This window comes from Paroedura picta, chromosome 8, assembly GCF_049243985.1.
Source record: "Paroedura picta isolate Pp20150507F chromosome 8, Ppicta_v3.0, whole genome shotgun sequence".
Lineage (NCBI taxonomy): Eukaryota > Metazoa > Chordata > Lepidosauria > Squamata > Gekkonidae > Paroedura > Paroedura picta.
Genome location: NC_135376.1, coordinates 21,304,391 through 21,565,424, shown reverse-complemented (window position 1 = coordinate 21,565,424; position 261,034 = coordinate 21,304,391). Strand labels below are relative to the sequence as shown.

Sequence of the window (261,034 nt, the reverse complement as noted above, 5' to 3'; positions counted from 1 at the left end):
GACACAAACAGGACATAGTAGATAAGGGCTCCTAGCCCTGGTATTCAAAGGTTTATGGCATCTGGATATGATGGCTCGCTTTGTCCTCCAATCTATCTAACCCCCTTTTAAAGCCACCCCTGCTTGTGGTCATCACTGAGCCCACTGGCAGGGAATTCCACAATTTAACTACTCGTTGAATGAAGAAGACTTTCCTGTTAACTGCCCTGTTGCATTCCTTGGTGTACACCTGGTTCTCACACACCTCTGCTCCCCATGTACTGGAAGAGATGGTAGCAATAATGACCTTTGTGTCAAGAGCCTGAGCAGAGAGACAGATAAGCCGATTGTGGAAAGTGATGAGGATTTAACAAATGGAACTAAGGAAGGAATATCCCTTCAGGGTCACTCAACGCATATGTTGGCTGCCTTAAGATGGAATTGCCTATTATGGGCTTTTAAAAAATCCATTTTACATAAAAGAGATTGGGTTGAGGCTGAGAGCGTTGTCTAATATAAGACCACCTAGTAAAGTCCTGATTGAGATGGAAACAGTGGCTGCATTTTGTTAATTTACCCATCTGCAGGGGGGTGAAAGGATTTATTAAATTTCATGGAATATATAGTCATCGTGTCCCGCACCACCACATACCATAATTAACCAATAAATTGCTGAAATAGCCTCTGAAGTTGGTTGGGTAATGTTAAGCCCTGTTTGGCTTAATTATACTCAAGATTTTGGCTCAGGCCTGAAAGTGTCTGATGGAATACTGTCTTTAATTAAGAGATTAGTGACCGTGCTGAAATCATCCAGTACACCAGCAATTAAGACTACATCTGTTGTCCCCCTTTGCTAAGCACTTCAAATGAAAATATATTCTCTGAAGAATGGAAATATTATTGCCGTGTAAGATAAGATGTCCTTTTAAATTTACTCACTGTATTTTAGTCTCGTCGTACAAATTACATACTAACCTTCCCGTACACACATACATATACACAAGAGTCTTTTCATTAGCCATTTTTAAAAATTGCACATGAATTAAGTCAATAGTCTGGACAGAGTGACTAGTGGTTAGGTCACCAGGAAAAGAGAGAAGTGAGTCCTCGTACTGGAAGAAGGGGGTGGCTGGGGGGGGGGACATAAGACAGAAAGGCTGTTGTAACCCTAGAACCACAGCTGAGTCACCTGCAAACAGAACTTGTCACAAGCGAGGAATGTTATAAATACCAAAAATGAAGTCTTAATCAGAGTCATGTCTTCACAGCTTCCAAAGTAGAGGTACAAAATGTTCAGGGGGTTTTGAAGGCAAGCAAACTGCTAGTAAAACAAACAAATAAACAACGGAACAGGATAGTCACCTCATGTTTATTTATGTTTGCATTTACATAACCGCCCCTCCAAAATACCAGTTTGGGGCACTTTTCAACCTATTAAAACATCTGTACACCGCCCGTGGCGCCGCGGGCGCCACGGACTAAATAAAACAGTAAGGGGTTCTGGGGCGGGATGTGTCCTCATGACAGACAATCAGAGGGACCTCTGATTCCCAGCCCCAGCAACTGCGAGCCACTGTGAAAAAAAGATGGCCGCCACCAAGAAGACGCGCACTGCAGCCGCCTGCCTCTCCTCAAGGGAGCCCCCGCCAGTCGCGCGGAGCGCGGCTGCCGGGGACTCCCTGCCCGGCGAAGCGCCTCTCACCGCGTCCAGCCGCCGGGCAGGGAGTCCCCGCCGCCGAAGGACACAACGCCGCGCAAAACCAGCCGCCCAGGGAGTCCCCGCGGCCGAAGGAGTTGCTCCCGGACTGAAGGACACACCGCCGGCCAAAGGACACACCGCGGCTACCCACGGCCGAAGGACACACCACTGCAAAAGAGCCGCCGCCCAGGGAGTCCCCGCGGCCGAAGGACGCACCGCCTCGAAAGAGCTGCCGCCCAGGGAGTCCCCGCGGCCGAAGGACACACCGCCTAGAAAGAGCCGCCGCCCAGGGAGTCCCCGCGGCCGAAGGACGCACCGCCTAGAAAGAGCTGCCGCCCAGGGAGTCCCCGCGGCCGAAGGACACACCGCCTAGAAAGAGCTGCCGCCCAGGGAGTCCCCGCGGCCGAAGGACGCACCGCCTAGAAAGAGCTGCCGCCCAGGGAGTCCCCGCGGCCGAAGGACACACCGCCTAGAAAGAGCTGCCGCCCAGGGAGTCCCCGCGGCCGAAGGACGCACCGCCTAGAAAGAGCTGCCGCCCAGGGAGTCCCCGCGGCCGAAGGACACACCGCCTAGAAAGAGCTGCCGCCCAGGGAGTCCCCGCGGCCGAAGGACGCACTGCCTACAAAGAGCTGCCGCCCAGGGAGTCCCCGCGGCCGAAGGACACAACGCCGCACAAAAGCCGCTGCCCAGGGAGTCCCCGCCGCCGAAGGACACACCCCCGCGAAAAGAAGATAGCCGCCGCCAAGAAGCCGCCACGCTGGAGCCGCCCACCGTCCCTGTCGCCCTCTTGACCGTAAGCCACCTTTCTTCACCCAGCCCTCGCCAGTCCCTTGATTTCTCCCCCCCCTGCTAGCGCCCATTGTCTTTAGGATACAATGGGCTTTTTTACTAGTTAATCATAAAACAATAGCAATTAAAATTATAACTAGAATTCCAATGAGCAACACACCCTATTTGCAGCTCAAATCCTTCAGATCTTATTTGTTCAAGGGGAGGGGACTTTTCTAGGGTTTTATAGGAGGAGGCCTATAAAATATTGTACCACAGATCACTCATTGGCTCCAGCCAAATGCTTGGCAGAAGAGCCCTGTTTTGCAGGCCCTTTGGAAAAGCTCCTGCAGGGCTCCCAGGTCTTCCAGTGCTCATTCCACCAGGCTGGGGCCAGAACCAAAAAGGTCCAGGTTGAGGCCAAGTGTACATCTTGGGGACAGAGACCACCAACCAATTGGAACTGGCCAAGCGCAATGCTCTACAGGGGGCATAGTCAGCCAGGCAGTCCCTCAGGTGTGTGGGGCCCAAGCTGCAAACGACCTTAAATGGGCTGAGTGTTCAGTAGCAGCATCGAAACAGACCTTCTTTTTCATTTTCACACACGAGGGCATGAACAAAGAGACAGATCCCAGATTAATGTTCATGGCCATTCTCCATGTAGCCTGTACCAGAAAGACTTGCAAAAATATTCAGCTGAGAGCTGCAGAACTACTTTTTTCCATAAGAAGTTTCGACAGTACTCCGGCGATCCTGCAAACTGTTTCTTGCTGAGAAGCAGCTACTTGGCTGAAGGAACACACCGCCACGAACACCATGGATTTGTAGGATCCAAACCATTAAGAGAATCCACGGGGATGGCCTGAATGAAAATGTCACCCAAAATCAAAATGCGAGATTCTGAAATGTTGACATAACATTTTCAGGATTTTTATATGTGCAGAAGAAAAGTGGGCTATCTCGTATTTCAGTGCATCTAGCATGTAATCAAGAGAGCCACCCTGTGGAGTTCTGGACTAACAGTGCAGCCAAGGGGTGACATTCTCAATCTATGAAGTTTAGGGGGGAAATAGCATCAAAAATATTCTGTAGTACCTTAAAGGCTAATATGTGTAATGTAACAAGCTTTTGTGGACCTGAGTCAAGTTCATAAAAGCTTTTGTTACCCAAAATATCTTAGTGCTTCAGGCTCATTTTTGTTTAAAAATATCACTATGTGGAGACCGGTTTTAAAGCCCTCCCTATAGCCATGTATCTCATGGTGACCTAACACTATCACACAGAGCCGAAAAATAAAAATCCACAGTGACGGGGTACTCACCTGGGATCACACTCCTCACATGATGTCATTGCAGCCAGCCCCCCCATGATGGGCATACATGTGAGTTTATTCTTGGCCAAGATAGCAAGAGACAGAAGAGCCAAGAGGATCAAGATGGAAACATCTACACTTCAAACATTTGCTGGAAATCAGCCATGCAATTCAATAGAGTCTAAAAATAGAAGGCAAGATACAGTCTCATCGACTGTGCCAAATATTTAGAGTAGCAACTTCAGTGCTGCTTTTCAGATGACCTCAATACTGGATTTCATGCTGTGATTAAATAATTCGTCTTCCGCTGAGGAAGGCATCTTATCTGCACTTATGGCAGCAAACATTCCATTGAGTACAGTGAGATCTACTTATTGACCAGACGTGCCTAGGACTGAAGTCTATCTTCTTCCTCAATCTGTCCTCATTTTGCCTTGCAAAGATGAAATGGAAATCATAGAATCCTAGAGCTGGAAGGGGCCATCCAGCCCATCTATTCCAACCCCCTGCTCAATGCAGGGTCAGCCTAATGATTCCTCCCCATCCCTGTCTCCATACCCATCAGTTAGTTTCTTCCCAATACTGCCATGATGTTTGAATTTTTAAAAATCACCAGAAAAAAACAACCTATACATATTTCTGAAAAAGTTGTGTCAATGATGTCAATATTCCCCACCATTCTCAGTATTAACAATAATCTATTGAACTTTACGTTACGTTAGAAAGCTGCATTTGCAAGTATGAAAATAAGAACTCTCTGCCAGAGTCCACTCCGGTATTTGCAGGTGATCCTGCACTATTAGCAAGAATGCGCAAACACAGGTTGGTTCAGCTCCTGTGGGCTGGGTGGGGGCTGGATTCTAAAGGTCTAGCTTGCATCTTCATAGAGCGCAACCTTCAATCATTCCCATTTAGTAGATGGTTTGCTGATTTGTTTGCTAACTCTGTGAATGGGTTCTAATATGGGCCCTGAACTCAAAGCTATTTGAACATACGTCATGGGGAAAAGGTTGCACAAAACCTGTTTCTGCCCACAGAGGAGTCAGGGGGTTGACTGAGGAAATTATTCAACCTTCCAAGGAAGGCCTGCTCTTGCCTTGTCCTCCTGAATTCTATTTTTAGGCATGAGTATGGCTGAGGCATGATGTTGCCTGCCTTTTCTTCTCCTTTGGCTAGGAGCATCTGCATTTCTAGAGCAGTGAGTGACTAGGAACGCGCACAAACTAAGGACATTCAGTTTGGCATGTGACCTGCAAGGTTCATGAACCACGGACCATCACAAATATTTTAGGTGTGAGAATGGCTTAGGAGTACAGTTGCCTGACTTCTCTTCTCCTATGGAAACTTCTGGGTAGGACCTCCCCCCCCCCCAGCTAAACACTAGAAGCAAGTTAAGCATCCCCCAACCCATGGTTGCAAACTCCCCACCCCAAAGTCTCCAAAGGCAGATTTGTAAGGACAGAAAGGCAGAGATGACAAAAGTTCTGACGGGTTCCCCAAAGTAAACTGAGGACAGTTTGGAGGGCACCCCAGTCCCACCAGATAAGCAGGGGAAGTGAGTCCACAACTTTCGCAGCCCCTCCTCGGCACAAACATTGTGGTGTGTTCTTCTCTTCATAGAAAACAATTGGTCAGGCAGATTTGGAAAAATAGAAAGGCCAACAGGACAAGATTTCTTGGGAGGGGCCTTCTGCTACCCCTCCACTTGTCCCTGTTGAAAGTTTCCTCCATCAGCAATACATGGAGGAGAGCAAGCGTTGCAGGGATGTGCCCCTCCATCTGCCACACAGAGGTCACAAGGGACAGTGCAGAAACGTTTCCATAATGTGGACTGGAAATGGGGCCCAGGACTGGAGAAGGTGAGAGGAGGGACAGCTGCTTCCTGGCACTGGCCTGGGAGGGGCCACAGAGGGGTGTACTAGAGGCAGGAGCAGCAACAGGGAGTCGTATGGAAGTAGAAGATATCCCCCCCCCCAAAAAAAAAGAAATCACTGCTGGAGTTCTCCTCTCCAAAGAGTGTTAGCAAGTAGCAATGCTGGTCTCTGGGCACTACAAACAGCTATTTTGCTTATGTGGAGAGCCCCAGGAACAGATCAGGGAAAGCAGGCTCCAAGGCAGGGGTAGTCAAACTGCGGCCCTCCAGATGTCCATGGACTACAATTCCCAGGAGCCCCCTGCCAGCATTCGCTGGCAGGGGGCTCCTGGGAATTGTAGTCCATGGACATCTGGAGGGCCACAGTTTGACTACCCCTGCTCCAAGGCAATGTGCAGCTTGAAGTGGGCTTTGGTGGGCTGGCAGGATGGGTTTGGTGTCCAGGGACAGGGGACATGATATGGGAGTGTGGAGGATGTCTTCCCCCCACAACAAGCACCCTCTGCACCCACTTTCACCCTTACAAAGCCCTGTCTCTTCACCTAATATTCCCCAAATCCCAGCAGAGGAGTTCACAACCAGGAGGGAATGTGCTCTGCCAGTCTGCTTTTAACAACTTCTCTGCCTCTCTAGGTAACTGCGAACAACTGACAGAAGAGAGGGTGTAGAGCTGAGCAGAGCATATATATAGCATTCTGATACCATATAGCAGAATGGGGACACTGTTATTGGCAGCTTTGAAGACCTTCCAAGGCTGGAAAATTCCACACACATGTTGCCTTGCAAATAGTTTAATTGAGCAGAGACAGTCTGTCTGGCAACGTAATCATTCATGAACCACCACGAACAGCACCAAAGTTCCTGCAATGAACATTGCTTTGCAAACGACAAACTGGCCAGAATTAATGGCAAACCTTATTTCGTGAGCCAGTTCGTGCCCATCCCAATGAGTGACTATGAGGGAGAGAAGTCACTCTTGATTCCTTCTCTTTCTGCTCTACCAGCCAGCAAAACCACTTTGTTGACTCTGAGAGTGTACAGAGCACAGACCAAATTATTGTCCCTTTGGACCGTAAAGTTTGGAATAGCTCCTGGACATTTCATCACATACGTTTTAATACCTGCAGATCTCTATCTCTTAATCTAGATGTTGTCTTCTTAATTTTCAGTTGAGCCCAGCGATAAGGCAAGTACAGTTCTTCACCCATACACAGACGCTTGCTCTGGTTCTGTCATATGACTCCTTTGCATTCTTGGAGACCTGCTTGCCACAACAGATGAAGGGAGACAGGACCATGGTAGAAACAGCAAAAGCTGTTTTGTTAGGTCTCCTGAAGTTTGGATTCAAAGGCAAAGATGTTCTCTGGCATAGATGGCTTTAGAGAAGAATTTAATGTAGCGTATCAGTGACTATTATCTGAGATGACTAAAAGAAAACCTTCAGTAAATGTCTGAATACCAGGAGGCAACATCAGGGGAAGGCTCTGTTTAGGAGTCTGCTTGGTGTCGTAGTTAGGAGTGCAGACTTCTAATCTGCTCCCCCACATGCAGCCAGCTGGGTGACCTTGGGCTCGCCACGGCACTGATAAAGGTGTTCTGACCGAGCAGCAGTATCAGGGCTCTCTCAACTTCACCTACTTCACAGGTTGCCTGTTGTGGGGAGAGGAAAGGGAAGGCGATTGTAAGATGCTTTGAGACTCCTTCAGGTAGAGAAAAGTGACATATAAGAAGCAACTCTTCCTCCTCCTCTTCTTCTTTTTCTATTGGACCTAAACTGAATGGACACTGTATAAAACAGAATGTTGGATTAGATTTGTTTGTTTATTTATTTATATACCGCCCTCCCCGGAGGCTTAGGGCGGTTTACATAAGACCAAAGAACAATACAAAGATGGCCACTGGTCTGATCCATACGTAATGGTCTTATGTTGATGGTGGTGGAAAGTGCCATCAAGTCTTAATTGACTTATGGCATCCTTGTAGAGTTTTCAAGGCAAGAAATGTCCATTGATAGCCTGTACATCACAACCCTGGGATTTCTTGGGGGTCTCCCCTGCCATTCAAGTACTAGCCAGGGCTGTCTCTGCTTGGCTTCTGAGGTCTGGCTAGATCAGGCTAGCCTCAGATCTCCAGATCAGGCCCGATTCTTGTGCTTTTATGGAGTATTTTAGAAGCAAGCTATCTCATAGCTATTGCAGTATTTGTGACATCTAAATGACAAAGTGCAATTTGTGGGATGTTAGGAAACCTGGATTACGAAATTTCCTTTTCCTCACTGGACTTTCCCACTGTTATCCCAATTCCTCATTTTCTTAAAAGAAGAGTAGCGTTAGAGAGTCTGTTGCAACAGACCTACAGCTTCCACTGGTTTGTAATATGCTCATTACCAGTGACTGAAGGTCATGCCAAGACCTCCAGGCAAATCAGGTGGTTGGATAGTCATGTTTTTACTTGCATGGAAATTTGAATTTGTTGTTTAGGAAACTTTATAGTAGCAATGTTTAGAACTCTCTGACTTCCTTATCATCAGTGCAATCACATGCAGAGTTGCTCCACCCACACTGTGGGGCCTAACCTGTGGAGTCCCACAAGAGGTCGATTCTCCACACTGATATGTACCCTCTGGCACAGATTATAAAGTGGTTTGGAGTGGGGTGCCATCAATATGCAGATGACACCCAACTCTACCTCTTTTTTAAGGTTCTAAAATTCTTTTTTAAGGAGCAGCCAGTAGCTGGAATTCCAGCATCAGCCTCCTGACTGATTACAGTGGTAGAATGGCTAAATGAGAGCTGGTCAAAGCTAAATCCATCTAAGGCAGAAATGATGTGGCTGGGGAAGCTTGGACCATTGAGGTGGCCGCTTCTACCAACACTTGATGGGGTCCATCTTTCTACAGTCAAGTCAGTCACGAATTTGAGAGTATGGTGATTCTTTGCTCATTGTTAATGAACAGGTTTGCTTGGTGACAAAGACTGTGGGCCATTCCGCACAAGGATCTATGTAGCAAATTGGTTGTGAAACGAAAAAATGCCATTTTAAATAGTGGAATTCGTCGTAACGCATACCTGCCTTTGTAGTGGAATCCAGTTGCGTTTCTATCGTTTCCCACAGGTTTCCGGTCTCGGCAAAAATCGCTAGCCAGGAAGCGATATTGCCGAGCTTTGTCCCGCCCCTGGCCGTCAATCAAATGAGCAGCCAATGGGCGGCCGTTATCATGCTTCCAAAAAGCCCCTTTCCCTTTAAGGAAGGTTTAAAAAAAAAACGTTGCAACTAATCTGCGTTGATTCGTTGCAGGAGAGACCCATCTAGCTAGCAGGTGGTGTTTGAGCTGCTGTTTCATTGTTGCCACGCTCCCCCCCAGTTAAAAAAAATAACCCCCCCCCACCCGCACGGGCGTGATTTTCAGCCGAAAATAGAGTGAAAAGTAAAGGGAAAATAAAGCAGCAAACGGGGCTGTGTGTTGCTTGGTGCTTGGTGACTTTAAACAGCTCTGGGGAGGGACTGCAGCCGGGGAAGCCTCGCTGGGTAAACGAAGGCTCGCCGGTGCGTTGATCTCTGCTCACTCCGAGATTAAAAAATGGTGATCGCTTCACTGGAAGATCAGAGGGGAGAGCCAGGGGGAGGGACTTTGCAGAAACCACAACAATGGTAACGCACAGAACTTTCCCGCTAGTGTTGCAGATTGGTTGCAAGAGTGTAGCACTTTCCGGAGGGTGAATCCACTTTTTGGGATTTCCCTGAAAGTGCTACAACAAAACACTTTTTGCGGATCAGTTTCAGGAGAATTGCAGATTGTCAACGACGTTGTGCATAACAGCAAATCAGTAGCGATTTCAATTTGCAACCATTGTGCAATTTTGAATGAGTGCGGAATGGCCCTGTGTTTTACCATCTATGCCAGGACCACCAGCTGGCTCCCTACCTGCCTCAGAATGATCTTGCTACAGTAATTCACTCAATAATCACATTGAGACTGGACTACTATAAGAGGTCCAGAACACAACTGCCAAATTGCTGACTGTAGTGTCCTTGTATTACCTTATAACACTTAGCCAGTATGATGTAGTGGTTAAGAGTAGAGGAGTCTAATCTGGCGAGCCAGGTTTGATTCCCTACTTTCCCACATACAGCCAGCTGGACGACCTTGGGCCAATCACAATCCAGTTAGAGATGTTCTTGCCAAGCATTCCTGTTAGATCTCTCTCAGCCTCACCTGCCTCACAGGGTTTCTGTTGTGGGGAGAGGAAAGGAAGGTGATTGAAATCCACTTTGAGACTCCTGTGGGTAGCAAAAAGTGGGGCATATACATAAAAAAACAACTTTTTTTCTTCATCATCATCCTACGGAAGGTGGACTGGCTCCCAATTAGTTTCCAGTGCCAAGGTCAGTAAAATGAGTACCCAGCTTGCTGAGGGGTAAACGGTAATGACTGGGGAAGGTACTGGCAAACCACCCCATACTGAGTCTGCCAAGAAAATGCTAGAGGACGTCACCCCAAGGGTCAGACATGACCCGGTGCTTGCACAGGGGATACCTTTACCTTTAAAGGTAAAGCTGGGTACTTATTTTACCGACCTCGGAAGGATGGAAGGCTGAGTCAACCTTGAGCCGGCTGCTGGTATCGAACTCCCAGTCTCATCGGCAGAGCTTCAGACTGCATGTCTGCTGCCTTACCACTCTGCGCCACAAGAGGCTCGTGAAATCACTCATAGAAGTCTTTAAAATCAGGAGCACCTCAGCAATCTTCGTGTATCCAGGATTCCGCTCAAAGGGAAATGAACCTTGCAAGAAGATAAAACTTTCCTTTTCAGCTATGGTCATGAACCTGAAAATGATAGGCAGGGCCGTCTTAACAGCATTATAAGCCTCAGTGCATAGCAGTGTCCTGGGGCCCTATCGACACAACCACTTGCAGGAATAAAACACAAATTATTGATAACATTAATCTTATATTTATTGGTACCTCCAGTGTTTAAACATTGGAAAACATGCTGTACAGCAGGCGTAGTCAACCTGTGGTCCTCCAGATGTTCATGGACTACAATTCCCATGAGCCCCTGCCAGCATTTGCTGGCAGGGGCTCATGGGAATTGTGGTCCATGAACATCTGGAGGACCACAGGTTGACTACCCCTGCTGTACAGCAAAGACGAATCAACTCAGCTTGTATATTCACGTCTTACAAACTCTCAATATCTACATACAGTATTTGCTGGCATATAAGACTACTTTTTTCCACAGAAAAGCATGCCTCCAAGTGGGGGGGTCGTCCTATACGCCGGGTGCACTTCAGTTGGGAAAGACATAGCTGCCCATAGTGGCCCATAGTACTGTACTGTATATTTTAAGTGGAAATGTTGGGGGGTCGTCTTATACGCCCAGTCGTCTTATACACAGGCAAATACGGTAGATTGGCATCAGGCCCCTAGGCTTGTGGGGCCCCTGGGCAACTGCCCAGCATGCCCATGCCTTAAGACAGCCCTGGTGATAGGAGAACAAGCCAGGGGAGAGGAGCACAGACTCCTGTCTCTGTGCATGAACTCTAGGCGGGTGTACGGCCTCGCAAGTGGTGTTCCATCCCGTTCTGCTTAGGGAGGGCATCACTGAGCATATTTCTAGTTTAGTTTACGACCGAATGGGTGTGATGCAATGCCGAAAATGCTACTGCCGAGCAGTTAATCACAGGCAAGATGGGAAAGGGCCTCTGGGGGACTTCTGGGAATCCTCAGCACAGTTCCTATAAATGTCAAAAAGTGGGAAACGTTCAGGGCGCTTCTCCTTTGAAAGGCAGCCCAGCCCTTGGGAGGGCATAAAGGAACCAAGAGGGCCTCGCAAGAACATCAGGAACATGTGGAGGTTAAAAGGCAATGCCAGAAAGGCAGGGACAAAGGTCCAGTCTCTCCTGCTGCAAGCAGAACCGGAGGCACCAGCCAAGCACACCACTGGGGCAGCGATGCCAATGGGGGGGGGCTTTTCTGGGAACAGGCCCAGCACCAGGAGGAGGGACTGTGGACAAGGGCACTCAGCAAACACAGGCTGTGCTTTCCCACCACATCCAGCAGCACGTTCCGGCCCCCGCCTAATGCACAAAGCGTTTGAAATGCGAACTTGCAAGGAGCAGGTGAGATTTGGACTGCAGGCTGGAGAGGCACAGGCGCTCCCTGGCTGGGAGACACAGATGATGCCGTCACGTGAGCAGCCGTTGCCCTGTTTTCTTTGTGGTGGGAACCAAAGAGGGCCCCTGTGGTCCATCTAGTCAACCCGCTGAACACACATGAAGCGGCCTAATATTGACCCGGATCCTTGGCCCGTTGAGGCCGGTATTCCTGTCTCTTCAGATGGACAGTGACTCCCCAGCATGTCTGGTGGAGGTCTTTCACAGGAAGTTTCTTGAACAGGAGGCACCAGGGATGGAGATCTGATCAGAGAGCTGTTTTTTGTAGCCCACTTTTAAGAAGGAGAGCTGGTTTTGTGTAGCCCACTTTTTACTAACCAAAGGTGTCCCAAAGTGGCTTACAAAAATCTTTCCCTTCCTCTCCTCAAAGCAGCAGGACAAGTGTTGAGTCCAGTAGCACCTTTGAGACCAACAAAGTTTTATGTCTGTCTCCTCAAAACGGATGCCCTGTGAGGTAGGTAGGGTTGAGAGAGCTCTAAAAGAAGGGCTCTGCAGAGAACAGTCCTAAGAGAACTGTGACTAGGCTGAGGTCATCCAGCTGGCTGCATGTGGAGGAGCAGGGAATCAAGCCCAGTTCCCAAAATCAAAGGCCACCACGCTGACTCTTAGGGCCTGGCAGTCTCCCAGAATTAGGTCTGATCTCCATATTGCAGACATCATTTCCCCTGAAGAAAACAGCAGCTTTGACAGGAGGACTTTCTGGTGTTCTACTCTGCCAAACTCCATTCCCTCCCCAAACTCTGCCTGTCCCCAATCTCTGCCCCCAAATCTCTAGGAATTCCCCAAGCTGTGTTTGGCAAGGCCACCCCACACCCCCCAGCAGCTGCATTTTAAGACTGAAGAAGACGAGCTGGTCACAGACATCCCACGCGGTGCCAAATATGACTCTGAATCTGCAAGGCTGGAGCTGTCGATTTTGCTGTCCTCTCCTGTGACGTGGTGCCATGATTTCATTTGGTTTTAGGGGTTCCCCCCACCCACCCCTCCCGGGGATTTTAACAAAGGGCTGCACGGCATACAGACCAATTCACTTGAACCAAATGTTGTGCCTCCTTTCTCATCCTTCTGTTTCAGCTTCTGTGGTTTTAATCTTGTCTTCCAGATTTCCTACACTGAGAAACATGAACTGCTTCTGGGTGTTTTCAGAAGGGATGCTGCGGAGGGCCAGCCTGAACTGCACGTGCAATGCCATCTACTGGCACCCAGGGAAATAGGCCTCTGCCAATAGTAGTTTCGGAAAGAAGCAGACAGCCCCACCAAGTGGCTGCCAAGATTATTGGGACAGAAGTTAGATTCAGATGAGTAGCCGTGTTGGTCTGAAATAGCACAATAAAATCAAAGTCCAGGAGCACCTTTAAGACCAACAAAGATTTATTCAAGGCGTGAGCTTTCGAGTGCAAGCACCAATCATCAGACTAAGAAATGCCCATCATAACAGTAGGAATATATAAGCAAAAGTTAATCTTGTTACATCAGTAAACTGTGTCACAGCACCCAAACACAGCCATATGATAACTCTCTGCCAAACCAGAACTCGGATTTTATCGGACAGAAGTTGTGCGAATGACTGAGAAAGCAGATGTCACATAAGTTCCAGATAAGAATACCCTGGTGAGCCAGAGAGCTGCCGCCAATTACAAGAGACGAAACGTGAAAGAAAAGCACTAGTGATGCTGGCATAAGAAGGCTGAGCAGAGTGGTGAGGCCTGACCCTATTTGTATGTCGAATTTGTTTTTCAGCCACTGTGGTAATCAAAACAATCATACAGAAAACTCTGAGCAATGATTTTAAAAGCACTGCTGACCTATGGGGTTCAAGTGTCATGCTACATCATTCTGGCTCACATAATTCACCTCAGCAAATATTTTGTCCCCCGTTGTGGCCAGCACAAACCCAGCGACTTTTGTCTGTCCATTCGGTCACATGTATTTGATGTTCAAAAACGTGATTTTCACTGGATGATTGGTTCTAAATAAATTTCACCCTTAGGCAAGGACATAAGGAATAGTATAACACAGCATGAAACTAATCTTCAACTCTGAAGGCACCATGAATTCAAAGGCGCTGTTCTGCTGAGGTACCATGATAGCATCCCTCTGATTTTTGTGGGAGTCTGGTTTGAAATCACAGCATCCTAAATGCATTGTGAAACCAACTGGCTGTCAGCTGATTGACGTCGTTTTCAGAACCATGGAATACTGTTAGAAGGTGCAAAACTGTGTGTAAGGAACATAAGTCCTGGAGCACATGGTGGTCACAAGTACAGCAGAGTCTATGTGGTTCGTGTATGCTGACCAGAAACAAAGTTGCAGACGGAGCCTCTTTATCTTTGCAAAAAGCTAGTATGAGCCCTTTATTGTGAGGAACTCCATGTGAATTGAATTCCCCACTCTGCCACATGCAGCCAGCTGGGTGACTTCGGGCTGGATGAGGAAATAAGCATGACCGCAAGACAAATGGCGCCACCACCAAACGGCCAGACTGATTTTAATTCAAAGTTATTTAAGTTTACAAAACGACTTTGCAGTTCTTGTGCTAGATACTCAACAGGCAGGTGTATATATTACCAGAAATATATTGAAACATGATTGATTCAGTATTTCTTTAAAATAAATAAAGAACAAAAATTAGATGTCTTCATCTAGATTGGAGATTTTTATTTTTATTTTTTTTTTGCAACGGCTTCTTCCCTGCACAACAAAAACAAACGTTAATGAATTGTGCAGCAATGATGCGACTGTGCATAAGACACACTACATTGCACGTGGGACAGCAATCACTCACCTTCTCTTAAGAGAAGACGTAGTACACCATTAACGCACAGCCCGCAAGCCAGCCAAGCAAGAGAAGCACTGGAACAACCAAACGGGAATAGGGAATTGTCCCTGAGGAGACAAAGGAACCATTTTGTTTGAGACCAGCAACAGCCTCTGGTGTCTAATCACAGGCAAAGCATAAAACTCTGTACAGTTTAGATTATTAAGGCAGAAACAATCTGAAATGAATACCAGAGGGGAAAAAAACGACTGATTATAGGGTTGATTCCAGCACATTGCTCTGATGGAAGATTAGTTCAGAAATAAAATGTCACAGCACTGAAAATTGGCAGATAACTCTAAATGCAAAATTTGTATCTCCTTTGTTTAAAAAATGTGATCCATTGGGAACACGTCTGCGTTAAAAACAGTATTCAGGTGTCACGTTGTGTCACTCAACTGTATAAATCTAGTTTGTTATTCCTGAACAGCCCTTGAATCTGTTAAGCATCTTCACTATGCTGTGTACTAATTTATTGCTCACCCTCTGCCTATACGTGTGGACTGGTAAATCCCCATTTCACTGCATGTACAAGAAAGCGCACACCATGAAAAAAAACTTTGCTGGTCTTAAAGGTGCCACTGGACTCCAGCTTTGTTCTCCTGCTTCAAACCAACACAGGTGCTTACTTGAATCTAAGATTGTACTGCAGAACTCTTCCATTAAAATCAAAAGTTGTAAAGAACTAGTTCTGTGACCGTCACTGGATCAGGAAGGGGGGTGGCTTTTTGACATATATATGCTTCACACAATGCATGCTATTCATGATGGACACCAGGCCGTTGACAGAATTTGTCTGCTAGTAGAGACTGATGATATATGCCATTGTCACTGTGAATCATGACGGCCAATTGTCACTTTTTCATTCAGAATAAGCACTTCTGGAAAAACTGCAGGGCGTGGTGTTTTGACTGCCGTAATCCGCTCCAGGTCCACTCCTGGTGAGGGCAGGAACAGGGAGAAAGGAAATTGTGCTCACAGTAGCTCCACACTAAGAAGTGTATTTATTAAGCTGTGCCCCTGTTTGAAAGCATGCTGCCTCTTGATTTGGACACCTAGCATTCAGATGTGGGATAAACTGAGGCTTGGGACAAAGGCAGCTTTTCCACATGCAGAAGACGTTCTATTTGCAGGACATAACTTTTTCGCCTCCCCTCTCTCACTGTAGTCCCCAATCCCCCCTCTTCCCAGGAAGCAATATGTGGAGTGGTCTCGGGAAAGGGGAGTGAGAACACTGTGATCCACAGAGAAAATCCTTCGGCCTGTGGAAACACTGTGGCAGATCCAAACAAGAGTACGGTAAATCCAAACACACGATTCTTTAATGTTATTGTTGTTATTATGTTAATATTATTGTTGTTATCAGCTTGTTATTACTATAAATGGAATTACCTGTATAATTTCTTGTTTCATGTAAACTTCCCTGAGCCGTCAGGGAGGGTGGCATATAAATAAATAAATAAATTATGTTACCATTTGATGACCTACAACAGGGGATTCTCCCACTGCCATGCTGGTTTCCCACCACCAATGATGTTCACAGCTGGGGGTGGGGGGAGCACGAAGATGGTGTCTGACATGGAAGGGATGCAACTTTCAGATTCTGCTCCAGGAATCCAACACATCTCTGTGGCTTTCACCATAGAGACTTTAAGGAGATTACTAGAGCTTTATCCAGACGTGATATCCGTTCTGGGTCACATGTTCCCCAGGTTCTGACCCAGAAATTTCCTGGAGGTTGCAAGTGGAGGCCTGGTGACCCTACTATAATCAGGAGTTAATCTGTTTTGCTCAGTTCTGTACCACTAGCCTTATCTGGTTCTCAACACTGCACCACTCTGGAGTGTCACCAAGAAACCACGTCCAAGGTGGGCTTTGTGAACAAAAGCAACAGAGAAAGAGGAGGAGGAGGTTCTAAGCCCCAGAGAAGAAGAAGAGCTGGTTTTTATACCCTGCTTTTCACTACCCAAAGGAGTCCCAAAGCAGCTTACAAACACTTTCTCTTCCTCTCCCAACAACAGACACCCTGTGAAGTAGGTGGGGCTGGGAGAGCTGTAACAGAACTGCTCTGTAAGAACAGTTCTAAGAGAAATGTGACTGGCCCAAGGTGACCCAGCTGGCTGCATGTGGAGTAGTGGGGAATCAAACCAAGTTTTCCAGATTAGAGCCCACCACTCTTAACCACTCCACCATGCTGCCTCTCCTTAATGGTGTCTTTGAGTGGCCCTTTCTGTTGATAAGAGAGGAATTCCCATTCATTCCCAGGGAAAGAAACAGTGCACTGTTCTTGGGGGCTGCAAGGCTGCCCAGAGAATGATATATCATGCAGGGGACACAAATGATAATGTGTCCATGTACTTATAGCAAAATGAGCCTCTTGTGGCGCAGGGTGGTAAGGCAGCCGACATGCTGTCTGAAGCTCTGACCATGAGGCTGGGAGTTCGATCCCAGCAGACGGCTCAAGGTTGACTCAGCCTTCCATCCTTCCAAGGTTGGTAAAATGAGTACCCAGCTTGCTGGGGGGGTAAACGGTAATGACTGGGGAAGGCACTGGCAAACCACCCCGTATTGAGTCTGCCATGAAAATGCTAGAGGGCGTCACCTCAAGGCTCAGGCATGACTCGGTGCTTGCACAGGGGATACCTTTACCTTTACCTTACTTATAGCAAAGAGCTGTAGTGTACACCATCTCAGGGTTCTGTGAAGTATACAAGCCTGAGCATACAAGCATGCACTGAAATAATCATAACAACAGATCTTTGTGAGTATGTGCAAATGCATATGTGCATTTATAGGAAAAAAGAACCCCGAGGAGGCTATGGCGATAGGATCAAGTTTGGCTCTCAGTGGCTCAGGGTCCAATATGGGAGGGAGAATTTTCAGCCTCACCCAGAGAAGCAACCCTGTGTGTAGCTACTGCTTTCCTCTGTATAAGTCAGGCTTTCTCAACCAGGGTTTCCTAAAACCCTGGGTTTTCTTGGGGGCCCTGGAAGGATTTCCTGAATGGGCATGAGTTAATTAATTTTGTATATTTGTTAAAGTTTGTTAAACATTTATCAGATGATCTGATCATATATGGTCATGTCAACCCTTCAATGGCCAATGATGGGCCTGGAGAGGGTGGGAAGGGGAGGGGCCCTGGGGAGGCATGTACACAGCTAGGCTTCCCAACCTTATTCTGCATGATCACACCACTTCTCGGGTTTCTTGAAGCCTGAAGAATGTTTCAGGGAGTTCTCAATGGTAAAAAAGCAGAGAAAGCCTGGTATAAGTGAACGATTGTTAGTCATTCTTATTGAAGGGCTTATCTTGCTGTTGCAATAAGAGCATCAGTGACAAGGACTTGCAAGGGGTGTCGTGTGTCTGGGCTCCCAGAAATGCACCCTTGGAGGTGCCATATGTCTCTGAAAGTCAAGGTGACTTCAGAGGTCCTTTGCGATATACAAACCTTTCATTGTCATCCCATTTAATAGGCCATGGAGAAGTTTTCCGAAAGAGCAGAGCTGTAACAAATGCTCATTAACTGAGATCCAATTTACTTGATTTAAGATAATGAAAGCTGAAGGGTCGGAGACACTGCTATGCCCACCATATGTCAGGAGGCAACGAGCAGCTGGCTGGGAGAGATATTGTTTCAAGGGAATTGTTACAAGCCAGCAGGCCAGCAGCTGGCACCCAGACAAGAGGGAGGAGGGTGGTCAGGAGGGCACTTTTCCAGGAGAAATATTCCAAAGAAACACTCTTTCCTGGGCCTTTGCTCAAGATCACGTTTGTATTTTACTTTATCTCACTGATTATTTCCTCCCAATTCTTATAGAGAGATAAAACAGTTGGCAAAACATGTTGAAATATGCACAATCTGTGTGCATTTAGCATAGTTAGATTAGGAACTCCCTGATATTTTTCTTTCAAATATTCTCTTCCTATGTCCTGATTATGAGCCTCTTGTGGCGCAGAGTGGTAAGGCAGCCATCTGACAGCTTTGCCCATAAGGCTGGGAGTTCAATCCCAGCAGCCGGCTCAAGGTTGACTCAGCCTTCCATCCTTCCGAGGTCGGTAAAATGAGTACCCAGCTTGCTGGGGGGTAAACGGTAATGACTGGGGAAGGCACTGGCAAACCACCCCGTATTGAGTCTGCCATGAAAACGCTAGAGAGCGTCACCCCAAGGGTCAGACATGACTCGGTGCTTGCACAGGGGATACCTTTACCTTATGTCCTGATTGGCTCATTTGGAGACTTCCTACTCCTTTGAGTTCCTCCCTGCTTGCCTCCATAACGAAGAGACTGAATGAAGACAACAGTTAGACAGCTAAGTAGGTCTCTCTCTGTCTCTCTCTCTGTCTCTCTCTCTGTCTCTCCTCTTCCTGTCTCTGTCTCTCCTCTTCCTATACAAAATTGTTTCTTTTCACAACAAAACTATTTTATTCTTTTATGCAGGCTGGTGCTCTACACTTCTTTGAATTTTTAAACTCTGCCAACAAAACCATCATTTTCAATGTCAGAACCTATCAATTGAAATTAATATCATAAAACTGCCAGTTTGATCAGATATATCATTAAATCAACCTGGAAAATAAAATAGATTCAGGTGGGTAGCCATGTTTGACTTCAGTGGCACCTTTAAGCTGACAAAGTTTTATTCAAGATATAAGCATCTGCATGCATGCACTCTTCTTCAGTTACAATGAAAAAAATTTCCTCAACCATTACATATAGGTAGAGAGGGTTGGGGGAGTTAATTGTCAGGAAGGGCTAATTGCATGCATAAGAAACTGAGTGATTATAGCTGAGAGAAGGTTAAGGCAGATAAGACCTGTGAAGGAAGTACATTAGCTAGTAATTCAGCAACCTCTTATTCCAATCTCTTTCTGAAATTCCTTTGCTATTCTGAAGTCCCACACAGAGCCGTGGGAGGTTGAAATGTTCCTCTACGGCAGTGATTCCCAAAGTGGGCGCTACCGCCCCCTGGTGGGTGCTGCAGCAATCCAGGGGGCGGTGATGGGCTACAGGTGCATTTGGGGGCGATGAATAACTATTAAAATAAAATAAAAAAATTTCCAGGGCGCTGAGTAATATTTTTTCTGGAAAGGGGGCAGTAGGCCAGGTAAGTATGGGAACAACTGCTCTACGGGTTTCTCATTTTTTTTCCCCTGATGACAGATTTGTGTCCATTTATCCTTTGGGGTTTGACCTGTTTGCCCTAGATAGAATAATTTATTTTAGGCAAACAGAAATTTTCCCATTACTGTTGGGAATAGTTGATCTGATCAGTATTCTCCATAACCAAGATCTGAGTAGCACTTGAAGAAATAAAACAAAGAGAACTGTCAACAGCAGGCACTTAGGGTGAAATTTTGGCTTTGTTATCATTGACTCACACCTTCCCTTTGGATACTAGTTTTGGCCTGTTTTCTCACACTCCTATCCCTAAGATGGCTCCAGAAAATGTATGATACTTCCAGGGGAAAGAGGAAACATCATTCATTCATTCACACCAGCCCATAGTACTCTAGGATGAGACTTGAAGATCTGAGTCCAATTCTCACCCCTAAGCCCCTGGAAATCAGATAAAATCAGACCACAATAAGAAATTCATTGCATTAGGGGCTTTTTGCCACAAAAGGTGGGCTTGATGTCCTTTAAGCTGGATCTTAGCCATCATGACTTCTACCTCACAGAGCACTCATATACATATCTGGAACCACTCAATTCCAAGCCCAGTTTTTATACTTCCTGCTTAAATTTGTCTCATCTTCTTGGGCCAGCCCAGTTTTGCCTCACTAGCACAGGTTGGACCCATCCTTGACCTCTCACATATACATATACAGTCTTTCCAGATCCCCATAGAAAAAGATTTTAATGCTAGTCTTTTGCATCTTTGCACTATAACCAGGGATAGAACCCCTCCCCAAAGAACCGCTTTCCTCCCAGAGGACCACATTGTGTCTTATGAACAGCTTGAATGCCAGTCTGATGCACATAACATGCCCCCCCTTTTTGTTTTTGCACCAGCATTTAATCCAAGGATAAGTACCTGTAAGTCTTAGTCTTGAACATTCTCTGATTCTCTCTCTCTCTTTGGCTGCCTATGTAAAGAATAATGCCAGCTGTACAGGGGAAAGTACGCTCAAAATACAGTTTGCTTTGCATTGCAAATTCATCAGTAAAAGTGCATGGAGTGCCTGACTCAGAGGAATATGGGCATTGCAAGCAAATACATTGTTTTTGAGGATGGCAGCTTTACTAGCACAAATCTTGACATCCCAATTTTTCTGGAATCCATCAGTGTAGCCCTGTTCTTCAAATGTCTTTGCACTGCCTGCACTGCCTGCTTACACTGTATTCTGCTGCCTTCTTTTAAAATAAAACAAAAGATTTCAAAGATGTTATTGTTTCCAGGGCTGTCTGATCCAAACATTATTGAAGTCTATTACATTACTATTGACATCCTACTGTTCAACAAATTGCACATAACACTACGGAAGACACCAATAAATACCAACTTTCCTTCTTGTTTGCTATTCTAACACACAAAGGCGGGGGTGGGGGGAGGAGGGGAGGAGAGCCCTATAAGTTTTTAGTCGATAACCCAAGCTGATGTAAGAAAGCAGAGTCTGACACCCATCCTCCAGTTCCCTCGCAATGCATATGCCATGCACCTGTTTCAAACGCTTAAATATTTGCAGCGATTTAGCTCTCTCTAAAGCATAGCACAATTGAAGAACGCATGCACAAGGCCCACCTGCAAACTAAGAGTGCAATGCTAAGAAGACAGACACCCTTCTAAGCCCGTTGCGAGGGTGCCACTCACTGGCTTTATTGCTCCTGCGGTTTAAGAGATCTTTCCTAAAGAGGACAAAGTATCTCAGCCTCTACAAAGGATGCTTATAAAAATGCCAAGACCACCAAAGGGATTCAGGAGGAAGAGAAAGTCTGTTTCGGTCATCCAAAAGGGAAACAGCTTCAGGTTCTAACGGCTGGAATGACTTTGCAAATGCAAAATAAATAAATAAATTGCAAGGCACAGAACTGAAATGTTAAGCATAAGAAGCACCAGGAATTTTATGGAAACATGGATTCGAGTTCTAAAAATCAGGGCATCTTGTCATACCTGGTTCTGCCATCCCTCTCTTGTGTGTCTAAACAGAACTGGTTTAATGGTTGACAGGGCCCTTGCATCCCTGTGCCTTCCAATGCTTTAAATAGAGCGATATTTGGAATGTGTTGCACCTGCTTCCCCCACCAGTGACAGTTCATTGTGATCTGCTTTCAGCAGTCGAAAAAGACAGGAAGGGGGGGAGGGGCTGGTGCTTTGTGGACTACTCCATCTAGCAATTTAATCCATAATATTTTCAGAAATCAGTCAAACAAGATCTGATGCTCTTATGTGGCATCCATCACACAGCTTTCACACTAGCATGCATTTTATCACTGAATGAAGTGATATCTGCATGGCTCTCTAATGAGGCCTTCAATGAAATTTTGCTCAGATTGAAAGTTTAGCAAAACTGTAAATTTCACATTTGACTATGCAGGATACTGTTCAATATGAAATGTATATCAAGTCTAGTCTTAAGAAATTATAAAACAACTAGCAAGAAAGCCCATTGCAACCAGGAATGCAATGGGCGCAAGGACCCAGGGGACACCAGCAGGTGAAGATCTCTCTCTCTCTCTCTCTCTGCAGTTAAATGAGGATTAATAGGAGGCAGCATTTGGTAAATCATCGCATTGTATATGCGACAACATCAATCAAGAATACTGCATAGAATAGTAGCACTAAAATCTGGACAAGATTATGCAAGAGCCAGAAAAATGGATTTAATCACAATCCTGTTTCATGGCTTCTGAGCACAAAATGCAAAAAAAAAAAAAAATAGAGAGAGAGTTGAACTGGGATGTGCTGGGGGGGAAGAAAGGGGTGTCCCCCAGTCTTTGTTAAAAACTCTACCTATTGCTTGGAATAAATCTGATGTCAGCTTTTGTACTGAAGGTAATTCAGAAACTGTCACATGATAGAGATATCAGTGAAACCAATCACTGGAGAAAAAAGAGAAGAGATTCTAGAGAGCTGCTTCAAATGTGATGATCAGGAGCAGAAACAAGAAATGAGGCTGACTTACTTTCTCCTTCCTTATCGTTTTGATTTTCTGACTCATTTAAAAAGAGTCTTGGACTTCTCCCCTTTTGGAGATCTACACAATCTGTCTTTGTAGCACTGTTGAGAGCCACTGTAGTAGTTAAGAGCGGCAGCCTCTAATCTGGAGGGCTGGGTTTCATTCCCCACTCCTCCACATGCAGCCAGCTGGGTGACCTTTGGCCAGTCACAGTCCTCTCTCTCAGCCTCACCTACCTCACAGGGTGCCTGTCATGGGGAGAGGAAGACAATTGTAAACCAATTTGAGACTCCTTCAAGAAGAAAAAAATGGGGTACAAAAAAACCAGCTCTTCTTCTAAATTACATGTCTTCCTAGTAAATGAGACATATCAATTCTGGATGAAATGGAAATCCTGTACACACATTATACTGATTGTTTGGAGTGGGATTGTATACACTGCCTCACTCCAGACCTTCATGTATTTTAATGAACAGCTGCAAAGATCGGGAATTCTGCTTTTCCAGGACTCCCGTCTGCATGGAGACAGCCCTTACAAGCACCCAGTCATAGGCATATAGGTTCTAGGCACATTTTCATCTGAACACAATGGATTAGGGGCAGAGAATGCCATCCCATTGTCCTCCCTCAACATATTCAAAGCAAGTGTGGGATTTAGTTGTGTGGTTCCAAACCAAATAATGGTTCCATGAAAGTTACAGTCCTGACCTCCGAAAAAGTGTGTGTGCACACAAAAGCTTCTACCTTGAATAAAAAATTATTGGTCTTAAGGGTGTCCCTGGACTCACACATCACTCTGACTTTTATCATTCTGGTGATTGAAATTAGTTAATCAAAGGGGGCAGGAAGGATTGTCTGAGAGAAGATGGCCGTTCAAATATACAGTGCCCAGGCTATGCTGAGCTTTAAAAGCACTAACTTACATATTTAAGTGTGCTTAGGAATTCCCTGGCAGCTCAGCATAGCCCTCAATGTATTTGCAACGTGTTCTCTTTGTACTGTCATAACCAGCAGATGGACATTCTACACTAGGTGTCGTTTCCAAGATATTTCAAGGCCAACCCCTCATAAAGCACAATTGGCAACGCACATCAAGCCTGAACTTTTCCTAGAAGCTAACATGACTCAACTGTACTTCGGTTGTCTCCTGAGAAGACAAGACTCATTGGAAAAGATGATAAGGCTACGAAAAGTTAAAGGCAGTAGCAAAAGAGAGAAACCCAACACAAGATGGATTGACTCGGTCAAGGAAGCCATAGCCTTAGGTTTGCTAGACCAGAGCAAGGCAGTTAAGAATATAACATTTTAGAAGACATTAATGCATAGGGTCACCATAAATCAGAAGCAACCGAAGGAGGTGGTGAGCTCCCCCTCACTGGCAGTCTTCAAGCAAAGGTTGGATACACACTTTTCTTGGATGCTTAGGACTGATCCTGCATTGAGCAGGGGGTTGGACTACATGGCCTGTATGGCCCCTTCCAACTGTATGATTCTATGAAGACACACAATAACTGCAGTGAATTCTCCCACAGCCCTCATAGCTTCACTGGATCAGAGTCTCACCTCTTGGATTTTCTGGCCCTATAACTGTTCCAAATCTCCCTAAGCCAAGGCCCATCACAGTCCTGTTGCTTTCACCTTGCAGATCAAAGATTCACAGGAGATTTCCTAAGGAAATGGACTTTTAGATAGTAGCAGTCAAAGAAGCCTATGCAGAAAAATCCAGGCATTCTACCCTGTATCTTAAGATATTATTATAATATTTATTATTTATTTCTTATATTTATATGGCATAGCCAGTTCACAGTGGCTCACAACAGAAATTAAATTACAAGATTTAAACGATCCAACATAAAAACGGACTACTCCAATAACCACCCATCCCCTTAAATTAAAAAAAAAACTCCTCCAGCTGTCCATCAGCAACCAATAACCCAGGTGGATAAAGATGACATCCTCAGAGGGTATCAGGAGGAACCCAAGATCTCCCCTTAACCCTCAATCTGGCCTCAACCAAAAAGCCTGCTGGTTCATATTGTCTGACTTGTTGGGGGGTGGGGGACGTGGTAATCTCCTGTTCTGCCAGGGAAATACCAGACTGTTATTATTAACATTGATCCCTACCAGAAGGCTATGCCTGGTCTTAGTTCCACGTACTCCTTGCAAGCTAGACACAGCTAACAACAGAGACAACACCTTAATGGGACCCCCCAACCCAATGGAGGGTCCATGCTACTTGTGTCTGCTGTATGATCTATGGAGGTCTAAAAGAGCTGCTTGTTCTGTTAGATTCTGCATGCACATGCAGCTTTTCTCCAGGCAAAAAAAGAGGCTCTGTAGTCAAAATGTTTCTTGCTATTTTTTTCATCCTATCTGAGCTCATCATTACAATAGATTCTGGTGTCCCAGTCATTCTGAGACTAGTCATTCTTTCCCCCCTATTATAGTAATTCCACTACTCATATCTTTTACCTCAAGATCTTGTGAGAAGGTCCTCTTGTGGGTGGTTATACCATCAGATGTACAGTACAGAGATCTGCAGATTTCTCAGGAGGAGCACCCCAGGTGTGGAATCTCTTTGCCATAAATGTATGGCTGGTCAATGCTAATTTTGGGGAAGAAGATGAAGGCCATTATTTTAAAGAAATTTTTCCATGTACTGGGATAGCACCTGGTGATCATTGACATTGGCTGCGTAGTTCCTTGCTGTGATGGGATTTGCAATCTTTATGACCAGTTCTTATGGCTTTGCGAGTTGGTTTTACTCCTTTTACTCCTTTGTGAGTTGATTTTATTCCTTTCTAGTGAGCCATTGCAAGACATTTCGACTACAGAAGTAAGACTAAATGGTAATAAACACGTCCCATGAGGCCTTTTTTTTTTTTTTTTTTTGCAGATATGTCCTTTACCATTTTGGCCATTTCAGCAGAACTGTTAGCAACTTGATCTTTAAAAGCTGGAGTCCACGTTGCAAACGGATCACAGACAAACAGTAACCGAATCTCTCACCAGGTATGACCATGTGTTGCTTATCAACACTCTGTGGCGTCATCTAGTCCCTGTGGTCACTGCAGAACAATTCACACTGACATGTTTGCTCTTCCTCAGAAGGTGGCCTGAATGTTACTCAAGTTCGAATATATTCAGACAATCTGTAAACCATCTCCAGATCTGTTTTATTTTCTCATGCTAAACATACCACTGACGCTACCCGGAGTATTATGACTGTCAGGAGATGGAGACAAAGCAAGGCTTTAAATCTCTTTTGTTAAATTTGGCGCTTGTGATAATAGATCTTTGGGAAACAGGATCCAAGGCACTGCAGAAAGATATACGGTGCTGTTCTCTTTGTAGCCCAGAACTGCTTATTTCAAAATCTGCTGGTGTGCGAACTTCTTTGGCTGAGAAGCCGGTGCCATAACAATCCTCTCTGCTGTGTGTCAGCTAATTATATACCCCCCACACCTGATCTAGTGGAAATAATCTCTACCACGAAAAAGGTATTCCTAACAAGATGTGTTGACCTTTGCAAACTGGGCGCTTTCCAGCCCTTGTGGCAGTGAACAAGGACAGGGCGTCAAAAGTCACCGCAGCCGTTTTGATAAGTAAGTTCCTTTCAACAAAAGCCCCAAGATATTAATCAACCAACAGTTTAAGGACGTAGCAATAGTTGTTTTAGGGTTGTTATGAAAGGTAGGTAACAATGGTAGGCTTCCATCTGGCACATGGGAAGAGAAAGCATTAGGCAAGTCCCTGGTGGCTGAAAATAAAAGTCTGCTTATCTTAGCTTCCAATTCATTGAATCATAGAAAAATCATTGAATAACAGAGTTGGAAGGGACTTCCTGGGTCATCTATTCCACCCCGCTGCACTATGCAGGACACTCACAACCATATCACTCATCCACTGTCACCTGCCACCCCCTTGAGCTTTCACAGAATCAGCCTCTCCGTCAGATGGCTATCTAGCCTCTGTTTAAAAATTTCCAAAGATGGAGAACCCACCAACTCCCGAGGAAGCCTGTTCCACTGAGAAACCGCTCTAACTGTCAGGAACTTCTTCTGGATGTTTAGACAGAATTAATTTCATCCTATTGGCTCTGGTCCGTCCCTCCGGGGCAAGAGAGAACAACTCTGCTCCATCCTCTATATGGCAGCCTTTTAAATATTTAAGATGGTTATCTTTAATGTTCAAGGAGGACGAAAAAAACAAACCAACCCAAAGCACCTCTAGCCGAGTCCCAGAATTATACATAAAATTTTAAGATATTCTACAAGTAACAGGAAGCTCAACAGAGTACTATGTTGAGATAAATTACAATGCAATTTATAATGAACAGAACAGTCCATTGATGCAGCATCAATTCGATTTCACTGTGACAGCCTAGCTTATATAAAGATGGCACAAGCAGCTGAAAAGATGGACAGCAATTACTCGTTGGGTCTGACAGGAGTGACAGTGGACTTTAACCGACATCTGCAAAATGAGACACTGCAAAATGTCACTGCCTTGAAAATATTCCATCTGGTGCACCTTTTCCTAAACTGAACAGTGTGTGTAAATAATTTGGTTTTGAGTCGAATGGTGCCGAACTAATTGACTTTTGGAGAGGCGTACCCATTAAAGCAACAAATAGAGAGAAGTAGCAGATTACAAATCAACGTGTAATCCAGGTGGTTCTTGCTGATTTTTAAGCAGGATAAAAACATTTGGTCCTTGACTTTCCTTACTTTGTCTCCCCCTCCTAAACTACGAGTGACTCTTCTCTGGATAAGCACTGATATAACTGGTGTAAGTCAATCTCCTGACAGGCTGTTTATGATGAGCCACAACAGCCTGGATTTCCTAGTAATAGCCTCAAGTTATCTGGAACACAACAGCATTGTAAATTGATAGCTTGCTAGGCCATACAGTTATTAAGAGAAATAGAGTCCAATAGCACCTTTAAGACCAACAAAGATTTATTCAAGGTCTGAGCTCATGCCTTGAATAAATCTTTGTTGACCTTAAAGGTGCTATTGGACTCTGTTTTCGTTGTACCTACTTCAGACCAACACGGCTACCGCGGTAAAAAAAGGCAAATGCCATTTTGGGACGGCAAAAAAGGAAAATGCCATTTTGGGCTGTATCAACAGGGGCATCACATCAAAATCAGAAAAATGAAAAGCATACCTACTGGATGGGGGATGTGCTTCTAGGTAACACTGTGTGTGAACGAGACCTTGGGGTACTTGTGGATTGTAAACTAAACATGAGCAGGCAGTGTGATGCAGCGGTAAAAAAGGCTAATGCCATTTTGGGCTGTATCAACAGGGGCATCACATCAAAATCACAAAATGTCATAGTCCCATTATATACGGCACTGGTCAGACCACACCTGGAGTACTGTGTGCAGTTCTGGAGGCCTCACTTCAAGAAGGACATAGATAAAATTGAAAGGGTACAGAGGAGAGTGACGAAGATGATCTGGGGCCAAGGGACCAAGCCCTATGAAGATAGGTTAAGGGACCTGGGAATGTTCAGCCTGGAGAAAAGGAGGTTGAGAGGGGACATGATAGCCCTCCTTAAGTATTTGAAAGGTTGTCACTTGGAGGAGGGCAGGATGCTGTTTCCGTTGGCTGCAGAGGAAAGGACGCACAGTAATGGGTTTAAACTACAAGTACGATGATATAGGCTAGATATCGGGGGGGGGGAATTTCACAGTCAGAGTAGTTCAGCAGTGGAATAGGCTGCCTAAGGAGGTGGTGAGCTCCCCCTCAGTGGCTGACTTCAAGCAAAGGTTGGATACACACTTTTCTTGGATACTTTAGGATGCTTTGGGCTGATCCTGTGTTGAGCAGGGGGTTGGACTAGATGGCCTGTATGGCCCCTTCCAACTCTATGATTCTGTGAATCTGTGATACTTGAATCTCTCAGTTATTAAGAGGTCCCACTTTCATTCTTGCAGCCCCTTCCCTCCACTACAATACTGCCCGGGGGGGGGGGCAAAGAAGCACAAGGGATAACATGACCAGTGGACTAAATTGCTGAGCATTTCCCTGAGCAACTCAGTTACAAAAAACCATTATTCCTCTACAACTTTGACATGGGATCACACCTGGGTGTAAAGTGCATGGAGCTTTTATTCCAATCCCGGGTCAATTCAGTCCCTGCCATCTCACAGAATGCGATTTCCATTTTGATTTTGGCCGATTTAAATTTTCCTTCTGCAGTAAGAAGGATTGATCCGGAGTGACCCATGTAATAGACCCATATAAGTGGTGGCTCCATAGAATCTTCACTAGGGCTCATTTCACACACATTGGATATTGCACTGTCAGTGTGCTTTTGCAGATGGATTTTCCTGTGCATAACAGGAAAACCTACTTCTAAAGTGCATTGGAAGTGCCTTGTCCAACAGGTGCAGAATTATTCTAGGTTGTTAATCTACTTGTAGTCTTGAACATTCTTACCACACTGGAATCTGAAGTATTAAATTTTTTCCAGGGTGTAAACTGCACAGAGCTTTTATTCCAATCCCAGGTCAATTCAGTCCCTGCTATCTACACAGAATGCAATTTCCATTTTGATTTTGGGCGATTTAAATTTTCTTTCTGCAGCAAGAAGGATTGATCCGGAGTGACCCTACCTTTATTGTGCGATATCTTAGAGTGCTTTTAATGCTCAATATTTTTAAAATCCTGATTGAGAAAGCAAGCTGCTTTACTCTGTGGTAGAGAACCCCTGATTGGCCAAAGCTGGTCATGTGACAAGCTTGCCTTAAAAGGAGAAGCCCCTAATTTCTCTCAACTTCTGTCAGTCTTGGATTTTTTTCCCCTCCTCTGCCTTCTTTGATCCTCTCCCCCCCTCCTCCAAGAAAGGAAAGAGGCTCCCTGCTTGGCTTCTCTCCCCCCCCCTTCAAGAAAAGAAAGAAAGAGGCTTGGCTCCCCCCCACCCTTCTGAACTACCTTAACCACGTGCAGAACACTTTCCTGTTTCAATGGGGGGGATGCTTCACATGTTAACTGGAGGGTAAAAAAATTTTTTTTGCTTTGCCTGGATGATTAAATGTGTACTCGTTGCTCCAGGTACTTTGCTTTAAAAAAATCCGTCCTGGGAGAATGGAGAGGGCAGTGTGGGCGGGCACTGGAGGTGGAGATCGTGCTACATTGGCTCTGCACACTTCTTTGGCATGTTGTTTGCTGTGTGCTTTCCATCTGCTCACACTATATGGCTGGGAGAATCCACTTTATGTGATTCCCCAGCTAGCGCTTTAAAATGGAAGATGTAGCTGCCAGTTTGCTGTTGTGATGCTGGATGTTGGTGATGTTGTGCAAAATGCCTAAAATATAGTGTCTGCAAAAGGTAAGTATTTCACTACATTTATTGGGTGCAGAATTGCCTCTAGAGTTGCCAGTCTCCATGCAGAAGAAGAAGAGTTGGTTTGTATACCCCGTGGAAAGATGTATTCCTAGGGGAAGATTTCTTCATGTGAGTTCTCACCTGCATTCTGAGATGCTGTAGCCCTGGCAAAGCCTTTGGTGCTATAATGAGAACTGTCTATGTCAATCTGATGTGCAAAAAACTGGGACACAAATGTCACTAAGTAAAGTTAGCACATGAAGTGGAACATCGGGCAGGGGGGGATTCACATCACCCAAGAGAGGAAGCCCTGATTTGTTCACAGATTTAAGTGTCAGTGTTATATTCACAGCAACATGGTTTTAAATGTTTGAGGTAAACATCAGAGGGAGTTACGCATGCTTCAGTGTTCTTCCGTTTTCTATAAGGCTTTAAGTAAGCTCAGGTCCCCCTGCTTAGAGGAAGGACCAGTAATTAACTGGCCACTTAAACCCATTAAGCTTGGCACTTGGAAATGCCTAGCTTTCTCCAGGCATATTCCCAATTTACGAAGGCTCATCCAGAAAGATTCATAAGACGAAAGATCCATAAGCAGATATAAGCCTGTAGCAGCAATTTCAAATGTGAAGTGGCTTTACTACCCTCTAGTGATAAAGAAATGAATTTCATAAAATTAAATTCCTGTTCTGTGTGAAGGGCCCACAGTCTATACACTGTGGACCAGAAAAGAGACACATTTTGTTCAAAGAAGAGGTGGAATGCATCATCTCGGAAGGAAAAGGAGCCTTTCCGCTCCTGCCACCCTATTTTTAGACTATGCAAGATTAGGGCCAAACTGGAAATCAAGAGGTGAAATGGACTGGACCGCAGATTGGCTATTCCACCCCATAACAGATCCACAGACAGAGATCCCGCAGCATAAGGTACATCATTCTCAACCAGTTTATCTTTCTTTCCTTCTTCCTCTCTACCATTCTCCTTAAAATTCCAAGCTTTTCTTCCTTCACATGCACTACATACCTGCCCTTCTTCTCCACTTCTCCAAGATCCAGTCACACAAATTTCCCACCTCTCAGGAAACTACATCCTAAGGCAATACATCTCCAAATGACACGTTACTTGCAGATGGACTGGGAGGCCAAGAAGGAGAAGGAGAAAGAGAGCCAGGCAGGGCTAGGAGAGGAGACTCTGTGGCCATTTCCTCCTAACAGGGATTTTGTTTCCTTTTGTTCTAACAGGTGGGCCAGTACATTATAGGGCACATACTATCAACTGCTCTGTGAAGGAAGTAGCACCTGGAGGAAGGGCATTTGGATCAGGAAATGGATGCAGCAAAAGGTTAGATCCCCCCTGCTCTAGTACTGCTCCCTGGACTTAATTGAGGCCCTTTACCTGTCCCACCAATGTGGTGTGGGGGTTAAGGACAGTGGCGTCTAATCTGAAGAACTGGAGACTTATTTGGAAGTAAACCTGCTTAGGATTAATGCATATGGAACTGAACTCAGGTGGCAACTCTCTGAGAAACCACATCAGCTGGTGCAGTGGTTAAGAGCCATGAACCGGGTTTAATTCCCCACTCCTTCACATGCAGCCAGCTGGGTGACTTTGGGTCAGTCACAGTTCTCTCAGAGCTCTTTCCCCCACCTATTTCCCAAAGTGCCTGTAATGGGAAGAGAAAGAGAAGACAATTGTAAGCCACCTGGATACTGCTCGGTATAGAGAAAAGCGGGGTATAAAAACCAGCTTTTCTTCTTCATCAGCTGCTTTGAAGTTTAAGAGGTAAAGTTAGAATTATTGCCAAACTTCAGGAGGAATTCTGGGAGAATTCTGGGAGATTTCCCAGAATTATAATTGACTTCCAGATCAATTGCCCCAGAGAAAATGGCAGCTTTGGAGAGTAGAGTGTCTAGCTTTATACTCTGCTGAGCAATCTTCTCCTTCCCAAACCACCTTAGGCCCCACTTCCAAATCTCCAGGAATATTCCAGCTCAGAGTTGGCAACACAAGATCCTGGGTCACAGATCTTTTGTTTGTGTTTGGCTAGACAAGTTTCAGGATTCTGATTAGGAACAGCTGCCAGCAGATGGAGCACCTCTTTCTCAGATAAAAATGAAATTCCAGTATACCTTACTGCTGTGTTCCCCATCTCCTTAGGTTCTTCTCTCCGCACAAACACCCCACAACAATATACAATCGGCATGTTGCTGGGGATAGGGTGACCAGATTTTAAAATTGGTAAAGCGGGACACCATTGACCAGGGGGGTTCTTGATTAAAAATTCAGTCCACGCATAAAACACAAAAATAGTATTGTAATATATATATATTTTAATGTCAACATAAGTACAATTTGCCAGGTACCCCCAGATGTCCCTCCAAAAGTGGGACAATCTGGTCACCTTAGCTTGGGACAGGTCAGAGATATGCAAGAAGATTAAAACAGACATAGAATACAAATACCATGAATTAAGAAATGTTTAAACTATAAAGTGCCACAGAGATCCAAACTACCAGTATAACTTCTGGGGCATAAGTATCTTGATATGTGGGGACCTTGAGGTTTGGGGAGAAGATTAGATGGGGATATAGGCTATGGGCCCAAGTCTCTATGTAAAGGTCAGCAAGCTGAGCAGCCTGGGTGCCCATGCAAGTAGGTAAGGCTGATCAGGGACAGGAAAAGAGAAGAGGGCTTGCTTGATCCCACCATATGTTTACTCCTTGAGACACAGGTGGAAAAGCTTCACACACAGAGATGGATACAGGATTTTGTCTGAAGAACCAACCCTGTAATCAAACACGTGTTCACTGGTGTATACTGAAAATCTTGACATACTCCTCCAGGTTGAAATGCATTCAGAAATCTTATACTCCCATACCAAAGTCAACATGTACATTTGGAATTCCAGATGTATGATTCCAAGACCCAGAGAGGTTTACATCCAAAAGATTTCAGAGAGCAGCTTGCCCTGAAAATTCGTTATTCAAATAAGATTTAACCTCCAATTTGCCACTCTTCCACTTATAAATAGCAGTCCATTGCCTGTATCCGGGAACAGATACCAAAACAGCATCAACCGTGTTTATGCTGAGTGTTGTGGATAGTTGATGGTGCAGAATTGATAGCGATGGGATACTTCATAGCCCATCATGTCCCTTTGCAAAGTCAAGCACACTGTCCAGCTATAATCTCAGGAGTGTATCAATTTTCAATTGGGTAGTCACCCACTTCTGATTTGTGAACCTGCCAAACATCTTCTGACTGATTCAAATTATGATAAGGGGTTCAGTGTGCATTCTTCATAGTGACTTTTCTCCTCTCTCCTTTGATAACAACATAAGAAGAGTCCTGCTTGCCTGATCACTTCTAGACTCTAGCTAGACTTCTAGATTTATACATGTAATGTGGCAGTCCTTGTAAACATGGGTGGGGCTGCCAGCCAACGGCACCCAGTGAGATATAGGGGTGGGGAATGGGGGGACATAAGTGTCATGCACAGAACAACATCACTTATGGAGAAAGCTGGACTTCATCACGTCCCTCTAGGAATCAGTGAAACTCTATGGTAGAATCGTAGTGTTCCCAGTGATTCCTAGAGTGACATAACATCACTTTGGGGTTTTCCTTGGAAATGACATCACATAATGCCAACGATTTTTTTCTCCCCATCACCTGAAGGGGCAATGGCAGGAAGAGAGAATTGCTCGTGGGAGACCTCTTGCCATTGTGAGAGTTATATGTTATATTCCTGCAGCCCTACTCATTCCTTCAGCCCCACTGAAGCACAAATGGGGATGCCATAAGGTTCACTTTGCACAAGCAGCTATCCCACAGCCTTTTTCTTGCATTTTCACTTGCACAAGAGCCCGGGCACAAATGGATGCTTTAGCCTGGGTCCATCCTATAGGATTCTTACACATTTCTCATGCATAAAAAGCCCTGCATCAGGGACAGTTCTTTAAACCCACCATATTTGTGTAACATTCCCTGAACTGGCAGGAGATATATTTTTCCTGTTATCTATTTTTAAAATCAGTAACTCTCTAAGTTAAAATGCCACAAATGCCGGAGGATATCTTACTCCAGATGAATACTAAATACATTCATAACATACATAATTATGCCAATTTTGAATGCCGTATACCACAGAGGAGATACAAACTGAGGTGCCGTTTCCATGCCCTGTCACAGGAGTCTTTATATCTTTATCAGAGAGTACTGAAATATTAATGCAGAACATACATTTCCTAATTTAATGATTCATAAGCCTTACCATTAATGATGGCATTTTCTGTGACACTTAACTGCCCCACTTTGAAGCTTTGTGAAAACAGGGACTTGTCCCTTTCAAGCCTTTGCCTAAGAAACTGCATTTTTTATTTCCTTTGCCATGGTAATAAATAGACTTTTTTGGGGAAAGGGAAAGGATGTACTCCTATTGGATTTTCTGTTTTTTCTCTTTAATTAAACAGGTTGCTATTTTTAATGGTTTTAGATTAAGGTAAAGTACTGCTATAACCCCCCCCCCCAAAAAAAAATATTCCAGCAAATATTTTTAAGCAGTGTTTTTTGTTATTGGGAGCCCAGGCATTCCCAGAAGCCTATCCATGGTCCCTCAGCAATAGCGGATAAGATTCCCTGGAAGAGAACTTCCAACCCAATGCCAGGCATTCCCAAGGGTTGCGTTATTAGATTCCCATAGCTTGGCCCAATAGATTTTACCAGCATTTTGTTGTTGTCTAAATTGTGGGATTTGTTGCCCCAATTCTCACAGAAGCAAAGTTTCATAAAATACTTTCTTTTTGCTGTAGAATCACGTATTGTACCAAACAGAATTTAGGGGTGTCGTTAGGTTGCACAGATGGTCTTCCCTTAAGTTCCAAGCATAGCCAAGGCAGAAAACCACCAACTCATGCTTGCGGGAATTTTCTTTGCATCCCTGTTTCAGACAGAACAGCCACAAGCACACTCTCCAGTAATCCCCTCCTCCACTCCAGCCATTACAGACTGACAGCACACACATAAGCAGAGTATAATCGAAGAAGAAGAGTGGGTTCTTATATGCCGCTTTTCTCTACCCAAAGGAGGCTCAAAGTGGCTTACAGTCGCCTTCCCTTTCCTCTCCCCACAACAGACACCCTGTGAGGTGGGTGAGTGCAATATGTGAAGAAAGAATAATGATATTATTATTATACAGGAAGAGACTTTTGAGCATGTGCAGAATTATGCCAAGAATAGCATCAACTGGATTACAGGAAAGGGCTCCCAGTCCTGACAGTGTGGTATCCAAGCAAGCACAAATCCAAGCATGTCTCCTTTTGCAAAATTAAAGCACTGCATTAGAAATGAAAGTGGGGTGGGGAGTCATTTTGGCAAACAAAGTATAAGGAACGATCTGGTAAGGCATTTAAAAAGCCACAATTCTTCGTAAACAATGCTCATGCATTTATCCAAATGTAGCAAAGCTAGATAATAGAAACACATTCCTGGCAGCGAGTGTACTTATCCCAATTTAAAAGGCTTAAGGATATATTATATCCCTTTCTTTTTTGCATAAACCAATTCAAGTTATATAATGTCCATGGATTTGCTAGCAATTGGATTCCAGATGGTCGTGTGGTATTAAACCACTGCTATACAATTGCAATTTGGCAGAAAGCAGGTCAGGCCTTTATTTCTGTTTGTAGAACTGTTAAGCAGATCTGGATCTTGCCAGTGAAAAGGGCCAAGCAGAAAACAGCCCAAGTGTCATACTTCCAAAAAGGTGTCTCAGCTTCACCTGCAGGACTCCCTTCACTTAGTCCTAGAAATTCTAAAGAGGCACATAGCAGCAACCCTGTGGGAAGGGAAAGGCATTTTGTGCATGATCAAAGGCATGCAGCATCAAAACAGAGCTCTGTTCAGTTGTAATGCTGATGTTGGCTTCTGGTTTCCAGTTCCTTATTCTTAAATTTTATCCTGGAAGTATACATCCATGTGCATTGGAGGGGGGGGGGGGAGAGAGAGAGAGAGAGAGAGAGAGAGAGAGAGAGAGAGAGAGAGAGAGAGAGAGAGAGAGAATGCTGAGTACTTCAAACAGAAGAGCCTTTCTATTGTGGGGGGAGGGGTTAATTCACAGCCTCCCTCCAAATGTGCAATGTGTTATTGATGGTTGATAGTTTTCTTATTTATACTTGATGTGAGCAGTCCCAATATGAGGCTCAAGAAAGGCGAGTTATAAAAATAAATAAATAAAACGTAGATCGTCAGACACTCTAACCACTACTCTACATTAGTATCAGAGAGCCAATTTTGTGTAGCGGTTAGGAGTGCGGACTTCTTTAATTCTGCACTCCCCCACATGCAGCCAACTGGGTGACCTTGGGCTCGCCACGGCACTGATAAAGCTGTTCTGACCAAGCAGTGATATCAGGGCTCTCTCAGCCTCACCTACCTCACAGGGTGTCTGTTGTGGGGAGAGGAAAGGGAAGGCGAATGTAAGCCACTTTGAGACTCCTTTGGGTAGAGAAAAGTGGTATATAAGAACCAACTCTTCTTCTTCTTCTTCCTTGTTGTACCAGGAAGTCAGCTTGGTTTAGTGGTTAAGCGTGCATACTTCTAATCCGGATTTGATTTCCCGCTCCTCCCCTATATGCAGCCAGCTGGGTGACCTTGGGCTCACCACAGCACTGATAATCTGCTAACTAGCAAAGTAGCAAAATTTGCATGGCTAGCTTTAAGAATTAGGAAAGATTGGGTCACTCATGTATAGCCATAATAGGTCCACAGAACTTCTTAGTAGATATTAGTAGATAGTAGAACTTAGTAGTAGATATTATCGCACGTCTCTTAATCTTGTCTTTTGTTTTATATTTTAACAGCTTTACTAGTTTTATTGCTTTTAAGGCTCACAGCATTGATAACACTGTTCTGACCGACCAGTGATATCAGGGCTCTCTCAGCCTCACCCACCTCACAGGGTGTCTGTTGTGGGGAGAGGAAAGGGAAGGCGAATGGAAGCCGTTTTGAGACTCCTGGCACTCTGTTTCTCTTAGTTGCATGGGGATGCCAGCTTATCACTGGGCACAGGCAATGCATCACCTCCTACTCCTTTTGCCTGCTATCCCTCCAGCAGCTGATCTGAGTAGGATCTCCTGGGATTACAACAGATCTCCAGTCTACAGAGATAGGTTCCCTTGGAGAAAATGGCCACTTTGGGCAGGGGACTCTATGGTAATTTACTCCACTGAAGAAGACCCTCCCCTCCCCAAACCCTGCTCTCCCCAGTCTCCACTCCCCAAATTCTCTAGAAATTTCCCAGCTTACAGCTGACAATGCTAGGTGAACGGGGGATTCAATTTCCCGTGGGTGCTACAGTCCCTCCACCCTTTCCCCATCTTTCCCCAACTCCTGCCAGTTTCCAGCCCAAGATAGGCAAACTTATCATTATCCCTTGTAGAAATGAAGCAGTGATTCAGTGGTCAAAATTGTATAATGTAGAAATGGTTGCAGAACCTCCTCTAATTCTTCTACCAACCAAACCTTGCCTTTTCTTCTATAACGAAATGCAGTGAGGGTGCATCCCAAATGGCAGGTTGAGAAACTCCTTGCTACTGTGTTCAGAGAATGAATGGGGAAATTGTCCTGGAGGACACACAGCTTCTTGGGCTGAAGCACCCCCAAGTGCAACCTGTCAGCCTCATTTCTAGGACTTTTGCATTTTGAACTAGCCCATCTGTAGCAATTAGTGGGTGATAACCTCATGTCCCTGTTGTGAAAAGCTTCTCCTGCTGATTTCCGCACCACAGCTTTGTTTTCCACTTCCCACTTGGCCACCCTGCCTATTACCATGAGGGAGCTCCTGTGCCAATACAACCAAGGTCCCCAAGATTCAAAACTGCACTGCAGACCTGTCCCTTCTGTCAGCCTTTTCACCAACTGAGTTAGAAGGAGCCTTTTCCCTCCCCAATGTAAACCTTGGCAGAATCATAATATGCAAAACGGTACCAGAACGGAAGGCTCCATTTCCATTTAAGCTGTCAAATTGTGTCTCTGCACAGCCTGTTTGTATATGTGCAAGACTGAATCATTGGTATGCAACAGCCGTGTGCCCAAACAGATGTATTTGACAGCTAGAGCATATTGTTTCACACCAAATGGCAGCATTATAAGTGGAAATCTTGTAAACCCAGCTCCTGTTAGCTTAAGCATTTTATAGCAATATCGCCTCTCTGTCGAGGACTCATTACATGCCCTGGAGATTCAGTGGGTGAGGACGGGAAGTGCCCTGTTCTCAGCAGAGCAATTTAATTTCTTCGTTGGATGAGGGTTTTATTGACATTCTGGAGAAAAATAAATATTTTTCCTGCATGTAATAAGCCTTTTTTACACAAATGTATAATCTCATTTTGATGGGAAAGGAACAAGTGCACACTTGCGCTCCCTGCCTCCTGGTCCCCATACATTCAAGGAAAGAGCCCATTCTCAACAGAATACGTGCAGGCAGATGCAATAGTTATTTGTTTGCTTCTTTGTTTATTACATTTGTATACCACCTTCCCCGAGGCTCAGAGCAGCTCACATGAAACGTAAAGGAGCCATACATCAAATTCAGGTGTTCTTTTAAAGACTCTGCAGTTGGGGAACCTTACTTTCGCACGGTTCCTGAAAGGAGAGAGAGCGCTTACATAGATACTTTCAAGTGAGAAGATATCCATGAAGGTGAGATGCAGAGACAGCCAGAGCCCTTCCCCTCTTCTCCCCCACCACCCACGCTGCCTTTGGGTACTGAGGAGCAAGAAATAAGAACCCCGGGTTGTCACTGCAAACCCTCGCCCTGTGACCACAGGAGGAATTACCACAGCTCAGAGGTAGGCACTGGCACTGTATTTAATCCTGCTGTCCCTCATTTATTGTGCCTCCGGCACTGATTGTGTTATTCCCTTTCTACCAGTGACGTAGCCCTTGAGTGGGCTGCTAGTGAGTCATCCCACCTGGTTCAGTAGGATCCAATATTAACGGTGTCCTTTTAATCCTCTTAAGTGTGAATCAGTCTCTTGGGCTTCACCCTTTCCCATCATCCTCTGGCAACAGCAGCCTTTAGCCAGAGAGCTTGGTAAAGCTACATGGAAAAGCATCATAGTATTCCCGGCTCATGTAAGGAAATATATTTCTTCAGAGGTATGGCAGATAGCACGCCTTATGTTTACTGTCCCTTTCCTTTAATGGGGAGAACTAGTTTCAGCCCCAATGTCACACAGAAAACATATCTAGGCCATGGGTATCCAACCTGAATGGACTGGAGAGGTAAACTTCCCCATCCAAGTAAATGATGAGACAACCAGAGTGGTGTAGTGGTTTAAAGCAGCGGGTCCTAATCTAGAGAAACAGGCTTGATTCCCCATTCCTCCATGTGCAGCCAGCTGGGTGGCCTTGGGCTAGTCACAGTCCTGTTAGAGCTGTTCCTACAGGGCCACCCACCTCACAGAGTGTCTGTTGTGGGGAGAAGAAAGGAAGCTGCTTTGAGACTCCTTTGGGTAGTGAAAAGCAGGGTATAAAAAACAACTCTTCTTAATTCTTTAATGTTTCACTGAAAAGAACCACTGTTTTGAGACAGAAGAGGATCAGATGAGAAATTCTCCCTCAGTATCAAATCCCAACCTGCCACCCTACTGCACCTTGCATGCCCAGATTCCTTCAGCATTACTATCCTCTGGGAAGAGGTCAGTGGTAGAGCATCAGCTCAGCATGCAGAGGGCCTAGGTTAAATCCTCTACATCTCCAGTTTAAAAGAATCTGGCAGTAGCAGATGGGAAAGACTTCTGCAGAAGACCCTGGAGAACCACTGGCAGTCTGATTAGACAATGCTGGCTGATGGACCAGGGGTCTGATTCAGTTTAAGGCAGTTCCATGTCCTCACCCTCAGTTCTATGGTCAGTAGCAGAGGTAGTCAACCTGTGGACCTCCAGATGTCCATGGACTACAATTCCCATGAGCCTGGAATTCTCATGGGAATTATAGTCCATGGACATCTGGAGGACCACAGGTTGACTACCCCTTGTCTGCAGCACCCTATCATCCTCCTGCTTGCCCATCCCTGTCTCACCAGTCTCAAACGCCCCCATCACTCAAGCGGTGCCTCGTTCTGCCGGCCACAGGCCGCTCTCACCCTCTTCACATCCTTGCTTGAAAATGCTGGTGAGCTGCCAGTCCTAGAGCTTCCAGCCCTTCTTGTCATCTGCACTTTTGATTCAAATGGACTTGGGGAGAGGCTGATGTCAAAGCACATCGGAACAGCCTGGGGGAACTCAACTCTTTCTTTCTCCGCTAAGAAAGCACTTGCAGTTGTCTGTGTGCAACGCAGCAGAGGGCTACAGCTCAAGGAGGAGACCTCAGATGGCCTGCTGTGGCTCAGCAGCTCTGGCTTAGACTGAAAGCAATGTCGTTCTCTATTGGTATGTCCTGTGACTGCCCACTTGAAGCCATTTCAGAAGGGGAGAGTGAGAATGTAACATGACATGGTCAGAGGAAGATCTGGAGGAGCCGGGTTCAAATCTCTACTGTTCCAGGGAAGACAGCTGGGTGACCTTGATCCAATGACACTCATGGCCTCACCTGATGGGAGGGTGAAGTAACGAGAAGGACAAGGTGCTAAGCTGTTAGAAATGTGGAGTGCAGGTGAATTTGTTGTGAATGTTCGGAGAATAGGAAATCTTCCTCCTCAAGGCAACAAGGAGGCACGTTACTATTGCTTTTGCCTCAGTTTCCACTGGAACTCCTTATAATCAAAATTACTCCAACTGTATGCAAATTTGCTAGGGATGGCCAGCCTCCAGGTGGGACCTGGGGATCCCCTGGAATCATAGCTCATCTCCAGTTGATGGAGATCAGTTCCCCTGGAGAAAATGGCTGCTTTGGAGGGGGGACTCAATACCATTATGAGGTTTCTTCCCGCCCCAAATCCCACCCCCTCATAGTTCCACCCCCAAGGACTCCAGGTATTTTCCAGCTCAGAGGTCTGGAAATGATCCTTCAGTGAACACATACAAGATCAGGCAGCAAATCATCCATTTGATGTTTTAGGATGTCTTCTGGATTGCTGTCTTCCACAGATTCGTTTTGAAGAACTTTTGAGATTTCAGTCTGCGAAACAGCAACACTAGCTAAAAATTAAGCCAAAATTCCAGCCATCCAGACCCAAGACCTTAAATCAGCTAGCTGTGCCCCATACTGGACAATTACACTGTGCTTGGTCTAGCATTTTTGATTGCATCCTGCACATTCCTGGATTGTCGTAAAATGACATGCTTCATAAACAGAAATGTCTCTGGAAGAAATTGCCATGCTTTGATGTCCTTAGGTGTAGGGAAATGAAGGCAAGCACTCTCAGGACCCTTTTTACTCCTCATTTCAGCATCCGGGGAGAAGGCTTTCCTGCAAGCTTCTGATAACAGTGAAAGAGCTCCATGGCCTATGCTTCTCTCCAACACCCTGGTCCCTGCCAGCACCACTGCTGGGCCTGTGAAATCAATGGAGTCCAGGCAAGCGATTTTGGACCCTCCTCAGCTGTTTCCATTTTCTGTCATCATTCAGCCCCCCCCTCCCCCCTGAAGGTTGAGAAAGCCTGGATTAGACAGATCCAGGAAAGATTGGCTACTCATGCAAAATGACTGAAGGGAAACTCCACATTCAGCTTCTGAATCCCAGTGCTAGGAGGCAATATCAAGGGAAAGCCTTGGCCCTGTGCCCCGTTGTTGTCCCTCCAGAGGCCCCGGCTACTGTATGAGACAGGATATTGGGCCTGATGGACTGCTGGTCTGATCCCATGATCTTTTAATGCTCTTCAGTGACTTCCAGAAAAGAACAGACACACAAAAGAACAAACACAAACGGACAACTAGCTTGCTAGATGCGAGTTGGCAAAATGTTTTACCCTTCCGTCAGGAAAGAAACAGAGCAGACTTGGTATGACTCCTAGTATTATGTGTTGATGTATTTCTTTTTACAAATATGTCAGAAAGAATTGGGGATTTGTTGGCTTGATAGGCCAACACGAACCGCATCACTGCTACTAGAACTGCTGCTAAGCCTTCTCTTTATTCGTCACAAAACTCAAGCAAAAAGGAAAAGGGGGGAAAGCAAAGAACAGGAGATGTCCAGTGTGGCCAACCTCTTTGGCTGAACAAAGGAAAGACAAAGCATAAATCATAGATTAATAATAAATAATAAATAATAAATAATAAATCATAGATAATAATTAAGTACTCTCAGATTGCACTTGAATGAAAATCCACCTCAGGAGGTTTTAAAAGCAAGAGACGAGGATAAATGGTTTGCTATTGGCTTCCGCTGCCTTGGTCTTCCTTGGTGGTGGCCCCTCCAAACACTGAACAGAGCTGTCCTTGCTTAGCTTCTAGTGAGTCTGGACTATTTAGGCTGCTATAAGACTAAAGAGATGGAAACTCAGTAATAAAGTATACGAGGGAAACATAGACATTCACATACATGCAGTCTAATTTCCGTGAGAATTAAAGTCATTCATGTACCACAGCTCCCCTGATTTCTAGTGCTTTGTGCTCACATGAGAAAGGAAGGAAGGAAGGAAGGAAGGAAGGAAGGAAGGAAGGAAGGAAGGAAGGAAGGAAGGAAGGAAGGAAGGAAGGAAGGAAGGAAGGAAGGAAGGAAGGAAGGAAGGAAGGAAGGAAGATCGTTTTTCAACTATTTCGTCAAAAAATAGAAAAGCATCCCTTCATGTCCAGCATGTCACTGAACCCTTGACTCTTGTTATTTCTGATTTGTCTCTCCATCAGCAAAGGACATGAAGGATAATCTCGTAAAGAAATTCAATTTGTTGTCGCTTTCCACTTTTGCAAATTGACGCGGAGCAGTAATCAGCAAAAGAAGCCTTCCCACAGTTTTGTACATACACAATGAGAAACCAGAAGGATTTTTACCAGGTCTGTCCGTCACTCCTTATCCAATTGCCCATGAAAAAACTTGGTGAGACTAAGTTAGTGAGAAAACGCCCTTAGTGAGAATCAGTGTGGCGTAGCAGTTAGAGGAGAATCTGGAAGATTCAGAGCCCCGCTCGTGCCACTAAAGCTTGCTAGGTGACACTGGGCCAGTCACAGTCTCTCCGTCTAACCTTCCTCACAGGGTTGTTGTGAATAAACAATGGAGGAGAGGAGAATGATGCAAGGAGGGTATAAATGAATTAAATAAAAAGATAATGAATTGTTACTTGCTTTTGAAGTTTAGAGGAATGTGTGTATCGGGAGCACAACTTTGGAGGCCGACAAGTCAAGAATCCCCAGGTTCAGAGAAAGGCAGGTGAAAAATGTTCTAAATCAGGCGTAGTCAAACTGCGGTCCTCCAGATGTCCATGGACTACAATTCCCAGAAGCCCCTGCCAGCATTCGCTGGCAGGGGCTCCTGGGAATTGTAGTCCATGGACATCTGGAGGGCCGCAGTTTGACTACCCCTGTTCTAAATGAATAAACGTGCACATGTATGAGCTGAGGTATACTGACAGAAGAAACGAATTAACAAGGTGAGAACTGAAGGTTATTGGGAAAGTCAAACAATTCTAAATGGCTGCCCCCAATTTGTTGGACTTGCAAGACCCATAATATATGGCCCATAATATATGAAGTCACCATGTCTAATTGAGTGAGTGGATAAAGTTCTAGTTTTATAATGCAGTAATTAATGCCCTCCTAATAGTTCTGTAAGGGGATAACCTCAGAGCGTGCCAGGAGTTCAATGAGCGAACTCATTTAAATAAACCACCACTCTGCTATCTTCTCTTGACTCATCCCTCGTTCCCTTTTCAGTGAAGATCTGCATAGCATTTGCATAACGCCAAACTCTTCGTTTTAAGCACCAGGCTTTTCTAGCCTACAAAACTAATCTTATTGAAATTTTCTCTAGTTGGGTATGCACAACTCCTTCACTCAGGAAAGACCCAGGAACTAAGAGCATCTGATGGGAATCTGTTGGGCATGGTCCATATTGCAACAGTGTGCACTTACAGAGCTGAAAACAGGATTGCACGTACCTGTAATCATCGTTCATCAAGAGGACACCTGTGCAGTCACACATGGGTACCATGCACACACAGGCCCACTGCAGAAATCTCAAAATCCCTGGAGATGCCCCATTGTCCTCTTGTTCCCTACCTTTTCCGGGGTGAAGCGCCCTTCCCTCCCTTCCTCTCTGCTACCACTGGAGTGAGGTAAAGGTTACCAGATTGAGGTAAGACCTCACAGTGGGGCAGCAGGAAGGACTGTGACCACTCAGTGAACAACAACTGCAGGTAAGTGCAAGGTTTTGCATGGTTGGGACACCTGTACAGTCCTATGTGGGAGATTAGTGAGTAGATTTACTAGTGGTAGGAAGGTGGGCGTGAGCTCTCTGACCTCAGTCTCTGCAGGACCACTTTTGCCCACTCCTGCATCTCTCATGGCATGCACACGCATCATGTAGTAACTTGCAATGGAGCACCACATTGCAGCTTCACAGATGGAGTCACCAGAGAGAGCCACAACCCAAAGCTGCTGATGTAGACCATGCTTGAATAGAATAGGCTTGGATCTGCAGCGGGCAGTCGGTTCATAACATAGTCTGACACGTTGACAGTCTCTTGCCCTTGGTTGGCCCTACTGTTCATCTTTTCAAAAGGGTTTTGTTCTTTTTAAACAGAAGAGAAAGGCCCTTCTAACATTAAGGTATGTTCTCTTCCCTGTGAATGAAACTCTCTCATTGGCAACTGAGAGGGCACTGATGGAAGGGAGCTCCACCCTCTTGCTACAACGCTGGAAAAGGTGTGAAACAACTTGGGGGCGGAGGATGGAACACCTGTAGGAGTGTTGAGCTCAGAAAGTCCATTCCAAGGCAGGCCTGTGCATGCACAGTACCCAGATGCACCTACACAAGCACTACAATGATAAACAGAGGTGTCATGTTGTAAACCATTCCTGTCACTTGCATTACGGGTGCATCCACACAGTTTTGGATATCGATGCTATTGCTGCTGAGAGGGGTCCATTATTGTAGGAGACATCGTGGCCTGGGCACCTGTTTCTTGACACTTTTAGACAAGAGGAATGGAGGAAGGATTTGGCATTTGTGACAGTGTGTGATGTCACTTTCAGCATGAAGCTAAGGTTTGGAGTGAATCCTGGAGTGGCCCCTCAGTGCAATTCTGGTTTCACTCCCAAAGCGATGTCGCACATGGCCACAATCCCAGACAGCTTTTGCTCCCTTCCCCAAATTGCCTTGCAGGGGTGGGCAATCTAAACGGTCACATGATAGCAATCTTTTGCATTGTGACTGACTTGTCCAACGGGAGAATCCAGCTTTGAATTATTGGCATGCCTCAATGCCCAGTGCTTCATGGATGCCGCCGTTGTCAACAAATTACTAAATGAGGGCTCTGCATATTATTTTGGGATCTCTTTTCAGATGTAAAGCCCAGAACACAGACTATTCTCTCTTGAGTTATAATTCTATCCTCGCCATGATAAATAGGATTCTATGTTAAACGGTAATGACTGGGGAAGGCACTGGCAAACCACCCCGTATTGAGTCTGCCATGAAAACGCTAGAGGGCATCACCCCAAGGGTCAGACATGACCCGGTGCTTGCACAGGGGATACCTTTACCTTTATGTTAAATTTAAATTATATACAGTGTAATTAATCTGTATCAGCCTCCTCCTGCTCCATGATTATGAATGCAGTCTAAACAGTGAATTCATTTTTTCCGGGCAGTGAAAGGATGGGCGAAAGCAAAACTTAATCGCCCAAACAGCACAGAAGTTAACAATCTCTGCAAAGGCAAATGAATAAATCTAGCTCTTCAAAAACAGCTGTTGCTGCGGATCAGCATTTGGGAACGCCGAACTGAGAAATGATAGACAGGAGACAGGCCAGACTCTCTCCTTGCTTCATGAGAGGCAAATGCTATCACATCCATAATTCCATCATAACAATTTCTAAATCTTGGGGAAACAGTAGCCTCGCTTTCAAGACCAGCCAATTCCCAGTGGAATGGGTTCAAAGAAGTTCTGGGGGATTGGCCAATGCAGTACACAGAATGGCCCATTATGCACGGAGTGGAATGTCCACATTCGGGATGGAATGGCGGCGGCTAAAATCACCAATTATGCACGGTGCAGGCAGCAACCGGGCGCAGAGTCAAGGTATGCCGCCGAAAAAGCCACGTTAGCAAGAATTGGAAAAAAGTGGAGCTTCCCGGGACCAGGGCGCAAGCAGAAGCGACTCCGGAGTAACCGCGTGCATAATCGGATACTCTGGGTTTTGCCACCGTTGCGTTCTGTCCCATGCGTAAGCGGTTTGCTTCGCTTCTTCCTCCTCCACAATCTCCATGCCACCGTTTCAGCAGCCGTGCATAATAGGCCAATGAGAGTAAAAGGAAGAGTCAGGTGGGTAGTTATGTTGGTCTTAAGCAACAGAACATAGTGTCCAGTGGCACTATTATGACCAAGGAAGTTTAATTGTGGGTAGAAGTTTTCATGTGCATGCAAACTTTGTTCCAGTGGAAGAGTCACAGAGCATGTAGCTTGTGTCTGGGGCCCCCACCCTATGTCTGATGAGTGCAGTCCGTCCCCCCCTGTGCTGCTTTTCCAATCTAGAAAAGTTCCAGAACTGTTGTATAGAGTCTGATGGGGAAAACCCCATTTCCACAAACAGAACCCTTCTCATGGCCAGAGCTGTTACTAAAAACATCCCGGTTTACGAAGAGTCATCAATGTGCATGAAAAGTAATTTGTTTTTCCAGACTTTAGTTTTCTTTTTGAACTAACCTAGTTTAAAAAGGAAACCTGAACTTAGTTCGGCCATGTAATCTCTTCAAATCGAACTCCTGACCCTGTTACGAACTTATGAAAAGCTGCTTTTCTTTGTAAAAAATGAACTGTGGGGATCAAATCTTCATCAGTGACTGTACAGCAAATGCTTATGGGATGGCCTGACTCAAGGGGCCTGATGCTGTCAAGTCACTGCTGATGTTGCCCACAAATGGGCAGTCCTTTTCTCCTGATTTATGACTATTTTCAGTCTTTGTTTTCAGTTGAGAATGTTTATGTGGAGGACTGTTAATGACAAAGAAGGAGGGACAGAGTAAAGGGATACTAGAAAGGAGGTGCATATTTGGTCTAGAATGCAAACAGCACCTGTCTCCAAAACCTGTAATGGGTGCTGATTGTAAAAGAGATCCCACCTGGGGTTGTAAAATAAGCACTGTATTGCGTATTGTTTTCTAAATTAATTTTAAAAATTAAATTAATTAAGAACTACGGTTATTCCTGGATGTGACAGCAACAAATTAATCTGCACTTCAATTTAGGGACTGCCTAAAATTAGACAGGGAAAAAAGCCAAGTTCAATCATTTGTATTAGAACTAATCAAGTCTTCAATCAAATTGGAAGTTGTTGTGACATCTGAATGGATATGTGTTAACACAGTGGAATGTCTTTCATAGCAACCAGGATTCTAAGTCTTGGAAACAAGAAGCAAAGCTCAACTTCTTAAGAATCCTGAAATCCAGGCATTATATAATAGACACTAGACATCATTTTGCGTCTGTAAGTGGATTTCAGTACTTTTAGAAGCTTGTAACTCTGCTTAGGATTGTATTGTTAATCATTATTTCATTCCTCCATTGGGATTTTATCACAACATAGCTTTAAAGCAGGGGTAGTCAAACTGCGGCCCTCCAAAAGTCCATGGACTACAATTCCCAGGAGCCCCTGTCAGCGAATGCTGCCAGCGAATGCTGTCAAGCGAATGCTGGCAGGGGCTCCTGGGAATTGTAGTCCATGGACATCTGGAGGGCCGCAGTTTGACTACCCCTGCTTTAAAGTCTATGGTAGTCTACAAAAATTTTACAAAGATTGGTTTGGTATCTTCTCATCAAACAAGGAGACTGTTGTATTAAAAGTGGTTTCCTTTTATTAACTACAAATGGATAGACTGAACACAGAAAGATTTAAAAGGCAATTGGTTGAGAAATCACAATACGTCAAATATGTACTTCGGTAAATCATAATTCAACCATTGCTAAAATCTTTGGGAACTGAGATGCCCAGTTATGTCATACTCATAGCTATTTATTTTATTTTTATTATTGTATTTTTAAAGTACCCTTCCAAAGAGCCCATGAAAAACACTTTTAACCACTATACCACACTGGCTCTAAAGCAAAAAATGAAGAGAATTTGGGGTTGTTTTCTTGTGGCATCTTGAAAACGGATGAGTTTTTGTTCTTATTTTCCCCTTTATTCAAGTTACTATCGGGCTCATCTTTATTTTTGTTGCAAGAGACTAGTACCACTGGCCTACTGAAATTATCTCCTCAGTCAACCCTCTGAGTATAGTGGAAAGATAATTTTGGTGAGGGGAACAAAATGTCTTAAAGGAATAACACACAGTCCTCAAACCATTCAACAGCTCACTCCAAATATCAGAATTTCTGCTTCATCATGAAGTATGTTGTACATCAGGGGTAGTCAACCTGTGGTCCTCCAGATGTCCATGGACTACAATTCCCATGAGCCCCTGCCAGCATTTGCTGGCAGGGGCTCATGGGAATTGTAGTCCATGGGCATCTGGAGGACCACAGGTTGACTACCCCTGTTGTACATGAGCAGAGCCAGCATGGTGTAGTGGTTAAGAGTGACAGCTTCTAATCTGCTGAGCTGGGTTTGATTCCCTGCTCCTCTTCCAAATGCAGCCATCTGGGTGATCTTGGGCTAGTTACAGTCCTGTTAAAGTTGTCCCGTTAAAGTCCTGTACAGTCCTGTCAGAGCTCTCTCAGCCTCACCTACCTCATAGGGTGTCCATTGTGGGAAGAGGAACGGAAGGCAATTGTAAGCCACTTTGAGAGTCCTTTGGGCAGTGAAAAGCGGGGCATAAAAACCAGCTCTTTTATTTACCAGGATCAAATCCTTTCAGAACAGAAAAAGGAACATTTTATCAATACTTGCTCGCTCTTGTTGCCAGCATTACTGCTTGTGCTGCTGTAGAGATTTGTTAGGAATCCGGGTGAGGCACTGAACTAACGAACTCCTTCATAGAGTGCCAACAAAGTAATTTAGACCTGCCTGCTCACATAGCATGCAAATTGTGATTCTCCACTGAGATGGAGTAATGGCCTATTCTGTGGCTTGATTTTTACCTACAGTGTAATAAATATATACATTGAACAAGAACCAGGGCCAGCACGCTGTTCTTTTAAACAAACAGGAGCGCATAGAAAGCCAGAGGGTTTGCAGAAGGGCAAGATATGCCATTGCTTTTTTTTTTTTCAGCATGCTCTGTATGTCAGAAATCTCTGACCTGCAGGCAGTTTTAGAATGTAGGGAACAGGCAACGGGTGCCAGAACAAAATGGTGGTCATGGGGCGGAGAATGGGGCCACTCATAAAATTCTGAGAAGTTCCAAAAATGCCAAGGAGTTCTATGCTCTTATGATGAATGTAGCTGTTTCAGGATGGGTGTTCCCTCCAGACTCAAACGTGGTGCCTCCTGAAATACTTCCTACTCCAACAAAAGTGAAGCTGGGAATCGTTCTTTCATTTGGTTAAGGGTAAGGAGCAAGTGGGCACATAGACACATACTGGTAGGCACTAAAGAGGCAGGGGGCTCTGACTGCACAGTGGATGACTTCCAGGACACAGAAATCTTTATGAGAATTAAAGAGAAAATCTGGGAGTGCCTTGAAGAGTAACCAGATCTACTCCAGAACACAATTCATCAGATGGACAAAATGTACCCTTCATAGCAGTTATTTGTGGTTAAAGTTACAAGCAACAGGAAAGAAGACGTGGGGAGATATTACAAAGAAAAGTAATCTTTCTTGAAACAGATAACTAATCAAAGAAATCCTTGCCCATCCAGAGTGGGCAAAGGACCAATCCTAACTGTGGAAGACGGCCAGAGAGAGATTAATTGAAATTCAGATCAAGGACCATGCAGTGGGAAACATGACAAGATCTAATTAACACCTCTAAACATGATGGGGGGATTGCATCTCTAACTGGTTTGTTCCATTCTGCACAGCAGCAATTCTAGAAGGTATGATACCAAAATAACCAGCCAACAGAATCCATTTTGTTACCTTCCCTTGTCTTGCTTCTCATGATTGTCTATGGTGACTGCTAAATTTCACCTCTTTAAAATATACTGTGCCATGCTGCTCATTTTCTCAAGTGGTAGGAAGTTCCAGGTTAGGAAGCCAGCCTCCTGAAGAACCCCTGGAATCAGTCCCCCTGAAAAAAAAATCCTATTTGGAGAGTGGACTGTAGGGCATTGTGTCCCCACTGTGGCCCTCATCTCCAAATCTCCAGGAGATTCCCAATTTGGATCTGGCCACCCATCCTCCATTCATAGCTGGGGGGGGGGGAGAAAGAGAGACCTGGGCCTATTCTGCACACAATAGATAATGCATTTTCAATGCACTTTAGAAGTAGATTTTCCTGTTCTGCACAGGTAAATCCAGCTGCCAAAACGCATTATCCTATATGTGCGGAATGCAGCCTGGTTCCAGAGACAAACTTTTATAGAGAGTGGCCTTATAAAGTAAATATGTCCTTGAGACTCATTGTGTTTTTGAAATACCTATTTATAAACTGAGCAAGAAAGCATCCAAATGGAGCTGACTTTCAGAGGTAACCACCCCCCTTCTTTCCTTCTGCTGCCGTGGATAAAATGGAGACTTTAATCTTATATTGTTGCTAACCTGTAACTGCAAAATGGCTTCTCTCCAACGTGCATCTAAGCAGGCATGACAATAATGTGTCCAGAACTAAATTTAAGTCTTGTGGAACTTTTAAGACCAACAAAGTTTTCTTCAAGGTAAAAGCTTTAATGTGCATGCACAAGAAGGTGCAGACGAAAACTTATGTCTTGAATAAAACTTTGTTGGTCTTAAAGGTGCCATGGGATTCCAACTTTGTTCTGTAGTTTCAAACCAATATGGCTTCCCACTTGGATTCACAATTATGTGTCTGATAACTGGAAGCCTTTGGCAAACAAATGCCACCAACAGTGATTTTAGCAATTATCTTGGACACATGAAGCTGCCATACTAATTCAGACCATTAGTCCACCAAAGTCAGTATTGTCTACTCAGTCCTAGAAGCAGCATTTCAGGATCTCAGGCAGAGATAGTTCATGTCACCTGATTTTTAACTGAAGATGCCGGAGATAGAACCTGAGACCTACAACATGACAAAAAGATGCTCTTCCACTGAACCACAAACCATCTCCATCAGTGCTTAGAGAAGAGCATCTTTAGTTGGGAAGTGGCTGTGGCTCAATGGAAAAGCCTCTGCTCTAAATGCAGAAGGTCCCAGGTTCAGTCACTGGCATTTCAAGTTAAAAGAACCAGGCAGTAGGTGATGCCTGAGACCCTGGAGATTGTTGCTTATCTGAAAAGATCTCAATGGACCAATGGTCCGATTCCATCTAAGGCAGCTTCATGTGTCCAAGATACTTGCTAAAAGCAGTGTTGATGATGTTTGCCTGCCAATGGCTACTAGATCCTGGACACATGATTGCCTGCTTAGATGGGTCTTGTAGAGAAACAATTAGGCAGTTATGGTTGTGTTTACATGTGGTTATTAATCCAAACAAAAAACATGTTTAAAAAACAATGCTTAACTCAAAACTAGATTCAAGTGGGTAGCCCTGTTGGTCTGAAGTTGCACAACAAAATCAGAGTCCAATAGCATGCTTAAGACCAACAAAGATTTATTCAAGGCGTGCTACTGGACTTTGACTCAAAACTGTAGCCAATGGGTGCTTGCTTTTGCCAAGTCAGGTTTCCCTGAAGCCATAAGGTACACCGTTCTTATCCAGAGAACCATTTACACAACTCTCAGTCTTAGCATTTACATCGGATGCCATTTGCAAGGGATGAGAAAGTAGGATCAAGCAGCAGTATTTGCCTCCGCTTTACAGAAAAGGTAAAAATGGCATTACCCTTTAAAAACCTGTGAATGAACAACTTTGGACGTTGGCGTTCTAATCACAAGGATCTTTTCTTATTTCTAGAAGTACAAAATGTCCCATCCAAATACTGGTACAAATTACACAGAATGCTTAATTGCTCAGATTTGCTCACAATGAACTCCTGGTATTTTCATGTTCTAACACTGTATCCCTTCTTCATTTTCTCTTCATTATAAATGCCGGTAAAGCAATTACTCTCAGGACTTCATAATTTTTATTCCTACACTGCTATTCAGTTTCACATCCCAGCATCATTATTACAATATTACTTTCAGATTTGATTTAGCCTGCGGTTTTCCAGTTCTGATTCACTTTTGGCCATATTGTATTTCTGTCAAGATTCAAGGATGCTTGGACTTCTTAACCATAGATGAATCAAATGTCACCTCTTAGGTACTGAATTTAAAAAGATCTCCATTTATTCCTAGGAAGCTACTGCAAAAGAGCAGCTAGAGGTAAGAATCGATGGGGAAGTCACTTAAACCTAATCCTAGCATGAGAACAAATTGTCTTCCGACCAAAGTAGTTCAAATCAATGGTTCATCCATTTCAGAATCCTGTTTCCATCCAGATATTCCTTGTGGTCAACCAGATGTTCATAAGAATCCTGCAGTGCGGATCTGAAGGCACCAACTCTTTTCTCCCCAGCAACTGTTCAAAGGCACACTGTTTTTGAGCAGGAAGGTCCTATTTAACCATACTGAACAGCAACTGTTGATAGCCATCTTATTTTGTCCAATTCCCCTTTAAACCCATCTAAGCTAAGGACAATGGCTCTATCTTGCAGCCACATCTTCCTAACCCCAAACATGCAATGCGGGGCTCACTTCTTAGCTCTTTACCTTATGTACGTACACATTGGTTGTGTAGTGGTGCAACCCACCCTATGTCATGCTTGAATCCAACTGTGGTTCCATGTTTGAAGACCATATAAGCAATGTCCAACCTAGATGGTCCAGGCTAGCCCAGTTGCTACACAAAGGCAGGTCATGGCAAACTAGCCCCAGAGATCTTGAAAACCAAAATAGGTTGCCATAAGGCAGCTGTGACTTGACTGACACATTCCACCACTATTAAGTGACAGATCCATCTGGTATTAAGCATCACTGTAGGATTTAACAAACCTCCAAATGTAATGTTTTATTATTAAGCTACCACAGGTCTGCAGGGCCTGTAAGATGGCACTCTTCCTCCAGGCCTATGGTAAGGCCACACCTTTCTAAATAATGATGTTGAAAAACTAACTGTAGCCCAGTCCATCCAGACAAGGCAAGTGTTAGATCTTACAGAGATCTATTTCAATGGTGTGTTGATCCCACAGCCTAGAATACCTTAGTGCAGCCTTTTTAAACTTTTGGGCCTTGGAGGAGCTCCTGAAGAAATTTTTCAGGCTTTGAGGAACCCCAGAAGTGATGTCAGCCCGTCATGCCTTCCTGACATACCCCCAGGAAGTGACATCACCACCAGTTTTAACAGGCAGGATCAAGAAGAACCAGGGGGTGGAAGAAGAGGGAGTTTAAGGCAAAAGTAGGTGTGGAGGCTCCACTCCCTCCCAGGCATAGAAATCACAAGATAACTCAGTGGAAGCTGGGGGTTCCTAGCTGGTGGCTGAGGGGAAAGGCCACAGACCCCCTCCATGGACCCCTGGTTGGGAATCCCTGCCTTAGAGGCTGCAATGAATAAGAAAGACCCATCGCCCTTCTCATAATGCAGGAAAGGTCTTTTCCATGAGAAGGGATAAATAGGAATGGCAGGACAAGGACTGCAATTCTAAGCTGCCATTTGCCAGCACCAGTCACCTTTGTTCTGTCTTCAAAAAAAAACCATGGACTTAGGTGCTTAAAAATGTATTTTAATGTTGCTCTTCCATGGATACAAATATCCTGTATTACAAAAAAAAAAAAAAAGGAGGCAGGAGGTACATGTCTTTTACAATGAACAAAAATATATCATACAAACAAAACAACCTCCTAGATGATGCTGTGTTATTCTAGTCTGCAGGGAATCGTTTGGACAGGGGGTTGTTGGTTTGTTCTTTAAAAAATCACACTCTTTTTCAGTATTAAATTGAAAAAGCCCTTGTCTCAAGACCACAGGATGATTAAAAAGTGTGGCTTAGCTGTGTCTCGCTTCGTCACTGTGATTTCAATTACATAGGCAACTGAAAACAGAGAAGGAATGTGAACCTAACATCTTCCCTGGGGGAGGGGGGGGGGGGAAGGGGAACTGCTTTGTGTCAATGATGCCCATTCTCAGATAAATAATTTAATGGATACCAGGGGGGGAAATGTTAAAACTGCCATAGGACAAAAAGTGTCAGGAAGACAATTGTTCCATGAATTGTGTAACACGCATACACAATTCATCCAAGGTTGCCTTTCCAGCTTGTGAGCATCCTTCTTCTCAACAAAATCCCCCTCTCTTAATGATCGAACTATGGTGTAGATGTCAGATTCATTGTATTGTTCGTAAGTCTTGACAAAATGCCATGGTTTACTGCGACATCTGAATCACCTTCAACCATGGCTAGTATTCAACGGGTTCATTAGCAACCAGAACGGGCAAGTCTGCTTCAACACTCAGGCTGCACATTCTGGCTATGGCCATTCATATCATGGCTAGTATTAAGCATGGTAAATGCTGTTATAGGTTACAGTACTAACCGTAGAAGCAAGAAGAAAGGAAGAACTATGACATACTGCAGTTCAAAGACTAGGAAAGGTTTCATTTGCACTGGACCATGTATACTTTAAAAGGTTAGCATTCCTTTTGGTAAGGGAGTGAATGCAGGAATAGTCAGATTCTCCTTTTTTGTATGTGAGATTTCAATGTTTGATTCCTGTCACTAGATGCTGCTAAAGTGCTGTTTTATATAGTCACAGAATACAAAGATTATCTCCTAGCCCTAAGAGAAAGCCCTAGAAAATTTGCTGGCCCTTAATTCATTGTTGCTGACAAGATTAAACTCTCTATTCCTGCAGAATCAGAATGCACTTTTTTTGCGCAGCCACGTAGCCAGGTGAAGAAGAACCAAGAATCCCCCATAGCACTTTAGAAGGCTTTCATCTCAGACAGCGACCTTAAAGTGTAGCAGGACATTTTATCTAGCATGTGGGTTTAAAATCAATCAAATGTCCACAGGGCATGCAGATTTTAACAGGATTAAAAAATATCAGTACTATTCCTTCATCATCTGGCTGTTATAGGGATGCAAACCGACAATGCAGATTAGGAGGTCCCAAAAAGCACAGGTGGAGAAAGAATTAAGCAATCAACTGAAACAGAATGCATAATGTAAAAATCCCAATAACCTCCATGCACTGTGGAACTTTGTGTGAGAAATGGAAAGTTCCATTCTGTTTGGTTTTTTTTGGGGGGGGGAGGGGGAGGTGTCTTCCATGCACCAGCAGAATGGCTGCGAGCCACAAGAGAGAAGGCAGTTCTTTCTCATGTAAGAATCCAGGTGCCAATCCAATGCTCCTTGTGTGCTCCAAATTAAATACTGCCACTGATATCAGCAGCATTTCCTTACACCAGCAACTAAGGCGTTTCAAGGTGTGTTTTTTACAATTATTTCTTTAAATATTATAAGTTGCATTTGAAAATTCAGGATGTGAATAGAAGATGCTGAATTAAAAAATTGTTTTTAATGGCAGTATCTTTCCCAGTTTATTTTATAGATCGTAAGTTTGCAGCACGAATCCGGCTCCTGCTTCTACCATCACACACCACTTAGTTTCCTGTGGTTTCCAGTATTATGGTCATCTGCTACATACAGATATGAGAAGCTAATAGCAAATTTTTCCAGGGCAATTTCTTTTTCAGTTTCTCCAGTATAGTAAAATAATTAACTAATGGAGGGGGGGGGGAATCATAGTGGCCATAAGGCAACTCTTGTAAAAAGCCCTAAATGTAGCTACATGGTTTGTATACACAGGGGGGGAAATACCGCATCCAATCAACTCTTTTTGGGGGGGAGTAACTGATGGTTGTATATATGTTTCGAATACAGGACATTATGACCGCATGCAAATAACTACACCTTGATTAATGCCTTGTGTATCATTTTTAAAATTAGGAAGCACACATACATCATGTTTTACAGCTTCTATTTACACACACCTCAATAGAAATAGATACATTAATTCATGACAAGACTCAAAACGGGAGCCCCCCCCCCAAAAAAAAAAATGCATTTCTGAGTAATTTAAATGCTAATGGCTGCTCTGCTTACTGATAACCATTCGGGGAGAAAACTCGTAAACAATGACGATATACATTTATACAATTCACAGTCTCAGAAGGAAATAAATTTCTGGTTTATCATCATCACTTGGCTTGGTTTCCAGAAGAGAGTCATCTGTATAAAACCGGTCGTTGTAACCATAGCGCAAAGACGTGCATGCGCCTTCGGGGACCCCTCGGCCTTCCGGGTCTTCTGTCCTGAAATTGCTCAGGTAGCTTGCTATGTAAGAGCCAGTGGAATGCCTGTTGATCGTGTGCGGAGATACAGAGGGCTTATTTCTAAGTACTACCCCTGTTCTATTGCTGCTAGTGTTGGAAAGTTTTTGCTTGTTGGCTTCTTGCCGTTCCTTGGCACGGCTAGCAATGTTACGCACTCTGCTCTGACTCCTGGATGACAGTTTTCGGACCAACATTTTAGGGCAATCCTCATTCTGCTTAGAACAAAAGGGCTGGCAACCATCTTCCTGGTCAAAAGACAATAGTTTCCGCAGCTGTTCAGTCAGGGAATCTGAAGACTGTGGTCTCTTCGCGTTCAGAGTTGCCACCATCTTATCTCTCATGCCAGATGTAATAAAACCTCTACTGATGTACTGATACTTGCTTTCAAAATTGCAGGATATGTCTTCTGAGGTTAAGTCTCCAAGGCTCTTGGATTTGCAAGGACTTGGCTGTTTTTGAGCTATGGGAGAAGAGTAAGTTAAAGCGTTCCTAGATGTAGGACTGGACTCCAGATTAGGTCTTTGAGAGATGTCTAAGGAGTCATTTTGTGTATCTGGCAATTGCAAATAATTATTGTACATAAGAGCAACGCTTTGATATGCTGAAGGAGAAAAATGTTGACTGTTCTCGCTCCTAAACTTGAAATCCTTCTCTACATAAGTACTGTAGAAGTCCTCACTGTTTGTATTCTGACCAAGTCTCCCTTGGTAGGTTAGAATGTCCTGATTAGACTTCAGCTTCAAAGGAGAAGCAAGTTGGCTTATATCTTCTCTCTTATATTCATATGCAGTTATCAAGAGATCTTGCAGTTCCCCATCAACTTCCATTAGACTACTGCCTGTAGAATTCACACATGTGAAAGGGACAGCTACTGTGTCCTCCAAGTCTGAGATGTCAGAAAAGCAGGGGGTGCTATTACAAATAGCTTCCCAGTTTGTACCACATTTCCTTTTGGGGTCTGCTTTTAGTGCACCAGCAGGTGGAAGCATTACATAAGCTTCTTCTACACAGTGTGGTTTGCCCACTTCTTCGTGGTTGGAAGCTGGAGAAAGAGAGGCCTCATGGATAATTGTAAAGAGAGAACATTCTGTTGTTACTGGGCTGGGGAATGAAGTCATTTCTGGTGTTAAATATGATGGCACATCAGATGTTCTGTTGGGAGCCTTGGGGTCAAAAATTGTATTTGGATCTCTTGGGAATATAGAGGATTGAAGTGCAGTCTCTTCGCTTGTTCCAGGAGAATTTGAACCAGCTGCCAAATTAGTTTGGTTATTTGTAACATCAAACTGTTCTATCAAAGCTGAGACAGAACTACCCATATCACTCTCATTAGTCAAAGAGACTTCATTAATGAGGCATGAAATGTCACCATCTTGCATGACTTGTGTGGAATGAAAGTCACTGACATAATCACATGTAGCTGTAAATGCGTCGGGTAAACTAATTAAAGCACTATTCACAACTGTATGAGATTTATTAGTTTCTTGCTCTCCTTGAGGAACAGCAATTTCTGCTCTGGACTTGCTCTCTTCTTCGTACAACACAACCTCCTTCGGTGTCCTTTGAGCCATATACCGTGCATCTTCATTTTTTGCTTTTTCAATTTCCTCCTTTGGATGAACAGCCTCACTGGAACTATTACTCTTCCAATACTCCGTGGAGAAATAGGTTTCAGCGATTCCAGTTGCAAAGTCTAGGCAAGCGGGTTTCTCAAATAAAGGTGAAGTGGCACAGTCCCCAGTCTTGGCAGCACCCTGCTTGAGTGGAGATGCAAACTGTGTAGAAGATGAAGCTTTCTCAGTGCAAGAAGAGGCTGCTTCTTTTACATTCGTTTGATCTTCACTCGCATTGTTTTTACTTTCTGCTAAACGATATAAAACAAATTGGTTAGGAGGGGTGTGCTCTCCCTCTCTTTCCTTTCTCTCACCCACTTACAACTATTTTGCCTTGAGACAGACAAATGGAGAATGTAAAAATTAGTCACAATACGTGAAAGGACTTAATTATGGGGTTGTGCAAGTTTAGTACAAATTATCCAAGTGATATGAAGAAATGGAAAAAAAAATAGTTGCAGGCACTTCATTGAAGCTTTTCTTTAATGCGCTATTACATCAAGGGCATGATGTAATATTTGTTGTAAAGAATGTCAATGCGGTACCATAGTCTGGACATGTGGCATTACCTTCCGCTGTGTTCCTATTCAGATTTGTACTATAAAGAAGCATGGCAAACAAAGATAGAACAAAACAGCTCTGTTAAAACACCATCTGCAAACAAGAGGTAGGCTTCAATTACACATCTGATAGATGGACTCCATGCATTATGGCCTGGGATCTTTTAAAAAAGCTCCTGGTTTTCTAATCCCACCCAATGGAAAGCTTGGAAAGTCTACAGGCCGGTGAGCTGAGTTGTACCCAAAGACGAATGGAGCTTGTAGAATGGGAATGCCCCACCACTTCTCCCACCAAGTAGCAAACTGAGGACACTGAAATTCTGGGAGCTGGGGCAAAATGGGATGAAGGAGTCAGCAAAAATCTGTAAGGAGTGGGGGCAAAGTCTTCTTTAGCCAGCACAAAGCAGCAGTTGGGTGCATCTATCTCGGTATCTGTCTGTCGACATCGCTAGGCTTTTAAGATAATTACTTGGGATTAAATAGTTTGATCATTGGCATGTAAAAAGGCACCCCCTTGTGCTCATGGCAGAATTTAAAGAATACCAGATCTACCGAAAGACACTCAAGACTGTTAAACCACTGAGGTACAGCTTGGGTGAAATAAAACTTTTGTAAACATCACAACTTTGTAAGGTGAATATTTCATATGGATTTTGTGGACAATTACAGGTTAACTGCAGGCAGATCCAAGTTATTCTATTTAGCCATGAGTCTCCCAGGCTACTAGGATGCTGATATATATGTTAGTGTGGTAGCCAACAGAAGTCTTCTGTGGCACCATAGCATGCATCTCACGGCTGAAGGTTCCAGGAGCATCCCAAAAGCAAATCGTATTCCATCAAGTAGGATGGGAGGGGTCACAGAGGGTTTAAAGAACAAACTCTGTTCTTTCTTGGGAGAGGTCTGAGGGGATACTTTGAGTTGGGAGCGGGGAGAGATGAGAACGTTGGAGGAAATGTGGAAGGAAGACTCAATGAGAAGAAGCCAGGAATGGCTGGGGAAGAGACACCTCTAAAAAGAAATGGGGTAACTTGAAGATTATTCTGCCCACCTCTTAATTCACCATCATAGGGTGGTAAATTTGAAACCTAGGGAGAGAGGATGTGTTTACTGCTCATTTTTTTCTTTTTCTGTTCAATAGTAGAACATTTTTACTCATCCTACATTTTTTTTGTTTGTCATCACTGACTGAAAACACAAGTTATTATTTTTTTTTAATTTTATGAGAATGTCTGCACCCACATAAAAACCTAAGCGGACCCACACTATGTGGGTCACAAAGAGATAGCGGGGAAATACCTGCCTGGATCTGGATTGCTCTCAACATGACAGATTTTCAAGGCTTCCCCCTAATTCCATGTAATTTGAAATAGCTGCCCATTACATAATTTGGGGGGGGGGGTATTGTCTTTAAGAGACTTTTAAAAGATGGGTGGGGTGCAATAAAGCTGGAAAAGCAAGTTCTTCATTTATAATCTAGTCTGTCTTGGGACTTGGGCCAGTTGAATAAATTGCACAACCCTTGAGGGGCAACAGAATGCTTGCAAGGCCTATTCCCCCACATCGTCTAGGAGTTTATGCACAAAGTGAATGCAGCATATACTGCAGCAGGGGTAGTCAACCTGTGGTCCTCCAGATGTTCATGGACTAAAATTCCCATGAGCCCTTGCAGCAAATGCTGGCAGGGGCTCATGGGAATTGTAGTCCATGAACATCTGGAGGACCACAGGTTGACCACCCCTGTACTACAGGACAGCTTCTTAGCAAGCCCGAAACCCTTGCCAATATCAAAACCTTGTTGAGCTCTGAAACATTGACTCAGATGGCTTAGCAGTCCCCACAACTACACAGCTGTGATGACTGGATAAATAAAAACTTTCAGCATATTCTGGTGATGCTTTTTTTTTTAAACCACCACAATTGTTAGCTATGTATATATAGGCCCTACATGCATAACAATCATCTATGACAATTGCTTCCTCCAAAACGTCCTGCCAATTCACAAGCCCACTTGCAACATCCTGTGCTTCTCTGCAGTCAACTGAGTTTCTGATTTCAGGGGAAATTTTCAGGTGGAAATGAATGCTCGGTAAGCGAAAAAGGGACACGTATAGGGAACACGCAGGGTAACGCTTACTCACCATATTAAATTCTTTGGCAACAAACAAATGGCTCAGTTACCAATCTTTTCAGAAACAACCAGATGCTAATCAGGCAACCTTTAAAATCAAGTAAGTGTCATTACTTGACCTGTGCCATTTGGACCAAGTCCATATGACAAGCTCATGACAAAGCATTCTTCATGGCTGCCACTTAATTAAAGGGCTTCCCTTGGAGACCAGCCCAAATCCCAAACTCAGATGTTCAGGAAATGGTGGGAAGAATTCTCATCCCACACACCCGAGCACGATGGAAGTGACATGCTGGAGTGCTAGAGCTCAATGTATGGTTTCCATGGAGAAGATCTAAGGATAAATCTCTTGAGGGAGGTGGAATTCCTCTGCTAGGGGTCTTTCTGGAGAGCCTCCACCAATCAGAGTTGACAATATTGAGTTAGAGGGACCAATGAGTTCCTTTGACCTTTAGAAATCACATGAGCAGGACCGAGTATGTGTTCTCCCTCATTCAGTCGCTGCTCTCCAGCCAAGGTGTCACCCATTCTGGATGCAGTTGCACTCCCTTTTAAGGAACAAGTCCATAGTTTGGGGCTGCCCTGGAATCCAGACCTACTATAGTATAAGCAGGTGACAGCTGTCATCAGGAGCAATTTTTACCAGCTTCATCTGGTTCGCCAACTGTAGTCTTTCCTTAATGAAAAGATCTGGCCCTGTGGTGCATGCCCTGGTTGTATCTAGATTAAATCATTGCAATGAGTTCTACGTGGGGCTGGCCCTTGAAAACTGTTCAGAAACCTCTAATGGTATAGTATGCTGAAGCCAGGATGCTGGCTGGAGTGGGTCATAGGGACTATATCAGTCTTGGCCCATTTGCAGTGGCTTCCAATTTGTTTCCAGACACAATTCAAGGTGCTGGTCTTGACCTTAAAAGCCCTATATCGTTTGGGATCAATGTACCTGAAGGACTGTCTGATTCCTTATGAACCCATCCAACCATTACAATCATTGCTGGAGGAGCTGCTTTGGGCCCTCCCACTTTCTGTGATGGGGGATAGCAATGTCAAGGAGGGACATCTCAGTCAGAGCACCAAAGCTCCGGAACTCTCTCCCCGGGTAGATTCATCTGTTCCTTTCCATTGCCATCTTCCACCATCTTCCACTGCCATCTTCCATTGCCATCTTTTTTTTGGGGGGGGGGGGCTGGCATTCTATCAATGATCTCCCCCTTCCTCACCAGTGTTTTATGTTCTGCATTTTAACTGCTTTGTATGTTCTTTTTCCACTGTTTATAAACTTAAAAAAATTGTTTTAATTATTTGTTTTAGAGGGGGTTGATTTTAATGGCTCTATAAGGTTATTTTATCATGTATGTTTTCACTTGTGAGCTATGCTGGCATCACTGTTGCCCCTGCCATGCTGATGTGATGCCAAGACTGTAGAGAGGTAAGGAAATGCTCAACATTACATTATTTTGTAGTTCACATGAGTTTTGGAGTGTTGCTTGTCATACAGCCCAATACCATGCACGTTTGCTTAGAAGCATGTCCTCCCAAGTTCAACTGGACTGACTCCCAAGTGAGTGTGCATAGGATTGTTACAGGGGTGGAGAACTAAACTTATGAAAACTTCTCAAAATGTTGTGAAAGTCTCCTCAGAGGCTACTTACCAGAGGTATTTTCAGCTTTAGAAGTATCTGCGACAGTTTCTTGATCTTCTGACTGCAAACCCATTAGGAGGTATTTGTCAACTGGCATGGATATGGGACGTGCTTGCAGACTCCGGCTGGTGCGTCTCAGGACCTCATCCTTGTGCTTCAAATCTCTTGCCTCAGCTACACTCTCTTTAACATCAGTGGCTTCCTGAAAGCCCATTTTGGTCTTCTTCCTGCCCTTTGCCGGGGCACTGGCTGTACGTCGGAGAATTCGTTCCCCAATCGATCTTTTCCGAACATAGTGACCGCCATTTTCCACTGAATTCTGTTTGGGGTTCTTGTTAAAAAGCCCTCGGAGTCCTATCAGCTGCTTGCTCTAGGAAATGAAAAAGGAGGGGAAAAGATACTGCAGGTTTTTGGAAATACATCCTATTTTTAGAAATTTATTTCTAAACTGATGCTTATGTATGTTATTTGAGCCAACGAATGAAAAGAAATCCCAAGCAAATTAGGAAAAAATATATATATTAATGCACGACAAACCCACATCTAAATCTGTTTATGAAAAGACAGGCACAGCTCACCATGAGTTCATGCATGCATGTGAAAGTGTTTCTCTTCAGCCTGCCATGATGGCAAAGGACCTTTTATTAGAGGCTTCGTAATCACACATGACAAGCTTGCAAGAAATGCCCCGAGGTGAAAGGTTGCCTTGCCCAGAGGCATGGAGTTTTATGACATGGGCCACTTCAAAGCAGCAGCTCCAATTGTCAAAATCCTGATGTGAAATGAAGTGACACGCAGCTACAGATCATGCGGTTGGGAATGGTTCCATCAAAGATATCTGCAAATGCAGGAGTGCATGCTAAATAAAGGCTACCTTTGTGGCTCCTAGAAAATGCATTATAGTGTAACTGGGGTTGAGGATTAAAGGACTCCACTGAAAGGCAAAAAAAAAGCAAACATGTTGGGCTAATTTTTTGCAGATCAGTCAACAGAAAACAATATGATTTTTCAAGCTTTTCTTGTAGATAGGTCTTTGAATCACAGGGCCGGTTCGAATGCTTTTGTGGCTTCCTTCACCAAGAACTCCCAGGGACAAAGTAATATTTGAATTGGTGCATCCTCACATACTGCGTCTACTTTCATTATAAGCTTGAATATGATAGCTTTTGGAAAACCCAACAAGTAATGCTACGTTCTCAAGGATTGCTGCTGGTAAGTGAAGATAGCAACTGGGTTAGGCATTACTAATTCTGTGAGACAAGCATCTGAGCGATACCCTCAGCATTAAATGACCAAACTGGCCCAACAATGTTTAAAGGGGCTAATAGAGATTCACCAGTAAATGTGTTGTTTGGTGGCATTCACAGGAATGACCAGTCCCTTGCAAAACAGCCAAGGAAGAAAATTTCACATAGCCTGCTAAATGATCCATTTTCTTTACAGTTAGGAAAGGATTTTCGTCTCCTTGGCCTGGATTTAACTTCCTACAATTGAAATGCCCTTTTCTAGCTCCAAGACAACCAAGATCCAAAGTGGGTCATGATGATGCCTTTTATAGAAAAGGCAGGAAGTCACCTGCCCTATCTTCCATGAACAAACCATTCCTTTTTTTTTGTCATTTGTATATTTTACTTGACACTCTCTTCTAACTAGAGACAGAAAGGCATCTGCTGCTTCCCCATATCCATTGATCAGATTCTTGTTTTAATCAGGACCTGAGTCAGACATCAAAACTCTATGTCATGCAGCAACCATCCGGGAATCAAGAAGAAGCCAAGGAAAAAACAGTTAGTCAAAGCAATAAGATGCAGCAACAATACCAGCCCCAGCCCCTAGACAGGGAATAAACACTGGGGGAGCACTTGTAAACCATAGTATTCAGATCTCCCAAGCAGCCAAACCCTGTTTCATAACATTCAAAACAAGGCTGCCATGATCTGTACTGCATTATTTTAGGGGCAACACAGAGACTTTGCCATCTCAGCTTTGTTTGATTGGGGCAGGGAGAACTCATGATTCAAAGCTATTTAAAACCATCCAGCAGCATTACTAAATCTTCCTGCTGAAAACAGACTACGAAGCCTTGGCCCTTAAATTAGCTTCCTTGCAGATGAGCAAGCACAACACAATAAATGCGGGCTGACTTTCCAAAACACAGAACAGGATAATAATTGCTTGAACTGAGGTATTTACAGGGCAGTGTTAAGCAGAGCTGCACTGTAGACATGTCTGGGGCCTTTCAGTTCATTCACAGGGCGATCCTCCACATGGCTATATCCTTCTAAACCCAATGGATTAATCCATTGTTTGAGATTGCATTGGGAGTCTTCTTTTGTGTGATTCGGGCATCTTGATAGATATGCCAGACAAGCCGAGGAGACTGGAGCCTACTTTTAGCTATATCACTTAATCCACGTTTCCAAGGGGCTTTCTTGCTAACTTGACCACCAATGTTTCCTGAATAACAAAACCTGTCAAGAAAAAAGTTAGAGCCACCAGACACCGGTGTGTGGTTTAAAAACTGTTCCTAGGACTGGAACAAAAAATAAATGATTTATGGAATGAATATGAAGTTCTTGTTCATCTGCAAACCATGAATACTTGCATTCTCTCCAAACGAATTCCTTGAATGTACAATAATAGGAAGCAAATTAAGATGCTCGATACTGCAGTCCTTTAAAAAAACAGAAGGGCATTTTTCATTCTGCTCTAAGACTTTTCTTAGCCAGTAAACAAAGCTTTAATGTCTGAGCTATGCAGCAGCTTAGGTTTAGCAATACTTGCTTTAATTAGCTTGCAGGATAACCTAAAGTCTGCCAGGTGGATTTCCAAGACTTTAGACAGACAGTACTAAGCAGTTTTGTTTTTTCAAAGTGTAGATTAGTTATCCTTAAGTGGTCAGTATATGTAAAAAAAAAATCTAACAATCCTATTTTGCAAAATGGTATTTATTGAACTGCCCTAGGTGGCATCCAGTTTAAATTTTCCCAGTGGCAGAATGGAATTTTCCTGCCTCCCCCCTCCCACTACAGCCCACTGATTTCCATGAAATGCTGTTCCTGGGGGTTGGGGGGGTGGGTCCAGTGGCAAGTGGGTATCAGTAAAAGTTGCCGATTTAGTCTGGATCCAACCCAATGTCCAGTAAAGCTCTTCCCTCTAGCAAGATGATTTCTGAGCAGCATACAGGAGTTCCCAGCAATGTATAGCAAAGCAATGTCTGATGAAGTAGGCTGCAAAATTAGGGTCACCAGTGAAACCAATGGCAGGGAATGAGTACGGTGGGAGAGCAGCGGCAGCACAGCCATGGGTGAGGGTGGTTAAAATTCCAGTTTCACTTGCTGCTGCTTCCATTGTGGGGGATGTTTTTGCACCCCTGTTTGGAAGGATCCTAAGGTGTGGACGCACCTTCAGCTAATTTCATCACCAATGTGCACTACCGTAGTGGCAACCATTCAGCTATTAGTGCCATGGTCTACCTATGTGGCGGGCACCAAACATACATACATACATCATTATATATATGGTATAAAGTATATAAGACTGCTAATAGAACCAATCTTGAGTCCAGGAGCACCTTGAAGAGTTTGATTCAAGGTATAAGCTTTCGTGTGCATGCACACCTCTTCAGATACAATGAAATGGACTTCACCAGTCTGTACTTATAGGTAAAGGGTAAGCAGTAAATTAGCATACAATATAAGGAAGATGCATAACACATTCAAGGACGAACACAGGAATAACAAGCTTAGTTTATATGTTTGGGTTTGAATCAGGGGCAAACATAGCGAAGGAAATAAATAGGTCGAAATTGGAGGTTGATGGGCAGATGCATCCTTAGCTGTGGAAAGCTGAGAGTAATTAACTAAGACCCTGCCCTCATGCTAATACTCTACATCAGGGGTAGTCAACCTGTGGTCCTCCAGATGTCCATGGACTACAATTCCCATGAGCCCCTGCCAGCATTTGCTGGCAGGGGCTCATGGGAATTGTAGTCCATGGACATCTGGAGGACCACAGGTTGACTACCCCTGCTCTACATAGCTCCAATTACAGGATATTAAACTAAAGAAGCAAACAGCAGGTACTAGCAGGTTTCAATGACAAGGTGCCCAGTGTAAGTAGGAGGAGGGAAGAGCCACAAAAAGAAAGCCCTTGAAAATTTTGCTAACTTATTTTTTCAAATGTCTTTTTCAACAGCAAACCGGATGACCCCTGTTCCTGTGACAAATGCAGCACAACACATTGCTCTCGACCTCCATCGGGACTCCCCACATGTGTAGGAAGATACTGCTTGGTAAAGATAAGGAAAACTCCTTTTAAAAATGACCCAAGGAGTTCTAACAATACTCCCAAAGAGATGAAGTCCTGCAAGCAGCTAGAGGGTAATGCACAGAAGGAATGGGCCTGCTCAAGATCCTCACAGCACAGAGAATCCTGGACAGAGAGATGTGAGATTTTTCAAATTATTTTCCTATCCTGTGATTCCTTGAAGCTTTTGCATAGATATTCCTTATTTGCTGCCTTTTCGCGGCTGTGCTACCATCTTCTAATCAAAATCTATAGGTTAAATAATGGATATCATACAGGTAAGTAAATGCCATCATCTTAGGCAAATGCTTTATGAATGATTTACAAAAGTAGAAATTAAAAAAAACATTGTTTCAAGAAAATGATTTCTTTGCCATAGTAAAACCTGAAGCAAGTGTTTGAACTTTCTGCAATTTAAACCACATCTCCACCTTTGGCTACTGAAAAGCAGGGTATAAAAGCCAACTCTTCTGTGTTCAAATGGCTGAAAATTCAAATAAAGAGAGGCCAAAACTCCATTTAAACAAATAAACTCAGCTAAGATTGATGCAGAAGTGTTTTCTGCATACAGACAAGCAATGACTAATCAGGGGTAGTCAGCCTGTGGTCCTCCAGATGTTCATGGACTCCAATTCCCATGAGCCCCTGCCAGCAAACGCTGGCAGGGGCTCATGGGAATTGGAGTCCATGAACATCTGGAGGACCACAGGTTGACTACCCCTGTACTAGATGACCCTGTTCTCACCAGGGAGAATCAGCACCTGTCTATTTCTAGAGGAGGAGTTGGATTTTATGCCTTGCTTTTCTCTACTCTCAGGAGTCTCAAGGTGGCTTACAGCCTCCTTCCCTTCCTCTCTGCACAACAGATACCCTGTGAGGTCGGAGAGGCTGAGAGAGTTCTGAGGAAAACCATGATTGGCTGCACATGAAAGAGAGGGGGAACCAAATTGGAGGCCTTTGCTCTTAACCACCACATTACACTGGGGGGTGTACCAAGCAAAAGCCAGTTTATTTTGAAGTTGGACCCCCAAAACTGAGAGGGAACAGGAGAATGGCCCATGAAATTTCCGGGCGGCTTAATGTCAAACACAGAGCTGCGTATCACTTTGCAGGGTCATATGCATTTCAAGTCATTTCTTTGGTCATAATGCTGATGACGGTGCTGAAGTCCAGCTTTTGTTCAGAAATTATGCAAAAGTAAACTCAAGACATTTGAGCTTTGAAGCCATGAGAGACAAGGAACAGCTGTCTAGCACAACAAGGACTGGGTCCACACATACAGGAGGATAAGAGGAGAACGGGGAGGGGCAGAATGCAGAGATGGTAGAAGAGCTGGAACCACTTCAGACTATTGGCCCAGGAGACCACTTGCAGAGGGCTCCCCCACCAGCAAAAATACTCCCTGAAAGAAAAAAATGCTAGCACAGAGGGGACAACAGTTCTAGGTCTACTTGCTGGTCTCCTGTTTATGGAGAGTGTTCAACAATGAAAAAAAAAGTGACCCTAAGAGCCTGAAGGAGTACAATTCAATCAGCCAGCTCAGCATTCTGCTGCACGTGTAGATCCTTAAAGTCAGTGCTCCAAGGACAGAGGTCGCTGGGCAAGGGAACAGAAGTTTACCTGTATGTCGTTGCATGTCGTCAGCTAAGTGGTTTCACAGGGTCTGCACGGGCAGTATTAGCATGCCAGGGACTTGTGTCGTCTGAGCGGGCACAGTGGTGGTTTGTTAACTTTGCATGCATAGCGGCCGGGGGCCTGCTTTAAAAAAAGAGGTTACCGTGTGCAGCGCTGCACAAGTAAATCCCTATGGCTTGCTCTGCCTTGCATTTAAAGTCAGGCCTGACTGTGATGGAGAATAGGTTTTGGGTCCCGAGGCACTGTTAAGATCAACAAAGTTGAATGCTGTGTGTGTACAGGGAGGGCAGTGAGCAAATGGAGCAACCAGGATATGTGTTAGTTGAAAAATGTACATTTCCTTGGCTGCTCAAACGAAGGAAGTAAACTGGAGAACACCTACTTTATACTCAAAATGTGATTTATAAGAAGAAGAGGAAGAGTTGGTTCTTATATGCTGCTTTTCCCTACCCGAAGGAGGCTCAAAGCGGCTTACAGTCGCCTTCCCATTCCTCTCCCCACAACAGACACCCTGTGGGGTGGGTGAGGCTTCTTAAAAGCTTTGCCCTTTTTTAAAAATGCCACATTCTTTTTTGTTGCTTTTTCTTCTACTGTCTTTATAATGTGGGATGGTTTGGGGAAGCTGTCCTATTGTGTTATTTTCAGGGATAGCTAGTAGTATATTTCGTCAGCCACTCTGGGAAGAGCTTTCTTTAGAACCATAGCTATTATTCAAACACATGCCACTGAAGCGATCTTTCAAGGAAGTATTCTCTAACAACACACATCCACACACAGGGCAACCCCTTCCCCTCCTCTTACCTTGCCATAAATTTCATTGATTGTTATGTGGACAAATATAGAAGCTTCAGTCAGTCCCTCTAAGTAAACATGGCGGTAGCCTAGTGGATGTGGGTAGAAAAATAGGAAATGGCATTTGTCAGAGAACCAAGATGTCATCCATAGCTACAGGAAGACTAACCAGAAGAGTCACTGGATTCAGCTTGGCAAAAGAAGCCACCAAACCCAAAGGTAATACATCTCTTACAAATTGCAAAGCCTTCTGCAACTATTTTATGGAAGGCATCGCACAAACTGTGCAAACTGTGCAAGACGGCAATTCCATAAGGCTTCATTATAACAGAATGCTTCAGAAAGATGCTCTAATAATGAGGCAGGCACACACATGGACATAAATGATACCAACCGGGCAATAGGCTGCTGAAAGCCACAGTTCTTTGTCCAACGAAGTCTCGTCCAATTGGATCATGATCCCAAACCAGAAACCGAACTAATGCCATTTCAGGCATGTGTACTGTGAAAGTGAGAGTTTCTTCCCAAACAGGATTAAACCCTGAGGAGTAAAGGATTTACATATGAGATTCTTTTTAAAAAAAATATTTTTGAGGGTGGGGACAGGGGCTGTAGCCATCTGAGCAAATTCTCATCAACCATTTATTAAAACTTGCTGCAGCTCCATAAAATTCTGCAGCACTGGATAGCCATCACTTAAAATTCAAACCAGTAATTTAAAATATTACCACATTCCTTACCTATGGGATCTGGGAAATAGTTGCCATGCAAAATGACCACCATTTAATCAACCTTTTAATAAAAGGTTGTCCAGAAATCTAAATATGTAAAATTGCTGTAGCTTGGGGAAAGTAGTAGAACAGGAAAACTTCAAATGGAATCGGCACGAGTCAAATCCCTACGGACTGGCCACTTGGAGGCACTTGAAGCACCATGTAAATGCCCTACACCAGGGGTAGTCAACCTGTGGTCCTCCAGATGTTCATGGACTACAATTCCCACAAGCCCCTGCCATGAGCCCCTGCGTTTGATGGCAGGGGCTCATGGGAATTGTAGTCCACAAACATCTGGAGGACCACCGGTTGACTACCCCTGCCCTACACACTCCAAAAAGCTTCTGTTCCATTTATTTATACGAATTGACAAGTAATAAAGAAAGGCAGACAAAATGAGTTCAGTCACTAGGAAGTAGGCTCCTTTACCTTCCTATTGAAGCATCTTTTGACCACAGTACAGGATATTAATATTGGGGGGATGACAATCACCAGAAGACTATCACCTGCCTTCTGGGTGACCATGCTCAACCAAGCTTTGCAGCTGTTTCTTATCTGAGGTGGACTAAAAAAGAAAATCAATAGCCAGTTGACAAATGACTTTACATTTCCCTGTCAGCTTCTTCCGAGTGTCCTGATACCTAGCCCAAAAAAATCCTTAGAGTGCCTTTTACTTCTCAACTTCACTCAACACTAATTGAGAGGCATGGGCCTTTTTTTACAACCCTTTGTTATTAAGCGAATTCTCTTCACCTTATCTAGGGATCTTAAGCCAGCTCTTCTGCTTCATTGTAAAGGCTGATTTTTATCCGCTAAAAAGAACATCAAGCTTTGTATACATTACGGATGCTTCTTTTAGCCCTAGGCCCATGCCTGTGAAATTCTTTGTGGGATCTTTGCCAGCCAAAGGATGCATGCTGTTATTTAATAGTAATGAATTATGATAGCGTCTGATGCAGCTCAATGGAAGATGGCAAAATACCCAACCAACCACACTGGGGGTTTATATGCGGCTGTATACAGGCATGGAGCTTCCCTTCCATTTCAGTGGAGGAGCAGTTCAGCTGAAAGGAGCAGGGAAACAGCACTACAGGCGTTCATGCATCCATAAGGAACAAGGGTTAATTATTATTTTAGCCTGGCACCAATTAACTCGACAGTCAAGTAACAAGAAGCAACCCTATCCCACCAAGCCTATGTATTCAGCAGTTCAGTTCTCCTGTGATTATAATCAAACATGGTGCTTCCTGAACTAGTCCCACTGGTCACAGAATCACAGAGTTGGAAGGGATCTCCAGGGTCATCTAATCCACCCCACACAATGCAGTAAATTCACAAATATCTGCCCATCCACAGTGACTCCAATTCCATACTGGGATGATGCCCCCCCCCCAAAAAAAAACCCAGAATCCCTGCCCAGTCCGGCCTGGAAGAAATTCACCTCCCGACCCCAAAGTAATGATCGGCATTTCCCTGGGCATGCAGGAAAAGGCCACCAGAGCCAAGCACTGAAACAGGACTAACTCTTACCTTCCAAAAAGCATCTAATGCAGCAAAACTGGCAGGGGCTCATGGGAATTGTAGTCCATGGACATCTGGAGGACCACAGGTTGACTACCCTGGTCTAATGAACTCTGACTGTACCCTAGGAAGCATTCACTGACAGACTGTGTGGCAGAAGCAGAGTCTTGGACGAAGAGTTGTTCCACCAGGCCTATGGTTCAGGCCAGGAAACAACACTGTGCTAGCGTCCCTGCCTGAGAACCCACCTAGCCTGCAGCTACTAACCCCTTAACCCATTAAACCCTCAGCAGATTCAAAACTGCAAAAATTTAATAGAATTTTAAAACTTAAATTAACCTATATCGACTAACTTGTTATTTATGTATTATATTGTATTGTTGTTTTTATCTGATGTTTCCCACCCTGAGTCGACAAGAGAAGAGCGGATATAAACAAACAAGCAAACAAATAATGCATTTTATTTTTATCTGGCAGGCCCCAGTTTGAATACCTATTTTTTCCACGGTGGCCCTGCATCAGTCACATTCCTAGACCAACCTGCCTTACAGGGCTGTTGTGAGGATAAAATGGAGGAGAGGAGTACAATGTAAACTGTTTGGGACATCACTGTGGGAAACCGTTGTCTATATAGACTCAAGAGCCCCTTAGCGTCGTTGCAACTATTCTTATAATCAGCATATAATTTTTTTAGCCATTGATATCATAAAAATACCAGGCTGCACAATACACCAACATGTGAGCCCCCTGGTGGAGGACTGTGTGGAGGTAGGAGGGGTCTTACAGACATCTGATATTTATGATAACTGGGAGACCTTTAGCTTTGTTTTAAGGACTGGGGATTTTATGGGGGTTAGATTGCTATTGTAACCCACCTTCAGTCGTTGGGGGAAGGTGGACTATAAATTAAATTAATACTACAACCACTACTACTGCTACTACTACTAATAATAGGATCTAGCTGACAGCATCCCCAGGATTCTTGTGGCATACTACTCATAGCTCTTTTGTAATATGAAAAGTTGACCCAGAACAGGCAAGAGAGCCTAGCATAATACAATAAGTACTGTTAACCAATACCACAGGTTTTTGGTTAACCAAATATGCAGGTTCTCATAATTTTTACCTGGTAGCAGGAGGGCAGCACATGAACAACCTTGATAGGACCAATTTCTGGGCATGCCAGTTAACCCTTGTTGGTTAATAAACCTTTTACTGTATTATTTGATAAGGTGCAAGAAGCAAAAAAATAAAAAGGAAAGGAAAGGTCAGGTTTTAGGAATAACCTTTGTCACAAGGGCACCCTTGGAGGAAGAAGAAGAGTTGGTTTGGAGTCTCAAAGCAGCTTACAATCACCTTCCTTTCCTCTCCCCACAACAGACACCCTGTGAGGCAGGTGAGGCTGAGAGAACTCTGACAAGACTCTTCCATGAGAACAGCTCTAACAGGGCTATGATGAGCCCAAGGTCACCCAGCTAGATGTATGTGGAGGAATGGGGAATCAAACCTGGCTCATTAGATTAGAAGCTGACACTCTTTACTACACCAAGCTGGCTCTCCAAGGTATTGGTAGACTAATCCCTAAACCGCCCTGAGCCTTCGAGGAGGGCGGTATATAAATATAATAAATAAAAATAAATAAATACACAACAAAAGCACAAAGAGATTGCAGGTCTCTTCTCTTACCATTGTCATCTACCACTCTGGTCTGGTCTTTGCAGCAGTCAACTGGTAACCCAATAATTTCCACTTCAACAAATGGATCAATTATCTGTTCAAGCCATTAAAAAAAGGAGAAAATCCAGTTATCGCAAATATCTGATTTTTAAATTAGATTACGAGTAGGACATTAATAATCTAAGCTTGTGGTCTGAACTTCAAAAGGTCAACTAGGGCTCTCATCATCTGTACACCTAACTAATCAAGTCTCTCTCATAGCAAGAGACTATAACTAATTAAGAAAATTCTGGGAATAAACCAGGAAGGCATCCAAGCATTCAGATGTAGGTAAGGGTCTATCATTCTCTTTAGCTTTTCAGTTTTATTATGGCCTCCTGGAATATTTCTGTTGTCCTGCTGTTTCAAGTATTTCATTTAAAGGCGACATAATTATGACTTGGGATGGCTACCACTTCTGATTATGGGTGGAATCCCACTGCCCTGCTGTGAATTGAAGAAGGAGAGAAGGGATAATTTCTCCTCCTTTCTGCAAATCCCCAACCAATCTGCTTTATTTGACGAGCTCCCTTCCCCTACTAGTGCCTTTTCGAGAGTCAAAGAAGACTACTGGGAAAACAAGGAAATACCTGCTTCCAATTAATGGATGAGCAGAAGGATATAATATTATTCATGCCAGCCTCACTGAATGTCCTTGTTAGGCATAAATAAGACACTTAACAACATAATGAAAATATCATAACCTACAGATGCTTCACAACTCTAGCATCTCCAGTTGGATGATCTTGCATAAGACTTGGAAAGTAAGGATAAGGATGTCTGAGATGCTATGGAGATGACACCACTCGGTATAATGTTCATTTCTTCAGCAAATTTATATTCTGTCTTTCCAATCACCTACTCAATGCAGCTAGCAAGAATAAAAGATGGCTATAAATGGAGATTAGACAGGTTCAGGGCAGAGAGGTCCATCAATAACTACCAGCCATGATGTGTAAAGGGAACCTCCATTTACAGAGACAGCAAACCTGTGCTTCAGTCTCTCTGCCCTACTTGTTTGCCTCTCCAAGCAACTGGTTGGCCTCTGTGTGAAACAATATGCTGGACCAGATGTGTCACTAGTCTGCTTAAGCAGGCTCTACTTAAATTCTTAAAGAAACAAAACAATACAAAAATGCAGATTTTAAAACAGAGACAATATAAAAGCTGACTACAGTTCATCAGAACTTATTTCCCTGCAGTGGAAGAACTTTTATGTTAAAAGCCAGCAGTCAATAAAAAGCTGGTCAAGACAAGTCAAGTTTATTTGAATAGTCACAGAGAAGAATGAATAAAACAGATCTGAATAAGTATAAATTGGTATGTTTGGATTGTTGCAAGAGATTATAGGATTTAGTTCAGGGCAATACAGAGTGATGCAAAACTCTATTGGGTGTTGATCCAGGTGCTTCTTTAAAAGGTGCCCCCCCCCCCAACCCATTTCTTCCACAGGCAATTTGTTTTGCTTGTCTGACAGCCTGTTCTGAATATCAAGACATTTTTTAAAATAAATCTCTACCACAGCCTACCTTATATAACTCTTTTTGTACATTTTCCAGAGCAAAAAAAGCTTAAATAAGTCCACAATTGCCACACTTCGCTGGAGCAGCAAATTTTATTAAGAAATCTTTTCATCCCCCAGGTTTCTCCGAAAATGTCAAGAGAGTGAAAAGAAAATGCAGTAATGAGGGAGCAGGTCAAGTGTTCTGTGCCTCTCAAAAAAGGAAATGTTTTCAAGACAATGTGCGTTTTCTAGTTCCAACCATAGAAAGGAAAGGTTCTCTTGCTCACAGGCCAAACCATTTGCCGTTATATTTTTAAGTTTTCTCTTTAGGAATATATCCCTAAAGTACTGATACATAATAGGCAGTATATTTTGCCAATTTAGGCATGTTGCAAATTAACAAGATATGTAAAATAGTGTATAAAAAACAATTAGGAGAAGGAAACATTCAAACGAAAACAGGTAACCATCATTTCCTTAAAGCAATTTGAGATTAGGTTAGGTGCATATTTATATCTATACCCGGAGGCAATGGGGAGGGGTGTGGTTGGAGGATGGTGAGGATGGATAGGGGATGGGGTTCGAATATTCTTTCTGCCAGAGTATGCTATTTTAATGTTTTAAGGCTTTAATTGATGTGGGGTTTATTCTTTTTCTAACCCACTGCAAGATGTTTCTTGAGATCCGGAAAGGAGGGAGGCAGGGGAGAGAGAGAGAGAGAGAGAGAGAGAGAGAGAGAGAGAGAGAGAGAGAGCTCTCCAAAATGAAGCATTCACTCATACAGATCAAGATCATTTCCATGCATTACTATTATTGTTTACCTCTCCTCTGTCCCCTAACATGGAATCAGGGGGTTTCGGTAGCTGCTGCCCGCTGATAATTTTAAGTATAAGTTGCTTCTTAGGGAGAGCAGGAAGTGGATCTGCTGAGTATGGGTTAAATGTACCTAAAGGGGTATAAATATGTGAGAAAAACGTCTTATGCACAAATATATAAAGCAGCGCACATTCATCCAGCAACAATGGAGGCAGAGATAAATTTAACCGCAATAATCTCCATCCTTCACACTTTTTCTTTATGAATTTCAGGCCATCAGAGCATATCTATCTATTTGGGCCTCTAGCTACTGGTCTAGAAGACAGCAAAACCTTATCTAACACGATGATTGTAAATGTTGCTTAGTTAACTGGCTTTTCTGAATGATTCAGTAACTATCCAAGAATTGCCATTACTATATTAACAAACATACTGAATTGTGGCTTTATCATACCACAGTGTCAGGTCCTTCCAATGACATGCATCTCTGATTGGCCCTCATTGAGGGAGCATTCCCTCAATGGGTTGAGACTTCTCCCCCACTGAGGGCCAATCAGATGATCTTCCCTGGCTCTGGCCTCCTCCTCCTCCTCCCAGCACTTCCTGAGAGCACAAGGCGCAGGCAGGAAGTAAGCAGTGGGGCTCTGGAAGGCTGGGAAAGGCCAGGTGGGCACGCTCCACACTAGGCCTGCCTCTCTCAATGGCTTCCTAACCACTGGAGGAGCCAATGGAAGGCAGAGTGGACGTTCTATACCCTGGCCCCGCCACTCTTGCTGGCCTCCTGGCCAGCAGTGGAGGCTGGGAAAGGTCAAGCAGGCATGTTCTGGGGCCATCGCACTGCTCTAGTCAGCCTCTTGCTTGTCAGGAGAGTTCTGTGGGCCTTCAGGGTCATTGACCCATTTTAAAACAGGCTACTAGTAAAATAATTAAAATGTAGCAGTGTTACAGCATCTGCAACATTGCCCAGCCCTACCTTTGCACATCTGTTGAGGTTTCAGGATGTATCCACAGTTGCCATTCATCCTGAATTTGGCTTGATTCAACTGCAACAAACGCCCATCGGACTGGTAGTTTAACGCCACTGTGGAGTTAATTAAGATTTTTAAAAGAATTATTATTAAACCACACTGACATTCAACATGCTGTAAGTGGTCCTATAAGTATGGTGTGCAATATCTATACCCATCTTTTGATAATGATCTTTGGTGCTAAACAAACAGAACTAAAGCCAACAAAGTGTGCAAGAAATGGTAACAGAATCTCCATTGGGGCTGTTTTGGCCCAGTCTCAAAAAACATTGTTGGTAAGTTCCCCTATGCATATGTTATAAGGTTAAATGTTCAAGAGGGTATCACACAAGGCATAATGTTTCTAGATCTCTAATAAGACAGCATAGACATATTATTAATACAAGGTGGCCTAAAACTGGAAGAACTTTTCTAGCAGCTGAAGGTTACAGGCTAATAGCCATGTGTTAGAAGAAGAAAAGTTGGTCCTCTTTTCACAACAGACACCCTATGAGGTAGGTGAGGCTGAGACAGCCCTGAGAATATTGCTCAGTCAGAATACCTCTATCAGTGCTGCGGCGAGCCCAAGGTCACCCAGCTGGCTGCATGTGGAGATGGAGAAGGGAATCAAACCAGGCTTGCCAGATTAGAAGTCCATACTTCTAACAACTGCACCCAGTTGGTGTAGCCAATAGCTTGGGTTAGGAAGAAAGAACATGGGGAATAAATAGTAAGCCATCTGCTACTCTTGTACACTAACACTACACTGACAAACTCCCCTTGGGGCTTCAGGCTAGGAAGGCACAGGAGACAGCATTCTGCTCTTTGATCTCCCAAAGCTGGACTTACAGATTTCTGATCATTTTGCTTGCTGGTTCCAAGGAGGAAGAAGAGTTGGTTTTTACACCCCCTCTTCACTTCCTCAAAGTGGCTAACAATCGCCTTCCCTTCCTCTCCCCTGTAAGGGGGGGGGGGGGCAAGAGAGCTCTGAGAACTGTGACTGGCACAAGGTCACCCAGCTGGCTGCATATGGTGGAGGAAGAATCGGGAACAAAATCCAGCTTGCCAGATTAGAGACCGCCACTCTTAACCACTACATCAAACTTTGGCCACTAGGCCAGAGGCACAGCTGCACTGAAGCAATGGTGGCCAGAATTAGATAATCATACTCCTGATCATAATCCCACTTTCTGTAGCTCTGTGAAGAGCCAGTATCAAAATGCCAAAGTAACACTGGCAGAAGGCCCTGAAGACGCCATAACAATCAGGGGGCACTCACCCAGCTGGCAGCCAGCATTCCAATAAGGTAAAGGGTTGAAATTGCTGGAGTCAATTCGATATGCAGATGGATAGATTCTGGTGAGCTGTTTCTGGTTATAAAGCATAAACTGCTCGACTTTCTGCTGCACAACCTGATGAGCTCTTGTTTCGCTGAAGGATAACACGTTCCCAAAAGACCCTGCACATTTATAAGGAAAGGGTTATAGCTATGAAATGCTAGGGAAGGATTATAACCACATAAATGAACTCAGATTTCATTCCCATGTGAGGCTTAAAGAAGGCTGCAGTTATAAAAGTATAACATTAACTGTAGAATCCTTGGAAACATATGGTATAACAAAACCTAAATAAATCAAAACAAATAAGTACCTTGTTCCAGGGGAAAGGGGTCTGGGAATCTAAAAGCACTCTGCTGTCTTTTTGCTGAGGAATAATTCTGGTGCAAAACAGACTTTCAAAAAGATGAAAATTTTCCTGACAAATTGTACCTTTCATTCTTTAATGCATTTTTACAGTGCAGTTTTCGAAGATCCTAACCCGTCTGGGATAACATGATGTAACAACGAGACACAGGTTTGTCTATGGTATCAGTGAGGACAACCAAAGGCAACTGTTTTTATGGAATTGATAGCAGGGGGAACGTGCTGACTTTTTGTTCTACTGTGGTATGTTGCTGAGGCACGAGGCAATGAAACAGGAAGATCAACACAGATGCCAACGTCACCAGCTGATATGTCCCACCATCAGAACCTCTTCCAATGCCCATTTAATCACTGAAAATGGTAGCACTCTGGGTATGCAAAAATCCCTGCTTTCTTTTCAGATAAGCTACATAAGGCTCATTATCATATTCATAAATATTCATAAGACAATTTTCCAGCCCTATCCATAGCTGTATATCAAACAGATCACAAGTATAATGTAATACTTCCTCCTAGAATCATAATATGGAATAAAATTCAGCAAACTGGTCGTTTTTTCAGCTAGCTGGGATTTCGGGCTGTGTCAAATGGAGTATTGTGTCAAGATCGCGGGAGGTGATGGTACTGCTTTACTCTGCTCTGGTTCGGCCTCACTTGGAGTACTGGGTTCAGTTTGGGGCACCACAGTTGAAGAGGGATGTAGACAAACTGGAGCATGTCCAGAGGAGGGCAACAAAGATGGGGAGGGGTTTGGAGACCAAGACATATGAAGAAAGGTTGGGGGAGTTTGGTCTGTTTAGCCTGGAGAGGAGACAACTGACAGGGAATCTGATAACCATCCTCAAGTATTTAAAAGGCTGCCATATAGAGGATGGAACAGAGTTGTTCTCTCTTGCCCCAGAGGGATGGACCAGAACCAATGAAATTGATTCAAAAGAAATTCCGTCTAAACATCCGGGAGAAGTTCCTGACAGAGCAGTTTCTCAGTAGAACAGGCTTCCTCTGGAGGTGGTGGGTTCTCCATTTTGGAAATTTTTAAACAGAGGCTGGACAGCCATCTGATGGAGAGGCTGATTCTGTGAAGGCTTAAGGGGGTGGCAGGTTACAGTGGATGAGCGATAGGGTTGTGGGTGTCCTGCATAGTGCAGGGGGTTGGACTAGATGACCCAGGTGATCCCTTCCAACTCTGTTATTCTGTGATTCAGAAAAAAGTGATGTTCCTTTAAATTCCCTGGATTGGAATTGAAAATGTAAGACTGTGGCTGATTCAGGAATGCAGCCAAACTTTCCAGATAGCTATTCTCAATCCACGAAAATATGCAAGAAAGGCTGTGTAGACGCCGTGGTTAAAATTAAGCATACAAGGTTAACTCAAATTCTGTACGAAGAAAAATGGATCTTTGGGTTGGATTCCACAGAGCATATTTGCTGACGGAAACATTTCTGTCAGTGGAAAGGCTCTGTGGGGTCCTAGCTACAGACTCCAGTTTAATACCAAGAAAGAAGCACATAATTATATGTATCTGCTTAAATTATGAACAAGCAGTAACCTCTTTTCTTCAGAAGAGCACTGAAATGCTGCATGTGGAGGAGCGTGGAATCAAACCCAACTTGTCAGGTTAGAAGCCGCTGTTCTTAACCACTACACCACTATACGCACTTTCCACTACCGACTAGTATGCCTCTTATGCATGATTCTTGCAGCTTGGACTATGGGTTTATGTAGGCAGGTATGGCTATTATTAATCTGTGCATTCTGTGTTTTCAGACTACATATGAACCAAGTGTAGCAGATAGTGTGAAATACCTCAAAATGGTCCTTGACCATCATTCTGCATCTGAAAATAGGACAGTTTGATTGAGGCAACTCACTCCATAACATGCTTGCTGAGATTCCACTATTATCTCTAGGACTATAGAATGAACTCATCATTATGATTTATTTTTAGTCTCCTGCCTTTACGAACAGACCACTGGGGATTGCTCCAATGCAAGCCAAACCTGAATGAATGAATGATGTTATCAAACAGCTTTTGTAGGAGGAATTCCCAGTGGCTATATTCATCACATAGGAACAAACAGATCTAATTCCACCAGTAAACTCATGTAAAGCCTTACCATCATCAACAATGTCTTGAGCCGCTACAGAATTTGTGTACACCACTAAATCAGAAAGATCGCGGCACAGCTTCATTGTTTTTCTCCGCCGACCCAACCTAATGGGAAATTTTTTAAAGGGATTATTTTCTTAGAAATAGACAAAATGGGAAGCTACTTTCTTCTATCACGTTATGCTTACTGTGAAAGAGCCCAGAAGAGTCTACTGAAAAGCATAAGGGTGTTTTCTTATATAACTACAGTTATTACTTGACTAGAGGACATGCTATAAAGAATATAGGAAAAGAAGGAGAGCACATTTCTAAGACACTGTATTCATTTTAACCCTGTATATATTTCACAGGCATACCCTATCTATATGTGTCCACTGGAAACAGAACCATCTGGACATAAATCAGGTATACTATTGAGTGAAAGTAAGGTACACAAGAAACTTCTGAAAGGGTCAGCCTGAAACATAATTTTATATCTGCTTATTGATTATATTCACTAACATAATGAGTTTAGACAGGGTTTGGGGTACTATTTACCTGGCTTGCATACACCCAGAACTCAATTTCAGCGGTGCTGCTATTTATTCTGAAAGTAATCATTACTTACAGTCCGGAAAAGAAAGTTCATTAACAGGTTTGCTGGGGTACGGTTGCTCCAGCAAAATTAATCTCAGCATTTGATGTTCCAAGAGACTTCAGGTCAAAACAAATGAGACATTAAGGCAGCCATCAATGGACCTTTCCCAGGATTTTTTAAAAATTAATTTCAGGGGTGTGCAGTTCTGATTTGGATCAGGTGTACAGGGGATTTGATCCTCCACATTTCTGGCTATCAAGTACTACTGCAAAAGCAGCTACATCACCAATACGATATAAATATCATGACATGTATTTAGTAGTGAAATGACTGGGGAGAGATGACAAAGACCAACCTGCACAGTTGTCCGGATTCCCTTGCAGAACAGTTTTGTTGAGAATCCTCATCATCAGACGTGCTATGAGATTTGGACCTTGGTTTTACTGCCTTCTGCTTGAGGAGCCAAAAACACATCAATATTGTGAACATCAGTACTCCCTGGATGAAGGAAGCTTTCCTTCATGGCCTCTAAATTCAACATGCTAAGAATTAAACCTGGACATTCTACATGCTAAACTGCATACTCTAGGCCAGGGATAGTCAAATTGTGGCCCTCCAGATGTCCATGGACTACAATTCCCATGAGCGAATGCTGGCAGGAGCTCATGGGAATTATAGTCCATGGACATCTGGAGGGCCAAGGTTTGACTACCCCTAGGATTATGACAGATATGCTAGATAAGCTCTCATGAAATTACAAGGGGCTGGACAGAGATATTACTGGGTGGCAGTGACCATCGCCGTTAGCAACCCTGTGCTCAACTTTACTTACAAAGGCCATAATCCAGCCCAAACTAATATATTGCAAACCTGTCAGTTTCAAGAGGACAGAATGCTTAGCCTTCCCACCGATTGGTGGCACCTAATAAGCATTAGTTTTAGCTGGATCATGCCCAGAGTTTTAATAATTGGTCAACATTTGAAAAGCCACTGTGAATACCCAGTGGCAGCAAAAGAGCAATCAGCACACAAAAATGTGATTTCTATAAAGCAGGGGTAGTCAAACTGCAGCCCTCCAGATGTCCATGGACTACAATACAAGCATTCGTCGGCAGGGGCTTCTGGGAATTGTGGTCCATGGACATCTGGAGGGCCGCAGTTTGACTACCCCTGCTATAAAGCAATTGTTATAATATTATTAAGATAGGACAGAACACACAATCAGACAATATATGCATTTAATTTTGTCCCTAGCACGTTAGGAGTTCTCTGTTCAGTTAGTAAAAAGAACCTACTTTACAGTTGGACGAAATATTTTTGACTCCGTTAGAGTTGGTTCTGCCTTGATCAAGAGGGAACGCCTGATGTTAATCTTTTATTGGAACAAGAGGAAACTTGTGCCATTTTTAAAATTGGTACTATAGAACCAAATGGGTTGAACAACCTGTTGGATTTCCCCTGCTTTTTGTAATTGCTGGCTCATCACTACCTTTCAGTACCTCGCAGCTGTTGCTGGTTACACATGGTATTTAACATTCCTCCCACCCTAATTCAAGTGTGTCTAGAACACTTTAAGCTAGGAGTAGCTGTTTATGGAATTGTTATAATAGTCTTGTTTATTTAATTTTACACTGGCTGGCTGTATGGTATACAAGTTAAAAACCATACACACCAGGTAGAGGTGTATACGCAGCTGAATCAAGGAACCATGCTACCACAATGATTAATCTTTCCATTGTTTTGTTTTTGCTTTAGATTCTCTGCTAAGAGATTGTTCTTCTAAACCGAAGTTTCCAATTGAAAACGTTTTGAGCATGTATTCATGACATTCATCAAGTATATTCTTGTTATGTGTTTACTGATTATTTTTGAACAATCACTAATTATGCTTTTGTATATTTTCTAAGAATTGATGTCCCTTGATAAAGCTACGCAGCGAAACACATTTGGATTTTTTTAGAATTCTGGATATTAAAGAATCAACTTTAATTTCGAAGACTCCCTGGAAATCTGTTTATTATATTGTAATATTTCATCTTGGAATCCCAGTGCCCTATTGCTTGCTTTGTGTCTAGTCCTTCACTGGGTCCTACCCCACCTATTTCATTCTTGAATCTGGGTTTCTCAGCAGCTGTATTTAAAAGTTGCCAAGTCCAAAAGCAATCAATAGGTCTCTGAGTTTTATTATTATTATTATTATTATTATTATTATTATTATTATTATTATTATTATTATTATTATTATTATTATCATCATCATCATTAGATTTGTATCCCGCCACTCCCTTTCTTCTTTCAAGAAGAAAATGATCAAAATACTGTGCCAAGGTAGCCAAATTCAGAGCCAAGAACAACTGAATCCTGTAACCTATAGAGAGTCCAGGGAATGGCCTTGGATTACCCAATGATGGATCATTGAAATTAAGTGGAACTAGGTATTAGAATAATACCACTGGGAGCCCTGTGCAAGTGAATCTGAGTTTGCTGAAGAAGAACAAAATACAATCAAATGCAAATGAAAGAACAAATTACTCAAGGTTCCCACTTTGCATACTTTATTTTGCTTCCTATTATCATGGGGAGAAGTGAAAAATAATGCACTACATTGAAATTCAGTACCATAAGATAAATCATGCTCAGTCCCCTCTTGAAATTTCACCAAGAACTGCCCATGGCCTGTTTTTGCAGCAATCTTCTAAAAAAGATGCCAGAATTTCAGGTGTTTTGCTCCGCATGGTTTAGCTGCCACTTGGCCACCATATTCTCTGCTTTAATCTTGGGGGTTGTCAAAGTTTGAATTGCATGGCATAGCTTGAGGTTTGCCAGAAAAGTCTGCGGCTCTAATGCAGCGATATCAAGGCTATTCCTTAGAAAGGCCAGAAAAAAGCAACATTTGAGCTGCATCTGAAAGGTCATTGACAAAAAGGCCTTTGAGTACTTGGGTTGTTGGTTTAAAAAAAGTTTTTAGGCTACAGTGGCTCTTGGCATCTTATGAAATTGATTAAAATATGCAGGAACGTTTTAAAAAATATTCTCAAATGAAGCGTACACACATACATGTACAAGTGTGCACACAGAGAAATAGCATCAAATACCCCCCCCCCAATGTAGAACATCAGTGAATGGATACTGCACCAGAAATGACCTACACTGATGCTGCTGCTGAATATGAAATGTTATGAAATGTGATTCTAAAAGTTTGAAGGTTGTTGTTATAATTTATTCAATTTATTTTCCACAGCTCCTGGCAAGCCATCCCATGGTAAAACATACAATATAAAACCCTGTTAGAAGTTACCCTCAGCGGCAAAACAGTCACCGACCCCCACTGCCACTAAGGCTGCCTCCTGATGTACCATGGGGGCCTCTGCCGGCAATGGTCAGCCTGGTGGAGATCTCTTCTGGGGGGCCCTTCTGATCTTTCAGGCCGCAGCCTCAACCATAGATCTGGCAGAAGAGCTCCATCTTGCAAGCCCTGCGGAATGCTGGAAGCTCCCGCAGGGCCTGTAGCTCTTCCAGGCGCTCATTCTACCAGGTTGAGGCCAGGACTGAAAAAGCCCTGGACCTGGTCGAGGCCAGGTGAAATAATTCATGTTATTTTATGTTGTACACCACCCTGAGCCGATCTTGAGAGGGCGGTATATAAAATAAATAAATAATGTTTCCCACTAACAACACCAATAATCAATAAATATCCATCCAATTCAAGGGGGACTAACACACCACAGTTCCCACTGACCTCTTTTTAGAAATTGGGCGGGACCAAGTGAGGCTTCTCTACACCATGGCTTCTAATTGGCTGCACAGATTTTACAAAAATGTTGCACTGGCAGCAGCTCTGGCCACAGCATAAGTATCATCACAGTATGACAGAAGGTAAGCTGTGCCAGCCATTTTGTGGCTACGTCCACCACACTGTGCCAGAATCCCAAAGGTGCCCACAAGCTCAAAAAGGTTGAGGACTCCAGATATAGCTGGATGCATGCAAAATCAATCCACCATTAAGGAGAATATTCAGTCTATTTTTCTTGGGAATATTTCACAGAAAATGAGATGAGCCTAATTAACCTAATTAACTGAAGTGATTGTGTTATTAAAATATTTTGCAGCCTTCAAAGTCACCAGTGATTGTCCCTCCACAGGCTGATTTCTCTAATAAGGATCTTGCTACACAATGTTGGTTATCTCATCAGTGTGTTGGGAATTCCAGTTGGTACTACTTGTGCCCATTAGCAAAGCTGAGAGAGACTTGTGGAACTCAGCTGTGAACTGAATAAATAATACAACTCATTAATTTTCCTTATGATTCCTTGAACGCCAAAGAACTTTACATAGAATTAACGTATGCACATCAGGCTTGCATTTGCATTTAAAAAGCTTGCATTTAAAAAGCAAGCTCTCACACAAGAAGAGTTCTTCACACATACATTCCCCTCCCCATATTCTAACTGAACTTTGCAAGACCTGTACAAAGTGGGAGTTCCAAAGCGCTGATGAAATATCACGTGAAGAAGTTACAAGCACAGTTGAGCAGCCACTAAAAACCTAACAGTTCCCTGGACATGGCTATATGTCATCTAAAATCAAATCCATGCAAACACACTGCAAAGAGTGATTAACGCTGTTGGGGAACACGGTGACAGGCAACACATGAACACGATGAGTGAACGGGGCCAGGAATAGATGTATCCACTAAGTCCCCTCTAACAGTAAAGAAAATGGGCCAGACCCCACTTCACCAACTTCAGCATTATATCTATGGACATTTATTTCTTTAACTAGGACACTGTGTGACCGAAGAGGTCTCACGGGCCCTCTGTTCTACCATGGGATGCTGAATTTACCCAAAGGGGCCATGTCTCTGAACTTGCTAGACTTTAATAAAGAGTTGACCTTTCTGACCTCATCCTATCACCTCAACAGAAATAAGAACCTTTCACCACTTGCTACCAGCAAGAACAAGGAGAAACATTGAGTCTGATATCCAACCTACACCCACCTGCCAAAACCTCTGTTAAAATGCTCTGAATGTACTTAATGATCACAGGCTTTCACCTACCACTCACTCTAATTTACTATGAACACTGGGGGAGGAATCCTACTGCAGCCATCAGAATTCAGCTTCCCTACCCTCCCTTGCTAAATGTATGCCCAGATTAGTATTTCTGGTACAAGACAGCCATAATGAAACATCGGTTTCACAGAAAGATATTGCGACCCACCAGGAGCTCCTTGGGACTAGCAGGATATAAATCGAATGAATGAAATGTTAAATTTTATTTGTAGATAAAACCACTTTTTATAGAAAGGAAGAACACAGGAGCGCATTGATTTCTAGCTACTGAATGAACACTACATTAAAAATAGAGTAATAAACAAGCCCGAAACGGGCCATCTGCAGGAACCAGCATGCCACAAACATACCGTAATGAGAATGTCATTTCATTGTTTACATTCATGGTGCTAATGTCTGCTTTATTATTGGTGCTAATTATTAGCACTTACAGTGTTCTATTAGTGCTGATGTCTGCCACTGTTAACAGTTGTATTTTTCTCACCGCTCTGTGCTACCCTCCATTTCTTATTCCCGGTTAAGGCTCAGCGGAAACTGTTAACTAGCATCTGGCCAGAAGAGTTGACACTGAAGCCAACTGAAGCCAAAGTATTCCAAAGAGGGACAAACGCGGAAGGCAGAATCAATGAACCAACCAGTGTCTGTCTAAGTTTTGTAATATGTGCTAAACCAAACCCTTGACAATGAGTTTTCTGTAGATATTTCTGATCCACTATGTGTGTTTTCGGGAATACAAATACATCACCATAGCATTGCATGTAGCATGACTATACTAAACTTTTTTTAAAATTTAAATTTATTAATTTATATTCCACTTTTCTTCTGAGCAGTCTTACATTAGGTCCAAACACTGTTCCATCAATGTTCTCTCCTTATCTACTGTATAACGTTGTTGAGACTGATATATTATTGAATTTGCCATCTACTTGGGACAGCAGTCAGTAATGAGTGTTTTGCCTAGGCAATGCAGTAAAAATTATTAATATTCACTTCAGCCCTAACTGGCACACTGGGATTTCAGGGAAAGTAACTCAGAGGAGCTCTATTGTCCAAAAGACAGAAGCCTAGTATTTTAAACCAGGGGTAGTCAACCTGTGGTCCTCCAGATGTCCATGGACGACAATTCCCATGAGCCCCTGTCAGCATTTGCTGGTGGGGGCTCATGGGAATTGTAGTCCATGGACATCTGGAGGACCACAGGTTGACTACCCCTGGTTTAAATTATTCACACAGGGAAATCTATCACCACAGGGGAACAATTCATAATTTGTTGGAAGCTGCAGACTTTCTGTAGTATCTTCCTAGATACTATCAAAACCATACAAACAATATTTTAAAAGGTCTAGCTTCACTTACCTTATGTTTACCAAAGTTGCTCATTAATCTGCTATGTGACTTCTTGTTGGTGTCTTTCAAATCTGAATTCTTGGGAAACAAAACAAGTAATGAGCATAACTTAGAAATCAAGAACAGTTTTTAGTAAAAGGATTTCTTTTCCATTTCATCCTTCACTGCATGAACCATTAGGCCTTTTATGACACACAGCTAGGCAAGAACCCAGAAATCACATGTCAAATACAAAGCCAACTGAAAAATGGGATTATGAACTGCATAAATTGTGTTTTTGGTTTGTTTTTTTTGGGGGGGTTCTTTTTAGTAAGTTGCAGCCACTTTATGGTGACCCTATCGGGTTTTCAAGAGTCTCTTGTGGCGCAGAGTGGTAAGGCAGCTGTCTGAAAGCTTTGCTCATGAGGCTGGGGGTTCAATCCCAGCAGCCGGCTCAAGGTTGACTCAGCCTTCCATCCTTCCGAGGTCGGTAAAATGAGTACCCAGCTTGCTGGGGGGTAAACGGTAATGACTGGGGAAGGCACTGGCAAACCACCCCGTATTGAGTCTGCCATGAAAACGCTGGAGGGCGTCACCCCAAGGGTCAGACATGACTCGGTGCTTGCACAGGGGATACCTTTACCTTTACCTTTATCGGGTTTTCAAGGCAAAAGATGTTCAGAGGTGATTTTCCATTCCCTGCCTCTTCACCGCAACCCTGGTGATTCCTTGGTGGTCTCTCATCCAAATACTGACCCAGGCTGAACCCTGCTTAGCTTCCAAGATCTGACAAGATCCAGCTAGCTGGGCTATCTGGATCAGGATGTAAAGGGTGTCAATTCTGAGGATGGAATACAAGGGACAGCCTTGCAATGGCTGATCTTTCTCCGGAGCCGAACACAGAGGATTGCCATGAGGTGCTGCCATCTGTTGTGCAGAGCCCCACAAGGGGTGGTCATCTCTCCCACATTATTCAACATCTATATTCGCCCTCTAGCCCAGCTGGTCTGGAGCTATGGCCTGGGTTGTCATCAATATGCTGATGACACCCAGCTCTACTTCCTAATGGACAGCTGACCGATCCCCCCACCCACCCCAGCTACATTCGCCAGTTGGTCGGAAGCAGTGACAGTCTGGCTCAAGCAGGGTCACCTGAAATTCAAGAAGAAGAAGAAGAGGAAGAGGAAGAGGAAGAGGAAGAGGAAGAGGAAGAAGAAGAAGAAGAAGAAGAAGAAGAAGAAGAAGAAGAAGAAGAAGAAGAAAAGAAGAAGAAGAAGAATTGGTTCTTATATGCCACTTTCCTCTACTCGAAGGAGTCTCAAAGCAGCTTACAATCGCCTTCCCTTTCCTCTCCCCACAACAGACAGCCATGGGGTAGGTGAGGCTGCGAAAGCCCTGATATTACTGCTCAATTAGAGCAGCTTTATCAGTGCTGTGGTGAGCCCAAGGTTGCCCAGCTGGCTACATGTGGGGGAGGAGTGGAGAAACAAACCTAGCTCACCCATATTAGAAGTCCACACTCCTAACCACTACACCAAGCTGGCAACATTATGCTCATTCCCATCAGTGGACCAGCCACTTCCATCAAGGGAAATGACCATACATTGGAGGAAAGGGACGCTGCTCATGGAATTGGCCTGTGGGATCCAATCCATTATTTCTGACTTCTGGACACCATTTCCACTGGTGTCAACAATTAATGAGGTGAACAGTAAAATACACTTCATGCACAGACCCGCATTTCTCATGGAACTCAAAGTTGGTAATAACTACAGAACAAAAACATTGGTGTTTTTTTTTTAATAACACCACAACCAGCAATAATGTATTTTAAATGTTTTTTTAAATAAAATCTCAGTGTGCATGTGTGTGTGCCTGCATGATAGACACGTGTCATTGTAGGCATTTGACTACATCAAGCTTTCATAAAGAATTGGTTCCCCTGATGCTTTTTGCGTTCCTTCAGAAGATGCTGAGTGACGCCGCCAGGGAAACATGCAGGCAAACAGTGACTGGCAGGCTTGCACCTGACACAATAGCATCTTCTGTTCTTGCCGCAGAATGAAACATATGCGATCCCTGCAGTTTCACACAGGCAAGGACCCTTGTGCAGTTCCAGTAAAGAAAAGTTATCTGTGTGTGATTAATTCATTGCAGGCTGGGGGTACCCCAATAAGGAAAGGGAACAAAAGAAACAGAGGCATAACTTGGCATCAGAATCAAAAGGAAGCTATCCGTGTGAACAAACATATCAACCCCCACAGTCTCAGAACCTTTAGAATAAACGGGGGCTTAAAAGCCTACAGAGACAGGTGCCGTCTTTGTTGGGCCACCTGAGATGCACGGCAGGCACGATCCCTTGGGTCATCAGTTTGATGATCTCTGGCAGGATCTGGTGTTGCTGTCAGAACGTCACGTCCCTTCATCTGTCTGTAGAACTGAAAAGGCACCAGAAAAATATTCCCTCGGCTATTCGCTGCACAAAGTCCTTCTCGTTATGCAATATGCAGCCGGGGGCTGAAATGTATTTCCATTAGTTTTTGTTTTGTGGAGAACAAGAGACTTTGCCTCCCCGCTTCTGGGCTCAGTCAAGCTTGACAAATTCTAACCAACGTTTTCAGATATTTATTTTCCAGGTCAGGTTTGAGATAATGCACTGGGGAATGGAATCTCTTGGAGAGGGATGCTTCCACAAGGGAAATGGATAGATGCCCACTACAGCAGAACAGAGAAAGGTACGCTGGTCAATCATACCTTCCTCGCTCACAGTTTCTTTGAAATGTCTGAATTGTCCCTTTGCACTGAAATTCAAGGGACCATCATATGCAGAAAGAACTCAAATGCACTGCATGAAGCACATGTGCGCAAACAGTGGCATTCACAAGAGAGTAACGGCATCAGGAATGCCTGCTTGAGGGAGCAAGCATATATAAGCCCATTCCAATTGCTGTTTGCAGAGGAGAAATCTGTCTTGAGCAAGCTCTCTCTGCCCCATGAGAAAAGTAGCATTTCTTTGGAGCACTGTTTACACGTAAAATCTCCTCCATGTCAAAGGACTCAAGAACAGGACACTGAGTTTCAGCTTCTCTCAGATGTTAATTAGTCTTCATAGAAAATATTAAGAAAACAGAATGGAATCTTTTAAACTGTTTAGTAGAGAGCAAGAACATATGTAGGTTTTGTGCAACTACTAGGTTGCTTGGAAAGTAAAACACCCCATGTTGTGAGCTGGCACAGAAGACACAGAGGCAAGGCAAGGCAGGCAGCCGGTGTTCAGCTAAAGATTTCTTCATTGAAAAGTCACCTTTGAGAAGAATTCTTGGGGCAAACCCCCCAAATGTTAGCTATGGACATGACAGAAGAGAACAGTGCTACTTCAGAGGCTGGGGAAAATCTCGCACTGTATGTTTTTATGTCCACCATAAGCGATGCTGAACTATTTTTAATCTACCCCTGCAGGATATTAATAAAATCCTCTCTGAGAAAACTTAGAATTTTTATAAGAAAATTAAATATTTAAGGGCCACTTAAAAAATTGTCTCTAAAGAAAAAAAATACCTCTTGGAACAACTTTCCATAACCATCTGACCTCTAACAACCTTTTCCTTAATTAATGATTCTTCAGGAAGGATAGGTGGCATGGTAGAAGAAGAAGAAGAGGAAGAGGAAGAGGAAGAGGAAGAAGAAGAAGAAGAAGAAGAAGAAGAAGAAGAAGAAGAAGAAGAAGAAGAAGAAGAAGAAGAAGAAGAAGAAGAAGAAGAAGAAGAAGAAGAAGAGTTGGTTCTTATATGCCACTTTTCCCTACCCGAAGGAGGCTCAAATTGGCTTACAGTCGCCTTCCCATTCCTCTCCCCACAACAGACACCCTGTGGGGTGGGTGAGGCTGAGAGAGCCCTGATATCACTGCTCGGTCAGAACAAGTTTATCAGTGCCGTGAGGAGCCCAAGGTCACCCAGCTGGTTGCATGTGGGGGAGCGCAGAATCGAACCGGGCATGCCAGAATAGAAGTCCGTACTCCTAACCACTACACCAAACTGGTAGGCACTGGTCTTGGCAGATCCCAGAGGAGAAGTCAGGTTGGCACTTGGATGGGAGACCAACAAGAAAGACTCTGCGGAGGAAGGCAATGGCCAACCACTTCTGCTTCTGACTTGCCTTGAAAGCTCCCTTTGCTGGGGTGAATCAGTTGTGACTTGACAGCACATATGCATGTAACGATTCTTTAACATGCGAGAGGGGTCTTTTTACAAATCTGCATGTTGTGGTTGATGATCCCACTGTTCTGCATGTACTTCTTAAAAGAGAAAAACCCCTATTATATATAATCGACGGCTAGGATGATGCAGAACTGAGGAACTCAACCGCACAAGCGCGGATAGTAGGTGGGTGATGCAGGAGTTTCTTTCTGGGTGTCATGGGAGTGTTCCACTCAGAGCACCGAGGGACATTCATTCTGGTCTTCACTGAAGGTATGATGCTGGATCCAATTTACAAAAGAAACTACCTCCCAACTGAACTCCAGAGAAGATGGTATTGTCCACAGCAACACTCTCATGGGAAGCCTATGCTAGTGCTGAAGACAGGAAGCACTGGGTCTGGCTCCCCAAATGAGTGCTGCACTTCTAAGGGCAGGCCCATAGAGCAACGGAGCCTTCTCACTCTGGACTGGTTTCAGCAGTTCATTCATGAACCAGGTGGTCTTGCACCCCTCACAAGCCTGTTTTTGTGAAGCATGATGTGTTGGGGACTGTTGATGTCCCAGCTTGCTCTGCTCTGGGAGTTGTTAGGTCAGGATCTGCAGCTGCAGCTGGTATCACAGTGGTGGTGGCTGCCTCTAGGGCAGGGGTAGTCAACCTGTGGTCCTCCAGATGTTCATGGACTACAATTCCCATGAGCCCCTGCCAGCAAACGCTGGCAGGGGCTCATGGGAATTGTAGTCCATGGACATCTGGAGGACCGCAGGTTGACTACCCCTGCTCTAGGGCACACAGGAAATGTGCTGTAGTGTTAGTGGAACATCTGGGTTTGCATGTGCTGTTGAAGAACTGGGCAGCACTGAAGGACCAGAACCTCCACCTGGTGCTCTGATGTCCCTTGTACCTTATCTGAAGTATCTGAAGCAGTGAGCAGTGACTCGCAAAAGCGCAATCTTCTGGAAAGCACCATTCCATTTGAAAGCATTCACTGTTTTTGCCTGCTTACTCTCAAAACCAAGTTCTGAGACCGGAACTCTCTTTCTGCGAAGGCTCAGACTTGTTCTGACAAAAGCTGACATAACATGTATTCCCTTCCCTCTCCCCAAAATAAGCAAACAAAATGGTTTTTCTAAATCCAGAACACCTAAAAAGGTAAAGGTAAAGGTATCCCCTGTGCAAGCACCGAGTCATGTCTGACCCTTGGGGTGACGCCCTCTAGCGTTTTCTTGGCAGACTCAATACGAGGTGGTTTGCCAGTGCCTTCCCCAGTCATGACTGTTTACCCCCCAGCAAGCTGGGTACTCATTTTACCGACCTCGGAAGGATGGAAGGCTGAGTCAACCTTGAGCCGGCTGCTGGGATTGAACTCCCAACCTCATGGGCAAAGCTTTCAGGCGGCTGCCTTACCACTCTGCGCCACAAGAGGCTCTTCCAGAACACCTAAAATCTCTTAAATATGTGCTACTTTCTTATACGAAAGAAAAGATAATCTCAATGAAATTTTTCCTTCAGTGAGCCATTTGTCAAAACTTCACTTGAGGTGTTTGTTTTTTTAAAACTAGTAAGAGTGTAACATAGTCATAAATCAAGAAAAGCAAACTGGCAATAAATATTAATCCCACCTCAATCTCAACAATGCTGGACTTGAAATAGACTGAGGGGAAATCTCACCTGTTTCAGGTTTACATTTAGGCCCTCGTGGGTTGCTTTTAACAGAGCCCTCACTGTGAAGCTGTCAGGATCTTCTTTATCCCGAATCTGAGACTCCTTTATCAAGGATTCCAGTTTCTTCCTTATAAAAGATTCCATTTGGTGTTCAGTCGTGCCGTTACTCTGAAATACATCAGACATTCCCAACGCAAATGGTGAGTGATTTCAAAATAGCAAACCAAGCGGTACTTTCTGCCCAAGTACTCTGATCCTCCCGACAATTTCCTCTGGAATGCCTAAGTTAGGAACAGAAGTATTATGTCCTCTAAAGATTCAGTCATCCTCCTTATCAATTTGGTGTTTGCCTTTCATACACAGTACCAGCTTGGATTCAGAGTACCTCTTGTACAAGCAGAACGAGACTCCTGTTTACACACTGGGGAAGGGGAGGTGGAAAGTTTCTCTAGTTTCCCCCAACTTCCTCCCAGTAACATCTCCCCATACAATATCTCAGATCATTCTGGATGGCCATCACCACCCAGCTCTCAGGAGAGGCATTGGAGAAGGCAAGAAGCAGAAAGGCCCATTGCATGAATGAGAGCAGACTTGGATTCCTCAGGATGAAGTCTATATCACTGATATTACGTTCTATCAGATCTCCCTGACAGTTTCCAGAGCCCAACAGATTGACTTTAAGACTAAGTACACAAAACAAAATGTCAAGTCAGACATCAATATAAAGGATATGATAATAGTTAGTAAGGAGATCTAATAATAATGACTTCATTCAAACACACACATTCTTGCTTCTTTGACTGCTTCGCTATAAAGCTGCTGAAAGTGGGGTTCAGCTGGCAAAAATGGGTTGGGTTCAGAGTTGCCCCTGTAGTGGAAAAGCCACATCATCCTTACACATGTGAAGAAAGCTGGGCTGGAGATGAGATAAGGTTGTACACTTAAGAGCTCCAGGCCCTGTTCTCAAGGCGGCATTTCATGGCTTCCCCTGTCATTTGCAGGTTTTTGCTACCCAAAAAATAAATAGTATATTCAAGCAGAAGGAACACTGAACTTCATATATCACTGCATGCACTTGTTTTGCCCTGTGCTTCCAGTACCCAGTTATGTCATCTCTTTCATTAGGAAGCAACCTCACATAGCAGAGCAATTATCTAGCATCGTGCAGCATTCTGAAAAATGCAGACTCTTCAGAACGGAGATATCATTAAAGAGTTCTTCTGAAAATACACTGCTAAATAAAAGAGTTACATTGAGGGCAACATCAATGATTAAAAACAAGAATCATCCAAATGCATGGAGCCACATCCTGGCCACAGTTGGCAGAGTGGCATCTTCTATTCCCAGTGCAGAGTAGCTGCTATTGCCAATGCTGAGTACAAACTACATTCGTACTGTGCTGTTATAAGCCTATTTTGGCGCATGTGGAAAATTTCAAACTAGTCAAGCATGGCTTCCTCTGGGCTGAAATGGAACATCTGTTTCGCAACAGAACGGCAAAGCTGCATTGCCACTGACTGTAAGAAATTAAAAATCCATTACTATAAGCAAGTGTGCAACCCAAATGGAATGGCAAGAAGAAGAAAACAGCTTGGGGAGGGAATACTGAAAATACAGGCCGTAGAATCAACTGATATCAAACCTAGTGGGGAAACAAGGACAAAAGAAACAGTTGAACAAGAAGAAAATCTTGAGCCTTGCATTGCAACCGATATTGCTAATTCAACACCATTTTACAACATTTCACCAGCGGTCACTACCATAAGAACTTACAACCTAGATCTTGGCAGTGGGAGCAGACAAAACGGGGACACAGAGAGGATAAGGAATGTGTGGAGAGGACCCATATGGTCACAGCAGACCCACTCTGGGGAAGGGCTATGCTAGTAGAAGAGCCATGTGCCCATGCCTTAAAGGAGGTTGTTAAAATACACTCACATAGGAAACCTTTAACTTGCAGTCATCTTCGATTTCATCAGCACTGTCTTCGTCAGAAACTTCCCCTTCTTCAGCATCTGCACCAAGGCTAAAGGGTAGCTTTTTACCCTAAAAAGAAGAAAAGTTACAGTGTCTTAATGACAGCTAAAATTACAAAAGAGCTGTCCCCTCAGAGCAGACACAAGAAAGCAAGCATTTCTTCTCTTTATTTGGACTTCTTTTAACTATGTGGAGCTTCTGAATATGTCCTTAAAATTATTTTAATGGAATGGTTTTGGGGAGGTTAATAAGGGGAAGCACTCAGACTGAAGTGGTACAGTCTTACCTGAATCACATGACAGTTATAAAAATGTAGCTTGGTTCTAATTCTTGCTAGTTTCCCCTACATGAGCCATGGGATTAACAATCAGTCCCTTTTGAGAAAGGTTGGAACTTCTCTTTAAAATGCCTTATAATCACTTCCAAGTTTCTACCACATGTATGTATTTTATAGGCAGTCAAGTCTTTCAGTCAAACAATCCATGAACAGCTGGGCTCTGGGAAACATCTTTCCATTCAAGTGTCAACCCCACAGCCTTACTACGGTTTAAATATGGACAGCCTGACAACTTATAAAACCTTTAAAAGATCTCTATGTTGCTTTTAGAATTTTATTGGAACTACACAGCAAGAATGGCTTTCATACAACCGAAACAGGATTTCTCTCAGAATCTGTTGAGCAGCAGAAAAATTAACAGATTTGTCTGTTTTCCTGCGTGTGACAGATATGCCCTAAGGATCTCTGGCATTCTTGTAAATTAGTATGTTAAATGCTTGAGACACTAATGGGTCACAACAGGCCTGCAAGCACAAAAGCAAACAAACATGCGGGCTCCATTTAGAAGAGTGGGAGATCGCTTTATATAATACAGCACAGGCTCTGGGAATGTTTGAGTACTAGTTCATGACTGAAGCAGAATGCCTAAAAAGATGGGTCTACACCCTGCTGTGGTGATGCAAACAGGCATCCGCCCCTAAACTCTCTTTCTTCTGTGTCTAATGTGAAACCATTTGTCTGTATCACCATAATCCTAGGATGCTGCTGGCTGTCAGGAGGTCTCAGTGAGGAGGTAGATAATGCAATGGGGGAAGAGAGACACGGGTATCCTAGCATCTGGTAATTCTGATTGTACAAAACAGCCTGGACAGCTAGCAGCATGATTTGTGAAGGGTTTTCTCCAGTCTTCTACATTGGCTCCTGATTCACCATTGGACACTATGATAATGATGAGTCACACATATAGGTGTAGCCAGTTTCCCACTGAAATAAAATCTATAAAAGGAGATCTCAGACATTGTTGTTTCTCTTGTACTGTTCAAGACAGCCTGATTTACTCCTGTGACTCCTTGACCTTTTCATGCTGGTGACATATGAAGGAGCTTGAATCTCTAGGGCCATCACAAACATAATGTATTTTGGATTGCTAGGGAATTTATCCACCTAGTTTATACATGTTATGTTTTTGTTTCCTTTTTGTCTTCTGTGTCAACTCCAACTGCATCCCCAATTCCTTCTACCTTCCTCGTATCCAAAGAAAACCTTTTTTTATATGGAAAAAGTTAAACCACCACCACTGCCACCACCACCACCACCACCAGGCAAACTCTCAATACATGCCCTGAAACCCTCCTAGTATAGCTTCCTTAAGGGAGTAAGAATGAAAAAACCTGGTCCTGGTATGGAAAGTCAATCCCGTTTCCTTCCATCAAAACCCTTTCAGGTTGCTGTCCAAGGTCCTGAAAGAGTCAACAAAATCCTCTTGTGGGCATTTTTATCTAAAGTTACTCTATTCTTTTGCCCTTGTCTCCGCTAATTTGAGGGCAACATCTTCCTTTGGTATCCAGATCTGCTACACACAGTCCACACGATTTCCACTCACAGTTCCACTCACCAGAGTAAGAACACTGCCCGTTCCAACCTCTGACCCTACACAATCTCAGCATCGTATGTTGGCTCATATGTCAGCCAGGGTAATATAGTAGTTAAGAGGTCCGGATAAGTACTGAGGAACCAGTCCCGATCCAGCCTCACTAGATGACCTTGGGTAGCTATTCTGTTTCATGTTAAATGTTTGCTAACTGTTTCATGTTTGCTAACTATATTCTGTGTCACCTCACAGGAACGTTGTGACAATAAAATGGCAGAGAGAACTGTGAACATTGTCCTGACCTCCTTTTTGCATTTTGTTCTGCTACCCCTGCAGCCTTTTTTCCTACACAAGGAGGTTTCCACCAGCACAACACACCTCTTCTCTTGGAGGAAGATTTCTTGCTCTGGTAAAAGTCTCTATCATTAGCAGATGCTAGGACACAACCCATTATGCTTAACCATGGCTTGCTTTCTTGAACTCTGGTTAAAACACTACCTCTGAGTATCCAAGTAATGGTTAAGAATCAGGGTATGAAATCATGGTCCAAAGCTGGCTTTCAAACCATGGTTCTCAGTAGACATAAATACATATTAGTTCTGTACAAAGCAATCTGCAGTTAAGGTAGCTGCTGTGTCTCTTTGGTAACTAGATGATCAGCAGATCCTTTCAGCTTTCACACATTCCAGAAGTCAACATTAGTTCAGCTAGCTAAACCCTGGTCTCACCCTGCACATTTGTGACCTTAGCCAAAACTGAGGCAAGAATCCATGGTTAAACGTTACCTGTTAAGCAGGTCTTGGGACTTAATTTTAGGCTTCTTTTATTTGACAACAAACTTCAATAACATGAACACTTGGACTGACAAGATTTTAAAGTACTGGGGATAGCTAAAGGGTGTAATAAGCATTTTAAAAACTCTATTATTCAGCCATGGTTTAACAGTTCCAAGGCCTTCATATTTCTCAAGTACAGTCTGACAGGGTCAATTTTTTAAAAAGACACAAAGACATGACCACTTTCATAGCAGGAATAACAAAGCCTTCAGAATACAAGCCTTTGACAGGTAGAATTCACAGAGAGATGGGCTATTCAGTGGTGCCTCCCATTCTATCCTGTCAAGTCATTTTTAAATGCCGTGGTCTGAGCAACACTTTTTGTCAGTATGCCTTTGAGTCAAAGGAGATGAGGTTGTTTTATTTTCACTTCTGGCAGGTGATTCTGTTCCATAAAATGAGAAGGTTAAGGCTGACACTCTGTTGAGTTCTGACCATTTAAACTTCTAAATCAGAAGCAGCACAAAGACAAGAACAAGGAAGCCACCCATGTGAGCAAAGAAGAAAATCAAACCTTTCAACAAAAAAAAAAGTTTCACAGAGCAGGGAGGTGAAAGTATATATTTCTCTTTTATGCCCCACTTTTCTCTCAAAGACCGTTTATGCACTGGAGGTTTCATGCCAGGCTGCAGGCTGGAGTTTTATTTGTGGCAGGTTGCTCCACCTCTTCCCGCACCCAAACCGGGGAGCATTTGGCCCAGTGCGCCTCATCTGCCCCTGATTTTTGCTCCTACCCAGGATCTGGGGCAGTGAAGTTCCCAGTGCATAAACGGTCTAAGAGGGACCCAAAGTAGCTTCCACTGTTGTCCTCCATAAGAAATTCATTTGCTGACCCTCTCCTGATTCACACATATTTTTAAATAGAAGAAGAAGAGTTGGTTCTTATATGTCGCTTTTCTCTACCCGAAGGAGGCTCCAAGGGGCTTACAATCTCCTTTCCTTTCCTCTCCCCACAACAGATACCCTGTAAGGTTGGTGATGCTGAGAAAGCCCTGATATTACGTCTGAATGATTCAGTTATACACAATGCAGAACAAGGCAGTCCTACTTGTCCTCCCAGTGGAGGATGATTGAAAAGAGGGCCAGGGAAGAGCCAAAAATCCCATGCCCACCCACTTGCATATACCTTTAATTATTTACATCTAATCAACAAGCTCTGGTTACTTCTTAGAATCACAGAATTGGAAGGAGCCTCCAAGGTCATCTACTCCAACCCCCTGCAGAATTCAGGAAATTCATCAACTACCCACAGTGACCCCAATTCTATGTTCAAATGATGCCCACCCTCCCACCCACCCCCCAAAAAACCAAGATTCCCTGGCCAATCTGGCCTGGAGAAAATATTTACCCAAAGCAAATGACCAGTACACAATGCATTTATTTTACTCTTTATTTAGTTAGTATTTATATATTTCTCTGGTGCTTTAATGGGACTATCTTGATGCACCAGTTAATTTTTTATACTGAGTGTACAAGATTGATTTGTTGAATCAATAATGCAACATAGAATGACAAAATCTTTCTTGCAGGAGCACTTCAGAGGTGATGTGTGCTGTTAATAAAAGGTCTGACAGAGACTGATGCTCTGGAAATTAAAAGCACACCTCACAAAGAGTGCTCACCGACACCAGTGATTTTTGACAAGTGCCAAGTACTCATGCAAGCAGCACTGAACTACAGAGAAAGCTCGTTCCATATGTTTTGCAATCGTTACATCACTAATGGCATATCACCGGTTCAAAACAGGAGGTGGAAATAAAATGCATCAGGTGAATCCAGGGATCAGTCTGCCAATACCTATCTCAATAGAAGCCAGTTGGCAACCAAGAGAGATGAGTCAATCCTACACAGATATGAACAGACTTGCTTCTGAATGGCTGGAGCAGATGGAAATTTTAGTCTGCTACCCAAATGGTACACCCCATCACATACTTCCACAAGCATGAACAAAAGTGAAGCACCACACGTAAGGACAACACAATGGTGAGGGCATCACCCAGCTTTTTCTGATAGGCACCATATGGGTTTCACCATACCCTCTGGGCACCCCTGCATTAGACTGCCCAGCCATGCACAAACACCCATTTCTATAGAGAAATCACTAGCTCTCAAAAAAAGAGGGGGTAAGAGAATAGGCTGGCTATCAACAGTGCAGCAAGGGGATCTGGATCCAAGTTCAGTTTGAATCCTCCAGCCTGTATGCAATCTTGGCAAATGGGGTAGAAACAAACACTAGAGGAGGTACAGCCACTGAAAACAGCACTGCTGTTTCTTTTTCTCTCTTCACCAGGCATGGGTTTGGATGACAGTGATCAATATTATATGCCAGTATTTCAGTCTTCCAGGGTTCTAAGATGTCCCCCCTTTCATTGCTCTTACACAGTCTCTGTTTGGAAAGCCTTGAAACCATTTGCTGAAGGGGGGACACTGAAACTCCCTTTCTTGTCCCTTCTCAACTTTAAGTTATACAAGTCCAACCATTTCTCAATTAATCCTTCAAAAGTTATCTGGGTTTTACAATTAGGTGAGTACTCCTGATGTCCATCTTTCACAAAAAAGGGAATTATCCATTGCAAGAACACTCCCTACACAGGTGCTGCTAACAAAGAGTACAGGCCCATTCTAGTCCCTTGTGTTGTCTCCTGTATGCCTCTGGCGTCAAAAATCAATTTGCATGGCATAAACGCTCTAGCTGTTATTCCCTAGTAAGCACCCATTGTGGCTGCCTAATGAACTTTTCCCAGACCAAGACACCAAGTGGCCTCAAAAGAGAAAATGGATACATTGATAGTTTTATTTGTTGCTTGTTGCAAAGTTTTAGGCAACAGCCTTGGAGGAGAAGGCTCAGAAAGAGACTGCTTCTGCCTAAAGCAGGTAGACTCCTGATCTAATCTTTCAGAGTACCCTAAAGCATCAGGTAGAAAGTCCCTGAAGACTGCTTAACCAAGTTGCTATCAACAGTGACCAGGGCCTGCAAAGAAGCCCTGCAAAGAAGCAGACCCATAAACTTGGAGGAACTTCCTCTCCATATGGGCTGTCAAATTGGTTCTCCCTTCAGACAGAGTAGGACTGCACACTGTTCAGCCTGTTCTCTTGCTAGCTGAATGGGAATGCCTTGCTCAGTGACACAGTACCTGTATAAGCATACAGAACGTCCCTGTTTCCATCTCTCACATCTCCAGGTTATGCTTTGATAGCAGGTGACACCGAAGATCTCTACCCAAAGATCTCTATTCAGCTGGAGAGTTGCAGCCAGTCAGAAGAAACAAGACTGACCTCAATAGAGCAAGAATCTGCCTGTACATTGAGGCAGCTTCACAGGTTCAACACTGCCTGTAGTCCATCTCTCCACCAAACACACATTTGTTTCCACAGTGGGGAATGGGTGGGATTGTGCTGCAGTGAAACACATACATTCAGTGACAACCTGCCCACGGGATTCATGACATACCATCTCATCTGGGGCACAGCTACTGTACCTGGCTCCACCATCTCTGCCCTGGAATAGTGTGAGGGGGCATACAGAGGATGCAACCTGACAAGAGATCAAACAATTGCCAGCATTCAGGTATATGAGTTGAGATGAGATTAAAGGGGTGGGGATGGGGGGACCCAACCATGGTGGAACGGGGAGCAGGGAAGATATGCTAGCTCAGGGTAATGCTAGAGGGATCTCAAAGGATGGAAGCAATCACCCTTTAAACTGCCGTTTTGCAACAATTTCATGTAAGGCAGATCAAAGGGAAGTATAGATTGCATGAAATCAGGAGAATTAAAAGCATATCTTTGTCCAGATCACCTTGTGTGAAGCTGCAGTCCCCACCATGCCCCCAAAGGGCAGGGAAATGGCTTGTCATCCTTTCTGATGAAGTAAAAAAAGAAAATCCAACCAAATCTATTAGAGATGATGGCTAGTGGCAGTAGACCTGGTCCCGCTGACAATGTCCAGCTGCCTCTATATTCTGATAACACATTTTCACCTCATCTCAACTCGGAATACAAAAAGGCATTAGAAGGACAGCAACAGTTTGCAGACTATGGTTTATCACTTTCTGTCACCATTTACCTTGACTAGGATTTTGCCTTTCAGACTCTGAGGACTTGGAAGCAGCTTGGAATCCCCAGTGCTCACAGAAGACAAGTCCAGTTTGTCGCCAAAAATCCCCTTGAGGTACTGAGCAATTTTCTTTTGCTGTTGAATACTGCAGTGGTTTTCAATAGACAATATAATCGGAAACCTAACAGAGGGGAAAGAATGCAAGGCGTCAACAATTCACCCATAACTAAATCCGGCGTGTTTTTATACAATAACTATGACTTGTGTGTTAATATAACACATTTATTTCTACAGTCCTTTAATTCCATTATCTTCTTTATGGGATGGAAACCCTACCAAGCATGAAAACCACCTATTAGTTAAGTAGCCCATCTCTCCCAATAGAAGAAGAGTGGAAAACGGAAATTTAGTTTCCTGCTTCCTAGTCCAGAAATTCTTTTACACATTGTTGTTATGTGCGAAGTCGTGTCCGACCCATCGCGACCCCATGGACAATGATCCTCCAGGCCTTCCTGTCCTCTATCATTCCCCGGAGTCCATTTAAATTTGCACCTACTGCTTCAGTGACTCCATCCAGCCACCTCATTCTCTGTCGTCCCCTTCTTCTTTTGCCCTCGATCGCTCCCAGCATTAGGCTCTACTCCAGGGAGTCCTTCCTTCTCATGACGTGGCCAAAGTATTTGAGTTTCATCTTCAGGATCTGGCCTTCTAAAGAGCAGTCAGGGTTGATCTCCTCTAGGACTGACCGGTTTGTTCGCCTTGCAGTCCAAGGGACTCGCAAGAGTCTTCTCCAGCACCAGAGTTCAAAAGCCTCAATTCTTTGACGCTCGGCCTTCCTTATGGTCCAACTTTCGCAGCCATACATTGCAACTGGGAATACCATAGCCTTGACTAAACGCAGTTTTGTTGGCAGGGTGATGTCTCTGCTTTTTAGGATGCTGTCTAGATTTGCCATAGCTTTCCTCCCCAGGAGCAAGCGTCTTTTAATTTCTTTGCTGCAGTCCCCATCTGCAGTGATCTTAGAGCCCAGGAAAATAAAATCTGTCACTATCTCCATTTCTTCCCCATCTATTTGCCATGAATTGAGAGGGCCAGATGCCATGATCTTTGTTTTCATAAACTTTTAAACTACAAGTCCAACGATATAGGCTAGATATCAGGGGGGGGGAAATTCACAGTCAGAGTGGTTCAGCAGTGGAATAGGCTGCCTAAGAAGGTGGTGAGCTCCCCCTCACTGGCAGTCTTCAAGCAAAGGTTGGATACACCCTTTTCTTGGATGCTTTAGGATGCTTAGGGCTGATCCTGCATTGAGCAGGGGGTTGGACTAGATGGCCTGTATGCCCCCTTCCAACTCTATGATTCTATGATATTCCCTGCTGCTCACTGAATTCTGTCAGTGAGGTTCTGCTCTGAATTCTATCACAGGTGGATATTAGATTGCTCCGTAATGATCCCACATAGGGCTGCCATTGCTGCCCCACCACCCCCGGCCACCACCAGGGGATAAGGCGGTAGTGTTGCCAGGTCCCGGTTGGGAATCTCCTGGAGATTTGGGGATGGAGATTGGGAAGGGCAGGGACCTCAGTGGGGCTCAACACCACACCATCCAAAGCATCAATTTTCTCCAGGGAAGCTGATCTCTGTAGTCTGGTGATGAGCTGTAATTCCAGAGGATCCTAGGACCCCACCTGGAGGCTGGCATTTCTAGTCCTAGCCCTGAGGATCTCCTTCCCATTGGGGGCCCTCCTGGCTATATCATTTCTGTTTCCTGAGGGAGAAGTAATAGCCTTTAATAGCTCTAACAGTTTATTATGGGCTAGGACAGTTTTAATGGATTTTACTGGGGGGGGGTTGCAATTAATTATCATAATATGGATTTCCTAAGGTATTTTTCAATGTGAGGGTTTAATTGGGTAGCTTTTTACTTGGATGTTCTTATGGGATAGGCTTATTTTGCGATCTCATAGATTATTTTTACTGGGAAGAAGGGTTGTCCATTGTTCGTAAACTACACAGAATATATTTTATATTCAATAAATAAAAGTCTTCTCAAAATAAACAGCTCCTTTAACCTGAAGCTGCAGATGGTCCCTATGCTTGGAAGACAGCAACAAGCTGGCATAATTGCCCACAGTTCCCCAGGTGAAAGTAGCACAGCCACAACGTCACTGTATCTTTTCTAGTCTTAACCACCATACCTGCTTCAAAAAAAATCATGACTGAGCAGGTCTGTGAGTCAGAGTGGATTCCCCCTCCCCATTTCAGAGAAGAAAAAGAAGGTCTGCGTTTCTCTATACTGCATCTTCAGCCATAGAGGCCTATACACAATGAGCCATGACTGGAGCAACATTCACAAAATGGTCATTCCTGCTATATACCATTAAATTTTTGCTCCTTGGGGCCAGAAGCATCCTCATGAATAGCATGGTGAGAACAAAGTGGGAACCTATACAAATGACCCACACATACACTGACCACAGGATAAAAGTAAGTATTAGGGGTGGGCATGAACTAGCTTGCAAACCTAAATTCATGACCAATTTTAGTGAGTTCATTGTTCATGAACTGAAGAGCTGCCATGAACTTCCATTAAATTTAAAAACAGTTCATGGTGGCTCAGAGCAATTTAAAACCCTGCTTTCTGCCGTTCATATATGGGTTGAGCAATGGGGAGCAGAAAGCAGGGGGTTAAGTTTCTCAAAGCCATTTAACCCCTCTGCTTTCTGCTCCCCAAGAAATGCAGCTGGGAGCAGAAAGTAGGGTTCATGAAACATTGTAAACCGGTTCAGTTTGCGAACCAACCTCCTGTTTTGTATTGGCTTGTATTCAGTCACGAACCATGAACTAAACCACAAAAATGTGATTCGAGCCCATCCTTAGTCAGTATCCCTTTCTACTATCAAAATAAAATAAATGTGATTGTATCAATGAGATACAACTTGCTTTTGTCTTGAGATATTTTTAACCCACATTTTAAAAACATTTTAAAAAATCTGGCAACATAAACATAACACTGACCAAAACCTTAGGATTTTATCTATTAGCCGGAAACAATTATTAAATTGATATGCATAAACTATGCCATATAAACTGCTACATGTGTTTAAGGTCACTATTACACTTACTCATTTTTGGTAAAGGCATTTTTGTTGATCGCTTCTACTACATCTTTAAAGAGGATTTTGGAAGTAAGAGTATAACCATGGTGCACTACAGGCTCTCCGTCTGGACCATCCCAGCAATCAACTGTTAAGACAGGAAGGCAGCACATTAAACAAATATCCTTTTCAAGGACACGGTTGGCCCTTTTTTCCTAGAAAGGGGCGGACAGAGCTGTTCCAAGCGCTCATAAGAAATCAGGTACGTGCAAGTCCTGCTGAGCAAATGGACATTCTCTTATTACATGTAACAAGTCTCATCTTCTATAATCTACCACGCTCACGCTGGCAAAAGATTAAAGCTGAGTGCTTTGCTATTATTACCACCATGTGTAATTAGCAAGTGGGAAAGTATGACAAAAGGCTGAGCAAAAACCTAACTGGCTTTTACTCAGTGGGAGATGATCTAGGGCTGTGCCTACTGTGTGATAGCTTTCTTGGCCAATGTTAGCTGAATATACATGGAACAAAACTGGCCCCAGGATAATCCTGTTGGCCAACCAAGGAGATCTGAGTTGTATAAAAATACTGTAAAACTGAGCTGGGAGTAAAGCTATTTCCTTGACAATGACTGTTTTTCCCACTGCCTCAATTAAGGCAATCTGATCTTCTAACCAACCACTCACCACTTCACACATTTCTCTCTAAATCCTGAATTCTAAAACTCTCAAGGAGCTATAGATTTGTATGGGCATAGTCCTCTTATCTGCCCCAGTTCTACTGGTCCCAGTAACATCTCATTGATTCAAACTATACTTACAGAATGCTGGCAGGGGCTCATGGGACTTGTAGCCCATGGACATCTGGAGGGCCGCAGTTTGACTACCCTTGCACTAATCCTTTGGAAGATATCATTATCCATAGAGCTGCCATGCCTACAAGGAGCTGCCCCATTTACTTCAGTCTCAGAGTTTAAAGATGTATGCAGAAAGATGCTTCCTCCAACAAGATAACTGAGAAAGCTTTATCTGAACAGTGGAATTCATATGCAGTTCTGGATTCTGTTGAAGGATGACCTGTACAAACATGTACAAGTAATTCCTCCCCTCCCCTTTAGAGCAGGGTTTATAATGGTGTAACTCTGTTTAGGACTGCAATGGTAAGGCAGCTATATGTGCAAAGGCAACAGTGAGATATTCCCAATTTTCTGCAGGGACAGAAAGCAGTCTATGTATGACTGGGGTGATTTACAATTGGATTTTGATTTCAAATCATTAGTATTATTGCATAAATTGGTGAAACGCAAGAGGAATTTATCCAAAGTATATAGAAAGCATATTTTATTTCAGTTGATATTGAAAAACATTTTACATTTACATGTAAGTGATCTTTGCAGAGGCTATTTTAAGAACTTCCTATACATAGCCAAACAGTTCATTAAATAATTGGAAAGTTTTAGTTCAGCTTTTTGCAATAGCCTTTGAAGGCAGGATTGTTTGAGCAAGCCCTCTGAAGAATTATACTGCATTCTAATGAAATGTTTATATTCGGGTCCTGAGCCTTCCTAAATGGTTCCCCCCCCCCAATGCAAAATCCCTAACTGTACATGTTACAATCAACAATGACCAACAATGTTGTTGAAAAAGTTAAAAGCAATACGCCATGTCAGAGCACTGTACCATGTTTTGTGTGTGTGTGTGTGGGAGGGGGGTCATTTATATGAACATGTCAGTGCTGTGGAGGGGGGGGATAGCCTGTTCAAAGGCCATCAAATTGAGTGGGAACTCATTCATTTAATTTCAGTGTTTTAGTGAAAAAATAATCCCTGCCACACAGAGGGTTCCCACATGTGCACAAAGTTTTGAAAGGGAAGTAAATCTAAAAGCCCTTACTCAAGAGAAGACTCTGTGATAATGCAGCCCCTGCACTGAGACTATGGTTCTGGAATAATCAGGACTGTCAGTTGTACCTTCAAGAATATGAGGGGCAAAGCAGTACTTAAGCAGTTCTTTTTGCTACTTTGTCAAAATGATCTAATAGGAATTTCCTTCTGACATTCCTTCAGGAGACAGGGTAAAAAAAAATCATTCCTTTTTCTCTCTGGCAGCCGCATAAATACTTAACGAACTACAGTATATTTCCTCTTAAGTATCATTCTTCTAAACCAGGGGTAGTCAAACTGCGGCCCTCCAGATGTCCGTGGACTACAATTCCCAGGATCCCCTGCCAGCATTTGCTGGCAGGGGATCCTGGGAATTGTAGTCCACAGACATCTGGAGGGCCGCAGTTTGACTACCCCTGTTCTAAACTATGGCTATCAGCGTTGTCAGTTTTCCTATAAATAAGAACCCTGTAGGATTAGCCCAGTGGTCCATCAAGTCTAGCATCCTGTTTTCCCAGTGGTCAGCCAGGTACCTTGGAAGGCCCCTGTGTTGTTTACACAGGGGCCTTCCAAGGTACCTGGCTGACCATTGGGAAAACAGGATGCTAGACTTGATGGACCACTGGGCTAAGTAACTGGGGCTCCTGGGTATGCTGCCTTTCTAAATTACCCATAGCTTTCACTGATAAAATATTAATAAATACACACCTATCTAAGTCCGTCTATCAAGACAGATGGAAATTGACTATGGCTTACTATCTGGGGGACTTAACTCGTAGGTTCAGTGTCAAGCCTCTGACAATATCCACCCCCAATTAAAAGAAAAAGGACACCTTCAAGACACCGGCAGCCATCTTGTAAGACTCGAGCATACATCTCAACTTTAGACTGAGAGAGTAGCTGGTCTCCAGTTAGATATGTGTTGTGAGAAGATGCAATGAAATAATTGCAAAGAGGCTGATCCATATCCTGATGCACCTCACTGTGTAGTGGGTTAAACACATCACAGGCAGGGCTGCGCATGAAGTTGGTAAAACCTTTAAGAAAAAGCACAGAAGCATATTAAGTGCAAAATTGGATATTTCATAAACAAGAAGTCTTATTATTGTTGTATTACATTTTATGCCACTCTTTCTTTAAGAACCACAGGGCAGCATACACGTTTTTCCCTCTCAACCCCCAATTTTATCCTCATGAGCAGGGGTAGTCAACCAGTGGTCCTCCAGATGTTCGTGGACTACAATTCCCAGGGGCTCATGGGAATTGTAGTCCATGGACATCTGGAGGAACACAGGTTGACTGCCCCTGCTCATGAGGACTCTGATAGGTTAGCCTAAGAGCACGACTTGCCCCAGGTCACACTATAGCAAAGTGAAGATCTGAATAAGAATCTTCAGAGTGTATGTGTGTGTGTGTGTGTGTGTGTGTGTATGTGTGTGGGTGTGGGTGGTGTATTATTAACTAACCAGGAGAGAAGTCAGGAAGAAAAAGTGGCTTTTTTCTCCATCTATCGGGTCTGCAGTGGCCTTGTTGAATTTAGGCACAATGGAAAAGGAATGGGAGGGAAGACTTGAATCTGCTGCGCTCCCCCCATTGGCTCTTCCCATCCCCCCCCCTCAGCATTTCTTCTTAGAGCCCCATCATTAGAAAATGGCTGGAGGAAGGATGTTGCAAGTAAAGGGATTCAGATATTCTGCCTGGAGTTCTTCCAAAGTTTACACATCCAGGACCCAACTTTAATCCCCAGCTGTGCTATGGGACCAAACAACATACATGCCAATTTCTGTCCTTGGGGTTATGAGTTGCAGAAAAGCTAGCAATTTTTCATATATGATTAAAACGCAGGATGTTTTACAAAGCAGCTTATCATGCAGAGATAAGAAGTCTCTGCACCTCCCACAATACCTTATGCATAGCAAAAAAAAGATGTGGGCACATTTTCCTTTACCAGCATCTTCCTTTTCCTCCCTTGCTTTTTTGGAAAAGGAAACCCAAACAACAAAGAAAAAAAATATTAATGGTATGATTGCATAACCTTCTCAGCTGACCATCTGAAGACCAATGTGCTAGACATTAAGAAGAAGAAGAAGAAGAGTTGGTTCTTATATGCCGCTTTTCCCTACCCGAAGGAGGCTCAAAGCGGCTTACAGTCGCCTTCCCTTTCCTCTCCCCACAACAGACACCCTGTGGGGTGGGTGAAGCTGAGAGAGCCCTGATATCACTGCCCGGTCAGAACAGTTTTATCAGTGCCGTGGCGAGCCCAAGGTCACCCAGCTGGTTGCATGTGGGGGAGCGCAGAATCGAACCCGGCATGCCAGATTAGAAGTCCGCACTCCTAACCACTACACCAAACTGGCTTAAGAACACTTCCCCACACAAAGAAGAGATTCAAGAAGAATATGCAAAAATTTCTAAAGTAAGTAAGAGAGAAGATAAACTACAAAAAGGTCCAGAACTTCCCAAGACAATTTATTAAGTTTGTCTTCTGACTTCCTGTTTTCTTTCACGTTCTCAGGAAAAGACATCAGTGAGAACAATTCTCCCTGACCCTAGAGAGCTTCGGTGTGCCAATTCCAATGTGCAGATTTACGCAACACTGTCTAGTGTAGTTCCCATCAACAAAATCATTCCACCCGCAAACAAAACAACACAGGTTGTCAGTGCTGCCGTTGGGATGAACTAAACGACCATCCTGAAAATTAGATTTTATTTCTTAGTGTTTGGAGCCTGGGAAACATTTCTATGCCTCCAGACTCAATGCAGAGCTATATATGCAAGTTCTGTTCCATCAGCTACGGCTGAGCACATGTTGTCATTAATAAGAAGCTGAAACCTGCTGTTCGGCAAGAAACAAGGAATTTAATCCAGTCCCACCCCCTCGCTACCACCTGAACAGCTGATAGACAGGATTTCTGCTTTGTATACAAAGCAATGTACATGAAGAGGCAGCTGTTGCATCAGGAACAAGTTGTAGATATGTATACATTTGTTATCTTGATCAGAAAATCCATAGCTAAACAGAGTTTGCATTGCAAACCAATTCTATTGCTAGCAGTCTTATCTATTTTTGGCATCTTCTCACATATATTTAAAATGCCCTCAATTTTCACTGGATGCATTCACGTTTCAGCTTCCTAATCTTTGCATATTAAACTCTGCCATGAAAATGTTTCTCAAGACTCTTTTGAACATAGGACAGCAATATAACCAGCAGTCTATATCAGCTGACAATAAAAGATGTTACCTTCTATGCCCAGGACATTCTGACTCCTGTTTTCTTCAGAAACTTCAAACTTACTTATGATGTCCAGACAATACTCGGTCGTCACATTACTCATCTGCACCAAAGACAACAATGATATACTTTTTCATCTTTCAAACTCGGTGACCAACATGTCAAAATCTACTGCAGGCCCAAGAATCTGTTTGGAAATCCCACGGCCACAGTCTGCAGGCAGCCAACCATGAATACCACTGTCAGTAACAGTATTCTTCCATGACCTTTTTAAAAGCTGGGGATTTGTGCTTTGGGTCAACATCCTGAATTTCAAAACAGGGAGGAGAACAACACTGCAGAGAATTAGCAATCACAACTGCAACCATATTTGATCTAAACTACTACTTTGTTGTCAGGCAATGGGGTTTTAGTAACAGCCCTCCCTTTAATATTTCTTCCCCATATACAACCCCCTCCCTGATGCTGGGTTAGAGCTTATGAATCCTTTCCACTAAAGGCAGTGCTTTCTTCTGGTGCAAGGAGCCTTCCTGCAGAGAAGGAAGTGAACGGCTCCTTGATATGATGAAAACTGCAACTATTCTTGTAATGGATCAACAGGATCCAATCCACCGTCCCCCTACCTTTCCTACAAAGCACAGAGCCATCCCAGTTCTCTGTTTCATGCTGTATGTATTGAATCAGAGAGGAGCTGAGTGATTGCCTTTAATTTTACAGGAAGAAGCCTTTAATTTTTACTATCTTGTACTATAACCAATACAAAGAATCTCCTACTGCATTCACGTATTGTCAACACAAATATATACACCTATCAGACCCCAGCTGTTCTGTGCACTATTTCAGTCCCGGCCCCAACCTGGCCCCAGCTTGGTGGAATGAGCTCCCAAGTGGGAGCAGGGCCCTGTCAGAACCCCAGCAGGAGCTTCTGGGTATGCCAGTTCATATGGAATTCTAGATTGGGACTGCAATATTATTCATTTATCATTTGGATTTCAGGACATGAATGGATTCTCTGATGTCCCAGAAGCTGTATTTGGAGGGGGGTGTATTAACAAGATAAAAATGGATAATAAACATTGAGCCTCTTTTGTGCTCGGATTTTTTTTCAAATATAGCATGGAACACACAACAGGCATCACTTCTCCCAGCTTGATTTCAATGGCATTTAAATGTACAATGTTTATCACACAACTATGATGGATTGGATACTAAAGAGAAAAAAAAATCCTCTTGTGAACATCTCAGACTCTAAAAACCAAAATTGACCTCATTTATAACATTCATTAAATCTACTTTGTGCTCAGTCTTCATTTATTTCCTGCTTGAGGGGGAAACATCTCTGCATTCTCTTCTGTTTCTGAATCACTTATTCCCTAGAAAGAAACTTCATACAAATTATTTCTGTTAATACTGTATCTCCATATTAACACATGTCAAATCCTGCCTGCTAATCTCATGTAAAAACATCTCCTTTAGAAGAGTGGGGCAGGCCTTCCCTCTTTTTGTTTTGAGCAAGATGGCAAATGAGGACAATAAACCTCACCAGAAACCTCTAGAACACTATCATACATTGATGTTTTTGTTAACTATCAGATGATGGTGTATATGTTTGTATCACAGGTCACATTAAAATATAATTTTGTATTTATTGATAAATATTAGCCAGCCAAGATCAGATAATGTCACCCTGTCACCCAGATGAAAGCCTGAGAAGGTGATGATGGGGGGAGAAATTGATTCACACAGGCTTTTTCAACAGGAATTCAGTTTTCTACACCGAAGTCAGGACTTGTAAACACATGCAGCAGAATGTGGCAAGGATGGGCTGGGGGCAGAATAGACTGAACCACTTGAGAAAGAATTATTATTATTATTTATTAAATGTATTACTCGCCTCTCCCTGGAGGCTCAAGGTGAGTTACAATGTTAAAAACCCCAATTAAAAAACCCATAGACAATAAAACACAATACAAACATGTGGCGGAAAAAAACACTAACTAAGTACAACGTACCTCGAAAAAACCGTACTGGAGGGGAGGGAGAAAGAGGGGAGGGAGAATGTTGGCATTTGCTATGGCTACTCTGATCCTATAGGGGGGGCCTGATTTCCTTGCTGTCCAGCCTCAACCAACAACCACAACCAACAAGGAGCTCAGTTTTACAGGCCCTGCGGAAAGATGGAAGCTGCTGCAGGGCCCACAGCTCCTCCGGGAGCTCATTCCACCAGGTTGGGGCCAGGACCGAAAAGGACCGAAGATGAGAGAATACATTTTTCCAAAGATAAGACTACATAATAAAATAATAAGACTAAATGGTACAATGATCCAGGAGGCAGGCCTAACAATTGGGTATTCTGATCCCTCCCAGGTGTAGCGCTAAGCCATTCACTACCAGCTTCCTTTTAAACTGTTTTCTCCTGAGCTAGACCCAAAAACTCACTGCCTTTTTGAGGCAGAACTGGACTCTGTTCAAGTTCTGTTTCCCTGCAACATTCCACCATCACTCCCCTCTGAAAAGGGACTGGATGCTTGTGCAGCACTTCCATAGGCCCAGGTGTGAAACAGCAGAGCGGCTGTTTTACCTCTCAGGTGTAGGACAGCCCCCTGTTTGCCACAGTTTGGTTCACAGCTTATGCATTCAAAACACAGCTTCGAGTTTTCTGTTTACCTCTCTCACTATATCAGTGCTTATTTTTCAAAGGCCAAGGTTAAGCACTGGAGTTGCTTTGTGGCCCTTGCTTAATGAATAGTTAGCACTCAAATCTGCCTAGAAACCACCGTCTCTTAAATCCATAATGACTGTAATTACAGCTAAACGTGCTCCAAATTGTGGTCACTACATGTAATTGTAGCTGACTAATTTCTACATGCATGAACTGTGTCAGTTCGGGGTTTCAGAGAGCTAATTTCATGGCTTTATGTCGCCACATCATTTACTATTAAGTAGCAAATATAGTCTTAAATTCAAATACCTTAGCTATATTGAGACATGAATCAGGTTCATAACAATCCAATGACTCATCACAAGGTGCCCTGCTTAAATATTTAAAGACGCCTGTCAATTTAACCTATTTTAGAAAAATAAGCCAAATCCAACCAACGTTAAACTCAGTTTAAATCCCATTCACTGATCATGAGCTAAAGTTCTCCAATGGAAATCAGCAGGACTATACAGTGCTCAGCTTCATTTGGGTCATGGACAACACGTCTGGATTAAAAAAAAATGGGGACAACTTGAAGATCAAGTTGTCCCCATTCACTGAAACTGCCCTCATCTTTTTCACCCCAGTTCACAATATGAGTAGTGATGTTACAGCATTACAATACAAATACATATTAAATATGTAAATACATTGATAGAACTCTTTGTTACATATTATACAGACAAAACGAAAATAATCACATAGGTGCTGAACCTAAAAGGCATTTTCGTAGTTAGCCAGACTTAGTGAGCAAGACCTGAGCAAGAAACAAAAATCAGGACCAGATCCAATAACCCATTTTTACCTCAGCTTCATGAGAGCCAAACAGACCAGGCAGTTAATATTTATGTTAAGTGCAACTGAATTTAGAAGTCTAGAATCAACATTCTAAGAACAGAAACCAAACCAAACCTTGCAATGAGGGTTCCCTGAACTGAAATTAGAAGTAAATTTGGAGAATACCTCTCAGACAAAAGTTCTCAAACAATGCTGTGGTAAGCCAAAAAGGATACTTTCCCCATATCTCCAGCTTGTTATTTAAGTTAAAGCGGAATGCAGTCCAAGTTTATAGCTTTGTATTTTTTCCACAGGTCAAGCATCTGAAGAATTTCAAGGGAGGCCAAAAGAATTTTGGTAAGACCACTATCATTTGCCAGTCTCTTCACTTACATTCTGTTCACAACAGCCCATCAGAATCCTATGCTGCTTCAAAAGCAATACTCAGTATAGCCAGTGGTTTCCCACTAGTAATGTCCTTCAAACTTGCCATTTGTGGAGCAGATATCATCTGACTCCAAATGGTTTAATTAGTCTTCGATGATTGCATAACTAGACAAGATTCAAAAGAACTGTTATCACTGGATCTCCTAAGAGTGTTTTAAAAGTTCAACAGCAATTGGGGCCCCATACTGTATCAGAGCTGTGACTCAGAGAATGAGCGGATGTAGCCCTTTCCCCAGTATTATTTTCTCAGTAGAAACCACTATCCAGAACTGCTATTAGACCTGGTGGAGGAAGATAGTACTCATCTTATACTGTGTTTTTTTCCCCCCAGCAGCCGGGGGAGGGAACAATGTGGGTGAAAGAGGCTTGCGACCCTGTCTTCGTCCAGCTAAGATACAAGTAGGAGTCCATCAGCTATTCATTTTAACTTTATACCCACAGATCTGTCTGTCTCACATAAATGCTGTAGACTGGAGATCCCAGGAACGTGCTATGCTCAGAAAGAGCCATTTCATTTTAGAAGAAGGTGGAGGATGAAAGACGGATGGCGTATCAGTGATGTGGGAATAAACTAACTGAGGACTTTAAGTGCAACTGTGTGGGAAGGGAAGATCAATATGACCCTTATTCCATTTTAGATGAGTGCAGCTGTATTTAAACTGCATTTTCTGGCTTTATAAAAGCTGTGCTCTCAAACTATGAGGCAATTCCTGTCAGTCCAGAAACATAAAATAGGAAACTCACAAGCTTAAAAAAACAAACTTTTAAGAAACCGGTTGGCATCTCGAAGGGTAACAGAAATACGTGTTCTTCATTGGAAAAATACTGATTATCCAAGCTCAAGGAAAAGCTTCTGGTTGATTGGGATGGTATTTCTAGCAAATGCTCATGTGGTACAAACTGGCTATGATTAACTTTTTTTCATTATTTCCTCTAAGTCTCTTGAAATCGCTACGATGCAACATATGCCCACATTGCTGTCAACTTAATTCTAATCTGGTCCGAGCCTGCATCTGTTCACAGGAAAGCAGACTGCTGTGGGAGCCCTTCTAAGGAAGCTCTTGACATTCAACAGCAAAGGATGGGTCCCCAATTTTCCAACATAGCTGACTTTATCTTTTCTGTAAGGGAATATGTTCCTCATTCTACTCAATTAAGCTCCAATGATCCTACATCATGCTATTTATCAACATTAACTGTCCCATGATACTTCTGTGTGTTTCCATCAGCAAGATTTAACACACATTGTTGATAGAAAGACACAAAAACATTCCATCTAATTATAAATTTTCTCTCCTGCCCTGATAAAATCTGATTGAATCACTGGTTAGTTACGTTATTTCACCATAGATTCTATGTCCAGGCATGCTTGCATTTATCGGAAGGTAAGGTAGTGAATAAAAAACTGTCCTCTGAGCAGAAGGCTCTTAAAATTTCATTGATGGGAGTCAGCCAAAGAACTACGGTACCTGTACTGAAGTTTCTGTTTTCCACAATGCAGATACAGATCAACTAACCAACTGGGTATAATTTACTCAAACTCTTACTCATAGATATACTAAGATGCATTAAGTGAGATATGCAAAGATAAATGATGTACAGAGAGATCTTGTGTGGCTAATTAACTCTAGCTCTGTATCGCTAGTGAGCCGCAACAAAGTCAGACCAAATGACATCTTTTCTGGAATGCTTGAAAACAAGCACAGCCATGCCAGCACCACAGTAGCAAAGGTGTAGGAATCTGTCTCTTTTATTACAAGAGGAAGGCACTAAAAATAGCTTTCACAGAATGATTTTTTAAATTTTCCCATTGAGATCATTCCAGAGGAGAGAACACAAAAAAAGCAACAATCTCCACTAACAGCAGAGAACAGGTGCAGAGAGAGCACTCACAGGCCCTTCTGACTGCTGGGACTCCGACTCTGAGGAATATCGTATCTGGCTGAGTGCACAAGCCCAGTTACTGAATCAAAGGAAGTGCAAATAGAGGCTATGCGTTGCCCTGAGGCATCTGCAGTCCAGCTTGAGGGACAGTAGATGAGGGAGCAATCGGCATTAGATACAGGTCTCCTGTGACAATTCAAGCACATAATAGGCTACATAGTCCAGCCAACCCTCCAGTAGCCCAGGAGACCCCATCTTTACCTATTAAGCCTCATCTGAGGTGCCAGAAGGAGCACCAGAGAACCTCAAAATGCTGGAAAAGTCCTGGATCCAGGCTAGAAAGCTACTCTCTTTTAGGAATTCACTCCACATTAAAAGGAAAGAGTTTGGATCAGATATTAGAATATTGGGAATCAGCTGGCGGGTGGAAGTGGCTAGTACAAGGCATCTGACATCAAGCTACCTACTATCTTGTCTCCAGATAACTCTTTGATCCTGAATTCCTGATATGCACTGATCTGTTATTTAATTTCTATATTAATTGAATGACTCACACTTCACTAGCATTGGTGACTGATTACTGGAGAGTTTGCTTTGTCCCTCTTTTGTACTTCTCTTCTGTTACTCATTGGCAGAACTTCAAGGTCTACTGAGCAATCCTGCTCCCCTCAAACCCATTTTTGTCTCTAAGAAGGAGGTCACAATGCTGAGCATGCATGCCATTCCATGAATGGATGGCAGGTGTTTCCAAAGCCAATGAGCCAGGGTGAAGTAATGGATGCACACACGCACAAAAAACACCCTGTCTCTCTCAAGTACACTCAAAAAAACACCTACAGCACTGTGATTCTGTTGCACAGAGTGCCTGGGCAGCTGACCGCTGACAAATAGACTAGTAATGAACAACAGATGACAAGCTGAACTTGGAATGAGTGTGAAACAAAATACCAATTATTTATAACAGGTGTGGGCAATGCGCGCATAGCCTGTGGCCCTGAGGCATAGCTGTGAAGCACTTAATGGACTGCTCTCAATCACAACGTTCCTCTCTCTTTGTTGCAGAAAGCAGCCTGATTTATATGAAGAAAAGGCAAAAAAGTCTTTTTGAGATGGATGTTTTTCCCTTCTGGTATTATAAGTCCATCTCTTCTCCCCTTCTAACACTTGTGATTGACATAGCTCCTTAAAAACTGCAGGAAGGGCATTTCTTCCAATCGTAAGTCAAGTAGCTAGGCACTAGATTATTACTTCCTGTCCTGCCAGGCCCATTGCTTGAGAAAGAAATGCAGGTGAGCTTGAGGGGCACAGCACAGACTCACCCTGGCCCTAGGAATCAGGTGACTGCTGCCCGCCTGCAGCTGATCCTGTGCCTCTGCCTGCTACAAAGCCTCCAAGATCCACTGCATTCCTTTAGTCTGGGTGATTCATCACTGTGGAAGCCTCCTGTGCTTCAATTAGACATAAGCATCTAAAATGGCAACCGGATGAAGTCAACAGTGATAAAATAGTATTGAGAGTGGTTGACTCCTATAAGAAGAAGACAGCTCTAAGCTGAAGACAGATTGCATCACCTGCCACCCTGGTTTGAATGTTTGACATCTGATGGCTAGGAACACTTCTGAAATCAAATAGGTTGCTGGCTATAAAGCAGGACATCTGCTAAAGATTCTGTTTTCCCCCTTTGAAAAAGTATATTGCTATAGAAGGAAATTAGTAAGGATAGAGACATTGAAATTGCAAGATACTCGTCCCACAGTATATCACATTGGTCAGATCCCACCTGGAGTACTGTGTGCAGTTCTGGAGGCCTTGCTTCAAAAAGGACATGGACAAAATTGAGAGAATTCAGAGGAGAGTGATGAGGATGATCCAGGGCCTGAGAACAAAGCTCTATGAGGAAAGGCTGAGGGACATGGGAATGTTCAGCCTGGAGAAGAGTAGGTTGATGGGGGACAGAATTGCTTTCTTTCTTTAATGGTTGTCACTTAGAGGAGGGCAGGGAAAGGTTCTTGTAGGCAGCAGAGGATAGGACCCACAGTTACGGGTTTAAACTACATGTAGAACGATGCCAGGAAAAAAAATTCACAATCAGAGTAGTTCAGCAGTGTAATTGTCTGCCTAAGGAGCTCTCGCATATTGACGGGCTTTAAAGAGCAGCTGGACAGATACTTATCATGGATACTTTAGGCTGATCCTGGATTGAGCAAGGGGTTGGACTAGATGGCCTGTAATGTGCCTTCCAACCTGAAAACCCATAATGCAAATATCCAAAACAGATTCTGAAGTCATAAGGAGGCCTTTAGGCTGTGCATTAGAACAAAACCAGTTGCTGTATTTCATTTCCCTACCTTTTGTTCCACCTTCAGAAACTGAGCAAATTCCTCGATGGTGAGGTGATCTTTCTTATCACTGTAGCTCAGAAGAAGCAAGTAGAGGTCACGTCTCAATGACATCATCTTGTAAAACACGGAAAATTCTTCAAAGGTTAAAGTACCTTGGTTCTCATCTGTGTCAGCCTCCTGAGGAACAAGCACAACCAAATGTCTATGCTGGGTGAATGGGAATGAAGTAGCAGGGCAGAATATATACGGCAGGAAACAATATTGATGGACAGCCTCCAGTTGAAACATCCTTATCCTTACAAAGCCATAATTTGCAACAAATTATGTACATATAACTCCAGAGTCATTCCAATTGTACGTGGTCAGTTGCACCTTCTTTATGACTGCGGAGTAGTCCTTGCTCTTTCTAAATGATTAAGGTTCCCAAGGGGCTTGCCGTAGCTTCTGATCATAAAAAGAAATTGGAGTCTTTCAAATTATTAGACTGGGAGGCGCTGAAGGAGTTTTCGTAGTCCGTGTATTTTCATACACTGTACTTACAATTGGAAGCCTAGTCATTCAGCCACTGTTTAAAGTAGCAATGCAAGAACTGTGCAAGCCCTCTTGAATTCATCTCAGAGCTAAACCCATCACTTTCCTGCCTATGGACACCTCTGCCCAGACTATGTGTCACTTATAGCCCTGGGGAGAATCAGGAGTCATCTGTCTGTTCTCTTTTCTGAGCTAATCAGTATTCTCCAGACAGAGGATACAATTTTGACCCCTTGAAGCCATTTAACATTAATTTCGTTACGGAATCTCATTGAAGAAAGTTTCCAAATGCTTATCTTTATCTATGGTGAACTGAATTATAGAATGCTGAGATCTAGCAAGCAGAATCTTCTCAGGATCCCTCCCTCAACGCTCTGCCTAATGAGATCAGGACCCTGCAGGACCTCAAACCATTCTGAAAAGCTAGCTTAATCAACACTGTGGTATATTTCATGCGCTCCCCCTGCTTTCTCCTGGGAGAAGAAGAAGAAGAGTTGCTTCTTACATGCCACTTTTCTCTACCCGGAGAAGGAGGCGGCTTTTGTGCAGGTTAATTTTAACGGTTACAATTTAAAAATGTTTAATTTTATCATATTATTGAATTTACATCATTCTCCTCTCTTCCATTTTCCCCACAACAACCCTGTGAGGTAGGTTAGTCTGGCCCAAGGTCACCAATCAAGTGTTCAAGGCAGCATGGGGATGGAAACCCAGGTCTCCCAGATCCTAATCTGACACTGTTCTCATCCACATGCCAGCCATCTGTATGCTGTATTTACTTAAATATTTAGAAAATGTGCATATTGCCTCTCCAGACTGGCTCTAGACAGCTCAAAATAAAACAAAACAAAGCAGAGACAACAAAAAACCATAGACCATAACACTAGAAATGTATTAATAAGATTATCCAAATCAATTGGGGGTGGGGTAATGCCAAATGCAATAGCCAATATAAGGAAGGCAGGGCATAAAAACACATAAAACAGAGCAGCCTAAAATGACATTGATAAATCAGGCCCCAGGCTAGGAACACAGAATAAAAGTCAAAAGGGATGGCACCTCTGAGATAAAAACCCGAGGGGGGAAATGTTTTATTCCCAGTCCCTGATCTTGTAGACCATATTGTGGCTAAGAGCGGTGTAGTTGTTAAGAGTGGTGCCTCCTAATCTGGCAAGCTGGGTTTGATTCCCCACTCCTCCCCCACATGCAGCCAGCTGGGTGACTTTGGGCTCACCACAGCCCTGATAGTGCTGTTCTCATGGAGCAGTAACATCAGTGCTCTCTCAGCCCCAGCCACCTCACAGGGTGCCTGTTGTTGGGAGGGGAAGGGAAGGGAAGGAGACTGCAAGCCACTTTGAGACTCCTTCTGGTAAGGGTATAAAAATCAACTCTTCTTCTTTTCCTTAAAAAATGTTTTTGAAAGAAAATGTGCAGCTGGTACCGTTCTTGTTAGAAGCCTCGACAGGGCATGCATGGTTTACCTCACACCCAGGGAAATGTGGTTGTATTGTTCCTGGCATGCACTACCAAAAGAGAAAGGGAAAGCTTGAGGGTCCGTTAAAAAATTCAAATCATAATGGGGTTACAGCGGCTAAAGTTTAAAAGCCAGTGCCCTACAACATGACCCCTAAACCATTTCTATGCAAAAGTAAATCTCACAGAATGGGACGCACTTCTAATTAAACGTGCATGACGGTGCACTCTCAAAGCCACATGCTTCTCCCCTACTCCAATGAGCTTCCAGCACAGGGGGAGGCCAGCATAAGGCGCTAGGCCAACAGAAGAGTCATGCCGAGATGTACTGATTTCAATGAGACGTCCTGCCGAGGTTTCACTGCGGAGGTTTCATTGCTCTGTAAACAGCATCCGATTCCCTCCCAGTTATTTCATCCAAGTGCTAATTGGCTCATGATGAGAAATCAGCATAACGCTACATGCCTGAATCGTCAATCAACGTGAAAAAGCAGCCGCTACCACTTCACTCCTGCTGCCAAACCTTTCCTGGGACCATGGCAGGACCGCAACGGCAGGACTTGCTGCCGACAAAATTTCGACACTGAATTCATTCTTGATTGCTGTTTGAGGCAGTCCTCAGGGAAGAAAGAGTACTTACTGTATGTTATTATGGGGTTTGCTTGGGAGGGGGGGGTGAAAAAGGCTTTGAGCATCTGCTTAAGAGGCTTTGCTTGGGATTTACAAAACATTTCACAGCAGTTCTTCCAAAATACATTCTCTTTTATGTACAAAGGTTTCTGCAGTAACTGAGAGGTAGTCTGCTTTCCCCATTGAGGACTGAGTAGCTGAACTTGAAGAGAGAAACAGCAAATTCTCTCAGCACCTAAGAGCACCAAGGAGATTTTAAAGCATAAGCTTTCAGGTGTCAAAACTCTCTTCGTCATATACTTTTGACTCCCGAAAGCTTATACTCCCAAAATCTTTTTGTTTCAAGACTCAAATCTAGATCTTCTACTACAGACCAATATGACTGCCTTCTGTAGTTAATAAAGATGAAAAGTTAGATTTGAGTCCCGAAGCACCTTAGGTACCAACAACGTTTTTGAGGTATCAGCTTTTGAGCATTTAATTTTCTTTGTTAGAGCTTTGCTCTATAAAACCTATACCCTGAAAATCAGACTGGTCATTAAGGTGCTACTGGACCTGAATCTAGTTCTTCTGCTGAAGACCAATATGGCTATCTTCTAGCAGTAATATCTTTTTATGCTTTCTAGCAAAGGGCTTGAGTTTTTTGGATTCGCCTTTGACTTTATAACAAGATTCTACAAAATATACACCACTGCTGAAGCATTCTCATATGAACATAAGAGAAGCCATGTTGGATCAGGCCAATGGCCCATCCAGTCCAACACTGTGTGTCATACAGTAGCCCAAAAACCAGGTGCCATCAGGAGGTCTTGGTGGAGGGGGGGCAGAACTCCAGAAGTCCTCCCACAGTTGTCCCTCAAGTACCGAGAATATTTTTATTTATTTTATTTTATACTTCGACCTGGCAATCGCCATCTTGTGGCAGTTTACGATATAAAACCAATACAAATCACAATAAAACTCCATAAATCTCCCAATAAGAAATACAAAAGTAATAAGCAATAAATGGCGGCGTAGACTTTACTAAATCTCTCAGTCCCAGCTCTGCTATTCCAGCCTTGGGATCAATACAGAGTCCCTAGTTGGTGTAAACAGGTCATCCTTGTGGCTAAGAGGCATTGATGGACTTTTGCTCCATATGTTTATCAAATCCCCTCTTAAAGCAGTCTATGCCTGTAGCTGCCAACGCTTCTTGAGCCATAAATTATTGTTGTTGTTGTTGTTGTTGTTATTGTAATTGTTATTATTCAGTTTATTTCCCGCCACTCCTTTGCGACCCCATTAAAACTCCATTAAAAGACATAAAACATTACCAACATGGCAGAAAATCAATAAAAACCCGAGTCCCCCCCCCCACACACACACACACACTACTAGCGGGGTGGAGAAGGAGGTCCCAATGATGTTCACTTCCTATCCCAGTAAATACAATGCTGTATTTATTATATCACTTAGCAAATGTATCTTCTAGGTTTGGACATTATTTAGCGGCACAGTAACCACAAAAGAACCATTCAGGCAGAAGCCCCTGCCCATTACCAGACAGGTGATGGAGTAAGTGTGAATACACTAGTAACAACACCACTGTGTGGAAAAGTTGCTCCCAGAATTGTGCAAAAGCATTTCTCTTTAAAGAAGACAGAGCCTGGTATTTTATTGGAGCCAAGCAAAGAAGTGTCCTAAGCTGTAGGCCGCCAAGAGCACAATGAGACAGCTTTTTTATTTGGTTTCAACTCATCTCCAAGAGGTTTTATGTTACTGAAAACCCAAAGATTAGTTGGCAAGCATCAGGGGTGAGAGGAGCAGCTCCAGTTTGCCAGGATGGAGAAGCAGATGCTATACAAATGCTGTCAGTACTGGTTGACAAGAACATACTTTATCCCCATCTTTTTACCATTATTAGCATCACCATTATCCCCAAAACAATGCGTCTCTCTTGCTGTATTGCAAAGCAAAGCATACTCCAGGCAAGAACCCAAGAAGCCCCAACAGAACAGAAAAGAGGCTATGCACCAGCAACGCTTTGTGGGTGTTCTGTCCAAAACCCCCAAACTGTCCTGATATAATGATCTGTTACAGCTGGGCACTGTAGTAGTAAACAGGACACGCAGGAACACAACTGTGTGGATGTATGAACACACACAAACTGTGGGTGGAAGGATATACAAATACACGAACTACACTCTTTCACTCATGCAAACTGTGCCACCCATACATAGCCAACAACTCCCTACAACCCCTAAGCCAGGGGTAGTCAAGCTGTGGCCCTCCAGATGTCCATGGACTACAATTCCCATGAGCCCCTGCCAGCGAATGCTGGCAGGGGCTCATTGGAATTGTAGTCAATGGACATCTGGAGAGCCGCAGTTTGACAACCCCTGCCCTAAGCTGTCAGTACGAGGACGCAGGGCAGGGAGCATGCAGATGCCAGTGGCTTGAATGAAGTGACAACTCCGGGATTTGAAGGGAGGGAGGAATACTCAGGCAAGGATATGCTTTGTAAAAGCAATGTGCTTTATTTTTAAAACACTGAGGGACTGCTTGCCTCCTTATGCTCCCCGCAGAGCTCTTCGCTCTGCAAGTACTAATTTGTTGGTGGTTCCTGGCCCTAAGGAAATAAGCCTGGCCTCAACCAGGGCCCGGGTTTTCTCAGTCCTGGCCCTGACCTGGTGGAATGAGCTCCCAGGAGAGCTGAGGGTCCTGACAAAGCTATCACAGTTCTGCAGGGCCTGCAAAACGGAGCTCTTCCGCCAGGTTATGAGTTGAGGCAAGATCCTCAGGCTTTGGCACTTATATCACCGCATCCCACCCTTTGGTTAGTCTGCTCAGGAGGTAGAGGTATCTTTTTAGCTGCCATTCTTGGAGAGTTAGTTTTGAGGGGTTTATTGGAGGCTTATTAAATTATTAACGTTTTATTGTAAGCTGCTACTGGTCCCCAGAGAAGTGGTGGGATATAAATCAATCAATTAATAAACAAAGAAACAAACAAATAAAAAGCTACTCCTGAAGCAGAGCATCAGGACTTTTGGAATTTCCTCAAGGAGTCCTAATCTGTGCTGGCCACAGTACTGGAAAGTCGCTGGCTTCTGATGACACAGTGACAGAAGGAGCCCGGTTGCGTACAGTGGGGGGGGGGGAATGGGGAAAGAGGCACAGCAAAATGCAAGCAATGTCCAAAGGAGACTGGGTCTGACCGTGATGAAGCCCTGGCTTCATCACCAAGAATACAAAGATCTCAGTGTCCATTCCGCAATTCATTATTAAACACTATAATTCCTTGTGAGATGTTACCAGCCCAGTCAGAGTCAAATATTGACATAATATGTCATGATTAACTTGCTCTCATTGCCTCCCTCTCTGAAAACACAATTACAGGGAGGGACGAGTCTATTAATTAATTCTGGTCGGTAACAACGGTCTGACAGAGAAAGCCACAGAAGCTCACCTGAAACATTTGTCTGACTTTTCGCCGGGGTAGGCTGACGTTCAGCTTATGCATCAACTGATGGATCTCTTCAATATTCAGCAGGCCATCACCATTCCTGTCTGCTTCCTCAAAAGTCTGCTTCACCCAAGTGCACAAAAGTTAAGGAAAGGGTAGACCGCCCACATCAAAGGCATGTAGAATCCACTTTTCAATTATTGCTAAGCAAGGTTAACAAATTTTGAACGTGCCCACCTGTGTGCGCATGTGAGCTATCAACATGTGATGCATTTTCCCAAAGATTCAAGATTGGGTTATTTATTTATAATATTTCTAGGCCCTCTTGAGACTTATTATCGGGGGTGGTTTTCTTGTTTCACAAATGCAAAATGAAGGGGAGGAGAAGGACATTTCTATGGGTTTCATGAATGTCCACTGAGTTTGATCCAAAGGTCATGTTCCGCTGACACTTCTGCCCAGATCTCTCCCTTCCACTGTGGCCCCACTGATGCTACTGGGGGAGGGGTGGTCCTTATGAATATTTTTCTGTAAGCTAACCAGGGGTTGCCACAAGAAGAGGGAAACGATGAATATGCCTTTCATGACAATGGCAGAAAACCCTCATGCCTTCTCCTTTTCACTTTCTGGAGTATTTCTTTTTAAGTATCCGGTCACCATGGTTTAGGTAGCTAAAGACTGACCATCATTGCAAATAGCTGCATCCTACTCCATGATGTTAGAGAAGGCTTAATTACTGCTGTTTAAAATCAGCGGCCTCTGCCTTTAATTGGCTGTCTTGTTAGTCTCCACTAGTCAGTTGAAGGGCAATCTTCAGATATGTTAGTATACTGAGCCTGAACATTTGAGGCAGAAATCTTGCTCTAGAAGAAGAAGAAGAAGACTTGGTTCTTATATGCCGCTTTTCCCTACCCGAAGAAGGCTCAAAGCGCCTTACAGTCGCCTTCCCTTTCCTCTCCCCACAACAGACACCCTGTGAGGTGGGTGAGGCTGAGAGAGCCCTGATATCACTGCCCAGTCAGAACAATCTTATCAGTGCCGTGGCGAGCACAAGGTCACCCAGCTGGCTGCATGTGGGAGAGCGCAGAATCAAACCTGGCATGCCAGATTAGAAGTCTGCACTCCTAACCACTACACCAAACTGGCTCTCTAAACAAATGGGAGACGGCAAGCCAGCCTTGCTGAATCTCTCACCACGCATAGCTCTCTGTGGACTATTATAGGGACTCTGGATCATGCATTAGCCTTTTAAAATTCACTCCCTCCTTGTGAAGAGCCGTTTTTGAAAAAGAAGTGCCTGGAAATTCCTAAACTCTGATTTCAAATGAATGATATAATAGTCATCATTAACGTACCATTAGCAACCCTGTTTTCAAGACAAGCTTCTTCAACTACGCCAATTCAGCCATCTTGCTGCAGCATGCCAAGGGCCCAATGAGGCCAGCATTCAGAAACACACAAAGCCTGCCATCTGATCTCAGCACCCAGAAATCAGATCCAGACCATCGCTAACAAAAGGGGCTCCATTTTAGCCAATGTTTACCGATGCCCTGTATGAAAGCCACTGGCTGTGGGCATGTGATCAGCTACAGAATTGTGTAAGTTAATGATGTGCTGCCTGAATGATTTGCTTTTGTATGGCCTGAATCTACTCCAAAGGAGCTTCTTTAGGTGACATCTGTGCCCCTGAAAAATCCTAGCAAAAAAAATGAGAGAAAAATCTCAATCTCAACATACATGTGAAGCTGCCACATACTGAATCGGATACAGCTTTTTCAGTAGTGCCAACTCCCACTGACAGCAGCTTCCCATGGTCTCAGGACAAGCTCTTTCACATCAAGTATAACCCAGTCCTTACTGGAAATGCTGGTATATTGAACCAGGATCTCCTGCATGCCAAGCAGATGTTCTGCCACTGAGCTATGATCCCTTCCTTCTTGCACAACACTTATTGTGTTCTCTCGTTTTGCTCCTTCTGCTCAAAATCCAACCATCTTTAACCTTGTCTTCCAGAGAAGACTGTACTCCTTGGTAGTTTTAACTGCTGCTTCTTCCTTCCTTCTCTAGCCTTGCCGTTTCCCTACTCTCGCTTTCTCCTCGTCTTGTCAACCATTTAATTGCGCCAAATCTCTGCCCTACTGGTTCTCCTTTCCTTTCTGACTTCAGCCGTCTAACAGATAAATCCCTCTCTGTGAATTCCTGTCCCCTGGTGGCTTCTGTTCTGCGCTCACTCCAACTGGAACTGTTACAGGGGCCCTTTCACCCTCCGGCTTCCCATCTGCCAGAACTGATAACGCAAACAAGGCTTGAAGGAATGTTTCAGCACAAACGAATGCATGGCAGCCACGCGCGGCCTCTCCAAAAGTCAGGGATAAATATAGAAAGTGCAGAAGGAGTTTATGGAGCTTGTAATTTGCCGCAAAAGGTTGGGAAGTGTTTCTCTGCCTTCTGACAGTTGAAGCTGAATTATGGAAACCAGAATTATTCACAAAGCAAGTCCACACTTCCTCAATCTCTCTCCCACCCCCTTCCCGGGTCACTAAATCTGGGTCTGGGCACCCCATTTCCCCAGGTCAGAAAAGCTTTTCACTGAATTACGGCTGAGATGCACTGCCAGCATGGATTTCTCACTTTATTTATTTATTATATTTATATACCACCCTCCCCGGAGGCTCAGGGCGGTTCTGCTTCCCCCTTCTGCTGTAGACTAAATCCCACAGGGCTCTTTTTGTGGGGCCCGACCTCCCAAGAAGCAGAGTTTGGGGTCATTTTGTGCTGTCACAGGAAGGGGAGGAGAAGAACCCGTTCTGTCCATGGAAACACTGGTGAAGCCAAACCTCTCTTTTTGTAAAGTGTGCATGTGTTGATGTTTTTTTAAGTTCTAGTTTTGGAGTATGTTTTACCATGTTTGTTTCTTAGCTTGTAAGAAATTTAAACGGTCCTTCCCTGAATTTTTTCTAGTTGTTTTTTATCCAATTAACCCAGATTTACTTTCAATTTGCTCCTTTGTTCAGAAGTTCAGTAGACTCAGCTTCTTGTCAGAGCCTGAGACATTTTGTGACAACCAATCCTAGTGTGTGTTCCCCATCACCATCATCCCTGTTTCTGTCAATGAAAAACAACCACCAAATAACACTGGCCTAATAAATGGATGACCATAATGCTAAGCCACTCCTATTGTGGTGACGATTCTCAGGAAATCCTGTCCGTCCATCACAACACCAACCTTTGATTCTAAATCTATTTCTGAGTCTTTGTGGCATTTACAAATGTAAAAGTAAGCAAGCAGTGGATGCGGTAGGCTTCATCGGGAGCAAAAACCAACAAAATGGTTACATGAGTACATGAGATTCTATAACCCAGTTAATCAGCAAATGAAAAGGCATGCTTGAAGATACATAGGGCAGGGCATACATTATACCTCAGGAAATGCCACTGTGCTTGAACAAAGAAAGCCAGCAAACACAACCTTGAAAGGATATTGATCATGTGTCCTCTGTCTTTTAGCAAGAGAGTCTTCATCGCTTATCCCAGCCATCAGGTACTTCAGCCCAGTGATCCAGGTCCGAGCTTCCTCTGGATTAGAGGTGATCAGATCTAGAGACTCCATGTGGTTCCCGTGATAAATGGTAAAGCAGCAGCTTGGATCGAAGTTGCCTTCGGCATGGCGGTGGAATATTTCTGACTGCCGGCCTTCGGTGACCTTGTAAATGGAATCAATTACAACTGCAAAAGAGAAAGTAGAAACCGGAAAAATAAGAAGAAGAAGAGTGGGTTCTTATATGACACTTTTCTCTACCTGAAGTAGGCTCAAAGCGGCTTACAATCGCCTTCCCTTTCCTCTCCCCACAACAGACACCCTGTGAGGTGGGTGAGGCTGAGAGAGCCCCGATATCACTGCTCGGTCAGAACAATTTTATCACAGCCGTGAGGAGCTCAAGGTCATCCAGCTGGCTGGATGTGGGGGAGTGCAGAATCGAACCTGGCATGCCAGATTAGAAGCCCACACTCCTAACTACTGCACCAGCCTGGCTCTCAATAAAGAAGCTCAGATGGTCAGGGAGAAGGGGCACTTTGCTTTCCAAGCCAATACACCCCCTCTTAAACCTGTAACTCGTTCATTCCTGTGTTTTTCAAGAATACTCTAGTCCCATGGTTCCCTTCCCACCATGTGCGTAAGTGTGCATGTGGCAAGTCTCACATGCCCTCTGGAGGCTTCTATGCTCTGAGGCCCTTACCTGCTACACTTCAGAGAGCAAGGACTGGATTTCTATGATCTGTACAGGGACTACAATGTCAGGGCTCAGAGAGCTGATTGTGCTTCAGGTCAACAACTACGAAAGCTCTGACACAAGCCCCGATATCAATCTCACTCCTCCACTGAAAGACACGTTACAATGGAGAGAGCAAAAACAAATATATATTATTAGTTAAGTTAGAAAAACAGAAGAGGGAGAGGGTCTGCAAAAGCCTCCAGAACTGCCCACAAAAATAGAGGAGGAGTAGCTTAGCACAAAATCTGAATTTCTCACAGTCAGTTGATAATCAGTATCAGCTTTTATTGCCCATGGAACCTGGATTGAGTAGGGATTGGATTAGATGGTCTGTATGGTCCCTTCCAACTCTATGGTTCTAGAATTCTAGATGCCATCTCAGCATCTCTGTGCTGAAATCTGGAAAAAAAAAGTTCAGCCTTATACCCAATGTAATTATGAGGACTGTTATCAAGACAGTACATCCCTGGTGCTATATAGCCAGCTAATTAGGGTTGAGCTATCTCAGGAACCCTACTAGCATGTGTGTTTTTTCTGAGTAGCTTTCTGAAGAAACTAGGTGATGGCAACCAACGGGAATTGTAAGAGCTGAATTGAGGGAAGCCAGTTCTGTCCCTGATTCCTTGAAGAGTCCATGTCCTTATTCCTAGAAAGCTTTGGGGACCCTGTTTTCACATGAGCAAGAATGGCATGAGAAGGGATCATCATCTGAACTTATAAAGAACTCACAGGCCCCTAGGAATATACCCGTAGACCCCAATTTGAGAAACAGCAAACCGGGAGGTTGAACACCAGTTTTATTTTAAAGAGCTTTGCAGATGGTTTCTTGTCTAATAGTATTTAAATCCTGTATGCAAAGATATGGGATTTTTAGTGAAATGTGTTGGAATAAGCCCTGATAGTGCTGATACATTTCAACAGGGCCTGTAAAATGGAACTCTTCCACCAAGATTTTGGTTTGGGCCTGTGAACTGATAACATCTATTCTCCCTCCCCAATCAGAATACTCCTTGAGAATTGCCCGAGCAGAACTTCTGGGGAGAGATAACTGCTCAAATTGGATGGTTTGAAATGTGTTTATTGACAGATGATGATGATGATAGATTGCAAAAGGAGAAAACAAGTGTTACAGAACATGACAAAACAGACAAGAGGAAAATCCAGACAATAAATACATATATATCTCATAAAAGTCTAGAAACAGAAGGGAAGGGAAGGGAAGGGAGGGAAGGGAAGGGCCTACTTTTTGCTTTTTCGCTCTTCCTTGATGGCCTCCATCTGATGCAAGTCCTGTGTTCGTCAAGGTAGAAAAGACGCACAAGGCCTTTGGCTCCGTTCTTCAGTTTAACCATCTGAGTCCCAGACTGCATTACACTCATACATCTTTCAACTGAAAAAGAAAATTAAAATAAATGAAAACTAGCTTTGTTCAGCTGTGTTTTTATAATAACAGCATTATCAACAAAGTAACAATTACATAATATTCATGAGCTTTCTCTTTATGTGAAGAAAATTTGGAGATTAAGACTTTTACAACATTATAATTAAAGCTATTATACAATTATAATTAGTCTACAGGGGATTCATTTTCTTCTCCAGAACAGCAGTATATTCTTGATGGGGCCTGTATCAGATGCCCAAGGACTAGATTTCATAACTGTAAATTCAAAACTTTACAGAGCTTCTGAAGTCCAGAAACTAGAGATATTCTAAACCATCTTTTTTAATCATTGGGGAAAGCAGGCAGTTTTTAACACTAATGTGTAAAAAATAGCATCTAAAAATAGCAATGCAACACAATATCTTATTACATTTTTTCATTAACATCAAATACTCAATAACAAAAACTTGGCCATTTGCCCAGGCTAGCCAGTTGACTGGTTTTATACATTGTGCCTTTTGCTTCTTAAGTCCTGAGATAACCTTGATGTGAATTTTTGTGCCTCTTCATTGCCTATTGAAGCTGTCAGAAACATTCACTAGAGCTATTTTGATGCCATTTAACATAGCATTTTTTTATGCTGCTGTATTATTTTTTGTTGATTTGATCTTGGTTTTATTGAATTTTTATTGCTGCAAATTGTTTTTGTTTAGTACTGAAAGTCATGCATGTATTTCTAGCCACAAAATTTAAACAATCACAAACTCTAAACATCCATAGTGGTCAGGGCTGCCAAACACCAGGAGATCTCCTATTACAACTGACTGCCACACAAAATAGATCGGTTTCCCTGGAGAAAATATGTGCTTTGGAGGATGGATTAGGCAAAAGGAAGATCTTCCGCCAGGCATCTGGTTGAGGCCAGGCATAACCAACAACATCTGCAGGGCCCCTGCTTCCTCCCTCCCAGAAATCCATCAATGCATTCTGCTCCTGGACTTGTTTGCACTGTTTGCACTGGGGAGGTCCCTCCCCAGGTTGAACCCCAAAAATCTCCAGATATTTCCGAACCCAAAACAACCAGCCCTAATAACAGTCAGAATTATTAAACAGATAATTTATTCTTTAAACCAAATTAATAAATGCAGTCTTAAATCACTAGTGCCTTCTCACCCAGGAGTTCTAAAATATCTTACAGGCTGGACACTTCATTACCTATAAGAAACTTGCACAATTATTATATCAGAATTTAAATGAAATTTCATACCCCCAAAATAAAAAAGGACTTCCAGGCTCTTGGGAAAATAGACTTGATTAGCCCTTTCATCTCTCATTTTAACAAATTCAGTTAACTTGGATAATCTCACAATTTCCCAGATTTTAATTATACAAGATTAAATATATAAATTTGTGCTGCAGTCATTTTGTGCTGCAGTCCAATTTTGTGCTACAATCGTAAAAACAAGAACAGTTCCTTAGAGTACTTTCTGAACACCTTTTGGCCACAAAATCCAGTAATAAAAATCCTGGATCAATTGAAAATGTGTACTTCTTATATAGTTTGTTTCTCTAAGTATAGCAATCCAAAACTTCTTTCTAACAGGGCAAAATCTGCATTGTCATGATCACATTTCCAGTTTACAGACCAGTCAACAGCAAAATTGAAGTTATAAGCTCTCTCCCACTGATATCAAAGTTTAATTTTATGCACAATAATTCTCCAGTAGGCAGTGATACGTTTTCTGCCTGGATCCAAAAAGATATATTACTGGTACTCTGCATTCACGAGATCTCTCCCTTCTTCCATGCTATACTGAAAATGAATGAGACAGTACTGTATTCTGGTGCTCAAAGGAAATAGTCCAAAACCCAGCAGGGTACCCAGGTACTCCTGAGCACAGCAGCATAAATCTTGAATCCAAATCTAATTATGTTTCCTGTTTTCTTTTGGAAGATAATTGTTAAATATGGTTTCACAATTCAGTACTGAAATCAGTTTGGACAAGGTCTTTCCACATATCTGTTCTTCCTCTGTGTTTTCACAGTTCTGGAACAGTTTATTTTCTTCCACACATGCCTTAAATAATCAGGATTTTCAATAAAAAGAGTCCAGTAGCACCTTTAAGACCAACAAAGATTTATTCAAGGTGTGAGCTTTCGAGTGCAAGCACTCTTGGTCAGACTAAGAACTGAACATCATAACAGTAGGAATATATAAGCAAAAGTTAATCTTCTTACATTAGTAAACTGTGTCACAGCATCCACACACAGCCACATAATAACTCTCTGCCAATCATTTCCAAGAGAGCATGCAAGCATCATCAGGGGGCATCACTGCATCCCTTACTTTTTAGTCTTGGGCATGCTTACGTTGATATATTAATGGCTTGGGAAAATTTTTAAGCGCTAAAATATCGATACCAATTTTTTAAAAAGACACTCCTCTTCAGTACAGGAGAGGTGGCAGGCTGGATGGGGAGGGGGGGCAAGATAACCATCATAAACATTACACATGAGAAAAAGGGTAACTCAGAAACAGATTCCAGAAAAAGACTGGGATAAAAGTGGTTTCAAAAGAACGAGGGGGGGGGGAGGCAAAAGAACTGAAGCAAAAGCTAAAGGCACAATAATGCATGTGGAAAGGAGGGGATAAATGGAAGCAGTGTGGTTGACTGACTGATAATGGGATATGTAGCAATCTGCACATCTCTGCATATGGGTATACAAACACGCTTATATATTGCATTCTGGTCCCCTCCCAGTCATAACAACAGAGAAAAAGCAGAGTGAGTAGCCTCTGTATTGCTGTCAATTCTTCAGCACCTCACGCCATATGATCACAGGCATGGGTTCCAATGGATCACAGCTGGGAGGTAATAGCCTAGTGTGACATATGCCAACTGGATTTTTCATTCACAAGTGAAACAGGACAAAGGGCACCATTAAGTTCTCCTATAGCTCTCTAATGCTCATCCTTACTTGCCTAGCACATTCAGATGGCAGCCAACCTATGGCACTCAATTTGTACGGTATTGAACTTTTGCCAAGAGCTATCCTACTGCCCTTCTGTCCCCTTGCTCAGAATCTCAAAGCCCTTCTTAGCTGATAGGGATTAGGCAGGTGGGCACAAACTGCTGCCATATGTTCTATGGCTGCCGTTGGAGGGCTGCAGGAAGGAGAGCAGGGGTGTAGTTGAAGTGGTTAGCGATTCAGACGAGGGTACAGGAGACGGGTTCGTATCACCCATCCTATCATGGAGGTTGTTGGTATGATCTTGGAATAGTCACTTTTTCTCAACTTAACCTAATTCACAGTGTTGCTGGAAGGATTAAACAAAGAAGGGGAAGTCATCAGTACATAGGGAAGCTGAGCTTCAGACACAGATGGGTAAATCTTTGCCCTACTCAAGAGCAAAATCGACTATATGAAACAAATTCCTGGATGTGTTCCAGGTACAGATGGACTGTGCTTGCATTCTGACCACTGTTTCTGCATGAGAGGTGCATTATGATTTTTCCCAGCAAACTGGGCATACCCCAGTGGCTTTCCAGATGTACAAGGGATAAGCGTGCAGCTGAAATTAAATCTACATAACAAGACTGTAAAACTATTAGGCCCATTTTGATGTCTGAGAATTGTGGGTAGCCATGTTAACCCCTTAAAGTACAGGTACTGATACCAGAAGTCAGAAATATAATTCAAATGTTATATTTTGACATAGTATGGTTTTCATTTATGATTTCATATGTTTCCAATTCACTTCCATTCCTGTCAACATTGCATATTAATTCTCAAAATATACACATATAGGTTAAACAGTCTGGCTTCCATCAACATTAAGACAGCAACACTGAGGTATTGCTTTAATATCCTAAATAGCAAACTGAATTTCTGTAGAGTGACTTTTTGTCATGTACTTGAATTTGTAAAGCAAAGGTGCACTTACCAGTAACTACTATTCATCAAGTATCTTCTCTAAAGACCCACATGAGGAGGTCTGCCACTGGACAGGTTCTTACAACTAAAAGCCTATCTTGTTCTGTGCCAGAACTAGAAATTTGATTCTGCCTGGGGACCATGTGCTACCACACAGCAGTGCCCCCACCTTCAGGACCTCTAGCACTGCTGAAACCAGAGCAGGCAGCAGGGCAGGGGGAAGGGCATGCATACCTGCACAGAAGATACTCTTCTTCAGCAACAAAAATGGAATTGAGAATGGGGATGCTGATGTGGGAGCAAATTTCTGGCTCCAATTCACAGTGCCCCCTGAAGGCTTTTAGGTGTAAGAATCTCTTAAATGGCAGGCCTACTCACACACAATCCCTATGTGGGACTGCATAAAAGATCAATGATGAATATATCATACAGAAAGTGCTTGCCAGCTGCAATAGACAACTTCAATCCATAAGATTTCATAAGGCCAAACATTTTGAATTAAGTGGCCCTTCATTCAAAACAATCAATTTTGCCTTGTCTTATGGCAGAGAACCATGAACTGGGTCACTAAGCAACAGTCACATCACACATCTTTTCAATTCTTTATTTTAAAGAAGAGGCCCACAATGTTTTATAATTAAACTAGGGGCCAAGCCTGCTGCATTCAGGAATACAACAGGCACTAGATTGGTTTGGTGGGGGGGAAGAACTCTGCAGACAGCCTCCCCCTCTTCTCAGGACCTGAGAATGTGGCAGGCAACTGTTCTCCAGATGGCCTCCCACTCCCCCCCAGGACCTGGAAAGGCTTCAGGCAGCTGTTGGGGTGGCATGTCTGTAGCCACAACCAGGTGGCTCGGTCATCTAGGGGCTCTCGGGCAGAGAACTCACTGGCAGGGGCAACTCTCATGCGACAGGGATCTGCAGCCTCTGAGCCTCAGAGGGAAGGAGGAGGTGGTGGTTAGGGGTGGAGAACGGAAGGTGACTGGCTGGCCACTTGACAGACAGGCAAGCCGGTTGGAGGAAGAGGCACGCAGGGGCGGGACAGCCGCCCTGAGTGGGTGTTAAGTGCTGAGTGGCATTTAAACCATGAGACCATGCTTTTCCTCCAAGCCCTTACCAGAAATATGAAGTGGAATAGATGGCCAAACTATGTCAAAATTTAAAACAAGAGATCAACAAAAAGCCAGCATAAGAAAGCTGGTAAGCTCTCCTACATATAAACTAGCTTAACATCTGGCTACATTACTTACTCCATTGGTAGAAAATACCCATCACATTAAGACACAGCCTGGAAAACCCACAACAACCCAATTACATTAAGAATGCAAAACATTTTGTTGAGATTCTCAAGACTATTAGTATGAATGATTCAGATATATTGATTAGTTCTGATGCAGAGTCATTTTTAACCAACATCTCAGAAAAAGATACACTTCAGACACTCCTCCTACAAAGATGAAGTTCAATCATTTCATGATTGAAGATACATTCAGGTGGGTAGCCATGTTGGTCTGAATCCAGTGGTACCTTTAAGACCGACAAAAGTTTTATTCAAGGTATAAGCTTGTATGCACCCAAAAGCTTTTACCTTGAATAAAACTTTGTTGGTCTTAAAGGTGGCACTGGACTTAAATTTTTATTTACTCATTGTTTGACATCAAATTATTTTTGTGGAATAATGTGTTTTACTAAAAGAAAGACAACAAGGCAATGGGCAGACCACTTAGCTCTGAAATAGTTAACTGCATGAGAATTTCAAATGTAAAATGTTGGAGAGTGCAAACTTAAAAACCTACATATCGGTTCAGATCTGCTGATGATATGTTTGCTATCTGGCTACATGGAACTGAAAATTTAGAAGCATTTCTGCAGCACTAAAACAGCCTACATAAAAATATCTATTTTATTATGGCAAACAAAGGAAAGTTACCATTTCTGGATGTGCTTATGCAGAAAGTGTCAGGACATCTTGGACTTACAGCCTCTCATAAGTGTACTCAAACAAATACATATTTAACTACCAGTTCAAACCATCATCCCGCTGAGAAGAGATCTGTAACCAAAACTCTTGTAAGCACAGCAAAATCTATTTAACCCAGAAAAAAGGATCTGCATGCTGGGGGGGGGGGTGGTCTTTCTCCACCATGTTAAAATCTGGCTGGATTGGCTTCTCCTGCAGAGCAGTGCTACAAGAGAAGCTGACCCCAGGATCTGCTGTGCTACATCTAGGAGATTTCTCCCTGAGGCACAGCAGCTTCTGGGGCTGGCTTCTCCAGCAGCCCAGTTTAAACCAGGCTGCACAAGAAGCCAGCTCCAAGCTGAGCTAGCGGGAAGAGTCAGAACTCCCACCACCACAGCTGATCCTCAGGCTGACTTCTGCTGTCCTTTTAAACTTTAAATGGACTGAAGTACAAGCCAGACAAACAGCTGAGAGACAGGAGCAATCTGTTTTCAGATCTACTGGTAATCCACTGTTTTTAAAAAATCTATTGGTAATTCCTGAATATAACTATGATTCTCCTGGGATATTTTTCAGTTTGTAAAGCTGAACTATACCCAAATATACCTGGAAAATATCGATATGGGTTTTTGGGGTATATTTTTTATACAGATAATTCTTCCAAATGACAGGTGTCCTTTACACCTCCCCACACTGTCCCACTCTGTCAATGAAGAAATTGGCTTTAACTCAGCCCTGGAACGTATATGAAGGTGTAAGAGCCCTCTTTATTTAAAAAACCTTTTCAGAATGGCATGATGTTAATATTCAATGAACAAAATATTTTATTTTACATAGAGGGAAATGGTAGCTGAATGAGCAGATAAAGCTTTGATATAAGAAATGGTTGTATAGTTTGTAGAATCTGAATTACAGGCTTTAGAGAGGTTTAGTAGCTTCTTTCTTTGTTTCAGAGTTCTTTCCACTAAAAGGCTTTTATTTCTGTATTTATCAAAACACATCTGTATTTTCTTTGGTCTTTTGAGTTCTTCTGAACTCCCTTGGTTTCCTAGAAGGCAGGTACCCTCTATTAGTACCCCAATTTTCCTTCCTAAAAATCACCAGCTTCCCTCTAATTTCTGAGGTATCTGATTCAAGTTTCTTTCCACACCACTCCAAGGAAATCCTCAACCAATTTCCCCCTTTTAAATGGGCATAGTTTTTCTTCTCTCCCTTGAACATTTCTCCCCACTTCCTTTGGCTTGAATTGGGAATATCACAATGCTGCTCAAGTACCTTCGCCAAATATCAATCCCAGTTCTCCCAACTGTGTTGAACTATGCTGAATCTGGACTACTATTCAAGAATGTTTCCGCTGACTAAAATCCTCAGATTAGACAGTATAGAGCTAAGGGACTGTAAGCTCTTATTTCAATACAGGTTCTGTCAGAATCTGAATCAGATTAACTTCTCTCCAGCACCCGGCTCTAATATCACCTCTCTCATTGCTTTAGCTGGCCAATCAGAGTGCTTAGAACAGCCTGTCACTCAAGCTGTCTGTCTCAAAGAAGAATTAACCCTTCACTTCCAGTTATCTCAGCCCTTGGGGCATCGCTTTTAAAGTCCTGTCCAACACCCTGATTACTGAAGATGCTGGCTGTAAAGGATGACAAAATGTCTAATGAGAAAAGTTTTATCAATGAACATGGCCTAAAAGCACAACAAAAATTAAGGATTGTTAAACCCACTGATGTAACTGAAAACATACAGTAAAGGTAAAGGTAAAGGTATCCCCTGTGCAAGCACCGAGTCATGTCTGACCCTTGGGGTGACGCCCTCTAGCGTTTTCTTGGCAGACTCAATACGGGGTGGTTTGCCAGTGCCTTCCCCAGTCATCACTGTTTACCCCCCAGCAAGCTGGGTACTCATTTTACCGACCTCGGAAGGATGGAAGGCTGAGTCAACCTTGAGCCGGCTGCTGGGATTGAACTCCCAACCTCATGGGCAGACAGATTCAGACAGCATATCGCTGCCTTACCACTCTGCGCCACAAGAGGCTCTTTTTTGAAAACATACAGTACAAGATTACAAATAATTCCCATGTTAATAAAAAAATGTCTCCGTCCCAAACACAGGTTGCTGTTAGTCCTTTATTAGTGAGATAGATGAGATGACAAGTAAATTATTGTTTGAGTGTGCTGACATCTATCTCTGCATGCATCACACTTGGGTTGCTGGCAATTGTTCACTTCTTTCATTTCCCCTTAGTCCTTGCCTGCTATTCCCTCCACAATCTGCTACGCCACCTATATCTCCACTATACCTCAACTCAAAGATTTAATGTTCTTTTTAGAGCCATGTTTGGATTCCATAGTGAGCCACATTTCCAGATAGCTCTGTGGCCTCCAACAGAAAAACAATTCGCAAAATATCATTTTCCTCCTTTGTCTGCATACACTTTTGAAAGGCTCAGTCCTGTCTCTTGCAACCAAGTTTTGTTCCAAACAATGGCTGTGATGGAGTGAGTGATGAGGTAAAGGTCAAATGCACTCTAAAGAATTGGATTCTGCTCTAGTTGTTTTGGACAGTTGTCGGGTTGCCCAGCAAGGTTCCTTCCTACACCTTTCAATGTTACATGGAAAGGACAATTTCACCAAGTTCAGGTTCTTCCCTAAATACAGCACAGCATAGCACATGGGAGAATTTGAACCATGACAATTTGTATTGAACTTCTGATAGTTCAAGGCTCCAGGTTCTTAGATCAAATAATCTCTCATTTTCACATAATCACACAATTTTCTATATTGATCAGCTTGAAGTAACTACAGGATAAAAAAAAACATTAATTTGAACTAGAACATCCTCTATCAATATGCATGAACTGAAAGGCTGGCCAAATCCACCCTTTTATACCCAATGCCCTCAACAATACAGGTATAACCTACCAAAATTTCAAAAGTTATTTTGCATATGTGCACCCAAAGCAATGATATTCAAAGGATAAGGGAACAGGAGAACAGCTGTCTGAGAGCACAGCCTCTTTACAAACCCAAATTCAAAAGTAAACATATAACTAGGGAGAAATACAAAAAGGTTTTTAGGGCTAAAGAGATCACTAATATCCCAGGCCTGTTAATTGTGTTTTTTTTATATTTGAGCTGGTCAGCTAAGCCTAATGACAAACAACTAGTCCAAAAGCTTGCCTCCCATTACCTGGTCAAAAGCTTTAGGTGGCTGAGAGGGCTTAATAGTATGTGTGCACACTTTTGACATGTTTTGGCCTAAGCAAACATACAACCCTAAAAGACAGATAAAAGCTACTAGTCTGAGTCTGCAAGATGATATTAAAATCATTCCTATAAAATTAAAACAGAAGGAAAGCAAGACATGCAGTCTAAAAGTCACATACGTGTACCTATAAAAATAAATGGTTTTGCAGCACAGTTTGTGTGTGAACGCAGAGACAAGACTACTTTGCATAAAAGAATCCCAACCATCATACTGGAAACAGCTACACACTAAACAATAGCTCACTAACACTGTCAATGTACTATAATCCCACCCTCTGCTTCACACATGCACATAGCTTATGAGTATTTCTCTTGATCCCTCACTTCCATCCATCCCCCGCCACTCAAAAAACAGAATTATGCTTCATTCAGTTAATAGCAAAAAATGGCTGAGGACCAAAACTCTGAACTAAAGATGACACTTTTCACTTAGGCTGAACAAGCAACACAAGACTATAATCTATATCCCTGCTGTGCCTATGGATATTTGTGGGTTAAAGATAAGCAAATCTTTCACCTTTTGAAAAGTCTGCGACCGCCCTGTTCACCTCTTTTTTTAAAATAATTTTATTATTTATTATTATTATATAAAGCATTTACAAAAAAGTGAAAGCGAAAAAGCGACCAGCTGATATGGTTTGCCATCCTCTTTTAACATACATATTCAGTTCCCATCACATATTAATCCTAATCTAGAAGTTTTTACCATCTTTCTTAGCGAAATAATTGTTAATACATATGAGAGTATAATCTGTTATAAGAATATATTCTGTTATTATCTTAGGTGATATAAAGTCAGTCCCCTTCATATATTGGCCCTGACCTAAGAGTTACTGCTGCTGTCTTGTTGATACATATGAAGTATAGTTTGCCATCCTCTTTTAGCATACATATTAGCATACATATTCAGTTCCCATCACATATTGATCCTGATCTAGAAGTTATTACCATCTTTCTTAGCAGAGTAATTGTTGATACATATGAGAGTATAATCTATTATAAGAATATATTCTATTTTTGTCTTAGGTAATATAAAGTCAGTTCCCTTCATATATATATTCACCTCCACTCTTGAAGTGTGTTATCAGCAATGGCCCAAGCACAGAACATCCCATGATACTTTCACAAAACCAAACAATCATAATTGAATACTGTCCTCTTCTGTGGACACGCAACCCTTGCCTTAACAACAAAGGCTCAACAACGAACAAAACAAATGGAGTTGAACTCATGTGCACTCCATGGAGTAAGCCTCCTTCCACTCAAAGGAGTTTACGTCCAAATAAACATGGAGCAGGATTCACCAAACAGCTCTGTATTATTTACCTCAGAATAAGCCCCAGTGAACTAAGCGCAACACATTTCCTCCTAGTAAACATACATACTACCAAGCTGCCATCAGAAAAGCTACTTTGAATGACAGCTGAAATGAAACGAGAATCCTGCCATTTAAAGATGAAAGGTGCTGAAGCATCTGTTATAAAAACATAATTAATATTTGCTATTGTAAAATGACATCCATTTGATGGCCACGCCTGCATTAACCAAGAAGTATCACTCAGCCGCTTTCAAATAATCTCTTAACACAAAACAGATCAAATGTCCAGCAAAATTTCCCATATAACTGGCTCGCATCCCAGCTACAGCCTTCGTTCCCAACAGGGTTCCCATCTTCCGTCTCCCCGGTAAAAGAAAAGACTTTGGGTCCAGATCTCTAAGACGGATACCAACCCATCTGGGCGAGGTGGCATCCTTGTGAAGTCGCTACACTTCCCATCACATGGTACACCTTTGATGCCAGGACGGAAGCCATTGGAGCATGAGAAGTCCAGATGTTGCTCGGAAGCTTTACGGCAGGCAGGCAACATTTATCCTTCCATCTGACAAGCGGTGCTTCGCGGAGCTGAGTAAATCAAAGCTGCCGGACTGGGACCTCTAAGCTGCAAGGCTGAGTAGTAGCCACATGTGGATCTTCCGTTCAAAAAGCATTCTAATCCATACAGCTGCAGCAGCCAGTACCACCTCTCATCTGTCATCTATCCTTGTGTACAATCAGGACTTTAACACGCCCCCCCCCCCCCACTGTGTTGGGATGGACACTCAGTATAACGTGACTGTGACACTGACCCCTCTGCAGCCATTTCCAGTGTAAGCCCTGTTTCTAAGCAGTTTATGCCTTCCTTTGAATAATGCATGGCCTGCAGTGTTTAAAAATAGGCACACTTGCAATTTATTAAGTGTGCAAGGGGATCATCCTAGGCCGGTAGCAAATAAGTCATGGGGGTTTGGTAGCGTGTCCCTAAAAACAGGGGAAGAAACCGGCCAAAATTCACGTTCACCAGAATGTGCATTTCTCACTTCTCAGCGTGAATGTATTTTTATGGCATAAAAATGCATAGAATTAAGATGATTGTGACTTCTAAAGACAAAGCAATCAGTAAATATTTGTTTTCAAGTTTCCAGGTTCAGTCCCTGAGACCTGAACAATCCAATTGATCAATTGTAGGCCAGAGCAGCCAGAAAATACCTTGGCTAGCCTTTTTCTAAAACTGAATGGGCTGGCCAAAATTATTACTAGTCAATTTCAACACCAAAGAAGGACAAGTACTCAAAAGCATATAGAGGGCTGGCCTCCTTCTTACTTCCAAAGCTATGTAAAGGCCATTGAGCGACGTAAGATATTTACAGTGGAAAGCCATTAACATGAGCTGTGTAGCAGCCATGCCTTCCTTAGACAAATGAAGGTGTCCCACTAAAAACAATGAACTGGCAGGGGGGACGGGGACTGCACACTAACTGGAATATGCATAAACTATGGTGGCTTTATTTTTTTCCTTCCACGTGTGAGTGCAAATGTGCGATATAAATACCTAATCTAATCAAATAAATAAATAAAATATGTATCTGTGCAATCTAAGAATTCCGTTATTCTATGCCTGTTCATGCCAAGAGATTTCTTGAGACTCACAGGCACAGCTGAACTGGGGGGGGGGGGAGGCAGGGAAAAGAGACATTTCCCACTCTCATATATAAATGCAGATGAGCATTTGATGGGGGAAAAGTGAGAGTTAACATATGTTAAGGAGACATGGGAAGGAAAGGAACCCAGCACTTTCTTTCAGCAGGATTTTCTGATTCCGTAGAGCTCTAAAGTAACTCAAACATGGCAGCTAGGGTTAACTTCATCAGAATTATGCTGCATGCTTTCAGCTATTTTTTCATCCACTATGGACAGTCCAAACCACTTTTAAGTGCCTGATTAAATACAGGTTGGGGGAATGTGGGTGGTTTTAAGTTTTTTACTGCCCTTATATCTCATGCCTCAGGGCAGTGGACAAAAAGGTTATCTGATTTCATCCTTACAACAACTCAGGAAGGCTCGGTTAACAAATGGCATTTGGCTAAAGTCTTGGGACTCTGAACCTAAGCCAACTCCCCCCACCTATTCCCACCAAAGACTAACAGGTTATTAATCCTTCACCTGGCCAGTGGAGACCTTCCCCCCTTTCAAGCTCACCATGCTAAACCTCTGAGAAGAGATGAGTCACTGTGGGGGAAAGAGGACAGGTGATTGAAGCTGAGGACAGGCAGTCTAGAACCATCAGCAACTAGCCATGCTGGCTATGGAAGCCTGGAGGGGAAGGAAGGTATGGCCTAGGCTCTCTATATAAGGAAGTATGGAGGAGAAACCCTACTGCCCCAAAGGCAGCAGCCATTATCTCTGAATTGCAGACATGATTGAAGGCTCAAAAGGGCCACCAGAAATCACTGGGCACCCTCAGAATCCCCTCGGATAGAATGGAGTAGAGAGAAAACTATCCATTCCCCTTGTAGTATCTGGGCAACAATAGCCAAAGGATGAGGAAAGCTGGTATTTGGAGTGGCAGGTGGAGAGCTAAAGCAACCCCTCTGAGCTTCTATCTGGTGATCAACATCTGGTACATGCCATGTAAGAACAATAGTCACTCCCATTGTTTAAATCTGCAGTACTGGCAGTCTTTCAGTTTAGGATGCTCAACTTTTGGATAATGTAAAGGAACACAATAATAATCGTAGTGTCTACTTGTATAAACCTTTGATCCATCAGGGACTGTGGTTTGCACTAAGAACATCTCTCTCAAGAAGGAAGAGAGAAACAAGACCGGCATCTGCTTGGCAGCTTTATGAGTTCTTCTCTCATATGACCAGACACAAGGATGTAACAAAACCTGTACAATTATTTCTGGCATAATTACAATCCAAAATAAAATCTGATTTTACAAGCTGGTTAGAAAATGTTCCCCATTAAAGGCCTGTTTTTTGTGTGTGTTTGTGTGATTAAACCAACAAAAGCCTCCAAAATTACAATCCAAAAGGGGGAAAGGAAGGTTTTACAATGACGGGCTTTTATGAAATTGTTACAATCATCCGATTGAAGATTAGATAGTCATAAAAAGTACTACACGACAATGCAAGTGTAATTATAAAAACGGGAGATAAGCTGTACTCCTAAATTAAATACCTAAAAATGGCATTAACAACACAGATGAAGGCTGGAGGCACAAATTTTTTTTTTAAATGCCATAAAGAATGCCAGCGCATCGGTAATCAGATAACGTAATCCAATGGGCACAGATCCCTGGAGGACAGTCAAATGAATATGCTTACTTTCTGTGTGAGACTCCCCTGCATCACATGATACATATACTTAAATGTTACTGATGAAGCACAGGGATCTAGTTCTGGCCAATAGATCTGCAACTCATGAGCTCAGCCCACGACAAATCCCCTTTCAATGGGGATGTGTGAAAAATCTCACCTATTTTTGCAAAAGGTATTCTTTGACACCAGAGAAAGCAGCTGATTGGTCCTCTGCGCTGCCTGTTAAACTAATGGAGGAGAGCTTCATGCTGTGCAACATTTAGGTGTGGGTTTCTGAATTGAGGCTTTTAACAACATTATCATTTGATGGGTATATTTGCTCCCTAACAAGTCTGGCCACCTTGAGACTCGCCAACCCAAGCAGACGCCATTTAGGCAGGTGTCACAGTTTGCCAGGAGGTTTCACAATCTGGTCTTGTCACCCACTTGGAAAGGCAAAGCAGAAGGGCTTGCCAAACACTTAAAATGTGGCTGGTGTGCTGCATTCAACTTGGCAGGTCACAATTTGCATAGGATTAAGAGCACAAACTTTGTGAAGATTCTCAAGGGCATAATCCCTTGCAGCAATTTCTTCTCCAGGAACAAAATGTGACTTGCACTCCCAGCTTTCCACAGCAAACCTTGTTTGCTTCTTTTGCCTGTTAAGAGGGCACTTGATCCAAATCCCTTTCAGGCAGCACTAATGTCTAGAGTATAATTCCGCTTATCACTCCTATCGTGAAATGGCTGGTTGATTTCTTTCCCCCAAGCTTCTGACCTATTATGTAACAAAACTTAAAAGACCTTACCAATGTTCCCAGATGGAGTCTTGCTTCTGAAAGCAGGGGCACGGGGCTTTCTTTTAGTTTGCATCTGTTTTTTGTTAACAACGCCTCAGTTATTCTACCACTTGTGTTCTCTGTGCATCACGTTACTACAGCCTGGGTTACACTTTACTAACAGGGCAACTCTAAGCAGAGTTACTCCTTTCTAAGCTTGTTTATTTTGTGTGTGTGCACATGTGTGTGTGCGCATGTGGGATAAGTATTGTTAAGTCACTTCTGACATATGGCAACCCTACAAATTAATGACGTCTTCAGTTTTCCATCTGAAACTGAGTTGCAAACTGAGGGCTGTGGCTTCCTTGATGGAGTCAATCCATCTTATCTTGATTCTTCCTCTTGTCCTGCTGTCTTTAACTTTTCCTAGTATTATTGTCTTTTCCAGTGACTCTTGCCTTTTCATGTGTCCAAAGTACAATGCTTCTTCCAAACGGTATGAGCAAACAGCGATGTTTGTGAAAGAGAGATGTTTTATCTCTTATTCTAAGTTCATAGATTTTTCCCTGCAGTTTTCACGCGGGACCTTCTGCTTGTAAAGCTCATACCCGGACACTGAGCCACAGATCCTTCCATTTTCTTTCAAGGGTTTGTTTTAAGAGTTCCAATCATCTTTGAACACTATGTTTACGATGAGGATAAGGACCACCTTGGGAGAAAATGCTTAGGAAGGTGTATTCAGAGTAGTTCTTAAAGATTTTTTGGGCACAGGGTTTTCTCAACATTCACCAGTACCCAATCCTCTTCAAACCAATATTAATCTAGTAAAAGGCTCCCCGATATAATAGGATATGCAGAAATTGCCCTGATCTGGATGGCCCAGGCTAGCCTGATCGTGTCAGAACTTAGCCGCTGCCAGAACTGGTGAGCACTTAGAAGGGAGACCACCAAGGAATACCTGGTTGCTACACAGAGGCAGGCAATGGCAAACCACCTCTGAATATCTCTTGCCTTGAAAACCCTGCAGCAGGCTTTCTCAAGCAGGGTTTCCTGAAACCTTGGGGTTTCTTGACAGCCCTGGAAGCATTTCCCAAATGGGTGGGAGTTAATATGTTATATATATTTAAAATGTGTTTAATATTTATTGGGTGATATGACCATATATGGACATGCTGACCCGCCCACATGCCCACCCCTTCCAAAATGGCCAATGATGGGCCTGGAGGTGGTAGGAATGGGAAGGACCCTGAGTGGGCGCGTACACAGCTATGCTTCCCAAGCATCTTCTGCATGATTGTGACACTTCTGGCATTTCTCAAATCCTCAAGAATGTTTCAGGGGTTTCTCAATGGTAAAGAAGCTAAGAAATGCTGCCCTACAGGGTCACCATAAGATGGCTATGACTTGACACCATTTCCCACCACCAAAGGATCCTTGATACAATAGGTTTTGAAGAAATCTATCAAAGCGTACAATGGTATTTTTTAGTAGTAAGCAAAACTAATCAGTGATAGGAGTCATGTTTTGCAAATAAAAAAGTAACTTCTAACTTCTCAACTGAGGCTCTGCCTTGTTAGAAAGTTCAAAATTGGCATCAAACCTAAAAAATTCATAGCATCAGCCTATTTACATACCTAGAACCATCCAGAACAGCATCCTCTTTAAAATGTGTAATTTCTGACTACCACAGTCCATACGAAAAACCTTCCTATTTTAAGTGCTTTTGAGTGTAGAATATTGTTTTGGAATGCTTGGCCAGTCAGGTCTCAGTGTGACTTTCAGATATCAGTCCCACCTGCAAGAACCTTAGCTTTGGAGTTAGTTCTTCCAGTGTGGTTTTAATTAATGAAGGCAGATGGAGCAGCAAGAGAGAAGTCTATTTTCAGATAAAATATGCCTTAACAACTTTCATTAAGCTAGCTCAACTGGCAGGTGGGATAAAGGCTTGTGGCCAACCTGCCTGATTCAAGAAAGCAAATGTTCAGTATATCTCAAGGCAGTTTCTAACTTAAAGATAGCTGGATATCAAAAGAGTGTCACACAAATTAATAATATTTTCCATATCATGAACTCAGGGTATATTTTCCCCATAACTCAAGTTTCTTTATAAGGAAGGGTTCACATGCTTCCTTTGCTGGCATTCAAATGGAAAACTGAAGACTGGCCAGGTTCACAATTTGTTTCAATATTCAAGTGACACACCAGCTTCTTTTCCTTATTTAGCTACAAAAATTCTGGTTCAGTACCCTACTCAAACATTACAACAAACCGTGGGTAGGTTCTTGTTTCGAACCAGGAAGTTCTCCACTGTGCACTAAGCCTGGGGAACTTCCTAGCTCATTCTCACCTCAAGCAAACAAGTTTTGTTATTGATATCTAAAAGCAGCTATTAGGCATTTTTTTCCATAACGCAGAAAATTAACTTCCATTGTTACTTTTTATCATCAAGTCACAAGTGACTTATAATGACCTTGAAGGTTTTCCAAGGCAAGAAACATTCAGAGATGGTTTGCCATTGCCTGACTCTGCATCATAACTTAGGTATTTGTTGGTGGTCTTCCGTCCAAATTCTAAGGAGGGCTGACCTTGCCTAGCATTTGAGATCTGATGAAATTGGGCAAGCCTAGGCTATTCGGGTCGGGGCTAACCTCCATTATACTGCCTTAAAAATAGCCACTAATGGACCTATTCTCCATGAGTTTGTCTAATCCTTTTTTTTTAAGCTATCTATGATAGTGGATGTTAATCATTTTGCAACTGAATGGACAGGAGGCAATAAAACATACAGAAGAGGTTGATTCCACTACCACCAGATGTGGTCCAGCTTTCCCAGCATCATCACTGCGTTCCAGCCCAAATAACAATTTCAGAGTCATTAGCAAAACCAATAGCTTGAATTCTCTATGCTTGGAAGCTGGATAGCTCCCTCCCTTCAACCCCTTCCAGTGTGGTGTAGTTGTTAAGAACAGTGGACTCTAATCTGGAGAACTGGGTTTGATTCCCCAGCATTTCCACATGCAGCCTCCTAGGTAACCTTGGGCCAGCCACAGTTTTCTCAGAACTCTACCTCACAAGATGCTTGTTGTGGGGAGAGGAAGGGAAGGAGATTGTAAACCACTTCGAGAATCCGTAGGGTACAGACAAGCGGGGTATCAAAACAAACTGTTGTTCTTCTTTTCTGTCAGCTATGAGTCTGCAGCTGGATCTTTGCTCATGGACAGAGTACAGTATGAATTCTGACAAGTTATTTGTCAGGCTGGAGTTTTCATCACATTGCGGCTTGCTCAGAACTTGGTGGTTTAACAGACAATTCCCAAGACACATCATGCTTTTGGAGATCCAATTTTGAGCACTCGGTGAACTAACAGACTCAATTAAAAATGGGCACTCTAGAATAGCAGGGCAGCAAGCCATGCGGCTTCCCCCACTCCAACAAGCTCAAGACAACTAAGGAAAGTGTGTCTTTTGTTAAGTAAATATAACATTTTTTTTCCGACAAAGTGGATGGCAGATGTAGCAAGAGGAACAGCTGCAGGAAAAGCAACAAAAGATCACGATGTGAAAAATACTTGTGATGCAATTTAGAATCATCTGAAGCGTTCAGGGGGAAATGAACAATTTTCCCAATGTTGAAGGACACTGCTCACCATCTGTAATCCCATTGCAGCTCAAACAGGGGTCATTCAAACCATTACTGTTCTAATGGTCATCCACCATTGTGGACAGTGTCTCCCCTACGATCCTCCTTCTGAAGCTTCTATGTTGCATGCACTGCAGTACAATTTTTACTAAGCTCTTCACTGGTGACATAATGTAGTTGTGCAACTACTGCACTAGCCCATGCAATGAACAAATCATTCCGGTCATCCATAAAGCATTCAAACAGCCTCCTACTCTGGCAGAACATCAGCTGACATCAGTTCACCTCACACTCTTGTTAAGCAATGGCTAGTCAATCCACAGCCATCGCCTGCCCTGTTACAAGCCTCACTGCCTTCAGCCTCTGATGTCCTTTCCTCAGTGTGATAGTGGTTATTCTAATAAAGCTGTACTTCTATAGGCAGTTTTCAAAGCACTCCACAGCATTGGGTTCAACGATGTAAGAGGTTGAGTGATGTAATTGCCCTCAGCCCCCAAGGAAGGGTGGACTATAAATGTAATAATAAAGTTCCATTTAGCTAAAAGTGGAAATTTCGTATGATGTAATGAGCCTTCCGCCAAGAGAAGAGTAGAGTTCCACTGGCGGAAGGCTCCTTGCACTTCCCTGTAAGGCTTTATCATCATGTATTGAAGGCAGAAGTCAGAGGGAATGATGGCTTGCCAAAGGCAATCAGACAAGATCGTAGCCAAAGTGGAATTTTAACAGTAGGACTTCCCTGGTCACCATCACATGCTTTGCAGTTCTTGTGAATGACCAGACCTGCAATTTGCAGATCGCACCCTATGATTGCGGACTTTGGCAAACTCCTTTTATCAGCAGCAAGCCCTATCAAATGTGGAAGACACAAGCACTCAACACTGAATGTGGCCGACTGCCAAGCCTCCTTGTAAGCACTCAACCGCTTCATTATCCCAAGCAAAGTGTAGATTTATTAAACAAACATGGCTAATGAGTTTACACAGCTTGATCACCGCTAGGACAAGGGGCGCAGCTTTCAGTAGGGAACCTTTACACCTCGGACTTCCCCAGCAAGAGGGAACAAGCGCAAGAGATAACATTTCAAGCAGCTTGATGATGTTGAACGCCCAAAGAGAACTGCTTTCATCCGGTGGATGGAAAGCTTCGAAGAATTTGCACGTATGTTTTACTGGCTCCTCTTCTCCCCTTCCATTTGCCAATTTCTCTAAGAACCTTGGCAGGGTTCTACAAAAGCCAAGCTCCCTTCCTATAGCCACGTGCTTGAAAGACTCACAGAGCTCTAAGGCCAGCTGATATAAAAGCCCCCATGAAACCAATCCTGCTCTGCTCGTTCTTGAAAGTATAAATTGTTTTACTAGGGACCGCCATTCCTCCCAACTATGAATGGCTGCACTGTAGCATTATGCAAGCCGCACACTAAGGAGGCAAACCAAACATTGACCAATTGCGTTGGTTCTGTTAACTGGTTGACATTGCAAAACTTAGGAAAGGAGCCCTGGAAACTCCTAACCATTTATTGTTGGTAGATAAGAAAGTAGATAAGAAATCCACACCTGCTAGCACCTGCACATCCAGCTGCTATTCATGCCACAGGATCAGGAAGCAGTAAAGAAGTTAGTAAGGCCATAAAGTGCTTGTTCCTTACTCAGCTTCTGCTGAGGGACTTTGGGGCCAGCCACTCTCTCAGCCTAAGCTACCTCACAAGCTTGTTTATTTTATTATCAAATTTCTCATCTGCCCCTATCGACACTGCCGTCCTGGCGCAGTTTACAGCATTATTAAAATCCAGTAACAATTAAGATCATTAAAACCATTAAAACGAATTAAACAGTTCATCAGTCAGCTGTTGGTGATATTCCCATGGTTCTTCTCAGTGGGGGAGGCAGCAAGAGCTATGGGACTGCAGAGAGGGAGGCCCGGTATTGTTCGTCGGTTTGTTTGTCCAACTGGCCTCAACTGTAAGCCCCACAGTAGAGCTCCATTTTGCGGGCCCTACAGAACTGTGTTAGTTCCATGAGGGCCCTGATTTCTTGGGGAGGTCATTTCACCAGGCAGGAGCCAGGGCCGAAAAAGCCTGAACAGTATGCTGGCAAGACAAAAGAACAATAGCACTGGGGTGCTTATATCTCTTTCCACCCGCCAACTCCCCTGAGTTCCAGTTCTGAGCGGGAAATAGTCTGTGCAGGATCAAAGATGTAACATCTTTCTATAAGAAGCAGAGAGGACTCTGTATCAGGAGGACTTCAAACACACATAACACAGCCCACACCTCCCCTCAAACATCCACTAAACAAATAGGGAACAGGTATAGGACATGACCAAAGAGCAAAAAATGGCAGGATACCCTAAAGGGTAAATGTATTTAAAAGGCAAAAGGTTCCCATGAGGAACATAGGGCATATAAAAGAATACACGGCAGAATCAACTACTTCTGACAAGAGCCTATCCTTGTTTCAAAATTCTCCCATGTCCATGTTTTCTAGAATCATAGAGTTGGAAGGGACCTCATGGGTCATCTAGTCCAACCCCCTGCACTATGCAGGGCACTCACATCCCAATCACTCATCCACTGTAACCTGCCATCCCCTTGAACCTTCACAGAATCAGCCTCTCTGTCAGATTGATATCCAGCCTCTGTTTAAAAATCTCCAAAGATGGAGAACCCACCACCTCCTGAGGAAGCCTGTTCCACTGAGAAACCACTGTAGTAAAAACTACAAGTTTAGAAATTCCTTTCTATAACCTTAATGTTTAGGTAGTTTGTTGTGTTTTTTTAAAAATAATAATAATGAAGACGTTGGTATTATTGTGGCTGCATGCAGAAAAATCATTCACCTGCATATACAGCCAAAGAATTCGGCATTCTCTTGCCCCTGTGTATCATCTTGCAAATGTGCTGCAACACTTCACCGATGAGGAATATCCCTGAGGGACCTAGAAAAGCGGAGTACCCGGTTATTAAGCTGTCAACGGGGGACTTCAAAGATTCTCTCCTGAGCACTGCTAATTAAAAATAAATTAATCACTTTGTATCTTTTTTTTAAAAGCACACTGGTGACTGCATGGCCTCAAGGACTGTAAACCTACACACCGGCAGCTGCAGCTGTGTCCCCAGATAAGTTCTTTTTTAAAGTGGCACTTTATGCTCTGCTGCTTGAGGATGCTTGCAGGGCATTGTGGCCAACCCCAGACATAGAAATGGACTTTGGTTTTCCATCTTGCATGCATTCCCCTGCAGCCTCCCTCAACGATTTAGACCCAACAGCAAGGAAAGATGCTGGTTTTCCCTGCATCAGCTGCTATCATTTATGTAAGCTCACTCGAGAGAGTTCAAGATTTTTGATCTACTGCAGCAGTTCTCCATTTAGCAGGCACCAATTGCCTCATGCTACAGTCACATTAAAGGATAAATATACAGGAGGAGGATATCTACTTGCCTAATTAAGAGGTTCAGTGCTGGGATCTCTACGGACTCAATCCACACCGGATCTGTTCCACTTCCAGCTTTTGTGGGCTTTGCAAGAGCCCCTGTGTAAGCAGGAAATCCAGCCAGAGTGATGCAAGATATTGGGAAGTGCTGCAGATTTCAGCATATATTATGCCTAACACTTTCTTCTTCTTTGGAAACAAACAGCGCTAAAAGCAAGCACACGGTATCGCGCCTTCCAGTAAAATAAGCCTCCTGAACTCCAGCTCCCTTTGCCTCTTAGGAAAATTACTTGTTCACTTACTTCAGCACACCAACCAATCATAGAAAGCATACAAAACATTTTAAGTTCCCCCTCCCCGTCTGAGTAAAGTAGTCTGTTGATCGAAGTCACTAGGAGGCATGAAATTTTTTTTCTTTAGGACTTCTTTCCATATAACTGCAGTCAACAGAAGGACGGAAAACTTGTGTGTGAGACTCAGGCAAGGGGCTGCAGCACAATGGAAGTGCATTCACCTGGATGCCAAAGGTCTCAGGTTCAATCTCCAGTTAAAAACCTCGAGAAATAGGCAATATGAAAGGCCGTGGACTTCAGACTCCAAAGGGCTTCTGCCAGTCAGAGTAGACAATACTGTCCTTGACAGACCAAGGCAAGTTCTTGTGTTGTGAAGTCACAGAAAAGAACTACAAAACGTTATCAAAGTTTATTGATACGGTCAGTGAACAGCAAAAATGTGTGTGTGTATACATACACATACTGAGAGCCAGTTTGGTGTAGTGGTTAGGAGTGCGGACTTCTAATCTGGCATGCCAGGTTCGATTGTGCACTGCCCCACATGCAGCCAGCTGGGTGACCTTGGGCTCGCCACGACACTGATAAAACTGTTCTGACTGAGCAGTGATATCAGGGATCTCTCAGCCTCACCCACCCCACAGGGTGTCTGTTGTGGGGAGAGGAAAGGGAAGGTGACTGTAAGCCGCTTTGAGCCTCCTTTGGGTAGGGAAAAGCGGCATATAAGAACCACCTCTTCCTCTTCCTCCTCCTCCTCCTCCTCCTCTTCCTCCTCCTCCTCTTCCTCTTCCTCCTCCTCTTCCTCCTCCTCCTCCTCCTCCTCCTCCTCATATATACATACACATACATATACACAATTGATCACCAAGTACAAAACAAACGTTGATGACATACATTAGTACAACATGCTATTAAAACTGGCAAGCTTGATTTGCTAAAAAAATTTCCTTTTCCTAGAGATTAAAAAGCAGTATTTTGCTACATCACTTGAAACCGACTTAATCCTGTCGCCTGGTTAAAATGTCACAAAATGCCCCTCCGCATGATCCAAATAACTTTCCAAGGGCTTAAAGCAAGACAGAGCAGGGATTATTAGTTTGTTCTGTTCATATATAGTGTACAATGCAGCAGAATATAGGATGTTGTCTTCACAGCGTTATTACATAAACAGAGTCTCAAGTGTAGAGGATGCTGCTGATACCTCCCCAAATAGTACTGCTGATGGAGTACAAAGTATTATGGCCCCTAATCCAGCCTCTTATTCGTCTGCACTTCAAAAGGAATTCGACATCTATCATGATTTCTGAGCTAGTAGTGGGGAAGCTAACATGGAAAAGTAGTTACCATCCCTCTGCCACTAAGAACTGTCAGATTCCTGTTGGCTTTCTCAAGGAACACATTTGTCATTAGCAGCAAAAGCAGCTTATTGAGGTAGGGATATGAACCTCATGATTATTCTTGATGAAACTCATTTGATAGGCAATACACTGATAAAGTCTGCCATGAAAACACTAGAGGGCGTCACCCCAAGGGTCAGACATGGCCTGGTGCTTGCACAGGGGACACCTTTACCTTTTTACACTGGTAAACATGACCCCAGAAATCCAACCCCCAACTTTCAAAAGGCAGGATTCCTCCTGTTCCCAGGAAAAGCGCGTGGATGTCATAATCCGTGCAAGGCTGACTCTCGCACAGTTCAGTCCTCCTAAGAGAAAATTGGCAATTAAACTACACAAACAAGCAAGCAATACAAAGCAATAAAAACAGCTACGATCAGTTAGTTTCCCAGGCCTGCTCCCCACTGGCAAGGAACAAGATGCAAATGACGGGACCAAGTGTTCATGGTAGTAGGCTGGCAACCAGACAGATCCTGACAGGAATAACGTTTGGAAGGATCTCAAACTCCAGCTACCAAATCCAACCTCAGGCTTAAATTCTCTGTATGGCGTCCTCTTTGCAGCAACACATTGCCACAGGAGCTGGTTGGCATACAAACCATATCAGGTCCCCATTACATAACAAGGGTGGTCATGCCCCGTTAGGCACAGCCAACAGGGCCGGGAGCTATCACAAAGCTGAAAACAAATGCCTGCTAAAATAAAATCTCAAAGCGCTATGCTCCGACGCCACTTTCCAACCTCAATCAATTCTGCTGGCAGCAAAGGTCAGTGGAAGCGCTTCGGGCTTGCCCCTCTCCGTGGGGGCTTAGCCGTCCACTGTCAACATCAACCGCCCTGAAACTGCTGAAAAGCAGCATATAAAATCCAGCAAATTAATAAAGAAAAAGCTTTCTCAATGGAGGAGGCAGCAAAGGGAAAAGAACTGGTGGGAAGAAGCAAACATCTGTGGAAATTGAATATCTGTGCTCAATTTGCTCAGCTCTGTCCAAGCACTCTGAACATGGTCCACTCTCTCATTTCATGGCAGCCTGAACAGGCATGTTAATAGAGCGCCATCTTAACCGTGAGGAAATTTAACTTCTTTTCCCTCATATGTTCGCTGTGTGACACAGAGGCCAAGGAACCCTGATCTGGATTGGGATCCTACCAGCCTGTCCACAGCAGAGAAGAAGGGTGACCTTGCTCGATCACTCTGTTCACCGCAGCAGCATCCCATGTGGCCTTCTGCCCACACAGGTTTCATTATCACTAGCATACCTTTCATGGGGATCAACAACAGCCCTCTCTCCTCCTTGTACCAGCAAAAAAGTGGGCGAGGTTCAGCCTGATGGACTTCCAGTGATATGAGCCTAAAACAAGCCATGCTGTTCCTTGAAGGCATACATCAACGAACAACGTTTCCCACATTTAATGCATTAGTTGTGCATGGCTCTTCTTCTTTGGCTAAGGTACTGCTGGCAGGAGAAGACATTTATGATGGCTTGTTGACCAGCTGAGGAACAATGATCTAACAAAGTTCCTAATCATAGAATCATGGAGTTGGAAGGGGACATACAGGCCATCTAGTCCACTCCCCACGCAATGCAACATCAGCCTGCAGCATCACTGACCAACCAGCATCGCTGTTTGAAGACTGCCAGTGAAGCTCACCACCCTGAACCAGCTTGGTGTGGTGTTTAAGAGTGTCAGCCTCTAATCTGAAGAGCCAGATGACCTTGGGCTAGTCACAGTCCTGTTAGAACTGATCTGCAAGAACAGCTCTTTCAGAGTTCTCTCAGTTACCTCACAGGGTGTCTGTTGTGGGGACAGGAAAGGAAAGCAATTGTAAGCTCCTTAGAGACTCCTTCAAGTAGTGAAAATCAGGGTATAAAAAACAACTCTTCTTCTCCCTAGACTGAATTACTGTGACTGTTAACCTCTCTTCTCCAGACTGAACTTTCTCAAGTCCCTCAGTTTTTCCTGACCGAAATCTTTATACGCACAATCCGCCAGACAGGATCAATTGCAGACAGTGGAAGGATCTGGGAAATCAGGGTTCAGATTCCCACACCACCATCTGCTTTGTGACTTTTGGGCAGCTTATAGCATGTGTTGTCTTGTTTCAGTTCGTATTAAGAACATGAATTGCAAGTTGAGATGGATTCATAATCCCACTGCTAACACCAGGTATGACAGGCCCCCTGCACACTTCCCCCACACTGAGGTAAATGTTTTCCTCTCCAAATAAAGTATTGTTCTCTCACCGAGTGAGCTGCCCTTGCCACATGCTTTCTGTTGTTGTGAGGATGAAATGGATGAGGGGAGACTCAAGTGGGCTGCCCTTAATTCTGTGGAGCGAGGGCAAGAGTATAGGGATAAGGCTCAAATAGTAACCAAAATGGAGGGAGCCGTGGAGCCCTCAGTTCCATATCTGCAGTGGGTGTTTCTAGGCCTTCGTGTCATAAAAAATGCTCAAAGCATCTCCCACATGGCTCAGTAGTAAAAGGGATGGGTGGCGTTCTCATCCACAAATACAGCGTGAAGGCCCTGTCTCCCATGCAAGTGGAGCAAAACAGAAGAGAAAATGTTTGGTAAGAATTCTGAACGTACCGTTTCTTAAGCAGTGCCATCAAAAGGACACGTGAGTTCTTAAAGCTGCCATTCCATAAAGCAGCACTAATAACAGCCTTCAAGAAGTCTGTTTCGATTTCCTTTCGGGCTACAGGGGAAAAGGCCTGGGGAATCATTACATCAAGGGACGCTTGACAGTACAAGACCCCTGCCAACCAAAAGACCTCAGCTGAACTCCTTTCCCATTTCTCTCTCCCAATAGCCTCTTTACCACTTCATCCAGCAACCAGGGCTGTGTCTAGATTAGAACAAGAAAGGCGACTTAGATGGTTTCCTTTCCAAAAAGAAAAATACATGGCTCAAACCAACTTGAATCCTTGCCCCTTTATCATGTGAGTGTGCTTCAGAATGCATTTTGTTTTTTCAGTGGCAAGGGGGAAAGCACTTGTATGGGCAGAGGGGGAGGCATTATTTCATGCTTTAAAGGGCACTGAAATGTAAAAAGGATGTCCTGAAGGCACCTTCACATTGAATAGCATGCCTGCTAAATGCTTCATTGCAGAGCGAAGAAACAAACCCATGGTATAAATTCGGGGGCAAGTCCTATGCATTTGTTTTATTTATATTTATACCCTATTTTTCTCCCCAATGGGAACCCAAAATGGCTTGCATCATTTCCCCATCTCCATTTGAATCTTACCACCACCCTATGAGGCAGGTTAGGCTGAAAGAGCATGACAGGCTATAGGTCACCCAGCAAGCTTCGATGGCAGAGTGGAGATTCGAACCTGACTCTCCCAGATCCTAGTCTGACACTGCCCACTACACCCTGCTGAACCCCAGCTCAGATTAAGCACTGCTTGGTTTCAAAGGCCACCAATCTCATCTCCAAGATGAAGGTTGTTTGCAAAGTAAATGTCTGAGTGTGTTCTTTTCTATGCAACCATAACTTTTGCCTTTGTCCTGGACATGCCAGATGAAAGCAACTGCCTACCACGCATGGTGCATTACTTCTTGGGGTAGCCAAGTATCTCCCTGTCACCCATATCACACAATAAACACTTGGAAACACAAATGTGTGTCATGGCAATTTGGTATATAGCTTTCTAGATGCTATCATTTATTTATGGTTCTGAGGTCACCTGGGATGAATTCACTGTTTCAATGAATTCATTGTGACACTATGGTTAAACCGTTCATCCTATATGATCTGTATAGAAATCCACAGGACTTTTAAGATTTGCAAATTAAAAAGTTAGGGGAAAATGCATTTGTAATCAGAAAGCCATTTTTAAAAAGTGTAGGGGTTCTTTTAACTGTAGGTGTTCAAGATTTTGCCCTGCACCTTTACAAGGTGCAGGAGAATCTTTTCTGGCACTAGCATGTGTTGGTGTAGAGAACGTGGTTTATAGGTTTTCGTAATATCTACACTGAAAGTAGCTATGTTTAAAAACATTGTAGGGGCACTGTGCTTTGCAGATGACTTTCCATGAAGCTGAGTATTCAAGTAAGGCAATTTCCACCTCCTTCAAGCGCTGGCCTGTATTTTCAGTGCAATCAACGTCCCTTGTACATGAGCCCTCTTGCAGGCATCCCTTTTCAAGAAAGGACAGAAATGAGATTGAATGGCTGGCTGTTCTTCAGACCAGACTACCAAACTAACCTGATTGCTCTGTGTCTGATCCTGGAAGTGGCTGAGATCAGCCCCCCATCCTGGACCATGTAAAGCAAGGTTCGGGTAAGAATTACTTCATTTCAACAAAGCCAGTCTGTGATAACAGAGATTCCCATTCTACCAGTGACAACTACAAAGTCCTACTCAACTCTGATTTAGGATGCTTTAGGATGCTTTGGGCTGATCCTGCGTTGAGCAGGGGGTTGGACTAGATGGCCTGTATGGCCCCTTCCAACTCTATGATTCTATGACGCTCACTGGGTGGCACTTGGTCTCATCCTGGCCTAATTCACAGGATTGTTAAGAGAATGGAAGAGCAAAAAAGAAATGGGATTAAGTCCTAAAGGAGCCTGCTTGGAAGAAAGCGCCCTTGATTTCACCAGGATCTGTTTTCAAGCACACGGATTTTGAACTGCCACTTTTAATTCTTGTGCAGTTCCTGCTGAGAGAGAAATTAAACATTAGGGAAGCTCAAGAATAATGAGTATTCTGCAATGGATTAATACTGGTTGTGTGAACGATAAACAGAGACAGGTCTTCCTTTTTCCACCACGCAGCATACAGCTACTTCACGTCTGGAAGCAAAACAGCTCCTGGGTCCAAGGTCACCCCACTGGCTGCATGTGGGGGAACAGGGAATCAAACCTGGCTCACCAGATTAGAAATTGGTGCTCCTAACAACTACACCAAGCTGGCTCTCCCACAGTTACACCCCCATTCCCTTTTCTTCTTGTCCCACAAAACTCTGAGAAAATACTGTACAAGCCAGCTTGAACTTCTAAAAACCCATAAACCCAGTGACAACTGAACAAGACATCTGAGTCCAAGTTTTTAAAAGCAGTTTCAAATGCACATTATTAAACAGCAGTACCAATATATGTCATTCTTTCCTAAGTGAAAAGGACATGTCCCAGCCACAAGGAACTTGCAGTCTGCATTCAATAGTAAAAATAATAAAAAAGGCATTAAGGGGAGGTAAGGAGGGGCACAGCCATTAATATGAGCACAGATTACCCACCCAGCTAAAAGCACGTGCTACCAGGCCTCAGGCCCCATAGTTCGCTATGGTATTTATTTATGTAACATCTCTATTCAATGCGAAAACTCTGATTTTAGCAGCATTTGAACCCCAGAATTACCAGACCTAGCAAAGAAAGAAGCGGAATGACTCATTTGCATCTTTGCAGACAGTGGTTAAGACAGTGGTTTTGACTTCCCCTGGCATCTACTGCCTCCTAGAGTTTTGGTGAAGAAAGATCCAAAGGGCCTCGAATGAAATAGGAAAAAAAAAAAAAACAGATGGTGGGGCATAACTGCACAGACAGATTTTATATTCCTGGGCTTGGCTACTTTTCTCTCTATGGTTGAAAGGAAGCAAATCCTGTTATTTCTTTAGAAATTAAAATCAAAGAGCTGATCTTCCCCTTGTTAACAGACATTTTGTGATGGCCACAGCCCAATGGCAGGCAGACGGACCTTCCCCTACTCCAGGGGTAGGCAAACTGCGGCCCTCCAGATGTCCATGGACTACAGTTCCCAAGAGCCCCTGCCAGCATTTGCAGTTTTGCCTACCCCTGCCCTACTCCATCACTTTACAGTGATACCCTCTTTTTTATGCTGGCATGTTATATCCAATGTATGGCAACCCCATAGCATTTTCAAGGCCAGAGACATTCTCTTTGCCATTGCCTCCCAAATAGAAACTAGGGGCAACTCCCCTGCATTCCATCCCTGCTTCATTCTTCCTTCGAATTAGAAAGGCAGAACTGTATGTCGAATCCGACTGGTCTAGCCACCTAGATCTGGCAGATAGGTTTGGGAACTATTAACGATGAATTGCTGATTTTAATTGTATTTTAGCTGTACTTTTACTAATGGATGTATTTGCACCAATGGATGTAAACCGTCCCAAGGCGACTGGTTCGACAGGGGGCAGTCGAAAATTGTAAATAATAAATAAATACCTTATACATTTGACAAGCTCTTCCTAGCTTGGCCTACTCAGGCAAGGCAGGTGCTCGTTAGACTTTATCAAATTCCAAAAGTGAAAGCAGGTTCCAAATGTACCAAACGGAGGAGAGAAGATTGCTCCTGTCCCAAAGCTGCTTTGGGTGTCCATTGGGGAGGGAGGTAGAGAATGAACAGATAAATAAAGGTTTGGGGACCCCTGCGTTACAATATCAAAGACAGGAACTACGACTACACTCTGATCAGGAGAAGCTGCATTCTAGACCAGGGGTAGTCAAACTGCGGCCCTGCAGATGTCCATGGACCACAATTCCCAGAAGCCCCTGCCCGCAAATGCGGGCAGGGGCTTCTGGGAATTGTAGTCCATGGACATCTGCAGGGCCGCAGTTTGACTACCCCTGTTCTAGACCCTTTCAACTTCCTGCACAAGTAAATCATATCACCATCTCCTTTTTGAAGGATCCATAAAGACTGGAAGATTCTTGTTGTTTTTTTAATAAAATTACTCATTAACAATTCAGATTTTTATACAAACGTAGCGGACACCCTAACACTGGGATGTGATCAGACTATTTGCATTTCTTGATTGTATGCATATGAGACACAACTGATGCATTCAAGTGGTTCACCTTACCTCATTAAAATTATAATGTAGGATACTGAGTGAAAGTTCAGCTGAAGATGGTGTGAGGATTGACGAACGATGTGAATTCAGCTACTCAAAGCCAAAAAAATACTCAGAAAATGCCTTATCGGTATTTTTCGGGTGTTATTTCAGCCGTTGTTTTCAGGTGTTACTTCAGCTGGATACATTCTGGGGAGCTCTCAAAATGGGTGAATCCAAAAAATCCTGAAAATATTCTGGGTACCCTGAGTTAGAGTATTTAAAGGGACTGAGATCTCTTTAAAGGTCTTTGAGTGAGTTAACACCAAGCTGTGTGACTTCCCATCTTGGATGAAGTCTGAGTCTCAGGCAATTAAAGGGACCAAAGTTTTGAAGTATGAGTCACTTCAGTCCAAGCCGCGTGACTTCCCAGCTTGAACTCTGACTCAGAGTCAGTTAAAGGGATCTCAGTCCCTTTAATGCTTCCAACTCATGGAGCTGAAAAAAGTCAACATTCCTGATTTATCTACCAAATCCTAATACTATATGAGTATTGGAATTCAGGAATATTGGGAAATATTTACATTTTTCAGGTTCATTATAAATGTTGAACCTGACTCTAAAAATATTAGGAGGGGGGGTGTACACCCCTAGGCATGACAAAACAGCCTGTTCTTTTCAACAGGCAAGATATAAACTGCCTTCCCATGACTAGAGCCCTGACAATATCAGAGGGATATTCAGTTAGGCATCTGGGGTGGTTGAGGGGGGTTTTTTTGTGAAAAGTAAACATGAAGTTCAGGGAAGCAGGATAAAATAGTTTGTATCAGAAGGTGCACATTTTTAAAGCCATTAAAGCTGTGTTATGTACAAAAAGTTAACTTCTGTGGATTAATCCATTTTGTCTATCTTCCCTCCTTCTGCTCCTTTTAAGTCCTTCAGAAAAGCTGCCCTTTGCACAGTAAACCTGGTCAACTATTCCACTCTTCTCCACATATACATTGCCTTATCAAATGCTGCACGCACAACAGATGGGCTGGCATACTGCCCTCGTTGCATCAGCATATGCACAAAATTAATCTCCACATTCTGTATACAAAGCACAAGAGATTTCCTAAAATATAAGTAGGGTACTTGGAACTTGGATAAACTAAATCCTTGGTGTATGTGCTTTCTCTCTAAAGGGCATCTTGACAGAGATGTCTCTTTTCTGAATTAGTGCTTCTGACAATAGCCCTGAACTCCCAGCCTATCTGCGTATACGTGATGTACGTTTGCACCTTGTCTATAGATAGGTCACATGTACTGGGCTTGTGAGGAGAATTTGCAAGATCCCTTTCGAAATCAGAGGATAGTTCTCAGGATAATAAAACCCAAATTCTTTCTTCTTTCATGCCAGCCTTGCAATTAGATCTAAGAAAGTCACTAGCCTACAAAAAAAAAACACCTTACCAGTCCACTCACCTTACACATGGCTATATCAGTCAACACCACACCCGAACTCTAGGTTGCTCTGCTTGGGGGTTAGGGGGAATTAGGTCACCAATCTCGTGGTTTCTCTTGAGGGTTTTATGGGATTTTATGGGATTTTTATATCTGTAAGCTGCCACAAGTCCCTCAAGAGTTGCGGGATAAAAGTGAATGAATGAATGAATGAATGAATGAATGAATGAATGAATGAATGAATGAATGAATGAATGAATGAATGAATGAATGAATGATCCATTTAAAAATGATACCATCTTTGTAAACCTTTCTCATGTGGCCAAGCAAAGACACTGTTACTCATCTCAGTTGATCAGGCAAGTAGCTATTTTCAAGCTGATCTATTATAAAGATGCATATCTATGTGAATATCTTTACATTTTTTATTTAATTTATAGCCTGCCACTCCCAGACAAGCAAGCTTGTATCAGGGTATGAAGAAATTTTATAAATTATACTATTAGTTATTTCAGTACGGCATTTCCTATTATGACGGGCAGAAATAACCAGAAATGACAGGAATTCAACCAGGGACACAAAAACCCATGCTTTACCACAGAGCCGCATGTGACACCCACTTTCATGTGTTACATATATAGTCATACTCTTTGTGTTAGAACTTCAAGGAATCTGACCCACTGACCTCACAAAAGGAAATGTGATCTCACCAAAGCTACAAGGCAACATTATGGAAAAGCCAACCAATAACTCATCCCCAAACAGAAATTGACATCTGCATTCTGAAGCCAATAACCTCCATATAAGTTACATGGCTTGGTTAGACCCAGGAGTATTGTTTTTAAATGCAAGGGAGGAGCAAAGAGGCCAACAAGTTGTTTTCAACAAGCATTGGCAATCTCGCCAAGGCTCAGCAACAAGAAAAGCCAACCATTTCCAGAACTCAGAACCCAGTTCCCACTCTACCACAGCCAGGCAATGAGACATTTAATTGCAGTGTAAATGATCTCTTATTGCACTTAACTAAAAGCAAATGGTGACTTTAACACTGCAGACTCGGTGCCTCATCTCACTATTAATGAGCCATAACATACAATATGTATCATTATGCAGAATCATTATATATTATATGTTTCAGTTGCTCATCACACATTATTAACCATCCAAAATACCTGGCTGATCAATTAGTCAACAAGTATTAGCACCCCCATTGAAGAGTACATACAGTGAAGTATTGACATGTTTGCACAGTCTATACAAGAGCCATCATTCTTAACATCTGTATCAAATCAATAGGATCCCGGGATGACAGTGAATGGAAAGCATTTTGATTTTCACATAGAGGGGATTATTTCCCTCCAGGTTGCAAACACTAATGCCAGAATGCACATGAAGGCATCCCGGTCCTTTAGGGATTATTATTAGGACAAACCTAGGGAGCCCAGAAATACCCTCTTTTCTGCATGCAAACACAGAGATTGTACACTGAGATTCTACCCCACGTCCAGGACAGAAAAAACATCCTTAGCTCAAAATTTCACACCAATAAGAATATCACAGCCTGCTGTATTTGTCCAATACAAACACTAACTTAATATTCATTAAGCAACTCAACACACAAGATGAAGGCAGAGGATTAATTTATTGTGCCATTTCCCCAAAGACTTTAAAAAATTGTGCTATAACCATTCAGCAGTATACTTCTAACATTCATCACAAAAAATTCTTACCTTTTTCAGGGCTTAAATTTTTATACACCTTGAGATCTGCCATTAAATTTATAACTGTGATGCATTATTGGCAGACGGAATAGAAATCCTCCTCCCTGGAGGAAAACCTGAATTCCCTCACGTCTCCTGGGATCACAGATTTGCAATGCAATCCTTAGAAGTATCTAAGAACTTTGCCAGTCTTGACCATGATCACACTCGATAAAGTCTCTGTTATCCATACCAAGAATTCTGGAAGATGGAACATGATTCTTAAAAATCCAAAAATGCCATTCTGGACAACTTTGTTACGCTCCAGGAGGGGAGAAAAGAGCATAAGTCGGCAGGAAGACCTGGAAGGCTCTGGCTGGTGCAGCTGTTATTGTGGAAATGCAGGAGCTGTGACCACTTTTGGTATGAGACATGAATGCTCAGTGCAATGATTAAAATCCTCCAGGCACCGACTGTGCATGAAGCATTGTTTTGTTTTGTTTTGGAAAAGGGGGTCTTTGAGTCAAGGGAAAGCCTTTGCATCTCAGAAAAAGATAACTCCTTTACCACATTTTGTATCTTTAAGGGGGGGGGGGGAGTGACGCAAGCTGAATGCTGAAGATGAAAACAGAATCCCACTTTAAAAAAAAGTCTCAGCATCTCTCCAACTGAGGGATTTCATGAAGTGGAAAAAAGCAGACAGGAACTACAAGCTTACTCAGAGCTTTTCACACAGATTCTTAACAACATGAGGCAGGCACTAAATGCACTGGGAGGGTACTGAAAACATATAATGAGCTATCGGTAATTTGAGTAAGATTATCTAACTTTCAGCAAAATAAATCTCACAGTTATAAACAAAGAGTTAGTTAAGTTAATCTTCCTTTTTATCTATATGGAACTATGTGCACGAAGAACGAACGGGTGAGGCAAACAGGCAGAAATTCAGTGGGTATGACCTCTTGGCTTCAGAGGGCGAGATGACCTGTTGGATTTCTACCCATCACAAAGCTCATAAAGGCACCATGATACAGACTATCTTGGCATCTAGTACCTGAATCTCCACTGCCAACCCAGCACGGAAAAGACATTAAAAGCCCTTCAGACTGAATATCACCAATTGTGCCCGTTCCAGATATACGGACTTTTGCACCTTGAACTTTGTCCTGAAGGAAGATTATGCCAGGAACCAATGTTCCATCTAGACATATTCTGAATATAGCTATGGCCAATCCATACAGACAAAGCATTGCTTGTCTTCTACACCTAGCCTCCATCTTGTCTTCAGAGATATAAAACACTGTAAGCAACATGATGTTCCAAAGAATCTAGCTTTATCCCTTCCATGTTGCCCATCTCCCATGAGCTGCTTACAGAGGAAAACAGTAACACAATTCATACATTTTGAATAATTAACTTTAGAAGTGGTAGCCTCAGAAGATGACCTGCCATCCCATCCTCTTAGTTTTCCCCTGCCCAGATATGTCTACTGACTTTACCTGATCTTATCCAGAAATACTTCCGTGTGACCTTCTGGTTCTGGTCTGAGCAACTGAGTCACATGTGCTCATATATCTCTGTGTCCATGGTCTCTTACCGCTGCTCATCTCCCTTTCTACTTACTTTTGAGCCAGATTCGTGCTTTGCTTCAGCTCTTCAGGTACTCCAAGTGTCACTCTCACAATTTTTAGAAACAAAATTCACCATTCAAAAATTAGTGATCACAAACAGAAGTATCTGTTGATGAGAAAGTCCCATATAACCTGAATAAATTCATACAGACAAGTCGGTATAAAATCTGGACCTTACTCAGCATATCAATAGCATAGTAAATGTTACACAGATTTAACCCTTAGCTGAATCTTGAATTAAACATATCTCTAAGAGTAGGAAATATCTTTGCTTGAGAGCTTTCAGAAACATAGCCAGTCAGGATAAGATGGTAAGGAGCTAGATGGAACATTCAAATCAGTACTAGGCAGGCTTCCTCCCTGACATAATACATGCTCTTTCACGTTTCATTAACTAGCATTTATATAGATTTAAGTCTTCTGTACAAGAATCCTCCATCATGCAGAGCCAATGCCTACCTAAATATACTCTGTGGTCTTTATTGGAAGTGATAAGCGAGAGAAAATAATCACAACGGTCACTAAGAATCAGGGAGGGCAGAAATCAATGATTTCCAACAAAAATCCGTAGATACGTAGTTCTCTCTTTTCCCATTTTAGTCTCACAATAACCTTATGATATAGGCTTGGATCAGAGACTGATACCTGGCCCACAGTCACCCAACAAGGTTCATGATGGGGTGTGGATTTGAGCTAGGGTTGCCAGCTCTGAGCTGGGAAATACCTGTAGATTTGGGAACAGGGCTGGGGAGGGACCTCAGCAGGGTATAACACCCCAGAGTTAACCCTCCAAAGCAGCCATTTGTATTTATTGTTATTTTTTATTTAATTTGTATATCACCCCTTTCAGACTCACCATCTCAGGGCAGTGAACTTCATAATCAATATTAGATTAATAATTAATTACAGTATAAAATCCAATTAGTTTAAAAGTTTTTAAATTACACTTAAAGGAGCTGTCAAGCGGACTTCTTTAGGGCCAGGGATCATCAGCTTGTTGATATTACTTGACCAAAGTGCTCTCTGGGGAACATATTCCAGAAGGTGGTCCCTCAGATACACAGGGCCCAGACCGCATACGACCTTGAAGGTTAGAACCAAGACCTTGAACCGGATCTGAAACTTGACTGGGAGCCAATGCAGCTGCCACAAGACAGGTCTTATATGGGCTCTCCAAAGCAGCCATTCCCTTTTCTTATCTTGATTGTCCAGAGAGCAATTGTGATAGCAGGTGATTGCCAGACACCACCTGGAGGATGGCAATCCTAATCTGAGTACACTACCTCTCCCACAGACCAAAGGTGGCCAAACTGTGCCTCTCCAGCTGCCCATGAACTACAGTTCCCATGAGTCCCTGCCAGCATGATGCTGGTAGAAATTCATGGAAATTGTAGACCATGGACAGCCACAATCTGAACACCCCAGTCATAGACTGATGTGTCAACCACTACACTACATTGGCTCTGAACCGAAACTTAAATTTAATGTAAATGCATAATCTCTTAAAACTGAGCACCTGGCATTCTCACAAACCTGCAAAGGCTGCTTTCATCAGTCAACAAGGAGCACTTACTATACTGTACTAGAAAGTCACTGTAGGTTTCATCCAGCGATCCATCTGTGCAGCATTCTACTCCTGTCGTATATCTAAGGGACATTTCCTTGTTTCTGCAGTTGGCTCTGTACTCCAGTAAGAAATGGTTGTAAGTCTACCTGCTGATCAAAAAGAACCTGAACATTTTGTCTTCCACCTTGAAGAATAATCCAGTTGATAATTTCCAACTTTCCTTGATTCAGTCTAAGATTATTTTTTTGCAGACTGTGAAAGGGCAGTTATAGGGCAAGGGGGCAAATTAAAATGAAAAGCAAACGGGGAAAAAGAAGCAACCAGTGTCCGTTCATGAAAGCTACTGCAGCTACAAAAGGGTTCCCACCGAGGCCATGGACTTTGCCTACCAATTCACAATGCGTGGAATATTTTTACAGAAAATTATAGTTTGTTTTCTTAAAACTTTGCTGTGCTGCCTTTCCAACCAACTCAGGGTCCCCAAAGTGGCAAACATTAAAGCATTTCAGACATTAAAAAGCATTTAAAATACAAATGCATATAAAATATTTAAAACCAATACAGCATTAACGCATACATACATGAACAGGGAATAGAGCTAATAAGAGTTATTAGACAATTACAGATTTATCCAGGATGGAACAAGCAAAGGTCAACTTTGAGGAGCTTCAGGAGGAGCTCCACATGCTGGGTGGGTGGGCAACGGTGCTGCAGTTGAAGCTCAACGTTGATAAGTGTAAGGAGATTCGCATCTACAAATAGAAGCCAATGGGGTCTGAGCTTCCTGAAACTGAGAGGGAAAAAGATCTGGGGATCATAGCAGACAACTCAGTGAAAGTGCCAACCCAGTGTGCTGCAGTAGTGGAAAAATCAAACTCCCCCGTCCCAGAACTATTTCTAGCCACCTGTTTGTGCTTGCCGCTATTAAACATCTAAGAAACTTAAACCACCTCCAAGGAGAGTCTCTAAGGCTCTCTTCAGCTCTAAATCAATATGTAGTATGGTTACAGCAACCAATTAGCATGTGCTTTTTAATTCTGGGAGCACCTCAGAAAGTTCCATCTAAATATATTGCAGCTGGTTCTTCTTTTTTGTAGTTCAAATCAATTCACTGTGCTGGGTATACTAAGAGGCAAACAGACCACCTGCTGCCACTTAGAATTTTTCTTTCGCAAAGCCAGACAGAGAACCCAAATCCCTTCAAGTGTTTACCTTGCTGTCTTTCAAGCAACCCTGGAGAAGCTGAGAAAAGAAGTCGGGAGCATACGCTGCGCAAGAGCGCCTCCGAGCATGTTGGCAGCTGGGCTGGCACTGTGGAGCCATCCGCTTCCTTTCCCCCAGTGGAGACACCTGGCACACATCAGACTGCCAGCAAGAAGGAGCCCCTGCTGTCCCTCCAACAGGTTGCAGCCTGATGCAGAAGGGACAGCATGCCAGCCAGAAATGAGGCCCTTACCTTAGCATACGGGAATTACTGTTTTCAATCAAAGGATCTGTATTATAGGTTTCCATCTTGTATGATGAACAGTACCCCCAGTGTAACAGTCAAAGTCTTTCGTTGGTCTTGCGTCAATCCTGGCAAAGACGTACCAGTGGACATTTCATTTGTTTACTTAATTCATGGATACTCGGCCCTTCTTCCTAATGTGGATCTGAAGCGGCTTACATAATTGTCCTCTCTCCCATGTTATCCTCAAGAGCCAGCTTGGTGTAGTAGTTAAGAGCAGCAGCCTCTAATATTGAGAGCCGGGTTTGAATCCCCGCTCCTCCACATACAGCCAGCCAGGTGACCTTGGGCCAGTCATGGTTCTCTCAGAGACTGTTCAGTCTCACCTGCCTCACAGGGTGTCTATTGCAGGGAGGGGAAGGGTAGGCAATCGTAAGCCATTTTGAGACTCCTCCCAATAGTAAATTGTAGGGTCCAAAAAACACCTTTTTTTCTTCACAACAGCTTTGTGAGGTGCGTTAGGCTGAGAGAATGTGACTGGCCCAAGATCACGCAGCAACCTTCCATGGCGTAAGTGGGATTTGAACCTGGGTCTTCAAGATCCTAGTCCAGACTTTCTCAACCAGGGTTTCGTGAAAAACTGGGGCTTCCCGATGGCCTTGGAAGGGTTTCGCAAATGGGTGGGAGTTAATTATTAAAAAAATATTTTTAAAGATTTGTTAAACATATATTAGGTGAAATGATCATATACAGTCATGTCGACCTACCCTCCTCCCTCCCAAAATGGCCAATGAGGAGCCTAGAGGGACTGGGAAGGGGAGAGGCTTCAGGCGAGCATGTACACAGCTATGCTTCCTAACCATATTCTGCACCATTAGGCCACTTTGGGGGTTTCTCAAAGCCTAAAGAATGTTCCAGGGCTTGCTCAATGGTAAAAAAGTTGAGAAAGGCTGTCCTCGTCCAACACTCTTAGCCACCACACCATACTGGCTTTCCGTACTGAAGTTCAGTTTGATCTAAAGTTATCTTGTATAAGACAGGTTTTCTAGACTTCTGAGACATTTTCCAGCCTGTGGGTCCCAATCCAGAAGTGGGTTGGTAGCAAAGCCTCTGAGAGCACATCCCAGACTCATGCCAAAAAGGGTGGGGACCGCAAGGGTAGTAATAGGCGGGGCATGACAGCAGAGAACAACATGCTTAGTCATACAGCAACAGCAACTCTCCAACCACTCTGTTTCTCAGGCCCCCTTCCAGACGAGCACATCGCTGAAAAGTACCAGCAATGGTGCATCATGTCTAGTTGGGTCCCCAGTTACTTTTCCTCTAGTGACCAACAGCACACTGCTGCCCATGCTCTCTCAACAGCAGCTGCTTATCCTTAGGGCCAGACATACACCCACCAAGCAGCAAAACTTCCCCGGGACTGTTCCAATCCAGGCTGCAGGTAGAAGGTAGCTCTAAACCCCCAGAGAGCTCCAAGAAGCACCAACCATCAATCCAGCCACCCAAGTTTCCATCCAGCCCTTGCATTCCGCAGTGCTTCTGACAAGTGAAGTCACACAATTGGCCTCTTTTGTAGCACTCTGAGCAACAATACAATAGGATACCCTGAGATAAGGCTATCCTGTTGTTACATACTATTCACCATCAAAGGCTGCACATCTTTTAACTATTTAGCATCTATAAACTCATCTCAGCAAACTTCATTTTGTTGTAATACATCCAGTATACCTTGGCACAGCTGTATAAAGAAGAAAGATGCCTCAACCTTTCCCTCTATAGCATGAAGAATGCCTTTGATTTTATCCCAAGTGAAAAAAAAAATAGTCTAGCATTCTAGAAATGCATTCCCCAAATTATAGGACTGTACAATCTTCAGAATAATCTCACAAATTGGAAACCATGCCCCCTCACCACTGGCTAGGCCTTCCATTATATGCACACACGCACATCACTATATGTACACTGTTGCTGCATGCTTTCTTCCAGAAATGCACTGGTGTCTCATGAGTTTGGCAGCAATTTTGACAGGCTGCCAACATTTTTTTTAATGTGGCTGAAAATAAACGCATTTTTAATCCATTATGGAAATCAGTTGGATACACGTAACTATAGACTATGCACTGTCCATTTTCAATGCACTGTAGGCTGCATGTTATCACATGGCAATGCAATCTTGTGAGGCGGATTTTACTACCTCCCTTGGCAGTCTATCAGAAGTGTGGAGACGGGAGCATCGCCTTACTGAATGGCATGACGGACCCTGAGTTATGTTTATAAACACACAGGAAACACTCTGGTCTCCAACCTTTTGGCATACGGGGGCCGCATTAGCGTGCCTAGTGCCTAAACAGGGCCACATCTTAAACCAAAATGTAACAAAATTATCAACCTAGTGAGGGTGATAGCAGCAGACAAACATGTTGGAAGGCCACACAGAAAGAGGTCAGGGGCTGCATGTGGCCCGCGGCAGAACATTACACCAAAGCACCAATTGCCCCTCTGCCTGTTCACCTGTGCTTCTGATAACATCCAAAGGCACCCTCCATTACTAATTTGTTGTTGTTATGTGCGAAGTCGTGTCCGACCCATCGCGACCCCATGGACAATGATCCTCCAGGCCTTCCTGTCCTCTACCATTCCCCGGAGTCCATTTAAGTTTGCACCTACTGCTTCAGTGACTCCATCCAGCCACCTCATTCTCTGTCGTCCCCTTCTTCTTTTGCCCTCGATCGCTCCCAGCATTAGGCTCTTCTCCAGGGAGTCCTTCCTTCTCATGAGGTGGCCAAAATATTTGAGTTTCATCTTCAGGATCTGGCCTTCTAAAGAGCAGTCAGGGCTGATCTCCTCTAGGACTGACCGGTTTGTTCGCCTTGCAGTCCAAGGGACTCGCAAGAGTCTTCTCCAGCACCAGAGTTCAAAAGCCTCAATTCTTTGACGCTCGGCCTTCCTTATGGTCCAGCTTTCGCAGCCATACATTGCAACTGGGAGGACCATAGCCTTGACTAAACGCACTTTTGTTGGCAGGGTGATGTCTCTGCTTTTTAGGATGCTGTCTAGATTTGCCATAGCTTTCCTCCCCAGGAGCAAGCGTCTTTTAATTTCTTTGCTGCAGTCCCCATCTGCAGTGATCTTGGAGCCCAGGAAAATAAAATCTGTCACTATCTCCATTTCTTCCCCATCTATTTGCCAGGAATTGAGAGGGCCGGATGCCATGATCTTTGTTTTCTTGATGTTGAGTTTCAAGCCAACTTTGGCACTCTCCTCCTTCACCCGCATCAACAGGCTCTTTAGTTCCTCTTCACTTTCTGCCATTAGAGTGGTATCATCTGCATATCTGAGGTTGTTGATATTTCTCCCTGCAATCTTGATCCCAATATGTGACTCCTCTAATCCCGCATTTCTCATGATGTGCTCTGCATACAAGTTAAATAGGCAAGGTGACAGTATACAGCCTTGCCGAACTCCTTTCTCAATTTTGAACCAGTCAGTGATTCCATGTTCAGTTCTCACTGTTGCTTCTTGACCTGCATATAAATTTCTCAAGAGACAAATAAGATGCTCTGGTATTCCCATCTCTTTAAGAACTTGCCACAATTTGTTGTGCTCCACACAATCAAAGGCTTTAGCATAGTCAATGAAGCAGAAGTAGACGTTCTTCTGGTACTCCCTAGCTTTCTCCATGATCCAGCGTATGTTGGCAATTTGATCTCTAGTTCCTCTGCCTCTTCGAAATCCTGCCTGTACTTCTGGAAGTTCTCGGTCCACATATTGCTGGAGCCTAGCTTGTAGGATTTTGAGCATAACTTTGCTAGCATGAGAAATTAGTGCAATGGTGCGGTAGTTTGAACATTCTTTGGCATTGCCCTTCTTTGGGATTGGAATGTAAACTGACCTTTTCCAATCCTGTGGCCATTGTTGAGTTTTCCAAATTTGCTGGCATATTGAGTGTAGCACTTTTACTGCATCGTCCTTTAAGATTTTGAATAGTTCAACTGGAATGCTGTCACTACCACTAGCTTTATTGTTGCTCAGACTTCCTAAGGCCCATTTGACTTCACATTCCAGGATGTCTGGCTCCAGGTCAGTAACTTCCCCATTGTGGTCATCAGGGATGTTAAGCTCGCTCTTGTATAGTTCTTCTGTATAATTTTGCCACCTTTGTTTAATCTCTTCTGCTTCTGTGAGGTCCCTACCATTTTGGTCCCTTATCATACCCATTTTTGCATGAAACGTTCTCTTCATATCTCCAATTTTCTTGAAAAGATCTCTGGTCCTCCCGATTCTATTGTTTTCTTCTATTTGTTTGCACTGTTCATTTAAGAAGGCATTCTTATCTCTTCTAGCTTTTCTCTGGAATTCTGCATTCAATTGGGTGTATCTTTCTCTTTCTCCCTTGCCTTTCACTTCCCTTCTCTCCTTAGCTATTTGTAAAGCTTCCTCAGACAGCCATTTTGATTTCTTGCATTTCTTTTTCTTTGGGATGGTTTTAGTTGCTACTTCTTGTACAATGTTGCGAACCTCCGTCCATAGTTCTTCAGGCACTCTGTCTATCAGATCTAATTCCTTAAATCTATTTGTCACCTCCACTGTGTATTCGTCGGGGATATGATTTAGTTCATACCTGAGTGGCCTAGTGCTTTTCCCTACTTTCTTCAATTTAAGCCTAAATTTTGCAACAAGAAGCTCATGATCTGAACCACAATCAGCTCCTGGTCTTGTTTTTATTGACTGGATAGAACTTTTCCATCTTTGGCTGCAGAGCACATAGTCAATCTGATTTCTGTGTTGACCGTCTGGTGATGTCCATGTGTAGAGTCGTCTCTTGGGTTGCTGGAAAAGAGTGTTTGCTATGACCATTGTATTCTCTTGACAAAATTCTACCAGCCTGTGCCCTGCTTCATTTTGTACTCCAAGGCCAAACTTGCCAGTTATCCCGGTTATCTTTTGGCTTCCTACTTTAGCATTCCAATCCCCCATGATGATAAGCACATCGTTTTTGGGCGTTGCTTCTAGAAGGTGTTGTAGGGCTTCATAGAACTGATCAACTTCATCCTCTTCAGCAGCAGTGGTTGGGGCGTAGACCTGGATCACTGTGATGTTGAATGGTTTGCCTTGGATTCGAACTGAGATCATTCTGTCATTTTGGGGATTGTATCCCAAGACTGCTTTTCCTACTCTCTTATTGATTATGAAGGCTACTCCATTTCTTCTGCGAGATTCTTGTCCACAGTAGTATACCTGATGGTCATCTGAATTAAATTCACCCATTCCTGTCCATTTTAGTTCACTGATTCCTAAAATGTCAATGTTCAGTCTTCTCATTTCTTGTTTAACCACGTCCAGCTTGCCTTGATTCATGGATCTGACGTTCCAGGTTCCTATGGAATAAAAATCTTTACAGCATCGGACTGTCTTTTCGCCACCAGTTACTTCCACAACTGAGCGTCCTTTCGGCTTTAGCCCAGCCGCTTCATTCATTCTGGCGCTACTCGTACTAGCCGTCTGCTCATCCCCAGTAGCATATTGGACACCTTCCGACCTGAGGGGCTCATCTTCCAGCGTCATATCGTTATGCCTATTGGAACTGTCCATAGAGTTTTCATGGCAAAGATACTGGAGTGGTTTGCCATTTCCTTCTCCAGTGGATCACCTTTTGTCAGAGCTCTCAGCTATGACCTGTCCGTCTTGGGTGGCCCTGCACGGTATAGCTCATAGCTTCACTGAACTACGCAAGCCCCCTTGCCACAACAAGGCAGCGATCCTTGAAGGGGGCCATTACTAATACTGGATGCTAAATACTATTTATGACCCATCTCCATGAAGAATTGTCTTGAGCTGGCAAGATCAAGACAGAGCAACCTTAAACCTTTTGTTTGTATTTATGTCTGCTTATATGGCTGACTTCAAAATACACAGTGGAGATTACAAGTAACGGCTACAAATGGATCACAGAGCAAAATTTAGGCTGTAAATCAGAGGGAAATTTCTCATTAATAGACCTTTGAAATATGAAAACTTACTCCAGAAATATTGGATTCACCAAAAGTTGTACAGAGAGTGTGATCAATTTTTAACGGATCTTTATTCAATGCCTCACTTGTGTCTCTGTATTCAAGTGGAACATCATTCTCCTTATGGCACAACCATGGAAACTTGCTTTCCTAGAAGATTTTGCCCTGTTCCTCTGTTAGAGACCCTATGTGCATATGCTCTATTTATTGAACTGTTTTTATTTCATCTATTGTTGCAGTACTTCTTTAATACACAATTTTTTCTGTCCAGTCTGCCTGGGTCCTTTGTGCCTCAGATTCAGCCATACCACAAGATCTGCCCAGACCAAAGAGGGAGTTGCCCAAAAGCTAGGGAGGGTTTTGGAGGCCCTAGAAACCTACCACAATGCTGAAGAGGAAAGATGGGAATGTGTGGGGCTGAAGGACTTCTTGGAAGGGACCCTGCCCACTGCAAAATCCTGCATGGGAGCACTCTTGTCCTGAGACACCAGACACCAGTGAATGATGAAGGTACTGGGCCAAGGATACTAATATTTCTCTTTTGAACCTAGAAAATAGTGCATTAATCAGCAGGGAAAATGAAATAGCCCCAATTAAGATACTGATTCAAAGGACACACACTGCCACCACAGGAGGAGAAAGGCTGACAGCTTTTGTTCATCTTGAAAAAGGGGAAGACGGAGCCCAGAGCAACCATGCACTGACATGCAAGATTTATGCTGAATCCTCAGGGCTGCCAGTCAACGTAGGAAAGGAAGCAGCTGCCTCTTAGAAGAAAGCTTCCGAGATTCTACTTAGCCCCTCTAGAAAGGGGGTGGGGGTGGGAGAGTAAGAACGGCAATCCTGTTTTGCAACACCTGTCCAAATGGACAAGCCTGGCTTGTTTGCTTGGGCGTATGCAGTCTATGCTATCTCCCTCCTCCCAGGTTTGCTCGCTTGCACTGAAATCGCTGTCAACAGCAGCACGCAGAGGAAGCTGCTCGACGGAGACTGCCAAGCAGCCTTTAAGAACAGAAATATTTATCTTGGCAATTCAGCACTGCATTAAAGCAAACCAAATATGCACCACAAAGCCTACAACAACAATCCAAGTGACACACCACAGGCTGCCATTCCTATTTCGGCTCAGATATCATCATTAGAATAATTGCCCTTTGTCTCCTTGGCTGCTGGAAGACACCAATTACTAAAAATCAAACATTTCTTCTGCCCTGCCTTGTCCTAAGGTGTTACCGTGATGCTAACGGGATTAGCATCCCAGTGCAGGGTCCGCTGAATCGGATTTGGAGTTAAAGGCACTCCCACAGCTTTATTTAGGGGAGGCCACGAATGCACAGACAAGAGCATTATTATATTATTAATTATTAATAATTAATAATAAAGGGTGAGATTTTACTGCAAAGTACACAGCCACTGAGAGTGATCTTATGTGGAGGCAAAAAGGACATAACTAAAAGATCCTGGGACTCCTGTAACTAAAAGATCCTGTAGCAAGCAACCTTTATACCTTTTGATGATCAGTGCCCTTTCAATTGGCAGAGGATACCCCTGGTGGTAAGTAAAAAACCCTCAGCAAGCATCATGAAAACAAATTGCCCACCTAATGTCACCAGGGGAGCAGCTATAGTTGCGTAGGCCACAGCAAAAAACTCCAAAAAAAACCCCAAAAATCTTAGAATCTTGTGGCACCTTAACGGCTAACAAGATTTTATTCTGGCATAAATTGTGTAGATTACAGCCAACTTCTTCAGATGAAAAAGGCGCTCCTGCTGGAATTAAACCTTGTTAGCCTTTAAGGTGTCCGAATGCTGCTGTGTATTTTTGCAGCATAATTATGTGAATGTAGGAGCAATACCATCACCAAATGCAGACTTCTAATTTGGCCAGCCAGCTTTGATTCCCCACTCCCTCACATGCAGCCAGATGAATGACCTTAGGCTCACCACAGCACTGATAAAGCTGTTCTTATCGGGCAGTAATATTAAGGCTCTCTCAGCCTCACCCACCTCACAGGGTGTCTGTTGTGGGGAGAGGAAAGGGAAGGCAACTTTGAGACTCCTTCAGGTTGAGAAAAGCGGCATATAAGAACCAACTCTTCTTCTTCTTCAACTGTTGCTTGACTTGGATCTAAATAGCTTTTTCTTCTCCTTCCCTCCAGCTGCAGTCATTTGTGCCCCTTGGGAATGCTCACCCATGGATCAGCAGACCTTCAGGGACATCAAGGGGACAAAGTAGGAGACCATAACGGAGAGATAAGGTAAAACTGCCATGGTGGTTATGGCCAGAAATATAAGAGAACATTTATGAGACTTGAACAAAAAGATCATAAAAGATGTTGTGGTCACATAACAAATCTGGCCTCTCAGGGAAGCCTGTCAAGAACAGAATATATCCAAACATAAAAGCCTTGAAAATCAGTAAGAAGACAGAGTGGAAACCATTAAATAGCCTTGTGAAGATTAGAAGCCATCTTTCCCATTATCAATGGATTTTTGAGGTCTAGTTGCGGAATGATTAAAGAAATGTGAGCATGTCCAATTTCCCAGAAGGGAAGATACAATTCAGGAATGGGAGAACCGGTTGAGGGCCAGAAGATATTCATATGCATGAGAATTTTGTGTTCATTATTAAGTTAAATAGATAAAAAGGAACAAGAATGAACTTTTAATATTCTACTTCTAAGTAAATATAATTTTGTATGGAGATTGCAGTTATGACATAATGAGTCAGCCAAGACTGTGCACCATTAACAAGTGGGACACTTACCTATTGTTAAGAGAAGATTTTTTTAAATCCTATAAATATGGGAAGTTGTACTGCTTGAGAACTTCTCAGGAGGGGCGCCTTGCCTATGACTGGCCTACTTTTGGATAAGATACTCTTAGGCACACACAAAATTATTCTCCTCTATGGGTGAATGGTATACCATTCTGTTATTTTAGTCTATGTTCAGAATGCAATCATTATGCTTTCATAAAACAAGCTCAGAATCTTAAGCAGAGGTTGTCTAACAATATCTACTGATGGATTATACTGGAATGAACCGATAGCATTGCCAAGGTGCACCTCTGGCGAGGAATCTGGTTTAGGAAAGTTGACTAGACACCAAGGGTTTCTTAAGTACACACCTATATCTGAATCAGAACTGACCAGAGTGCTCCGGAATATTGCCCTCCTGCTCCATAAGCAGAAGTTGCCACCTGCAACCAGCACAGAAGTTTAGGACTCAAGTCCTAGTTTGTCAAGTGCTCAATCCTAATTTGGACTTCTAAATAGCTACTTGTCCTGTTGTTTGTGGTGAAAAAGTATTCGTTCCAGGTGACCAGGCATGGAAGCTTTAGCAAATAACAGCAGCTTTTTTTTCTTTAGCATCAAACAACTAACAATGGTATGTTACAGTTGTAAGATGGGAAACCTTCCTGCAGACTAGTCACTGTTGTGGATTTATCTGCCTTGCCTGCCAGAACAGCAGGCCAGAAAGCTGGAAGTGCTTAAGACATATTCTAAAAACAAAAATTAGAAAACTGCATGGTGTGACCTCTCCGATTACAGTCCTCTGTTTATCAACAAATGGGAATGTAGCCTTGTTAGCACTAAGACTTGCAGCCTCACAATAATTTTTAATTTTCTGCTTCGCTGACCCTTCTCTTTCACGGTCACCAAATCAGGGCCAAAAACCTTTTCAAAGTCTAATTTTGCTTGAGATTCTAATTGACAAAGGCCTGAACTTCTGCAACAAATAACTGGAGAAGACAACAATATTTTATCATTATGTACCACTCCAAGAATCCAATTTAGATATAATTTCTAACATGAGCCTGAGAAAAGGTCACACAATGATAGACACGGCACCAGAAGCTTCTCCCCGCCTGTGAGAACTGGATAGGTAGAAGGAAACATTTCACAATAATGCATTCAAACTGCTTTTGGGCCTTGTATGCTTTGATGCTATACTATTTTAAGATATCTCCTGATAGATGCCTTGGACATCCTTGAGTCCATGTTAGGAGGTGAAAATGCTATGAACAAACTATCCAATGGTATTTCATTGGCTGGTAAAAGCCTTGAGCTATTTAGCATCAGTGTACTGAGAGCATATAAAATGGCTGCCAAAAGGGTTCAGCCTTTATGAATGAGATTGAGTCTCTTGGATGCTTCTTTCCTTGTGGCACTTTATCACACACCTTTTGGTTCATCCATCTGTGTGCCCCTGACTGAAACATATTAGCAAGCAACTATCTTAGGATGCTGCTGGTTGTGCTTTCAAAATGGCGGCCATCAGCTCTGCACTCATTAGAAAGCCTCCTCACTCTTCCTCAGAAGTTGCTGGACATAGGCAAGGGGGGGGGAATAGAGGAATATTATATATGCTACATTAGAGGAAGAATAGGAGGGGAAAGGGAAATTGATAGTAGATATCCTACTTAGCTAGCTGTTCCCCCAAGGAAGGAAGAAAACTGAAAAAAGGGTGACATGAAGTAGTTCCCATCTCCCTGAATGAATGTTGGAATCATCACCATGATGTCCTCCACCTCAGAGGGAGCATCTAAGATAAGAATTGAGATGGGAAGCATTCAATTTCATATCTGCCACGAATTCACCAATGAAGGCTTTGTGAAGGTAAGTAGGGGTGAGAGGACTGTGACTGGCCCAAGGTCATCCAGCAGACTTCAAGTGGAGGAGGACTGGAAAATCAAACCTGGCTCTCCAGATTAGAGCCTGTGACTCTTAAACACTACACTATGCTGGCTGTCAATGGCCATAGGCAAGGAATACTCTCATCCTCAGAATTTCATCTGTAATACTGACCTATCTTGCAGGAAAGCTGTAGTGATTACCAGGAGGATAGAAGCCCTTCCAGCACTCAAAAGTGTTGCATGAGTTCTAAGTATCTTCATTAAACAGCCAAGATTTCCTGATGGAAAAGTACTGACTACAATTATGTGTTCTAATCAGAGTTCTGCCTCGTTTGATGTCCTCGTTCTCTGTACACATAGACAAATACACACATCTACTGCATTCCTTTGTTAGTGGGAAAAAGACTGACATTTTTGGCTTCGGGGCATACAGAGTCTCCCCAGAGTACCAGGCAACATCAGCTACAGCTTGAACGGCTCCAAGCAGAAATTTCTGACATAAGCAGATCCGAATATTAATCTCATGCAAATAGAGCTATTAACAGTTTCTCCTAATAACATCAGAAAGGACAAGGAACCCACAGGCAACTCTGGAGTCATGCAATACTTGAGCTTAACTTGCTTGGAATGTTTATTCATGGCATAAACAAGGTATAATACACAGAGGAAAGCTGCATCCTACATACATATCAAGAAGCCTGGTGGCTGCTCTTGGAGGTACTTAGAAGGCCTCTGGTGATGGTTTTCAAACTGTGATCAGATGGTGGGGGGATATCTTCACAGTTGCTCCCCAGTGAAATCATCAGCCATGCCAGACAATAGAAGACAGACTGTCAATCACAGCTATTGTTTATCCTGCCAGGAGCAATCTTCTCATAAGGGATAAGTTCTAATAAGCTTGCCCCTGTGCCCCACATGAGCTAATTGCACATCCTATGACATTAAACCTCTGCAATGTGCAGGAGGCTCCACAGAATATATTCTAGGTTTCTTAATACCAAGTAGAGACCGAGTGTTTGAAAGACACTTTACTTCCTAATCACTTTGCCCCATTCGGGAAGTTTTGTGGACTCATGGACTGCACTTCAGCTTCCCTAATGCAGTGGTTCTCAACGTCACTTTGGGGGTCAAATGACCCTTTCACAGGGGAAGGGCAAGAAGCTTAGCTGGGGTAGATCGAGACAGAGTGTTTGTCTGTCTGGAGCAGCAGAAAAGAGAGAGCTCAGCATGGTGGGACAAGAGACAGAGCTGAACTGAGAAACCCCAGGGAAAAAAACTAATTTATATACAATCATGAACAATGGATCTTCACACCATTGGTCAGTTTCGGTTTAATTTCTGTGAAAGAACACTTGCATGATTTTATGGTTGGGGGTCATCACAACGTGAAGAACTGGATTAAAGGGTCGCGGGCATTAGGAAGGCTGAGAACCACTGGGACAAATCCCCTCCACCTAAGTGATGTTTGAAATTGAAAAAGTGCCACAGTCGCAGTCCCAATTGGCCCCCATTTGATCACAGATTTTGTTCTGAGCATGGAACTCACACAGCACATCTGATCGTCATGACCCAGAGAGCGACCAACGAAAACAAAACTTGTAGTTCAGCCCTGGGAAAATTATTGATCTACGTTTATTTGGTGCTGTTTTGGGCAGATATAAAAGAGAGGGGAAAGCGGAATTTTTCCAAATATCTAGCGACAAAATATTGTATGCGTTTCTCTCAAAAGCAATGATCAATAATTGTGGTTCCTTTCCAATTACAAGCCGCTGTTTGAAGACTGCCAGTGAGGGAGAGCTCACCACCTCCTTAGACAGCAGATTGCACTGCTTAACTACTCTAACTGAATATTTTTCCTGATCTCTACAGAGGATCCTATCTTCTGCTACCAACAGGAAACTTTCCCTGCCCTCCTCCAAGTGACAACCTTTTAAATACTTAAAGAGAGCAATCACGTCCCTTCTCAGCCTCCTTTCTCCAGGGTGAACATTCCCAAGTCCCTCAGCCTTCCCTCATAGGGCTTGGTCTGTCTCCAGACAAATAACACAACCATTCTTTAAAGAAATAAGAAAATCAGCCTCATATCTTTTGCAGAGTCTGGCACAGTGAGAGCTCAGTGCGGATGTACATAACGGTCACATCTGCCTTCCCAGGGGGGCTTCAGTAGATGCCTGCAAGCCTGGAACACATTGCTAGCTGGCATAGTCCAGCTCTCTGGTTTTGGGCTCAGAGCACAAGGGGAATATTAGTTCCAACAACAACAAAAACTATTCAAAAAAATATTTTCAGGATTCAGTATCAAGCTGAGGACAGACCAATATTTCTACACAGTGCTTCTTGCAGGCCGCTGTGATGGCCCAATATTCTACTGTGAAATTTAAAAGCACTGCATTATCATCACTGCAATTGGGGGTAATTCTGCCTTGGTCCTACCAGTGTGCCCAAGCTAAAACAGTTGGGTTGAGCCTTTCTGTGTAGAAAGGAAGGGAGTGATTTTCACTGATTCCGCTCCCCGTCCCATGGCAGACCTCTAACACCCTACTATTCCTAGGAGTTCCTATATTCATACTATTCCTAGGAGTCCCTCATCCCCCAGGAGTAGCGTGGAGAGGGGGGGTGATGTTCTGCTGCAGTTAAGGGAAGGAGGAAGTCAGCTCTTCTGATGAAACCCCCCAGCAATGGACCCAAGCCAAGCCAGTAAACCACAGTAACATAAACCACAAGTATGGCTGAAGTTTTGCAATAAGTCATTTGGGGGGGGGGGCTGTGTAATCCAACCTGCTTTGTACCTTCTACTTGAAACTGTTTGTTTGTTAGGTTTCTAGGCCACCCCACATCCATTTAGGACTAATATAGATAGCAGTGCCTGCAAAAGAGAACTCAGAAGGCTTGGGAAGAGAGGAAGAATAAAGTTTTGTTTTGTTTTTGCAAGACAATCAGCTTAGGAGATAATATACACATACACTATGGCACATGTGTGTGCATGCACACAATATATATTCTATTCCATAACTGCTTTTATGATCATTTGTTGCTGTTCAACTGAGTGCCTAAACATCGAGGGGACATACACCACAGGCTGCATGTTGTCCATGCACAGTTCCCCACCCAAAACAGGACCCTTTAGAGATAATTTGGTGTAGTGGTTAGGAGTGCAGACTTCTAATCTGGCGAGCTGGGTTTGATTCCACGATCCCCCACATGCAGCCAGCTGGGTGACCCTGGGCCCGTCACAGCACTGATAAAGCTGTTCTGACAAAGCAGGAATATCAGGGCTCTCTCAGTCTCACCCACCTCATAGGTTGTCTGTTATGGGGAGAGGAAACGGAAGGCAAATCTAAGCCGCTTTGAGACTCCTTCGGGTAGAGAAAAGCGGCATATAAGAACCAACTCTTCTTCTTCTTCCTCTCCTTAAACTGCAAGGGATGTCACAGCTTAAAACAGGGCAGTAATGGGAAACTGAACTCCAAAGACATTTCTCCTCCTAGCCAATTTCTCTTTAAGTCATATCCACGATCCCTACTTACATTCTTCAGAAGGTGCACCAGTACCTAAGAGTTCTCAACAAAAAGACAGAGGAGACATAGAAGAAACAAAACAGGCCTTTCTTTGGTTGGGATATTTCTAGAAAAAAACAGCAGCTGAAGTATGGTTTAATTCTTGAACTGAAACACCAAAACGTGTTTACTGAAAGAGCAGCTAAGGACAGAAGGGAGATCTTTGTTTAGTGAACTAAAAACATTTCCTATGTTGCTCACAGTAGACAAGAGAGATCTGACCGTTATTTCCTCTAATATTCTCAACTTCATACCTTCAGCCTGGCGACTCCGTGCATTTCCAAGCTGATAAGAATTTCAATTATTTCATGCTAATTGTAATGCTAGCTTCAGAACAAAAAGGCGGGGGTAGAACCGGGTTTTTTTCAAGTCACTTCCAGATTAGCATCAAAATTAGCATGGAAGTGGGTATCTTCTGTGGAAAACAGGGAACCAAAAAGGAAATGAAAATGAATCCAAACAACTGCACCTCAGTGGAATTGTTCCAGTTAAAGATACTACTCACAACGATTACATAAGCACACACACACACATACATTCTGAAATCGCCCTTGGTCTTGGGCCACATATATTCATGGGTTGCAGTTCAGCTGCAGTACACAGCATCTTTGTCAAAGGAACAGGTTTGTTAATATTCCAGGGGCAGGGAGAAGAGCAATTCCACTGTTGCGCCCCAGTCAGAGTATCAGGCTAGGATCTGGGTAAAGGTAAAGGTAAAGGTATCCCCTGTGCAAGCACCGAGTCATGTCTGACCCTTGGGGTGACGCCCTCTAGCGTTTTCATGGCAGACTCAATACGGGGTGGTTTGCCAGTGCCTTCCCCAGTCATTACCATTTACCCCCCAGCAAGCTGGGTACTCATTTTACCGACCTCGGAAGGATGGAAGGCTGAGTCAACCTTGAGCCGGCTGCTGGGATTGAACTCCCAACCTCATGGGCAAAGCTTTCAGGCAGCTGCCTTACCACTCTGCGCCACAAGAGGCTCTTTGGATCTGGGTAATCCCGGTTCAAATCTCCACAGTGCTCTGAAGCACTTGAAAGCCCCTGGGCCAGCCACACGACTTATTCTACTTCAGAAGGATGCTGAGAATATGTGAGGAAAGAGGACTAGGCCAGGTGCCCTGCTCACACATTCTGTCATCAACTTGTCCTCCCTTGCGGTCATCAGCGTCCCCTGCCCCCAGCTCCTTCTCTAGGGCCAGTAGCATATTCACTACCACCGACTCAAGTACTTTCCCACCCAAGAAGATTCAGGACTGACTAAAGGAAATACTTTACAAAAATAGTGACTAAAATGTGGAATTCACTGCCAGAAGATGGAGTGATACTTACTGCAGTGATGGCCACAGGAATGAATAGCTCTAAAGGGGGATTGGACAGATTCATGGAGGAGAGGTCTATCGGTGGCTACTGGCCATAGTGATTGAGAGGAGCCTCCACATTCAGAGGCAAAAAGTATCTGATCCTTGGAGAGGCTGGTCTTTGCAACAAGATCAGCTGTCTGGTGGCTGATTGGGCCAAATCGGTTTGAATTTCCCAAATCGGCCAAACTCAAATTGATATACCAGGTCAGCTATTCAGTTTGAGTGTTACCGAATCAGGAAAACTGTAATTTTAAATTACCAAATTTTTGCCCAGTACACATCCATGGTTTCCAGGTGCTGAAACCATGTTGGTTGCTGATGCTGAGAAAACATGGAGTAAGTCAGCAAAAACCCAAGATTGTCCTTAGAAGCCCTGCCTTGTGGCTCTCTTGTTTTCACCCGCTGCCATAAGGGGGGGGGGGGGAGACTTCTATTCTTTTAAAACTGGAAATGGCTTTCTCCATCTAGCTACATGCCATAATTATGGCTCATAACCAAGTTGAACAGTCAACAGATTCACCTGTAAACTAGGGTATATTCTCAGCATGAGAACAGATCAGGCTCGGGGAAGTAAACTGCACACACACCTTGCGATTTCTGCAGCCCAAAGAGATCTGGAACCCCAATTCATAGATAATGTGGCGTTCAGGGTTCTCCCTCAAGTTTTCTCATCATTTCTTCCTCACTAGAAAATGACAGAAATAGGAGAACGAACTGCTGCAGATTTAAGCATAGGCAGTCAACGCCATTCTAGCATAATTTCTCACTGCCTATGAAAGGCTCAGACTGGAAAACATACTAGCCCATGAAAGAGTAATTGTAAAAGACGGTTCTCATTTCAGCAACAAGAGCTGAAGTATCATTTTGCAGCTTTCTGATTACTATTTTAAGTGCCACCAAATTGCAATGCTTTTGCATTCCACAATGTCTCCAGACACAGCAATCTAATTGTGTAACATTTTCTAGTGTTATAAGTGATGGGCCCAAAAACACCCACCTGATTTTATATCCTATACTGCCCCCTAGCGTAAAACTTCAGCAGCAGTAAAAGACTTGCAGAGATGGCACACTCTTCTCTGGGGAGAAAAAGAACTAATCCCCACTTCATTCAGTTTATTCCAGCTTTTGCATTCCACAATGTCTCCAGACACAGCAATCTAATTGTGTAACATTTTCTAGTGTTATAAGTGATGGGCCCAAAAACACCCACCTGATTTTATATCCTATACTGCCCCCTAGCGTAAAACTTCAGCAGCAGTAAAAGACTTGCAGAGATGGCACACTCTTCTCTGGGGAGAAAAAGAACTAATCCCCACTTCATTCAGTTTATTCCAGCCGCATTTAGAAAGAGCTCTTATTGTGTTTCTCACTCTACTGTATAAGTCGCACACAGGCCCTAATTAATGAAAGTTGATACCTGAAGAAGCACAAGTAGCTGTATTTTTGTGTAAGGGGTATACCTGAAAGCACAATGTATTTTTACAAAAAACATGAATGGTTCATACACAGCTGCTTATCTGATAGGTATGTTACTCAGGAAGCTAAAATATACCACAACTTCATATCAAGTTTACACTTGGCAGCCAACTCAGCTGTAATGCTGTGCAATCTGCCAAACAACCTCAATATAAAACTTTATCCATAGCAAGAAGCTGCCAGGTCTGACCACCATGAGCTCTACTCCCCCTAATCCTTCCTAGCAGGTCAGGCAGGTGCAGGTTTCATCCACCCTCCAAAATCCCAGGGGCATAGAATCATAGAATCATAGAGTTGGAAGGGTCCACACAGGCCATCTAGTCCAACCCCCTGCTCAATGCAGGATCAGCCCAAAGCATCCTAAAGCATCCAAGAAAAGTGTATATCCAACCTTTGCTTGAAGACTGCCAGCATCAGATGTTGTAGAAAGAAGACCAAACAGTTCTTCCCCACTTGTCAAGCACAAGATGGCACTTGAAATGTGGCACTGGCTGGACAAGGCCTCCCAAGGTAAAAAAAGGAAGCATGGGCCCTAGTGGTCCCCAGCCCTTTGCATACAAGGACAAACGGGACTTACCCCAGATGCGTTTGCCTTGGCGGGGAGAAAACCCACACCCACCCTCCCTTGAATGTTGAAATGTTAAAGATTATTAGAATGATTTTGAATTATTAAATCGGGTATGTTGGTTGATTATTGTAATATGGTATATATGAAAGGTTTTGTTTTATTTGTTGTTTAGTTTGTATTGTCACAACTGGTGGGAATGTGGCATGGGGAAAATCCCTTCGTGAGTGGGACAAGCTAAATCAGTGGTCCCCAACTCCTGGTCTGGGGACCGGGACCAGTCCGTGGATCAGTCGGTACCGGGCTGCGGCTCCTCCTCAGCTGCTGCCTTGGGGGCTGCCTTGCCACACTCTGCCACTGGCTCACCTTTGGTGCTCTCCAGCGGCCACTATGGCTGGGGCTCCCCCTCGGCGTGGCACTGCGCAGCTGCTGCTGGAAAGCAAGTGGAGCAGTGGCTCAGGCGGTGGTGGCGATGTCCCTGGGCAAAAGACTACCCCCCCGGACCTCAGTAAAATTGTCAAGTGTTGACCAGTCCCCGGTGATAAAAAGGTTGGGGACCACTGAGCTAAATGACAATGTTGAGGGAGATCTGGATTGATGCTCAAGTTGCCCACATGTTGACTCCTGCCTTGAAACTGGGGCTGGGCTTTGAAGAGACAGCATGAGGATATCAATACAAGACTTTCCACCTTGGTAATCCTCGCTGCATTTCTGTTAGAACTGTGCAAAGTGTAACAAATCGGCAAATTCAAGATTCACACCATCGAAACTGGTTGTCTGCAGGTAAAATAAGTACCCCCTGGGTTAGGAAGGCACTAAATGTGTAATTTCAGCTGCATTCACAGGAAGGAAGAAAAAAGAAAAGATAACACACAGCTTACCATGAAATACGCCATTGTCTACCAAGAAATGCCGGCAGTACTGCAGGCAGCTTCTCTTATCCAGGTTCCAGGAACTCATTGTTAGGAGACTTTCTTCTCAGGATCAAAGACAATTACCCTGCAAAATTAAGGAGGAGGTAATGTCAGTATTGTGAAGGTGGTCATTAAGTAGAAAAGAAGAAAAACCTAATGATATTATCCCCAATAAAGCGATTATTTTGTGCCCATCTTTCTACCTAAAGGAAAAAGATGTCCTGCTTAACTAGAAATCCTCCTGCAACTATTGTTTGTGCAATAGTCACCCCAGGGGGTCAACAATTAGCCCATTATCCAAGCACAAAGGGCCACTTCTATGCAATACAACCCCCACCCCCTAAATCGGCTTAGAGAGGGAAGGGGTCTGAGTCTCCTGTACGAATGCAAATGAAGAGTTCCTTAAAGCCTTGCAGACCCAAAGAGAGGTTCTCAGAAACAGGGAATCATGGAATTTTTTAAAATCTGGAGACTTAAAAAAAAATGACTCTGATCAAGCAACCTCAGTGCACAAGGGATCTGATTCAGGAAGCTCCAGCAGGTAGCCTGTAAGCTTACCAGCAGATCATGCAGCCCCCAAAAGATAAAGGAAATATAATGAAAAGATCTGTCCTAGACCTTTAGAATTTTTTTTCCTCTTGATCCACTTATTTATTTATAAGACTTCTTACCCACTACTCTTAGAGTTGACTCACAGAAGAATAAAACCCCGATACATAAAAGCCATAAAACCCAAATCCCCAACCTACTCTGGAGATGAGAAAAATAAAAAACCTTCTCCCATGACCGTCCCTCCCTCAACACCTCAGGGCCCCAAACCACAGTTGTTGAGAGGCCCCTGCGAGCTCCAGCCCCCTGGGCTCAATCAAAGACCTGGTGGAAGAGCTTCATTTTACTGGCCCTGCGGAACTAAGGAAGCTCCTGCAGTGTTCTTAGCTCTTCCAGGAGTTCATTCCACCAGGTCAGGGCCAGGACCAAAAAGGCCCTGGCCCTGGTCGAGGCCAAGCAAACCTCTCAAGGACCAGGAATCACCAATAGGTTAGTACCCACAGTGCGCAAGGGCCTGTGGGAAACATAAGGCGATAGGCAGTCCCTCGGATATATGGGGCCCAAACCGCAAAGGGCCTTAAAGGCTGATTTCCAGTGATTTCGTATAGTTAATGCTCTTTTTCTAGGACAGAACAAAACTTGGTAACATGCAAGGAGGAAGACAGCATGGGATATTTTGCATTATTCAGAGGTGATGGTAAAAAGGATCATCCAGTCACATCCCCCTATGGTGATCCTCAATGATTTTCCAAGGCAACAGAGGTAGGTTGTCATTGGCTGTTTTTGCATACCAGCCCTGGCCTTCCTTGGTGGTCCCCATCCAAGTGCTAACCAGAGCTGACATTGCTTGGCAGCTCAGACTCAACAAGATGGGGCCATCCAGGTCAAAGTTAGCATCTACTGGCAGGGGCTAATGGGAATTGTAGTCCATGAACATCTGGAGGGCCACAGGTTGACTACACCTGCCGTAGAGCATCTTCCAGAGTGGCCATTTTCTCCAGGTGATCTGATCTCTGTCATTTGGAGATCAGCTGTAATCCCAGAAAATCTCCACTACCACCTGGAGGCTAGGATCCCTATGTGTGTATCATAAATGTTGACCACAGAGTGACCTGTTTTACATGTAGTTGTTGGGCTCCCAGTATATGTGACTATAAAAAAAAGTCGCCAAATATTTCTTCATGGAGAGCAGCTGCAAGATCAAGCCCCATCAACAGGTCTTTGCAATATACAAACCCTGTCTTTGCTTGCACCCTATCAAGCACAGTGATGGAGTTTTGTTGTTGTTAACAATTCAGGTGGGTAGCCAAATTGGGCTGAAGCAGCAGAACAAATGATAAAAAACTAAGCTTGTTTTTTCCTGTTTGATCCTTGAATCTGCTAAACATCCCCATCATGTTGTATGCTAATTTACTGCTCACCCTCAACCTATATGTAAAGGTAAAGGTGTCCCCTGTGCAAGCACCGGGTCATGTCTGACCCTTGGGGTGACGCCCTCTAGCGTTTTCATGGCAGACTCAATACGGGGTGGTGTGCCAGTGCCTTCCCCAGTCATTACCGTTTACCCCCCAGCAAGCTGGGTACTCATTTTACCAACCTCGGAAGGATGGAAGGCTGAGTCAACCTTGAGCCGGCTGCTGGGATCGAACTCCCAGCCTCATGGGCAGACAGCTTCAGACAGTATTTCTGCTGCCTTATCACCCTGCGCCACAAGAGGCTCATCAACCTATATGTATGGATTGGTGATTTCCATTTCATTGCATCTGAAAAATGTGCACACAAAAACTTATACCTTGAATTAAAAAATTGTTGGTCTTAAAGGTGCCACTGAACTAAAGCTTTGTTTTTGTTAACAATGTTAGCTAAAATGAATGTATCTAATAAGAAAATTCACAAAGCCACAAAGCGAGAGATCTGTATGAAGTTGCAAATTCAAGAGCCAATAATGAACAAGCCAAAGCTCCTTAAAAAAACAATTAGCCCTTCAATGCATCCAATGGTTTCTTCTATTGTGTGGCAACCAAGTAAAACAACAATGCAAGCAATTGTGACTTATTTTCAGGGACTAGCATATAACTCATTAAATAAGCTGATCATTAGATTTCTCTCCACAAGGCACCTTTTGTTCACATTGTGTCATTCAATTCGCTTTCGAAGACTTTTTCCTCATTAAAATAAGGCTTTGTGAAAATCTATTGCATTGTAATCAGGAACTTGTTAGGGAAGATAATCTTAAGGCCAAGTTGAAAATATATACATTTCAGGGGATTCAGGTATCTATCAAAAAGAGTTTTGTCAATAAACTATTAAAAGGACAACCTATCTTCCCAAAGGAATATTCTTAAAGACAAAAAGTGGATTGTGAATTCTTTTTAAAAAATCAAGAACAATCAGCAAAAAAGCCCTAATGTTTTCAGTCACACATTATTTTAACACTGGTTTTGATACAGCCAGCTTTTCCATTCTATCTTTCTACTATAGCACTTAATTCCACATGGCTTTTGTCCATGCAGGCCCCGTGATCTCCAGCACAACCTTTTTTGGTGAAAAAAGGAGACCTCTACTCCCTTTTTCACCAGCAGAAAAGCTGGCAAGATCCAACCCTAGATGTTAACAAAACCCTGAAGAAATCCCAAAATAAAGACATCCCCTACAGAGGAAATAATAAAGATAAATTACAGTGGTTGCAAGTTTTCCAGGCTGTGTGGCCATAGTCTGGCATGGAGTGTTTCCCACCTTGCCATATCTTACCACTGAAGATGCCAGCCACTGGCAATAGGTCAAGGACTAATACTACCGGAACATGGCCACCCAGCCCAGAAAACCCAGAACAACCAGTTGAAAGCCTTCAACAAAGTAAACTTCACTAATTTTCTGAAGTGCCTATCTAGGGAGATAAGAAGGGCAACTGCCTCTCAATATCCATGTGATTAGTCCTGCTCCAGAGACCAGAGCCCATTCTGTACACACAGGATAATGCACTTTCAATGTGCTTTGGCAGCTGGATTTTCCTGTGCAGACAGGAAAATTTACTTCTAAAGTGCATTGAAAGTGCATTATCTATTGTGGGCAGACTAGGCCCAGGTCCTATGTATAATAACAGTTTCTCATTCATATGTCTCACAGAAGCTAAAAGCTCATTCCCACATAAACTACATGCCTAGGCCATTAGTTATGGACACCTTGCTTGATGTATAATATTATGTCTTTAATTGCATTTCTGTTCAGCCTCTTCTCCAAAGAGTCCAAGAGAACACAACAACTTTCTGAAGTTCAACGGAGTGAGGGAGATTGGGCCAAAGTTTCAAAACTGTGCTTCATCAGTTGGGGACAATTTAAACCTCAGGGAGCTCGACCCTAACTTTACACAGGGATCACTCCAACACACTGGGGCTGCATTCACACATTACTATGCTAAGTATAGGTAGCTTGAAGTACATTGTGTTGAAGAAACCGGCTAGAGCAACAGATGACTAAAACCAGCCACTGGGCACTCAGAAATTCTGGGCTGCCACCAGCAAGAGCAGACTACAGAAGCAACAAGAGGATGTTATTATTTTGTAATTGTGGCTTTGGTCTTGCCACTCTACAGCATGATTGCACCCAGGGTGTGCTGCAGTCAAATGGTTTCCTTGTATTATATTATCCATGCATATATTTTTAAACCTGATCTGGAACTCCACCAGCAGCCAATGCAAGCTGTTGGAGGGCAGGTCGTGTATGTGTCCTCCACAAGGTCCTCAAGAGCGAATGCTGGCAGGAGCTCATGGGAATTGTAGCCCATGAACATCTGGAGGACCACACGTTGACTACCCCTGCTCTTGAGGACCCAAGAGGCCATGTTCTGCACCAGCTACAATTTCCGAGTCAGGACCAAGGGTAGCTCCACTCTGGAGGTGACTTGCATGGATAACTGTAACTAGGATTTCTGGGGTCAGGTACGGCACTAACAGCTACACGACACAGCTGATAAACTGTACTGCTATAATGAATATATTATTATTATTATTATCATCATCATCATTTCATTTATTACCCGCCTCCCCCCGAAGTCTCAAGGCAGATTACATCACTCCATAAAAACCCCAAAATACAATCCGATAAAACAATATAAGAAAAACCAGTACGCATAAAAATACCCTTCCTCATAAAACCAAGATGAAATGGTGAAAAACTGCTAGACAAAACCCCGAATCTTCACCAACTAGACGGGACAGTGCAGAGGATGCTGATTGACTTTGCTACCACCACTTCTCTTGGGGGCCCTGCTCTCTAGAGCAGGGGTAGTCATCCTGTGCTCCTCCAGATGTTCATGGACTACAATTCCCATGAGCCCATGCCAGCATTCTCTGGCAGGGGCTCATGGGAACTGTAGTCCATTGACATCTGGAGGGCCGCAGTTTGACTACCCCTGCTCTAGAGCAAACAACCCTAAATATCTTCAAGATTAAATTGAGGGGACATACTTTGCCTTTGAAACTTGCTGGAAATCTTTAGGCACAGTTCAGACTCTAAAATGTCCCTGCAAGAAATTACAACCAAATAAGACATCACATTTCTAAGTCTTCTTAGGTGCTTTCCCCTCATAATGATTTGCATTCACATTTGTTGAAATTTTTTGTTAAATTCCATCCAGGAAGAGAAGAAGGGAAACTGTCTTCCCTTACCTGTGTGACTATTCCTCATATGAATTATCATCTGAATCAACCCTTACTATTCTTACTCCCTAGAAGGCAAGCAAGCTGAGTGCTTAATCTAGGCAAAATTACTGTCTATTCAGTGGTGATTTCTATAGAAGCCTCTTCAAGATCAGACACAATGTAAGCTGCAAGAAGTGCTTCAGTCAGGTTATGCATGCATTCAATTGTGCTAAACTTTAAATACGCCCATTAGAATAACTGACACCTTTTGATAGCCTTGCCAGGCAATAAGAATAAAATGTACTACAAATGAACTCCAAGAGACATGCATCATCTCTACAGTAAGAGAGTTATGTGGCAATCCCTACACAGTATTCAAACACTGCAAGGTACTCACTAGGAGCCAGTATCAGGAGTGCTGGCCTAGGATTTAGATCAGGGATAGTCAACCTGTGGTCCTCCAGATGTCCATGGACTACAATTCCCATGAGCCCCCACCAGTGTTTGCTGGCAGGGGCTCATGGGAATTGTAGTCCATGAACATCTGGAGGACCACAGGTTGACTCTCCCTGATTTAGATGACCCAAGTTCAAATCCTCAGTCAGCCACGTGGGGGGGGTGTCCTCTTGCCTGGGGTCCTCAAGTGGATAGCCTTGTTGGTCTGAAGTAGCAGAACAAATTTAGTGTCCAGTGGCACCTTTAAGACCAACTACGTTTTGGGTCCTTACCTGAGCTTTTTAGCAAAATAAATCACAAAGGGACATTATATGGTGGGGACATTATATGCTTGTTTTACTGCATCTGCATTTTTTATCTCATGTATTTTTCTATCTTGTGTAAAATGAAAATAAAAAATATGTTATATAAAAAAGACCAACTAAGTTTTATTCAAGGCACTAGCAGAAAAGCCTGTTGTATACCTGAATACAACAGGCGGAAGGCCAGCCCCCCACCCCACCCCCACCCTGGGCAGGCCAGCCAAGGAGAAACCTCGGTGGGCATTTAGGGGCAGGTGGGAAGTGCTGCCGGGCAGGTCACTCCTTTGCCCGCCACCTTAGCAGCGCTGCTCCAGCAGCTCTACCATGGCCTGGCAAGGTGGTGGCTAGAGCTGCTCTGGGCAGCGGTTCCCCACCACCACCTGTCCACAGTCCCAGGCCCTCCGCCCTCCCTTCCAGCTCCTGCTAAAACTTCTTCCAAATGGAAGAAGATGGGGGAGGATGCAACCAGGGAAGAAACATTCTTCCTGATTGGCCATTCATTGGATGGACAGCCAATCAGGAATGGGACAGCCAAGTGGATTGGTGGTTAAGCAGTGAGTCCCAGCTCCTCCCAGCACCCCTTATCGGCTTTATTAATGAGCTTTCGTGTGATGCTCTAGGTACAGTTGAAGGTACCTCAGAAGAACCCAGGTGCCAGGGAATGCCCATCTGTACACAGCCCGTGGCGCCGCGGGCACCACGGACTGAATAAAAGAGTAAGGGGTAGTGGGGAGGAGTTAGGGCGAGACCGGTCCGGGATAAAAACTCGAAGGGGCCAATCAGGAGCCGCGAAGCGGCTCCTGATTGGCCCCTCCAAGTGTCCATCCCGCCCGAAGCAGGCAATGGGGAGCCGCGCAAAGCGCGGCTCCCCATTGCCTGCTTCACCCGCACAGCCACAGGTGAGCGGTTGGCCGCGCCGCCTTCTCCCGGCCGGCGGAGCAGCCTCGCGGCGTCATAGACTCCGCGAGGCCGCTCCACCGGCTGGGAGAAGGCTTCGGAGAGCCTCGGGGGCAGGTGGGCCTGGGCGGGTGGGCCTGGCCGCCTTCACTCAGCCGGCGGAGCGGCTTCGCGGAGTCTACGACGCCGCGAGGCCGCTCCGCCGGCCGAGAGAAGACTTGGAAGAGCCTTGGGGGCCGGATGGGCCTGGGCGGGTGGCCCTGCGTCAAACCGCTGCCTTCGCCTTCGCCTCTGCCGCCGCTCAAGCCGCCGCCGCCGCCTCCGCCATCAAGCCGCCTCCGCAGCCGCTCAAGCCTCTCTGCAGAAAATGGCCGCCAGCAAAAGGACACCGCAACGAGTAAGCGATCTTTTACTCTTCCGCAGCCTCCTAGCCGCCCATTGTATTTAGGATACAATGGGCTTTTTTACTAGTCAATTAATAATTCAATTAATACCCATTCCATCATAAGAATATACTTAGCCTGGAGCTTTCCAGCATGTTGCGATTGGCTCCAACACTCCAGGAGACCCTTTTTTGTGATTATGCCATACGGCAGTGGTCCCCAACCTTTTTATCATCGGGGACCACTCAACGCCTTTTACTGAGGCCCGGTGGGGGGGGGTAGTTTACTCCTCTACTCTCAACCACTGCCCTAACGCTCTCTGATCGCTATGGTAATGTTTAAACATCCCTTCAAAATAAGATACAGACACGCCACAACAATGAACATAAGGAACATTTTACTTTCATGGAAATTTTAACTCATGACAATGACAAATCAATGGGAACCCTGAGCTTGTTTCTCTGCAACGAGATAGTCCCATCTGGGAGCGATGGGAGACAATGACACCCGAAGTGTGTTGTAAAGGGCTGGGGGGGGGGAGAAGGCGTCCTTCGGGGCCCACCTCCAATTAATCGAAGGACCACATGTGGTCCGCTGCCCACAGGTTGGGGATCGCTACCGTACGGCACACATCACATTTTTAAAATTCAGAAAGGGCCCATTGACTCAACAAGGCTGATCTACATGCTTAGGTAAGACACACAGCTTGCAAGTAGCTGACAGATTTATTTATTCGTTTGCTTTAGGTTCAGACCTGCATAGGTATAAAGCATGCAACGAGACCTCTTTTTATTCAGCAACTTTGATTTGTCTAAGAGCATGGAAGCTTTTCAGACACGCATTTGCACATTAAGACCAACAGAACAAAAGGTACAGGACAAAAGGTACTGTTTTTCATCTCTCTCATTCCCCAGGAACCAATGTGCCATTAAATGACTACTAAGCTATTATGTTTGATGTAAAAGGTAGGCAGTGATCCCGCTGAGAGTGACAGGCTCATTAGACCACTGGACTGTTTCAGGGAACCGTCCATTTTTAGAAATGCTTGGCTGCAATACATACATAATCCCAAAGATGCTGTAAGCATAGACTGGGCAGGGAGGGAAATGGTCTCCCAGGAGACTCCTAATAATACTCCCCCATCTCATCTGCTCACCAAGGGTCAGAAGAGAGTTTAGCTTCATTAAAATAAGAGGTTTGCTGAATGAGGAGGTAACTGATCTCATCTTCCCCTAACTCTTCCGCCCGCCCACCCCCCACACCTTTTGTTTCAATCCTACCAGTCCAATCTATTGCCTGCCCAGCAGGGGAACCCACTGATTGGCACAGATGGCTGTTTATGGCTCCTTTCCCCTCCACCACAACTGCTTAAAGCCCAAACCCGTCTAGCCCTGCTAGACAGCACACCACATACACCCCATCCATAATGGTGTACTTTTGGCAAAGAGTTTGCTAAATGCTTTCCGTTAAGCACAGACTGCTAGTCACCAAATAAGTAATCCAGGGGTCTCAAAAAATTTTGAGCCTGAAGGCACCCTGGGAATTCTGGCATAGATTGGTGGACACAACCACAAAATGGCCATTTTCAAACTGTCTTTGCATTCCAGTTTAGTAACTGGCTGCTAGTGGAATTTATTTATTTGTTTATACAAATATGCTGGTGTCAGATCACAAGGTGTGGTTGAGCAACTTTTGAGGGAAACTGCATTCCCTCAAAAAAGTTGAGCACCTGAGCACATGTAAACGTCCATTGAGCATTTTTGAGTTAGGACGAAGAGTTGGTTCTTATACCTTCCAAGTTGTTTCAACAATTATTTCATTAATAACCGAGTGCCAAAGAGAGACTCTTAGCCTGTCACAGGATGGGAGCAGAGAGCATTTTAGTAGAGGAAGAGGAGGAAGAAGAGTTGGTTCTTATATGCCACTTTTCTCTACATGAAGGGAGTCTCAAAGTGGCTTGCAATCGCCTTCCCTTTCCTCCCCCCACAACAGACACCCTGTGAGGGAGGTGAGCCTGAGAGAGCCCTGATTTCTGCTCAGTCAGGACAGCTTTATCAGTGCCATGGCAAGACCAAGGTCACCCCACTGGCTGCCTGTGGGGGAGTGCAGAATTGAACCCGGCATGCCAGATTAGAAGTCCGCACTCCTAACCTCACCAAGCTGGCTAAAATGCTTAGAAAAACATGAGCTGCTTTGGCTTAAGAATGAGGATGGTTGCCCATCTCCAATATCGACCCTTCAATTATTCCAGCGGTAATATATACCAAGGCTGGTTCTGAAGAACTCAAGCAGTACATAACTGGTACATTGATGATGTTCTAAACCAAGTCCCTGCATGGAACTCAAAGACAGCAGAAGCTTCTTCTGTAGGCACAGAGAAAAAAACCTGAATCTCATACTGTTTACCCAAAATGTAAGGTAGAAGGTGAAGAAAGAGGGGGACTTGTAATTGAGTATGTTTGCACAGGTAGCAGAATGAGATAGATACAAGATATTAGGAGAACAGAACATAATGGACTGCACCACTTTAGACTGCAGGTAAGGACATATTTGAACAGCCATATGCATTAAAAGAGCCTCTTGTGGCGCAGAGTGATAAGGCAGCCGTCTGAAAGCTTTGCCCATGAGGCTGGGAGTTCAATCCCAGCAGCCGGCTCAAGGTCGACTCAGCCTTCCATCCTTCCGAGGTCGGTAAAATGAGTACCCAGCTTGCTGGGGGGTAAACGGTAATGACTGGAGAAGGGAATGGCAAAATGGTATTGAGTCTGCCAAGAAAACGCTAGAGGGCGTCACCCCAAGGGTCAGACATGACTTGGTGCTTGCACAGGGGATACCTTTACCTTTACCTATGCATTAAAAACAACTCCCAAAGTAGAATGTTAGCACATCAGAGATCAAAATGATCTCAAGTTTGGTCTTCGATATGCCATTTTTTCAACAAGCAAAACGTTTGGGGGCAGGAACTTGGGGGAAGCATTCAAAGATGCTACCCCCTGCCTGCTATCTATACTTTCACCTCAGGATTCTACCATCTTATTCAGCTTCGTACACAAGTCAGGGCCAAACTGTAATACAGCATCCGTGGTGACACCTCAGGGATGATCTCAGCGTTTTATCTCTGGGATTCCTTTACTTCTCAAATGTCATGGAGCCTCAACACTACTTGGGACTGCAGAGCAGAGAGATTAGGTGCTATTGTCCCCACTTACACACACACACTGCTATAAAGTGCCAAATGTTGCAGAGGGTATTTGGGCTCTTGAAAACAGCACAGAAGAGACAGGACAGCACAGAACTCTCCCTCTCCGGCAATCCTGAGTAGAGTTGACCCCTCACAGTATTTGAGTAGAGAGGGAGTTCCAGGGGGAAAATTGTGATGGCAGCCCCAGGAACATCGTATTGTCTAGTCTAGCCTTCGGTAAGCCCAGCAACTGGGGTGATAATCTCTCTCCCAGTCAAAGATGGCAGCTCAATTTAGAGCAGGCCATGGTGGTTTGAACCCAGAATCCTCCTTTGTCCAAGCCATATTTTCTGCTAATACACTTTTTACCTCCTACATCAATGACTACTTGTCTTCCAAACCTGGTTCCACTTCCAAAGTGGTTCAGCCTGGCTCTTCCAGATTTCTGAGGCAGGAGGATAATCATTTCTCTTCTCATCCTCTCACTCCAAGCCTGTCACCAGAAACACACGGATTCAAAGTTACACTCAAGCTACTTTCACTCCAATTTCGAGGCCTCATGAGGTAGACATAAAATATGGGAACATGGTAATGACATAGGGGAATAGGCCATGTCACGGTTTTTACAAAGGGCATCCATTTTCCTTAATGGAGCAAACGGTATTCCTTAATGGAGCAAAAGATTTAGTAGTGTGATAAAACAGCTTATAGCACTGTTAATAATTAGCTATACATTATGCTTCAGCAATAATCAAATTATATTGTTAACGGCACTATGGCATTAAATTCTGCATAAAACCATGCTCAACACAACCTGTTAATATTTAAACTGCATACTTACTTCCTGCTGGCTGTTAATGCAAGCTGCAAGACCGTTGTTAAATTACTTTTCAAAGAGCCACCAAGTACTATTTTTAAAATAATAATAATAATAATAAATCTTTGAAGTGTAGGAAGGGACTCTGACACAATGATAGAGTCTCTTCTTTGCATGCAGAGAGTCTGATATCATCAGTTTTCAAAAGATCTGGTATCATCTGACGTGAAAACCTGAGACCTTTAGAAGTTGCTGCCAACCAGAGGAGATAATATTGACCTGGGCAGAGCAACATATAAACCATTTTCCAGTGGTTACTGACCAGAGAACTGGCTCTGAACTTGGGATGTAAAGAACCCCAATTTCACTGGGCTCTCAAAGAGACATTTAGAGAGGGGTAGCCATGTTAGACAGCTGCATCGAGAATCAAAAAGGAACCTTGTGGCATCAAAAAGCCCCAATAGATCTACAAGTCTTGTATATTCATTAATTTTAAATATCCAAATGAACATGGCACAATGTTTTTAATTGCTGGGAAACTCTTGCTAGTACATATTACATCATTCACTGAGCAGTTTTGGTGACAACTTCAGTTCTCATTACACTACCCTAATACTAGACATGGACTCCAAAAATACTTTAAATAACTGTGCAATGCTCCTGTTCCATATGTAGCTTTCCGTGAGCTAACAAAAAGTATAGAAAATGTATATAAAACATCACAATCCCTAGTCCGAATCATAATAGCCTTTAAAACCCCTCAAAAATCACCAAGCCACACCCCAAATTAATAAAAGTCTTGCAATTCTTTTAAAAAGCAGACAGGATTACTCACAAATCTCAGAATAGGGGTGGCCCCCAGAGAGAGCCAATCAGATAGGGAGCCAGCTTGGTGTAGTGGGTTAAGGGTAGTGGCTTCTAATCTGGGGATCTGGGTTTGATTCCCCACTCTTCCACATGCAGCCAGCTGGGGGACCTTGGGCTAGTCACAGTCCTGATAGAGCTGTTCTCACTGAGCAGTCCTGCCAGGGCTCTCTCAACCCCACCTATCTCACAGGGTGTCTGTTGTGGAGAGAGGAAGAGAATGCAATTGTAAGCTGCTTTGAGATTCCTTCGGGGAGTGAAAAGCAGGGCATAAAAACCAGCTCTTCTTCTTCTTCATGATCCCTTCTTTTCTGGAAGAGCAGCCTGCACAATAGGCAGCTTGCACCCCAGACTGCCACTGCGACGGGATTATCCTACACTCTAAATCTACTCAGACTGGGTTAACTTCCAAGTACCTGAGATTCTCTCCCAGTAACACCTCTTGTTTTGTCTGGGCGCACTTTTAATCTCTCAGTCAACAGGAGGCAAGCAGTCCTTCCCAATTCTTCACCTCCATGGTCCTACAGCCCACCCTGCACACAACCAATGACAATGACTGTAAATAGCACCACCCATATGCTGCACTGCAGAGGAGGAGGAGGAAGGCAAGAGGACTGAAGTCAGGAAAGTATCCACAGATGTAATGTGAGACTTAAAAGGTAGCATTCAGACATTCTAGTGTCCAGGCTGCAAACCAGCCAACACTCAAAGACGCCTTTAATATGCAAAACTTAAGCATGTGATCTGTGATCGCTCATCAATGCCTCAAACTCTAAACCAGTGGTCCACAACCTGTGGGCCGTGGCCCGGTGCCGGGCCGCGAAGGCCATGGCGCTGGGCCATGGCTCCCTCTCCCCGCCCCCCCCCCACAGTAAAAAACTTCCCAGGCCGCAAGCTTGCGGCCCAGGAAGCTTCTTACTGCGGGAGGGTGGGGAGAGGGAATCAGGGCCGCGCCCGTGCAACGCACATGCGCGGGCCGTGTCTGCGCATCGCGAATGTGCGAATGCGCTATGCGTGGCCGAAATCGCGCATGCGCAGCACTTTTGGTCCTGCCCTGCCGGTCCCCAGCCTCAGAAAGGTTGGGGACCACTGCTCTAAACAACAGGAGCCAACTTGGAGAATGATTGCCAATAGTAATAGATTCAGCTGGGTAGCCGTGTTGGTCTGAAGGAGCAGAACAACGTTTGCGTCCAAAGCCACCTTTGTGACCAAACAAGTTTTATTAAAGGTATAAAGGTTTGGTGTGCATGTACACTTCTTCTGCTAGCACCCTGGCTTTCTCTGCCTTTGGAGAACTGGGCAGGCACACAAAGGCCTTGAATAAGAGTTTGCTGGTCTCAAAGGTGCCACTGGACAAATAATAAATAGGGCTGCTAGAGTTATCACAGATCTATGGAGGTCACCCTCGCAACTATTATGACCACTCACCTGCAACACTTCCTCCTCCCCTTGCTTCCACTGTTACTACTGCCATGCAGCCACTCCCTACCGTGGGCAAGAAAGTCAGAGCTGGAGACACAGTGCCCATAAAGCAAGACCGTTCTATCTCTCCACCTTCTCAAGAGGCAGGGCCCAGGCTGGAAGGGAGATCACAGATGGAGTCCATGTCAAGCAGTGCAAGGGCAGGGAGAATACCTGTGCCATAGCCATTGTAGCAGCAACAGAGTTGCCAGACAACAACCCTTGCTCACCACTGGCAACCAGAATAATATTACATTTCTAATGTACCTGGGCTGGAGCCACATATCAATAAATCTGCATCTATTACATTTCCAAGGCAGTGATGTCCAGGAACAGTGACCCTCATGCAACTAGACAGCATCAGAGTAATTTATTTCATGACACTTCCATTGTGAGAACTCCATTGTGCAGTGCTCAGGGCTAGTGGTGCAGAAGATTTGTTTGCACTTTGCCAAGACGCCGGCAACTATGTTTTGTTTGCACCTGCAGAGGACTGCTGCTTTAATGCAGTTGTGATAATACTGGCTTTCCCTGGCTTCTGGGAAAGGTTTGCACACCTAGTAGCCTATTGGCTAACATTTAACAACCGGTTATCCAAGTATGAGGCCAGCCTCGTTGCAGGGAGGGGACACATCTATTTTCCGTTCCATGAGTCCTAACAGAAGCAGCAGGCAGACACACAAAACACCCAGCCCTATTGCTACAGCAGACAGTAGCATATTCCTTGTTTGTAATCTTTGCATCCCTGGGGTCCCTGTCGTTCCACTGGGACCTTAAACCATAGTGACAGGACATATGGCCAGCGTACAACTTCCTTTTATTGTTTGCCCCTGAGTTAAGGACAGAAGTGAACTCTACCGGGCAAGCCATCTGTCTCTGTTTTCTTTTGGCTACCTCAGAAGAAGCTTAAATATCAGTTTTCTTATGACAGCCCCAGTTGAATAGAATTTGTGAGGCTACCTCAATCTCTCATGTAGTGTCTCCATGAAGACAGCTATCAAGTGACCAGTAACCAGCAATCAAACAGCAGGTTGGTTACTGAGAAGGAATCCATTTTTCAAAGTAAGCTGGCCCCCTTTCCTCATGATCCTCCTGCCTGCTTTTTCAGCTTCTCAACCTACTGGACTTCCAAATCTCCAGTGCCCTGTCTCTCTCTTGGTCTCCACTGCCCCTCAGAACCTCAGTAGACCAGAACTATCTTCCAATTTCCCAACACCCTCCCCCTAATTCTATGCTCCACCCTTCTTTTCCTCAGAGAGCATCATAGAATCATAGAGTTGGAAGGGGCCATACAGGCCATCTAGTCGAACCACCTGCTCTATGCAGGATCAGCCCTAAGCATCCTAAAGCATCCAAGAAAAGTGTGTATCCAACCTTTACTTGAAGACTGCCAGAGGGGGAGATCACCACCTCCTTAGGCAGCCTATTCCACTGCGGAACTACTCTGACTGTGAAAATTTTTTTCCTGATATCTAGCCTATATCGTTGTACTTGTAGTTTAAACCCATTACTGCGTGTCCTCTCCTCTGCAGCCAATGCTCATATTCCTTGTCAAATGTCCCTCAGAGCCATTATTTTCATTATCCTCTTCTTTCAGTCACTCCAGCTCCTGGGAAGTCCACCCCAACTCCTCTCTTAATCTGTCCTGGTCCTTCCATTTCCACTAAGTTCCCTTTCCATCACTCCATATGCTTCACGTGGCCATTACTTTTTCTGTCCTCCTCCCATCGACGATGCACTTCTCTCCCTGGGTCTCCACATATATTCCAGCAGATGAGAACTTCCGCTTTCTTTACAGAAGAAGGTTAAATCAAAATAAAGACTTGCAACCTTCGATCCATTGTCATGCAAGACTTTTAGGTATTTCAGGACCCTGGATTTGAATGCAGTCTGATCAGGGCTGAAGGAAGGAATGGGAGGTGAAAATGTAACAGTATACGGATGCTTGGTTTCTATGTCCCTTTAGTATGTCATTGAGGAAAACAAGCTGTGAGTAGATACTCCATAGGATTCATCCAGTAAATTCTTCTTAGGAAGGAGGAGGGGAAACCAGCAGAATGAGCAATCAGTCTCACTTGCCAGTGAAATTTTTAGGAGTTGCCTAAGGTTTGTGAGGACTGTGGTGGATTTATTCATGTAACTTTGGCTCATGGCAATTTCTATCCTATCTGAATTCAAAGTTCTTTTTGTATAATGAATCCCCCACCCAAAAAAAGAGAGCCCCATTAAAATATACACTCCATAGAGTATAGATTGGTTCAGAGAACAACTTAATCTAATCTAAAAAATATGCTCCAAGGGCTTTGCCTTACTCTTGGAGAACCAGATTTCAATGCAACCGTTTATAATTTTGTTGTAGCATTGAATAATCATCATCCAGCAGCTGAGTCCAAACTCTGCATGTAGGTGGTCCCCAAATGACCCATGCCACCCTACAGTTGCATTAAGCAATAAGGCTGGAAAAGAAAGTCAGGGGAGCTCAGGTCAACCACAGTAGCTCACACTGGGCTCAGTGGTCCATTACAACAGCACTAATGTATCAGCTATGTCAATAAAAGGTTAACATTTTCCATAGGAGGATCATGTGGTCAACTACACATTCAATATATAGCCCAAGGCTTCAATTGAAATCTACAAGTTAATCAATGACACCGACGTGCTCCTCTGTGCATGGTGTACATTGCTCACTGACATTCAAAGAGGTCATTTAGCTGATACTTGCGGGAGGGGGATACTTTACATTTCAGCCTACTCGGGATTATCTCTCATTCAAAAATATAAGGGAACTTGACTACGAAGAGCAAAAACACTTCAATATTTTTTTGTTTATTTCTTACATTTATGTACCGCCCTACTCTAAGTCTCAGGGCGGTTCAAAGGCAACAGTGATAATAGTAATAACAATAAACACAGAAAATAACATTCTAACAGAGTAAATCTAACAGAGCCATGGCTGGTCAGATTAGGCATATGGGTTCAAGGGAGGGAGGTTCGGGGGGCCCAGTAGATGTTGAGTCCACATGCAAACTTAGATTACTTTTGCATGTCCTGCAGCCATCAAGCAAATGAAAAACTGGCTGGTTATTACAAAACCTCTGGTCACTCTTCTACTTCTTAATCCATATGAACAGCACCCTAAAGAATACTACTGAGGCAAGGATGGTTCTTTGTATCAGCTGTGAGAACGCACAACTTTTGTGCTCTGCTCTGTAAGACGGGAGATAATGAAAAGTACAGGGCAAGCTTATTTAAACTTGCTTTAAGCATTTTTACCAAGCTACCACACAATCTCATTCTTCTCTTATTCTTCTACTTCCCCGCAGTCTGACTCTAGGAAAGCTGCGAGGACTGTAGCATCCTAGAGCTGTGCGGAAATGGCAAAGGCCTAGCTTTCCCCCTGCCCTACGCAATGGATTCGATAACTTCTCAGTATGGAACTCTTAAGACATTTCTGGTCATTTCTTTCTCCCTCTCTTTCTTATACATACAAATGCAGATTGCCACCACCATATTGTAGACAGGGAATAAGAGCAGGGGACTGAAACTAGAGGGTTTCCATAAAGGCACTGAGGTCAGATTGGAAGAGGAGATCCCCACTCAGTCTACAATTCTCATTCAAGCTTAAATGCTCAAGAAATGTGAACATCAGTCATCAGTCGGCTATAATGAAATGAGCACTCCTCTTCACATTAAAATGCCTCAAGGGAGAAATGAGTTAACAGAATGAATTAACAGAATGGAATACTCTTATCAGCACCCTGGGCCACTGGCCATTTGCTGCAAACAATCAGGGGTTATTGGCAATTTTGTAGACCTTTTTATTCCCCCCCCCTCTGCTCCACTCCCCACCCCCAGCCATCTCTTACAAAAGAAGGACCTAGTAACATGCACAGCCTATAGTCTATTGACCAGCACTCCACAAAGTAAATACTGTATAAATGTAGCTGGGTTGTCTTCTATATATAAAAAGGCTAACTTTAATCACATTGTTTGTATCCCACAGTCCCCCCCCCCCAACACACACTCACACACCCTTCCCAGTAGCCCATTTATGCAAAAGACACGATTGCATCCATGCATGCTTGGGTAACTTTCTACCGTTAAAATCAGTTGTGGTTAAACACATTACTATTCCTAGGAGACAGTCCTCTTCCATAGACATGCGTGCATGCACACACTTCCAATGTAGGTATATTTGGACCACAGTCATCTTGGAACGTAGGCCTCCAAGGGTGAAAGGACAGAGGCATTTGCTGCATTTCCTAGGCAACCCACCAAGCAGAGCTGGCATTGTTAACAGAAGGACTCCTACATGGATGGGCCCAGCGCCACCAGCTGATTCCACTCCTACGAATGTGAAAAATGGGAAATGCTCTTTAATCAGCTCCATCATTCCCCCACCTCCTCATCATCTATATTATTTTGCCAAACTTCACTATTGTTCTGCGAGACGCCTTGATGGTTAAGACGGTGGATGAACTCCCACTGGTTTCCGTCATAAAAGCAAAGGAGAAATCCTGAACAATTATTGCTCCTTTGAACTCAAAGCACGGAGGTCATTGCTAAGATGGCTTTAAAGGGGCTCTTAGAAAAGTTCTGCAGTTCTCAGACCTTCCTTGAACAGAAAACAAATTTTTGCATATGAAAAACCAATGCTGGGGGGGAGGGGTTAGGTTGGGAGCCTAACTGAGATATTCCAGTTCTGACCAAGCTCATAAGGAAGAGGGAAACAAATGAACACATCAGCCACTTGAAGATGCATTTCTTTTTCTGTATCCCATCTTTGCACTCACAGTGCACTGCTTTTACTATAAAAACTATGTTTCCATAGTTACTCTTCACAATTCAAGAAATGGCATCTATCCTTAGGCAATTTTAATTACTCACAGCTGACACAAACTAACAGAACCAAACAATGTGCAAAAAAAAGTGATTGTCTGACAGAGCTAAGAATGAGGCTAGAGCGACTACATCGTAGAATGGAACCCCTGCAAGACGTTTAAGCATTTGCCTTGTAAAAACCAACATATTTCCTGGAGAACTATGTTATCTTAAACATTTTTAAAGGAAATTGCAATTACAAATAGACTTTGAAGTAAATTTTGATATCTGCATATAAATAACTTATTTCAACTGTGCTAATAATGATTTTTTTAAAAATTTGAAGCAGTACTCTCCATATCAGTTTGGGTAGCCTACAAATTAGTTTGCACTTAAGCTCTCCTCTTTGTTTCTGCAGGCACACACACCCAGGTTTCCCTGCCTAATTATCTGATTTCTGGACTCAATGGGAATCCAGATCCTGTCAAAGTTGTGGTAATCTGTCCCATAAAATCAATTGCAATCCCCAAACTTTCAGGATTCTCCCTAAAGCCAGATATTTTGGTCAATTTACTTCCATATGGAGGGGATGATCCAGTGGCTTCATACAGCTTAGGAAAAAATAAACAAATGATTGAACTGGAGAACAAAGCGTCCAAGCCAAAAATGCTCTCCAGTTCAACCAAAATGGTTCCCACAGCCAAAAGGATTCAGCAATTAATCACAAAGCCAAGAAACCAACAACTACCACAACTCCCAATTGCGTTTGAAAACCCTGCAACACTCATTTTCCAAATCAGTCTATTGGGGGGGGGAGAGACCACCAACAAGAGTTTTGATACTTGATTACCATACATGTACTTCACAAGACCCTACCAGCTGCTTGAAAGAAGTTCAAAGGAGGAAGCTAAACTAAGCTCAAAAACTTTGCAAAGATTGTTGACACAGGAGCCTAAGCATATTGACAGGCACCAAATGAAACTGCTGGTAAATAAGCCCTGGGAGCAGGGACCAAGGCTGGGCTTGAAAGTCAAGGAAACAGGGCTATTGCAACTGGCTACCCCAGCCTTTAACAGCCCTCTGGAGGAAACTTGCCAGAGGCTTAAGGTGGTAAAGTGAGAAGGCCAACCGGAAAAGCTATCAAGAGCTCTTCAAAGCATAACCTTCTGTTCTGGCTTTCCCATACATCAACTCATCTGTTTAATACATAAGTGTATATTGCAGGAGGAAAGTATCTGGATGTTACTGTGAACCTCTCTCTAAGAAAGGGGGCGACCCAATTATGCCTAAGGATTCATCTCTTTCTGGCTTTGTTTAGGCATAGCTTCCAGTAATCAAAACGGAAGAGTGAAGAGAGTGGCTTCTAAAATATTTCATCCTTGCCTACACTGTCAGTGGGAAGACAGAAGAATTTGACAAAAAGTCTCTAAGACATTCCTTTTTTAAAAGACGCTGTTTGCAGCTCAATTCTATGCATGCTTGTTTAGAACCAAGTCTCACTGCGCACCAGGGGTTGTCCATAGGATTCGTAAAGAATCAACTTCTTAAAATTGCTGGGTAGAACCCATGTTGAAATGCCAAGTTTTTAAAAAATGCTCAATATGCAAATCGAGACAAAAATTAAGCCTGCTTTGCACAGCACCAGTTTCTGATGCAAGGATTCTGACCACCCTGCCAAGCATGCATTTATCACACAGCCTATGTTGACACATGCGGCTGAGAACACCCAACACAAAGCATGCAAGTGTAAGAAAGTGACCATAAAGCAGCTCTTTAGTGCATTCACAAGGCTTTCAAAGAACTGCAACCTACACATGTTGCCCCCATCGTGATGGCTTTAAGTGATAAATAGGATTACTCAAGAACAACATATATAAGCAGTGCTGCATAACTGCAGTTAGAGGCAGCTGCACAGTCATTAACAACATTATAATAGTAATAATCCTCAGGGCTTTTGCAACACTTTTCACCGCGCTTTCACACCCGATCTCTGAAGCACTTTCCTGCAAGTCATCCCCATCTAAATCAGCTGTGATTTCTTCTAAGCAAGTCAGATTAGACCAGGCTCTTTCTAGTTTGTAAAGCGTTTACTATCACCATACCTGTGCGGTGTGTAACTAATTCCATCCATTTTGCAGATGTAAAAACTGAGGACGAGACCCAGTGACTTGTCCTGCCACTGTATGAGACCACACAAAAGTTGGCACAGCACCAACTGGTTCAGTTTTTGAAACAAGCAGAAAGTCCTTCATTCCAGATAAGTCATCTACTGTCTCAGGAAAAGTTATGTCCCATCTAAAGAAGCTATAAAGGGCTATAAAAGATCACTTGGAATTAAATCAGTTGATTGTTTCATCAACCAACCTAAAAATGCCCCTAGTACCTGGCCAAATATTTACCTATGTATAAAAACTGCAGAGGGCAAATGTTCTCCAAAAAGATCCTTTTCTCTCACTCACAGAGGGCATAATACCTCTTAGAGAATCCCATCGGGAAAACAAAAGTACAAGGATAGTTGCTTCAGAATGGATTGCCTGATGTAGTTTCGTCCTCTAAGAACTGCAAACAGAGCTCTCTTCTGTTTCATCCTCACAACAACCCTGTGAAGTAGGCTAGTCTGAGAAGGGGTGACTGCCCCAAGGTCACACCCTAACATAGCAGACTGGGGATTTGAACCCTGATCTTCCCCACTCCTAGCCCCAACACTCTAACTACTACGCTACATGGGGGGGAGGGGGGTGTCCAGGAAAATAGCCTTTTGCTGAGAGGTCGCCAAAGTGATGCTCTGGCTTGGAACTTCTGACCCGCACCACCCACCCTTGTCCTTCTGTAATGCAAAGAGAAGCCGGCAAGGGTGGAGAGGGGAATGGGCTTGCCCAGGGGTGGCCACCCGCGGGCACCAGAGTGGGAGAGGCGCCTTCCCATTGCTTGTGGCTGGAGGAGGGTTCTGGGGAGGAGTTCCCGCGTCCCAAGAGGCCACGCGACCCCCCCCCCCCCGGGCCATCTGCGAAAGCCGCGAGAAGACAACAAAGCCCCTCCGCCCTCTCGGCTGCCCCTCGCCTTCCACATGGGCGCTCCAAAACTCTCGCAGCAACAGCCCCTTCCTCAGCCCCCCCCCCCTTTGGAAGCGCGCCTGCCCGGAGCCCCGCAACACCTACCTACCTGCGCGCCACGCACGCCGCGAAGCCTTCAGGCAGTGACCCCGTGGGCGACCCTTCCACCACTGGCCGGACTAAGGAGCCCGGCTCCAGCCTCTCCGCGGCTCTCCCTCCAGCCCAGCCTCCCAAAGTTCACGAGAGATCCCCCCCCCCCCGGCTCGGCCACTCACCTCCCGGCTCTTGTGCGGCCCCCCCGGTCCTCCCTTGCTGCCCAGCTGCCCGCGAGGCGACGCGCTCCGCTCGGGCTGCCGCCACAACCTGCTTTCTCATTCAAACCCACAACAAGCCACCCCCGACGGCGCCACGGCCGGCTGGCAAACCCGGAGCGGATCCCGCCGGACGGGAGTTCCTCGCGCGCGTTGCCCGGCCGTCGTTTGGCTGCTGGGAGAGCCTGAGGCGGCTGCAGCTTGCTTGCTTGCTTGCTTTTCGCTCAAGGCAAGGCTTTGGCCCCTAAGCCCTCGTGTAAGGATGCAGTGGGGCTTACTCCATGGGGCAAAAAGGGCACTCTAACCCGCCCTTCCCGTGAGGCTCGAGGCGCGTACCATCAGGCAATAAAATAGTCACAAATGTCAAAATAGTGTCTTGAAACATTCTGCAGTTTTCTAATACGTCTGCCAGTTAACTTGAATCCTGAGGAGGGTTTCCAATTCTTTGTATTGAGTTTACTCCATCAACACCAGTTGTCTCAAGCTCTGCGCCTAGTCTTCACGTTTACACGAGCAAACAGAGAGTATTTGATACAGTAGCTACTCTCTAAGTGTGATGCAGATACTGTCTGTAGCAAATAACACAGCAGAAGAGGCAGTGCATAGTTTAATAGCAGAACCTGACTACCTGTGTGTATGTAGAACAAAATTTGAGTCCAGTGGCACCTTTAAGACCAACCCCACTTTGTTCTGAGTATAACCTTTCCTCTGCATGCACCAGGTATCTACCTGAGGGATACCAGGTATTGGAAGGAGTGTGCTTATGCACAAAATCTTATACCCAATGGGGGGGAAACTTGGTTGGTCTTAAAGGTGCCAATGGACTCTAGGTGTGTTCCCTTGCTTCAGACCAACACGGCTACCCACCTAAATCTACTTACATGTGTGTGTGTGTGTGTGTTAGGGTACATCAAATACAAATCAGTAAATTAAGGACTGGGAGACAAAAGGGACGTCCATGAATGCTGTCCAGTGCTGCTTTTATTTATATTTATTCATCCACAATGTTTCTAAGCTGCACAAATTTAAAACATTTTACTTTATTTATGTTGCGATTGCAATTTATTTATTTGATTTTAGATCCTGGTTTATTAACTGCATAACTGTTTACTGTTTTTTAGGGGGTCAAACTCTCTAATACAGTGCATAGAAAGAGAAACTGTTTAGGATAAAAATGTAAGGATCTTTATCAAATTGTTATGTCAATGAAATCAAGTTTGCATTTTGTGGAAGAGGAAGGGAATCCCACAGTAAAACACAAAAGCCTTTTATTTTTGCACATGTTTTGACTCTTCCTTTTCAATGATAACAAAAGAGAAAGGAAATGCTGATGTGCATCAGGAATTAATATTTACATTGGGGCAATATGCACATACACATTTCACATAATTTGCTCCATGTAAGTTCAAATTGCTCATTTAATCTGAGAGTACTGCAAGCATTCACTTCATTACAGGGAGGATGTATTACAAGATGTCTCCTTATGCCCCTCCGCAGGGCACCTCTCTGCGAGTTCCCTCACTGGCAGCCTTCAAGCAAAGGTTGGATACACACTTTTCTTGGATGCTTTAGGACAGGTTGACTACCCCTGCACTGGACCACTCTTTACTTGCTCATGCCTCATGCCCAAATTGTCACCCTTGTCAATCTTCTGTCTTCCAGTTATGATGACCTATCCCACCTACTCCCCAAGCCTGTTCTTTCCCAGACAATCCCCTCTCCCTGCCTGGTAAACAACCAATGTGCAAGTACAAGAGAAGGGCAGTGGTTCATTGGCAGAACATCTGCTTTGCATGCAGAAGGTCCTAGGTTCAAACTCTGGCATCTCCAGTTCAAAAGATCCAGGCAGTAAGTAAAGTGCCTGAAGCCCTAGAGAGTCACTGTCAGTCTGACTGAACAATAATGGCTTTGATGGACAAAGGGTTTGATTCAGTAAGTAGAAGTCAGAACTTCATGCATTCAGTTACAGAAAGTTCTCTCCAAGGGCTACTACTAAAAAGTGCTGAACTAGATGGGGATGTGGTGATTAGGAGGAAAGGAACCCAGAGGAGTGTCATCCTGTAAGCCCTTTGCAGTGAACATAAACACAACTCTTGCAGCACCTTAAAGACTATCAAGCTTGTATTCGAAAGTAAGCTTTTGTGGAATAGAACTCTGTAGGCTCTAGTCCATGAAAGCTGGTTCTAGAATGATTTGTTAGCACAATGTACCACCAGAGTTCTCCTTGGGGATCATTCGTGAAACATACTAGAACTGGAGGGAAAGTTGTTTTTATGGGGTCGCCTTGTGCTCTCCCACACACTTTGGATACTGTCTGAAATTGAGGATTTAGGTGTGGCTATTGCACCACATACCTGAGCATTCCATTCGACCCTACAGGGCTTGTGGGCACCATCCAGCCACAAGATCAACAGAGGATGCATGTATTGTGATATTACAAAGGATTCCACATCCTTGTAATAATGACTCCACGTTAGCCTTTCTTTTGCCACTGAGAAAACCCTGAAACACTCTTCAGGTTTTGAGAAACCCAGAAGTGGCATGATCATGCAGAATATGGTTGGGAAGCATAGCTGTGTACACCCTCACCTGGGGACCCTTCCCTCCAGCCCCATCATTGGTCCATTTATTTATTTGTTTGTTTGTTTATTTTTTATTCTTTAATCTTTAATTCATACCCCACCACTCACAATGATGTCACCTCGTGGCAGTTTATAATATAAAATACAATCACAAATTCCCCATAAAACCCCTTAAAACATTAAAATCCCTAAAATTCCAATATCAATACCAAATATATATATGGGGGGGAGTTGATATTACCACATATGGTCATTCTAATGTATTGTAACATTTGGTTTGGTTATAAAAAGGTTAATCAGCAGAGGAATTGTTCCCACGCGAGGGAACTTTGGGTGGGAAAACTGCCTATACAGAGAGCTGCCTTCCTTCTGTTAGTTCAGGGGTAGTCAACCTGTGGTCCTCCAGATGTTCATGGACTACAATTCCCATGAGCCCCTGCCAGCAAATGATGCACATTGTCCTTAAAAGTGCCCAAGCTTTTCCGTGACACAGTTGCTGTGTGATTTTGTTTCACAATATTAATCTCTCTGGGGAGAAACAGTGATCTGGACAGACTGTTTCATGAACACAGCTTTCTACCTTCCCAAGGGGTCAGAAGTTCCAGGACACTTGTTTCAGATCATCTGTGAGAGAAAAGACAGGAGATCTGTTTGTTTACATCACCTTTAAGGGCTTTTCTATTGAAAGCCGAGATATTAACCCCATCAATCTGTATGGATTATAGGCAAGCAAGAAGGCATGCAGGTAGGTAACAATGTTCAGGAGAGCAGTCATGGCTACCATATAGGAGCCGCTCAAGACACTCCACCTGCAGAAAAAATCCGGCTTCTGGCTGCCTGCAACTTCCCATTTTCTTCTCAGTATAACTTTTCTGTTACATTTGAAACAGTGATTTTGTTCCTGAGACACAAAAGCATCCCAGTACACTTTGCATGCTTTAAAAACTGAGGGGTGATTCTCCTGCCTATGGCTGCGTTTCATCTTAAAACACTCCGGAGCTGCCTTTTTGCGATCCAGCGCCAGGAATTCCAGCATCTTCTTGCGTCCTCCCCAATTCAACCTGCTACTATTGTTTGCCGGTTCAAAGTCTGCTGGGAGGACTAAGAAGCTTTTCATGCACCTATTTCAAATTTTCCTCCAATAAGGAAAAGCCAAGGAAGTTTGGGGTCGATTGTGAGCAACTGCCACTTGGCCCAGAGAAATGTCACTGGGATCCGGCTAGGAAGAAAGGCATTGCTCGGAAAGCTCTCCCAATTATCAAGAGAAGAAAAATCCTTTAAGCTCTCGCCCCTCTTATAAATGGGGAGTGTAACAGTGGCAGTTTGCTGCACGTCTTTGCAAATGAGTCAACCACGATACTTTTTTATGTTGCAGATTTATAGGGGGCATTTCAAGGGGTATTCAAAACACATCTCTTACATTCTCAGTAAACCTTAGAAACACCCTGTAAAAAGGGATAATCATTGCAGGTATGTAAAAGAGTGGGGGGTGATCCAGAAAGTTTAACCCCCCCCCCAAAAAAAGAAGAGCTGTTTTTATACCCCACATTTAACTACCTTAGGGAATCCAAAAGTGGTTTACAAACACCTTTCCCTTCCCCTCCCTACAACAGACCCCCAGTGAGATAGTTGGGGCTGAGAGAGCCTTGAGAGAACTGTGACAGTCCCAAGGTCACCCAGCTGGCCTTATGTGGAGGAGTGAGGAATCAAACCCAGTTCTCCAGATTAGAGTTCATGGCTGTTAACTACTGCACCGTGGTTTCTCAGAGAGATGCCAGCTGAGTTTAGTTCCAGTGGAAACCTAAGCAAGTTTACTGCTAAATAAGTCTGAGTTCAGTAAGGTACTTGCTGCTTGTTAGATTTTTAAGCCTGCAAGGGTCAAGAAGTCACCACTGGCCCTTTTCTGTGGGGCCTCCCCATGGCCCTTTGCCTGGCAGCATCCAGCCTTTTTTAGTGCCGTGTGAAAGACAATCTTATCTTTGCCCAGGCATCCTGGTTCATGTGTTACAGGTGCCTTTTATTTGGCTCTTAGATGTTGGCTCTTGCCACAGAATGCTTCCAGTGGGTTCACGCTGCTGTTTTATTTTGAATCCGGCAATATGGACCTTTAGACTATATGCTGAGTAAGTATTCCACAATTTAAAAAAAGGTCAACCAAGAATCTTTATGGTGGAACAGGGACTTGAACATGGAATTTTCCTCATCCTAGCCCAGCACCTCTTAACCACACTGGATCTCTAGAAAGAGTGCTTTGGATCATAGCCACAAAATATTCATAGCTGAGATATCACTCAAAGAACACCCTTCTGAAAACACGCACTTCCAGTTGCGATGCTACACCCACTATCACGTGCAAGCAATCCTCAAAAATCCCGAGAAATGGGGGAGTTTAGAAGAGTTTTCTGGGGCTGTGAGAGGGGACTCTTGTCAGTCTGATTTCTCAACTTAGGAGACAGTGCTCAGGAGGGGAGGTGGAGTGAGGGGGGGGGGCTCTGACCTCTAGGATCAGCCAGCTTAAGTTTCACCCTTTCATCACTGTCCAGCAGCAGATTGGCTGAAACCATAGAAACAAGTCATTGATGTCATTCAATTCAACCAAAGTGACTGCAGCTTCATAGGAAAGCATCGTGGGCCCCAGACGAAGAAACTTTATCCAAAGGTAATTGGATGTGACATGGGGAGTTTAAGAACCCCCCCCCCAAACACCCATAAATGCCAACAAAAGAGACAAGGAAAAGAGATCCCCCTTGGAATTTTGTAGCGTTATTATCCTAACAAACTTGCCAGGCTCCTAGAGTACCTGCTGCACACACAGTGTTCCTATACCCCACCGAAGTAACCTGATCAGCTGCTCTGGACCCTGGGCAACAATAGTCAATGGTCTTTCTGAGTGAAATGTGGCATTTCTTTTTAGGGGCCGAAAAAGGCAAACTACTTTTTCTTTTCTTTTTTAAAGGAAGACTAAAATCCTGGGAATATTAGAAGTCACCGACAATTTGCCATGAGGTCAGGAGTTCATTTCACTCTTAACGCCTAAATCATTCTTTAAGGCTGTGCCTAAATGAGAGCTGAACCATGACAAATTAAATTTTAAAGAAGGACATATAATGTAAGTGGCTGCTTTAGTATGATGGGCACCAGAATGAGTGGTGATCTGGAAAGCTTCTTCCTAATCGCTTGCTTGTGGATTTGTTAGGCAGCATTGAGAGAGCCCCCTCTGGGTGTGCGTCAGCCGCAATCCACTATCGGAAAAACAGGGGTGACAATCTTATATACTAATAGCGACGTGTGTCCCCGATAAGCTGGATATCTCAACCCACTGATCAGGGCCACAGACAAAGAAAACAGATCCTTCTACAAGCTTGGGGGACACATCAGCTTTGCAAAAAAACCCTGAAAACAATTAAAAATACTTAGGGCAGTTAAATACCCCCCCCCAAAAAAAACAACAGAGTTCTTTACCTGTCCAGACAACACATCTACTCTAGAGCTAGGCAGCAGTGACAGTGGGGGGAGAACCATGGCCAGGAGCCAGGGCAACCTCCAGCAATGGGAACAGTGACTACAGGGACGCTGTGGCAAGGCCAGCATCAGAGGCCAAGGGCTGCCCTTGCTCTGACAGTGACGTTGGGGTCGCAGCTGCCCTGGTAACAGCCCTGAGGATGGGAAGGGAGAGAAACCACAGTGGCATTGGAGGGGAGAAGCCATGGCGGGCCTGGAAACGGAGGCTGGCGGGACCCCCAAAAGGCCTGGCAGCAATGGGGATGGGGGGAAGAAACAGTCAAGAGGGGCAAAGGGATCCCTTTTATCGGAGCACTTATTTCTAAGATAAGACTTTAACTTGATACATTTCTAAGGCTGACATATATTGGTTTTTAATTCCCCAATTGTTGTGAGCCACCTCAAGACCATTCCTAGAGGGGCGGACTATAAAATAAAAAATAAGTAAAATCTTGTGGGCCTCCCTTGTAATAATACTAATTCAGTTATGTGGCTGTTAATAATGTGATCACATGCATAAAGGACTTAGAACATGAAGGTGGCCAGCTCTGGGCAGGGAAATACCAGGCGATTTTCAGGGTGGAGCTTGAGCATCCACCTCCCAAAGTGGCCATTTTCTCTAGGTGAACTGACCTATGTGGCCTGGAGATCAATTGGGTTAGTGGGCGATATCCAGCCACCCTAAATAAACGCCCTAAATAAATGCTTTGGGAAAAGGAACTCCTTCATCCTTCATAGAATTCTGACTCTGGGAAACACCTGCAGTTCACACAAGCCAATCCCCTTTTAAAACCCAGGATTTTCTACACAGAAAACCCCCTTGCCTCTCTTACCACTCCTCAGAATGAGGAGTGTGGCAAGCCTTGAAGTGCTTTGCTCAAAACCCTTCCGGCATGTGCCATTAGCTTCTGAACTTCCAAACTAATGATGCACCCAGCTCTGCCTCACCACCTGTAGCAAAACTGTGAAGGTCTGTGGGAAGGACCTGAACCCAGCCCAAATCTAGAAACAAGGCTTAAGTTTCCAAATGGTTATATATTTTTGTTTTTTAAAGAAAGCCAGCTGGGTGTAGTGCAGACTTCTAAACTGTTGAGCCTGGTTTGATTCCCTGCTCCCTCACATGCAGCCAGCTGGGTGACCTTGGGCTCGCCACAGTACTGATAAAGCTGTTCTGACCGAGCAGTGATGTCAGGGCTCTCTCAGCCTCACCCACCCCACAGGGTGTCTGTTGTGGGGAGAGGAAAGGGAAGGTGATTGTAAGATGCTTTGAGATTCCTTTGGGTACAGAAATGCAGCATATAAGAACTAACTCTTCTTCTTAATCTAAATCCATGTTAAAAGCATTCCAACGAACATAAACCTTCCCTAAAGTTTCCCTCTGTAGTCAACCGAAGTACAGATGTGATAAACCACCAGCAATCTACCAATTTGTAGGAATGGGTAGCTCAAATTCAAACAGTATTAAATATCAGCCACTAGATGGTCAAGACAGACCAGCACATTCTTGCATTTCGGATAATCTAATCCCAAAGTTCCAATTCCAGGTATGGTTTGGATGATAAACAATTAAACATTGATGACCAGGTATCTGCTTTCAACTCTGAGACAATTAACTTCCCTGTACCAACTGGTACTTGGGAGCAAAACGACTAGTCAGTAGAGCATGGGATTGAGTTGTTTTCCTGGAAGACACCATAGCCAGCCATCAGTGGCACCTTAAAGACATAACATTTATTCCATCATTAGCTTTTGTGAGACATAGCTCACTTCTTCAGATACAATGGAAAGTTTTTACCTAATTTTTACAGAAAACTACAGGAGGCAGTAAAGTGAGGCAAACATTGAATCTCAAAAAGTGAGGTCCGTCTCATGAACATTCACTCTGGAATAATTATCGGCAGTCTTTAAGGTGCCACTGAACTTCTGCTTTATTTTGTTATAGATTAGCATGGCTACCCCAGTGGCATTTCTATGGAGCCTTTTAAGTGTGTTTTTCCTTATGCTTCTCCTTTTTTTATAATGCTTATCCTTGTATCTCTTTAGAAAGCTCTGAGCAGCTTACATGAAGTACTAATGCTCTCCTACCCAGAGAATGATCAAGTCTACATCTGTTTAGCTTCAAGAAAGCTTACAGCTGTGACCATGCCTAGGTCTACAAGAGAAAGACTTCAAAGGGTGGACCAATTGTTAGGCAGATCATGAGGCTTGATAGGTGGCAAGAAGACCTGTGGAAAGGGTTGGCTGTGGGCCTAAGAACAGGTAGACTCTGGAGAAATACAAAATACTTTGGGTTCCACTTGACATTTGCAGGAGAGGTTGCTTGTGCCTTCAGAAAAAGTACAACCCATCTCCCATGAAGATTGCACTCTTGAGGAGAAAATAGAAACATGAGGCATGAAATGATCCTATGGTTAAAAATGGGCAGCAGTACCGAGGGCCAGTATTGAGGAGTAGCCTGGGATATTCCGATTCCTTTCCTTTTTGACTCTAGAACTCTCACCATTGTCCTGAGGCTGGTGGCCTATTCTGAGATTTCCAGCTTTTTTTCCAGATTGTTTACACGTGCCACAAATGAAAAGACAGGAGGATACACATATTTTATTATTATAGATCCATGCTAACATGCAGCCCAGTGATTTGTTTTGGACCAGGGTCGTATGGGGAACCCAGGGAGGATTTTTATCCAGGGAGACACGGTGGCTATCAGGGCTGGTCACTCTAACCAGCAGATCACTCTTCTTCCTTTCAGCAGGTGACAGAATGGAAAAGGAGAATCTGTTGAATGAAGAACTAGCAACAAACTGTGCAGTCCTAAACAAAGTTAAACCCTTGTAATCCCAGTGACTTCAAGGGTGAAAATCTGTTTAGGATTAAAACAAAATATGGCACAAAATATGGAAGACGACATGGAGCAGCAGTAGAAGTACTGGAATGATGTTGCTTTGTTTTCGAGGTTTAATTTTCCATGTAGAATGTTACTGCGGTCTAGATTTTCAGACGCGATGATTAAAACAGTAACCTTATCGTCAAGCTCCCAGGTTCCAGCTGAGCAATAAATAAATGGTTCAAAGCACATAATGTCCTCCAAAGTAAACACAAATACCCCCTGTGCTCAGATCTTGCGATTGGGCCAATTAACCTTGGCAGGGGTACACTAAGGAGGCTAGACAGGAACAAACTTCCACCTGCAACCCAGGACACGGTGCCTTAGAGGCCAGTCTTCAGTTTCAAGAGAACTTGCTTCCAAATAGGTGTACTTTAAAGCTTTAATCTAAAATGAGTTTGTCCATAAGCCGAACATCAGGCACACTTTCTCTGCAAGCTATTCAGTCTCTCGGAAATGGAGAGGGGGGGTGCTTTGCACTGTCAGCAGCCAACATGGGTGCCACACAAAATGGGAAGGTTGTCTGAATTAAGTTAGGTTCTATAAGCCACGAAACAGATTTCAATCATGAAATCACAATGGACATACGGTGCCATGAGAAACAAGCTTCCAATACGGTTGCATGAGAAACAAGCTTTCAAGGCCAAGCCAAAAATAAACGCCAGTACACATTTGAGTGGGTGATCACCACCTCCATTGCTTCTGGAAGATGGTTAAAAGCCTTTCAGGGTTGAGCGCCACAGGTGATGGCAGCAAGTACATGACCCCCAAGCTGATGCCATTATAAGCAGGCCCTATGCATATACTGTGGCTGCCAAAAGCTAAGAGGGTCAGTTGCATTGGGAGATACATGCAATCTTGCTGGGGAGGTGTGCCACATGCTGTGATCCTGCTCCAGGTTGCCCATGTTTATTTAAGATTCCTATCCCACCTTTCCACAATGCCCAAGGCAGCTTAGTAGAGAATTGTTTCCTGGAATGCAAAGCCAGGCCCAGATCCTTAAACCCTTCAGAGGACGGGCTTTTCCTTGCCAACCCCTTGCCCGCAGGCAACACTTCCTCACCTTTAAACAGTTAGCCTGTCTTATTTTTCATGTTTGTACAGCGCTTGGAGATTTGTAGTGGTGTAGGTCATTTATTTATCTCCCTCCCTCTGTTCAGTGGGGCTTTTTCTGCTCTCGCTGGGCCATTTGTAGCCTAGCCTTGCGCTCTTCTTTTTGTTTAAAACCAAACAAAACTCATAGTCACACCAGATTAATCTGATCTCTCACCAGATCATATGCTGCCATCACCCCCACCCCCCACCTGCTTCTGCGATATTTTCCATCCTTTTTTCCCATGAGACAGGAGTCACCAACAGACGGCCAGACGTCGGCTTGGAATACTGTTGTGGCAGAAGGAAAAACATAACCAGTTGCTGCCTTGCCCATCTGGCGTCCTTTCTTCTCCAAAGAGAACCTTTTGGTTTCAGGGGCGGATTCTTAGCCAGGTTGCAAACTGTTTTAGCTTCTGGATGTATTTATTATTATTTACGTGCTCTCTAAGTTTCTCTAAGAACGTTGCTTCTTTCCAGATCCCCCTATTCCTCTTCACCGCCTTCAGCTCGGCTTGGAGTAGCCCCTTGTGAAGCTTCCAGTATATTCGGGATTTGTGCGAGAGTCCTTCAACCGGAACGGCTCTGCCAAGCCCTTGTCTCAGGATTTCTTCATTCAGACAGAGGCTTGAAAACCTGCCCTGTTCAGAAAGGACATTAGGATCATGGATGTGCATCTGATGTGGCCATTTTTAAAAAGCTATACGGAAAACCAGTAGATTTATAAATCTAACTGTTATATACAACAAGCAGAAATGGATGAGGGGTTACCCATCGCCCTTGTGTCTTAACTTACCTTACTGACCACCACACGGCAATCAAGTGTGACCTCCTGTCTTCTGAGAAGTTGGAACCACATCATCTGGGAGGGCTTTAACTCTTTCTTTAACCACATGGCACCCTCTGGCGTTAGCTCCACACCAGCAAGCCTGACCAGCAGTAAACCATCTGTATGCCCTGAGACACAGAAAACAAAGGGACGGTTTTGAATTCAAAAGTGACTGAATTATTACAGATTCAGATGGGTAGCCGTGTTGGTCTGAAGTGGCAGAACAAAGTTTTGAGTCCAGTGGCACCTGAATCTGAAGGCATGTGCTTGCACATGAAAGCTTATACCTTGAATAAAACGTCTGGTGTCTTAAAGGTGCCATCAGATTCAGACTTTGTTCTGGATTATCACAGACATTTTATTGAAAGAAGATGTACAGCAACTGGATATTATTATTATTATCATCATTATTATTGTTTTGATTTATTTCCCGCCACTCCCAAATGGCTCGTGGCGGGTTACAGTGTCTTAAAACCCCATTAAACTCCCATTAAAAGACTTAAAAATATCATAGCATGGCGGCACAACAATAAAATCCCCTTCCTATCCCCTTCCTAAAAAAAGGGGGGGGGGTGGAGGAGAAGGAGGTCAACGGTGTTCAAGAAGAATCTCCTGGGGTTACAAAGAAGATCTCAAAGCATTCTTAAGTTTTACAGCGAGATCTACAAGAAATATTCTGCAGGCTGTGGGATCCAAGGACAGTTTGGTAAATGCATATGTTAGGCTGAAAACTGGGGGAGGGGGGGAGGTTCTTTTGAGTGGAGAGAATCCCCCATGTGGGCAATGCATAGACATTTAACTCATTACACGGAAGCACAGGCAAGCTCACCCCAGCCATACACACTTTCATTGTCAAACGTGCTTAGTCTTAATTAAGTGCTGTTGAGTCACAACTGACTTGTGGCAATCCCCAATGAGTTTTCAAGGACAGAGATGAGCAGAAGTGGTTTGTTCTTTGCCTGCCTCCACCCAGGCCTTCCTTGGTGGTCTCCCATCCAAGGACCAGCCATGGCCCACCCGGCTTTGCTTCTGAGGCTAGTCTGGGTTATTCAGGCTGTGTAGCCTTACTCTGCTGTAAACAGCAGGTGCAGTGATAGACATCTTCCGTGAGGCCCAAGTTACATTTCAAATGTAGTCAGAGCATCTGAAGTGGAGAAACAGAAACCAGGTGACTGCTTTGCAGTTCATTATTAAAAACAAATATTATTTAAAATCAAAAAGGGGCTCCTCCACCAGGCATTCAGTTGAGGCTGACCGACTCAGAACATCTACTGGTCCCCCCCCCCAGACACCCTCCCATGACTGAAAAATGGACCTCCCAGTGTTATTATGTATTGTATTACTGTTGGAACTGTTATAATGTTTTATTGAAGGTTGTAGACTATGTGATGTTCCATGTAAGAGTTATTTCAGTGTTCAATGTAAACCGCCCGGAGCTGCAAAGAATGGGCGGTATAGAAATCCAAATAAGTAAGTAAGCAAGTAAATAAATAAATAAATTAGGCACAATGTGTATCTGGCAAAAGCGTAACCGTTGAGATTCTTACACATCTGTTCTTTAACCTTAAGCACACAGTCTACAATTAGAGATATTGCTTCCAAAGCACAAGTGATGGAAGATATTAAAAAATTAAAGAACACGGAAGCACACATAAAAATACTGCAGGAGAGGGACACCTTGTTTAGAAGGTTTACCTACCGTAGAAAGGACAGGTGTCTCCTGAAGAAGGAAAAAGATACAGTTGTTCCTGTAAAGCAGGGGTAGTCAAACTGCGGCCCTCCAGATATCCATGGACTACAATTCCCAGGAGCCCCTGCCAGCGAATGGGAATTGTAGTCCATGGACATCTGGAGGGCCGCAGTTTGACTACCCCTGCTGTAAAGTGTTTCTTTATAGTTTACTATTTAAAACCTATTTTAAATTAATCCCAATCCTAACTCCATCATTAGTGCCATAACCTCCCCTTTCATCTTACTTACATCTCCTCTGCAGCGATGAAATTATCGGAAGGATAATGGGAACATGTTCAATTTCTAATCCTTGCTCAGTTATCTGGTGTAATCGTCCCCGTAGCTTAACATTCTTCTCTATAAATTCAATTGGTATTTCCAGAGCGTTTGTGAATTTGGTCGTCTATTCACAGAAAAGGGAAGGAGAGACAACAAATACAAATGTTTTACAAAAATAAGTACAGCGCTTTGTAACAGGGGCATAACTGCTGGGATGGGCTCAAAACAAATAAACTTATGCCCCCCCCCACCAGAAACCATATCTTCTTCCTCCATCTTATTTAACTGGGCTATATCACACATTATGCAGAGGAAATCTGGGTTCCCACCAAGTGTACACACCCTCAATGAGGAACTAAAATCTTTTTCAGCCTTTTTACCATTGAGAAACCCCTGAAACATTCTTCAGGCTTCCAGAAATCCGTGGAATTAGCCCTGCTCAGGACCAGCTGCTAGCGATCAGTCTGACAGTTCTCCTGATAGTCAGTCCCAACAGCTGTGGCTCATTGCCGTCAGTGACAGCTATATCAGCACACAGAAGGTGCGTCTTTGTTGGCAATTAGCAAACCAGGGAGAGTCTTTGCAGGATGAGAGCTAGAATCTCTGGTATCAGCCTTATTAGGGGAGCTGAGACCTTGGGCTTGCTTGGACACAAAAATGTGCAATGCTCAAGACAACACCCACCACCACCACCAATCCACCCTGCATGACCCCTGCCTGAAATCCTGCCAGATTTCATGGACATTCTGACCCTGGGCCGGAACTCTGACTACTTTCTTCAGATCTCATTTGCGTGCCTGACTGAACCTCTGGCGTTCAGACATGGCCTTACTGACTGAGAGCCAGTTTTGCATAGTGGTTAGGAGTGCGGACTTCTAATCTGGCATGCCGGGTTCAATTCTGCACTCCCCCCCCATGCAGCCAGCTGGGTGACCTTGGGCTCGCCATGGCACTGATAAAGCTGTTCTGACTGAGCAGCGCTCAGGGCTCTCTCAGCCTCACCCACATCACGGGGTGTCTGTTGTGGGGAGAGGAAAGGGAAGGCGACTGTAAGTCGCTTGTAAGGTGACTAGATTTTAACATTGGTAAAGTAGGACACCATTGACTGGGGGAGGGGGGGGTCTTGTTTAAAAATTTGGTCTATATGGAGCAACAAAAAATTTCATAGAACGTATAGAACGCAAAAATAGTATTGTAATACATATATTTTAATTTCAGCATAAGTACAATTTGCCAGGTGCCCCCAGATGTCCCTCCAAAAGTACACCAGGCCCTTCACTGGCCATCTTGGGACAGGGTGAGCAAGTCAACATAATCATATATAGTCATATCAAACTTCTGGGGCCGTGGAGAAACCCCAGGGTTTCATTAAACCTCCGTAGAGAAAGCCTGGAATAATGGATGGAGTGTGGCTCGGCAACAAGAGCTTCTGCTCTGCTTGCAGAAGGTTCCAAGTTCAAGGTTCTAAGTTCAAGATGGAAGAAATTCCATCTAAACATCCGGAAGAAGTTCCTGACAGTTAGAGCGGTTTCTCATTGGAACAGGCTTCCTCGGGAGGTGGTGGGTTCTCCATCTTTGGAGATTTTAAAACAGAGGCTGGATAGCCATCTGACGGAGAGGCTGATTCTGTGAAGGCTCAAGGGGGTACAGTGGATGAGTGATAGAGATTTGAGTGTCCTGCATAGTGCAGGGGGTTGGACTAGATGACCCAGGAGGTCCCTTCCAACTCTATGATTCTATGATTCTAATCCCTGGCATCTTGGCAGTTCATGTGAAATACCTAAGCAGAAGACTCTGGAGAGCCACTGCTGGTCAGAATAGACAAGGCTGACCTTGACAGATCATTGGACTGAGGCAGTTTTTCCTGTTTCCATTGCTCTACCGTGATGCAAACAGGCTGTGCACATCTGCAAACATTTATGGCATTCACAACTTGTTTGGGGGAGCAAACTTTTAAACATTTGAAATAGCATGATGCATGCTCTGCCTCAAGTCAGCCCCTGGCACATATGCCTACAGGGGTTTTCATGATCATTTGTGCTCGGTATCCAGACCAGATCTCCACTCAGGCAACTGAGGAATGGGTAGCAGCGCTGGGGCCAGTGATACAGCAGAGGACAACCATCACCCACCAAGACTGGCACAGTCACCAACTCAGTCCAAGGTGAACCAATAAGACACTTGGGTCACTGCTGGGGTTTGGCTTGCTCCAAGCATGTCTGGCCTAGTATAACCCCTGTCTCCCGTCTCTAACCTGTTATGTTTCCTGGCACACTATCAACATCCTCATGGGCAAATGCTGAATTCCTTCCCTTTGATACCCAGGGCAAAAAGGTTGCCTACCATGTTCTATTTCCTGCATCAGGTAAGGGAGGTGAATGCTAAGATTGCTAGTCCTTACCCCAGACCATCACTGAAAGAAAAAGGAGTGTGTTTATGGGAGCCAGAATGTGGTTCACTGTGCTATGGGAACCCTACTTTGGAACAAGAGTATACAGAGACGGAAGAGGAAGAGTTGGTGGAATTGGGCCAGTAAAGTGGTGCTTACCAACCCAGTGTCCCAGGGCGATGCAACATATATTTGGCCTGTACTACAGGAAAACCTAAACCATGATTTTGCTTCTTTACCAAACCGTCGCTCCCGTTGCTCTCCAAGGTCTTTTCGTAGAAATGCAAGACCTTGCAAACAACCAGCTTGAAGGTCCTGTAAATAAGTGGAGCAGAACAGGACTGAAAATTCTGCTCAATCTGGAGATTCAAGGACTAACCAATTGACGTGTTTATGTGTGTTCATATCAAAATATTCAGACTTGAGCCGTGCTTGTAGCAGCGCAAGTCATGTAGCACCCATTCAAATTAAGAGTGTTAAGACACACAACATACTGGAATAAAATCAGAGTCTAGTAGCACCTTTAAGACCAACAAAGATTTATTCAGGGCGTGAGCTTTCGAGTGCTTGCACTCGAAAGCTCACGCCTTGAATAAATCTTTGTTGGTCTTAAAGGTGCTACTGGACTCTGATTTTATCATGCTACTTCAGACCCACACTTCAGACCCATTTGAATCACAACATACTGGAAGTTGAGCCTGGGGTTTTATGCACCTCAGCTAGGGAAACACTTGGCACTGGACATCAAGCAAAGCAAAAGGATCCTCACAAGCTAAGTAAGAGGAAGGACAAAAGGGAAGCCCAGTAAGATGCAGAAAACCGGAAGAAAAGAACCAGTTACTAATCGGGCAGGTAAATACACCAAGAGAAGCACATAGCAGGAAATAAAAGCTTCAATGGCAGAGAGCATCAAGAAAGAACAGAATTCAGGTTATATTGCATCTTTTTCCCAAATAAATCTTTGTTGGGTATACAGGCCACATTTTCCCACCAGTCACCCTACAGTCAAAGCTGCTTCTGCTGGCACTGACAGACTCAAGCACAAGGGAAGGAGACATAGGGTATTCTTTCCAGAGCGCTGGCTGCAAGCCTTACCATCTATGCCATTTCAGAAATTAATCACAGTGAAGAGGGTTTGGGAACAGCAAGCTGAGAATAAGGATAAGCTGGAAGCAAGACAATTACAGCATGATGTCATGTGTGAAACCTCCCAAAAACATGCTCCGTTTTGGAAGCCAAGATGGAGGAAAACCTCCATATGGAAGGAGCTTTCCTCTGCTGTGTCCCCATCAAACTGGAAGCCCAATGGCTGCTGTTTACTACAGTGGAGTCCTGAGCATGGATTTTTCAGTGTCTCTTGCCGTGAAGCTCCCTGGGAGCCAAGTAGGCAAAGCTGCAGAGTCAGACATCTGTGGCCATTTCTTCAGCCCATCTCTTATTTAGGTTTTCAAAATGTACATAGGAAAAAGTAAAGTGGGGAGAGGCCAGTAACCCTTACAAACACATGAGAAATCCTTCCAAGTTGTTTCAACAATAATTTCATTAATAACCGGATGTTGAGGGGAGATTCTTGGCCTGTCACAGGATGGGAGCAGAGAGCATTTTATTAGCTGCAGAGGTAGAAAAGAAGAAGAATAGTTGGTTCTTGTTTGCTGCTTTTCTCTCCCCGAAGGAGTCTCAAAGCGGCTTACAGTCGCCTTCCCTTTCCTCTCCCCACAACAGACTCCCTGTGAGGTGGGTGAGGCTGAGAAAGCCCTGATATTCCTCCTTGGTCAGAAGAGCTGGCGAGCCCAAGGTCACCCAGCTGGCTGCATGTGGGGGAGCACAGAATCAAACCCGGCTTGCCAGATTAGAAGTCCGCACTCCTAACCACTACACCAAGTAGGGCATGCATACAATGTTTCCACAAAACCATAATTCCCATATTGATGCAAAATGGTCATCAAAACGAACAGTTCCCAAACTGTAGCTAGCTAATTGGGGCTATCTTTGGCAGTAAACAAACATACTTTAAATTTGACTCTGCAGAATTGAATTTATTCTTCAACTGAATTTTCCTTTATGGAAATAGTGTTTTGAAAATACAAGCAACCCCTCCAATTATCTGTATTTCTATTAATTACATTATTATGTAAAAGAGTATTATTAAGTTCCGGGAATTAAATCTCTGCAGACCTATTTAAACAGGAAGGTTTTCCATTTCTGTCTGAAAACGAGTGATCTTTGGGAAGTCTCTTTGTAGGGGGCACTATCAGAAAGTCTCAGGCCATTTTATCCGTCTGCCACAACACATCTGGATAAAGCTTTGTTCTTACCACCTCAGCAACTATGTAGATTGACCTATATGGAAAGCTGCTCTCAAAAAGCTTGAGGACTAGTGGCCATTTAGAAAGCTGCAGCCTTTCTAGAAAGCAAAAGGTCAGCTGACTTTGAGCAGACAGGACAAAAGCTGTTAACAGACATGAGATTGATTTTGATCTATTCAAATCAATGGATTTTTGCATTATTGTTCACCTCAAGCTCTAGAAACTGGGCAGACTGGAAATCTAAATAAATAATTATTCTGCTTGTAGCAACACACATGCTCTAATTTAACTAAAAATGAAAAGTAGATAAGAAAGCTAACTGCTCCTTGCCACACTCATACATAACACATAGCTTCTGTAGACATCTGATGAAGAACTACTGAAATCCATTTGGAACTTACCATCTTAACACTCTTTGCCAGCAAAATTACTCCAGTGATTGCCATCCCTGTGCTGACATTCTGCAGAAGAAAGAGTCTGTGGGTCATTTAAATCTCCAGCCCATTACTCCCATTACATTGCCTGAACCTTGGCCACCAGCATCACGGACATGATGGAGAAGAAATGCCAAATCATGATGCACTGATATGTCAACAGCCCTTTGGGAACCTCAAATTCACACACCCTTAAGTGTCTACTTAAGTTTGTATGGAAAACTGTACATCTGTCAAATCCAAACCAATAATCTATGGCCTGTGCTGGTCCAGAAAACCAGGAACATAAATTACCCAGCAATTTAGGGCTTCATCTGAAGCCCTCTTTCAAGTTCTCAGATGATCTGAAGACAGGTGTCTGCACAACAGAGGGCTTTTTCAATAGGTGCTTTCCAGGCTGGTTAGTCAACCTGTGGTCCTCCAGATGTTCATGGACTACAATTCCCATGAGCCCCTGCCATCAACCACTGACAGGGGCTCATGAGAATTGTAGTCCATGGACATCTGGAGGACCACAGGTTGACTACCCCTGACCTAGAAGGTTTTGTCTGACAGTACATACCCCTTATGGTGAGCACTACACTGTCCCAGAAGATATTCAATTGTATGGTCTACAATTTTTCTTTGACACTGCCAATTTAACATTTGCCTGCTGTTTGTGGGTGTTTTAGGGAGTTCGTCCTTTGTTTCCCCTGCCCTGAAAATGCCAGTGTTTATGGAGTGACTGACTTCTTGTATTGCAAAGTGGAGGGAAAATGTCCAACTAAAAAACGTTGCTCAAGTTAACATTCTCAAACCCTACAATAGGGCATTTAACTTTAGGTGGGGCAAAAAACACCCTTTCTTCAGCCAATACACAAGAACATCCTTTGTTAACAGAAGCATACATCCCATGAGAAGGCAGTCATAAGGGCAAGCCAGGCAACAAGGAGTGTTCGCTGTGTGGAAAGGTTAGATGACAAAGCAAAATGCAACTCTGTGAGTAGGCAAAATCAAGGTTCATTGGGAGCAATATCTTAAACATTACAAACTCACAATTATCTGTTTGCTGAGGATGCTACAGCACTTCCCAAATGTTACTTGGCTTAAAATGGACAGCATCTCCTCAGTGCTTCTACTAAATAGTAATAGGCACTAAAACTGTAGATAAAGAGGGACATCCAAAGTATAAAAGTTCAAAGATGGACCTCCGACTAAAAGCCCTTTTGTCTGTTCATTGTGCCAATTTCTTCTTAAAACAAAGCATCACCAACATTCTTCCTCTAATGGGATTCAACCCTAGACTTTGTGACAGGAACAAAGAACAGTGTGCCTCTGAGCATGTCGAGAGAGTGCCCATCCCTTAGCACTAGGGTTGCAGGGTCCCCCCTAGCCACTGGTGGAAGGTGGAGGGGCAAGGTTGCCAGATCCAGGTTGGGGACCCTGGGGATTGAGCCCTGAGGGGCAGGAACCTCATTGGGGGACCACGCCACGGCGCCCACCCTCCCCGACACCCATTCTCTCCAGGGGAACTGATCTCTGCCGCCTGGAGATGAGCTGAACTGGCGGGGGATCCCCAGGTCCCCCCTGGAGGCTGGCACCCTGCGTGCTGTGCCCTACTGACGCTGCCCCTCCAGCCCCACAGGAGGGCCCGCCTGGCCTCCGCCCGTCCTCGCGACGTACCCGGAGGAGGCTGAGGTGCGCGTCTGCCCATTCCGAGAGGCGCGCCACGTAATTCGCCGGCTCGCTGCCCCGCCGCCCCGCCATGCCCGAGCCTCTCCGCCCAGGCCGCAGCGCCGCTCCCCGGCCCAGGGCGGAGTTTCCACGGCAGCCGCGCCGTCGCGGAGGAGGCCGCCGAGCGGAAGTGTGCAGAGCGCGGGCGCGCAGCCCAGGCCTGTCGCCGCGGCCAGCCAGTGGGCGCGCGCGCTTTGCACATGGCCAGAGGCACTCGTTTAGGATCGCCAGCTGTGGCCTGCGGAAGACCGGGAGACTCTGGGGGTGGAGAGGGCGAGATTGGGGCGGGGAGGGACTGCAGTCGAGTGTAATGCTATGAGGTTTACCCTCCAAAGCAGTCATTTTCCCCAGGGGAACTGATCGGTTATGTCCTCGTAAAAGAATGCTGCACCCCGGCTCAAAAAATAAAACTTTATAGAGATTATATTTCTCCCTAGGGATGCAATGGTGGCGAGGGGTATTGCCATCAAGCTGCAGCCAATTTATTTTTATGCAGACGCTTATATATTTATTACATTTATAGCCACCCCATAGGGTTTGCAAGGCAAGAGACCTTCCGAGGTGGTTTGCCATTGCCTACCTCCACATAGCAACCCTGGACTTCCGGGTTGGTCTCTCATCCAAGTACGAGCCAGAGCCAATGTTGCTTAGTTTCCAAAATCTGACAAGATGGGGCTAGCCTGGCCCCTCCAAATCAGCACCTCCCAAGGTATAGCTCTAGCCATATATAAAGGGTTAGTCAGTTGCTAGCAAAGATCTTTAAAGTTCTGGGCAAGTTCAGGCATAGCAAGTTCCCATTAAGTTCCTGACTTTTCTAAACACTCTCTGAAAAGTGTTTGGAAATGGCATAAAGAACATTATAGTCTTTCATGCTGGAGATTATGCAAGCACAGAACTGGGGCAAGGCAATCTCTTTCCAGAAAAGGGTGCAGGTGGCACACCGGCCATAGCAGATGAAAGGCAGTTTGTGTTATCAATGACATATGTGCCCCCCTTAGATCACACTCAAGAAGCCTTCTAAGAAAATACACAACTGAAATTGGGATATTGCTTTATTGAAATAAACCGGAGAACTTCCGAGACTTTCTAATAATGTGTTCCCATAAATAGCAAAGAAACCATACTGTGCTCTGATAATTAACAAGGATTTACATGATTTTTAAAGCTTTACATTGAAAAGTGATGGTAAAAGCAAACACTTTTGGTAAAACAAGATAAGCATGGTTATGTTGTTTGTTAGAAGCGGGCCATTTAATTGTCAATGAACCAACATTTTTGTTTTGTTCTTTAATACGATTAACAGCCGCTTCAAAGAAAATAGAGCTGCTTGTATTTTAAAATAGGAGTGCTTTAATGTACAGCATATTTGTAACAGATAAAAACGTATTAAAAATAGTTCAGCATATACATACCTCTATTCCCCTTCTATATTACACCCCAAGTATAATAATAAGTAATAATTCCAGAAAGTCCCTGGCCACAACTGAATCATTTCTCAATAAAGCCAACTATACACATGGTCCATTTAAGCAAATATCATAAAGCCTTTTTCCAAGTAGGGCACTACTTAAGAAGTGTTATAACATGAAGTTGATTGTATGACTAATTCATGTCAAGTAATTTTGAGATTTTTGTCTTCTTAAAAAGAAGGTAATAGTATATATTATACAATACCACTGAGGATATGTCTGATAAAACATCATACATACAAATAGAATTCCCAAGGAATTAAAATCCAGGCAAACACAAACAGCACTCTCAAAAAAATCGGCAACTTCATGGACAAGCAAAACCCCAGAAACAATAGCTAAGATTTTAAAATCCAACAAAAGTCGAGGTAATGTTTAAATCAAGCACTGAGTAATATGGTTGAACTGTAGTTATCAAATAATACTCTTAACACAGCTCAGCATGCCTTTCTCCTACACGCAATATACCAGTGGAGCAAGAACACGTGTTTCACTTTTCATGAGCAAATTGTACTCGACTGCTAAAATGTTCAGAACTGCTATCTAGGATCTCTTATTAACCTGACAAGCAATTAAGTGCTAAGACTACATTGTGTTATAATTTATTCCAATTATTCCTTCTTGAAATCAGACCTTACTGAAAGTCCTTCAGACTCTTAATTAGCAAATTTTCCCACTGATGTATACTGCCTGTACACTGCTCTGAAATATCAGTCTAATTCATTTGCATCTTCGCACAGTATGCTCCAGACAGCCTTCAATAACAGAATGTTTGCTCCTTTTTATACAAGGCAGAGAAAAAGATAATTTTTGAGGAAATAATCCATTTGATATGCGTCTAGATCATGCTGCTGATTATACTTACCGATATCTAAACAGGATTTTAAAAATCAGTTTCTTGTGCCTGCAACCAGATTAAATAACCAACAGCAGTGTTTTAGAAAGTTACCTACCAGTTGAGATCAATCAATTGAAAAAGAATTAAGGTGAGGTGAAAGGAGCTACTACCTTCACGTCAGATGCCAAAGAGCTACTAACCTGAACAGAATCCAAATACATAGCCATGCCCCCCTTTCTTTGTATAGCAGGGCCCTTAGTAAAAAGGTTGTTTTTATATGAGGTATGGCAGACTGTATTTAAGCAAGATAGGCCTGAAGTTCCCTTGGGAATGCTGAGCCAACTTGGAAGATCTCATTGCCTTATAGACTTTCTGGATTGTGCTTTGCTATTGATTCTGAGTTTTCATGAGGTACTCAAAGAATTTCCTCTAATGCATCAGCCATTTTTTAAAAAAACGAATAAACCTTTATTTATCTTGGCACATGGTAGGAACAGTAATACAGAATTGTAAAACGCAAAAAGGCTAACCAGAAGTGTATTGTGCAGATCCCGCAACCTAGATACCCTTTTCTAGAACTAGCCCCTTCCAAATGCTGCCTAGATACCATTTTGCATTAAGGAATAGTATTATCAATGCTGTGACACCAAAAATCAACAGAACAGCAAATGAATACATGGTAATGAACTAAAATATTATTTTACTTGTGCTTATCCAGCCTACAAGAAGAGATGGAATTTAAGGCAGACAAAAATCAGTTCATTGTAAACAACTACTGAAAATGCAAATGTTTGAAGAGCCCACTGGATTTTCCATTCAAGTAAACAGGATTATTTAAACTATTATCCAAACTATGTTACAGGATAAAGCATCGTTATGTTGGAATAACATACTGAAAGGGAAAGCCTAGACCAGGGGTAGTCAAACTGCGGCCCTCCAGATGTCTATGGACTACAATTCCCATGATCCCCTGCCAGCATTCGCTATAGTCCATGGAATTGTAGTCCATGGACATCTGGAGGGCCGCAGTTTGACTACCCCTGGCCTAGACCCTCAAAATACACTAAGGTTGACAAAGGAATTCATCACAGCCCGTGTTACCAAGCCCGTATACCCACTCGATCTGTGGAAGCAAACACAGGATGCTTTTCACGATATACAGACAAGCATCGTTGGCCAGTGTCTATAGGCCAAGCTGCACAGGAACAATTTGCTATCCAACAACACCAAGTGAACGGTTCAACCAGTGCAACACACCAACATTGTGCAATCCCAAAGGCAACTACTTCCAGCAGCTGAGAGTAATGAGACAATTCCACTACCAACAGACCTAGATCGAAGGTTGCAGTTAATACTGCAAGACTCTGACTGAATCCCTGAACCTAAATTGGATTCAGTCCAGAAATTTGTGTTTGACCAACTTGAGGTTACGAGCCGGTTAACCGTGGGCTGCAACTTTGGTGTGCCCTTACTACCTCTTTCAACAAGTGCAAGCTTTGTGTACTTTTGAAGAGAGATGTAAAAGCAAACGGCACGGTACGAGACCCTGTTCCCTGTGAATCAAGAATATTCCAGCAAGTGCCCTCTGGAAATGACCAGTGAAACAGCTACAGAACTCCAGTGTTTCCCATCACCTTCAGCAGGAGTCTCAAACTCACCCTCTTATACCTTTGGAAGGTATTTTAATTTCATGGAAAAATGTACCACTGACATCCCAATGAACCATCCAAAGTGCCTCCTTTACATTTGACATACAGCATGTTGTACATCTCTAAGGCACTAAAGAGACCGTTTCCTCTTAATAACTATCACCTCTTAATAACTAACACCGGCTAGGAACAATGGAATGGCTGCCTTATGATATATTGATCCAAACAATTATTTGCTACTGAGCGAAACCCTCCCTTCATCAGAAAAAAACATTCACTTAACTGAAGCGAACCATGGGATTCAAAACCATCATTGCCTTGCAGACGTCTTTTTGAACACAAATTAAACACTGGTCTTACCTGAAGGTTTCTTCTCTTCAGTGGGGTTTCCCCCATATGTGGAATCCAAAAAACACCAGACAAAGGGAGTCTTTCTGCTTCAGTGGGGCTTCCCCCACTGAAGCAGAAAGACTCCCTTTGTCTGGTGTTTTTTGGATTCCACATATGAGCCACCAAAAGGTATGCTCCCATCTTGAAAAAACAGTCATGTTCTCACACATGCAGATTGAACACGCTGACTTTCCACTTGCTTCAAATATTCTGGAAGCTGCTTCTTCGGTCCTTTACTGAGATCCCTGCCTCATTACTGGTTACCAAATCATCATAATGCCCAATAAACTCATAACTCAACAAAGAAACCATTTCTGTTTACAACTCCAAGTGCCTTGAAATAAATGTCCATATGTGTTTCAAAAGCTACATTTTCACCATTATAAAAATATTCTTTTTATAAACCTTAAAGCTTACAGAAGCCAGGAAAATACTCAAGAGAATTCTTGATTCTCAATTGTTTTCTCTGATCTAAAGTATTAACAGGGATTAATTTGTGCTGTACCATTTATCTGTAGCTCACTTACAGTAATTTAATGTAAATGTTTATCGTGCCCTGTAAGGTGAAAGTGCATCATATCAGCAGATCTATACTAAGAGATAACATTGATTTCTTTAGACAACTGCTCATTTGGGGCCGAAACAGCTCCATGGTCTGAAAATGTTGTTTGAGTATGACTGTTTCTCACCTTACAGATAATTTGCATGGGGAGAGTCAACTTTATAACAGATCCATATATAACTTTCCTGGCTTTATTTTATTTGCACAAAGTTATTTGGCGTGTGTACATGGACTGCTTTTTCCAGATACATAAGTTTGTTCTCTTATGCACCCATTTTAGGGAAGACAGCTTTGTCCAAGGCGAAGCCAAACTTTTCTAGTGCTTCCGATAGGTGACGTCCATTAGCTGGTTCTCCTGCATTTCCATGAAGTTGGTCGCTCATCCTGCAGCTTTTTAAATTTCGGTCCGAGAAAGAGCCACCAAGCAAATCCTAACACAACACATGTTATGGACTCCACGTAATAACCATCGAGGGTAATTACGCATGAGCCACCTTCTTTTGTGCAAAGCTGCAAGAAAGAGGGAGACAGAAAAGGTATTAAATATGCACAACCAAATCTAGTTGCACTTGATATAAAAATGCAGCCACTTCACTGAGCCCCCCAACCCATGGACTGACCAGGGAAGCTTCTGGTGGGCCGCTGCCCTGAGCTTGGCCCGAAGTTCCCATCCCTGACACAGAGCCAACTTGGTATAGTGGTTGGGAGCGCCAATTTTTAATCTGGTGAGCTCGGTTTGATTCCCCGCTCCCCACATGCGACCAGCTGAGTGACCTTGGCCTTGCTACAGCACTGATAAAGCTGTTCTGCCTCACAGGGTGTCTGTTGTGGGGAGAGGAAAGGAGAGGCAATTGTAAGCCTCTCTGAGACTCCTTCTGGTGGAGAAAAGTGGGATAGAAGAACCAACTCTCCTTCTCTCCCTCCCAGTGCCAAGAACCCTCCTCAAACACCAATGCCTTAGTCTCACTCTCCACTCGGCTGGGCTACATTTCAATATCCCAGCACAACCACCAGCTAATTGGGTGCTGAGCAGGGTACTATTTTTAAGCAGGTGGTAACCTTGGTGTTCCAGTGGAGGTTTCCTCAGGGAAGGGAAGGCCAGCCAATTAGATATTATTAGGTATTGTGTTCCTTGCCTCAGCCGTAGACTTGGTGGAATAGCTCGATTTTGCAGGCCCTACAGAACTAGTTAAGGTCCCACAGGGCCCTGATAGTTAGCAGAGTATTCTACCAGGCTGGGGGCCAGGGCTGAAAAAGCCTTGGCTATGGTTGAGGCCAGTCTAACCTCTTTGGAGCCAGAGAGCCTGAGCAGATTTTGGTCCATTGACTGCGGTGCTCTTTGGGGCGTATAATGGGAGAGGCGGTCCCGCAGAAACGCTGCTCCCAAGTCACTCCATTTAAGCAGTCTAGCATTTGAATGAAAAACACGGCATTCCTCAAACTTACTTCAGCAGTGGCTGCAGTCCCACAGTCATGGCCCTGAGCTCCAACACATTCCTTCACTGTCAGTGGATCCACAAGCCAAAGAGCTACTGTGGCAGGCCAGTTTCCTCCCAGGTTCGACACTGTGTTAAGAAGCGTCATGTAGGTTCCACCAATGAGCGGGTCACTCACTTTGGCATTGAAAGCCATTACAGCGACATACATGCTGTACAGTGTAATCTAGAGGAAGGACAACCAAGGACACAAGCAAAATAAAGAGTGCTTAAACAGTAAAGGTAAAGGTAAAGGTATCCCCTGTGCAAGCACCGAGTCATGTCTGACCCTTGGGGTGACGCCCTCTAGCGTTTTCATGGCAGACTTAATACGGGGTGGTTTGCCAGTGCCTTCCCCAGTCATGACCGTTTACCCCCCAGCAGGAAGCTGGGTACTCATTTTACCGACCTCGGAAGGATGGAAGGCTGAGTCAACCTTGAGCCGGCTGCTGGGATCGAACTCCCAACCTCATGAGCAAAGCTTTCAGGCGGCTGCCTTACCACTCTGCGCCACAAGAGGCTCTTGCTTAAACAGTAGACGTAGCTAAATTCCTTACACCTCCAGAACCTGCACATTCTAGAATGTGTATTAAGGTTTGGCACTCTGGCACAAGCTCAGAGGTTACAGAGTGCTTTTAAGCCAGCTATCAGGGGGAATGAGAAGAGAATCGGCATGACTCATGAGAGGACTCATGACTCATGAGAGGACTCATGACCCATCGGCATGAGAGGAAAGGGAAGGCGACTGTAAGCCGCTTTGAGCCTCCTTCGGGTAGGGAAAAGCAGCATATAAGAACCAACTCTTTTTCTTCTTCTTCTTCATCCTCCCAGGCATGAAACTCTCCACTGCCACAGAAGTGCAAAGGGACTCAGCAGCTGTTTCTGAGACCACAAAGACAGAAGCCCCAAACCACTGCAACAAGGCACTGGATGGTTTCTAAATGCTTGCAAGTCCAAAACTCTGCCCTGAGTCTGTGGAGATAGGGCGGAATATAATTAATAATCTACCCTAACTTCCCATCATTTAGGGCATGCAAGAGTTCAAGTTACAGTTTTTATCATATTTTTCTTTGGTTCTTATTCATACTGTTATGTTTAACCGTGATGTACAGAATTTTTATTTTCTTATTCAATTTCTTAACATTTTGAATGAGATTTGTTTGGATGTTGTGTTTCATGATAGTCTCTGTTTAGACATAGAATCATAGAGTTGGAAGGGACCTCACGGGTCATCTAGTCCAACCCCCTGCATTATGCAGGACACTCATATCCCAATCGCTCATCTACTGCAACCTGCCACCCCCTTGCCTTCACAGAATCAGCCTCTCCGTCTGATGGCTATCTAGCCTCTGTTTAAAATTGTCCACCTCCCGAGGAAGCCTGTTCCACTGAGAAACCACTCTGTCAGGAAATTCTTCCGGATGTTTAGATGGAATTTCTTTTGAATTATATATACCATATATAATTCCATATATATGTAATTGAATATATATGTAATAGAAAGTAAGAAAGTAAGAAAGTAAGAAAGTAAGTAAGTAAGTAAGTAAGTAAGTAAGTAAGTAAGTAAGTAAGTAAGTAAGTAAGAAAGAAAGAAAGAAAGAAAGAAAGAAAGAAAGAAAGAAAGAAAGAAAGAAAGAAAGAAAGAAAGAAAGAAAGAAAGTGGCTTGCCTAAGGTCATTTAGTGAAAGTTAAATTTGAGATCTCCAGATCACACCTCATTCTATTAGCTACTATGCTTCTTGTTACAGTTCAGTCTCTGCTTTGGGCATAAAACGTACAATATTAGATTTGATTTTCTTTAATCCTGTGTAATTTGCACTCTCAAATTTCTTTTTACAGAATTCAACAACCCACATTACACCCAAATGCAAGAATTTATACCATGCAATTACTTTTGATAGCATGCTTTCTCTATTGTTGTCAGCAAAACCTCTCTAATTATTTAGGGAAGCCTGAAATTAACAGCAACAATAAGAAGGCATGAGGAATAGACAGCACATTCAGCAATCTCGATCGATGACCAAGTACATATTGTCCCCACAAAGAAAAACTGCTGTAAAATGAGCACAATTGTACAGACACAGAAGAATCTACACACATGACAATAAAATTATAGCAACATTACCTGATGCAAAGCATAGCTCAGCAATAATATTAGATAATAATAGATAGGAAATCCTCCTTCATATTTTACTCTGGGAGTCCACCAAACCAAGAGGGCAAATTCCAACCCAAGTAGTAACCTGTGAGGGGGGGGGGAGGTAAAAGAGGGATGAGGGGAAATCTCCAGTCAGTAAACACCATGTTCCCAATATTAAAGCAATAGGATCTAACTGGGCTTGGGATAAAATGCATTATCAGGAAAGAGTTTAACACTAGCCAATGGGACCATCTAGAATAGATCCTCCTGGTTGCCATGAATGTTGGCCTTGTTGGACCTTGATTTGATCCAGCCAAGCAATGTTTTTGTTCTCAAACAAGAATGCATAGCAAAGATCATTTAGGTTCCCTATTTATGGCTGGATGGTATGTGACTCAAAGGATGACTTTCATCTTTGCAAACCTGACATACTGGATTCTAGTGAAAACACAGAAATAAGCAAAGCAAGACAGGTTAGCTCATCCTCCTACACAAAGGTAATTTGGACAGTCCAGAAAGAAATCCTGGTAAGTCCACTTAACCTGAATCACTAAACAGAATCAGCTTCACAGGCCAAACAGACAGTACCCCAAAGTGCCAAATTATTCCCAGCATAAATGTTAAAGACAAGCCTATTTCAGCTGAAGAACAATGGTGAAAATTGATGGAAGAGTGGTGAAGTCGTGTCATAAGAGCACTCTTAAGCAGAGTTCTTGGGCGATTTAATTAAGAAACGCCACCTCGTTTCATGAGAAATCGCACAACAAGCAGATGGAGGGATTTCAAGTCTATAATCACTGCACAATGTTTACCAATTAAAATCTTGACATGGCATCACAGAGCAATTTGAAGACTGTAACATTATAGTTTCACATTGATGGATGATGCAAGGCATGAGCAAATGTAAATTCAAAAGTCTTTTTTGTTTACCTAAATGGCATGGCTTTGTAAAATGTGTTCAGAGGCTGAGGGCCTGCTGTGTACTTGCTGATGATCAGAGGCAATACGATCTGCAGGGGCACCATTGGAACTGCGAGCAGAGCCAAGTGTTCTTTAGGGACTCCTTCTTCTACCAGCTTGAGTCCTGTAACTGCATCAGCTGCTGAGAAGCCAATCTGCAATACAAGAGCATACACTGGTAACACGTCCATTAGTAAACAGCTAACCCCTGTGATTATCATGAAAGCTACAAAATCAGGGCACCCACAGACATGGTAGGGGTTTCTATTTACTTGAAGGGGACTCCCCAGGTATGCAAAAAATAAACCACCATCCCACAATAGAAAAAGGCTAAGAACATGGCATAATGAAGACTGAAAATGCTCCAGAAGAGAGAGAATATTTGGGGGGGGGGGGCAGAAACGGCCCTAAAATAACCTCAGTGATCTGAGATTTCAATGTACATCTCCTGGTACTTGTAGCAATCACAACACCAGGGGTTCCCAACCTCTCTGAGCCTGTGGACACCCTTTGGAATTTTAAGCAGGGTGGGGGGCATCACCCCAAAATGGCCAAAATAGGAGACAGAGCCAAACTCAAAATGGCTGCCATGGATACATCCCTCCTTACTTAGCAAACGAACTGCAGAAGGTGAGTGAAAGGAAACAGAAGGCAGCCCAGGGGTGGGGGAGACAAGGAGAAATTTTAAAAGCCTGAATGTATAAAGTAACTACAAGCCTGGATCCTTACTAGTCCTCATACTCCAGCAGTAGCTGCTGCTATTGAATGTATGGGGGGAAATTCATTTGAATGAGGTCAGTCAATAACAAACCCTTGCTTACAAAAGCCCTCCCTACTTTGTGAAAAACTGAGCAGGTGCCAGGGGAGGTAGTGGTGGACACCATGGTGCTCACAGGTGACACATGGGGGGGGGGGCGAGAACCCTGCATTATGTAGCACTAAAAAGAAAAGTATTGGGGAAGAAATAGGTTAGCTTGCTGAAGCCTCTGAAAAATATGGAGAATCATAGTGGGTGACAGTTGGGAGAATGGTGTGAGATTTCCCACTGTTCTCTTTAGGCTACATCTAGAAGAAATAGAAGATGAGCAGGAAACCTCCCCCCCACCCGCCCAAAAAAAAAAAAGCATTATGAAGGAGGACAAACAGAAGCGGCACAGCCAGTGTCTTTGGATGAATGTAACACAGCTGGGCTTATATTTTCTACCAAGGACAAAGAAATAGAAATCCCAGAGAAGAAGATGACATGTTGCCACGATGTGTCATAGGAAAGTGATTATCTGTCTTATTCAGGGAAAGAGTCCATCTGTATATTTTCCTTAATTACTGGGAAATGTTGTTTAGAACAGGGGTAGTCAACCTGTGGTTCTCCAGATGTCCAGCAAATGCTGGCAGAGGCTCATGGGAATTGTAGTCCATGGACATCTGGAGGACCACTGGTTGACTACCCCTGGTGTAGAAGATATTCTAGCAGTTAAATCTACAAAAGGCACCATCTGGAATGTAGCCCACAATGATGTGTCTCAACTAGACGCAGGGATGGCCAAACTGTGGCTCTCCAGGTGTCCATGAACTACAATAACAATGAGTCCCTGACAGCATGGCATTGATAGCAATTGTAGTCTATGGACATCTAGAGAGCCACAGTTTGGCCACCCCTGGATTACAGAGTTCCTACAAAACCTGAAGCCTTAAAACAGAGAAGATACATCAATGCAGTTACTAAAGCTACCCTGTTGCTCATACTAATGTGTGTAACAAAGAAGGTACGTACACTGATTTCATTAACACAAGGCCAGAGGTATCCCAGGGCTTGACAAGTGGAGCTCTGCTCTGCTGCCAATCAAGCTCAAACTCCCATTGCAAAGGTCATTATGCAGTATTAACTGGTCAGATGCCCAGCACAGCAACTGTGAACCAGGCAACTGTACCCATATGACGCTCTACGCCAGGGGTAGTCAAACTGCGGCCCTCCAGATGTCCATGAACTACAATTCCCAGAAACCCCTGCCAGCGAATGCTGGCAGGGGCTTCTGGGAATTGTAGTCCATGGACATCTGGAGGGCCGCAGTTTGACTACCCCTGCTCTACGCTAACGCAATACAACAACACAACTCTGAAAAGCCCAAGTGTGCAGCAATCACAATGCTCCATTGTTAGTATTTACTCGTATGGAACTGGTCCAGACGTTTAAGTGCTAATAAATTAGAAATCTGTAAAGGTAGCTGGCATCCACAACCCACTCACTCACTTTTGCTGTTAAAATCAGGACACAGAAGGTAAAGACAGCTGGCATTCTGACGATGGAGAAAAGCAGCTTGTATGTATCCGTGATGCCTTTTGTTTCTTCTCTTGACGGGCTGACTTCCGTATTTTCTTTTTTCAGGAGTGCAACCAAGGTGGTGGTTATTAAGAAAATAGCACCCCAGAAAAATAGGAAATCTAGAGGGGAGAAAAAAAACCATTTACTTCCACTCAGAATTCATAAAAGATGCTTCCTGCCAACATCACACTGTTTAAGAGCATACACCAGTAGTAACATCCATCACCTGTTGGTCCATCTTCCATCACCTAAACACAGAACATCCTCTTAAAAAATGAGCCCTATTTCCAGATATCTTTCTTTGCTTGGCTGTAATCTGGAACAGTTCATTAAGCAAATTAAAGAAAATGCATACAGTGCCATGCGAGAGAACTTCTCAAGGAGTCTCGCAGAGTAAAAATACAATAAAATGAATGAAATGAAAGAGAAAGGGCAGGTAACAAATATAATAAATAACTTTTAAATCCTTATACTTGTAATTTGAGACCCACACTTCCTGCAAACACAGTCTATTGGTAATACAGCATAAAACATGATAAAGCACATTTTAAAAAATTGAAAATTATACAGCACTGATCTATTTCTTCATAGCTCCACTGGACTTTCTTCATATAACTATTCTAAGCTTATGGTGGGACAGTCTTTCCATGCAGGGAATGGCCAATGTAACCAGTAATGCTGAGATGGGAAAGGTGGAAGGAGACCCATGGTTCTTTCTCATTTCTAACCTGGCCTCAACCGTAGGCCCGATGGAACAGCGCTGTTTTAGAAGCACCATGGAATTTCCATAGTTCCACCAGGCCCCAGATCTCAGTTGTTAGCTATCCAGCGGGGGCACACTATGTGTGCCCCCACTGGATAGACTAGAGAGACTGATCAGGCCGAAGATGGTTTCAGGCATAGACAGCTTTGACTCTTAAAACCTCATACCTGGAAATTTTGTTGGTCTTTAAAGTGCTATTGGACTCAGATCTCACTGAAGTTATTATAACTGGCAGAAGTTCTTCCAGGCTGATAACCACTATTTTACCAGTGGTCCTACCATTTACTATACAGAGCAAAATAAACAATACGACCAACCACAGAACTTTGGCACTGCAGCAAACATTTGTGACATTGTGTAATGCCTTGCATGAGAAAAATGCAGACAAAAAGGACAGATGAAGTGAATGGCATGGTGGGCTTACTAAGGATTCCTGCGGCAAAGCCCGGCTTAGTCCTGGACCTTATTTACTAGCCTTGACTGGGTCATATCAACTGTGATGTTTTGAGGACAAAATGGGTCATCCAGAGCAATTTAGACAAAAGTATGAAATACTCATGTGATAAATGCAAGGCAACATAGTCAGGTACTGCTGCCGTGTCTCACATTAGTGAAGTCTTATAAGCACAGATCTGCATTTACCCAAGCACGCAGGTTTTATGGACCAAGGATAGTATTTTCCTCCCTGCTCTTTTTATGTTGCTGATATCAAACCCAATGAAGACTTTGGTGATGTGTGGAAGCCAGCTCAAAGTTTATGATTTTACTTGGCCCTAATAAAGGACACTATGCCTGTTGGTATTTGATATCAGGGGTTTTGCCTGTCCTCAGGAGTTTTACTTTCCTGTTACTCAGATAAATAGCTTTAGCATTTACTGGAACTTCAGCACCTGCAACGATTACACAGTGGGAATAATGCAAAAGGGTCAATGCAAATATGCTGATGTTGGGCAGATTTAGGATTAAAACAAACCTCAAAACTAACATGCTGCTGCTGTAAAAGTGCAGCCACAATCAGGTCATGCAAATATTGAGGTTGAGATTACAAAAGATTACATTAGATACAGGTTTAGCCAACTGAGTTAATGAGTATTAAGGAAAATATTGCAATTGGTAGCCATACACACATATCCCTTTAACAAAGCAGATTAAGATACAGCTTCTAACGAAACAAGTCAAGAAAGATGACATGGTAGGCTAGTCATCAGTAGGCCAATTTGTTGTGTTTGGGAAGGAGAGACTAAAACACAGAAAGCTGCAAAACAATCCAAGAGATAGAATTCTGGATCCCAAGGTTCTGATCCTAATGATAATTAAATATGATCTAGTCACAACTAACTTATGGTTAATTTGTTTTAATTAATTTGTTAAACATTTGTTTTAATTTGTTAAACATTTCAGTGATATGACCATATATGGTCATGTCAACCCACCCTGCCCCTCCAAAAATGACCAATGATGGGCCTCGATGGGTAGGAAAGGGAAGGTCCCTGATTGGGCATGTACGCAGCTCTGCTTTCCAACCGCATCACTTCTGGGGTTTCTTGAAGCCTGAAGAACGTTTCAGGGATTTCTCAACAGTAAAAAAGTTGAGAAAGGCTGCATTACAAGATCAGCTTGTCTTAGAGAATTCAGGTGGCTCTAACCAATTATTTGGCTACAAACTGCAACTAACTTAGTGGGGTCTACTTCAGAGTGAACTTTCTTTAGCTGAGGAAGCTGTCAGCAGTAAAAACCATGCAGTTTCTGCAGTGAAGAGCTTGCTATATAAATTCTACTCCTGAAGTCTGCCCATCACATGATATAACACATGACATAAGCCATTGTTCACATTTGTTTCAGACTATTTGAAAACTATAGATATACAAGGTCAGTTCCCAACTTTCTGATACACTCTAGCCCAGGGGTAGTCAAACTGTGGCAGGGGCTCATGGAAATTGCAATCCATGGACAGACTACCCTTGCTCTAGCCTGATTAATACGCAACCAGGCTAAGCAGGCAAGTACCAGCTTGGCTTTCAATACCTTCCATTCAGCTGTAGCCTGAAACACAATGGGGAAGAAGAAAAACCTGTTTCTCACTTAGAAACATTAGAATAAAAATAAGGAAGATACGCAGATTCCATTCCAATGGAGTCCCTCTCCAGAAGCTCAAGGAAGATAAATAGGTTCTAATGGAAAGATCCTTCCATCCTTGCGAGGTTGGTAAAATGAGTACCCAGCTTGCTGGGGGGTAAATGGTAATGACTGGGGCACTGGCAAACCACCCCGTATTGAGTCTGCCATGAAAACGCTAGAGGGTGTTACCCCAAGGGTCAGACATGATCTGGTGCTTGCACAGGGGATAGGATAGGTAGGGTGGCTGCCCCACAGCAGTTACTGAGAAGTTCTCAGAGTGCAGCTTGTCCTGTATGTATGAGAAAAGCTGCACTTGCTGAAATTTCCCTTTGTTCAACATGTTCTCAAGCCCTTCCTTCCTTTCCCTCTGCTCACACAGGCTAAATCCCACAAAGACTTCTGTTTAGCTCTTTTCATTCCTGTGGTCTTACCCTTGGCTTATTCTGTCAGTATGTGTTGTTGCAAACAGAAGAACAAAGTTTAAGTCCAGCGGCACCTTTAAGACCAACAAAGTTTAATTCTGGGTACAGGCTTGGGTGTGCATGCATATGTAAATACACACTCTGAATAAAATATTGTTAGTCTTAAAGGTGCTGCAAAAACATATGGGAAGATACGACAAACTGTGAACCTTCAAACCTGGGATGACACGACAGCACTGATGGCTGCTCAAGGGCATAGCCATTTTGCAGTGCGTCCCTATCAAAAGCTGCCTTAGTCAGAATGAGTTCTCATCACTTCTTACAATTCTACATATGATCAGCATTTGACTGGATTGACAGTTAAGCTTACAAAAGAGATATAGGGTGTTCTCATGATGTTTGCACTATTAAAAAGTGATACCTGAAAGTGTAACAATCCCACGTGGTTGAGGCTCAAAACGCAAATATTTGTTACAAAAGGAAGCAGATTCAAGGGCCAAGAACAAGACATTCCCCAGGAAGTAACCAGCTGTCTGGCCCACAGAGTTACAAGTGGAAGCATAGCCCACGTTCTCCCTGGACAACATAGTCAATGCCCAGCCATCCACAGCTATATCTTGAGTGGCTGCCAAGAACTCAAACAAGAAGAAAGTCACAGTAAGTGCCACCACATCTGGGCTTTTGCCTTCTTCCTCCCCGAGCAGAGAGTCCACCTGCCGGGAGAGGTACATCATGAAAAGGCCTAAGACGTACTGAGTGGGCACAAGCCAAGACTTGCGGCGACCAAATCTCTTGAAGTACACCGCATCCACCATGGGGGCCCAAAGCAGTTTAAGGCTGAAAGGCCAAAAAACAAAACTAAAAAAGGCCTGGTCGGTGTAGCTAACGTTCTTGCTTTGTAAGATGAGGGGGATGCTGCCCGCAAGGCCCAGAGGAATACCCTGCAGCACATAGAGGAAAAGGAGAAGCAAGATGCTGCCCAGCTCCGCTCGATAGCCTCGGGGAGACCCGGCGGGCCTTGAACTCGGCTCCTGAAGCAGAGGTTCTCTGTCATCTCCACCAACTGGCTCAGCGTGGCCATGCTCGTAGAGGTCCAGGGGCGGAGTTTCGCTCCTCATCACCTCCACAGGATGGTGGTAGCTTCCAGGCCGGCGCTGCCGACTACTGTCCTTGAGGGAGATAGTGGGCGACATGTCACACACGTAGTCCGCCGCCGTTGTCGTTTTGGAGAGCACACCGTCTTTTCGCGGCAGCTGCTTCACACCGGCAAAGCCTCAGAGGCCGTCCAGGGGCGCTTCCGGCTCAAGGCAGGCCGCTGTCCATGAGGCAGCCTTCCCCGGCGCCACGCTCCTCTCCGGCCCCGGTCATTTGCCGGAACAGCCGAGACTCACTCAGCCCGGGAAGGACGAAGCCGACGAGGCGGCGCCGAGGCTGGGAAATGGACCCGCGCCAGAAATTAGAAGGACGGAGCGGCCTCCTCTTCCTCAGCGCTGCCCCAGAACCTCCTTGGTCTCGCGCGGGTCCCGCCGCCCAGCCGCAAAGGCTCTCCGCCCTCCGCCCCTCGCTACCGTGTCCAGTCCGCCGCGAAAACCTGCCCTCCGGAAACACGAGCGGCTCCATGAGATCCGCCCAGCCTCCCCGACCTTCCAGGCAGCCGTGGTCCTCTCCTACTGGCCGAGAGGGAAGGTGGCGTCACGAAGAGGGCGCCCTATCGAAGAGCAGTGTGGGCCGGCCAGCCAAAAGGCTTTCGGCATCAATGACTCACGCTTCCGGTTTCCCGCGGAGCGCGGGGCAAGAGGCGCAAAGGATGCGCACCATAGACACTGGGAGGCTAGAGAGCGCCCGGCTGTCCCGAGCGAGACGAGCGCGTGGAAGCCGGAAGTGGAAGTTGCACGGCAACGCTCCCATAGCTCTGGCCGGTGGGGGGTCGGAAGCGGTGCTCGCCCCCTGGTCTGACGAGCGGACGGGTGCTCGCTCTCTTCCGGCTGTTTGAGCAGCCGGCGTCCGTATCTTTTTCCTAAGCGTGCAGGGTTGGTGGTTTGCTTTCCTCCAGAAGTGGGTCCCTCTTAATTCAGCGGTGCTTATGGCCGAGTAACTGTGCCTGAGCCTGCGGCCGTCGCGCTTCGCTCTCCCAGGGATGCCAGCCTCCAGGCGAGGCCTGGGGGGTCCCCTACAACAGGGGCAGTCAACCTGTGGTCCTCCAGATGTCCATGGACTACAATTCCCAGATGCTGGCAGGGGCTCATGGGAATTGTAGTCCATGGACATCTGGAGGACCACAGGTTGACTGCCCCTGCCCTACAGTTTATCTCCAGGCTAAAGTTCCCCTGGGGAAAGGGATGCTTCGGAGAGCTGCGGCGCTGTGTCAAGCGGGACTCGGCAGTCTTCATTGAAACTAGAGGCTGGCTGCGTGGAAGACACTTGCCTGGCGTGCAGGTTCAAGCTGTGGTACCTCCAGTTAAAAGGGTCAGGTAGGAGGTGATGTGGAAAGCCTCTGCTTGCAACCCTGGAGATCCAATGCCAGACTGACAGTAGAAGAGAAATGAACTGGGATTTTTGTACCCTACTTTTATTACCCAGAGGAGTCCCAGTTGCCTACCCTCCTCCCCGGAACGGACACCCTGAGACAGCTCTGACAGAAATGAGACTGCCCCAAGGTCTCCCAGCTGGCTGGATGCGGAGGAGTGGGAAATCAAACCTGTCTCTCCAGATTAGAGGCTGCTGCTCTTAACCACTACATCAAGTACTGTCCTTGATAGACTGATTCGGTATCTGGCAGCTTCATGTATCTCACCAGTGTATTATCCCCATCTGAGGCTTTCGCTTTATTCACCCTCTCCCAGTATATGTTTACTGTCACATTTGTATCCTGCTCTTTATCCAAGGACCTCAGGGTGGCTGACATTGCATCCATTAATCTTCACAATTTTCCTGTAAGGAAGAAGAGAGAAGACTGGTCCAAGGTCACCCTGTGAGCTCCATAGCTGCATTCTAGTCTCCTCTAAAGTTTGCACTCTAATCACTACACTGGATTGGTTCCAGGAAAATTAGAGTTGTTTAGAGTGCAGACAAATTTCAACCTGAAGTCTATTATTTTGTAATAAGTTCCCTTGATTTCAGTGGTGCATATTTCCAAGTAAATATTGTTTAAAATTGAGAGCTAGTTTGGTGTACTGATTAGGAGTGGGGTCTTCTAATCTGGCGAGCCGGGTTCGATTTTGTGCTCCCCCGCATGCAGCCAGCTGGGTGACCTTGGGCTCGCCACAGCACTGATAAAACTATTCTGACAGAGCAGTGATATCAGGGCTCTCTCAGCCTCACCCACCTCACAGGGTGTCTGTTGTAGGGAGAGGAAAGGGAAGGTGACTGTAAGCCGCTTTGAGACTCCTTCGGGTAGAGAAAAGCGACATTTAAGAACCAACTCTTCTTATATTGCAGGCACAAAGCCATTGCTCATTTGCATGTACATCTGCTTTACTGAACAGACTGGCAACCGGTTTTCCTGATAGACCATATTTAATAAATACAAGATGTAAGGAAGTCTCCTGATGTGGAAGTTGTGACAAATAAATGTCATTTATTTTTCTGTTTACGTGGCTTTTAAAGATACAGGTACCATGCCAGAAAACTGCCACAATTGTCTTACTCAGGAACCTAGATTGGTATAACATATGATATGCCCATTCATGCACATAAGCTGCAGCTTTGTGGTGGATCCTATTGTCTTACTTTATATTGTATAGCAGAAGACTTTTTTTCTGATTAAAAGCTTTTTTGGGTAAGATCTCATATTCTCATTCATTTATGATTATAAAATGCACCACTATTCAGATCAGTGTCTTCTCTCGCCTTGATCTCCCAAACATAGTTTATAAAGAACAAAGTTGGAGTCCAGTGGTACGTTTAAGACCTACAAAGGTGCTATTGGACTCTGGCTTTGCTTTGTTGTTTCAGGCCAACATGGCTACCCACCTGAATCTACTGTTTATAAAACTGTTTTCTTATACAAGAATCCCATCTCAGGGAATGGTTTTGTAGCACCGAATCACAACGAAACATGGATATTGAAACAACTGACAAATTCCTGTCTCTGGAATGTTAACTGTGGATGTAAATCCCAGGAAAATTAATGAACCTTACTTAGTAGTCATGAGAGCCAGGGTAGGGTGGCCATTAGCATGTTACACTAAGATCCAGGAGAGCCAGGTTCAAATTTCTTCTCAGCCATGGAAGCTCAGCCTAACTACTTTCACAGGGTGGTTCTGAGGATGAAAGAGGAAGAAGAAGGATGTAAACCACAGAAAGGGGCATAAAGGGAATATATAAAATGATGACTATAGGAATGTCATTAATGTATATGGGGGCAGTTGAAAAAAGAACACTATTTTTTAGGAATCTGACATTCAGAAACAACACTTTTTGCATTGTGTCTTTACTGAACATAGAGGGGTTTATTGTCACCCCACTCTTTCCCCTAGGAGCTTTGGTTGGTGCTCGCCCTCATAAGGGAGGTTAGGCTAAGAATTAGGGTGTCATGATGGAAAGGACCCTTTTGCCTGGGTCTCCTTGCTTTGGATCAGTCCAGCCACCATGCCACACTAGCCCCTCACCTAGTCCTATAATGCTATTTGGAATATGTCGAGTATAAGTGTTTTGCATACTGTGTCTCAAGATTTACATCCATGGATTATAATCACCATGGAGTGTGTTTGTGGGGGCAGAGCCGGGGAAGGTCCCAACTGCGTTCCCTTGGTGACTGCTCTCTGGAATCATCTTCTCTGCGCCTTGCTGCGTGGGCAGTGCTAGGTATTCTTCCTTCAAAAAGAGATGTCAGTACTGAGCTGTCCAGCAGTGTTCCAGCTAAATCCTTGCCTGGCAGTAGAGTTTATAAAGCTGAGAAAATAAAGGGCTTGCATTGCAAGAGCTGTAGGCCTGATTTCTGTGCTGGTCTTTGGCCTTTCGGTATAAACGCTGTTCCTCTCCCATCGCAGAAGACAAGAAATCAATGTTTATGACTCTTTATTCAGAAAACGGGCATGGCATCTCTCCAGAGGCCTGCTCGAGGCAGCTAAATAGGCTCTAATGGAAAGGCGGGTAGGGCTGATATCCGTCTAACAGCAGTTGAGAGAGAAGTTCACAGGGTGAAGCTTGTCTTATAGGGATGAGAAAAGGCTGCACTTCCTGAAATTTCTCTTTGTGCCACTGTTACGTGTTCTGAAGCTGTACCTTCCTTTCTCTCTGCCCACACAGGCTAAATCCCAAGTAAACTTAGACTTCAGCCGTGTCCTGACTCACTTGTCATTCCTAGTCCTGTTCCACATGCTCTCCCTGGACTGCTACCAGGATAATTGATTGGCTCCCCTGACAAATATTCCCCTTTAGAACGTTAAATCCCGGGTAAGTCAGCAGCTCCTGCCAGGACAGGAAGTGATAGAGAGTGGAAGAGTATTTTCTTTTCCACGTTTGGTTATTTTGAGACCTTTTTGGGTAGCAGGTTCAGTCACATGGGAAAGATGACTTAATACGTGGTCAGAAGGCACCTGGAGTATTATGTGTAGTTTTGGAGGCCTCTCTTCAAAAAAGGATGTGGACAAAATTGAGAGGGTTCAGAGGAGAGCGACAAGGATGATCCAGGGCCTGGGGACAAGTCCCTATGAGAAAAGGCTGGAGAAGAGGAGGTTGAAGAGGGGACAGGATTGTTCTCTTTTAAGTATTTGAAAGATTCTTACTTGGAGGAGGGCAGGGAGAAGTTTCCTCTGGCAGCAGAGGATAGGACTTGCAGTAATGGCATTAAGGTATGTGTAGAATGGTACCAGAGGGGGGAAAGTTTGCAGAGTAGTTCAGCAATGGAATCATTGCCTTCACTGGCTGTCTTTAGGCAGCAGCTGGGCAGATACTTATCCTGGCTGCTTTAGCCTAACCCTGCATTGAGCAGGGTGTTGGACTAGATGGCCTGTACAGCCCCTTTCAACTCTGTAAAGGCCACCTTTCTGAATACGTTCTCCAGAGAGGCCTTTGATTGAGTAACACTGACCAGCTGAGGATCCGTGGCCCTTAATGCAACCAGCTGGGTGACCTTGGACTCGCCACAGCACTGATAAAACTGTTCTGACCGGGCAGTGATATGAGTGCTCTCTCAGCCTCACCCACCCCACAGGGTGTCTGTTGTGGGGAGAGGAATGGGAAGGCGACTGTAAGCCGCTTTGAGCCTCCTTCGGGTAGGGAAAAGCGGCATATAAGAACCAACTCTTCTTCTTCTTCTTCTTAAAGAAATTTGGTTGGCCTCAACCAGAGCCAGGGCCTTTTCAGCCCTGGCTTCTGCCTCATGGAATAAGCTCCCCAAAGAGATCATGGCCCTGATGGGACTTCCCAAGTTCCTCAGGGCTGCAAGACAGAACTCTTCCCCCTGTCGCTCTCTCTTCCCTCCCCAACTCACTTCACCTCTTGTTAGATAACATTAATTAATAGGCCAGTAGCTGACAGCAGTTTTTAAAAACTTTATTTTATGCTGATTTATATGGTTTTAATTGTTTGGAATGAATTGTATACTTGACCTTGTTCACTACCCTGAGATGGCTAGTCCAAGAGGGGCAGTATACAGAGTAAATTATTTATTTATTCATTCATTTATTAATTATATTTATATACCGCCCTCCCCGAGGGCTCAGGGCGGTTTACATAACATAAGAACAATACATGGAAATAAATACATAAAATATTTATTTATAAATAAATAAAATAGCAATGGGGTCATTTTTGTTATCTAGACAAAAAGTACCTGTGTGGGCTAGGCGTGCTGTTCCAGAATCTTACCTTATGACTCATATTAGACATTAGTTACTGACTCTGTGGTAGATTAGTCCTTACTAAGATCATTACAAATAGAGGTATCCTAAATTAATGTGAGCAGAGGGAGGAAATCAGATGCTAATTTTAGTGACTGGAGTAACATATGGGAAGTTGCTTGCCCGGTCCACATCTAATGGTTACGTTTATATAATAATGGCTTATATTTGGCTTATAATGCTATACATTTTACTTCAGTTCATCAGGTCTTGGGAATGGTCTACAACCACTGACTGGATACTTAATTTTTTTACTGGATCATGGTTTCACCTGGCCTCCACATTGTAGTACTCCTGTGCTTTTCTGGCTGCCTTCCATTTATAATTGCTTTTGCCCTGCCACTTTCCTGTTCTTCTGTTAGCTCCCTATATATAGGCATTCAAGAGGGAATTTCAAGAGAGGCTTTTTTCCATTATTGAGATATCTGTCTTCATGTGGATATGATTTTTTTTTTAAGTTCTGGATATAACAAAGTCTACCAAGCTAACTGCTGAGCCCTGAAGCTTACTAGATGACCTTGGGCCAGATACTTTCAGCCTAGCCTACCTCAGAAGGTTGTTGTGAGGATAAAGAAAATGGAGACAAAATGATGTAGTCTAATGAGCTCTTTTTTGGAAGGAGAAGGAAACAATACAAGAGGGTTTTTTCCCCATCTCTGAAAATAAGACAACCAGCAACCTCTAGTGAGTAAATACAGAAATGCATGAAAATAATGTACTCCTTTAGCCTGAAATGCTTTTAGTCCCCAAAGTATCTACTTTTTGTAATTCCGCTGATAGAGTAAATAGCATATATGACTAAGAGCTGTTTTTTTGTACCTTGCTTTTTACTACCCAAAGGATTGTCAAAGCAGCTAATCGCCTTCCCTTCCTCTCTCTACTCTGTGAGGTCAGTGAGGTTGAGGGAGCTCTGAGTGGACTGTGACTGGCTGCATGTGGAGGAGGAGTGGGGAATCGAACCCAGTTCTCCAGATTAGAGGCTGCTGCTCTTTACCACGACACCAAGCTGGTGTATTTAATATTGTATTTATATATTTATTGCCCTGACCTGGATCTTGTCAGTTAAGCAAGACTTTGTCTGTGGATGAGAGACCAACCAGGACACAATGCAGAAGCAGGCAATGGCAGATCCCCTCTTAGTCTTGTGCATTGAAAATCACGCAGGGTCGCCATAAATCAGCTCCAACCTGACAGCACTTTCCACCCCCCCCCTTTATTAGAACCTTTTCATCAGTACTATCCTTGTTTATGCCCCTTGATATACACCAAGCATGTTTCCTTCACTGCCCAGTCTGCCTCCAATGATACTGTTATTTCTGCAAGAGGATTAAGCGTGTGAGTGATCTGGTATCAACGTGCATTATTTTGAGGCCTGATTGTTGTCCACGTGGCACCAAAGAACATATCAGTGTGCTGATGATCAGATTGATTTTTTTAGAAAATCAAAAATGTTAGAGTAGTTGGAAAGTGAAAAAAAAGTTAACAGAAGAGTTTCTATTGAAAGGTCACAAAATCCTCAAAAGGGTTAATTTCATGCAGACACTTATATCCAGTCAGGAAACATACCTGCTAAACAATGGTACTCATTCCATGGCTCATGGAGAGCCACATTCAGAATTACCACTAATAGAAGAGCCACGTGATCACCACATGTGGGCTCTGCAGAGTGGCGAAAGATGGGCTAAGCGCCTGTTTTCCATGCTTCCTTACATGCAGCCACCTGGGTGACCTTGGGCTCGCCACAGCACTGATAAAACTGTTCTGACTGAGCAGTAATATCAGGGCTATCCCTGCTTCATGTACCTCACAGGGTGTCTGTTGTGGGGAGAGGAAAGGGAAGGCGAATGGAAGCCGCTTTGAGACTCTCTCAGGTAGAGAAAAGCAGCATATAACTACCAACTCTTCTTCTTCTGTTTTCCTTTGCAGAGCCCAGTCACTCAAATCTGGCCAATACATGCAAGAGCCTTGTTTCCCTCCAGCTAGAGAGAGAGCAAGAAAGCAGAGATGGAAGTAAAGAGCACTTACACTTCCCACTTCAGGGTTGTGCTCAGGTCAGGCCACGAGCATTCTACCAGGGAGAAAAAACACCGCTCATCCCATGGCTGGCCAGCTTGCTTTTTGCCTGGCTGACTGCCATGGTCATGGTGTTGGTCTCTCTTCTCTGCAGCCAGCCTGCTCTCCTCATAGAGTTTGAAGGGATCTCCTCGGTCATCTAGTCCAACCCACTGCATAATGCATCCTCTGGGCGGATGCTTCCGAGACGAAGTGCAGAATCTGTGGAGAAGGGAGGGGGTTGTTGCAGAGAATAGGCTCTCTACTGCCATCCCTGGCATGAGGCTCACAAGCTTACCCATCCTCCATTTATTTCACTGGAGTCCACCTAGTAGCCACAAAGCCCACTTGGCAATGGTTTTGCCTACTTGTCTTCAAACACAGGGTGGGTGTGACATTAGGGAACAGTGCTAAGAACTACAAGTGGTATGTCAAAGAGCCACGTGTGGCTCCTGAGCCACTGGGTATCACTGCTACACCAGTAGATGTGGGCTGGGAACATAATCTAATACTGGATTTCAAAAAGCTAAAACTAGTAATTAAATATTTGTGCATATAGACATTACAATAAGGGACTGGAAGAATCTGTGGATGCTTTTGCCAAACAAGGCATGGGAGGTGTTTAATGCAGAAATATGGGATTATTGGAGACAAGTGGTTTATGTCAGTGGTCCCCAACCTTTTTCCGGCTGGGGACCGGCGGGGCAACTGCCCCACCCGCGCAGCGCGCCCCAGCCACGCATGCGCACATGCGCAGCCGAATCGCGCATGTGCGATTTCGGCCGCACATGCGCCATGCACGGCCCTGATTCCCTCTCCCCCCCCCCTCCTGCAATAAGAAGCTTCCCGGGCCGCAAGCTTGCGGCCCGGGGAAGTTTTTTACTGCGGGGGTGGGTGGGGAGAGGGAACCGCGGCCCGGCACCAGGCTGCGGACCGCAGGTTGGGGACCACTGGTTTATGTATCAACAAAAAATTATCAAGACATATGTATGCAAATACAAATAAAAGCTTTGGCATATGTGTGCAAGAAATGGCATTCATTTATGAAAAATATGTGCCTGCTGAAACTTATCTTAAACTATTGATTTCAATAGAAAATAAATGACTAACAGACAAACCTCTGAGGTTGTTCTACAGAATATAGTTAATGACCTAACTATAGAAAGCAACCCTGCGAAGGCTCTATTGATTGCAGATGTATTATCCAGAGCTTTTGACAGAGCAGAAAGACAGATTACTGGGACAGCTGGAGTATATTAATCTGATTCAAAAATTAATTCCAGTCTTGAATAAAATGTGCTCAGACATTTTACAGGTCTGAAAAATCAAGATTACACATAGCAAAAGTGTTTAAAAGCCATTGGCAATCACTGACCTGATAGTCACATACTCTATTCTTATTACCAGTTAAAGGAAAAATTTCACCAGATGGCATTTGAGTTAGAAATGAATTGTGCCTGAAGCATTATCAAAAACATGATACCAAAAGAGATTTTTTGGTGTAGAAAAGTATCAAATAAGCAGGATGGTTTATAATGGCCCAGTGTTGCTGCTGACATAGAAGAAGCTATAATAATGCCTCTAGTTTTTTACCAGAAACCATGGTCTCAAGAGGCCATAGATCTGTTCAAACAGACAGGAAAGATTTACTTTCTTATGATGGATTCCTTTCCCTCCTTTCTCTTGGGAAACCCAATAGCCACTAATGTAATTTCTCATATAAAAATCAATGTTTGTGAGATGGGATTCAAGAAGCAGAAAGGACGGATAACAGTCATGAATTGGGTTGCCATCAGTTGCAGAAATGTGCTTACAAATATGGATTCCATCATATAACCTCTAACCAAAGATTCCACACTCCCACAGAGCTAAAGATTCCACTGGATTTTAACATGACTGGAAAGGAATTAGTTGTATGGACGGACTACAGCTCTGGAGATCACATAATGAAAATATGGATATCCTTTCTCATGACTATTTTTAAGCCTTATGTGTGGGCTCCCAAAAGAGCTCCAAAAATGGGATAGTTTTTCAACTGGCATGAAAAAGCTTGTAACAGTCAATGAACCAGCCCACTTCAGCATAAATGGGATTATAAACCATTATGGCAAAAATCAGTATATTATTTTCTTTGAACAGCTCAAGTTAGTATTTTCAATTCTTAAAAATATTACTAGCAAACTGGAACATTCTGGAGCACTATTATATCAGGATTTTTGAAAAGATTCAAACCTTAAACTGGTTTAAAAATAAACTGCACAGAAGGCTGTGTTTGGTACAAAAGAAAATATGGCAACTGTGTTCCTTTCAGTCTCTTTTTTTTTGTGGGGGGAAGACAATGTTGGAAACATCCTTATCCATCCATGGTTCCTCTATATTTTTGTGAAACAGGCTGGGGGGTGGAATGTGTCCGGCTGACTGAGTTGGAATAAGGCCAGTCAAGGTCCAGCAACGTTGTCTGCACCCTGATTGGCCCTGCCACTACAGCTCCCGCCCTCCCTCCCTGGACGCTAGCCACGTTCCTCTCAGACGCGCCAGAGACAGAGACACACAGAGCCCTGCCAGACCGAACATGAACCCTCATTCCCTCCTACCGCTCCTGCTGTGAGGGAGGCAGAGAGACACAGAGAGAGCGGCTCCAAGCTGCTGACCAACCCTGCTTTCCTCCTAAGAAGGGTCCCTAATGACCTGCTATGGCTCCTGCTGCCACGGAGAGAGAGACACACAGAGAGAGCCGCCCCTGCTGTGACGGAGGGAGAGAGACAGAGACAGAGCTGCCCCGAACTGCACACCAGCCCTGCTTCCCTCCTAAGAATGAGCCCTAATTACCTGCTATACTGTCTGCTGCGAGGCACACTGAGAGGGAGAGACACACAGAGAGGGATCTGCACCTCCCGGTGTCCCCTGGGTCCTTGCGCCCATTGTATTCTTGGTTGCAATGGGCTTTCTTGCTACTATAATAATAATAACAACTTTATTTTTATAGCCTGCCCTTCCAAGTTGGCTCAGGGCGAGTGACAATAAAGCAAATATGAATAATTAGGTTATAAACAGTTATTAAAGCTGGTGATATTTTAATTGGGAATATCATAGGTCACAACCATATTAAGTTATACAGCAGTATAGCTTTAAGTCATGCTACAGCGTAAATTAAATGTTCAGGGCCTAACAGGGCTATTATTTTGGGATATACCTTTTAAGAAAAAAGAAAACAGTAAAAACTTAAGAAGCTCTTCAACAATAAATCCTTGTGTAGTGACTAATCTCTTGTGAATGATATATACTAGTAAAGACATAAGCAGCTTTACTTATTACAAGTAAGAAATAATTTAGATAATAATATAATTTCATCTTCATTTATTTTTCCACATTTACTATGAAGTGGCATTCAATTCTGTTGCTGCTTCGTCTCTGTCCTGCGTATAATATACACAATAATTGTTTCTAATGTGGTATACAGCTGGCAATTTCACTATTCTCTTTTCACTTTTCTTTTGTTCTATTTTCTTTATCTCTATAGTCTGTAACTTTAGCATTCAGCTTATGAGAGATCACAATGTTACACAGTTGTCCTCTGTGAGGAATGCTATACATTTATGCATATTTAGTAAAAAAGAATTGGACCCAAGTAAAAGAACTATGCTACAAAATATGAAAGTCTTTGTTGTAAAATATATTTCAAAATAGGAAAATACCCTAAAGATGATGTCCTAAGCTCAGGCCAGATCTACACATTCATGGTTCCAGCTCCCTTCCCCATACCATCTAGCAGTACAAAATGTAGGACATATCACTATGTCGCAACGTTCCATGCCTATAATTGGTAGTGAACTTCACAATTCAATAATATGTATGTGGCAACATCATGAAAAAAGAAGAAATTATTCGAGGCTGCTGCTTTCAGTGGCAACCAAGTCACTGATGTGGATCAGCATCTGGGAATGCACTGCATTTCTTATTTAAAACCTTTAGAAGCAGGAATTTTTGCAATTTCCACCCCAAATACAAAATATGCAGCTCTTGAGGCAACTGTTAATTTTATTGAGAATGGTTTACTCTGACAGGAAGCGGTTCACCAGAAAGGAAAGGTAATTGTAAGCTGCTTTGAAACTCCTTCTGGTAGAGTAGTGGTTCTCAACCTTCCTAATGTCACGACCCTTTAAAATACAGTTCTTCATGTTGTGGTGACCCCCAACTATAAAATTATGGAACTGTTCTTTCACAGAAATTAAGCCGAAACTGACCAATGGCACGAAGATCCATTGTTCATGATTGTATATATTTCACTAGTGAGTCACAGCTCCTACCTTGTAAACAACAAAACAAACAGGAATAAAAAAGTACATCAAAGGCTAGAGGAGACAGAACAACAAAACAAAGAAATTTATGACAGAGCAGTTCCTCAGTAGAACAGGCTTCTGTGTAAGGTGGTGGGTTCGCCTTTCGAAGCTTTTAAGCAGAGGCTAGATAGCCATCTGATAGAAATGCTGATTCTGGGAGCTTAGGCAGATTGTGAGTGGGTGGGCAGGAAGGGTCTGTGTTGGTGCTTGGCTCTCATTGCCCTTTCTTGCATGCCCAGGGAATTGCCAGTCACCACTTTGGGATCAGGAAGTGAATTTCTTCCAGGCCAGACTGGCCAGGGAGTCTATATTTTTTTTGGGGGGGGGGAGGGGGTATCATCTGGGCATGGAATTGAGATCACTGTGGATGGGCAGTTAGTTGTGGGTTTTTTTGCATTATGCAGGAGGTTGGGCTAGCTGACCAGTTCTATGATTCTATGAAATTTATCCCTCAACCATTGAGAAGAACAGGACTGCTTTAAAGCCGTGTGAAACCAGAAATAGGATAAAGCAAGCACACTTCAGGGAAGATTGTTCATAAATGAGTCATTCAACTAGAAAAGGCCTTTCCCTGGTGATGACCAACATAATCTCTGACAGGGGAGAAGCACCCAAAGAAAGGCCTCAAAATATTTTTAAACAGTGCCAAGGACATACAGAAGATTATCCTCCAAGCATTCTTATCCTTAGCTCAGGCCATTGGTCCCCTGCATGGTGCCCACTTGCTGCTTCCCCAAAGCTTCATTTGCCTAAAGGTAAGGACATCAAGAAAGCAAAGTTCAGAATTTCTCTCCACTTTCTCCACTCTGTCTGCCACAAGCATCAGTTTGGAAACAACGGCCTCAATTGTGGAACCTCTTAACATTGTGTGATATGACTCACACCTCCATGGCAGTGGTGGTCAATATATGTTCTCAAAATTTAAAAAAAATCCCAATGGTTCAACAAAGTTGGGGTCTCCTGGCTGAGGCCATTTAGTGCTTTAGAAGTTAAAAGCAGTGCTTTTCACCCTGCTGCAAAGAAAACTGGAAGCAGGTAGAGACTTCTGATAGAGTAATCAGTACTGGGACAATATGATATGTAAGATGAATGTCAGAATGTGTTAACAGAGTTGGGGCTTTTGTTCTAATTTAAGACTTGGTAAAACAAACAAAATGTTCACAAGATCACACTTGTCTATTCTAGTGATCTGATTTTTTCCTGGTAATGTCAAAACAACAGAATGCTTACCTATGCAAACACGTGAAAACTGAGGGGAACCCCCCCTTCTCTTACCCAAAAGTGTAAACTCTGTAAAGGCATATAAAAGTTAATCCATGTGTATTAACTTTACAGAATCAAAAAAGTAAAAGGTAAAAGTAAAGGTATCCCCTGTGCAAGCACCGAGTCATGTCTGACCCTTGGGGTGATGCCCTCTAGCGTTTTCATGGCAGACTCAATATGGGGTGGTTTGCCAGTGCTTTCCCCAGTCATTACTGTTTACCCCCCAGCAAGCTGGGTACTCATTTTACCAACCTCAGAAGGATGGAAGGCTGAGTCGACCTTGAGCCGGCTGCTGGGATTGAACTGCCAGCCTCATGGGCAGACAGCTTCAGACAGCATTTCTGCCGCTTACCACTCTGTGCCACAAGTAAGGGTACCCAAATCAAAACTACATCAACACCTTATGCAGGTAAAAATTAACCCCAATTTGTAAAAAAAAAAAAAAAATGAGGTGACTAAATTTAGACTGCAGAATAAATTGAAATTAGGTGGAAGATTTCATCAAACTGGAAATCTGCAATCACAAAGAGATATTGGGGAAAGAGCATACAAGCAGCAAGATTTGAGGCTTGCTTGTTTCACAAACAAATAACAATTTGCACTGTCTGAAAAGAGCCCCCCTCCCATATTGGTCAGTCCATGCCTGGAGTGTGCAGTTCTGAAGGCCCCACTTCAAAAAGGACACAGACAAAATTGACAGGGAGAAAAGGAGAGCAAAGAGGATGATTCGGGGCCTGGGGACCAAGCCCTATGAGGACACACTGAGGGACCTGGGAATGTTCAGCCTGGAGAAGAGGAGATTGAGAGGGGGCATGATTGTTCTTTTTAAGTATCTGAAAGGTTGGCACTTGGAGGAGGACAGGGAGTGCTTCATGTTGGCAGCTGAGAATAAGACCCTCATTAATGGGTTTAAACATCATGTAGAACAATACGACTAGATATAAGAAAAAAACCACAGAACAGTTCAGCAGTAGAACTGGCTGCCAAAGGAGGTGGTGAGTTCCCTCTCACAGTCAGTCTTCAAGCAGTAGCTGGATAGATACTTATGCATTAGGCTGATCTTGCATTGAGAAGAGAGTTGGACCAGATGGCCAGTATGGACCCTTCCAATTCTATGATTCTATCTCTGACCAATCTCATCAAATAGTATAAATTTCTTTAAACACTTGCCACAGAAACTCAGGAAGCCTTCAGATCATTGTTTCGGGAGCTTCAGGATTCTACCTTTTATAACATCTCCAAACTAAAGCCAAAATAACACATGCATTGTAAAGCACAGGAAGGATGAAATGTAATAACAAATAAACTATTCTACTTAGCCTACCAATTAAAAAACCTGCCACATGTACATTTAAGACTACTTTTCATTTTTTTGCATTTGCCTACCATACATACAGAGCCTCTTGTGGCGCAGAGTGGTAAGGCAGCCGCCTGAAAGCTTTGCCCATGAGGTTGGGAGTTCAATCCCAGCAGCCGGCTCAAGGTTGACTCAGCCTTCCATCCTTCCGAGGTCGGTAAAATGAGTACCCAGCTTGCTGGGGGGTAAACGGTAATGACTGGGGAAGGCACTGGCAAACCACCCCGTATTGAGTCTGCCATGAAAACGCTAGAGGGCGTCACCCCAAGGGTCAGACATGACTCGGTGCTTGCACAGGGGATACCTTTACCTTTACCATACATACGCACATGTAAATTCATCCTGTATTGGACAAGGCTATAACCACAGGAGTAATTTTTCCCAACACAATTTTTGCTGCATTTGTGAATAAATTAAAAATACTGTCTGTCATGAGACCACCACTTTTACAGCTAAAATGTCAATATCACTGAAACTATTTCACAAGTACTGAAATAAGATCCTTAAAACAATCTTGTAGGATTGTTGTTGTTGTTGTTAGGTGTGAAGTCGGGTCCGACCCATCGCGACCCCATGGACAATGACAGGCCTTCCTGTCCTCTACCATTCGCCGGAGTCCATTTAAGTTTGTACCTACTGCTTCAGTGACTCCATCCAGCCACCTCATTCCCTGTCGTCTCCTTCTTCTTTTGCCCTCGATCGCTCCCAGCATTAGGCTCTTCTCCAGGGAGTCCTTCCTTCTCATGAGGTGGCCAAAGTATTTGAGTTTCATCTTCAGGATCTGGCCTTCTAAGGAGCAGTCAGGGCTGATCTCCTCTAGGACTGACCAGTTTGTTCGCCATGCAGTCCAAGGGACTCGCAAGAGTCTTCTCCAGCACCAGAGTTCAAAAGCCTCAATTCTTTGACGCTCAGCCTTCCTTATGGTCCAACTTTCGCAGCCATACATTGCAACTGGGAATACCATAGCCTTGACTAAATGCACTTTTGTTGGCAGGGTGATGTCTCTGCTTTTTAGGATGCTGTCTAGATTGGCATAGCTTTCCTCCCCAGGAGCAACCGTCTTTTCTTTGCTGCAGTCCCCATCTGCAGTGATCTTGGAGCCCAGGAAAATAAAATCTGTCACTATCTCCATTTCTTCCCCATCTATTTGCCAGGAATTGAGAGGGCCGGATGCCATGATCTTTGTTTTCTTGATGTTGAGTTTCAAGCCAACTTTTGCACTTTCCTCCTTCACCCGCATCAACACGCTCTTTAGTTCCTCTTCACTTTCTGCCATTAGAGTGGTATCATCTGCATATCTGAGGTTGTTGATATTTCTCTCTGCAATCTTGATCCCAATTTGTGACTCCTCTAATCCCGCCTTTCTCATGATGTGCTCCACATACAAGTTAAATAGGCAAGGCGACAGTATACAGCCTTGCCTAACTCCTTTCTCAATTTTGAACCAATCAGTGATTCCATGTTCTGTTCTCACTGTTGCTTCTTGACCTGCATATAAGTTTCTCAAGAGACAAATAAGATGCTCTGGTATTCCCATCTCTTTAAGAACTTGCCACAATTTGTTGTGCTCCACACAATCAAAGGCTTTAGCATAGTCAATGAAGCAGATGTTCTTCTGGAACTCCCTAGCTTTCTCCATGATCCAGCGTATGTTGGCAATTTGATCTCTAGTTTTTTTTAGGAATGGGGGTAGGAAGGGGATCTTATTATTGTGCTGCCATGTTTGTGACATTTTAAAGTCTTTTAATGGGAGTTTTAAAGGTTTTTTAAGACATTGTAACCCGCCGCGAACCATTTGGGAGTGGCGGGAAATAAATCGAAATAATAATAATAATAATAATAATAATAATAATAATAATAATAATAATAATAATAATAATAATAATAGTTCCTCTGCCTCTTCGAAATCCTGCCTGTAGTCCTGGAAGTTCTTGGTCCACATATTGCTGGAGTCTACCTTGTAAAATTTTGAGCATAACTAGCATGAGAAATGAGTGCAATGGTGCGGTAGTTTGAACATTCTTTGGCATTGCCCTTCTTTGGGATTGGAATGTAAACTGACCTTTTCCAATCCTGTGGCCATTGTTGAGTTTTCCA

The 261,034-nt window shown here is 43.7% G+C and overlaps 3 protein-coding genes across 11 annotated transcripts; all 3 read right to left on the bottom strand.

Annotated features, from left to right (window-relative positions):
• Nucleotides 1-54,492: 54,492 nt before the first annotated feature.
• PLCH1 (phospholipase C eta 1) lies at nucleotides 54,493-208,368 on the bottom strand. Of its 7 annotated transcripts, XM_077348626.1 has the most exons (26): nucleotides 206,973-207,316; nucleotides 186,467-186,584; nucleotides 129,928-130,074; nucleotides 127,893-128,136; nucleotides 124,414-124,543; nucleotides 118,341-118,511; nucleotides 110,193-110,286; nucleotides 107,782-107,985; nucleotides 105,094-105,214; nucleotides 101,978-102,149; nucleotides 101,363-101,446; nucleotides 96,876-96,944; nucleotides 95,169-95,276; nucleotides 93,237-93,398; nucleotides 87,400-87,468; nucleotides 81,325-81,422; nucleotides 80,400-80,497; nucleotides 77,858-78,037; nucleotides 76,545-76,652; nucleotides 75,577-75,701; nucleotides 73,222-73,306; nucleotides 69,636-69,782; nucleotides 69,251-69,330; nucleotides 63,381-63,440; nucleotides 62,516-62,876; nucleotides 54,493-58,423 (listed from the first exon to the last, which is right to left on the bottom strand). In XM_077348626.1, exons 2-26 carry the CDS (start codon nucleotides 186,543-186,545, stop codon nucleotides 56,385-56,387), a joined length of 5,235 nt encoding a protein of 1,744 aa, XP_077204741.1. In that variant the 5' UTR covers nucleotides 186,546-186,584; nucleotides 206,973-207,316; the 3' UTR covers nucleotides 54,493-56,384. The 7 variants fall into 7 exon arrangements, with proteins under 7 accessions (XP_077204741.1, XP_077204745.1, XP_077204742.1 ...); XM_077348630.1 differs by lacking the exons at nucleotides 96,876-96,944; nucleotides 101,363-101,446; nucleotides 206,973-207,316 and adding an exon at nucleotides 208,199-208,368 and having other exon boundaries at nucleotides 81,325-81,419; XM_077348627.1 differs by lacking the exons at nucleotides 96,876-96,944; nucleotides 186,467-186,584; nucleotides 206,973-207,316 and adding an exon at nucleotides 140,962-141,185.
• Nucleotides 208,369-216,224: 7,856 nt separating this feature from the next.
• On the bottom strand, nucleotides 216,225-228,156 carry C8H3orf33 (chromosome 8 C3orf33 homolog). 3 transcript variants are annotated; one of them, XM_077348623.1, is made up of 5 exons: nucleotides 227,924-228,149; nucleotides 226,229-226,288; nucleotides 221,103-221,256; nucleotides 219,090-219,250; nucleotides 216,228-218,934 (listed from the first exon to the last, which is right to left on the bottom strand). In XM_077348623.1, exons 1-5 carry the CDS (start codon nucleotides 228,005-228,007, stop codon nucleotides 218,668-218,670), a joined length of 726 nt encoding a protein of 241 aa, XP_077204738.1. In that variant the 5' UTR covers nucleotides 228,008-228,149; the 3' UTR covers nucleotides 216,228-218,667. The 3 variants fall into 3 exon arrangements, with proteins under 3 accessions (XP_077204739.1, XP_077204740.1, XP_077204738.1); XM_077348624.1 differs by lacking the exon at nucleotides 226,229-226,288 and having other exon boundaries at nucleotides 216,225-218,934; nucleotides 227,924-228,156; XM_077348625.1 differs by lacking the exons at nucleotides 226,229-226,288; nucleotides 227,924-228,149 and adding an exon at nucleotides 221,513-221,709 and having other exon boundaries at nucleotides 216,226-218,934.
• An 852-nt stretch (nucleotides 228,157-229,008) lies between these two features.
• Nucleotides 229,009-244,714, bottom strand: SLC33A1 (solute carrier family 33 member 1). Its single transcript, XM_077348621.1, has 6 exons — nucleotides 243,502-244,714; nucleotides 239,706-239,896; nucleotides 237,428-237,612; nucleotides 236,483-236,600; nucleotides 234,329-234,544; nucleotides 229,009-233,392 (listed from the first exon to the last, which is right to left on the bottom strand). The coding sequence occupies exons 1-6, from the start codon at nucleotides 244,271-244,273 to the stop codon at nucleotides 233,225-233,227; spliced, it is 1,650 nt and encodes a 549-aa protein (XP_077204736.1). The 5' UTR covers nucleotides 244,274-244,714; the 3' UTR covers nucleotides 229,009-233,224.
• Between the last annotated feature and the right edge of the window lie 16,320 nt (nucleotides 244,715-261,034).

What these genes read in the sequence shown, in the direction of transcription:
- PLCH1 (XM_077348626.1), bottom strand. Translation starts at nt 186,545, where the DNA reads ATGAGTTCCTGGAACCTGGATAAGAGAAGCTGCCTGCAGTACTGCCGG. An exon ending in AGACAGAGGACACATGATCA is followed by an intron (nt 124,544 to 127,892) that starts ATATCCTTTCAA and finishes ACTTTTGTGCAC; the next exon opens with TTGGGTGAAGCAGACTTTTG. An exon ending in TGGCTGCCGGTGTCTTGAAG is followed by an intron (nt 105,215 to 107,781) that starts GTGTCCTTTTTC and finishes CTGTCTTAACAG; the next exon opens with TTGATTGCTGGGATGGTCCA.
- C8H3orf33 (XM_077348623.1), bottom strand. Translation starts at nt 228,007, where the DNA reads ATGGCGGGGCGGCGGGGCAGCGAGCCGGCGAATTACGTGGCGCGCCTC. An exon ending in TGGCAAAGAGTGTTAAGATG is followed by an intron (nt 221,257 to 226,228) that starts GTAAGTTCCAAA and finishes TTCTGTGAATAG; the next exon opens with ACGACCAAATTCACAAACGC. An exon ending in TTCATCGCTGCAGAGGAGAT is followed by an intron (nt 219,251 to 221,102) that starts GTAAGTAAGATG and finishes TCTGTGTCTCAG; the next exon opens with GGCATACAGATGGTTTACTG.
- SLC33A1 (XM_077348621.1), bottom strand. Translation starts at nt 244,273, where the DNA reads ATGTCGCCCACTATCTCCCTCAAGGACAGTAGTCGGCAGCGCCGGCCT. An exon ending in TCCTGATTTTAACAGCAAAA is followed by an intron (nt 237,613 to 239,705) that starts GTGAGTGAGTGG and finishes CTTGTATTGCAG; the next exon opens with ATTGGCTTCTCAGCAGCTGA. An exon ending in GGACTGCAGCCACTGCTGAA is followed by an intron (nt 233,393 to 234,328) that starts GTAAGTTTGAGG and finishes TCTTTCTTGCAG; the next exon opens with CTTTGCACAAAAGAAGGTGG.